Source organism: Hyla sarda, chromosome 6 (assembly GCF_029499605.1).
Source record: "Hyla sarda isolate aHylSar1 chromosome 6, aHylSar1.hap1, whole genome shotgun sequence".
NCBI lineage: Eukaryota > Metazoa > Chordata > Amphibia > Anura > Hylidae > Hyla > Hyla sarda.
In genome coordinates, this window is record NC_079194.1 from 123386370 (window position 1) to 123653928 (window position 267559).

Sequence of the window (267559 nt, forward strand, 5' to 3'; positions counted from 1 at the left end):
CTAAAGGTTATGGCCAAATCTCACGGTAAATCAGACCAGGTGGCCGCTATAGTCTAACAAAGCCAAAATATATGACACTTGGTGATATACTGGTAGAGGTCCCATGTCTCAATTATATCTGTGTGGTCACTGGTAAGTTTCCTGTAGATGGGTGCTCGGCAAGGGAATTTGCACAGTGCTGTCACGGGGAGGCCATTTATACCCATTGGTTAAGAAGTCCATACCACGGGATCTACTTGATTAACAGCAAGAGCTCGTAAAAGCACCTAGGGACAGGAAGTAAGGGCGGTTGATAGGAAGAGAGGACACGAGAAGATGTCATGAGGTAGTAAGTCGTCTCCACCCGCCCCAAGGGGGGTGCATGCCAAGATGAGGGCCTTGAGAGACCATCCCAGGTGCTGCTGTAGTTTCCTGTATCTTCCTCTCTTCTTTGTTTCTATACAGTCATGGTCATAGATGTTGGCACCCCTGAAATTTTTCAAGAAAATGAAGTATTTCTCACAGAAAAGGATTACAGTAACACATGTTTTGCTATACACATGTTTATTCTCTTTGTATGTATTGGAACTAAACCAAAAAAGGGAGGAAAAAAAGCAAATTGGACATAATGTCACACCAAACTTCAAAAATGGGCTGGACAAAATTATTGGCACCCTTTTATAAGGCACCCTTATTGTGGAAAAATAAGATTGTTTCAAGCATGTGATGCCCCATTAATTTCACCTGGGGCAAGTACCAGGTGTGGGCAGTATAAAAATCACACCTGAAAGCAGATAAAAGTAGAAAAGTTCACTTAGTCTTTGCATTGTGTGTCTGTGTGTGCCACACTAAACATGGACAACAGCAAGAGGAGAAGAGAACTGTCTGAGGACTTGAGAACCAAAATTGCAAAAAAATATCAACAAACTCAAGGTTACAAGTCCACCTCCAGAGACCTAGATTTGCCTTAGACCACGGTGTGCAACATTATCAAGAAGTTTGCAACCCATGGCACTGTAGCTAATCTCCCTGGGTGTGGACAGAAGAGAAAAATTGATGAAAGGTGTCAAAGCAGGATAGTCCGGATGGTGAATAAGCAGCCCCAAACAAGTTCCAAAGATACTCAAGTCGTCCTGCAGGCTCAGGGAGCATCAGTGTCAGCGCAAACTATTCGTCAAAGCAGGATAGTCCGGATGGTGCTTAAGCAGCCCCAAACAAGTTCCAAAGATATTCAAGTCGTCCTGCAGGCTCAGGGAGCATCAGTGTCAGCGCAAACTATTCGTCAACATTTAAATGAAATGAAACGCTATGGCAGGAGACCCAGGAGGACCCCACTGCTGACACAGAGACATAAAAAAGCAAGACTACATTTTGCCAAAATGAACTTGAGTAAGCCAAAATTCTTCGGGGAAAACGTCTTGTGGACAGATGATAGAGGATATCACACAATGGGTCTTGAAATTAGACATCTGCACTGCCAATAGGATGGGAATCTTCATCCTATTCACAGCAATGACATCTAATTCCAAGACCCATTGTGTGTTATCCTCTACCATTTTACACACCAAGCCAGCGTGGGGAGTCTGCTGCAAGACTTGATCAGCCTTGCGGGGTCCTGGTTGCAACGTTTGAAGTGCCAGTGCGGAGTCCTGGCAGAGACCTGGTTTCAGAGTATGTTCTGAGCTTCATGCCTTACCAGTGAGGGGGCCTGGTAATACCTGAACCAGTGTCCTCTTATGATTCATAAGCCAGCGCGGGGTCCTGGCCGACTCATACTGGTTCTGTAAGTATAACCAGTATATGGCGCCTGTATACAGTATATCCAGTGTAGGGTCCTGGTAAATACAGAGTGCGCTTAAAGGAGTACTCCGGAGCTACCCTTTTATGGGGGAATTGGAGCATGAGGCAAAGTTATATAACATTCTAATATACTCACGTTTTCCATATGGTCTTCTTCCCGGTCTTCTCCTCGCTTTTCTCTCCGGCCGGAAGCTGGGTCTTTTGATGACGCTCAACCTGTATTTCTTCTTGATCCGCAGCCATCTTAGCCTGGTGACTCACCGTTCCCATGAGTCACTGCGGGCTGTGCCGGCCTCCCCGCCCGGAGTCGGCTACTCCCCCAAAGTTAATTTATTCTGCGCATGCGCAGTACTACGCAAATAGCGTAGGGCTAACGCTAGGCTCCTATCACTACCTACGTTAGCCCTACGCTATTTGCGTAGTGCTGCGGCATTCTTGTGACACTGCTAGTGCAGTGTTTCCCAACCAGGGTGCCTCCAGCTGTTGCAAAACTACAACTCCCAGCATGATAGCCTTCGGCTGTCCGGGCATGCTAGGAGTTGTAGTTTTGCAACAGCTGGAGGCAACCTGGTTGGGAAACACTGCGCTAGTGGGCACATGGATCAGTGGGCTAGTGGGCACATGGAGAGGGCTGATGAGCTGGGAGGGGGAGGATGGGAGGAGATAACCACAAGGGAAGGAGCTGTGGGCGTCACTTTATTATAATTTATTATAATTTCCTGGGGGGGAGAGGAGGGGGAGAGAGCAGCAGCTAACAGGAAGCTGGCGCAGGGAGTCATGGGAAATGTAGTCTTTATGACATTGCTGCTTACTGCTACAGGTGGCAATTACAAGAGAATGGCTGGGCCAAATTTGACAAATGAGGTATTGTTGGAAAGGTCTTTGAAAGAGCTATCAGATGAGGTAAACTTTTTTTTTTTAAGTACCAGCGCTCCGGGGTACTCCTTTAATATCTGCTGCCACAGTATATCCTGTGTGTGGCCTGGTGAAGACTGAGTGCACCTCATGCAGGTATGTTTCATGCTGGGGGGGCATTATATATACTGGTGATTATGTAAATAAAATTGCTTTATCAAGTACATCACATGCCGTGCGGTCCTGGCAGCAGAAGATGTTTTTAAACCTTCACAGATTCTGTGACCAGAAGGACCATAGCCGCTATATTACTTTACCTGACATGTACAATGACAGGCATTTATCAAGCGATTTAGTAAAAAAAAAATTACTAAATATGTCGCACAAATGTCGCACCTGCAACTACGTGATTTTTCGTGCGACATTTTGACTGGAAAGCGAGAAAAGCAAGTTTTCCAAAACTTAACCATGTAGTAATAATTTTAAAATGGACTACGGGTAGTCTGGTATTTATTAACTGCGACAGTTGCAACTGCGCAAAAAAAAGTCGCAACAAGGTTAAAAATTTACTAAATTTACTCCAGCTCAAACATGGAGCAGAAAAAGCTACAACCAAAGTAAAAAAGAAAAAATTGCTTACGTGAAAGAAAATGATCAACAGGCTGAAAGCAGTTGATAAATAAGTCACACATAAGCAAAAAAAAAGTTAAGAAAAAAGTACTTAAAAAAGGAATACATAAGCAAACATTGATAAATGTCCCTCATTTTATGTTATATATAGTGTCTATCTTGCTGTTTAACCCCTTAAGGACCAAGGACGTACCGGTACGTCCTTGGTCCTGCTCTCCCGATATAACGCGGGGTTACACAGTAACCCCACGTCATATCACGGCGGGCCCGGCGTCATAGTGAAGCCGGGACCCGCCTCTAATAGCGCGCAGCGCCGCGCTATTAACCCTTTAGCCGCGCGCTCAGAGCTGAGCCGCGCGGCTAAAAGTGAAAGTTGCCGGCTAGCTCAGTCAGGCTGTTCGGGATAGCCGTGGCTAATTGCGGCATCCCGAACAGCTGACAGGACAGCGGGAGGGCCCCTACCTGCCTCCTCGCTGTCCGATCGCCGAATGACTGCTCAGTGCAGTTGATCACTGGTTTCTTATGAGAAACCAGTGATCAATGATGATCAGTGTGTGCAGTGTTATAGGTCCCTATGGGACCTATAACACTGCAAAAAAAAAGTGAAAAAAAAAAAAAGTGAATAAAGATCATTTAACTCCTCCCCTATTAAAAGTTTGAATCACCCCCCTTTTCCAATAAAAAAAAAAACACAGTGTAAATAAAAATAAAAATAAACATATATGGTATCACCGCATGCGGAAATGTCCGAATTATAAAAATATATCATTAATTAAACCGCTCGGTCAATGGCGTGTGCGCAAAAAAATTCCAAAGTCCAAATTAGTGCATTTTTGGTCACTTTTTATATCATTTAAAAATGAATAAAAAGCGATCAATAAGTCCTATCAATGCAAAAATGAGCCCTCATACCGCCCCATACACGGAAAAATAAAAAAGTTATAGGGGTCAGAAGATGACAATTTTAAACGTATTAATTTTCCTGCATGTAGTTATGATTTTTTCCAGAAGTCCGACAAAATCAAACCTATATAAGTAGGGTATCATTTTAATCGTATGGATCTACAGAATAAAGATAAGGTGTCATTTTTACCGAAAAATGTACTACATAGAAACGGAAGCCCCCAAAAGTTACAAAACTGCGTTTTTTTTTCAATTTTGTCGCACAATGATTTTTTTTTCCATTTCACCGTAGATTTTTGGGCAAAATGACTGACGTCATTACAAAGTAGAATTGGTGGCACAAAAAATAAGCCATCATATGGATTTTTAGGTGCAAAATTTAAAGAGTTATGATTTTTTAAAGGCAAGGAGCAAAAAAACGAAAATGCAAAAACGAAAAAAACCCCGGTACTTAAGGGGTTAAATCCAGCATTAGAATCATGGCGACCATTTTTTTAATTTTTTTTTGCACTGCATTCTGGGTAGGTAAAACGCAGTGACGTCATGTCAGGAGAACAGATAAGTATCCGGTATTATCTATACTGTTCTCAGCCATTTAGACTGAATAAGGCCTGTAATGCTTGTGGATACAAGCTATTGCTCTCTGTTGTCATCAGTATAGACTGCATAGGGTTTGTAATGCTTATGGATACAAGCTATTGCTCTCTGATGTCACCAGTATAGACTGCATAGGGTCTGTAATGCTTATGGATACAAGCTATTGCTCTCTGATGTCATCAGTATAGACTGCATAAGGTCTGTAATGCTTATGGATACAGGCTATTGCTCTCAGTTGTCATCAGTATAGACTGCATAGGGTCTGTAATGCTTATGGATACAAGCTATTGCTCTCTGTTGTCATCAGTATAGACTGCATAAGGTCTGTAATGCTTATGGATACAGGCTATTGCTCTCAGTTGTCAACTATTTAGTCTGCATCCAGTCTGTATATATCCTATAGTGCTTGTAAATTCAAGCTATTCTCTGTTGGCGGCCATATAGTCTGTATATAGTATATAATGCTTGTGGATACAAGCGGTTGCTCTCTGTGTAAGCCATATAGTCGGTGGTGCCTCCCGGCGTGTCGGGACAGCCTTTCTGTCCTGGCGTGCTGAGAGTTGTGGTTTTTGCGGCATCTGGGGGTGCACTGGTTGTGAGACACTGATATAGTGTGTATAAAGTCTGTTATGCTTGTGGCATATTGTCTGCACATAGTATGTTATGTTTGTAGATACAAGTTGTTGCTCTTATTGTCAGCCATATAGTCTGCATATATCATGTAGTACTTGTGCATAAAGCAGGTAATGCCTGTATATAAGCTATTGCTCTCTGGTAGCAATATATGCATGAAGCCTGTGGTGCTAAGTAATACAAGCTATTGCTCCCTGTTGTCAGTCAGATTGCATAGAGCCTGTAGTGCCGGTGTATACAAGCTTTGCTCCCTGTTGTCAGCCTTCATAGTCTATACAGTCTGTATTAACCCTATAGTGCCTGTGAATACAACGTACTGCTCACTGTAGTTAGTCATAGACTGTATTAACCCTATAGTGCCTGTGAATATAAGCTGTTCCTGTTGTCAGCCTTATAGTCTGCATGGAACCTGTAGTGCTTGTATATTCAAGCTTTTTGCTCCTGTTGTCTGCTATATGCTGGAGTGAAGCTTAGTACTTAGATATACAGATTATTACTCTGTCAGTCATTAGTTGTTTAAAGCCGTAGGGATTGTGTATACATGTTCTTGGCCATATAGACTACACAAATCTGTTGGGTTTATAGATTCAAGCTATCACCCTTGTTTGGAGAGGCCTCTTCCTTTACTCGTAAGTACGGCTCTTGTTGCCGATCTATGGTGTTGTTAACATCTAGAGACATATTGTATTTTACCCTGCATGCGGTTATGTAGAGTTACTCCATTGTGCATATCCTGTATACTGTCATGTGGAGCCACTTCTTTGTGTTTAGTGCGCTGTATACTGTGATGTGGAGCCACTGCCTTGTGTATAGTGCTTTGTATACTGTCATGTGTATCCACTGCCTTGTGTATAGTGTTCTGTATACTGTGATGTGGAGCCACTGCCTTGTGTATAGGGCCCTGGTGCAGGGTCTCTTTTATTTTTGTAGCTGGACCTGGCACCAATATGTTCTGCTCTAATATTTCTGTTATACCACCTTTTTGCTCTCATGGTTGTCATCACTATAATGTACTAATATGTGTTTCTTTTACAGATATCAAACCCTTCAGATGGAGCATCTGTGTAAGAATACATAGGTCTAATACTTGTCATTTAGTATGTGCCAGAAATATGTCACAGCTTCTAGTCTGGCACATGGCAGTCAACATGATAGAAGATATTCACATCTTTATATATTAGACTTTACTGTACTAAAAGATTTAGTCGTCTTCTGTGTGTTTCCAGGTCCAGACTTGGAGGAAGAAGTTGAGTTGGTTTCTATAAGATCTGTCACCTAAACCCAAGGATCAGGTTTGTTGTCTAAGTGATACTCATCTCCATAAGTCCAAGCTCTTCCTTGTCTCTGGTCCCAATGATCTTATGAAGTGTCTTTTGTTGTAGTAGCAGATCTGTCTCCAGATCATTCGTGTGGTGATATATTCTAAGTATGGCTGTTTACAAGCAGTAATTCTTCTTTAACCAGAAAGTTCATAGTTTAATTCTTTACTTTTACCACCAGAGTAATCTCAACCATCGGCTTCCAGGCCTCCCATTTGAAGATGGCAGATTGTGTCTATTCTATTGAAGAGACATTCACCATCTCCCTTCGGCTACATAGATTGTGTTTAGACAAAGAGCCACTTCAGAGATCTCCAGTAAGGGATCCTCAGGTCCGGTTGTTAGTTTTCCTTCTGGCATGTAGAAAGGCGGTAATATTCAGCAGGCTATCTTCATCCCCAAAATGGTATATACATTCATCGCTGAAGATGTGGCTGACTTTGTAGGAGTTTGACCGTATCAAAGAAATCCAGTCCTGATCCATACAAGAAACCAAAAACCAGTCCATACTACAAGTATATTATGATTCGGCAAAGTTTATCCTAGAATATTAAAGCTACATAGTGGAAGATCTTATATGACAGAAGAGACTTTATACCATCAAAGTGTGACTTGAATAGAGCTGCAACGATTAATCGATTAAATTCGATAACAGGATTCGTTGTCGACGAATCCCGTTATCGAATAATTGCCCGATTCGTTGTCCGGCGGCAGTGAATGAATGAATGAAGCTGACATGTAGGCTTCATTCATTCACCGCCGCCGCCCGACATGTCCCTGCTGCTGCTCTACTTCTAGCGCAATTAGCGCAGTGCCGGGACATGTCTATTCTTTGCTGCTCATCTCTGTACCAGACGGAGATGAGCAGCAAAGAATAGACATGTCCCGATGCTGCGCTAGGAGTCGAGCAGCAGCAGGGACATGTCGGGCAGCGGCAGTGAATTGAAGTATAGGGCCAATACTAGCAATTTGCATGGTATCGGGGACTCGTTCAGTGTCCCCGATACCAAAACCGATACCTGCAAAAAAAAAATTAATTAACCGCTCCCCCAATAAAAATTAGTTCCCCTTTTCCTATACAAAAAAAGTTAAATAACTTTTTCTTCTACATATTTGATACTACAGTATGGCTAACTGTCTGAACTAATAAAATATTAGTGAATCATTAACATTTTATTTTAATAGTTCAGACAGTTACACATGCAGCAATATCAAATGTACGCTGGTTTCTGTACAGGATCATTAATAATGACAGCAACCGGCATAAACGTAAAAAAAAATCCAAAATTGCTGCTGTTTGGTCACATCACATGCTAGAAACTTTTAATATGGCCATTGTACATAATTTTTCAAGTACAATCAGCTGAACCCCTTTTTTTGGCATGTTGACATGTTTTCCGATTAATCGATGAAATCGGCAACCAATCAATTATTAAAATAACGATAGCTGCTGCCCTAACACAAGAATGCACCACACAGTTACAATGTATCACACACAGGAATGTACCACACAGAAACGATATATCTCACAGTCACAATATATCACACACAGGAATGTACCATACAGTTACACTATATCCCACAGGAATGTACCACACAGTTTCAATGTATCGCACACAAGAATGCACCACACAGTTACAATGTATCACACACACACACAGGAATGTACCATACAGTTACACTATATCCCACAGTTACAATGTATCACACACAAGAATGCACCACACAGTTACAATGTATCACACACAGGAATGTACCACACAGAAACGATATATCTCACAGTCACAATATATCACACACAGGAATGTACCACACAGAGGAATGTACCACACAGTTACACTATATCCCACAGTTACAATGTATCACACACAAGAATGTACCACACAGTTACAATGTATCACACACAAGAATGCACCACACAGTTACAATGTATCACACACAGGAATGTACCACACAGTTACAATGTATCACACACAAGAATGTACCACACAGTTACAATGTATCACACACAGGAATGTACCACACAGTTACAATGTATCACACACAGGAATGTACCACACAGTTACAATGTATCACACACAAGAATGCAACACACAGTTACAATGTATCATACACAGTAATGTACCACACAGTTACAATGTATCACACACAAGAATGCAACACACAGTTACAATGTATCACACACAGGAATGCACCACACAGTTACAATGTATCACACACAGGAATATACCACACAGTTACAATGTATCACACACAGGAATTGTACCACACAGTTACACTGTATCACACACAAGAATGCAACACACAGTTACAATGTATCACACACAGGAATTGTACCACACAGTTACAATGTATCACACACAGGAATGTACCACACAGTTACAATGTATCACACACAGGAATGTACCACACAGTTACACTATATCCCACAGGAATGTACCACACAGTTACAATGTATCACACAGTTACACTATATCACACACAGGAATGTACCACACAGTTACAATGTATCACACAGTTACACTATATCACACACAGGAATGTACCACACAGTTACAATGTATCACACAGTTACACTATATCACACACAGGAATGTACCACACAGTTACAATGTATCACACACAGGACTGTACCACACAGTTACAATGTATCACACAGTTACACTATATCACACACAGGAATGTACCACACAGTTACAATGTATCACACACAGGAATGTACCACACAGTTACAATGTATCACACAGTTACACTATATCACACACAGGAATGTACCACACCACACAGTTACAATGTATCACACACAGGAATGCACCACACAGTTACAATGTACCACACAGTTACACTATATCCCACAGGAATGTACCACACAGTTACAATGTATCACACACAGGAATGCACCACACAGTTACACTATATCCCACAGGAATGTACCACACAGTCACCCTGTATCTCACACACTGCAGCATTGTATCACTCACATCACACTATATTTGCACACTCTATCAAACTTTGCAGATACAGCAGACTGAGTGAGAACAGAAGCTCCCAGGACAGCCTATACCATGTCTCACATAGGAGGGGAGTATGCAATGGGGTGGTTATTTCTGGCTTACTAGGACTCCTTAAATCACATGATCACTTATAAAAGAGGTAACAGGCTCTGGGATCTTGCATTGTATCACACTGAAACTACTGAGTGGGTTTACTAAACATTTGTATCAGGCAATGTGGACTGATCCACCCCCATCAAGGTAGGGGCAGGTGGTATATTCCTTTGTGGGTTCTCTGGCTGTGCAGGGAGAGTGCAGGGACTGAGGGGGATCTGTGCACACTTTGCAGGCAATGAGCACCCAGGGCTGGCTCCCTGTGCAGCATGAGGAGAAGCAAAGTGATGGTCCTGGCGACCTGTCTGGGATCCTTCATATTAATCATCTTCTACTTCCAGAACAGCCTGAGCTCAGGTAAGTGGCACCAGCACCTCTGGGAAGGGTTGGGAATAGGGGGGGCTGGTAGGAGGGACACACAATAGAGTTAGAATGTATCACCGCCATTCACAATGGAAGCTCAGAGGGTCAGTCCCTAATTCTGCCCTGTAAGGATTTTGTCACGTATCCCTACCATTGTAATTGGCCAAATGTGACCCAGATGTTTGATACCATTGCCACCATCCCTCCATAGTTGCTGCCTGTAGGCATACATGGAGTTAAGCTAAATTCACAACAATGTTGCAAAAAGAAAGTGACATATTGCCTACAAGTCATACTCCATGGAACAAAGTGCTTAGTGCGGTGTCCCCCAATGTGTGGCTTTCTGGTTGTTTAAAAACTACAACTCCCATCAGCTGTCCGGGCATGATGGGAGTTGTAGTTTTGAAACGGCCAGAAAGTCACACATTGGGGGACACTGGCTTAATGGGTCAGAAATTTTACCATTAAGATTGCAAAATCTGTGACTCCATACCAGTCTGTCATATACGCTGCCTTTATGTGTAGTATTAGCAACTTTTTTGGTACTTCCCTCCCTTTCGCAATGACCTTGACCATTCACATACGTGTATGTGTGTGTGTATATATGTGTATATATATGTGTATATGTGTATATATATATATATATATATATATATATATATATATATATATATGTTTTAAACTTCTCTATACCCTTAGGCTCTTCATGTCTTTAATACTACAATATATAAAGATGTTCCATCCTCAAGGCATCATAGATATAAAGTATATCCTTTATACATCCGTTGCCTCCGAGGACTGCGCAATGTTCATGTCTTGGGTTAGCAGTTTAAGGGTGCTATTACACATGCAGATTTTCTGCTGCAGATCTGCTTCAGAAGATTTTGCTGCCCATTGAGGTCAATGGTCATCAAAATCTACAGCAGCAAATCTGCAGCAAAAATACTCATGTGTGAACGCACCCTAATAAGCAGAACCTCGCAGCAAGTCTCTTATGTTTTTGCCAGGCGACGCTGGTACCTCATAGGGTTAACTGTGCCCTTCTCTACCCTGTTAAATAAGGAAACTACATAATTTTGTCAGCGATAATGCAGATCTAAGTTTGTCATCAGGCATTCTCCTGGTCCCCTCTAACTGCATTTAACATAAGACAACGTGTTAACTTGCATTAAATCCTAAAATAATTCAGCTGTGCTCCATCAGGATTGAGAACAACCTATGGGAACGTTCATTCATTCTGCGGTCCAGACTATATAAATATGTAAGACCGCAGTAACTCTAGAATTAGCCGGCAGTAAATGAGTTAATTGTTTAGGCTTCAGCTGCCCCTCCCATAGACTCTGCCAATGTGGCAGATCAAAATAAACACCTCCATGTACCCCCCCCCCCCCCCCCACTACCCCTCCTTTCCTTCGCCAACACATGCTCCCTGTGTCTGGCCGCATTGTGGAAGTTTCCCTGGCCTCACAATCTGTTTCAGACCCCTGGAGGCGGTGGGCTTATAAAAACACTGAAATATTTGAAATCTTACATCACCCAGAAACTCCATCTCGGATTCCCATTTTATTTAAATTATGTGCAATAGTAAAAAAAAAAAAAAATCCCACTTAAATACTCACTGGCACAATTTTTAAAGGGCCACTAACCCTAAAAATAGGCTGCTTATAATAATGCAACTTGTATATCTGTCAGCGCAGGATTTTCCTTACTTACCTGAATGTCAACCTTTCCTCATGTATGGAAGCAACTTTGTCTAGAGGTAGGTTCACACTCTGTTAGTGCTTCGGTCAGACATATTCATTGGCATCCTGCGGAAAACGTGATGCTGTTGTATACCGTAAAGGAGGGCAACAGATGCCATTCATTTCAAGGCTCGGACAGAGTCAACCTGTGCTATATTTAGCAAATCCCAAAGCACAGTCTGCTGCGCTATCTAGTCTGTAGAAAATGGCGCAAAATGCTCAAACGGAGTAAGTTGATTCCATTCTCGCCATTAAAATGAATGGCATCCATTGCTCTCTTACAGTATATGTCAACAAAACGGGATGCCAATGGATTGTTTGATGGCCTAGGCCAAGTTCCCAATTGGAATTTTTTTTTTCTTATGCATGATTTGCACCCATCATTAGTAAAAAAAAAAACTTTTAAAAGTTGCTATTAGTTTTGGGCCAATTAATGACAAAATTCATGTGTTTAAAAAATAAACAAAATTAAAAAAATTTTAACAATAAAAAAAATGGTGCTACAAAATTTTCTGATGGGTGAACCTGGCCTAAGGCTAATTTCATACAAGCATGTTAGGTGCATAACTTTGTATCTTTATTATGGACGCTGGTCCTGGCCTCGCCACGTTTTTGATGGCCAGGACTAATGGCTGTTAGTTTAGTTAAGGTCATCAGACCTGCATTCAGGCCGGACACAGCTTTTCTAGAGAAGCTACATTTCAGATTTAGGACCTCTTCAGAGCTCGCAATGCTCATCGAATATTCAAAATAATGTTTTGTTTTTCTAGTGTGAAGTAATAACTGTAAGGCTATGTTCACAAGGCAGAATTTTCTCTACTCTATGCAAGAACCATGGAACAGACACCTTGCCAGGACCTTCCATTGACATCTTTTTCTGTGGATAATATAGTCCAGCGGTCTCTCAACTGTCAACTTCCAGATGTTGTAAAACTACAACTCCCAGCATGCTCAGCCATTTGTGGGCATCCTGGGAATAGTAGGTTTGCAACATCTGGCGGTTTACAGTTTGGAGACCACCATGATATGCAGAGCAAAGCAAGGCAGATGATGGCTCCAGTGTCTCCATGTAGACTAGTGGCCAGTGGCGTCTCCATGACCCCGCCACCCCCCCCCCCCCCCCCCCCTAGCGACGCATGACTCCATTTTGAGTGTAAGGAGTGCCCAGTCTATTGCAGTGCACTACATATGCTGTTTCCATAGGAATGCTGCCATGCAGGTGTGGCTACAGATGGCAAATGGCCCTGTCACCCTATGAGACCACACAAGAAATGGCACCTCATTGACAGTCCATTACTGTGTCATCGCCTCCTTTGATGAGCAGTTGTCACCACCATTGGGACACTCTATGCTTTGTATGGCTGGCTTAAAGGGGAACTAGTTTTTATGGGGGAGATTTATCAAAAACTGTGCAGAGGAAGAGTGGTGCAGTTGCCCATGGCAACCAATCGGATTGCTTATTTCATTTTTTACAGGTCTCTTTAAAAATGAAAGAAGCAATCTGGTTGCCATGGGCAACTGCACCACTCTTCCTCTTCTCAGTTTTTGATAAATCTCCCTGTATATTCTTTGTCATACCCCTGTCCATTAAAATTATGTGTAGTATGAGAAAAGTTGGTCCAAGCTTTGGCAGGTCAGCTGCGTACTAGAGCCAGTCACCTCAGGTCATTTGGGGAGGGTCCCAGTATAAAATATCTTCACTCCTTTAACCTGGAGGGACATGTATGATGAGTGATTGATGAATTGACTGAGGAAAGGTTAATGCCAGAACAGCTGCTCGTGGGCCCAGGTAGCATTGTGGTAGCTTAGCACTCCATCCCATGGTGCTTCAACTGTTACGTAACTGCAGCTCTCAATATGCTCTGACAGCACATACTGGGAGTTGTAGTTTTGCAACAGTGATAATCCTATGGTAAGATACCATTAATATATGTAAGGACACTCCTAATGGAGGCTGTAGTACTACAAGTGACAGCACGCAGTGGAATCCAGAGGCTGGTGAAATATTTGCTTGAAAGAATATTTAAAGGACAACTGTAGTGGAACACTTTTATATATGCCCGGGCCTCAAAAATAAACTTATACATACCTTCCTACGAGCCCCCGTCGGTCCGGCACAAGCCTCACGGTCCGACAGTGCTGACCTCATTCCACTTCCTGGGGACGGGGACGCCGCAGAGCCGTCGGCGTATCACTGGCCGCAGGGATATTCCGCCCCGGCCTGTGATAGGCTGAGCCCACTGTCATGTACGGAGCTCTGACTGGCTTTTTACTTGACAGTGGGCTCAGCCTTTCACAGGCCAGGGCGGGACATCGCTGCGGCCGGTGATACGCCGACGGCTCTGCGGTGTCCCCGTCCCCAGGAAGTGAAATGAGGTCAGCACTGCCGGACCGTGAGGCCTGTGCCGGACCAACGGGGGCTCGTAGGAAGGTATGTATACGTTTATTTTGTTTGTTTTTGAGGCCCGGGCACGGGAATATGTAAAAGTGTTCCACTACAGTTGTCCTTTAATTCATTAAAGGGATACTCGGGTGGAAACATTTTTTCACTGGAGTATACCTTTTAAAGGGCTCTGTGAGTTCTTGGTTCAGCTTCTCTGCAGCGCCACCTCAGGGGAAAAACAATATTACATAGAACCTATTAAAATTGAGCAAATTATGAAATGCATGGCTTCTCCATCGTTTCCTACAGGGGCCTGCACATGGGGCATAGTTCTCAAACTATGTCCCCTGAAAAAGTACTAAGAGTCCGTTATGTTACAAAAAAAGAGACTGGGGCGACCAGAGTCGTTTTTTCAGCAGAAATAAAATGCCTTGTGTCCAAACTGTCTCACCTTTTAAGTGGGCGCCTCACAGTCTGAGAAGCAGTGGAATGAGGTATGATCCTCCAGAGAGTAAGAAAGGCGCCCTTTCTAGCCATTTTCTATATTGGAGGGGGCTTGGCACTATTTTAGCTCTTACTTTTTATTAGGGTATTTAAAAACCCAGATGACCCTTATAAGCCTTTGCAGGATTTGTGACCATGCAGACTTTACACGGTTGTCTAGAATAGAAGGCTCTAGCACAGTGGTCTCCAACCTGCGGACCTCCAGATGTTGCAAAACTACAACTCCCAGCATGCACGGCAGCCAACGGCTGTCCGGGCATGCTGGGAGTTGTAGTTTTGAAACATCGGGAGGTCTGCAGGTTGGAGACCACTGCTCTAGCATATCTAAAGCAATGTTCACACAGCAATAAAATCGACCTCGCTGCCACCTGGGGGTCTTGTCCCCCCTTTTTATTAGATACCTTGTCAGCCTTCTTCTATTATTTGCAGACATTTTGGGGAGTTTTTCAAAGCCTATGCAGAGGAAAAGTGGAGCAGTTGCCCATAGCAACATATCAGGTTGCTTCTTGCATTTATTATTATTATTTTTTTTTTTTAAATGCCTCTGAAGGCCCGGCAAGTGCTAAACTCTTCTTTGCATATTTTGATATATTTCCCCAGTTGTGTGGAGCTAATGTTAAAGGGGTACTCCCATGGAAAACTTTTTTTTTATTTTTATTTATTTTTTTTTCTATTAAAAAATCTTAATCCTTCCAGTACTTTTTAGGGGCTGTATACTACAGAAAAAATGCTTTTCTTTTTGGATTTCTCTGATGTCACAACCACAGGGCTCTCTGCTGACCTCTGCTGTCCATTTTTGGAACTGTCCAGGTCAGCAGAGAGCACTGTGATCGTGACATCAGAGAAATCCAAAAAGAAAAGCATTTCTTCTGTAGTATATAGCCCATAAAGAGTACTGGAAGGATTAAGATTTTTTAATAGAAGTAATTTACAAATCTGTTTAACTTTCTGGCACCAGTTGATTTAAAAATAAATAAATACATTTCCACGGGAGTACCCCTTTAATCTATGTGGCTAAGCACGTGGCCATATAAAATATGCTTGTATTTTAACAATTTATGATGCACTCCTTTAATACCTTTTTGCGGACAGAAAACACCCATTGAGGTTTAGGAAGGTATGTTGACACAGGACTGAAATACTTCAAATTTTGTTGCAGATTTTGATTTCCCTATTAAGGTTAATTGGAAAAATGTGCACCACATTTGCAGCATTTCAGTTGTGTGTGAACAGACCCTAAAGAACAATTTAAAATACAAGTGCATTTGTATGTGATTCAGATTTCATGAGTTTTTAAGGTTATGTTCTGGGAAGCACACTTAAAGTGTAATTCAATTTCTTAGAAGGCAATCCATCTGTATAGTGAGACCATTTTTTCTATTTTACAGATGTTTACCGTTTACGGAGAATTTGCACAGAATATTCTGAGCGGATTCCACTTGCAGCAGCCTCTTATTGATTTTAACGGGAATTCCGCTGCTCCGTTCACATGTTGGAAGTTCTGCAGTGAAATTTTCAAAGAGAATTTTGATTCTTGGGGTAGTTTGAACATATTCATATGTTTGACAATGGGACGGCGCTTATGTCGGCAGCAAATTGTCGCAGACATAAGTGTCTATTCAATCATTTCTCTTCTATTTACCATGGAACAGGAAAATCACAGACCCACAGAAGAATTCAGTCCTTAAAGGGGAACTCCGGTGGAAAAAAATGTTTTCAATCAACTGGTGCCTGAAAGTTAAACAGACTTATAAATTATGTCTATGTAAAAATCTTAATACTTCCAGTATTTATCAGCTTCTGTATGCTCCAGAGGAAGTTGTGAAGTTCTTTTAAGTCTGACCACAGTGCTATCTGCTGACACCTCTGTTCATGTCAGAAACTGTCCAGAGCAGGAGAGGTTTGCTATGGGGATTTGGACAATTCCTGACATGGACAGAGGTGTCAGCAGAGAGCACTGTGGTCAGACAGAAAAGAACTACACAACTTCCAATGTAGTATACAGCAGCTGATAACTACTGGAAGGCTTAAGTTATTTAAATAGAAGTACAGTGACCCTACGATGGCCCCGACATACGATAATTTAAACATACGATGGCCTCTCAGAGGCCATTGCATGTTGAAGGGAGGATCAACATACGATGCTTTTGTATGTCGGGGCCATCGCATAAACGGCTATCTGGCAGCGCAGACTGCTTCAGCTGCTGCCGGATAGCCGTTTATGGTGCCCCGTGTGCTCTGGTGATGGTCTCTTACCTGTCCCCTGGCGCTCCGGACGTCCTCTTTGGGATCCTCTGCATCGCCGTCGCTCTCCATCGTCATCACGTCGCTGCGCATGCTGTCATCCAATAGGAGCGGCGTGCGTAGCGACGTGATGACGGCGATAAGGTACAAGGTAAGCAGAGACGGTCTGGAGTGGCGAGGACACCACAGGGACGCAGTGACTGGCCAGAGCAGCGGGGACAGGTGAGTATACCTTCTATATTTAACATTGCACGGATCCCTCAACATACAATCGTTTCAACAAACGATGGTTCATTTGGAACGAATTACCATCGTATGTTGAGGGACCACTGTAATTTACAAATCTGCTTAACTCTCTGGCACCAGTTGACTTGAAAACATTTTATTTTCCACTGGAGTTCCCCCTTTAAGGCCCATTCACAGGACAGAATTTCTGATTTGAATCGAGCAGAAAAATTCAGCTTGGAAATTCCGTTGCAGCAGCCTCATTATTGTTTTACGTCATGGAAATTCTGCTGCAGAAATAAAAATTCTGGGCTCCACCAAAAGAATGAACATGCTCAAATCTTTCAGTGGAATCCCCTCAGGCATACATTGCTGTCAATGGGGGCGGTGCACGGAATCTCCGCCTGTCTGAATGGACCCATCCTCTTCTGTGACTGGAAAACATGGAAACAGAGCATACTTAATACTTCTGTTCACATTTGGGTCATGGTTTCCATTATAAACAATGCAATGTTGGATTGTTTGTTACAATAAACACCAGTGACTGCAATTGGACCCCTTTTGACTGGGGTCCAGCAGGCTCAACCAAAGTGTCTATGGTTTTGACAATAGTAATAGTAGTGAATGCCGCACCAATTTTATTTTTTTTCTCCCGATTTAAATAGCAGAGGGAAGAAATGTGGTAGAGCCTGAGCAGGTCAGAAGAGGTAGCAAAAATGTCCGTTTAAAATAAAGGCAAAGAAATAATGTAGATGAAGCTCCCTGCATCCTTTAGCCATGAAGTGACGTTCTTCACAACGGTTTTAAGAATTTCTGTAAAAATGAATCTCCTACCTTACCCAATGTAGTCTAATTTTATAGAACTAAATTGTCAATATAACTGAATTGTCACTATCACTTCCCAAGGGATCTCCATGTAAGGTTTGGGCAGCGCTGCCAAGCAAAGGGTTAAAGTGTCAGTATCAGAGTTGTTTGCTCAGTCTGGTCAGTATTCTGTGTGATATTTACCAGCTCCACACTGGGTAAAAGTCACAGCAAACATTATGCCTTCCCCTACGCTCCTCTCTAATAACATATATTACTGCATTTTCTTGTGAGCACTGTAGGATTAACATGGCTAAATCATAAGGAGTGTGTGTGTGTGTTTGTACAGATTGATAGATATTTCTTTTTGAATAGCCAATATAGAGCATGGGAAACTATTCAAGCTATATCATTGGACGATGGAAAAATCTTCCACTAATTTCTAAAATTCATACTCCTGTTCACGTAGCGGAATTTCCGTACATAATTCTGCTGAAATGTAATGCCCATTGATTTCGACGGGATTCCGCAGTCCCATTCAGACAGCGGACTTTCCGCCACGGAAATTCCACTTTCTGCAAAGATGTAAGACCAGCCTTTATATTTTGCAGAATCCCATTAAAGGCAACGGGGCTTGAATTTCGTCAAAATATTGTTCTGAGAAGACAGAAATTCTGTTCAGCAAGCTTTGCTGAATGGAATTTCTGTGGGATTGCGGAAAGAATGTCAACATAGTCTTAAAAAGATAGCAAAGAATATAAGGTCCTTAATCTTTTGCTCTACTCCATTTTGGACTGAGGGCAGAGCTCAGCTTGCTTGATATTTTATTGCAGAGAGAGCAATAGATGGAGGTTACTGCAGCAAGCTGCCTCCCAGCCATAGGCGGCTCATTGGGGGTATTTATCAAAGGATTTATGTGTTTTTATTTTTTTTTTTCACGTAACTTTGGAGCAATGTCTTTTTTGCGCCAAAGTTTGGCGCATCTTCTCCACTGTAATTTTTACAACTTTCTCAAAATCACACGGCCCTGTGTGTGATTTTAACTTTAGTCAGTAATTCATCATTTGCGCCAATCGATCTTTGTTTTTTGTTTTTTTTGTTGCTGCAAATCACTGCCAAGAAATTTTTCACATGGAAAACACACTTGGCAATGTCAGAAAATGTGAAGGCATCAAAATACATTAAAACATTTTTTTTTTTTTTTGGTGAAAGCAGCGACGCCTCCAGGGATGCGCAATACTATCCTGCGACATAGTTGTCTCTGAGGGACCTTCACCCTCCGTTGAGCCAACATTGGACATGGCCGCACAGGTTCAGGAAAGGTAACCAATAGAGATGAGCGAATTCACAGTAAATTAGATTTGTCACGAACTTCTCAGCTCGGCAGTTGATGACTTATCCTACGTAAATTAGTTCAGCTTTCAGGTGCTCCCGTGGGCTGGAAAAGGTGGATACAGTCCTAGGAGACTCTTTCCTAGTAAGATATCCACCTTTTCCAGCCCACCGGAGCACCGGAAAGCTGAACTAATTTATGCAGGATAAGTCATCAACTGCCGAGCCGAGAAGTTCGTGACAAATCGAATTTACTGTAAATTCGCTCATCTCTAGTAAGCACTAAAGCAGTGGTCTTCAACCTGTGGAACTCCAGATGTTGCAAAACTACAACTCCCAGCATGCCCGGACACCCGTTGGCTGTCCGGGCATGCTGGGAATTGTAGTTTTGTAACATCTGGAGGTCCGCAGGTTGAAGACCACTGCACTAAAGTAAGCAAAAAAAAACTACTCAAGTTGAAAGTAAAATCCATTTCACATGGTGGCTATAAACCCCACAAAAGAAAATAACTCATGTCGCTTGCTGATATACTGCAGGAGGGACCCCGAAATGGCTGCTCTACAGGGTAAAATACGCCTCCTCTGTGGTGGTAAGTTCTGCGTAAAAGGCGCTGTGAACAGCTGGCTTCAACATTTGAGCCAAAATTACTAACAACTTGCACCAAATGATAAATTTGGTGCATGTCCACGAAAACCAAAGTGAAAAAAAAAAGATAAAAAGAAACTTTCAACAGGCAAAATTGATAAATACCCCTCATTTTCCCCAAACCTCTACACTAGGACTGTAGGGGAAATGTGATATGGTAATGTAAAGAACACTGGATGAGAGATACATTTTGTCTATTTTTTGTCTTTACTTTTCACTCACTTCAGGCTGGACTGGTATTCTGAGTGTGGATGTGGTTAATATTGAATAAGGAAAGTCGGGTGTCCAGAAACTTGAGCCAAGGTTTTGTGTCTCAGTGTAACCAGAGAACGGAGCCCTTTCGTTAGAGCATCTATATTCTAGGTACTTAGATTGTAATGGTATCAAATGTTTGGAAGAAAAGAGTTTGTACGTTCATGAGAACTAGGATGCTGCATTGTTAGTGGGATGCTAGATAGCTTCTTCCTTTTACTATTAAAGTCCACTTATAGGACCACTCGTCCTGAGCTTTTCCCCCATAAACAGGTATATAAAGCTACAGCATCGGTGGTAAAGAACAGGTTGGGCTTTAATGCCACTTGTGGTTTGTTAGTGACTGGTGGTTGACCACAAATCGCAGCCGTTATAATACCCAGAACAGCTGAAGATATGTACTGTATATTTTATTAAATGCAAATTAGAGCAGAATGCAATATAATTCTCTACATTGTTGTAAGAAGACATATACCATTCAGCTAGGAAAGTGTTGGCAGGAGGCTAGAATAATAATGTGTCCGGTAAACCTTCTGCAGCCCTGCGATGATAGAACTTCATTGAGAGTCTCGCCCTGGCCCTTAGGATAACTTTGAATGATGAATTTATGATCCCAGGAGAAATATCAGCTGGTAACTTTCCACCGCTCTCTTGCAATGTTTCAGTGTGGACCAGGGTATGGCTAGTGAGTTGAAATTTTTTCAGAAGCCTTTGAAAAATCAGTTGTGGTGGTTGTTGTTTGGTGGTTGTTGGTTGTTTTTTTTTAATTTTCAGTATAGGAGGCTTGTGGCTAAATCTCCATATATAGTTTCCAAATCCCTTGCATCAATCTAAAAGAGAACATTAGAGATGAGCGAAGTTACAGTGATTCGATTTGTCACAAACTTCTCGGCTTGGCAGTTGCTGACTTTAACTTGAATAAATGAGTTCAGCTTTCAGGTCCTCCAGTGGGCTGGAGACTCTCTCCTAGGACTGTATCCACCTTTTCCAGTCCACCGGAGCACCTGAAAGCTGAACTAATTTATGCAGGCCAAAGTAAGCAACTGCCGAGCCGAGAAGTTCATGATGAATCTAATCACTGTAACTACGCTCATCTCTATTCGGATTAGAAATTAAAGTGTGTGCCTCAGATTTCTGTTGCATTTTTGCCATTATCAAAATAGTTTCTTCAGGGAAAGACTAAAACGAATGTCTTTATAGGAGAATACAATCTATTGGCGTCTTCCAAGGTGATATCTAAATGTACTTTACCAGCTTTCCATTGTAATTAGTTCAGAGTCTTGCCCTGCCATGTGCCAAGCAAGGACCCAAATATATTCTGGCTGTAGCATTGTAATTGCAAAAAGCATGTTGTGCCCCCCCCCCCCCCCCCCTCCCTTTTCCATCCCTATACCATAATGCATACACAAAATCCGACTCTGCTAGAAAAGGTTTCATCACTTCTGCTCTTGTGTAGATGGCGTCATCTGAAGAAGCTCTAATCCTCTCCAGATGTTAAAAAGCTACAAAATTCCAGTCCTGATTCAGGAGGACACAGGAGTTCTCTGCTAGTCACACACGAAGGACTAGGGAGGGGACTAGTAGCCCTATTACGCATGTTAAAGAAAGCTAAAAAATTCTCAATTAAATAAAAGTCCATGAATTGACCTCATATTAGGATTTTTGGCAGGACTCCTAAATGATAAACGAAGCTTATTTCTGCTATGATGTGTACAATGAATGCAGTGCTACTTGTAGGTGATGGAAAACAGCATGGTGTTTCCTACAAGAGCTTCCAGAAACTAGCAGAGAATCATATAGGTGCTTATGTGGGTGTCAGGACTTGTTCTTACCAGCATATCCTGTGGTAGGTCAGTGCAACGCTCCTAATTTCCAAAAATGTTTCCCTTTCTCAAGATCTGTCACTATCTCTCATGTTTTCTCTGTGTGGTTTTCTGCAGGATGAGACTTGTCTTCAGCCTGGTCTGTATGGACTTGTCCAACCTCAGGGTCAATACCATTTTGTTCCTATATTTCGTGAAGATCTTCCCTGCTCACAAATGTATAGCATATGAGGTTTATCTTCTTTAAGATGTCTTATAAGGCTGGGTTCACACTACGTTTTTCAACTACGGTTCCCGCATACGTTTTCTATCAAAAACCGTATGGGGGAAAAAACGGATGGAACAGTATGGAAAAAAGTAAACCGTATGGGTTTTTAAACAGTATACTGTTTTTAAAAGTGCATACTGTTCCGTCCGTTTTTGTAGAAAAAAAACCCATACGTTTTTGAAAATTTTGTCCATTTTTAATGGGAGGGGACTTGGATGGGGACTTTAGGATTCAAATGCGCATGTGCAAAGTAAAAACGTATACGTTTTTCCCGTATGGAACCGTATACATGTGCGTTTCCCATTGACGTCCATGTTAAAAAAAACGTATGCGGTTGCAGTACGGTTTTTAAACCGGAGACAAAATCGTGGTCAACCACGGTTTTGACTCCGGTTTAAAAACCGTACTGCAACTGCATACGTTTTTTTTAACATGGACGTCAATGGGAAACGCACATGTATACGGTTCCATACGGGAAAAACGTATACGTTTTTACTTTGCACATGCGCATTTGAATCCTAAAGTCCCCACCCAAGACCCCTCCCATTAAAAATGGACAAAATTTTCAAAAACGTATGGGTTTTTTTCTACAAAAACGGACGGAACAGTATGCACTTTTAAAAACAGTATACTGTTTAAAAACCCATACGGTTTACTTTTTCCCATACTGTTCCATCCGTTTTTTTCCCCATACGGTTTTTGATAGAAAACGTATGCGGGAACCTTAGTTGAAAAACGTAGTGTGAACCCAGCCTTACACAGCTTTTATAGATGTAGGTCTTAAGAAGCCCTAGACAAATCCATACCACATGTCAGCTTCCACACGAAAAGGCTCCTCCTCACTGGAATTTGCAATAAGTTAGACCCAGATTCTGCATTAAAGGAAAACTGTCAGCCCGTTCACCCACACAAAACCTTATACACTGGCTTATAGTGTGGGCGAACAGGAGTCCACCGAGGGGTCACTTACTTAAATATGTCCAGTTGGTCCTGAGATGTCCCCCAGAAGATCCACTGCTGAATTCAGTGAATCGCGCACAGGAGGCGGGGCTTCATATGTGTGGTGTCCGGGGGACTGTATTGCATACCGTACCTTGTATGGTGGTCCCCAAAGTCAGAGTAACTACGTTCAGGTAGGGTCCCCCCAGGTAGGACAGCCCCTAGTCGCCTCTCCTCTATTCTAATTCTGTGATGTCTATATGTACATATTTAATATAATTCATAGTACTTACCTTGTTAGCGTCACAGGACCTTCAGTCATGTGACATGTTAATTCCTCTATGGTATGTTAGAGGACCTTTTTGGAGGTCCTTGGGTAACGTGTTACCCATAATGCTATGTAAAGGTGATTGACAGCAGTATTGGACCAATTAGCGTTAGTCCAGCCCCTACCCATATAAGGGAGCTGTAGCCAATTATCGCTCTCTTGGGTTGCTGCTCTCGTGGATGCCGGACTAGCGGGATGGATCTGCGCAACTTTCAAAGACACGCTAGGCCAGAAAACCAACCGGCCTCTGCCTAAACTAAACCGTGAGTTCTAATCTAATCCCCGCTAAAGCTAGCATGACTACTGAACCGCAACTAAATCCCCTAAATCCAGTGGAACAGCGCATATCAGTATAAGGACTCTAAAACGCTTAAGGTCCCATCCTTTGTCAATCTCCAAGAGACTTTGCATGTAGAGAGACTGTTCCTGTTGTGAAGCTTGCATAAAATCTTCAGTAAAGTTCCAATTGTTTTCAGCAAACTCTCCGGTTGTGGACATTCAATAATTCTATACCTCCCTATCTCTCTTGGGAAGGGTGGCGGTAGGACAAGCATTACAGAGGAGCCCTCACCCTGGCGTCATGAATAGAAAGGGTTAACCAGACACCCTTTAGTCACCGCACAGCTACACCCCATATACCCTACTCCCCCAGGCTATCACATAGCCTTAATTCACATATTCATTGTCTGTGACTCCACATCCTAGTGAAGTGGAGTAACTAAGCCCTGCCCCTGCGAAGCCCCGCCCCCACTGCACGATACACTTCACTACGCAATTCATCAGTGGATCTTTTGGGGGACATATCTCAGGACCTACTGGACATATTTAAATAAGTGACTCCTCGTTGGACTCCTGTTCACCCACACTATAAGCCAGCGTATAAGGTTTTGTGTGGGCGAACAAGTTCCTTTAAATTCCATTTGGATTCTGCCTTTTATCGGACTCTGGATCTGAATTCCGCTGGAAAATTGCAAGTAAAAATTTGGTACTGTGAAAATTCACTGTGTGAATGGTAGGGATTGACCGATTATCGGATTGGAAACAGCTGGAGGCACCCTGGTTGGGAAACACTGATCTAAGCCATTGGATATGATTCAGTGTGAGTTTATTCACCTGGGCCTGCCTTCCTCTTCTATTTATGTCTGAGTATTCTTTCAATTGCCCATAGCATTTTAACCCCTCATACGGAAGGACTCTTATTACTGCCCTGTCCCCCATGGTTTGATACTGCTGTCTGACTCCTCAGTGCTTTACTACATATTGTCTGGAGTCAATCCCACCACTGTCAACCAACGCTGTTTAAGACATTAAAGGAAAACCCAATCTGCATCAGAGCTTTGTCGCAGCCATACAGCTATGTGTCATACTTTCCATACATCATCGGAACACAAGGTATTTAGATCATCTCAGAGAATCCACTGATTCTTGAGAAATGTGTTTGTTACAGTGGAAACAAAATTCCACCTCATCTGAAAGGTGAACTGCATGCGGAAAGATGTTGCAATGACTATGGACTCAGACAAACAATACCCAAAGTCACCTGCAGGGTGTGCCCAGAGAAGTAATGACTTCAATTAAATGTTTAATCTATTGCATTCAATTTAAAGGGGTTATCCACCATAAGGTGACTTTAGTACGTATCTGGCAGACAGTAATGGACATGCTTAGGACGGATTTGTGCTTGTCTTGGGGCTAAATGGCTATGTCATGAAATTACCATAACAGCCACCCCACCCACAGGTACAGACACTATATTATGCCCCTGTAGCATAGTCAAATAAAAAAAATCCTGGAATACCCCTTTAAGATCTTATCCATGGGCTGTCTGGTACAGCAGTTGTAATAACTTTGGTAGGACTAGGTTGCAGTACCACACACTGTCCATATGCGATAGAGGCACTGTTTTTGCAGCTGGTGCTATTTTATAAATCCTATATTAACACCTTTTATCATGAATTTCAATGACTTGCATATCAGCTCTCACAAAATATGGAACAAGATCTTGAATCTATACACTCAACATGATGACACCACCAGTGATTTGTAAAGTGTGATGTCATCACATACCAGACCTTTATATTACTCTTTCCACACTTTACTCTCCTCTTTATTCTGCATTGCTGGGTGAATAAAAACCAGATGTGATTTGGGATTCCTGAGGAACCCTGGGCGATTCATTTCCAGACTACCCCCCCCCCCCCCCCCCCCTCTATTTTAGGATTAAATCCTGATGATGGGAGCTCAAAGCTAAATGTTCTCACGCAAGGCTGACTGGGCAATCATGACAGATGTGACTAGTGTGCGTTTTTATATTTTGGCATAAAAGATGAAAATAAACGTGTGTAATACATATTTTTTTTTTTTTTTTTTTTGTTAAATACCAATTATATCATTGGCAAAGAATGTGTAAATGTCAGAGATTAATGACTATAAGGGGGGTGGGAGAATGCAGGGTTGCTGGAAAATCTCCTGGTGATGAGGTAACCTGCTGCGCTCTTTAAAATCGACACCACTAAATATTTGAAGAATCCCTTATGTCACATTATGAAAAACTTCAGACATTACATTGGTAGCTCAAAGTTTTCTTAAGAATGTTATGTAGTCTGCTGTCTTCTAAACTAAACAGTCTGGGCTCCTGGAAGCTGCCAGAAGTTCTATTAAACCATTATGTTAATGACAGGGATTTAGTCACATTCCCTGTGAAATGGGCTCCTTCCTTCCCCCATTCAGGTCCCCAAGGACATATGATTGGTTGAATTCTCAATTTTTTTTCCTTCCTCTTTAAGGTGAGGACCATTTTATGGGCAATTGGAATGCGAAGACAAGACGAAGCCCCTTGCAAGCATTGTACGACAGTGAACAGGTGTGTAGAAGCCCCTTATACCGATTACTGTTTTTAGGGTAGGGTCACACGTGCTGTATTTTGCTGCATGTTTTCATACCCATTAATGTCAATGGGTAGCCAAATATGCAGCGGATTTTGCTACTCGCTGACTTCAGTGGGTAGAAAAATAAGCAGCAGCAAAATACGGCATGTGTGACCCTGCCCTAAAAGGCAGCATCATCACCCGCACTAACTTTCTGGTACTACCTGTTAGTGCAGGTAACCGTGATCAAAATGGCCTTATCCTCCTATGTTCTGCCATTTACAAACCCCAGGATGTAAATTAGGGTCTTGGTGCACATTGAGGCGTTCCCTAGCCCCAATGTGCACTGGTTGTTCTTCTTAGCCGGTGTTGTGCCTCTCACCCCCTAATAAATATTAATTCTCTTCCATTTCTGCCCCTGGCTGCTACATGCACAAAGCTCACATGTGTGTGGCAATAGTTCAGGCTGGCCATGCTGGAGATCTGAGTGAGCACACACGGGATATCCTCTATGCAGGAGTAAGAGTATGACTATTCACCGGCCAGGAAGAACAATGCTTCTTGGGGCTAGGGAACACCCAAATACACAAAGACCCTTGTTTACATATTAGGAGATGTAAGGATATTCCACAAAAAGGGGCAACTAGGATGATGTTAGTGCGAGTGATGCTGCTGACAGATTCTCTCTAAAAAGGTCAGGAGACATCCTTGCTTAGGGTGCGTTCACACAGAGTAAATGAAGAGTAATTCACGCCGAAAAATTTACGGGCGGAAAAACTAATTTTATTTTCGTGGAAAATTCACGCTGAATTACGCGCGGACATTGGGGAGAAAGAAGTGAAGGGTTTTTCAGCCATTTCCGCGCAAACTGCGTGCGAATTCTGTGCAAATTGCCCGTGAATTGCGCACAAATTCCGCGTGAAAACTATGTCGGACGGAATTTTTTTTACCATTGACTTCAATTGATTTCTGCTAGCGGATTCCGCTTGAAGAATGAGCATGTTCTTTCTTCAAGCGGAACGGAATTCAGCGTCGGAATTCTGCTAGCAGAATTTCCACAGTGTGAACAGGACGGCGGAAAAAACATTAAAGTCAATGGGCAGAGGAGATGTGCATTAATTTGGAGCGGAGAATTTAAGAGGAATTACTCAAGTAAATTCCTCTTGAATTACTCTGTGTGAACGCACCCTTAGCAAGAGATGCTCCTAGGGTCGGCCCATAACCTTTCCTACAGACAGTAGCATAATGTAACTTTTTTGTTAAGGCATTTTTATAAGAAGGTTTTGAGAGGGGTATTATGATGAGTTATTTATATCCCTGGTCTCATTATGTGGGACAGAGGGGCATTCTGGCTCATTTCATGGTATCACTGTGGTCTTCCTGTAGTTATGCTCATTATTCTCATTCATTTCCCAGCTTTGGAATGTTGATGGAGGTTGGGAGTTTATCATCAATAGGGAAGGAGGAAAAGCCCAACGTGACATAGGTCCCTCTATTAGTAAATCTGAAGTATGAATCTATTATAAAAATATTAAAATTATAATATATTTCAGGGATAAAACACCTTATTTAGATAAATACTGAACATAATAATGTAGATGAGAGTTTGTTAATCAGGATGGAGGTTTACAATTGGGATTTGGCTGCTGGTGATGTTGGGCACATAACTGTTCTTGCAGAAAAGAACAGGTTCTACCTGGCTTAAAGGGGGGGGGGGGGGTTATCCAGGATTATTATTTTTTTTTTTAAATCAATTGGCCCCAGAAATGTTAACAGATTTGTAAATTAAATAATGTAGATCGAAAAGATAACTTGCACTCACCGTCCTCGTAGCTTTTCATGGCACAAACATTTCGTGCGGCAGGGAGATATTCCGATCTGAGCGCCTGCACGGAATCTCCCTCGCACGGAATGTTTGTGCCGTGAAAAGCTACGAGGACGGTGAGTGCAAGCTATCTTTTCTATCTACGTTATTGGATCCCTATACTTCATTCTCTATTAGCTTGGCACCCCGTCAGTAGCATACTGCATTACAGCTACGGCCACTGAAAAATACGGAGAACTGTTATATTGAATTGTAACACATAGACTTCTGTATGTAATTGTGCTCTCTGCATTTACGTCCTTCTTTCCAAAAGATTTGTAAATTACTTCTATTAAAAACCATAATCCTTTCAGTACTGAAGTTGAGTTGTTCTTTTGTTCTTAAAGTGCTTTCTGATGACGCCTGTCTCGGGAACAAACCTCTTCTACTCTGTGCAGTTCCCGAGACAAGCAGAGATGTCAGCAGAGAGAACTGTTGCCAGAAAGAAAAGAACAACTCGGCTTCAGCAGCTGATAATTATTGGAAGAATTAAGATGTTTTTAGTAATTACAAATCTGTTACATTTTCTGGAGCCAGTTAATTTTTTTTTTTTCCTGGAATACCCCTGTAATCTGGTTTCTGAAGTTTAAAGCAGCCCTGAAAATACATCATTGATGTCTCTCCACTTACATAAACAGTCTGTTTTCTTCAGAAACAGGGTTAAAAATTAATATTTTAGGCTCATCTTGCAGATTAGGATAGAGGGGGAATTTTACAGTAGAGATGATGCAGGACTATGACAGTGAATGGAAGGTTTTCACTTTTATTAGTCTTTCATGTTACTTATTTTTTTTCCTCTTCCCTTTTACCCTTAGTTTGAGCTTTCATCAATCCAAGCTAAACACCAGAATCGTCGGGAGCTGCTGGCCAGCGCCTGCAAGACCTACACGAGGAAACGTCGTGTCCTAACTGCCGATGACCTCAAACACCTGATTGTGGATGACACACATGGGTTGCTGTATTGTTATGTACCTAAGGTGGCATGCACCAACTGGAAGAGAGTTATGATGGTTCTAACTGGCCAGGGCAAGTATAAGGACCCTACACTTATTCCAGCCAACGAGGCCCATGTTCCAACTAATCTTCGTACCCTGTCAGAGTTCACTACTTCTGAGATCAATTACCGACTTCGGAACTACCTCAAGTTCATCTTTGTAAGGGAACCTTTTGAGAGGTTGGTGTCTGCCTACAGGAACAAGTTCACTCGTACATATAACACTGCCTTTCACAAGCGATATGGCACCAAAATAATAGAGCGTCATCGCAGAGACCCATCTCTTGAAGCACTTGAACGTGGAGACGATGTAACATTTGAGGAATTCCTATATTACTTGGTCGACCCACAAACACAAAGAGAAGAGCCATTCAATGAACACTGGGAGCGGGTACATTCCTTATGCCACCCATGTATTGTCCAGTACGACATAGTGGGCAAATATGAGACTCTAGAAGAGGATGCAAACTATCTCCTTCAACTTATAGGGGTAGGAGATTCCATTAAGTTTCCATCTTCTTCCAAAACCACACGAACCACCGATGGAATGGCTGCCGATTTCTTCAAGGGCATCAACCGTTTCTACCAACGCCGTCTCTTCAACCTCTACAAGATGGACTTTTTGCTTTTTAATTACAGTATTCCACATTACTTGCAGATACATTAAGTGTGGATTGAGGAGGAAGGTGCAGGGGCCTGGTGCTCTCTAGCACTTATCCAGTGGAGGGAAAACAAAGGAGCCAAATTTATTTATTGCAATGTGAACTTTTGCCTTGGCTGTGAATGCAATTGAGTTTGTGCCAGTGCTATATATTTTTCTAGTCAACTTAGAAGCCAGAACTTGAATGTTGTAGTGTTAGGTACTCTTGCTGGCCACCTTCTTTATCAACACAATAAGGCTGCGGGGATCGGCCATTTTGCTCTTATACAGCATCAGTTGAGGCGGCTTGAGCGCTTATCAGTATGAAATGTAAAAATACATTCATGAGTTGGAAGTTCGAATTTTGTTTTCCCCTGAATGGGGTCATCTACCAACTCAGACTTACCAGGATAATCTTTACCAGATGTCCAATGATTTCTTCCACGTTGGATGTATTTCTGATGTTTTTATGATTAAATATGATGCAATTGGCCTCTTGTTTCACCACAATAACATTATATGTGTTTGTCATCTTTAAAGGCTATATCCATCTACATGACTAACTTTATTTTTTTATATTGTTTAAATGGGGGGGGGGGCAACTTTGCAGGCCCTTAGACTGGCCTTCTATAGTTCAATTATAACAGACAACAAACCCTACTCTGTCTGCTCCTGTAGCTTTACTTCTGACCTCCAGCGATCAGACACTTATCCCGTATTCCGCAGAGAGGGGATAAATTTTTTCCACTGGACATCTTCTTTAAATATTTTGCTTTTCCCCTTTTTTTTTTTGGTTTACTTCTGGAAAGCTCATGAGATAATAATAATAATCTCCATAGGTCTAAAACTGGAGGGTATATGTGGGAAGGGGGGATAGTCAATTGAATACTGTATTAGACTATGGATAATGAAAACCACTATATGGCATCCCCCACAGGCATCAATATAAAGGGAAACTGACTGCTGGTTCCCAGGTACAACCACTGTGGGTAAACCAGATTAAAATGATGTATAATTTACCCGGATTGGTGCCCTAGTTCCAGGGATACACTCTGTATGAGCCACCATTGCGAATATGTAAATTGACTACTTTGGGCAATAAAGGTGGGGAAACGGCAAACCCAGCATCCCTGCCTCCTCCCCCTTGGCTACAATATGCCTGCATGAGGGTGCAAGGTGGGCGGGTGTAGAGAGGTGCAGAGTGGATGGCGGCAGAGATGCCAGATCCTTCCCCCATTGCGCAAAGGACGATATTTGCATATGAACAACGGAGGCTTATACAGCATGTCTCCAGAACAGCAGTACCAATCCGGGTGATACATTATTTGAATCCGATTGATCCATACTCTAACACAGAGTTTCCCAAACGCGGTCCTCAAGCACCCCCCAACAGGTCATGTTTTCAGGATTTCCTTCACAGGTGATATAATTATGGTCAGTGAATTAGGCATCACCACAGTTATATCACCTGTGAAAGACTAAAGAAATCCAGAAAACATGACCTGTTGGGGGTGCTTGAGGACAGAGTTTGGGGAAACACTGCTCTAACACCTTGAATTGGGTTTAGTGCTGGTGAACCAGTTTTCAGTTTTCCTTAACAGATATGTAAAGAGAAAAAGCTACTGAAAAGCTCATGATGTTAAATGGATACCGCAATAGGCTAGTGGTGGCATCCATGAAAAAATGATGGCGATTAATCGCTGAAACATGTAGAGGTGGCATCTAATGGTTTTAAGCGCATGTTATATATGCCAATTTTGTGGGATCACACATACAGATCATCCCACTGCTAGGATATATAGAGAGTGGTGTTCCACCTGATAATATGAAATCCATGGGCATATAGTACATGCATTTTTAATTCACTTTCAGCACCAATTGTTTTGTTCATGTATTTAACATACACTAATAAAAGTTATGTTTTAGGGAATCCCCCCCATATAGGGATATCTGTACCCCAGGCTATGTGCTCTAGGGTAATTGTGTTCTATAGTTGTTCAGATCCTGGATTTCCTTTTGGGGACGTTTGTGATCACTTTTAGGCATTTATCAGTCTCCGTTTAATTTTTTTTTTTTTTTTTTTCAGGCGTAAAAGTTTAAAGGGGCATTTCAATATTTAAAAAAATAAAAACAAAAAGTACCCCATTCCCCGCAGTGACTCCTTATGATCCCATGTTGCTCATCTCTGCTCCCTTCTGATACAAGATGTCTTAGCACGACATGCCTGCTCAGCAAATCATCGGCCAAAACAGGATACCGCTGTGGCCAGTGATTGGATGAGTGAGCAAGTGTTGTTCCTGCTTCTGAAACGAGATGTCAGGAAAGCAGACAAAAAGGAAGCCGCTTCAGGGGACGGAGGCAGAAGAGTATCCCTTTTTCTTACAGTAGTCCAGTGGTGACTCAGTGGTGAGCAACTTATTCCATATCCTAAGGATAGGGGATAAGTTGCAGATCGCGGGGGGTCCGACCGCTGGGGCCCCCTGCGATCTCCTGTACGGAGCCCCGACAGCCCGGGGGAAGGGGGCGTGTCGACCTCCGCACGAGGCGGCGGCCGACACGCCCCCTCAATACATCTCTATGGCAGAGCCGAAGCGCTGCCTTCGGCAATCTCTGGCTCTGCCATAGAGATGTGTTGTGGGGGCGTGTCAGCCGCCGCTTTCTTGCGGAGGTCGACACCTGCTTTCTGGCCGGAGAGCCTGGCCCCCGTACAGAGAGATCACAGGGGGCCCCACCGGTCGGACCCCTCGCGATCTCAAACTTATCCCCTATCCTTAGGATAGGGGATAAGTTTTTCACCACTGGACTACTCCTTTAACCCCACACCTAACATATATTGCATGTAAACAATTTTTTTTTTTATATATAAAAATACGGGAATAGCCCTTTTTAAATGGAGGTCAGAAATGTAGAGTGGATTTAGAGGACAGACAGAAAGTTTTAATGTAGAATCTTAATACACTGGGTTTGTTGTCTGTTACCATGGAAACATGGTATGTTATATGCTTTGCAACAATATTGAAATAATAAATAAAATAAAAAAGTTTGCAAATGTGGCCATAGTCCTAAAGGTATACTAAAGTCTGGGATCCAAGGTATAGAGCATTATGGCCCTTATGAATTTAATACCTAGTGCAGATCTATATGAAACTTAATCCCAAAACGACCAGTAGGATATTTGCATTGAACGACTTTTTTTTTTTTTATTCTGTGTATTTTTTTTTTTTTTTTTTTATGCGACTATAATAAAAATATTGCACATTTCCAACTGGCTCATAGAGCACACTTACAATAAGCAGTAATCATTGTTTTTCTACATCTCAGTCCTGAGCTTTGCTGTGTAGACAGGGACTGTATGACCAGAGTCATCTTGTCATTTAGAGAGTGGAGGATTTAATAAATTTTTGTTGCATCTGGAGAAGTCTGGACCGTTGTGGGAGATGGTTAAACTGTCTGTCTAATTTATGATAAAACTGTGAAAGAACAAGTTTTAGAATGTGCCAGATTTATTTTACAGCGGCCCAGGCTGTTTGAAAATGTGGCGCATCTTTAACCCCTTAATGACATAAGACATAAATGTACATCCTGGTACTTAATGCATCAGGACGTACATTTACGTCCTATACATGACTGCAAGCACCAGAGCGGTGCTCATGTCATGCGCAGCCAGGGACCTGCCGGTAATGGCGCACATCAGCAATCGTGCTGATGTGTGCCATTAACCCCTCAGATGCCGTGATCAATACAGATCACGACATGTGCGGCACTTAATGTGGATGATCGGATCGCCGGTAGCGCTGCCGTGGGTATCTGATCACCCATAATGGCGGACAGAAGTCCCCTCATCTGCCTCAGTCTGTCTCCAGGGGTCTTCTTCTCTGGTTTGACATCGAGCAGACCAGAGCAGAAGATAGCCGATAATACTAATCAGTGCTATGCCCTATGCATAGCACTGAACAGTATTAGCAATCAAATGATTGCCATAAATATTCCCCTATGGAGACCATTAAAGTGTTTAAAAAACAAATAATTATATATATATAGTGCAAAGTGAAAGTATTCGGTCCCCTTGAACTTTTTGACCTTTTGCCACATTTCAGGCTTCAAACAAAGATATAAAACTGTAATTTTTTTGTGAAGAATCAACAAGTGGGACACAATCATGAAGTGGAACAAAATTTATTAGATATTTCAAACTTTGCTAACAAATAAAAAACTGAAAAATTGGGTGTGCAAAATTATTCAGCCCCTTTACTTTCAGTGCAGCAACCTCTCTCCAGAAGTTCAGTGAGGATTAGAGATGAGCGAATTTACAGTAAATTTGATTCGTCACGAACTTCTCGGCTCGGCAGTTGATGACTTATCCTGCATAAATTAGTTCAGCTTTCAGGTGCTCCGGTGGGCTGGAAAAGGTGGATAAATTCCTAGGAAAGAGTCTCCTAGGACTGTATCCACCTTTTCCAGCCAACGGGAGCACCTGAAAGCTGAACTAATTTATGCAGGATAAGCCATCAACTGCCGAGCCAAAAAGTTCGTGACAAATCGAATTTACTATAAATTCGCTCATCTCTAGTGAGGATCTCTGAATAATCCAATGTTGACCTAATTGACTAATGATGATAAATAGAATCCACCTGTGTGTAATAAAGTCTCCGTATAAATGTACCTGCACTGTGATAGTCTCAGAGGTCTGTTTAAAGCACAGAGAGCATCACGAAGAACAAGGAACACACCAGGCAGGTCCAAGATACTGTTGTGGAGAAGTTTAAAGCTGGATTTGGATACAAAAAGATTTCCCAAGCTTTAGGGTGTGTTCCCACACGGCGTATACACACCGTATTTCACGGTGCGCGAAATTTTACGGCAGCAGCGGGAAATAAGCTGCGTATTCCTTGCTTACTATACACACAGGGCTTTCTGGCAGCAGCCTATGTGTGCAGTGAGTTTTGGAGGCGGAGCCGCCTCTAAAACTCGCTACACGCATAGGGCTTCGTATACGCCGTGTGAGAATGCACCCTTAAACATCCCAAGGAGCCCTGTGCAGGCGATAATATTGAAATGGAAGGAGTATCAGACCACTGCAAATCTACTAAGACCTCGCCGTCCCTCTAAACTTTCTGCTCATACAAGGAGAATACTGACCAGAGACGCAGCCAAGAGGCCCATGATAACTCTGGAAGAACTGCAGAGAACTACAGCTGAGGCTACAGCTGAGGTGGGAGACTGTCCATAGGACAACAATCAGTCGTATACTGCACAAATCTGGCCTTTATGGAAGAGTGGCAAGAAGAAAGCAATTTCATAAAGATATCCATAAAAAGTGTTGTTTAAAGTTTGCCACAAGCCACCTGGGAGACACACCAAACATGTAGAAGAAGGTGCTCTGGTCAGATGAAACCAAAATCAAACTTTTTGGCAACAATGCAAAACGTTATGTTTGGCATAACAGCAACACAGCTCATCACCCTGAACACACCATCCCCACTGTCAAACATGGTGGTGGCAGCATCATGGTTTGGGCTTTTCTTCAGCAGGGACAGGGAAGATGGTTAAAATTGATGGGAAGATGGATGGAGCCAAATACAGGACCATTCTGGAAGAAAACCTGATGGAGTCTGCAAAAGACCTGAGACTGGGACGGAGATTTGTCTTCCAACAAGAAATTATCCAAAACATAAAGCAAAATCTACAATGGAATGGTTCCCAAATAACATATTCAGGTGTTAGAATGGCCAAGTCAAAGTCCAGACCTGAATCCAATTGAGAATCTGTGGAAAGAACTGAAAACTGCTGTTCACAAACGCTCTCCATCCAACCTCACTGAGCTCCAGCTGTTTGGCAAGGAGGAATGGGCAAAAATGTCAGTCTCTCGATGTGCAAAACTGATAGAGACATACCCCAAGCGACTTACAGCTGTAATTGCAGCAAAAGGTGGCGCTACAAAGTATTAACTTAAGGGGGGCTGAATAATTTTGCATACCCAATTTTTCAGTTTTTTATTTGTTAAAGTTTGAGATATCCAATAAATTTCGTTCCACTTCATGATTGTGTCCTACTTGTTGTTGATTCTTCACTAAAAATTACAGTTTTATATCTTTATGTTTGAAGCCTGAAATGTGGCAAAAGGTCGAAAAGTTAAAGGGGGCCAAATACTTTCACTATGCACTGTGATATATATATTTTATATAAAAATGTGAACAATCCCCTCCCCCAATAAAAAAAAAAGTAAATAGTCTGTTTTTCCCATCTTTACCCCCCCAAAAAAAGCTTTAAAAAAAAATAACAAACACATTTGGCATCGCCGCGTGCGTAAATGTCCGAACTATCAAAATATGTTATTGATCCGTATGGTGAATGGCATAAACGTGTTTTTTTTTTTTTTTGTTTTAAGTCCAAAATTGCTGTTTTTTTTTTTTTTTTTGTCACATGATATTAAAAAAAATGACATTTATTAAAAGTTTAAGATATGGAAATGGGGTATCAAAAAGTACAGATCACGGCGCAAAAAATAAACCTCATACTGCCACTTATACGAAAAAATGAACAAGTTAGAGGGATTTTAAATGCACTAATTTTGTGAAAAAGTTTGTTTTTCTTTAAGTGGTACAATAATAGAAAACTATGTAATCATGGGTATCATTTTATTCATATTAATCCAGAGAATAAATAAAACGTGTCATTTTTACTGTAAATTGGACAGTGTGAACGACACATTCCAAAATTGGCAAAATTGTGGTTTTCTCTTCAATTTCCCCACACAGTATTTTTTTCATTTCGCCATACATTTTATGGTAAAGTGAGTGATGTCATTACAAAGGACAACTGGTTGTGCAAAAAATAAGCCCTCATACTAGTCTGTGGATGAAAATATAAGAGTTATGATTTTTAGAAGGTGAGGAGGAAAAAACTAAAACGCAAAAATAAAATTGGCTGCGTCCTTAAGGCCAAAATGGGCTGTGTCCTTAAGGGGTTAAAGAACCTGTCATATGACAAAAAACAATGCATATATATTTTACTCACTATGTTATGCAGATGCTTTTTTGTGTGTCTAGCTTCTGTATTTAGCTCACAAATTCCTCTGTTCTGCTGCTCACTTCTGACATCCGCTGCTCAGAAAGGGGTGGGACCTAAGCAAGCACTGAGCCCACCCCCCACTCACCATGCATTCACTTCCTGCCAGTCTCCTGTGCTGTGCTGTGTTTCTTCATCCAATCACTGAAGGCTTCTCTGTAACCCCCTCCTCTCTGTTTTAGGGTACGTTCACACGTACAGTATTCTGCGCATTGATGCGCAGGATTTTCTGCTGCAGATTTAAATGTAAACTAAATGGCTGAGCACAGCTTCTAATCTGCAGTTACAAATCCTACGCATTAAATCTGCGCAGGATCCTGTATGTGTGAATAGACCCTTACTGTGTAAGGCCTAATAGTTGCACAATTACAGATTGACGGCACTCATTTTTTTAGTGTGTTTGGGCACATGGGGGAAGATTTATTAAAACCTGTCCAGAGGAAAAGTTGTTGGAAACACAACTGCTTCAAAATAACGGGCCCAGCAGTAAGGACCAAAATAATAATGTGAAAAAAAAACTCCTAAATAAATTTCTGTGAATATACATCTTATCCAATACTTATTAAGAATAAGAATGGGGAGAATATTAAAACTTAGCCTTTATTTGACTCAGATGATAAAATAAAAAAACAAAAAACCAAGTGCAAAATTGTGTATCAGAAAAAGGTTTTTCCTAATTATTGCTGAATATGTTCCAGGGATGGCTAAACAAGCCACCCAGGAGTATATATCAATATGTCCAGTGGTCATATGTACAAATTGCAATAATATATATCATAGAAGAATATCACAAAGTCAAGGTACCCTACGCGTTTCTATCGCAATGATGCGACGTCCTCAGGGGTCACCCATAGATTACTAGGCTGTGTGTGGTATTCTGATAAAAAAGCACTACCAGCATAAAATACAGTTCCTACTCCAAGATCTCGTCAAACTGGTCCAGAATGTACTCGGATTATTGCAACATATGATCAGCGATCCGAACAGGTTAGGGAGATACTTAACAAGTATTGGAACATTCTCTAGATGGATCAGGATATAAGAACAACACTATCAGATCAGAGAGACCTCTGATTACATCTAGGAGAGGATGTTACCTGGGTCATATGCTCATGCAGAGTCATCTGGGCCCTATGAAAGGGTCACAAGAAACTTGGTTGGGAAGAACAACTCGGATTAACTGCAACTTTCCCTGTGGACGATGCAAAGCCTGCCCTAATCTTCAAAAAACAGACCAATTCTGCAATCAAATTACCAATAAATGGATGAAGATTTATAATTTCATCAACTGTAATACTAGATTTGTCATGTACATGGCAACATGTGACTGTGGCAGTAGGTACATAGGTAAAACAACGAGAGAATTTAAAAAACGTATCCTTAAACATCTTGGGAACATTAGACATGATCGTGATAACCCGAGGCACATTAATTTAACACATGTGGGGAACTATAAAAATTAGAAATTTATTGGGATTGACAAAATCACTCCTTCAATACTAGGTGGGGACACGGATCGCCTTCTGCTCCAGAGGGAAAGTCGCTGGATCCATCAATTGGATACAGTATTTCCGTCTGGACTCAATGAGCAATTGAGCTGTGCTTGTTTTCTATGATGCTGTCACATCATCAAATGGTGACCATTAGGTAGTCAGTGGAGGCTGTAGCTAGAGATGAGCGAATTTACGGTAATTCGATTTGTCACAAACTTCAAGGCTCTGCGTTTCCTGACTTTGGCCTGCATAAATTAGTTCAGTTTTCAGGTTCTCTGGTGGGCTTGAAAAGGTGGATACAGTCTCTAGGAGAGAGTCTCCAGCCCACCAGAGCACCTGAAAGCTGAACTAATTTATGCAGGCTAAAGTCTGTAACTGCCGAGCTGAGAAGTTCGTGACGAATTGAATTGCTGTAAGTTCGCTCATCTCTAGTCACAAACTTCTCGGCTCGGCAGTTGCTGACTTTAGCCAGCATAAATTAGTTCAGCTTTTAGGTGCTCCGGTGGGCTGGGAAAGGTGGATACAGTCCTAGGAGACTCTTTCCTAGGACTGTATCCACTTTTTCCAGCCCACCGGAGCACCTGAAAGCTGAACTAATTCATGCAGGATAAAGTCAGCAACTGCCGAGCCGAGAAGTTCGTGACGAATCGGATTTACTGTAAGTTCGCTCATCTCTAGTTGTAACTGACCTCCTGAAGTAGAGTCACCATCCCTAGAGAAGGGTAAATAGGGAAGTAGGAGGTACGTGAGCAGGACCGCCCTTATTAGGGCTGACCATCCTGCCTAGGATTAGGGCTCTATAGTTAGAATAGGGCTGACTAGGTCCTTAGGTCCCGTTTTTTCATCCTCCTCTTCCCCTTCAGGGACTCCAAAGAGCTCCCCTTGCTCCTATGACCGTATCATGGTCACCTCTGATGGTCACGCTATGAAACATCTATCCTAAATGTTTTTTTCATAATTTTAACTGTGGGTATATATGGTGGTGACCCGTGCCTTGTTGAACAGTGGCATAGTGCCCTACTTAGCATGGACCACCACTACGATCTAAAATATCAAAAATTACTTCTAAAATTTTAAATCTAAAAAATCTAAAATTACTGTACGCTTATGGAAGCTACCTTTACCTATTTGAATAATGTGGTGAATGGTGGACACATTGTAATGTGTCCCTTATTCACTATATACTTACTACATGTGTCGGGGTCTTGCATGCTAAGGTATAACCTAGGCATAATAAGTGTGGCATTTCTGGAATCTACATATATCCTGTAAACATAGCCCACAAGTACACCATATACATATAAGTGATCCTGTGCCGTAACTTTAATACTAAGTGCCAGCAATCGCTCTTGGATTACATGCGCTCCCTGTGCTGATATGAAGTGCGGGACCAGAGTAACTAGTTTCGCCCAATACTGACGTCAGAAGGGGGCGTAGCTCCTCTGACGTGGCATGGCATAACATCAGACGCCACTGACATGTGCAGACAGCGCATAAGACATATCCTTTAGATGGGTTCTTTATTATATTAAAAAGGCATACTCGACACCATGGGTTGCCATTCCTCACGGATATATATTAATCTTTGTGATTATGCACTAAATAATTTCCTGCACTAAGTAAAATGATATCTTTGACTAGGAACTGTATTTTATGCTGGCAGTGCTTTTTTTATCAGAATACATCACACAGCCTAGTAATCTATGGGTGACCCCTGAGGACGTCGCATCATTGCGATAGAAACGCGTAGGTTACCTTGACTTTGTGATATCCTTCTATGATATATATTAGTGCAATTTGTACATATGACCACTGGACGGTTGCTATTGGGGTGACGTTTTATCAGACCCCTAGTATCTATAAGGTTGTTTATTTTATGGATATATACTCCTGGGAGGCTTGTTTAGCCATCCCTGGAACATATTCGGCAATAATTAGGAATTCATATATTCTATATTCACAGAGGAAAAGTTGCTGAGTTGTCCATAGCAACCAATCAGATTGCTTCTTTCATTTTTGAAAAGGCCTCTGTAAAATGAAAAAAGAGATCTGATTGGTTGCTATGGGCAACTCAGCAACTTTTCATCTGGACAGGTTTTGATAAATGTCCCCCATTATATGTGAAATACAAAAAAAAGATACTATAAGGTTAGAGACTACATGGTGACTTTGGCCAAGACACAGGTCACGCAGCCAAATATTGCATTGTTACAATCCTGGAATTGTCCTGCATCTCACAAGCAGGAATCCTTCCTGGATGGATGTATCACATTGTCGGGTTGCAGCTCTCTATACTCCAATTAGCTGAGATGCAGCACAATTCAGGCTGAGTGACCCACGGCTCAACTTAAAAAGAAAAAATTCTGGGCCACAATTAGTCTAAATCCGGCCCTGAATAGATATATATGGACATAATCTAAAATAGGAGGATTTGCAATGTATACCTCCGACGGAAGGCTGCAATGTATCCCTCTACATGATCACAGCTTCCTTCGGGAAGTCAGGTAGTTCGGCTGAGCAGTAAACCTTGCTCGCATCCTCCTGAGCACCCTACAGAGGGGTGGTTTTGCTGAAAGCCAAATGACCCAGACAGGGCCAGTTTCAGACTTAGCGTGGCCCAAGGCAAAAGCAAAAGAGGGGCCCCAAAAGTCGTAATAGTGCACTAACCAGATTTGCACATTTTTGGTCACTTCAAATACCATAAAATATATCTAAAAAGCAATTGAAAAGTCCCATCAAAACAAAAATGTTACTAATAAAAACTACAAATCAAAGCACAAAAAATTACCCACATACATCCCCATATACAGAAAAAGAAAAGAGTTATAGGGATCAGAATAGTACAATTTTATATTTTTGTATAGTTCCCCCACATTAGGTGGGCAGCATAGTTCCCCCACATTAGGTTGGCTGTATATTCCCCCCACATTAAGTTTCCAGTTTGGTCCCCCCACATTAGGTTGTAGTTCCCCCACATTAGGTTGGCAGTATAGTTCCCCCCACATTAGGTTGTAGTTCCCGCACATTAGATTGGAAGTATAGTTCCCCCACATTAGGTTGTAGTTCCCCCACATTAGGTAGGCAGTATAGTTCCCCCACATTAGGTTGGCAGTATAGTTCCCCCACATTAGGTTGTAGTTCCCCCACATTAGGTTGGAAGTATAGTTCCCCACATTAGGTTGTAGTTCCCCCACATTAAGTAGGCAGTATAGTCCCCCCACATTAGGTTGGCAGTATAATTCCCCCACATTAGGTTGGCAGTATAATTCCCCCACATTAGGCTGACAGAATAGTTCCCCCACATTAGTTTGTCAGTATAGTTCCCCCACATTAGGTGCAGTCTAGTTCCCCCACAGTAGGTGCAGTTTAGTTCTTCCACATTAGGTGCAATATAACTCCTCCACATTAGGTGCAGTATAGTTCCCCACATTAGGTGCAGTATAGTTCCCCACATTAGGTGCAGTATAGTTCCCCACATTAGGTGCAGTATAGTTCCCCACATTAGGTGCAGTATAGTTCCCCCACATTAGGTGCAGTATAGTTCCCCCACATTAGGTGCAGTATAGTTCCCCCACATTAGGTGCAGTATAGTTCCCCCACATTAGGTGCAGTATAGCACCCCACAATAGGCACAGTATAGTTCCCCCACATTAGGTGCAGTATAGTTTCCCCACATTAGGTGCAGTATAGTTCCCCACATTAGGTGCAGTATAGTTCCCCCACATTAGGTTGGTAGTATAGTTCCCCCACATTAGGTCCCACCTCTCCCCCCTGCTTTTTCTATTTTTCATATTTCCTTACCTGGCCACGCTCGGCAGGCTCAGGTAATGCGGCGGGTCTTGTGGGCTGTGTGGATAATATGACGAGTGACGTCTCATGCCGGCTCCTCTGTGCGGTGTCAGGGACGTCACTCCACACTTAAGCAGCCGGCGCTGCAGGGAATGAGGAGTGATGTCCCTGACGCCGTGCAGAAGAGCCGGCATGAGACGTCACTCCATTATCCACATCACATTATCACATTATCCACACAGCCCACAAGACCCGCCACATTACCTGAGCCTGCCGAGCGCGGCCAGGTAAGGAAATATGAAAAATAGAAAAAGCAAGAGAAGTGTCCGGGCCCGCCGCTGGTCACTGTTTTAAAGTGGCCACGGCCAGGCTGCTGATCCGCTACTGAGCAGCCGGCAGGGGGCCCCCTGGGGGATGGGGGCCCTAGGCAATTGCCTGGTTTGCCCCGCCCTAATGCCGGCCCTGGACCCACATGCAGTATGTGTCTACATTACCCACCATTGTGGAGGGAGCTCAGAAGGAGAAGTGAAAGGAGTTTCCTCCATATTTGCTTCATAAAGCTCCAGTGATGGTATTAATAAATGGACAGTGATGCCACTGTAGCTTTCTGTGTTGTCTATTAATCAGACCCCTTTGACGCCATACTTGGGCATAAAGCACCCATAGGCAAATATGGTATCAATGTGAAGGATATTTTTCTGTTGAATGGATTAGTATATTATGCGAGTTCATCCTTATGTTTTTGCAGTATACTGCTAAAAGGATACACTTTTTGGCCTCTCTCTCTCTGGCAATCGTGGACACATTTACTTTGAAGCTAAACATATCGCACATAGGCAGTATGAACCTGGACTATGAACACTGTTATGGTGACGTGTCTGTTCCATAACCTTAATTTAGTATAAGCCACCCTCCCCCCTGGACTGTAAATGTGCACGTTAAGAGTTTGGGCTGCATGAGGAGTATCGGAAAAGTCAGTGGTTTGGTAAACAGGGGCAGTGAGTGGAGAATAAGTCTTCATTGAGGTGGGAACAGTCGCTGCTGTTCTCCTGTGTGTGCTGTGGTTCAGACCATGTTTACCTGCTGGCAATCACCCTGCCTACAGCAAGTCCATTATTCCCCAGTGGGCTCATCTTACAGCAGAGAAATAATAGAACGGTCAAAAGATTAGAGTCATTCAAAACCAGTGTATTAAAAATGACAACGTTTATTTATGTCACAGAAATGTATACAGTAATGGAAAAACATGAAAAAACAAAAAATGCATCCAGAAATGAAAAATGGTGCTTCACATCACACCTCGGTATGTACTGTATATGTGTACACTGGATAATGAATGTATGTGCTGTATCCGCTTATAATTAATGCATTATACTGTGTGTCCTTGGATTACCTACCTTAGCTTAGGGTAAGGCTGCTTTCACACTATAGAATTCTCCGTTTTAAAGATCCGTTACAATGACCCGTTAACAAAACCATTAAAAACGGACGTTAAACGGTCATTACAAAATCCCATTATAGTCTACGGGATTTTTACATTACCCGTTTTAAACCGTCATAGCCCGTTATTAAAGAGGTACTCCGGTGCTTACACATCTTATCCCCTATCCAAAGGATAGGGGATAAGATGCCTGATCGCGGGAGTCCCACCGATGGGGACGCCGTGATCATGCACCCTTTGTAATCAGTCCCCCGTAGGCTTGCATTGAGGGGCAGAGCGTGACGTCACACGGGGCGGAGGTGTGACATCACACGCCGCCGGCCCTGCGGTCGACCGTAATCAGACCCGGAGTGAATACGCTCCGGGGACTAATTACAAATGGGGTGCCGCGTGCAAAATTCCGGGGGTTACCAGCTGCGGGACTCCTGCGATCAGGATAGGGGATAAGATGTCTAAGCACCGGAGTACCCCTTTAATAATGGATGTGACGATTTTGTGACGAGAGAAAGAACGGGAGAAATAGTGCATGCAGGTAGTTGCAGCCCTCCACCTGTAGTTAGTTGCAGCCACCCCCCTGCCTGTAGGTACCTGCAGTCCCTTGTAGGTAGTGGTAGTCTCCCCTTAGGTAGTTGCAGCCCCCCCCCCCCCCCCAGTAGTTAGTTACAGACCCCCTCTGTAGGCAGTGGTCCCCCCAACAATATTAAAACAAAAAAATAAAAACCCTATACTCCCCTTATGCAGTCCATAGCATGTTCTATTCTCTTTTCTGCTCTATGCTTCAGCAAATGAGGACATCACCCATCTTCGCCAAGGCACAGAGGAAGGGATGTTTGGCCTATTGTGGCTGCCTGCATAATGCGGGTGATCATATGAGTGATTAAGAGGGCAAGGAGCCAATGATTCTCATTCACTGCAAATTACTGCATTTAACTATAAATGCATCATTAAGATATGCTTATAATTAAATGTTTCTGGGCCCTGTATGTTCAGGAGGACAGCACTGCCCACCAGGCCTGCTACAGCAAGTGCAGCAAACATGACAATTTTTATTGCATGTCTTGTGGCTGTTTGCTGCATCATAGTCTATAAGGTGTTGAAGTGGTTATTCTGAATAAAAATTTTAATTTCTTCCAACAACAGCACCCCATCTGTCCTCAGGTTGTGTGTGGTATTACAGCTTGGCTCCATTCACTTCAATGGAACTGAGCTCCAATACCAAGTGTGTTTTTTTAATTTTTTTTTAAAGAAATCAGCTCTGTTTTTATAATCCTGAATAACCCCTCAAAGGGATTGTCTGGTGACAGAAACAACCTGTTTATTGTGTCAAAATGTATAATAAAGTAACTTACTAATATAGTGTTACTATCCAAAGTGAACAGATCAGCCATTTCTGCTTTAGTTTCTCCTGTAAGCTGTGACGTCACGGGACCATTAAAAAAAAAGTATTAGACAAGCATGGCCTCTGTTCTTAGTGTTCCAATGCTGCTCACGGGGCACGGTCTGCAGTCAGGTTGCAGTGTGCTGTAAGTAGGGCAGTGCGGGGGTGCACATTTTATGTGGGTACAATGAGGGAGAGGAAATGTGCTGTTTCCCTTTTAGCAGAACATTCTCCTCACTGATATCTCTAGCCTAGAGGGTTTAGCTGCTCACGTGACGTCATCAACCTAGATCCAGCTGTGTCTCACAGTGCACCGAAATCTCTGGATTGAAAGAAAGACACAGTTTATGAATGTATGTTATCAGCCTCATCTGCTGACCAGACATTGTGGAGCTTCTGCATTACATTTCTGCCAGATCAGCATCTTCCACTCGATCAACGTCAATGTTTTTTTTTTTCCGTTTCTTGTAAATTTTCCATACACTGGCTGTTATCATATTGAACCTCCCTCCTCGTCCATTAGATTCCAGCAAACCGGATGCACTCTGTAATGAGTGGGTGGAGCATGACACAAGAGATCTCTCTATGGGCATGATATACTATTGGATCACTTGTGGCCAGAACCATACTATGGTAATATTCTCTCAGTACAAAGCCATAGCAATTTTTTTTTATTATTATTATATATTATATTATTATGTGAGGGCTTATTTTTTGAGTGACTTTTTTTTTTTTTTTACCATAAATTGTTTAGCGCAACCAAAAAATATTATTTGTACTCGGGGCTACAAACCCATACTTGTGGCTGGAACGTTGCATACCTTCATGTATGAAATAACATACAACCGGCAACGCTGGAGGCTTCGGATCCCGACCACAATGGCGGACGAGCGTGACGTCATGACTCAGCCCCGTGTGACGTCATGCCCCGCTCCTTCAATGCAATTCTATGGGAGGGGGCGTGATGGAACTCCCATAGATTTGCATTGAGGGGGCGGGGCGTGACGTCACGCTCGTTGTGGTCGGGAACCGAAGCCTCCAGCGCTGCCGGTGTGAGGTGGAAGCCGTACAGGTGGGTGCTGCTGCCGAGATCCCGGGGGTCCCCAACAGCGGGACCCCGGCGATCTGACATCTTATCCCCTATCCTTTGGATAGGGGATAAGATGTCTAGGGGTGCGGAGTACCCCTTTAATAAAGCAGTCAGAGGTTTGCCATGAACCACGCTCAAGGGCCCGCCTATAGAGGGCATACCCTGTGGATAATAAATTTATAAATAAGGGAGCGATGGGCAGGTTCCAAAAAGTCACGTGCGCTCTGCCCTAAGGAACAAGGGGGCGTTATATACCCATCCTTCCCCACCCTGACTCCTATAACCCCACCTAGAGGTGGAGGGGGTGATGGATACTCACGCCCCTCGCACAAATACAGCCCTTTATAGGCTTAATACTTGTACTCGGGTCTACAAACTCGTACTTGTGGCTGCGACGTTGCATACCTACCTGTATGAAATAAAATAACTTTAATAAAGCGGTCAGAGGTGTGCCATGAACCGCGCTCGAGGGCATGCCTATAGAGGGCAAAAAAGTCAACCTAATAGACTAATGATCGTAATTATACAACACACTAGCCACCTCAACCCTCATGTCCCCTGCTTAAAGTGCAACTGTCATGAAATCTGGATGCCATAACCTGCACACAGCCTTTGTACTGTGTGCAGGTGGTGTGTATAGCAATGTTTTTACCTGATATTTGCAGGCTTTCATGACCCCAAAAAATGCTTTTGATCAAAGCCACTGACGGTCAGATAGGCGTGGCGTGAGGTACACAATGCCCCGCCGCTGTCACGCCCACCCCCTGTATGTCAGCACTGGGACCGCTGTGTGATTGACACACAGGTCACAGCGCATGCGCCCTTCAGCTTATCTAACGTGCGCTCCTACAGCGAGCTCTTTCTCCTGCCGCTGTCTTCCTCCTCAGTGCGCCTGCACAGTGCTAGGTGCAGAGAGCGTGCTTCCACTCTGTCCCTGGTATCAGGAACTTTCCTGCTTGCGCAGGTCTCCACCAGAGAGAAGAAAGAAGATAACGGGTACGAGTATAATAACCAGCCAAAAAAGGTGAGCTGAAGGGTGCATGCGCTGGGACCTGTGTTTCAATCACACATCGGTCCCAGCGCTGACATACAGGGGGTGGGCGTGGCGGCGGTGGGGCATAACTTACCTCGTGCCACACCTATCCGATAGTCAGTGGCTTTGATCAAAAGCCTTTTTTGGGGTCATGAAAGCCTGCAAATATTAGGTAAAAGCATTGCTATACACACCACCTGCACACAGATGTCATGCCAGTTGCGCTTTAACCCCTTAAGGACCAGACCAATTTTATTTTTGCATTTTTGTTTTTTCCTCCTCGCCTTCTAAAAATCATAACTCTCTTAAATTTCCATCCACAGACCCATATGAGGCCTGTTTTTTGCGTCACCAATTGTACTTTGTAATTACATCACTCATGTTACCATAAAATGTACGGTGCAACCAAACAAATATTATTTATGTGGGAAAATTGAAAAGAAAACCGCAATTTAGCAAATTTTGGAAGGTTTTGTTTTCACGCTGTACACTTTCCGGTAAAAATGACATGTTTTCTTTATTCTGTGGGTCAATACGATTAAAATGATACCCATGATTATATGCTTTTCTATAATTGTACCACTTAAAAAAAATCTCAAACCATTTTAACAAAATTACTATGTTTGAAATTGCCCTATTTTGACTACCTATAACTTTCAAATTTTTCCTTATCTGGGGCGATATGAGGGCTCATTTTTTATCAGTATCACTTTTGCTTAGGTTTTACTTTTTATTAATTTTTTATACATTTTTTTGGAATAAAATGTGACAAAAAAGCAGCAATTTGGGACTTCTTTTAAATTTTTTTACGTTTACGCCGTTCACCATACGGGATGATTAACAATATATTTTAATAGTTCAGACTTTTATGCACGTGGCGATACCAAACATGTGTATTAATTATTTTTTTAATGCTTTTTTGGGGGTAAAATGGGAAAAACGGACGTTTTACTTTTTTATTGGGGGAGGGGATTTTTCAATTTTTTTTACTTTTTTATTTTACATTTTTTTTTTTACTTTTTTTTTTTACACTTTTTATGTCCCCATAGGGGACTATTCATTGCAATCAGTTGATTGCTAATACTGTGCAGTGCTGTGTATAGGACACAGCACTGCTCAGTATTATTGGTGATCTTCTGCTCTGGTCTGCTCAATCTCAGACCAGAGCAGAAGACCCCGGGAGACGGCCGGAGCCAGGTGAGGGGACCTCAGCGCCGCGGGCGATCCGATCATCCATTGAAAGTACTGCACTGCCGCAGATACCGTGATCTGTATTGATCACAGCATCGGAGGGATTAATGGCGGACATCCGCGCGATTGCGGATGTCCGCCATTACCGGCGGGTCCCTGGCTGATGATAGCAGCCGGGACCTGCCGGGCATGACGCGAGCACCGCTCCGGTGCTCGCGATCATGTTGGCGCGTAAATGTACGTCATGGTGCGTTAAGTACCACGTCACCATGATGTACATTTATGTCCATTGTCGTTAAGGGGTTAACTATATTTCGCAAGACATCATTGCAGCTGCCAACTGGTGACCACATGAGCTAATACCTGGTAATGAGAAGCTGTGGTAGTATACTGAATCCATGCAAAACTAGGCTGTCATCCTAGCTACTGTATAAATTTGCCAACTTACCTTTGTTTTGCAAGAAGGGAACTGTTCTATGCTTGCCAAGCATAAACATACTGCTATCCCAGTTTCCTGCAAAGAGGCAAAAATTATAACCTGACAGCCAGGCCAATTTTGCAGATGGTGACCTCGTGACGCACGTTCAGCTGTAGACTAACCGAAACTCGTAGATATCTTACCTGAAGACATAACCTACATAAATATAGTCATGCCCTCAGTTGCCAGATGTACCTACCCACTCTTACAGAAATGTGTCAGTAACAGTAATCTTTGTGATGTGTGCGAACATGCTGTCATAATCTGGAAAATGACCCCATGTATCATAAAGTTATTGCTCTGAAGGCGTGTCAGTAACAATAACCTGCACTGAGCATCCCCTGCGGTCATGGCAGGCAATAGGTAAACAACCACCTATGTCTTGAAATGTTCTTGCTCTGAAAAAGTAACAAGAACCTGAGTGATGCCTCCCCCTGCAGACGTGGCAGGCGTAACAGGTAAATGATTACCTTTGTGTCTTGGTGTTATTGTTCTAAAAGATGTGTCAATAACCTGCATCGCTTGGATGCAAGATCCGGGAACCTTCACAAGCCTTTATTACCGTATGGCCAGAAGATAACTGCTATCACTGTGCCCATGCACAACATGCTGAAACTGTCTACCCCCAATTGAACTCTGACACCGTACGGACCGTGCACAACCTAACATCATATACGATGAACACAAACCTAAGCCATATGTACAGAATAGATGCTACACCATGACCATATGCATTTAATGTTAAAGCCATGTACCGAACCAACGCGAAAACCTCAACCACCTAATGTGATGGACTTGAGATGACCCCCTGCAGACGTGGCAGGCCTGACGGGTATGTGATCGCCTTAGTGTCATCACCTTATTTCTCTGAAGACATGTCAGTAACAATAAAGTGCCATGACATGCGTACTGCTTAATTGCTAAAGCCATATACCCAATACTGTTATCACTATATATATACGAACTAATAGATCTGAACCATATAGAACTTATAACCAAGAGTATAGCATTAAACACTATGGCAACAATTAAGCAAAATTACTGAACACTCAGACATAATAACTGCACAGTGCTGCTAACGCCACAGCCTAACCAACAATTTATTAACATGAGAAACAAATGCTGCTCGCCTGAAGCCTAACCGTGACCAACCTGAGAACTTGGGAAGCAGAGCAAGGTTATTATGACACTGCAACACCTGAGAAACCAAAGCAATGCCAATGTGGCATCCTATTGCAAGTCATAGACCCAACGTATGAGGGTAGCGTGACTAAGCTATAACAGCCTAATAAGTTGATGACTGAATACATAGTTGATTCCGTGTAGTATTGACTGTATAGTGACAATGCCATAGTAAGCCATATATGAAGATGAGATACCACAGCACAGGCATGCCCAGCATATCTGCATCGCGGCTGCATACAAAGAACGCATGCTTGAAACCAATGCATGAACTATGCTGTGGTAACAGCGTCCATGGTATATATGCAGCAGTAACAATCTGCGGCTTACCTCCAAAGCTTACACCACCAAATTGCATCCAACCTAAAACATCAAATACCATGAGACTACCACCGCCAAGTGTCAAGACATTATTGCTCTGAAGGCATGTCAGTAACAATAACTGTTAAACTCCCACCTGACTGCAGGTACCGTGGGGATACAAGCACCAATATGTCGAGATATCATACTCTAAAGACGTGTCAATAATATCAATTGTGCCAATCGCGTCCCACCTGAAGATGTGTCAGGTACTGTGGGGATAAACCACCTATATGTTGAGGTATTATTGCTCTGAAAACGTGTCAGTAACAATAACTGTTAAACTCCTACCTGAAAGCAAAACCGATACCGTGGGGATACAAGAACCTATATCTTGAGGTATTATTGCTCTGAAGACGTGTCAATAGCAATAACTGAGCAAATCGTATCCCACCTGAAAACTTGTCATGTACTGTGGGATTATATAACCACCTATTTGTTGAGATTTTATTGCTCTGAAAACATGTCAGTATAAATAATTATGACAATTCGCCTTTCACCTGAAAATGTGTCAGGTACTGTCAGGAATGCCCCTTGTGTTGACTTAATGAAAAGACTACTATGAGAGCATGTGAATGATTATTATAAGCGTGTGTGATTGACTATTATGAGCGCATATACCTTAGTTGATTACTTTGATAGCATATACATGAATTAATTACTATGCAAGCGTATACATGACTTATTAAGAGAGCGTATGCATGAAGTGACTACTATGAGGGCGTGTAGCTAATGTGACAACTATGAGAATGTAAGAATGACTACCATGCAAGTGTATGCATGAATTGACTACTATGAGAGCGTATACATGAAGTGACTATTATGAGAGCATATACATGGAGGGACAACTATGAGAGCGTAAGAATGAATTCTATGACCGCGTAAACATGAAATGACTGCTATGAGAGCTTATCCATGACAAGACTACTATGAGTGCATATGCAGTGCATATGCAGTCCATGCAGTGACTGTTATGAGAGCGTATACCCGAAATGTCTACTATGTGAGTGTCTACATGAAATGACTGCTATGACAGCATATACCTGACGTGACTACTATGGTAGCGTATATGTAAAATGACTATTATGAGAGCGTAGGACTACCTACAATGAGAGCATATACATGGAGTGACCACTCTGAGAGTGTAGAAAGACTACCATGAGAGCGTTTACCTGAAGTGACTACTATGAGACTACTATGAGAGTGTAAGCATGAAATATACTGCTACGAGCGCATATACGTTGCGTGCCTACTAACAGAGCGTATATATGAATTGCTATTATGAGAGAATATTTTTTATGAAATGACTATTATGAAAGCATATGCATTACTACTATGCGAGCGTATTCATGAAATTACTGCTATGAAAGCATATGACATGACAACTATGTGGGCGTAATAATGACTAATATGAGAGCGTACACATGATATGACTATTATGAGAGTGCAAGAATGACTGCTAAGAGAGCGTATACATGTCATGACTCTTCTGAGAGAATAAAAAATGACTACTATGAGAGTGTATGCGCGTATGCATGAACTGACTGCTATGAGAGCGTGTACATAAAGTAACCCTATGAAAGCGTAAGAATAGCTACTATCAGAGCGTAAGCCTGAAAGGACTGCTATGCGAGCAATACATGAAGTAACTACTATGAGAGCGAATACATGTGTTACGATTCGGCTAGCAGGAAGTGGATCCTCTGTGTCAGCGAGGGATTGGCGTGGACTGTGTCGGTGGACCGGTTCTAGGTTGCTACTGGTTTTCACCAGAGCCCGCCGCAAAGCGGGATGGTCTTGCTGCGGCGGTAGCAACCAGGTCGTATCCACCGGCAACGGCTCAACCTCGCTGACTGCTGAGAAGGCGTGGGACAGAAGGACTAGGCAGAGGCAAGGTCAGACGTAGCAGAAGGTCGGGGCAGGCGGCAAGGTTCGTAGTCAATGGCGATAGCAGAAGATCTGGAACACAGGCTTTGGACAACACTAAACGCTTTCTCTGGCACAAGGCAACAAGATCCGGCAAGGAAGGGAAGGGGAAGTGAGGTTATATAGACAGGGAGCAGGTGGAAGCTAGTTGGACTGATTGGGCCAGGCACCAATCATTGGTGCACTGGCCCTTTAAATCTTAGAGAGCTGGCGCGCGCGCGCCCTAAGGAGCGGAGCCGCGCGCGCCAGGACGTGACAGCCGGGGACCGGGACAGGTGAGTGACTTGGGATGCGATTCGCGAGCGGGCGCGTCCCGCTATGCGAATCGCATCCCCGCCGGCAGTGTCAGTGCAGCGTTCCCGGTCAGCGGGTCTGACCTGGGCGCTGCAGAGAGAGGAACGCCGCGAGCGCTCCGGGTCCCTGCTCCCTCGGCGTAACAGTACCCCCCCCTTAGGTCTCCCCCTCTTTTTGTCCGGGAGTTGCTTCACGTGGGACGAGGACATTGGGAGCGATTGTAGAGTTTCCTTCTGGAAGACAGAGAAGTCCTCATCAAAGGCAGGCAGTTCAGAAGAAGTGGGAATGGGGAGGGGGGGGGGCAGAGGGTGAAGCTTGGTACGGGGCAGAGTGTTACCAGGACGGGGGCTATGAGGAGGCAAAGCATAGTCCTGATAGGCCTTGGGAAGACCAGGTGTAGGAGGAGGCACTGAGGCTTGCTTGACGGGACTGGGAGCAGACGTGAGGCATTTTTTGTGGCAAGCAGGACCCCAATTCTTGATCTCCCAGTCAAGGGTGGGAGAATGACGCTGGAGCCATGGCAGACCGAGGAGGACTTCAGAGGTGCAGTTGGGCAGAACAAAAAATTAAATTTTCTCGTGATGCAGTCCAATGCTCATAAGCAAGGGCTCTGTGCGGTAACGCACAGTGCAGTCCAACTTCACTCCGTTGACCGAAGAAATGTAGAGCGGCTTGACGAGACGGGTCACCGGGATGCAGAACCTATTAACCAAAGAGGCCAGAATAAAATTTCCAGAAGAACCAGAGTCCAAGAAGGCCACGGCTGAGATGGAGGAGTTTAGCAGAAGGAGAAATCCGCACGGGCACAGTGAGACGTGGAGAAGGAGACTTCGTACCAAGAGATGCCACACCCACGTGAGCTGGGTGCGTGCATGCGTTTCCCAGACGTGGAGGACGAATAGGGCAATCCACCAAGAAATGTTCGGTACTAGCGCAGTACAGACATAAATTTTTATCCTTACGGCGAGTCCTCTCTTCATGGGTCAGGCGAGACCGATCCACTTGCATAGCCTCCTCGGCGGGAGGCACAGGGGTAGATTGCAAAGAATACTGTGAGAGAGGTGCCCAGAGATCAAGGTCTTTTTCCTGGCAGAGCTCCTGGTGTCTTTCAGAAAAACACATGTCAATGCGGGTGGCCAAATGGATAAGTTCATGCAGGTTGGCAGGAATCTCTCGTGCGGCCAGCACATCCTTGATGTTACTGCATAGGCCTTTTTTAAAGATCACGCAGAGGGCCTCGTTATTCCAGGATAATTCGGAGGCGAGAGTACGAAATTGGATGGCGTACTCGCCTACTGAAGAATTACCCTGGACCAGGTTCAGCAGGGCAGTCTCGGCAGAAGAAGCTCGGGCTGGGTCCTCGAAGACACTACGGACTTCAGCGAAGAAGGACTGGACTGTGGCTGTGGCAGGATCATTGCGGTCCCAGAGCGGTGTGGCCCAAGACAAGGCCTTTCTAGACAGAAGACTAACTACGAACGCCACCTTAGACCGTTCTGTAGGAAATTGGTACGACAACATCTCCATATGTAGGGAACATTGAGACAGGAAGCCACGGCAGAGTCTAGAGTCCCCATCAAATTTGTCCGGCAGGGACAAGTGGAGGCTAGGAGCGGCCACTCGCTGCGGAGGAGGTGCAGGAGCTGGCGGAGGAGATGGTTGCTGCTGTAGCAGTGGCAGAATTTGCTGTAACATGGCGGTCAACTGCGACAGCTGCTGTCCTTGTTGGGCAATTTGCTGCGATTGCTGGGCGACCACCGTGGGTAGGTCAGCGAGACTTGGCAGCGGCACCCCAGTGGGATCCATGTGTCAGCGAGGGATTGGCGTGGACCATGTCGGTGGACCGGTTCTAGGTTGCTACTGGTTTTCACCAGAGCCCGCTGCAAAGCGGGATGGTCTTGCTGCGGCGGTAGCAACCAGGTCGTATCCACCGGCAACGGCTCAACCTCGCTGACTGCTGAGAAGGCGTGGGACAGAAGGACTAGGCAGAGGCAAGGGATGCGCGTCCGGCTATGAGAATCGCATCCCCGCCGGCAGTGTCAGTGCAGCGCTCCCGGTCAGCGGGTCTGACAGGGGCACTGCAGAGAGAGGAACGCCGCGAGCGCTCCGTGGTGGAGCAGAGACCCGGAGTGCTCGGCGTAACAACATGAAATGACTACTCTGAGAGCGTATGCATGACAAGATACATGAAATGATTGTTTTTTACGTTTACTTTTATGAAACTTTCTATTACTTTTATTTATTTTCTTTACATTTCTTAAGTCCCCACGGTACTATTTATATCAATCTTTTCATTGTTATTACTGTTCAGTGCTATTCATTGGCATAGCACTGAACAGTGATATCTGTGATCCACTTTTATAGCCAAAAGGCAGACCACACAAATGGATATTGGCAGAGCAACATGGAGGAGGTAAGGAGATTTCCTACCGCCATTTGACTCATCAAACCCACCCAATATCGCTCTGCAGGTGATCCAGTGAGTCTGACAAAGCCTCCCTAATGCTTTAGCATGCCGCAATCTATATTATTGTGGCTTCTAAAGGGTTAAATGTGTGGTGACCCAGTACAGGAGTTGCACCCCTGTACCCTTGCTGTCCTGTCTGGCGGACTCTAATTTAGTGACCCCTGAGTCCCCCCTTAATCTGTGTAGTGTAAATGGTTAATAAGTGCCTATGTTATCCATTGTGATGTATATATACTGTTCTGTACCTTTAAATCTTGTTACCATGTCTTTTAACCAAGGAAAGTACCAGTGATCAGGTGACTTATAGGGTGACTTATGGGACCCCTCCAGAGTCTCCCCCTTATAAACCCTGGGAGGAGATAGTTTAGTCTTCTTGAGTTCTGAGGCCAATGAAGTCAAGACCTTAGAGAGTGTCTGGTGTCCTGAGGAGACTCAAGGCCTACCACGCAGCCACGCTTCTACTAATTCAGTGCTCCACAGGTGAAAGTCAAAACCTGGTAAGCTACATACGGGGTCAAGTCAGCCAAGGTCAGTCTGTATAAAGTCAGTGTGGGCCTGCAGCAAATTGTCCAAATCCACTACAAGTCCCGACGAGCCCTAAAGTCTCTGAAGCCACTGGTCCCCTCCTTGGGCCTAACTGAGCTGTCAAGACTATTACACCTGTCTACCTCAGTAAAGCTGCCGTTGTTCTGTAACTTGGCATCAGAGTCATTATTTGCCTCCGTGCCTAGCCCAGGATCCAGCGGCACAACTTCGGATGGTACAGAGGTTAAACACAGGGGGTTAATGCCATCTGTCCCCAGGATAATAACATCTGCCCTCAACACACCCTCACCACAACTTTTGGCATTCTACGAACAGGATATGGGTGTGCGCCTTATGCAAGAAGTACCCCCCCAATCTGTACTGTGTCCAGTATTGTAGAGTAAAACGCACAAATGTGACAAAAATTGTGCCAGAAAGTGTACGGGACTTTGTCAGTGAAATCTGTGTATTGTGAGGTGCTTGTGAAATAGAGGGTAGGTGAAGAAAAGTCTGTTCTCTGCCATTGTGAACCATAAACAAATTGTGCCTGCCATGTGTAAAATATGGGCCGAAGTTATGTTGCGTAACAAAGTGCTGGCTGTACCTGAAAGAGTTAAAGATGTACAGGAGAAATGTCCCACGCTGGTCAGCATCCCGCCTCTGGGCGTGGAAACCATGTTGCCGTCCCGAGACCTAGGTGGAACTTGAAAGATCTGCCCTTTGCTGCTGGGGGAGCGGAAATCAGCACTGCACCACTGACGTACTTCCGGCCGGTGGACATCTTCCCGAAGTCCACTATAAAAGAAACAGTGCAGCTGGACCTCTTGAGTTTGCCAGAAGTCTGTGAGAGAGCAACATAGCGGAACAAGCAAGCACGAAGTCGGAGAGTCCCAAGATGGTGCCCATCGCCAAAAAAGTTGCAGTGGCCGCGGCGCAGATGTTTCAAGAGTTGGCCGACCGGCTGCAGAGGATCTCTATTAGGGCCAAAGACGCCTGCCTAAAAGTACCGCTGCCCGATGACAACGGAGAGTGGCCAGCAACTCCGGCTGGGGCGGAACGCCTACATCATCCAGAGGAACGTGGCGGGTGAGGATGTCACCACACCACCGGATCTGGGGATCTTGGGCGCAGATCCATACGGAGGAGTCAGAAGTGAGTACCCCGGCTGAGGCTGCTTTCTCTACCCCTCCATCCACCCCCAGCCCAGAGCCTGCCCCCCCAGGTCTAGAAGCCCACAGCATGCCCCCGGTCACCACTGCTGCTCCGTTGGTTATTTGGTGATGTTCCAAAACGTATCTAGTACATGAGGGAGTACCCGTTACCCCTGCCAGGGAAGCCCCATCCCTCAGTACCGACAGCCCAGTCCGAGAGGGCTAAGCAAGAGGCCCAAATGACTGCATTAGTGGAGGAGATGAGGGCACAAAGAAGGAAGGAGTATGGGCCAAAACCAATGCCATATGAAGTGCGCCAAGCGCAACAACAAGATACGAAAACCTTTGAGGCCCTGTACATTAGGATGCTAGACCGGCCCCAAGAGGGAGAGTCACCCCTAGAGAGGTGCAGAGCCATGGTTAATAAGTTTGATAGAGTGCTGGGTTTGGCACTCTCATGGACTTCCGTCACAGTGGAACCATCCTAGTAAATAGAAGAGCAGTCAAGAGAGACTATACTCCAGTCAACAGCGTGAGAGGAGAGTGGGCGGCAGCGGTGACCCATCCAAACAACCCCACGCAGCTCCCTTTCGCCTACTTCCCATCAGACGACTGGGATGCCGACCCCTTTGGCTTGCTGTCTCCTAAAGTCAGGGGAACCTGTCAAGAAGAGAAGGAAACGTATCTGCCTGAGGCGCCTGTCATGGCACCGAAGTACCAACTCAAGTCATCAACAGATGAGGCTAGGCCTACTCCTGTCGCTGAGGAGATTTGGCCTTCTCATCTGGCACCAACTAAAGTGCCTCGGCCTATTCTTGTGAGGAGGAGGTTTGGCCAGCCCAACAGGGACCGACACATTGTCCCCCAGTGGTGCAAGCTGCTGCTGTTCAAATGGTAGTCACTGTGAGTCCTACCATAACCGAGTACAATTTGTCCCGATTGAATTGGAACACTCGTGTTAGTCCTTTAGAGGGGGCACAATCCCTTGGTACCCGTTATATGTCCTAGCCTAGGAAGCAGTCTGACAGGCGAGGCTGGGATGGGCAATTTCTAAGCTAAAGGTCTATGACAGGCATTTATCAAGCGATTTAGTAAATTTTTTTTTTACTAAAAATGTTGCACCTGCAACTACGCGATTTTTCGTGCAACATTTTGACTGGAAAGCGAGAAAAGCAAGTTTTCCAAAACTTAATTACGAAGTAATAATATTAAAATGGACTACAGGTAGTCTGGTATTTATTAACTGCGACAGTCACAACTGCGCGAAAAGGTTAAAAATTTACTAAATTTACTCCAGCTCAAACATGGAGCAGAAAAAGCTACTACCAAAGTAAAAAAGAAAAAATTGCTTACGTGAAAGAAAATTATCAGCAAAAAGCAAAAAAAAAGTAAAGAAAAAAGTACTAAAAAAGGAATACATAAGCAAACATTGATAAATGTCCCTCTATGTGTGTTAACTTTGTTTCTTACTATGTAGTCGAGAGACTGACTTTGTTTACTTTGTTTAAGTACCACTATTGTTTTTTCAGGTTATGCAACATTCAAGAAAAGTAAAACATTCAAGAAAAGTGTCTGGTGGACTAACTAAGAACTCTGGTTAGTCCTTACCAGCCGAGATCCTTTACTATAGACTCCTCTACAGAGTAATATATTTTTTATTCTTTTTGCACAAGTAAATGCATCTATAATTATTGTTATGAAACTGTATTATTTGGGTCACCATATAGTAAGATGTATATAAATCATTTACCGTATATACTCAAGTATAAGCCGACCCGAATATAAGCCGAGGCCCCTAATTTCACCCCAAAATCCCAGGAAAAGTTATTGACTCGAGTATAAGCCTAGGGTGGGAAATACATCATCCCCCCCTGTCATCATCCAGACCCCCGTCATTAACATCCTCATCATCATCACCCTGTCATCATCCAGACCCTCATCATCATCACCTGTCATCATGCCCTTGTCATCATCCCCTTGTCATCATCCCCACCCCCCTTCATCATCCCCTTGTCATCATCCCACACCCCCCTTCATCATCCCCTTGTCATCATCCTCTTGTCATCATCCTCTTGTGAACTATCCGCCCTCAGTTGTTTTCAACCTGCGGACCTCCAGAGGTTTCAAAACGACAACTCCCAGCAAGCCCGGGCAGCCATCGGCTGTCCGGGCTTGCTGGGAGTTGTGGTTTTGAAACCTCTGGAGGTCCGCAGGTTGAAGACCACTGCGGCCTTCGACATCATCCAGCCCCCTCTCACCCCCTTTAGTTCTGTACAGTACTCGCCTCCGCTCGGCGCTGGTCCGGTGCTGCAGGACTGTCCGGTGGGGAGGACGTCCGGTGGGATAGTGGTTCCGGGCTGCTATCTTCACCGGGGGCGCCTCTTCTCCGCGCTTCGGGCCCAGAATAGAGGCGTTGCCTTGACGATGACGCAGAAGGACGTTGGTAATGAACGTACCTCTGCGTCGTCAAGGCAACGTGACTATTCTGGGGCCGGGCCCGAAGCGCTTAGAAGAGGCCTCCCCAGTGAAAATAGCAGCCCGGAACCACTATCCCACCGGACGACCTGCTCACCGGACAGTCCTGCAGCACCGGACCAGCGCCGAGCGGAGGCGAGTACTGTACAGAACTAAAGGGGGTGAGAGGGGGCTGGATGATGTCGAAGGCCACAGTGGTCTTCAACCTGCGGACCTCCAGAGGTTTCAAAACTACAACTCCCAGCAAGCCCGGACAGCCGATGGCTTCCCGGGCTTGCTGGGAGTTGTAGTTTTGAAACCTCTGGAGGTCCGCAGGTTGAAGACCACTGCGGGTGGAGAGTTCACTCGAGTATAAGCCGAGGGGGGTGTTTTCAGCACGAAAAGTCGTGCTGAAAAACTCGGCTTATACTCGAGTATATATACGGAATACAAAATGTCTAAAGTGTCTAATGTCCTCTCTACTAGGGATCGACCGATTATCGATATGGCCGATATTATCGGCCGATAATCACGATTTTGGGCATTATCGGTATCGGCAATTATCTTGCCGATAAGCCGATAATGCCCCGCCCCCACCGCACCGCAACCGCCACCCCCTCGACCCGCCGCACCGCACCCCCGACCCACCGCACCGCACCCCCCACCGTGATGCTGGGTGGTATACCGGTACGGATTTTTGCCCATACCGCTATACCGGTCGGGCCCCTCCCCCACCCTCCGAGTCAATAAAAAAATTAAACTTACCCGTAATGGGGGTGGTCCGGGCTATCCTGTAGTGTCCGGGGGTGTTCCGGGTGAAGAGTGAACCGGTCCGGGCTGTACTTCTCCCACGGTCTTCTTCTCCACTCCGGGCAGGCTCCGGCCTAGTACGCTGCATAGACGCTGCTACGCCGTGACGTCAGGTGCGTCGCTGCGCACAGGCGTTCCTGCGCAGCGGCGTCTATGCAGCGTACTAGACCTGAGCCTGCCCGGAGTGGAGAAGATGACCGCCGGAGAAGAAGGACAGCCCGGACCGGACCACCCGGAATGCCCCCGGACACTACAGGAACGATGGATGGATGGCCCGGACCACCCTGACAGGTAGGGGGAGAGAAGCGGGTGGCGGCGGCGGCCTATGGCCCCGCAAAAGCCACTGCAGATCATTGATTTAAAAGGCCCGCTTTAAATCAATGATCTGCAGCGGTGTCGCAGGGGGTTAAATAGCCGATAACTTATACCGGAATATCGGTATAACTTATCAGCTATTGGCCCTAACCTGCACCGATTATCGGTATCGGTATCGGCCCTAAAAAAACTATATCGGTCGATCCCTACTCTCTACCCATGGCGACTGTATAGGAGGTATCCTGACTTTCACTTCCATGGAAATGTACATTAAAGGAGTAGTCCAGCGCGCACTTTTCTCATTTTATCATAAAAGAAAACAAACTTTCTCTTACCTGCCAACGAGCCCCCGGAGCTCCGGTACACTCAGGTACAGGTGTTCGGTCTCCGGGCTGTATTCTTCTTACTTCCTGTTAGCCCGGCACGTCACACGGAGCTTCAGCCTATGACCGGCCGAGGCGGGACATCGCTGCGGCCGGTGATAGGCTGAAGCTCCGTGTGACGTGCCGGGCTAACAGGAAGTTAACAGGAGTGTACCGGAGCTAAGGGGGCTCGTTGGCACATAAGAGAAAGTGTGTTTTCTTTTATTTTGCAGCCCGGACGGGATAAAATGAGAAAAGTGCACGTTGGACTACTCCTTTAAGGTATAGAGCAGGGGTACTCAACTATTTTTAGTGAGGGTCTGCTTATCCAGGTCTGCCACTGGTAAAGGTCCAAGCAAAGCGCTGAGGCCTGGTTCACACTTAGGCCGCAGTGCCATGAAGGAAATAGGCAAAATGACTGGAGACTGGAGGATGTAAACCTAAAGTTTGCTGTATTTTCTGAATACTGCCAGGGACTGTACCCCTGAAAATAATACTGCTGCGTACTGTACTCCTGAATAAAATACTGCTCTATTGTGTATCCCTGAATATAATACTGCCACATGCTGTACCCCTGAATAATACTGCCACATGCTGTACCCTTGAATATAATACTGCCACATGCTGTACCCCTAAATATAATACTGCCACATGCTGTACCCCTAAATATAATACTGTCACATGCTGTACTCCTAAATATAATACTGCCACATTCTGTACCCCTAAATATAATACTGCCACATGCTGTACCCCTAAATATAATACTGCCACATGCTGTACCCTTGAATATAATACTGCCACATGCTGTACCCCTGAATATAATACTGCCACATGCTGTACCCCTAAATATAATTCTGCCACATTCTGTACCCCTAAATATAATACTGCCACATGCTGTACCCCTAAATATAATACTGCCAAATGCTGTACCCTTGAATATAATTCTGCCACATGCAGTCCGTCTTCCTAAGTCCTCCTTTAGACCCCTCTTATCCACACTCCCTTGCCACAGACCCCTTCTCCTCCACTTTTTTGACCCCCACCCACCCCCTCTGTCATCCTCCACACTCCTACAGCCCCCATCCTCCACACTCCTACAGCGCCCCCCCCCCCCCCGTCATCCTCCACACTCCTACAGCGTCCCCCGTCATCCTCCACACTCCTACAGCACCCCCATCATCCTCCACACTCGTATAGTGCCCCCGTCATCCTCCACACTCCTACAGAGCCTCCCGTCATCCTCCACACTCCTACAGTGCCTCCTCGCCATCCTCCACACTCCTACAGTGCCTCCTCATCATCCTCCAAACTCCAACAGTGCCCCTGTCATCCTCCACACTCCTACAGTGCCCCCCGTCATCCTCCACACTCCTACAGTGCCCCCTGTCATCCTCCACACTCCTACAGCACGCCCCCCGTCATCCTCCGCACTCCTACAGTGCCCACCGTCGTCCTCCACACTCCTACAGTACCCCCTTATCATTCTCCACACTCCTACAGTGCCCCCGTTATCCTCCACAGTCCTCAGTTCACCTCCCAATGTCATTCTCCACACTCCTACAACCCCCCATCCTCTACACTCCTACAGCCCCCCATCCTCCACACTCCTATAGCCCCCCCATCCTCCACACTCCTATAGCCCCCCTCTCCCCCTGTCATTCTCCAAACTCCTATTGCCCCCCTCTCCCCCTGTTATTCTCCACACATCTATGGTGTCCCCCACGGTGCCATCCTAAACTACACTTGTGGCCAGAGAGTTCTCCTGAAGGCGTAAGTAGCACGTTAAATGACAGAGCTATTGTGTATATAGGTAACATTTTATACTACAATATTTATATATTGTGTATATAGGTAACAATGTTATGGGGAGAAGTAGCCTAAGCCAAAGGGCCCCATTAGCACAGGCATCAGGGTAGAGAGCCTCACGAACCCCGATCCATACCAAGAATTCACCAAAAAGCAGTTGCAAGACCAAAGGATCTCAAATGTAATTTCATCTCAATTATCCCAGTTTTCAGACCCCAAAGATGGAGCATGTAAGGACATAGGGGGAGATTTATCAAAACCTGTGCAGAGGAAGAGTGGTGTAGTTGCCCATGGCAACCAATCAGCTCGCTTCTTTCATTTTTAAAGAGGCCTGTGAAAAATGAAAGAAGTGATCTGATTGGTTGCTATGGGCAACTGCACGACTTTTCCTCTACACAGGTTTTGATAAATCTCCCCCATAGATTTTAATGCCACTGTCAGGATCCGGACTGGTATGCGGGGAGGACACTGGTAGTGGATCCTCTGTGCCAGAAAAGCGATGGCGTGGGCTGTACCAGGGGAACGGAATCTAAGGGGTTACTGGTTTTCACCAGAGCCCGCCGCAAAGCGGATGGACTTGCTGTGGCAGGTAACCCCTAGGTCGTTCCACCCGGTAGCGACTCAACCCCTCTGGCGGCTGAGACTGGCACGGGACACAAGGACAAGGCAAAGGCAAGGTCAGACATAGCAGAAGGTCAAGGCAGGTGGCAACGGTTCGTAGTCAGGGGCAACAGTAAGGGTCTGGATACACAGGCAAAGGGCTCACAAAAACGCTTTCACTGGCACAAAGGCAACAAGATCCGGCAAGGACAGGAAGGGGAAGTGGGTTTTTATAGGAATGGGAGTGATTACACTTGATTGGGCCAGGCACCAATTAGTGGTGCACTGGCCCTTTAAATTTCAGAGAGCCGGCACGCGTGCCCTAGAGAGCGGGGCCGCGCTCGCCGGGATGGAACAGAAGGAGGACGGGCAGGTGAGAGGATTGGGATGCGACCCGCAGGCGGGCGCGTCCCGCCACGCGGATCGCATACCCGCCGGGGATACTTGAGCAGCGCTCCTGGTCAGCGGGTCTGACCGGGGCGCTGCACACAGAGGAACGCTGCGAGCGCCCCGGGGAGCTCAGGGTAACAGTACCCCCCCTTGGTCTCCCCCTCCTTTTGGAGCCCAGGAATCTGCGGACGAGCTCTTTGTCAAGAATGTTGGCCTCAGGTTCCCAGGACCTCTCTTCTGGACCACAATTCTCCCAATCAATTAAAACAAAATCTTTTACCTCGGACGACCTTGGAGGCGAGGATCTCTTTGACAGAGAAGACATCAGGAGCTTGGGAGAATAACGGTTAAGTGTGAGAGGTTTAAGAAGAGAAACAAGGAAAGAGTTGGGAATACGAAGAGAAGGGGGAAGATGAAGTTGGTAGGAGACAGGATTGATTTGTTTTTGATTTTGAAAGGTCCAAGAAAACGAGGACCTAGCTTGTAGCTAGGCACACGGAAACGAATGTACCTAGCTGAAAGCCACACTTTGTCACCAGGGGCAAAAACAGGAGGAGGTCTTCTCTTTTTATTGGCATGTTTCTTCATGCGAGATGAGGCCAGCAAAAGAGAATTACGAGTCTCACTCCAGATGGAGGAAAAATCTTGAGTCAATTCATCCAGAGCAGGAACTCCAGAGGAAGAGGGAATAGGGAGGGGGGAATCGGGTGACGGCCGTACACCACAAAAAATGGGGACTTGGAAGAAGACTTAGAATCTTTAAAATTGTATGAAAATTCGGCCCAGGGCAAAAGGTCCACCCAGTCATCTTGACGGGAGGAGACAAAATGACGACAGTAGTCACCGAGTATTTGATTTACTCTTTCCACTTGACCGTTGGATTGAGGGTGGTAAGCAGAAGAGAAATTTAATTTACATAAGATTACATAGCGCTCTCCAAAATTTGGAAACAATTTGCACGCCTCTGTCAGAGACGATGTGCGTGGGAAGCCCATGGAGGCGAAAAACATGAAGAAAAATTTTTTCGCCAATTGAGGCGCAGTAGGCAGTCCTGGCAGAGGGACAAAATTTGCCATTTTAGAAAAACGATCAACGACCACCCAAATGACTGTATTGTCGTGAGACAATGGAAGGTCAGTAATGAAGTCCATAGCTATATGGGACCATGGCTGTTCAGGCACAGGCAGAGGAAGAAGAAGACCTGCTGGTTTCTGGAGTGGGGTTTTGTCACGGGCACAAACCGTACAAGCCCGAACGAAATCAGTCACGTCCTTCTCCAGGGAAGACCACCAATAGTGTCTGGAAATTAACTGCACAGACTTCTTGACACCAGCATGTCAGGCCAAATGAGAGGAGTGACCCCATTCAAGGATTTTGAGCCGAAGGCGTGGAGGTACGAAGGTCTTTCCAGGAGGAATTTGCACAAGGGTGGTAGGAGCAGAGGAGATAAGGCACTCAGGAGGAATAATGTGCTGAGGAAGAGTTTCAGATTCGGAGACATCGGTGGAACGTGATAGAGCATCAGCCCTGACATTTTTCTCGGCAGGACGAAAATGTATTTCCAAATTGAAGCAGGCAAAAAACAACGACCATCTAGCTTGGTGTGGATTCAATCGCTGTGCAGATTGAAGATAGGACAAGTTTTTATGGTCCGTATAGATGATGATGGGGTGAACGGATCCTTCCAAGAGATGTCTCCACTCCTCAAGTGCCAACTTGAGGGCCAAGAGTTCTCGGTCGCCAATCGACTAATTTTTCTCTGCAGGAGAAAAGGTTTTGGAGAAAAAAACGCAGGTGAGGGTCTTTCCCGATGTTTTTTTTTTAAATTAAGATTGCACCAGCTCCAACAGATGAGGCATCAACTTCGAGGATAAAGGGCTTCAATGGATCAGGCCTGGACAGTACAGGAGCAGAGGCAAAGGCAGCTTTGAGGGGGTTAAAGGCTTCCTCCGCCTGCGGTGGCCAGGATTTCGGATTAGCATTTTTCTTGGTTAATGCTACAACAGGAGCGATGATGGTGGAGAAGTGTGGAATAAATTGACAGTAATAATTTGCAAATCCGAGAAAGCGTTGGATAGCTCGTAGACCAGTGGGGTGTGGCCAATCTAAAACCGCAGATAGCTTGCCAGGGTCCATTTGAAGGCCCTGGCTGGACACTATGTATCCCAGGAAGGGTAGACTGCTGCGCTCAAAGAAATATTTTTCTATTTTGGCGTAAAGATGGTTTTTACGTAGATGCTGGAGTACTTGGCGGACATGGAGGTGGTGTTCCTCTAGGTTGGAGGAAAAAATGAAGATATCATCAAGATAGACTACCACACAGGAATACAGCATGTCCCGAAAAATCTCATTGACAAAGTCCTAAAAGACTGCAGGGGCGTTGCAAAGTCCAAAGGGCATGACAAGATACTCAAAGTGTCCATCTCTAGTATTGAACGCGGTTTTCAATTCGTCACCTTCTCTAATACGGATGAGATTATAGGCACCCCTAAGATCGAGTTTGGTAAAGATTTTTGCTCCCCGCAGGCGATCAAATAGTTCTGAGATGAGAGGCAAAGGATAACGGTTCTTTACAGTAATCTTGTTAAGACCGCGATAATCAATGCAAGGCCGTAGGGATCCATCTTATTTAGCAACGAAAAAGAAGCCTGCTCCTGCAGGAGATGAGGATTTTCTGATAAAACCCTTTTTAAGGTTTTCTTGTATATATTCAGACATGGCCTGTGTTTCTGGAGCGAATAGAGGGAAAATCCTGCCACGGGGTGGAGTAGTGCCAGGAATCAAGTCAATGAGACAGTCAAAGGGTCTGTGTGGTGGTAGGACCTCTGCTTGCTTTTTAGAGAACACATCAGAGAAGTCCTGGTAGACCTTAGGTAAGCCTGGCAGAGGTGTAGTGATGGAAACTTGACAAATGGGTGGAGACTTCAGGCATTGCTTGTGACAGGAAGGACCCCAACTTACCCCAACTTTTAATGTCCCCAGAGGGTAGGTGTATGGCGCTGCAGCCATGGCAGGTCAAGTAAGACTTCCGAGGTACAGTTAGGAAGTACAAAAAATTCTATGTCCTCGTGATGGAGGACACCAACACCCATGCGCAAGGGTTGAGTGCGATAGTGTACGGTACAGTACAGATTTTTACTTTTACGGAGGAAATGTAGAATGGTTTGAGGAGACGGGTCAAAGAGATGTTGAATTTATTGATCAATGAAGCTTCAATGAAATTTCCCATAGAACCAGAGTCCAGAAAGGCCTCAGCAGAGAAGGAAGACTTAGTGGGCAAGGAAATACGTACTGCTATAGTCAGACCTGGAGAGGAAGAATTCACACCTAGTAACGCCTCTCCCACGTTCACTAGGTGCGTGCGTTTCCCTGATGCGGAGGACGAAGAGGACAGTCCTTTAAGAAATGTTCAGAGCTTGCACAGTACAGGCACAAGTTCTCGTTCCTACGGCGAGTCCTCTCTTGTTGGGTCAGGCGAGACTGGTCCACTTGCATGGCCTCCTCGCGGAAGGCACAGAAACAGGTTGCAATGAATGCTGAAAGAGAGGAGCCAGGCGCGGATTACGGCTGGTGTGAACAAGATCCTTTTCCTGGCGAAGCTCCTGGCGTCTTTCAATGTAGCGCATATCAATGCGGGTAGCCAAGTGGATGAGTTCAGTCAGGGAGGAGGGTATCTCTTGTGCGGCCAGACAATCCTTGATGTGAGGATAAACCTTTCTTGAAGGTCGCGCAGAGAGCCTCATTATTCCAGGCGAACTCAGAGGCCAGTGTGCGGAACTGTACGGCATATTCTCCCACTGTAGTGTCTCCTTGGACGAGGTTTAGCAAGGCTGTTTCAGCGGAAGACGCACGGGCAGGTTCCTCAAAGACACTGCATACTTCGGTGAAGAAGGACTGAATGGTAGCAGTGGCAGGATCATTGCGGTCCCAAAGCGGTGTGGCCCAGGACAAGGCCTTTCCAGATAGCAGACTGACCACGAATGCCACCTTAGACCGTTCTGTGGGAAACTGGTCCGAACACTGGGTCAGTAACCCACGGCACAGCTTAGAATCCCCATCAAACATGTCAGGTAGAGACAGGCGGACTCTGGATGTGGAAGCGGCAGCTCGCTGTGGAGGAGATTCTGGAGCTAGCGGAGGAGATGGTTGCTGCTGTGGAGGCAGAAGCTGCTGAAACATGGCAGTCAACTGAGAAAGCTATTGTCCTTGTTGGGCGATCTGCTGGGATTGCTGGGCGATAATGGTGGTGAGGTCAGCGAGACTTGTCAGCGGATCTACTGTAAGGATCCGGACTGGTATGCAGGGAGGACACTGGTAGTGGATCCTCTGTGCCAGAGAGGCGATGCGGTCGGCCATACCAGGGGAACGGAATCTAAGGGGTTACTGGTTTTCACCAGAGCCCGCCGCAAAGTGGGATGGACTTGCTGCGGCAGGTAACCCCCAGGTCGTTCCACCCGGTAACGACTCAACCCCTCTGGCGGCTGAGACTGGCGCAGGACACAAGGACAAGGCAAAGGCAAGGTCAGACGTAGCAGAAGGTTAGGGCAGGTGGCAACGGTTCGTAGTCAGGGGCAACAGCAAGGGTCTGGATACACAGGCAAAGGGCTCACAAAAACGCTTTCACTGGCACAAAGGCAACAAGATCCGGCAAGGACAGGAAGGGGAGTGATTACACTTGATTGGGCCAGGCACCAATTAGCGCGCGCCGGGACGGAACAGAAGGAGGACGGGGCAGGTGAGAGGATTGGGATGCGACCCGCAGGCGGGCGCGTCCCGCCACGCGGATCGCATCCCCGCCGGGGATACTAGAGCAGCGCTCCCGGTCAGCGGGTCTGACCGGGGCGCTGCACACAGAAGAACACTGCGAGCGCTCCGGGGAGGAACAGGGACCCGGAGCGCTCGGCATAACAGCCACATGGCCTCTTCCCCAGTTCATCAGCCCTGTGAAGGACATTGGTGCATTGCCCCAGGAACTGTTTTGTTGTCATCTCATGGCCTCAGTGGCCACTTTATATTCATCCACCCTCCAGGACTGGGCGCCGAAGACGGCTGTTGTTAAGAGGAGGAAGTTTGTGGTGGCCCAGTAAAGGAGTTGCACCCCTGTACCCTTGCTGTCCTGTCTGGCAGATTCTATTTCAGTGTCCCCTCTTAATCTGTGTAGTGTAAATTGTTAATAAGTGCCAATGCTATCCATTGTGATGTATTTATAATGATATAATGTTATGCACCTTTAAATCTTGTTACCATGTCTTGTAACCAAGGAAGGTATCAGGTGACTTATAGGATGACTTATGGGACCCCTCCAGAGTCTCGCCCTTATAAACCCTGGGAGGAGCTAGGTCAGTCGTCTTGAGTTCTGAGGTCAGTGAATTCAAGACCTGAGAGAGTGTCTGGTGTCCTGAGGAGACCCAAGGCCTACCATGCAGCCACGCTTCTACTAATCCAGTACTCCACAGGTGAAAGTCAAAACCTGGGAAGGCTGCATTCATACTTCTTTTTTACATTACGGGTGCCGGATCCGGCTGGGGGAGGGACAAGCCGGGCTCTTCCGGACCAACGCTGAAATCCATTTACTTTAATGGGCCGACGGTGACTCCGGTCGGCTCATTTTTGACCCCTATCCGGTTTTGTGACTGGACCTAAAACCATAGTATGCTACGGTTTTAGATCCGGTCAGGAAACCGCATAGGGGTCAAAAATGAACTGACCGGAGTCACCATTTGACTCCGGTCGGCCCATTAAAGTAAATGGATTTCAGCCCTGGTGCCCCTCCTCCAGCCGGATCCGGAACCCGTAATGTAAAAACGAAGTGTGAATGCAGCCTATGCTACATACGGGGTCAAGTCAGTCAAGATCAGTCTGTATAAAGTCAGCGTGGGCCTGCAGCAAAGTGTCCAAATCCACTACAAGTCCCAGTGAGCCCTAAAGTCTCTGAAGACACTGGTCATCTCCTTGGGCCTAACTGAGCTGTCAAGACTATTACAGCTGTCTGCCTCAGTAAAGCTGCTGTTGTTCCGTAACTTGCGTCGGAGTCATTATTTGCCCCCATGCCTAGCCCAGGATCCAGCAGCATAACTTCGAGTGGTGCAGAGGCTAAACCACGCCCTGGCTTCACGAACACAAGGGGTTAATGCCATCTGCCCCTAGGGTAATATCATCTGCCCTCATCAAACCCTCACCACAAAAGGGTATTGCATCAAAAAGTAACTTATCCCCTATTCACAGTTTAGGGGATAAGTGTCAGATCACCAGGGGTCTGACTGCTGGGATCCCATCCCCACCCCCACCCCCACCCCCCCCCCCCCGGGGTCTCCAGAATAAGCCCTGGCAAGTGCTCCATTCATTGTCTAAAGGAGTATTGAAGAAAGCCGAGTGCTGCACTCGGGCATTTCCGACTCTCCTATAGAAATGAACGGTGGGCGTGCCGGCCTCAGCACACGCTCCTTTTAGAGAGCCAGGGCCCATTCAGGAGATAGGGTTAAGTTACTTTTCGCTGCAGCACCCCTTTAATGATGAACAACAGTGTGATCTCTGATGTCTGCAATTAGCTGTGGGTCCCGGGCTGCTGATTACAGTAGCAATCTTGTCTCGATCACTATGTAGACCTCATTTGAGGGGTTCAACTACAAAAGGCCAAATCAATGCAGCAACAGTTCTACTAGAGAATTGTTATACTCTGACACCTGCTGGTGAAGTGTAGTTGTGACATATCACTCAGGCCTTTATTAACTCCTCATTACAGTCACCATGTAAGAAAGGAGACACACGCCAAATGATGAATCCTCCTCTCTATCTTACCCAGAGCTGTATTCAATTCCTTGCATTCGTTTGGTTTTTGTACCATTTTTTTTAACTATTTTATTTAACCATTATTTGCTAATTTCTCTGCTGCTCAATTTAAAGGGGTTGTCCATGATTAGTAAAATGCTGCCTTTTTATATAAAAACAGCACAACTTCTGTCCACAGGGTGTATCTAGTACTGCAGTTCAGCTTCTTTGAAGTGAATGGGACTGAGCTGCAGTACCGCACACAACCTTTAGACAGGAGTGGTGCTGTTTTTGCATGAAAGAGGCTGTGTTTTTAAAATTTTGGACAACCCTTTTAACATCCCATTGGGAGAGGACTATAGCAAAGCTAGTCATTTTTGGTTTGTAAACAGGCCAAAAAATTACTTAAAAAGTAACCAAGTGTTCCCAAGTGTGCCTATACTTTCAAAAACAATGTAAAAAACTGCATAATTTTGTTATATTAAACCCTCATAGTGGTGACAAGGTGCACAGATATTTTTCATTCTCTTTATTTCAGGGAGATGGGTGGGGTGGGGTGCTTCCTTTCCCTTACTTTTCTGGCCAATGACAGGACAGCACCTTCTAGTACTCTCTTCTCCTCCCTGCTGGGGCATTAAAGTGCTGAAAAGTGTACTGGATTTACAGCACCTTTTAGAAATCTCTTCTCCTCTTTGCCGGGACATTAAAGTGCTGAAAAGTGTACTGGATCTGGCACTGTGTTGGGAATGATTTATTGTACACTACCATAGATGACTTATGGGTGGGGGGAAAGGAGGTATTAATGTATTTGGTTTGCAAGTTGATATGTAAGCAGAAAGAGAATCAAACAGCAGCAGAATCACAGCAAGAAAGAGGTTACACTACAAACTTAAAGAGGTATTCCAAGCCAAAACTTTTTTTTATATATCAACTGGCTCCGGAAAGTTAAACAGATTTGTAAATTACTTCTATTAAAAAAATCTTAATCCTTCCAATAGTTATTAGCTTCTGAAGTTGAGTTGCTGTTTTCTGTCTAACTGCTTTCTGATGACTCACGTCCCAGGAGCTGTGCAGCTCCTATGGGGATATTTTCCCATCATGCACAGCTCCCGGGACGTGACATCATCATTGAGCAGTTAGACAGAAAACTTCAGAAGCCAATAACTATTGGAATGATTAAGATTTTTAGAAGTAATTTACAAATCTGTTTAACTTTCCGGAGCCAGTTGATATATATAAAAAAAAAAGTTTTTGCCTGGAATACCCCTTTAAAGGGGCTATCCACTATAAGTTGATTTTAGTAAGTACCTGCCAGACAGTATTGGACATGCTTAGGAAGGATCTGCACTTGTCTTGGGGCTAAATGGCTATATTGTGAGATTACCATAACACTGTGGCTATCTTTTTGTGAACTGGGTATTTCCTGTTGGAGTTCTCTCTCTTAACCTGTTAAGGATGCAGGGTGTACCTGTACGGCCTGCGCCCGGTCTCCTGCTATGAAGCGGGCGCATAGGCTGACCTCATGTCATAGGAGTGTGGTTACTTATTTACCGTATGGAGCAGGCTAAACACAAATGATAATGGTCACATCTATAGACCCGGCACAGTGTAAGCAGTACCCTAAGGCAATTCAACCTCTTCCCAATGCAATTTGTTTTCATAGATGGAAGCATATGTTTTTTTTTTTTGTTTTTTTTGGTAGGACAAGTTGTACTTTCTAATGGCAACCATCCTTTTACCATATAATGCATTGTGAAACAAGAGGGGAAAAAAAAGAGAAAAGTATTTGTGGGGTGAAATAAAAAAAAAGTAATGTCATTTTCTAGGAGTTTCATCACTACTGGCATCAATGAAAGAATACAGTAATATGGCACTCACTGCAGTTAGGTCTCGGCTACGTACAGTAATTAAACAGGGAGACTCTGAGTGCTTGGTGCGCTATATAGTGGAGATGTTTCAAGAAACACTTGACTGCGGGGAGTGCCAAACTACTGTTTGTTTCATTGTTGCCACCATTAGTATTTCCTTTTTGCTACAAAGCATTTTTCCTGAATAGCAGCTAGCCTTGGCCTCTACAAATGCCAGACGCCTGGTTGACTGAAAATTTGGTGCTGGCACATGCAAGTTGTCAAAGCAGTCTGCTCCTCCACTCATAAATCCCGCATTTTAACACCGATCAACCAGGATCATCCCTTGTGATGCTTGCCGGTAGGTACACCCAGGCAGGGGCTTCACCCCCTCATTGTGAGCAGAGCATTTAGATGACATTGAGGCACAAGGACTAGATGGGAGTGAATGGAGAGTGCCGTTGGGCTCGGGTTAGTACTGCAGTGTCACCATCTTAGTCCTCCCGTTATGACTGTTACTTAGTGCCTAATCCTGACCATGTACATCTAATTTTTTTTACAGTGTTAGAAATCCTCTCAGGGGAAGGGGCGTGTCCCTCCTTGTGGTGGTGGGAGGTGATTGGTCTGTCTGCTCATGCAGCCTTGTCCATGAGTCATCTCTTGTTCATGCCTCCTGGACAAGCCTGATGCTGCTACAGAACTGGTTAGTGTCCCAGTAGGTATGGGGACCCCTAATGGTGGGATTTTCAGCAGCTGTTTTCTTTATTAACCCCTTGGTGCAGAACACCGTTTATAAATGGCGTAGCGGCATGCCAGGGTTATGAAGTAAGCTCGTGAGCTGAGCTCGCATCATACCCGCAAGCTGCCGGCTGCTATCAGCAGCTGGGACCCGTAGCTAATGCTGGACATCGCCGTTCAGGCCGATGTCCAGCATTATCTCTTTGGACTCCGTGATCAAAGTTAATCACGGCATCTTAAAGTGCCAAAATCTATTCCCGGCAACTCAGTGGAGCTGAGTGATCAGCTGGGAAGTCTATTACTTCTTTCCCTGCCATCCAATCGGTGCTCCTATGCTTCAGCCAGCTATTGCAGGCTGGAGCAATGGAGCGCTGATAACACTGATCAAGGCTTTCCTATGGAGCAGCACTGATCATTGATTGCATTGGTATAGTCCCCTATGGGAATTAAAAAACAGTGTAAAAAAAAGTTAATAAATGCGATGCAAGTCTATGGGAGGAGGCATGGTGGAGGCTGTGTCTTTATTGAGAAAAGCTGCTGCTATATTGTATTACAGAGGTCTATTATAAATGTGTGTGTGTGTGTGTGTGTGTATTAATATGGAATACAGTGATCCCTCAACATACAATGGCCTCAACATACAATAGTCTTTTCTGGACCATTGCAACTTGAAACCAGACTCCACATACAATGCTACAGACAGTCCAGATCTGCAAAACATGTCAATGGCTGGAAGATCTGTCCAATCAGAATGGGCATTAACTGGTAAAACACCTGTATTACTGAAGTGTATATACTGAATCCCTGTCTGGTAGCGCCTCCCTGCAGTACAGGGAGGAATTACATGTTCTGTACCACTCTTAATCTGTGCCACAGTTGGCTGCTCTTTTGGACACCAAGTAAGGGCGGCTTCATTTTACTTTTTTAGGCATTTGCGTGTACTGTACAGGACCCTGAAGAAGCTCCTGTCCTCTACATAGACAGTGATTACAGCTCCCAGCAGATCTTTATTACTTTTATATGTAAGGATTGGCCTTATCTGTTTTAGTTATCTACTTATTTTTGTTTAATCCTCACTTTTTTCCTATTTTTGGATGACATTTTGGTGGCTTCAGAACCAATTACCAAGTTTCCATAGAGTTATGGTCTCAACATACAATGGTCGTCCAGGAAGAAATAATATTGTAACTTGAGGGACCACTGTATAACATAAAGGTATTATACCATCCAAATTGCCAATGGATTGTAACCAAATCATATGGCCATATAGGAGGCCACAGCCCTAGAGTAGATTGTGTATAGTAGGAGCAGTTTATTACCTGTAGATGGTGCTAGTACTCTCTCTAGCATTTCCTCAGTTAACAGGGCACTACATTCAGTCTCTCTCTTATCTGTTTGTTGTACAGTCAAACAATCTTTAGTTCCCTGTTATCATACATTTTTTATAAGCTGTCAGGGCATAATGGGACTTGTGGTTCGGCACACAGGTTGGGAATCGATTGGACATATAGATTGATCAGATTTAAAAGTAAACTTTCATGCCAGTCACCTTCTGCCTCCTCTCCTGTATGTTGCTCCAGGCCTTGCATCCAATATTCACTGATTCATAGTCTGGGTCAAGATCTTCTGCCAGTTTGATCATATCAGGCAGCGGGTATCCAGCCAGGAACCCCATGTGCAGCATTAATGCAGGAAGGGGAGAGAGTCACAGAGCAGCTGAGGACAGAACACAGGGTGGCTGGAATGTACAATGAGCCGGGCGAGACCAGCGTGACACCAAAATCTGCTTTATCAGACCCATGTACTGCTGTGCCAACTGCTGCTGCCCCCGACAGAGAAAAACTCAATACCCTACCTTGCACTGTTCAGACAGACAAATAAAGGAAGGCAAACCTACAGTGGGTCTAGAAAATACAGTTTTAGAGAGAATATGCTGCCACTACCTGGTCCCTGCGGTTGAGGGCCCAGGCAGCTGTTCTCAGGGGCCACCTCGGTTGCTATACAGAAAATAACCTATGCATATAAATTGGTTGGATCCCTGTTTGCCACCCACTTCTATTAGCCCAACAGTTTCTTAAAAAGAGAGGGGACACTTTCCTCAAATCTGATCTTTCATAAGCTCACTAATAGGAGCATAAGCAGTATTATGATATTGAATGTTCACAGTGGGATATACAAAAATTAAAAGATGCAATTTAGATAAGAAAAAGGTATTATTTATTATAAAAATATAAATTTATAGGGCATTATCTGCAGGGCCCTTGCAGAAATGCCGATAGATATATAAGGATAAAATACAATAAAATCTTTAAGTAAAAGTACATATTATGCAATCTATATTGTTCAGAGAAATAGTGTGCAGGCAATGTGCACATATTGCATGCGATGAGCAATGTAAAGTGTCCGTAGCATACAAGTCTATGCTGGTATATAACAGTGGAGAGCTTATTGTTCGTGTCCGTCCATGTATCTCCTGTCTGATAGGACTCCTCTGTGCTCTCTCCTGTCTGATAGCACTCCTCTGTGCCCTCTCCTGTCTGATAGGACTCCTCTGTGCTCTCTACTGTCTGATAGGACTCCTCTGTGCTCTCTCCTGTCTGGTAGCACTCCTCTGTGCTCTCTCCTCTCTGATAGTACTCCTCTGTGCTCTCTCCTGTCTGATAGGACTCCTCTGTGCTCTCTCCTGTCTGATAGGACTCCTCTGTGCTCTCTCCTGTCTGATAGCACTCCTCTGTGCTCTCTCCTGTCTGATAGGACTCCTCTGTGCTCTCTCCAGTCTGATAGTACTCCTCTGTGCTCTCTCCTGTCTGATAGGACTCATCTGTGCTCTCTCCTGTCTGATAGCACTCCTCTGTGCTCTCTCCTGTCTGATAGCACTCCTCTGTGCTCTCTCCTGTCTGATAGCACTCCTTTGTGCTCTCTCCTGTCTGATAGTACTCCTTTGTGCTCTCTCCTGTCTGATAGGGCTCCTCTGTGCTCCCTCCTATCTGATAATACTCCTCTGTGCTCTCTCCTATCTGATAATACTCCTCTGTGCTCTCTCCTGTCTGATGGGACTCTTCTGTGCTCTCCCCTGTCTGATAGCACTCCTCTGTGCTCTCTTTTGCCTGATACGACACCTCTGTGCTCTCTTCTGCCTGATAGCAATCCTCTGTGGTCTCTCTCCTGTCTGATAGGACTCCTCTATGTCTGATAGTACAGGAGAGAGCACAAAGGAGTCTTATCAGACAGGAGAGAGCACAGAGGAGTCCTATTAGACAGGAGAGAGCACAGAGATGTCCTATCAGACAGGAGAGAGCACAGAGGAGTCCTATCAGACAGGAGTGAGCACAGAGGAGTCCTATCAGACAGGAGAGAGCACAGAGGAGTCCTATCAGACAGGAGAGAGCACAGAATAGTGCTATCAGACAGGAGAGAGCACAGAGGAGTCCTATCAGACAGGAGAGAGCACAGAGGAGTCCTACCGGACAGGAGAGAGCACAGAGGAGTGCTATCACACAGGAGATAGCACAGAGGAGTCCTATCAGACAGGAGAGAACACAGAGGAGTCCTATCAGACAGTAGAGAGCACAGAGGAGTCCTATCAGACAGGAGAGAACACAGAGGAGTCCTATCAGACAGTAGAGAGCACAGAGGAGTCCTATCAGACAGGAGAGAACACAGAGGAGTCCTATCAGACAGTAGAGAGCACAGAGGAGTGGACTTTGGCCATGCCTGTGCTTCACCTTGCATAAAGCCATGATTTCTATATAAAGGAAAAAAAAATTCTTATGAAGTGTATTAGAAAGGTTAATGTTTTGCCAAGATGTACAACATATAAAATGTTTTTGTATCTGACAGTGCACATTTAAGTCACACCCATCTGACCGATTCCCTGAATTGTCAGACAAACTATAAACCCCAATATCTCAGGAACGAGAGGGCATATTAAGAAACTGTAAAAAGATGTGTTCAGGGTAAGCTATTTAATTATAATGGCCTCATCTTTAAGGGGGTTGGCCACAGATCCCCTTTAAAACATTTGTGGGTAAAGTATGGTGGTTGCAAACTAGGTAAAAAAAGTAGAGCAGAATGTTAAATCTTTAATGGACCTGAGGAAGGAAGGGGATACCCTCAAAATGTGTTGTCCTTGTTTTATAATAAGGATTAAACATATTGAAGTATATCCCAGTGTATAACAGTTCCACTGAGTAGTGATTATCTCTTATGTTGCAAGATGTGACACCAGACAACCCATGGCAGTGTTTCCAACGAGGTTTCTTTCAGCTGCTGCAAAACTACAACTCCCAGCATGCCCGGACAGCCAAAGGCTGTCCGGGCATGCCGGGAGTTGTAGTTTTGCAGCAGCTGAAAGAACCCTGGTTGGGAAACACTGGCATGGGTTGTTTCTGGTGTTGCCTATGGTAATATAGGAGATAGTCTGTACTCAGTGGATGTGCATGCTGGGAGTTGTAGTTTTGCAACAGCTTAAAGAACCCTGTTTGGGAAACACTGACCCATAGAAAGGTGTTGTGCTGTTCATGGATGAAAGCCGCCATGTTCAAATGTTTCTAACCATCTTTTCTTAATAGACTGATTAAAGGGGTTATCCAGGAAAAGAAAATGTATTTCAAAAACTGCTCACCGTCTGTCTCCAGGTTGGGTGTTGTTCTGCAGCTCAGTTCCATTGAAGTGAATGGAGCCAAGCTGTAATACCACACCCAACCTGGGGACAGAAGTGGAGCTGTTGATGAAAGAAAATAGCTCTGTTTTTCTATTCCTGGATAGTCCCCTTTAAATCCCTATGTTTTTATCCCAAGTCTCCCATGGTAACTTCCATTACTGATCTTCTGGACATAGAATTTTTTATTCCTGCAACATAATCCAGTGACGTGGGATGACCTCTTGAGGGATAGCTGTCTTGTCCGTTCCACCTCCTACAACACACCACCACCGCTTTTACCCTCTGAGTCTCACTTACTCGTGAAAGGAGAGTAAAGCTGAGCCGACAGAAATTTAACCCGGTTACATTAGCTGTGACGCTGAGAATGTGGCCCCCAACTAGTCAACAGCTGTAGAGCCATCAGTGTCACAGAGACACCGGCACAATCTGCAGGCGCTCACGACCGGGGGGGTCATCCCAACAGCTCATTACAGCCGCAGTGTATGAAGCTTTAATTATCCCCAGGTAATGGATCTGGATCTAATGCTATTGTGTATGGGAGCTGGGCACCATCCTGCGTAGTACCAAAGGGTAAAGCTGGACACAGTCTCCCTATAACATGCAAGGTCCCTCTCATAAATGGAGTGTGGGGGTGTGAAGGTTTTTTTTTTTTTTTTTATATTGAAAAGTTCTGCACCCTTCTAAGATATTTGGTGCTTCAACTTCTCAGCAGTTTTCAGAACTTTGCTTGCTGTCAGTGCCTGGAACTCTTGAATTCACATTTAGAGGCGGAAAAACCTGTACAGACACACTACTTCTTACTGCAGAGGGTTTGCTGCAATGTTATCACTTATTTTTTTCCCATGATGTTGGAAAGTCATCTTTATCTTTTACACGTGGTCTGTACTGTATGGGCCATATGATTGGTACTTTATGATCCCTATTGCTTGTACTATTGTAAGGTTCCTATGCCTGATCTTATAGGGTCACTATTACTTTAGTAAGGTCTCTATGACTGATGACTGTTATTCTATCGTCACTTTTGCTGGTACTATCGTATGGGTCCTATGGATGATATTGTATGGTCCCTTTTGTTGGTACTATGGTAAGGTCCCTATGACTGACTATGACTTATATGGTCGCTTTTGTTGGTTTTATGGTAAGTCCCATAAGACTGTTATTATATGGTCACTTTTATTGGTACTATTGAATGGGTCCTATGGCTGATATTGTATTGTTACTTTTGTTAGTAATATGGTACGGTCCCTATGACTGATATTATATGGTTCTATGGTAAGGTCCCTATACCTGATATTATATTGTCACTATTGTTGGAACTATGGTAAGGTCCCTATGATTGATATTATATGGTCACTTTTGTTGGTACTATTGTATGGGTCCTATGGATGATATTGTATGGTCACTTTTGTTGGTACTATGGTATGGGTACTATGGCTGATATAATATGGTCACTTTTAGGGTGCGTTCCCACCTGGTGTATACGCAGCGTATTTCACGCTGCGCAAAATTTGCGGCAGCAGCTGGAAATACGCTGCGTATTCCTCGCTCACTATACTCACAGGGCTTTCTGGCAGAAGCCCTATGCGTGCAGTGAGTTTTGGAGGCGGGGCCGTGTGCCGGCGTGACTGTGCACCCTGTGTGTATAGTGAGCGAGGAATATGCAGCGTATTTCCTGCTGCTGCCGAAAAAATTTTGCTCAGCGTGAAATACGCTGCGTATACGCCAGGTGGGAACACACCCTTAATGGCACTATGGTAAAGTCCCTATGACTCATATGACCACTTTTGTTGGTACTCAAGCTGGAGAAATAATTTGTTTTGGAATAAAAACATTGCATATCTGCACACTGATGGGTTAATAAAATTCCCTAACTGGACCTTTGGAGTTCTGCCTCTAGTTTTGATGGATCATTGGATATTAGGGGTCAGGGTCAGAACCCAAGAAGCTGTGAACCCACCTGTTAAGGACTAGAAGTCCCAGCACTGTGCCCATTGTAGATCTTATTGTTGATCACTATTGGTGGTACAATTGTAAAATTCCTATGACTGATATCATATAGTCAATTTTGTTGGTACTATGCTAAGGTTCCTATAACCGATATTATATGCTCTATATTTCTGGGACAATTATATGGCCATATTGCTGATATTTTGCCACTATAATTGGTACTACTATATGGGCCTTCTGGATGACATTATATGATCACTTTAGCTGGTACTATTGTACCTAATGGTCTTGCAGTCCTGTCTTCCCTGCATGCACATGGCACCAGGACCCTACAGCGGTCTATGGGTCAGGCAGAAATAGAATGTCTATCCCCTATCTAATTTTAATACTTGAAGTAATAACAGGAAGGGAGGAATGCAATGTATTATGGATCGTGACTTGTAGCCTGAGATATGGGGTACAATCATAGAAGCAGGGGTGCTTATACCTCAGTGGGCACACATCATATGTGGCATCTAAATTCCAAACCCACAGACAACAGTGTCCACCACCCCTTTATGGTAAACGTCCACTTATCTAGGTCTGCCATCAGGTAAAAGTCTAAGCTGAATGCACTGCCATGCTAAAAAGAGGTGCTGCCTGTTGCACTAGATTATTATTACTCTAATAACTAGTCACAAGGTAAAATGAGCTACTGAGCTGAGCTGCCTCCTGAATACAACACTGGCACACAATGTGTCTCCTGAATATAATAATGGCACACAATTTGTCTCCTGAATATAATACTGCTACACATTGTGCCCCTGAATGTAATACTGGCACAAACTGTGCTTCCTGAATATAATACCTTCACACAATGTGCCTCCTGAATATAATACTGCTACACACTGTGTCCCTAAATATAATACTGCCACACACTGCACCCTCTGAATATAATACTGCCATACACTGTACCCCTGAATACAATTCTTCCACGAACTGTGCCCCTGAATATAATACTGCTACCCACTGTGTCCCTAAATATAATACTGCCACACACTGCACCCTCTGAATATAATACTGCCATACACTGTACCCATGAATATAATTCTTCCACGAACTGTGCTCCTGAACATAATACTGCCACACACTGTGCCCCTTACTATAATAGTACTCCACAGTTTGCCCATAAATATAATACTGCCATATACTGTTCCTCTAAATATAATACCGCTACATGCTGTGCCTAGCCCCAATATTGCAACTTGCTCCTTGAAACAATGTCTTCTCAAACAATAAATGAATTCACTGCCCACTACTGAACTTTGCCACTGTATCCCAATGAACTGTGCAATTATGCCCCCAAAGATTTGTGCCCTTAACTGTACAACTGCCCCCTAATGAACTGAGCCACTGTACCCCAATGAACTGCACCCACTGTGTACACCTAATGAACTGTTACTGTGCCCTCTAATGAACTGTGCCACTGTGTACACCCAATGAACTGAGCCACTGTGTACACCCAATGAACTGTGCCACTGTGTACACCTAATGAACTGTTACTGTGTACACCTAGTGAACTGCACCACTGTGTACACCTAATGAACAGTTACTGTGTACACCTAGTGAACTGCACCACTGTGTACACCTAATGAACAGTTACTGTGTACACCTAATGAACCGTTACTGTGTACACCTAATGAACTGTTACTGTGCCCCCTAATGAACAGTTACTGTGTACACCTAATGAACCGTTACTGTGCCCTCTAATGAACTGTTACTGTGTACACCTAATGAACTGTTACTGTGTACACCTAGTGAACTGCACCACTGTGTACACCTAATGAACAGTTACTGTGTACACCTAGTGAACTGCACCACTGTGTACACCTAATGAACAGTTACTGTGTACACCTAATGAACCGTTACTGTGTACACCTAATGAACTGTTACTGTGCCCCCTAATGAACAGTTACTGTGTACACCTAATGAACCGTTACTGTGCCCTCTAATGAACTGTTACTGTGTACACCTAATGAACTGTTACTGTGTACACCTAATGAACTGTTACTGTGTACACCTAATGAACTGTTACTGTGTACACCTAATGAAGTTACTGTGTACCTAATGAACAGTTACTGTGTACACCTAATGAACCGTTACTGTGCCCCCTAATGAACTGTTGCTGTGTACACCTAATGAACTGTTACTGTGTACACCTAATGAACTGTTACTGTGTACACCTAATGAAGTTACTGTGTACCTAATGAACAGTTACTGTGTACACCTAATGAACCGTTACTGTGTACACCTAATGAACTGTTACTGTGTACACCTAATGAAGTTACTGTGTACACCTAATGAAGTTACTGTGTACACCTAATGAACTGTTACTGTGTACACCTAATGAACCGTTACTGTGCCCCCTAATGAACTGTTGCTGTGTACACCTAATGAACTGTTACTGTGTACACCTAATGAACTGTTACTGTGTACACCTGATGAACTGTAGCACACTACAACAAACTTCATGCGGACAGAAGGCATGATGGGAGCTGTAGGCGAGAACACCCACCTGGCCCAGTCCCCTTCCGGCCTGTGCAAACTACAGAAATGTAAAAGACATCTGCAGCGTGATTAACACTTATCCCCTATCCACAGGATAGGGGATAAGTGTTTGATCGCGGGGGGTTCGACCGCTGGGACCCCCTGTGATCTCCTGTACGGGGCTGCGGCTGTCCCGTGCAGGGGGCGTGCTGGCCGCAGCATGACGTTGCAGCCGGCACACCTCCTCCATACATCTCTATGGGAGAGGAGGGGAGGCAGCGTTCGTGCCTCCCCCATAGAACTGTATGGGGACGGGGAGGAGACGGGGCGTCACCGTCGACCTCTAGGTCGACACTACGCGCCTTAGCGCTCACCATGAGTGCTTATGGCGGCGCTCCGTTAGGGAGATCGCGGAGGGTCCCAGCGGTCGGACCCCCCGCAATCAAACACTTATCCCCTATCCTGTGGATAGGGGATAAGTGTCATACCGCTGCAGTTGTCCTTTAAAGGGGTACTCCGCCCCTAGACATCTTATCCCCTATCCAAAGGATAGGGGATAAGATGTCAGATCGTGGGGGTCCCGCCACTGGGGACCCCCGGGATCTCGGCTACAGAACCCACCTGTTGCGGCTTCCGGCAGCGCTGGAGGCTCTCATCCTAACGCCTCCCGACCACGGTGACGTGAGATGGTGACATCACGACTCCGCCCCCGTGTGACATCACGTCCCGCCCCTCAATGCAAGTCTAGGGAGGGGGCGTGGCACTGCCACGCCCCCTACCATAGACTTGCATTGAGGGGCGTGGCCTGACGTCATACGGGGGGACATGACTTCACGATCTCACGTGACGTGCCGAAGCCTCCAGCGTTTCCGGAAGCCGCAACAGGTGGGTCCTTCAGCCGAGATCCCAGGGGTCCCCAGCAATCTGACATCTTATCCCCTTTGGATAGGGGATAAGATGTCTAGGGGCGGAGTACCCCTTTAAGGAGGAATTCCCTTGCTGTATTCCGTCAGCATGCTGGGAGTTGTAGTTCTGCAGCAGCTGGAGGTCCACAGTTTGAAGACCATTGGTTTATATAACTCCTCTCATGCCTGGTGCTCCATTTCTATAAATATACCTATAGGATATGGTCACCCTGCTGAGGTTTTTGGGGTGACTACAGTCCTAGATTCGTAGGCTGGTATCAATAACCTATAGGTGGCGCTGCTCTGAGCTCTCCAGGGACCATCCGCCGGTATTACAGTGGTGTCGGTTTTTACCACAACACACCGGCTCCGGTCAGTGCGCGCCTCCTGCAGGCGGATCCCGGCAATGCGCCTCCTCCCCGGGATCCTCCTCCCGGGTTATATGGGCACCCAGAACCCTGCTCGGGGCTGCACCCCGAAACTCTGCCAGCACCCGAGGGGCCCTAATGCAGCCTTCCCCTAACCCAGGAATAAAGGTAGGTCGTGGGGAGCACAAGGGGTTAACACTTCAGGTTAATGTGCCCACCCTACAGGACGCCACGTGGCCCCAACCTCCTCCCCTCCAGGGTCCCTGGTCCGGGCACATTCCCGCCCGAAGGAACTGCTGTGCAGATAACAATGCCCCGGAGAGCCCGCCTGCCATTCGCCACCCTCGGTAACTTGCTAATCACCGCCCCTGTAATAGCAGGTTCCGCCCAATAGCGGGCGCTGACATAGAGAGATAGGATCTGATTGGTCCTTGTGCTCCTCCTGCTGCCAACGTCCTCTCTTATAGATAATAGACAGTTATTATAAACCCCATTCACTAGCCTCGTGTTCACACTCCCCTAACATAACTCACAAAGGCTGTAGTTGCAGCTTCTCCCCGACAGAGGGCGCAATGAATGAATGGTGAACTCCTGCATGAGTAGAAATAAAAACTATGGAAAACTGTCTTTGTTTCCTATAGCAACGGATCACAACACTAAAGGAAATGAAAGCTGCTCTGTGGTGAGGGTGGGTTCACACCACGATTTTTCTATACAGTTTTTGGTTACGTTTAAAAAAAACAAAAACAAAAAAAACGTATGCAACCGTACAGCTAACCGTGGCCATAGAATTTCTATTCAAAACCGTATGCACCATATTGTATATGGTTGTCTCCGTTTTTCAAACCACACGGTTTTTAACTTTTTTTCTGGACAGAAAACCGTGTCCTACCATGGTTTTTGGTCTGAGTGAAAAACCGTATTAAACCGTATACGTTTTTTTTTTTTTTTAAATGGGAGTCAATGGGAACCGTACAGACCTGTATGTGCATACGGTTCCATCCAGTTTTCACCATACGGTTTTTGACTTTGCACAGTTTTTATTCTTGGAATTTCAATCAAACAAGTGAAACTTTATTCAAAATGGAGTGAAAAGTTCAAAACGTATACGTTTTTTTTTCTTAAAAAACTGATGCATCCGGACATCATTTTTCAAACCGTATACAGATAAAACTTTGTACACACGTTTTTGATACAGTTTAGTCAGGTTTTGAGGAATCCGTTTTTTTTTTTTTAAATCAAAAACCTGATAAAAAACTGTATTGCAAAAACGTGCCCTCTAATTTTTCACTGCCAAGATGCAGGTTATGTGAAGTTTTTGTTAAAAAAAATAAATAGTGTGAGAGATTTATCAAAACTTGTGCAGAAGAAGAGTGGTGTAGTTGCCCATAGTAATCAATCAGATAGCTTCTTTTATTTTTAACCCCTAGAGCAGTGATCTTCAACCTGCAAACCTCCAGATGTTGCAAAACTACAACTCCCAGCATGCTGGGAGTTGTAGTTTTGCAACATCTGGAGGTCCGCAGTTTGAAGACCACTGCCCTAGAGGATGCACAGTGTAAATGTACTTCCTCCTGTCAGCAGCGAGGGACCCACAGGTTATGGCGGACATCGATCACGTTGATGACCGCCATTATCCCTTCAGATGATCATGGCATCTGAAGTATGCGGTGGTCGTGCAAGGTCGGTGAAATCACAGTGGTCCGATCAATAAAGATGGCTGCCGGAGCTCCACCCACCTGCTCCCAGCCATCTGCTGTGATCTTCTCCTTTGGCCTGCCTTCTAGCAGACCAGAGAATTAGATTGCAGATAACACTGATCAGTATTAGCAATAAAAAGATTGCAAAAAATAGTCCCCTGTGGGGATTAAAAAAGTGTAAAAATAAAGTTATTAAAAGTGAATAAGCCCTTCCCCAATTAAAAATAAAATTATCTTCTTTTCCCAGTTAACAAAAAAACTAACAAACAAGTAAAACATTTTAATAAATCAACATATTTGGTATTGCCGCATGGGGAAATGTCCAATGGCAATGATCCCGCACAGTGAACGGCGTAAATGTAAATAAATACTAAAGTCCAAAATTGCAGATTTTCGGTCACATCACAGAAATAAAAAGAATAAAAAGTGATCAAAAAGTCAGATATACGCAAAAGTTGTACCAATAAAAACTACAGTTCACAGAGCAGAAAATGAGCCATCATACAGCCCCATATACAGAAAAAAAATAAGTTATAGGGGGTCAGAATAATGTGATACTTCTCATTTTAATCGTATTGACCCACAGAATAAAGAGAAAAATAAGGTAAAGAAACACAAAAAAACATTATATGGCATTTCATATTTCTCATTGTATGACATTTTTTTTCCAATGTGCATGTAAGGCTATGTTCACATCAATGTTTGGGGCTCCATGTGCGTATTCCATTATAATGACGGGACAGGAACGAAGAAAGAATCCTGCATGTCAGATATTTTCTTTGCTAAAATCCTGAAAAATAATGGCATCTAATGGAAACCCCAACAGACCCCATTTAACCACTTAGGGACCATGGGCGTACAGGTACACCCTGGTACTTAAGGACGAAGGGTGTACCTGTACACCCGTGGGAATTTCGGTCCCCACCACGCGCCAGGCGGGGACCGGACCGGGATGCCTGCTGGAATCATTCCACAGGCATCCCGTGACAATGGTGGGGGGGGGGGGCGCAAATCACCGGCGCCAGAGGTCCACTTACCATCGGCGGTAGGCAGCAGAGGACGGCGATGCGGCTCCCTGGTGCGGCGATCCTACGGAAGACGGTGAGTAGCTGCCTAGCAACATCTGGAGGGCTACAGTTTGGAGACCACTATACAGTGGTCTCTAAACTGTAGCCCTCCAGATGTTGCAAAACTACAACTCCCAGCATTCCCAGACAGCTGTTTACTGTTTGGGCATGCTGGGAATTGCAGTTTTGCAACAGCTGGAGGGCTATAGTTTGGAGATCACTGTGTAGTGGTCTCTAAACTGTGGTCCTCTAGATCTTGCAAAACTACAACTCCCAGCATGCCCACACAGTAGTTTGCTGTTTGGGCATGCTGGTATTTGTAGTTTTGCAACATCGGGAGGGCTACAGTTTAGAGACCACTGTGCAGTGGTCTCTAAACTGTGGCCCTTCAGATCTTGCAAAACTACAACTCCCAGCATGCCCAAACAGCAAACAGCTGTCTCGCCATGCTGGGAGTTGTAGTTGCGTACCTCCAGCTGTTGCATAACTACATCTCCAAGCATGCCCTTCAGCGATCAGTACATGCTGGGAGTTGTATTTTTGCAACAGCTGGGGGCACACTGGTTGTAAAATACTGAGTTAGGTAACAGAACCTAACTGAAGGTTTTCCAACCAGTGTGCCTTCAGCTGTTGCAAAAGTAAAATTCCAAGCATACACGGTCTGTCAGTGCATGCTGGGAGTTGTAGTTTTGAAACAGCTGAAGTTTACAGTGTCTCAAAACAAGTTTGAGATGCGGCAAATTTTCTGCCGCAGCGCAAACTCCTAGCGGGAAACTTACCGCAAACCCTGCCTGTGTGAATGTACCCTAAAAACACTACACTACACTAACACATAATAAAGGGTAAAACACTACACTACACTAACACATAATAAAGGGTAAACACTACATATACACCCCCTCACACTGCCCCCCCCCCCCCCCAATAAAAATTAAAAACGTATCATACGGCAGTGTTTCCAAAACGGAGCCTCCAGTTGCAAGAAAACAACTTCCAGCATTTCTGGACAGCCACTGACTGTCCAGGCATGGTGGGAGCTTAGCAACAGCTGGAGGTACCCTGTTTGGGAATCACTGGCGTAGAATACCCCTATGTCCACCCCTATGCAATCCCTAATTCAGTCCTCAAATGCTCATGGTGCTCTCTCACTTCAGAGCCCTGTCGTATTTCAAGGTAACAGTTAAGGGCCACATATGGGGTATTTCTGTACTCGGCAGCAATTGCACTACAAATTTTTTTTTGTTTTTTCTTACGAAAAGGAAAAGTTGGGGTCTACACCAGCCTGTTAGTATAAAAAAATTTACACTAATATGCTGGTGTTGCCCATACTTTTTATTTTTACAAGAGGTAAAAGGAAAAAAAGACCCCAAAAATTTGTAACGCAATTTCTCCTGGGTACAGAAATAACCCATATGTGGGGCGTAAAATGCTCTGCGGGTGCACAACAAGGCTCAGGAGTGAGAGTGCACTATGTACACTTGAGGCCTAAATTGGTGATTTTACAACGGTTCTGACATAAACGCAAAAAAAAAATACCCACATGTGACCCCATTTTGCAAACTACACCCCTTACGGAACGTAACAAGGGACGAATTTTCGTAAAATTTAGATGGGAAAATGAAAAAAAAAATTTTTACTAACATGCTGGTGTTACCCTAAATTTTTCATTTTCACAAGGGAAAATAGGAAAAAAGCCCCCCAAAATTTGTAACCCCATTTCTTCTGAGTAAGAACATACCCCATATATGGATGTAAAGTGCTCTGTGGGTGCATTACAATGCTCAGAAGAGAGCCATTGGGCTTTTGGAGAGAAAAATTGTCCGAATTTAAGGCCACGTGTGTTTACAAAGCCCCCATAGTGCCAGAACAATGAACTCTCCCCCACATCTGACCCCATTTTGGAAACGACACCCCTCACGTAATGTAATAAGGGTTACAGTGAGCATGTACACCCCACAGGTGTCTGACAGATTTTTGGAACAGTGGTCCATGAAAATGAAAAATGTAATTTTTAATTTGCACAGCCCACTATTCCAAATATCTGTCAAACGCCAGTGGGATATAAATGCTCACTGCACCCCTTATTAAATTCTGTGTGGGGTGTAGTTTCCAAAATGGGGTCACATGTGGGGGGGGGGGGGGTCCTCTGTTCTGGCACCACGGGGGGCTTTGTAAACGCATATGGCCCCTGACTTCCATTCCAAACAAATTCTCTCTCCAATAGCTCAGTGGCGCTCCTTCTCTTCTGAGCATTGTAGTGGACCAACTGAGCACTTGACATCCACACATAGGGTATTTGGATACTCAGAAGAAATGGGGTTACAAATTTTGAGGGGCATTACCCCTTGTAAAAATCTAAAATTTGGGGAAAAACCAGCATTTTAGTGAAAAAAAACTTTTTTTCATTTACACATCCGACTTTAACAAAAAGTTGTCAAACACCTGTGAGGTGTTAATGCTCACTGTACCCCTTGTTACGTTCCTTAAGGGGTGTAGTTTCCAAAATAGTATTCCATGTGTTGTTTTTTTTTGCTGTTCATGCACCATAGGAGCTTCCTAAATGCAACATGCCCCCCAAAAACCATTTCAGCAAAATTTGCTTACCAAAAGCCAAATGTGACTCCTTCTCTTCTGAGCATTGTAGTTCGCCCGCAGAGCATTTTACATCCTAACATGGGGTATTTCCATACTCAGAAGAAATGGGGTTACAAATATTGGGGGGCATTTTCTCCCATTACCATTTTTACAAATTGTATATTTCGGAAAAAACTGCATGTTAGTGAAAAAAAAAAATGTTTCATTTACACATCTGACTTTAACGAAAAGTCGTCAAACACCTGTGGGGTGTTAAGGCTCACTGGACCCCTTGTTACATGCCTTGAGGGGTTTAGTTTGCAAAATAGTATGCCATTTTTTTGTTTTTTTTGCTGTTCTGGGGCTTCCCAAATGGGACATGCCCCCCAAAAAACATTTCAGCAAAATTCACTCTCCAAAATGTGAATCAATATAAAATGTATTTGGTATGTCTATTTTCCTTACAAGCAGAGAGCTTCAAAGTTAGAAAAATGCAACATTTTCAAATTTTTCATGAAATTTTGGAATTTTTCACCAAGAAATGACGAAAATTTACCACTATGTTAAAGTAGAATATGTCACGAAAAAACAATCTCGGAATCAAATTCATAAGTAAAAGCATCCCAGAGTTATTAATGCTTAAAGTGACAGTGGTCAGATGTGCAAAAAAAGGTCTGGTCCTTAAAGGGGTACTCCGCTGCCCTGCTTCCGGAGCTCCGCTCCCCAGCGTCCGGAAGTTGATTGTTCCGAACACTGTGTGCGGGCTTCCGTGTTCAGGGCCGCCCCTCGTGATGTCACGCCTGCCCCCTCGTGACGCCATGCCCCTTTCCCATAGACTTTTGTTGAGGGGGCGGGCGTGACATCACGAGGGCCCTGAACACGGAAGCCCGCACACAGTGTTTGGAACAATCAACTTCCGAACGCTGGGGAGCGGTGCTCCAGAAGCAGGGCAGCGGAGTAACCCTTTAAGGTGAAAATGTGAAAATTCTGTCTGACCACAGTGCTCTCTGCTGACACCTCTGGCCGGAGCAGGAGAGGTTTGCTATGGGGATTTGCTCCCGCTCTGGACAGTTCCGAATACACACAGAGGTGTCAGCAGAGAGCACTGGGGTCAGACAGAAAAGAACTCTAGCAAGAAATACAGCTTACTCTGTAGTATACAGCAGCTGATAAGTACTGAAAGGATTTAGATTTTTATATAGAAGTAATTTACAAATCTCTATAACTTTCCGGCACCAGTTGATTTGAAAATAATAATAAATGTTTTCCACCAGGGAACTTCTTTTAAGTGAATGGGACCTGTTGGGATCTATTGGTGTCTTGTGTCACAACCTCTGCCCAGCCCTTTTATCAGTGTGTGTTAGGCTAAATTCACACCACCTTTGGGGCATATGGCAGTCAGGAGGGAAATTTCAAAAACGCCTCCTGACACATCCTTGCTAGACCTGTGCCATCCCCATTCATTTCAGTGAGGTAACAGGAGTCAGCTATAGACTCCATTCCCACCAGATTACCGTATTTTTCACCCTATAGGACGCACCGGCGTATAAGACGCACCCAATTTATAGGTGCAAAATCTAAAAAATAAAGATGTTGAACCCAATAGTGGTCTTCAACCTGCGGACCTCCAGATGTTGCAAAACTACAACTCCCAGCATGCCCGGACAGCCGTTGGCTGTCCGGGCATGCTGGGAGTTGTAGTTTTGCAACATCTGGAGGTCCGCAGATTGAAGATCACTGCATAGGAGGTAATACTCACGTGTACCCGCCGCTCCGGACCCGTCACCGCTGCCCTGGATGTCGCTCCATCGCTGTCCCCGTCGCTCCGGAACGTCTCTGCTGCCGGCCGGGTATCCTCGCTCTCCGTCGCCGTCGCTACGCACGCCGACGCACGTACGCGACGACGTGATGATGAGGAAGGAGAGCGCCGGCCATACAGGGGATCCCTGAACAGAGAAGACACCGAGGAGGCAGGTAAGGTCCCTCCCGGTGTCCTGTAAGCACTAACCCGGCTATTCAGTTGGGCTGTTCGGCGGTCCCGAACAGCCCCACTGAACAGCCGGGTTAGTGTCACTTTCCCTTCAGACGCGGCGGTCAGCTTTGATCGCAGCGTCTGAAGAGTTAATACAGGGCATCACCGCGATCGGTGATGTCCTGTATTAGCCGCGGGTCCCGGCTGTTGATGGCCGCAGGGACCGCCGCGATAGGGGTGTATTCGCTGTATAAGACGCACCGACTTTTTCCCCCCAGTTTTGGGGAAGAAAAAGTGCGTCTTATACGGCGAAAAATACGGTAGTTATTTTTTAACCAAACTGCAAAGCGCAGCAGACCACGATTTCAGATTGGGTCAAAAACCAGATACAGTAACGCCCCGACATATGATAAAATCGACATACGATTTTCTCTCTCGCATGTCGATGTCAGCATCGACATACAATGCTTTTATATGTCGGGGCCATCGCATTAACTGCTATCCGACAGCGCAAAATGCTTAAGCTGCTGTCGGATAGCAGTGTAATGTGCCCCAGCAGGTTCACTTACCTATTCCCGATGCTCCGGGTCCACTTCGCGATCCTCCGGTGTCTTGCGCATCTTCTCCAGGGTCCGGGCCTTGCTTTCCGGCGTCATTATTACGTCACTACACACGCTGTGCCGGCGCAGCAGCGTAATAACGTCACCAGAAACTGAGGCCCGGACCCTGCAGAAGATGCGCAAGACACCGGAGGATCGCGAAGAAGACACCGGAGCAGCGGGACAGCATCGAGAGCCCCTGGAACAGCAGCGGGAGCGGTGAGGACCTGGTGCGGAGCGGCGGGGACAGGTGAGTACAGCTTCCTATACTTTACATTGCACGGATCCCTCAACATACGATGGATTCGACAAACGATGGGTCGTTTGGAACAAATTACCATCGTATGTTGAGGGACCACTGTACAGTGGTAAAATCAGCCAAGCGGAGTCTATATCTTTCACCTCCTGTCACCTCATTGAAATGAATGGGGTCCGGCAGGGATAAGGAAGGAAGTAGTTTTGAAATTTCCTTGCCAGATCTGGCTGCTGGTATATAATATACATTCAGACACTGATCTGTATGGGGCCAGTAATTCATTGTGCTCCAGTCTCTTCATGTTCTAGGCTCCCTTTTCAAAATTCGGAGAAAACTATAGGGAGGGCGCTGGCTTATAAACAGGTGCATCTGTATTTATATCACTGAGGTCATCTTGGGAGCTACTTTGGAACTGGAGAGTGACACGTTGATCTGGGGCACTAGTGCAGGGAGGCTGCTGCTGTCAGCAGAGGACGGTCTTAGACATGCCTGATATTTCCATTAGCACCACGTTGACATACGTCTGGTGTAATTCATGGTCTCAGATCATTCACAAATGCAGCCATGCATGTGAAGGGTTTCTGGCGGTGATGTCTGGGTTACCCAGTTATTGTGCCATACAGAAGTTTCTCTCTTCTTGTGGCCGTAGTCATAGAAAAGCTAAGGCTACATTCACATCACAATTTTTGCATCTGTCATATATGGATAGCCTAAAATTGTATGAAATCCTATTCTAAAGAATCAGCTTGGATGTGTCTAAAAATCGTATTTTAATAGGTTTTTACACATTTTTTTTCCAATGATAAAAAATTTTTTTTTATCCATTTTTATGTTTCGCGACCTTTCTAAACATTTCCGAATTTATGTATAAAAAAACTAATCCTATAGAATTAAACGGATCAAAACGTACGATATGATTTACAGAGACTGTGATGTTAAAAATAATTGGATACGATTTAATCCGTTTTTAAATCAAGAAGAACAATCGCAGTCAAGTTAATTTTTTACCTGAAGTAAACAGACCAAAACAAGTGCATGTGTTGGATACAATTTGTCAGCAGAAGTCAATGGATATGTCTATATATACGATTCTGTACAATTGAACTCATAGGACTCAAATTGTGATGTGAATGCAGCCTTATCTGGCTTCAAATTTTGTTACAGTTAAAGTGCAGGCGTCACTATGTAAAAACATTAACAAATGCAAGGTTGTGGGTGCATCTACAAAAGTCAGAGTACCCCCCAACCCAACTGTCAATGAGTCTGAGGGGCATAATGTGAGCACTCCTGGTGTTCCTGGACAAGAGGTTCTTACAGTGGGGCAAAATATTATTTAGTAGACCACCAATTGTCCAAGTTCTCCCACTTAAAAAGCTGAGAGGCCTGTAATTTTCCTCATAGGTATACCTCAACTATGAGAGACAGAATGAGAAAAAAATCCATAAAATCACATTGTCTGATTTTTAAAGAATTTATTTGCAAATTATGGTGGAAAATAAGTATTTGGTCAATAACAAAAGTTCATCTCAATACTTTGTTATATACCCTTTGTTGGCAATGACAGAGGTCAAACGTTTTCTGTAAGTCTTCACTAGGTTTTCACACACTATTGCTGGTATTTTGGCCCATTCCTCCGTGCAGATCTCCTCTAGAGCAGTGATGTTTTAAACTTTAAACTCCCTCCAAAGGTTTTCTATGAGGTTGAGATCTGGAGATTGGCTAGGCCACTCCAGGACCTTGAAATGCTTCTTATGAAGCCACTCTTTCGTTTCCTGGGTGGTGTGTTTGGGATCATTGTCATGCTGGAAGACCCAGCCACGTTTCATCTTCAATGTCCTTGCTGATGGAAGGAGGCTTGCACTCAAAATCTCACGATACATGGCCCCATTCATTCTTTCCTTTACAAGGATTAGTTGTCCTGGTCCCTTTGCAGAAAAACAGCTCCAAAGCATGATGTTTCCACCCCCATGCTTCACAGTAGATATGGTGTTCTTTGGATGCAACTCAGCATTCTTTCTCCTTCAAACATGACGAGTTGAGTTTTTACCAAAAAGTTCTACTTTGGTTTCATCTGAGTCCCTGGCGGCGTAGTGTGTTACTGATGGTAGCCTTTGTTACTTTGGTCCCAGCTCTCTGCAGGTCATTCATTAGGTCCCCCTGTGTTTTTCTGGGATTTTTGCTCACCGTTTTGACACCAAGGGGTGAGATCTTGCGTGGAGCCCCAGATCAATGGAGATTATCAGTGGTCTTTTATGTCTTCCATTTTCTAATAATTGCTCCCACAGTTGATTTCTTCACACCAAGTTGTTTGCCTATTGCAGATTCAGTCTTCCCAGTCTGGTACAGGTCTACAATTTTGTTTCTGGTGTCCTTTGACAGCTCTTTGGTCTTGGCCATAGTGGAGTTTGGAGTGTGACTGAAGTTGTGGACAGGTGTCTTTTATACTAATAACAAGTTCAAACAGGTGCCATTAATACAGGTAACGAGTGGAAGACAGAGGAGACTCTTAAAGGGGTACTCCACTGGCCAGGCTTCCGGCTGAGTTCAGAACATTTAGTTCCAAATGCTGTGTGCACGTTGTGGTGTTGGCCATGCCCCCTCATTATATCAGGCCACACCCCCAATACAAGTCTATGGGAGGGGGCGTAACGGCAGCTACACCCCCTTCCATAGACTTGCATTGAGGAGGTGTGACCTGACGTCAAGAGTGGGCGTGGACGATCCCTGCAGTAAACTTACGCCCTGAGTCCCGGTCCTGCGATATAACGGGGGGTCAGACGGTGACCCCGCATCATATCGCGGCGGGCCCGTCGTCATAGTGAAGCCGGGACCCGCCGCTATTAACCCTTTAGCCGCGCGGCTAAAAACGAAAGTAAAAGTGCCCGGATAGCTCAGGGAGCTGTTCGGGATCGCCGCGGTATAATCGCGGCATCCCGAACAGCTGTAGCACAGGAGGAAGGTCTCTTACCTTCCTTCATGCAGTCCGATCGCCGAATGAATGCTTCAAGCCTGAGATCCAGGCTTGAGCAATCAATCGCCGAAAACATTGATTGATCCATTCCTTTGGGGATGCATCAATCAGTGTTAAAGATCAGTAAATTCAATGTTATAGACCCTTATGGGAGCTATAATATTGCATAAGAAAAGTGTAAAAAAAATCATTAACCCTTTCAATTATCCCTTCCCCTAATAAAAGTTTGAATTACCCGGCATTTCCAAGAATAAAAAAAATGTGGTATCGCCGCGTGCGGAAATGTCCGAATTATAAAAATATACTGCTTTTTAAACCACACGTTCAATGGCGTACGCACAAAAAAATTCCAAAGTCCAAAATAGCACATTTTTGATCACTTTTTATACCACAAAAAAGTGAATAAAAAGTGATCAAAAAGTCTGATCAGAACAAAAATGGTACCACTAAAAAAATTTAAACGTATACATTTTCCTGCATGTATTCATGTTTTTTTTCTGAAGTGATACAAAATCAAACCTATACAAGTAGGGTATCATTTTAACCGTATGGACCTACAGAATAAAGATAAGGTGTCATTTTTCCCGAAAAATGTACTGCGTAAAAACGGAAGCCCCCAAAACTTATAAAATAGTGTTTTTTCATCAATTTTGTCGCACTTTGATTTTGTTTCCCGTTTCACCGTAGATTTTTGGGTAAAATGACTATTGTCATTACAAAGTAGAATTAGTGACGCAAAAAATAAGCCATCATATAGAATTTTAGGTGAAAATTTTAAAGAGTTATGATTTTTTAAAGTTAAGGAGGAAAAATTGAAAATGAAAAAACGGAAAAAGCCCGGGTCCTTAAAGGGTTAAAGAAGAATTTACAGTTCTGTGAGATCCAGAAATCTTGCTTGTTTGTAGGTGACCAAATACTTATTTTCCACCATAATGCTTTGGGACAGCAAAGATAAATTCATATAGGCTGTGTTCACACATACTATATTTGCTGCAAATTTTATAAAATCTGCAACACTAAATCCACAGCGTATACAGTATGTGTTAACAAACCCATAAACTTACTATTCCTTGTCTTGATCCCTGAATGGGAAATTCCTTTAGTAAAACTTTCTTCAGATACACTTTTCCACTGTCTTTTTTTTTGGGGGGGGGGGGGAGGGGGGGAAGATTTTTTTTTTTTATTATTAATATTGGCTTCTTCTTCTGGTATAATTCAATTAGCCATAACATCTGTTGTGTCTTTGTTATGTGGGATATACCTTGAAAATACAAAATGTCATATACAAAACATAATGTAAAAATGATCATCGCCCTGTGGTCATAACTGGTACTGCAGTTATAATAAGACAACTAGAAATTCATTAGTTTTTTCCTCTCTGTGTGTATATAAGCTCTTTAGATCACCAAAGTAAATAAAACTATTATCTCTGATAAGTGACAGGTCCCTGTGTCCAGCCAGGTCACCATGAAGGGTGAGGATACCCGTCAGAGGAAAAAAGAGGGCCGTGCCAGAAATGGAGAGCGCTCCAAACACAGAGCAAAGAACAAAGGCAGACAGAATGAGAACCGAAATATCCACAAGGAAATCGTGGAAGAAGAGGTGCCACTCATTCCAGAAAAGCGCCCCCTGCCAGAAAAGAAAGCTCCCATGCCCAGACCAGGAGATGAGTCCTCTTTTTCCATTGGTCTTCAGGTGTTGTTCCCATACCTGGCAGCGGGGCTGGGCATGGTGCTAGCAGGCATGGTGCTAGATATTGTGCAGGTAAGAAAAGAACACTGATATTTTATTACAGTAAATGGCTTTTTAATGTTTTTCTTTTTTTAAAGTTTACATGTTACTGACTGATAATGTTGGCGCTTATGGACAATTTTGCCCAGCTTTTTGTATTCCTATAAGCAATACCAGGTGTTACCACAGCAGCGATCAGAAAAAGTCGTTGTCATTGATGAGTGCCAGTCAGAAGATGCACAAGTCACTGAAAATCCCAATAAAACATAGGGGGTTGTAAATACTTTTATAGGCATAGTAGTCATGGCCGTAAATGTTGGCACCCCTGAACTTTTTCAAGAAAAAAAAGTATTTCTCACAGAAAAGGATTGCAGTAACACATGTTTTGCTATACACATGTTTATTCCTTTTGTGTGTATTGGAACTAAACCAAAAAAAGGGAGGAAAAAAAAGCAAATTGTACATAATGTCACACCAAACTCCAAAAATGGTCTGGACAAAATTATTGGCACCCTTTCAAAATTGTGGAAAAATAAGATTGTTTCAAGCATGTGATGCTCCTTTAAACTCACCTGGGGCAAGTAACAGGTGCGGGCAATATAAAAATCACACCTGAAGGCATGTAAAAAGGAGAGAAGTTCACTTAGTCTTTGCATTGTGTGTCTGTGTGTGCCACACTAAGCATGGACAACAGAATGAAGAGAAGAGAACTGTTTGAGGATTTGAGAACCAAAATTGTGGGAAAATATCAACAATCTCAATGTTACATGTCTATCTCCAGAGATCTAGATTTGCCTTTGTCCACAGTGCACAACATTATCAAGAAGTTTGCAACCCATGGCACTGTAGCTAATCTCCCTGGGCGTGGACGGAAGAGAAAGATTTATGAAAGGTGTAAATGCAGGATAGTCTGGATGGTGGATAAGCAGCCCCAAACAAGTTCCCAAGATATTCAAGCTGTTCTGCCGGCTCAGGGAGTATCAGTGTCAGGGCGAACTATCAGTCAACATTTAAATGAAATGAAACGCTATGGCAGGAGACCCAGGAGCACCCCACTGCTTATACAGAGACATTAAAAAGCAAGACTACATTTTGCCAAAATGAACTTGAGTAAGCCAAAATTCTTCTGGGAAAACATCTTGTGGACAGATGAGACCAAGATAGAGCTTTTTGGTAAAGCACATCATTCTACTGTTTACCAAAAATAGAATGAGGCCTACAAAGAAAAGAACACAGTACCTACAGTGAAATATGGTGGAGGTTCAATCAGTGTCAGAAAGCTGGGTTTGCGTCCGAGATCTTGGGTCTTCCAGCAGGACAATGACCCCAAACATACATCAAAAAGCACCCAGAAATGGATGGTAACAAAATGCTGGAGAGTTCTGAAGTGGCAGCAATGAGTCCAGATCTAAATCCCATTGAACACCTGTGGGGAGATCTTAAAATTGCTCTTTGTAAAAGGCGCCCTTCCAATAAGAGAGACCTGGAGCAGTTTGCAAAGGAAGATTGGTCCAACATTATTACACTGAAAGGTGTAAGAAGCTTATTGATGGTCATAGGAAGTGACTGATTTCAGTTATTTTTTCCAAAGGGTGTGCAACCAAATATTAAGTTAAGGGTGCCAATAATTTTGGAGTTTGGTGTGATATTATGACCAATTTGCATTTTTTCCTCCAGTTTTTTGGTTTAGTTCCAATACACATAAAGGGAATAAACATGTGTATAGCAAAACATGTGTTGCTGCAATCCTTTTCTGTGAGAAATACTTCAACAATACTGCCAACATTTACAGCCATGACTGTAGGATCGAGGAGCATATGAGGTTTGATGTTGTGATATTAAAGGGGTTATCCAGGAAAAAACTTTTTTTTTATATATCAACTGGCTCCAGAAAGTTAAACAGATTTGTAAATTACCTCTATTAAAAAATCTTAATCCTTTCAGTACTTTTGAGCTTCTGAAGTTAAGGTTGTTCTTTTCTGTCTAAATGTTCTCTGATGACACGTGTCTCTGGTAACGCCCAGTTTAGAAGCAAATCCCCATAGCGAACCTCTTCTAAACTGGGCGTTTCCCGAGACGCGTGTCATCAGAGAGGACTTAGACAGAAAAGAACAACCTTAACTTCAGAAGCTCATAAGTACTGAAAGGATTAAGATTTTTTAATAGAAGTAATTTACAAATCTGTTTAACCTTCTGGAGCCAGTTGATATATAAAAAAAAAAGTTTTTCCCTGGAATACCCCTTTAAGCCCCAGCTTACACGAAAGTCTATTCCTTAGGCCTGAAATTTATGTTCCTTCTCCTTTAATTCTGTTTGGCATGGAGAATGGGTCACTCTACCCTCTGTTATCAGATAAGGACTTGGCGGACAGCGTGTGCTCATGCCACTGACTTGTCAGCTTAGTGAAGCTGCCACATGCCTGGATATACTGGGAAAACAAGCGTAATGAGATAACAATTACTTGCTGCATTACATTAATGCTGTGGTAGATTTCTCCTTTCTGTTTCGTTAAGAAGATCATTGAGGTATCTGAAAAAGCTGGGTGACATTCCCCGTGGGGATGGTCATATTGGTTATCAGCCAGCTGTGCTTTTTTTTTGGGTTGGAAAACTTTAATGGGGATACAGAATAAGTCTCTGATGGGGGGGTGGGTGGGTGGAGTTGTAGGTTGGGGTCCGGATCCCCCTGTGATCTCCAGTTAGGGGCCTTGGCTCTTCCCTCTTCATGGAGCGATAGACCTTGCTCTCCATGCATTGTCTATGGGGCACCAGACATACCCCGAGTACAGTACATGAACCGCCTGCCATCTACTAATCTGTGCAGCAGGAAGAGCTGGGGTTCTGTTCTCATGATCAGAGGGGGGTCGCTGCAGTCTGACTCCCCACCATCATACACCTACCCCTAAACCACATGATAGAGGATATTTTTTGGGGGGCGGGAGAACCGCTTTAAGGTTGTATTCCCACATGCAAGTGAACACCTGCAGCTGAAATTATTCCCCTATGCGTTTGCCAATGGCCTTATGATGTTGCTAATTATCCTGACAACAGCGCTTAGTTATTTGTGAACACATGGGGGCATGGTTTTGACTGCATATGTTCACCCGCATGTGGCATTGCAGCCTAAAGTGCCCATGTGTCTTCAAGAGCTATCACCTGAATGTTTGCTAAACTCCAATTTACCTGACTCTTCTCTCACCCTGACATCATCTGTCAAAAGAGAGTCAGGAGGCGACCAAACACATGAGACTGAATAGGCCCACCCATGTTTGCCTACCTTTTTTCCGGTTCCTGACTGGCACTTTGGAATAGTTTTCGAGTGTACAGTCAAGCCCTGTAATAAACTATTGCTAATTATTTAAAGAAACAGGTTCTCCCATCCGCAGCATTCATGGATCTCCAGCACTCCCATATAGATCCATGAAAGAGGCATGTTGACCTCTCGCTCTGTGCACAGGGACAGTTGGGAAAAGTTCTGCAGGCCCCAGCAGTAAAAGCTCCCACGATCAGACACTTATCTCCTATCGCAGAATAAGTTGTCAAGTGCTGGAGTTCCCCTCTAAGGCTAAGTTTCCACTTTTTTTTTTTTTCTGGCAGTTTTTGGAAAACTACCACTGCAGTTTTTGAGCCAAAGTCAGAAGTGGATCCATAAGGGAGGAGAAGTGTAAGTCCTTCCTTTATATGTCCTATTCCTTTTGAATACACTTCTGGCTTTGGCTCAAAAACTGCCAGAAAAAAAAACAAGTGGAAACTTAGCCTTAGGCTGGCTTCATGGATTGTGAAATCAGAACTAAAAACAGTATTTTTATGTAATAACGTGCTGTATTAAAGTTTATGTAAAAACTGCCGCTTTTTATACCTTTTGTTCTGTTTTTTTTTCTCTCCATTCTACACTCTGTGGGGGACATGTATCATTTTCAGTGTATAATAGAAGTTTTTTACCCCTCTGCCTGTCGTCTAAATTTGGTGCAGCTGCGTTAAATTTATCATTCTTGTGCAGCTACTTTCTTGAATTGCGTTTAAATTTAGAATTCTCCTCAGAGCATAAATTTACACCGCAGCTCTATTTAGTAGGAGCTTTGTCTGCAGCGTATCTGCACCTAAACAGTAAGTGTGTCCTCGTTATTAGTTTTAGAATTTTTTTCTTCTTCATTATGTAGAGTTTTAATCTCACAATAATACCACTTTTTGCACCCAATTATAACACAATTATACCAATGTCCTTATTCTTCATTTAACATCTGTGACACCCCTGTGCAAATCACCTCAAATGTACATGGTGCACTCTACCTTATGGGCCTTGTTGTGCGCCCGCAGAGCACTTTGCGCCCACATATTTTACCCCATTTACCTCTTGTGAAAATGTAAAGTATGCGGCAACACCAGCATGTCAGTGTAAATAATTTTATTTTTATACACTAACATACTGGTGTAGACTCCAACTGTTCCTTTTCATAATGGGTAAAAGGAGAAAAAGCCCCCAAAATCTGTAAGGCAATTTCTCCCGAGTACGGTGATACCCCATATGTGACCCTAAAATGTTGCCTTGAAATACGACAGGGCTCCAAAGTGAGAGCACCATGCGCATTTGAGGCCTAAATTAGGGATTTGCATAGGGGTGGACATAGGGGTATTCTATGCCAGTGTTTCCCAAACAGGGTGCCTCCAGCTGTTGCAAAACTCCCAACATGCCTGGACAGTCAATGGCTGTCCAGCAATACTGGGAGTTGTTGTTTTGCAACAGCTGGAGGCTCCATTTTGGAAACAGTGCCGTACCAGACGTTGTTCATATTTATTGGGGAAGGGAGGGGGGCTGTGTAGCGGTATGTGTATATATAGTGTTTTTTACTTATTTTATTTAAGTGTAGTGTAGTGTAGTGTTTTTAGGGTACAGTCACACGGGCGGGGGTTGACAGCGAGTTTGCTGCATCTCAATCTTGCAGCACTCCCTGTAAACCTCTGCCCATGTGAGTGTACCCTGTCCATTCACATTGGGGGGAGGGGGGGAAACATCCAGCTGTTGCAAAACTACAACTCCAAGCATGCCCTTTGGCTGTCTGTGCATGCTGGGAGTTGTAGTTTTGCAACAGCTGGAGGCACACTGGTTGCGAAACACGGAAACAGACTCAGTGTTTCGCAACCAGTGTGCCTTCAGCTGTTGCAAAAACTTCAAATCTCAGCATGCAGTGACAGCAGAAGGACATGCTGGAACTTGTAGTTATGCAACATCTGGAGGCATACTGCTACAACTCCCAGCATGCCCTTTGGCAGTCCATGCATGCTGAGGGTTGTAGTTATGCAACAGCTGAAGGCACACTGGTTGCAAAACACTTGAAAGTTTTTTACTTAACTTAGTGTTTCCAAACCAGTGTGCCTCCAGCTGTTGCACAACTTCAATTCCCAGCATGCATGGTCTGTCAGTGCATGCTGGGTGTTATAGTTTGGAGGCACACGGGTTGGGAAAAAGAGTTAGGAAACAAACAATGTTTCCCAACTAGTGTGCCTCCAGCTGTTGCAAAACTATAATTCCCAGCATGGCCAGACATGCTGGAAGTTGTATTTCGGCAATATCTGAAGGGTCAGATGTTGACGAACTACAACTCCCAGCATGCTTGGGCAGTCTGGGCATGCTGGGAGTTGTAGTTTTGCAACAGCTGGAGGTCCACAGTTTGTAGACCACTGTATTATGGTCTCCAATCTGTGGTCTTCCAGATGTTACAGAACTACAACTCCCAGCATGCCTCGACGGAGTGGGCATGCTGAGATTTGTAATTTTGGAACATCTGGAATAGCACAGATTGGAGACCATTATACAGTGGTCTCCAAACTGTGGCCCTCCAGATGTTGCAAAACTACAACTCCCAGCATGCCCAGAAAGCCAAAGGCTGTCTAGGCATGCTGGGAGTTGCAGTTTTGAAACTCCCAGAGGCAGCAGTGAGATCGCTTTACGGCGATCTCACTGCTGCCAATGAAGATGCCGCCCTGCTGCTGCAAACTCACCGCGGGGATGCACCAGCACCGGGACCGCCTGGAGGACGTCGCTCGCACTGGGACCGCTCGGGACACCGCATGGCCGGGTAAGTGACGCCGGGGGACGGGTAAGGGACACTTAGCAGAGCGGTGTGTGTGTCCCGATCCCCGTGATCCGGACTCGCACACCGCGCTGCTAAGTATTCTCATAGCGAAACACTGCTATCAGCTAGTCAGATTTGACTAGCTGATAGCAGCGATCGCTGGGGGGGGGGGATGAAACCCCCCGTGGTCACATGGTAAGATGGCTGGCCTCCATCTTACCGGGCGCTGGGGAAAAGTATAACGGAAAGCAGTAAATTGTAAAAATAAAAGGAGAATGATCTACAGTGTTAAGTGGATTACAAAGCTATTTTAATGTGACGGAGCTTGTTCAATGATAAGTTATCAAACATTTCCTATGTAAATGTATTAAATTGTTGGATCATAAAATAAAAATATACAAGTTATACAAGTGATCTAATGAATAACTGAACTGTAAACAAATATTCTTTTTTTTTTTTATAAAACTGTTTATTTGTAGTTTTTACAATTTTACAAAATGGTAACAAAGGAAAATAGAGCTAAGGTATAAAGACAAAAATGGAAATTAAAACATATCAGTGTCATGTATATATATAGCAAAGTTATGACATCACAATAACAATGAGTAGCATTGTCACAATGCTTCAATATACAATACATGCTATTTAATTATAATTTTTTTTTTTTTTTTTTTTTTTATACCTAATTAAGTAAGTCGATAGAAAGTAGATTAAGCTTACCATTCTACACATGGCAAGTTAGCTTATCTACATGACCAGTATAACCGCCTTGCTGAACATATTCCATTTTAAGTAAAGAGAGAAGAAAAATAAAAATAGAAAAGAAGAAAATGAAAAATAAAAATAAAAAAAAATAATCAAGAAAAAAAAAGGGTAAATCGAAAGGAAATAAAAGTAGTTATAGATAAAATTAAAAAACACAAACTAAAAAGACAAGCTGCATGATCCCCTTCAACCTTTTGGTAGTTTTTTTATTTTATTTATTTTTTTAATTATTTTTTATTTTGTCTATGGTGTTCATGCTATGTGTCGTATTCATCCCACAGCCGCCAAATTTCATAAAATTTCGGCAATGAGTCTTCTAATGACGCTGAAAAATATTCCATTCTTTTCATTTCTCTAATCCTATCTAGTAATACATTTATAGGTGGAGGTGTACTCTCATTCCACCAACTAGCTATTACACACTTGGCTGCAGTCAGGATATGTAATAAAAGTCTAGTCTGTGTTTTATTAAGGTTTCTAGGGAACATATTCAAAAGGAATATAGATGGATCTAAAGGTAAATGTATCCCCAAAAGACGCCTCACTAGGATTCCGATGAAATTCCAATAATCAGCCAGGGCAGGGCAATCCCAAAGAATATGTGGAAGCGTACCCCTGGCTTGTTGGCACCTCCAGCATAAGGGTGGAACCTGGGGAAAAATGTGATTCAATAGATCGGGTGTATGGTACCAAAAGGTGAGTACTTTATATTGATTTTCCCTATAATTTATACAAGAAGAAGATTTAGCTGCATTTGACCAAATTGTCTGCCATTGTCCAATAGTTAGAGTATATGCAAATTATTTTAAAAGTGCTTTAGAATAACCAAGGAGTAAAAAGCAATATAAAGCAAAACAAAGGAGGAATTGAGATAGGAAAGTAAAAACATTCCGGTGGTTCCTTAGTAGTAGTTTCCTTCAGAAATAGAAAGGATTGCTACGTGCAGTTAAAGTTGGCTTATATTTATGGGGAAAAAGACGCACGTGCGTCAAAATTTTTGGTGCAAAGGAAAAGAACGCAGGTAATAAATCCATGTGTACTATAGATGTCACTCCAAGGTACCCTGATTCAGCCACATCTGGAGGACATGCTCTACCAAAACGTGCGCAAAAAAAAAAGGCTTGCGCAAAATTTTGCGCAAAAAAATACACACAAAACAAGGGTAAAATCTTTGATACATGTCCCCCCGTGAACCTAGCCCTGTGTTTTCCAACCAGGTTGCTTCCAGCTGTGGCAAAACTACAATTCCCAGCATGCCCAGACAGCCGAAGGCTTGTTTCAGTAGTAATGGTGAATAAAAAATAAATAAATAAATATATGTGTGTGTGTATATATATATATATATATATATATATATATATATACATATATATATATATATACTCATTTTAATACATCTATCTATATGTGTATATACATACATGTATAAAAAATAATATATATATATATATATATATATATATATATATATATATATATATATATATATACCGTATATACTCGAGTATAAGCCGAGTTTTTCAGCACGATTTTTCGTGCTGAAAACACCCCCCACGGCTTATACTCGAGTGAACTCCCCCACCCGCAGTGGTCTTCAACCTGCGGACCTCCAGAGGTTTCAAAACTACAACTCCCAGCAAGCCCGGCCAGCCATCGGCTGTCCGGGCTTGCTGGGAGTTGTAGTTTTGAAACCTCCGGAGGTCCGCAGGTTGAAGACCACTGCGGCCTTCGACATCATCCAGCCCCCTCTCACCCCCCTTTAGTTCTGAGTACTCACCTCCGCTCGGCGCTGGTCCGGTGCTGCAGGGCTGTCCGGTGAGGAGGTGGTCCGGTGGGATAGTGGTTCCGGGCTGCTATCTTCACCGGGGAGGCCTCTTCTAAGCGCTTCGGGCCCGGCCTCAGAATAGTCACGTTGCCTTGACAACGACGCAGAGGTGCGTTCATTGCCAACGTACTTCTGCGTCGTTGTCAAGGCAACACCTCTATTCCGGGCCGGAAGCGCGGAGAAGAGGCGCCCCCGGTGAAGATAGCAGCCCGGACCACCTCCTCACCGGACCACCTCCTCACCGGACAGCCCTGCAGGACCGGACCAGCGCCGAGCGGAGGTGAGTACTCAGAACTAAAGGGGGTGAGAGGGGGGCTGGATGATGTTGAAGGCCGCAGTGGTCTTCAACCTGCGGACCTCCGGAGGTTTCAAAACTACAACTCCCAGCAAGCCCGGACAGCCGATGGCTGGGAGTTGTAGTTTTGAAACCTCTGGAGGTCCGCAGGTTGAAGACCACTGAGGGCGAATGATGAGAAGAGGATGATGAAGGGGGGGTGTGGGGATGATGAAGGGGGGTGGGGATGATTACAAGGGGATGATGAAGGGGGGATGTGTGGGATGATAAGGGGATGATGAAGGGGGGATGTGCGGGATGATAAGGGGATGATGAAGGGGGGATGTGTGGGATGATAAGGGGATGATGAAGGGGGGATGTGCGGGATGATAAGGGGATGATGAAGGGGGGATGTGTGGGATGATAAGGGGATGATGAAGGGGGGATGTGTGGGATGACAAGGGGATGATGAAGGGGGATGTGTGGGATGATAAGGGGATGATGAAGGGGGGATGTGTGGGATGATGACAAGGGGATGATGATGAGGATGTTAATGACGGGTCTGGATGATGACAGGGGGGGATGAGGTATTTCCCACCCTAGGCTTATACTCGAGTCAATAACTTTTCCTGGGATTTTGGGTTGAAATTAGGGGTCTCGGCTTATACTCGGGTCGGCTTATACTCGAGTATATACGAGATATATATATATATATATATATATATATATATATATATATAAAAATATTTATATAGACTATTTTATTAAATTTCTCATGTGCCAGATTTTAATATGTTACAGTATTAACCCTGCGACAGATTTTACCATGGGCAGATGAACCCTGCGACAGAAATTACTGTGCGACAGATTTATTTTCCCTGCGACTAAAAAGATCGGGAAAAGTGCGACAGATTAGTAAATACCAAGAGAAAAAAAGGTCGTAAAAGCAAAAGTCAAACACAAATTGACACTCCACTCTTACTAAATGAGGGCCAGTGACTCCATTAGCAGAATAATGAATGCTGCTCTGGAGTATAATACAGGATGTAACTCAGGATCATTACAGCAGTAAATTTAGTTTACATGCATATGCATACCAGGAGGTTATCCCATGATTAAAACTTATCACCTATTCACAGGAAAGGTAAGTGTCTAATCAGTGGACCTCCGACTGCTGGACCCCCACTGACCACTCGGGACCTTTGTACTCATGATAAGTAGGAGTGCAGCCATTGAACCCCAACAATCAAACTCTTTATCACCTAGCCATAATGGCTATAGACAGAGGGAGGGGCTAGTGAAAAGGGTATGGTTTAGCTTGCTTGGTTTCCATTGCAGTGAAGGACTTTGTTGCATATAGCAAGACTTTTTTTAATTCCTTTTGCAGTGGGATATGACAGAAATATAATCAAGGAAGAAGGAATCATAGTTATGTCTCTTCAAGATCTAGATTACTTTATAAGCCCTTACTGCAATATTGAGCAATAGTTTCCATATTGCTGGGTGAATGACCTGTAAATAAGGCTTATACCTGATAAAAATCTTATAAAATAATAAAATCTGTATTGCACATTACTGCTTTTTCCATGAAAGAGGAGTCGTGCATTATCATAACTTGGATCCCTTAGTTTGCTATCTGCATATTGTCCAACTCTCCAGTGTACACACTAGTGGGAGAGATTTATCAAAACCTGTCCAAAAGAAAAGTTGCTGGGTTGCCCATAGCAACCAATCAGATTGCTTCTTTCATTTTTCACAGGCCTTTTCAAAAATGAAAGAAGCAATCTGATTGGTTGCTATGGGCAACTTAGCAACTTTTCCTTTGGACAGGTTTCGATAAATCTCCCCCACTGCCCCTATGTTGCCTGACTGATCACAGTGCTTACTGAGGGGGTGCAGAGTGAGCGGGCATCTCATCCATGTGGTGCTTCCCTATGTGCTCGAGCATTATCAATTATATTTCCTTCCATTGGTCTTTGGATAGTCAGTGTCCAGTCTCCAATAACATGCCTCAGTTTTGCCCAGAGACACTAGAAGTCATCTTTCCAGTTTTGCTCTTGGCCTTTCACTGAAAAACTGTGTTAAACCCAATGACATTTTACCTTAGCTAGAAGTGTCACTAAGATGTTAAAATGTTTCCATATTTGGAATTTTTAACACATTTTTGACATAGTTCTCACAAGTCCCCTACCATACCCTCAAGTATGGAAAGGACACAGTTAGGGTTGGTGTAGCATGGAAGGTAACAATTATTATGTGTAATAAGATGAGGAGTTCCCCATTACAGTCACTGCCTTCTTATCTCACACTTTTGTTTCTTTGTCCAACCACAAATGGTCTTCCCTTTAACCTCATGTAAAGATACCAAACCTAAATGTAAACATACCAAATCTAAAAATAATCCGTAACTTACTACACCCAACATGTTGGAGGAGAATCTACAAAACACATAGTAAAATGAATAGCATAAAATATAATAACCTTGGAATACAGATACCAGTAAAAGAACCGTATACACAAAGTATTGTGCACCCTCCCGCAAACACAGCCTGTGAATGTAGGATGGTGGCGATTGCATAAAGTGTATGAATCACAGCTTACCACTTCTACCTGATATGTGTGTATATATTGACTGTATACACACATATATATACACATCTCCTCCTCCATTTGCACTGTCCCCACTTACTTCCACAACATGGTATGCAGAATGAGGAATGGTATAGTGTTAATAGGGCAGGGCTGATATGGTTAATATGACTTGTAGGATATACTGCTCAAACATTTAAGGAACAAAAATCATTCCAGACCATCCTATGTGTGATTTAAGTTAAAAATCTTTACAGATTTACAAAAGGTTTTTCGTAGTGAACAGAATTACATTTCAATGGATTACATCTCAAAATAATAATCACCCAAACATTTCAATGGATTACATCTCAAAATAATAATCACCCAAATATCAAAGTAGAAAATTAAAATTACAGCGGATTCTACCTTGTATCAAATTTCATCACTTCAGCCCAGAGTCACTATCCCCTATTTGTTTTCTGCTCCTAAAATATAGCTTTTATTCATGATGAAGATAAAATATGATAAATCTCAAAACAAATACAGGTAAAAAGTGAAGACTGTGAAGTATCTCTAACCCTATGTATGTTAGGGGATTGGGCAGAACACCGAGGTGTCACACCTCTCTGTGTAAATACATAAGACAGTCTGCAGACCCCTACTCATGAGCACAGCACTGCACAGTATTAAATAAAATATTGATTCATGCCTACCTCGACAGGTTTCGCTGTTAAAACAGGATTGTCAAGGGGCTATCAGACAAAATGATTTTGCCTGTCCACTTACCCAACTTTCTCAGAGTGATTGTGGTAGTAAATGTCATCACCACAACTCTTAATGTGAATCAGTATTGTGTATGGTGCAAGATGAACAATATGCTGTGTAATAGAGTAGGAGGGAGTACCTGAACATGACTGCACATCATAAAAATCTAAAGTGGTTAAATCAGTAGAATGTGGTGACAACTACGGGCAATCCACTTTTGGGGAAACTACCCATTAAAATAGTTGATGACAAAATGGCAAACAGGAAATGTTCTATTCTTTGACAAAAAAGAATGGAGTGTCTAACAACAATGCATGAAGTTCCATGAATGAAGAAAGATCCCAAAATCTGGCTACCCTATACACCATACCAAGGATTTTAGGTCCGGTCCAGTGAGGGTTTCTGACACATATTGTGGCTTCCATTGTTGACCCCACTAATCCTCTAAAGAAATGAGCTTGAGTGAATAGCAGCTGAAAGAGAAAATGAGTGTTTATGTGAAGTTTCTGTATCGCCCATTCTACACATTCCTCTGATGATCTGGTTCATCCTCGGTCTGGTGTTACAGAATCCGGATTTAGTTAGGCTGCCATTTTACGAATGCTAAATTTCTCTGAATTGAGACAAGGCTAACCCTACATTTCAGGGACAAGCAAAAAGTGCTACTTTTTGGCCCTTGCTAAATGTGTTCAGAACAGCAATTGCTGTGGCTACATCCTTAGCAGTTTTTATTAATCCAGCTTTTGGCTTATTGGCGACAGAAACAATTTTTAAGAATTTGTCAAGAACAAATTTCAACACATTCTGGTGGAGATAAACATTGATTTACTTTGCATGTACAGAAAAAGAATTACTGTCTAAACATGAAAATAAATAAAAGTAGGTCAACATCAAACACACCATTGCTTTCTCTTGTGAAAGTCTTCACTAGTTTGATGTGTGGTACCACATTTGCATCCGTTTGAAAAACTTAAGTTGAATTCCAGATGGTGCAGGGATGTGGAAATTTTATCGCCTGACGCCCGGAACATTGCAGTTCTGGGCGCTGGGCAGGTGAATTTTTAAGGCCTCTAACCCAGTTTCGGGCCAGACCTGAAAGCCCCTGACAAGTATGGTGGTGCTTAGGGTGTATGGAGCGGGCTCCTGACTCGAGCTTGCTCCATACCCGGTGGCCCACAGCGGATTTTAGTAGGTCAGCTATTAACCTTTCAGATCGCTGCTGTCAAAGCTGACAGTGGTGTCTAAAGGGACATTTTATCAATGCTCCCTTGTGGGCTAGTGGGGTGGATCGTCACCAACCCATCTGTGCAAACCCACAGTTTGATCAACTGTAAGGGTAGCCAGGGGCTTATCTCTTATTCCCTGGTGTCTGTGACTCTGTCATTGATAGCGCCTGGCTGGGCCAGGCTTTATCAAGGGAGCCCAGAGCACACAGATCAATGGAGTTCAATAGAACGTCATTGATCTGTATGAGAAATCTAATTCCTCCTAAAAGTCCCCTAAGTGTCACAAAAAAAGTTTAATAAAAGTTTGAAAGATACACATTAAAGGGGTACTCCGGTGGAAAACTTTTTTTTTTTTAAATCAACTGGTGCCAGAAATGTAAACAGATTTGTAATTTATTTCTATTAAAAATTATTAATTTTTTCTATAACATCCCAGAAAAAAAAGAAAAAAGCGATTAAAAAGTCAGATCAATACCAAATGGTGCCAATGCAAACAACAGAATATGGTGAAGGCAAAAAATTAGCCCTCATACAGCCTGGTATACAAAAAATTAAAAAAGTTACAGGGGTCAGAAAATACCAATTAATAATAAAAAAAATAAATCTGAATGTTTTTTAAAAAATTGGAACAGAAACTGTACAAATTTGGTATTGCTGTAATCAGGCCAATCTAAAGTATCAAAATAATATGGTAGCTTGACCACAAGGTAAATGGCGTAAAAAAGAAAATTGCTAAATTTGCTAAAATCTTTTTTTATTTCACCTCACCAATATTTTTCTGTTTTGTTTCAGAGCATAGGTTATGGAAAAATAAAAGGTGTCATTACAAAGTACAATTGGTCCCACAATAAACAGGCCATCATATGGGTCTGTAGATGGAAAAATAAGAGTTATAGTTATAATTGGGCAAAGAAAAAAAAAACAAGAGTGCAAAAACGAAAATTGTCCCAGATAAGTGGATTGTCATGAGGGACAAGTAGATTGTGCTCCCATTTTAGTCCCTTGGGCAAGTCGTTTTATTATAATTTTTTTTATTTTTTATTTTGCCACCCCTGTGGTGGCATTCAAGATAGCTGCCATATTGTTGACATGCCCCTAGCAGGTTTCACCTTCCGCCATAACTTTCCTGTAAAATTGTATCACCAACTGCTATTTTCTTATTATGTGTGTTTCCTTACTTTTGAGACCCACATTGCGCATATATACAATGGCCCTGATTTACTATTGTAAACCCGACATGTTTTGTCAGGTTGTGCACCAGAATCTGGCGCATTGCCCCAGAAATTCTGTCTGCGCCAGAATTTGCGGCATCATTCTCTCTCATTGCGACAGAATTCTTTCTGTGCCAGAAATGAAAAACCAGACCAACTTTCCATTTTACTGAGAAAACCGGAAAAGTGGGCATGTCTGCCTGGAAAAGGGGCGTGGTCACAGAAAAGGGGTGTGTTCCCGACATTTTCACAAAACCCCTACATATTTAGTAAGGTTTCCACAGAAAATTTGATGGATTTGAGCTGAGGAAAACCAGACAGATCAGAGCATGTATAAAAAGCTAAATATAGGCAAAAGTGCAAAATGTAAGGGAAACCTTAGTAAACACCATAGAAAAAAAATTGTAGGGAATTAAAACCCACAAAGAAACCTACACTCCATTCTTAGTAAATCAGGGCCAATGTATTTATACACACTCAGAGGAGTCTGTAGGATGTACAGGGTAGATTAGAATGGTGTAATATTTGTCCTAAAATTGTGAGTTATGTCTAAAGCTTTTTTTCTGTGGTGGTTGATCCTTCCATGCATAACACTAGGTCTAGCGTTTCTAACCAGTACTCTGTGTCCCTAAGGCCATAACTAGTGGAGGTAGTTTATACCTGTCTCTATAGTTCAGCAGTGGAGGCAGGTTGTACAGGTCTCCCCAGTCTGCCCTACAGACATCAGCTAGTTGAAGGTAGGCTGTACCCGTCTCTATAGTATCAGTGCTGGGCAAATACCAACAGTATACATATATGAATATTCTTGTACATAGAGGCAGCATTATAGTAGTTATAGTCTTATACATAGGAAACAGTATTATAGCAGTTATATTCTTGTTCATATAGGGCGGTAAAATAGTAGTTATATTCTTATACTTAGGGGCAGTATTTTAGTAGTTATAAATGTGCTATAAGAAAGGGTAGATGGCTGTCACTATACAGTATTCAAATCCCCATTGCTTCCCTGGACTTACGGTGACGGAGAAGTTTGTTTATATATACAGGTGGTGCTCTACTGTGCTGAACTTAAGTCCATAAAATCAGTAATATGGAGAAATAACAGTTGCACTCACCAGGTACGTTTCTTAATTTTTTTTTTTTTAAGAGCCAAGGCAAGTGCTCTCTATCACCCAAAGGGCAGGAAAAAGTGCAAACGTGTCACACAAAAAAACGTGCACAAAGGATGTGGTTTATCGCTAAGCCCTTCTCCAACAGGAGAGACAACAAACCTATCCAACAAACCTATCCTTCACCTCTGGGCCAAAAGTCACCTGCAAGGATCCAGGTTCGATGCCCCTTTTCGCCGAAGCTACTAAGGGGCCGAAAATGCTCCTGGCTTTAACCTAGGCGTTAACCAAGGTATCAGCCAAGGAGCCATATACTGATGGCATCTTGACCAAAGCCAAGATGCCCAGAGGTTGCAGGGAGGTGAGGAACCTAATGGACACACACACCTCCCCTAGACCGCCAGGAGGGACACCCAGAAGGGCTACCGCATCCTGCCAATCCTGTGTACAAAGAAAAACACGAAACGTGGCACAGTGACATACAAAAAAATAATAAATAAGTGAATGAAGTGCAGATATACTGCCCGGTCCTCCGGCCGGATCTATAAAAATTTCCCCGATCCTAGCCAGAAGGCCAGGATACAAAGGGTGAGTGCGAAAGGTGAAGAGTAATGGTGCAGTGCTTGCACTCAGTGAGTTATAACACCCAGTGAGTTTTGGCACCTCAGGGTCACCACTCCCCGAGGCACAGACGTACCTCAGCTCTACACCACTCTACCTCATGGCGAGACCCGGAGGAAACAGGTCACATCAGGACAGCCGTTGAGCTGGTTACGTGGCACCAGCCCCAGAACACCCCAGTACACCTGCTCCTCCATGCAGCATCCATCCTACATCAATGGCAAAGACTAAACCACTGATAAGCACAGATACTACACTTGATCTTAGCCAAAAGGCCGAGAAGCGATACGTTTCTTCATGCTTTATTAACAAACATCCATAAGGTGCAGGCTGCAGTTCAAGCATCTCGCCGTGTGGGTGGGGATGTCGGTATATTCAACTGGATTACGGTCACCTGTAATCCAGCTGAATTCCCAGAGTGGGCGTCTGCACCCACTCTGCAAGATGCTTGAACTGCAACCTGCACCTTATGGATGTTCATTAATAAAGCATGAAGAAATGTACTTGGTGAGTGCCACTGTTATTTCTCCATATTACTGATTATGGTAGTTATATTCTTGTCCTTAGGGGGCAGTATTATGGTACTTATATTTATGTACATAGGGGACAGATAGTTATATTCTCATACATGGGAACAGTATTATAGTAGTTATATTCTTGTTCATAGGAGGCAGTATTATAGTAGTTATATTCTTGTTCATAGGAGGCAGTATTATAGTAGTTATATTCTTGTTCATAGGAGGCAGTATTATAGTAGTTATATTCTTGTTCATAGGATGCAGTGTTATAGTAGTTATATTCTTGTTCATAGGAGGCAGTATTAAAGTAGTTATATTCTTGTTCATAGGAGGCAGTATTATAGTAGTTATATTCTTGTTCATAGGAGGCAGTATTATAGTAGTTATATTCTTGTTCATAGGAGGCAGTGTTATAGTAGTTATATTTTTGTTCATAGGAGGCAGTATTATAGTAGTTATATTCTTGTTCATAGGAGGCAGTATTATAGTAGTTATATTCTTGTTCATAGGAGGCAGTGTTATAGTAGTTATATTCTTGTTCATAGGAGGCAGTATTAAAGTAGTTATAGTCTTGTTCATAGGAGGCAGTATTATAGTAGTTATATTCTTGTTCATAGGAGGCAGTGTTATAGTAGTTATATTCTTGTTCATAGGAGGCAGTATTAAAGTAGTTATAGTCTTGTTCATAGGAGGCAGTATTATAGTAGTTATATTCTTGTTCATAGGAGGCAGTGTTATAGTAGTTATATTCTTGTTCATAGGAGGTAGTGTTATAGTAGTTATATTCTAGTACATAGGAGGCAGTATTTTAGATGCTATGTTCTAATACATTATTATAATAATTAAAAGGGTACTCTGGTGAAAACCTTTTTTCTTTTAAATCAACTGGTAGCAGAAAGTTAAACATATTTGTAAATTACTTCTATTAACCTTAATCCTTCCAGTACTTATTAGCTGCTGAATGCTACAGAGGAAATTCCTTTCTTTTTGGAACACTGATGACATCACGAGCACAGTGCTCTCTGCTGACATCTCTGTCCATTTTAGCAACCATGCATAGCAGATGTATGCTAAGGGCAGCATGGTGGCTCAGTGGTTAGCACTGCTGCCTTGCAGTGCTGGGGACTTGGGTTCAAATCCCACTAAGGACAACAATAAATAAAGCGTTATTATTATTATTATAATAACGTCAGCAAAGAGAACTGTGCTCGTGATGTCATCAGAGAGCATTCCAAAAAGAAAAGAATTTCCTCTGTAGTATTCAGCAGCTAATAAGTACAGGAAGGATTAAGATTTTTTAATAGAAGTAATTTACAAATATGTTTAACTTTCTGCCACCAGTTGATTTAAAAGAAAAAAGGTTTTCACCAGAGTACCCCTTTAATATAATATTATAATAATTAAGTTTATTTTTCTATTGTCTTACTAATGTCTGTAATTTTCAATGTTAATGTTCTTTTCCAGCAGGTTGCACCTATTTATGTTCACAGCCCTGATCTCTTTTCTATTTTATGGTCCTCCTCCAATATACAGTATTTAGTCCAAGTTCAGCTACCTTTGAGAAAGTCTCTTAGCCAGGATCTTTATCTCAGTTCTCATAAACTAGTGACAAAAAAAAGTGACGACGGCTGATAAGAATCTCTGGCTCCTGATTGGCTGCTTCCAGGGAACGCAGTCCACAGATACTGCTCTGAACACCCCTGACATTACCCTCTGACGTCTCCTGCACAAGAGAGACTGAATTTCTCATCCTCTGCACGTTTTTGCATTCTTAGTAAAAGCTTCTATTTCCAACTAACTAAAGAAGAAAAGTGTGCTGACATCCCACTGATAGACAGAAGGCGTGGAGCGAGATGGTTGTTACGTGACGGAATCCTGGATCTTGTGCTGGGGAGATATGCAGCCTATGTATAGATCTAGCACATTGCACGTGTATATTATCAGTGAAAACCACATGGCTCATTGTTAAGACTTCCATTGCCTAAGGATCTCTAGTCCTTGCACCTTGTCAGTCAAGCTTTTCTCTATTTTTTTTTCTTTTTTTTTTTTACTTTCATGACATTATTAGTTCAAAACCACAGGAGAAAACAACGAGAGAATCTTCATTCTTCATTTTTGAATGTCAGTGGCTAAGATATATTTCTTTAGAGGACATCATAAGACTTTTACTTTGCAAACTCGGATGATTTATGGCCTTTTTATCGTACTGGATTAATCCACAAGAGGTTCTGAAGCAGTCCCAGGACTGGACCATGCAGATCAGCCCCATTGAACTATCGGACTCTAATCTTCTGTAAATCATTGAATTCCTTCTCAGACTGATTATGGGTTAAGACTAATTGTGGCAATCAGGCTCCAGCAAGCCTACAAAGTGGCCACTGGCTTCAAAATTTTGGGAATATTTCACTTTGTTGTCAATAGATGGAAATCTTTTTTGGCTCTTTGGAAGATCTTGGAGGCTTCTTGATTTCATACAGCTTTGGCAATCCCTGTCTTAAAGTAAAAAAAAATGGTGGTTACTCATTTGGAATTGGAATTCTGCTATCATGGTAATAAACTGAGGGGATTCAAATGCAAACTATCAAGATCTCCACATGGGTTTCTCCCAGAGACGGTCTTCTCCATTGCAGCCCAAGTGCTGTTGCCCTTCCTCATGGCTGGGCTGGGCATGGTGGCAGCTGGACTATTGATGGATATCTTTCAAGTAGGTATCCGAAGGGGCCTTATTGATATTTTTGAGGCTTCCTCTCATATTCAAGTTCTATGACTTATTAACTAGGCCGCTCCTATTCTTTATAGCATGTCATAAACAATGGCTGAATGACCCCAACAAGGCTGCAGATAAATTGTATTTAAAGTTTATTCCTATAGCAAATTATAAACAGACTTTGACTGTATAGCACTAACACACAGTTTATACAACAATGGATTGGAATCTTTATCTTTAATTACTTTTAACAACTTTTAGCGACTTTTGTCCTGTTGACCTGAAATCACACTAAGTTCATGAAGGGACAGCATACAGTCTGGTTATATAATCTTACAACTATTTGGACATTCAGGGTTAGAAAATCTAGGTAACAACTCAATGACCTAGGTTTCCAATGCTCAGATATAACAAAAAGATGGCTGAATATCTATTACAATTTTAGGGGTAAATGCCCTATTTGGGTATGGCCAAATGCAGCTCAAGTGCTGTGGAAATGCACAACAGAAAATCTCTGCCAATTATTATGGATTTTCCACTGCTGATTTCAGAGTGGATTATCATGCAAATTAAATTTACAGTAAGATAAGAAAAACGGTCTCATTTTTAGATAGTGTGAACATAAACCAAACAGTCTAAAAATGCACCAGATTTAACAATGTGGCTCATACTGTTTGAACATCTGGCACATTCGTAGACTTTCCTATCTAAGTTTGTGATATTTATTAACTGGTTTACATTTATTCCAAAAGTGTGTCCCAAAACTCCATTGCCATTGCTATACCCTCTTTCAGCATTGCCTTGCCTGTCTTCTGGTAAGTCGCTTTTCCTGTCAAACTCCTGTCTAAGGAGTGTCTAAAACATAACAGAAATGTGGTAAGCCTAGTTTTTGGCACAAATTGCTCGAGACTTTACTGTAGTATTTATATCCCCTACTTGCAGACTTGTGGATTTGACTTCCCAAATAAATCTGTAGCTATTCGTACACAAATATTGAATAGTGGATGCAAAATGTCAGTTTCCTGCAGATTTTTTCCGCTTCGTGTGTATGATTTTTAAGTCTTATCCACTTTGCTACTACTGCAAATCAGCAGCAAATATATCATGTGTGACCATACCCCTAGGTGTAGGAAAAACCCTTGTAAAGTGATTAGATTTTTTCCAGTTATTTGGGTGCTGGTGTTTAGCTTTTATACTGAGTCACTATCTCTGTGATCACAGTGAATGGAATTAAGAAAGTCTTATTGCAAGACAAATAAAAGTTGTAGGTGATAGATGATAGAAATGATGTTCATGTTCCTAGAGGCTGTGTACAGGATCATCTACTGATCAGGTTACTAGAATGATGAGTCTTATAGTTCAGAAGCAGAAGATCATTTAAAGCATTGCTCATAGTAGTGGCCTGTGGGTCTCCCTCCCTTTACAGCTAGGTTTCCACACAGGTTTTTTTTCTGGTGTTTTTTGGAAAACTGCCATCACAGTTTTTGAGCCAAAGTCAGAAGTGTATTCAAGAGGAATGGGAAATATAAAGGAATGATTTATACTTCTACTTCCTTATGGATCCACTTCTGACTTTGTCTCAAAAACTGCAGTGACAGTTTAAAAAAAAAATGGCAGAAAAAAAACAAACCTGTGTGGAAACCTATCCTACAGGAGATAAATATCAGTGCACCTAGCCTGGCCAGTGTGCATGTTGTATATATCTGCAAGTAAAAAAAATCATGTATATGGTTGCAAATGTTTTCATATAGGATAGGGCTGTCAAAACCCTAAAAGTTAAAAGAACCTAGCTCCTGATCCTGGAGGAGGCCTAAAAACTAATTTCTCACATTTTTAGACACTAATGGCAGATTTTGCATTTGGGCCTAAAAGCTATTGATTTAGGGCCAGATCACTCAAAAAAGTGTTATGCTGTCCTCACAAAGAGTCCAAAAGGCATTTTGGCAGGGGGGTTGCTAGGTCTCCAAAAGATCCAGGGCACAGGCCATGGGCATGGCTGGGGGTGGAGCCACAAAAAGGAGGGGCAAGGGCAGAGCCACTTAATGTTGCATGACTATACAAAATTTTGCTCCATGCATTGAGGTTTGAGGGAGGGGTTAGTCTTATTGGCTGTCAGCTGATTCTACTTCAGGCCAGGGAACACAAGCGCAAATGAGGAGCATTATAGCCATAGCACGGATGTATTAGGTGCGACCAAGCTGAGGTGGGGCTCAGGTGACCGCAGCAGCAGGGGGTTAAACTTTTTTACAGGTTCCTTACTTGGTGTGATGGATGCTTGTGGTGTAGACTGTTGCGGAAAATTACTTCAGATTGATAATCAAATATACCAATTGCCAAGTAAGGGAAAAGCGCTAAATATGTTTTGACCATGTGAAATTACAGTATGATATAAGCAGGGGTGAGGAAATGCTGGGAGTAGTTGTTTCACTAAACATAAGTGCAGAATTTACAAGTGACTTCAGCGCTGATGGGACACAATCAGACAGAATACAGCATGATATTATAGAATCACAAGGGGTGTCTTATCTGAGACAATCACAAGGGGTGTCTTCTCTGAGTCAATCACAGGGGGCGTCTTCTCTTAGTCAATCACAAGGGGGCGTCTTCTCTGAGTCAATCACAGGGGGCATCTTCTCTGAGTCAATCACAGGGGGCATGTTCTCTGAGTCAGTCACAGGGGGCGTGTTCTCTGAGTCAATCACAGGGGGCATGTTCTCTGAGTCAGTCACAGGGGGCGTGTTCTCTGAGTCAATCACAGGGGGAGTCTTCTCTGAGTCAATCACAGGGGGTGTCTACATATTGACCCACAGAATAAAGAAAACATGTCATTTTTACTGTAAAGTGTACAGCGTGAAAACAATACCTTCCAAAACTTGCTAATTTACGGTTTTGTTTGTAATCTCCCCACATAAATATTTTTTGGGCTGTGCCTTACATTTTATTGTGAAATGAGTGATGTCATTAGAAAGTAAAATTGGTCACACAGAAAACAAGCCTCACATGGGTCTGTGGATGGAAATATGAAAGAGTTATGATTTTTAGAAGGCAAGGAGGAAAAAACGAAGATGCAAAAATAAAATTGGCTGTGTCCTTAAGGCCAAAATGGGCCTGGTCCTTAAAGGGGTACTCCGGGGCTTAGACATCTTATCCCCTATCCAAAGGATAGGGGATAAGATGCCTGATCGCGGAGGTCCCGCCGCTGGCGACCCCCGTGATCTTGCACGCCGCACCCCAGTTAAAATCAGTCCCCAGGGCATGTTTGCTCCGGGTCTGACTACCGGCGACCACAGGGCCGACGGCGTGTGACGTCACGCCCCCGCCCCCGTGTGACGTGCGTGACAGCTAAGTGCCGGAGTACCCCTTTAAGGGGTTAGGTTTATTTTTGTTTACATTATTTTATTTGGAAAAGGGGGATAGGGCCTCCCAGCAGGCCCTAACATAGCCTATGGCTCTGCAGCTGCCCAAACCAAAACTACACTTCCCAGCATGTTGCACCATAACTTATTCTGTAATGCTATATAGTGCAACATGCTGGGAGTTGTAGTTTTGGGTCAGCTGCAGAACCATAGTCTGTATCAGGGAATGCTTGGTGTTACAATTAGTAACTACAATGCCCAGCATGCCCTGATAAACAGTTTGGGTCAGCTGCATAGGATGTATCAGGGCATGCTGTGCATTGTAGTTACTAACTGTAACATCCAGCATGCCCTGATACAGCCTGTGGCTCTGCTGCTGACCCAAAACTACAACTCCCTGCATGTTACCCTACCCCTTCGCTATTGTTGCCTTGGCCCCAGAGTGACTATGGACTATGGAAGAGTGACTGACCGGAACTCGGACTAACGTCAGGGGCGGGCACGTGAAAGACTGGGACTTTGATGGACTTTAGGGCATCACTATTTCCACAGTTTGTGCCCCTCATTTAATGTTGTCCAGTGACATAAAGCTCCTTGTGTGATATCTTATTAAAGTACCTTTATTTGCTGTTTTCATGACACATTCTGCACATGGCACTAATTCTGCACATGGCACTAATTCTGCACATGGCACTAATTCTGCACAAGGCACTAATTCTGCACACGGTCCACCTTCTGCACAAGGTACTAATTCTGCACAAGGCACTGTATAGGGAGAGCTTATTACCTTTATTGGATTATCTCCCAGACTTACTGTCACCTGTATTGTCTTTACTGCTCCTCCCCCTGTGATGTTCCTCCCTATAAAAGGAGACACTTGTTACTGAATAAAAGAAATTGATTTTCATACCTGAAGACTGGTGTTGCCTGGATCTTTGGGTACGAGGATGCAATATTCTCTAGTTCTGCCTAGAGATATTGGGGGAGATTTATCAGAATCTGTCCAGAGGAAAAGTTGCCCAGTTGCCCATAGCAACCAATCAGCTCGCTTTTTTTTTAATTTTTAACAAGGCCCCTGCAAAATGAAAGAAGCGATCTGATTGGTTGTTATTGGTAACTGGGCAACTTTTCCTCTGGACAGGTTTTGATAAATCTCCCCCATTGCCTGTGGTATGCTGGGGCTTGTCATCTGAAAGGAGAAGTCGCTCTAGTGTGGCTGCAGAAGCCTGGAATTCCGCCAGGCTCCTCTTCGGTGGGGCTCGTGACGTCACTGACATCAGTCCCTGGTGACAGACTTGCCTCTTACCAGCAGCCCTCGCTCTGGAGTACTGGTAACTTTCCCAAGGAGGGGAGGGAAGTAATCTCTAAACAGCGCAATTGATGTGTCTTGCCGGCACACTGCCGCTGGCAAACTGCAGCGCAGGCTACTGTTTGCCAGCAGCGCTGCCAGATAGACACAGTAGGAAGCAGCGCTAACATAAGCACTGACATTTGGGGCACTAATCTTTACATTTGGGGCATTGTCCCCAAATGGTTTAGCGTAGTGACGCCCCTGCAAAATGTTTTAGGACAAAAAATGGTCTGGTTTGAACAAAACAGTGGGGCAGATTTCCTATTGTAACTGTGCCATAAGCTACATATTTGACACCATTCAGAATCTTTTGAGCCCTGCTCAACAAGTAGGGATGGTTCAGCTGGAAAGAGATGTGGCTTCATGGGAAAGGGGGTATATATACGGTAAGTCAGCTTACAGTTGGCCTAAAATTAGAATAGACAGTCTAAAAGATGCATCTTATTTACCAACAACATGATACACTGTGCAAAATCTGGTGCATATTCAGAGCAAGATCTTGTTACCAGGGGCATACCACAGGGATCTGTACTGGGACCCATATTGTTTAAGGACATGACCCATTTTGGCCTGGGGACACAGCCAATTTTAATTTTTGCTTTTTCCTTTTTTTTGCTTCTAGCCTTCTCAGAGGCAACACGCTTTTATTTATTTTATCACCCACACCCCATGTGAGGGCTTGTTTTTTGTGACACCAATTGTACTTGTAATGATACCTTTCATTTTTCCCTGAAATGTACCGCAAAACCAAAAAGTAATTATTTGTGGGTGAAAAGTGACAAGAAAACTTGGTTTTTACACAGTGCACTTTATGGTACAGAATACCTCCTCCGCCATTTTAGCTAATCAATCCTGCAATAACGACATGGGCGTACAATGCACTTGCTTATAAGGTACGCCCTCGTGTGTTAAATGGGAACTGTCAGATATAAAAACTTTTTATATACTTTACATCTTGGCAAAACAATAGTTTTTCTAATATACTTCTAACATTTTTTTTCACATTTTATTAAGGAAAACTGCTTTTGAAAATCCCATCACTAGGGGTCCCCATACCTCCTGGGACACTGATGAGTCCCACAGCAGCATGAGTGTGTCCAAGGGTCATGGACACGAGGTGGCTGATTGACAAGGCTGCAGTAGGAACACAGCCTGCAGCAACACTGCTGTAACACAGAGTTTTACCAAACATGTACCTCCAGCTGTTGCAAAACTACAAGTCCAAGCATGCTGAGAGTTGGGAGAATGTCTGGGCATGCTGGGAGTTGTAGTTTTGCAAAAGCTGTAGGTACACAGCTGAAGGCAACCCTGCTGCAAAAGAGTTATCAAACAACATAAATCCAGAGAGGAAAGGGTTACAGAGCAGAGCTGCCAGGCTCCAGAGCAGTGAGTCAGCACAATAAGGGGGGAGGAGTCATCACAGTGCAGGCAAAATAATGACATGCCCCCCTCCCTCTGGAAAGATGAGAATTTTTTTTTTGTGAAATATGGGTGATAGAGACATAAAAATTATATGTACATGATCAGGATGAGGTATTGAGTAACATATAACAGTTTTGTTTCTTTTGTGGGATCTGACCGGTATGCTTTAAGGCCCATGCGGCAAGGGCATACCTGTTCGGCCCCAATGGGTAAAAGGGGTACTCCACCCCTGGACATCTTATCCCCTATCCAAATGGTCATGAAATAACGCACACCCCCTCGATTTATGTCTATGGGAGGGGACGTGGCGGCTGTGGTCACTTGTCACACCCCCTCCCATAGACATGAATGGAGGGGGCGTGGCATGACATCACGATCACAGCCACCCGAACCCAGCATTCTAAACAAAAAGGTTCAGAATGCTGGGGAGCTGCCCGTAGATCGCTGGGGTCCCAGCGGCTGGACCCTCCACGATCAGACAGATTGGGAATATCAGACTTTGTATAGGGGATAAGATGTTCAGGGGTGGGGTACCCCTTTAATTTTGTTAAATTATTATTGCAGAAGGTCTCAATGGTAAGGTATTGGTCTTTTGCTGATGACGCAAAGATTTGTAACAAGGTTGATGTTCCTGAAAGGAATACGCCAATTGGAAAAGGATTTCAGTAATTTAGAAGAATGTTTAGAACTCTGGCTACTAAAATTTTATGTGAATGGGTAAGATTTATCAAAACCTGTCCAGAGAAAAAGTTGTCCAGTTGCCCATAGCAACCAATCAGATCACTTTTAACAAGGCCTGAAGAAAGAAGGGATCTGATTGGTTGTTATGGGCTACTCAGCAACTTCTCCTCTGGACAGGTTTTGATAAATCTCCCCCAATGAGTGCAAAATAATGCACTTTGGGCCTAAAAACCCAGAGTATAGAATATGTGATACAGTCCTAACCTTAATCTGAGGAGAGGGATTTAGGAGTAATTATTTCAGATGTCTTAAAGGGGTACTCCGCCCCTAGACATCTTATCCCCTATCCAAAGGATAGGGGATAAGATGTCAGATCGCTGGGGTCCCGCTGCTGGGGACCCCGAAATCGCTGCTGCAGCACCCCGGTATCATTACTGCGCAGAGCGAGATCGCTCTGCACGTAATGACGGGCAATACAGGGGCCGGAGCATCGTTATGTCACAGCTCCGCCCCTCGTGACGTCACGGCCCGCCCCCGTCAATACAAGTCTATGGGAGGGGGCATGGCAGTCGCCACGCCCCCTGCCATAGACTTGCATTAAGGGGACGGGCCGTGATGTCATGAGGGGCGGAGCCATGACGTCACGCTGCTCCGGCCCCTGTATCGCCCGTCATTACGCACAGAGCGAACTCGCTCTGTGCAGTAATGATGGCGGGGTGCCGCAGCAGCGATCCCCGGGGTCCCCAGCAGTGGGACCGCGGCGATCTAACATCTTATCCCCTATCCTTTGGATAGGGGATAAGATGCCAGGGGATGTACAGAACACTGGTGAGGCCTCACTTGGAGTATTGTGAGCAGTACTGGAGGCCGTATCTCCAGAAGGATATAGCTATTTTGGAGAGAGTTCAGAGAGCAGCTACTAAACTAGTCTGTGGATTGCAGGATAAAACTTACCAGGAAAGGTTAAAGGACCTTAACAGAGGGGATATGATAGAAACATTTAAATACATAAAGGGAATCAACACGGTAAAGGAGGTGAGCATATTTAAAAGAAAAAATACCACAAGAGGACATAGTTTTAAGTTAGAGAGGGAAAGGTTTATGCAGAAATATCAGGAAGTATTACTTTACTGAGAGAGTAGTGGATGCATGGAATAGCCTTCCTGTAGAAGTGGTAGCTGCAAATACAGTGAAAGGTGTTTAAGCAGGCATGGGATAAGCATAAGGCTATACTCCATATAAGATAGGGCCAGGGACTATTGATAGTGTTCAGAATATTGGGCAGAATAGATGGGGCAAATGGTTCTTATCTGCTCATTCTTTGTTTTTATGTGCACTGTAAGACTGTATATCAAAGTTTGCACTGTCTAAGCCTTAGAAAGTATTGGTAAATCTGCCCCAGTGTGTTGGAATTAGGGCTATGATATCTTTAATTCTTCCACCTTTTCTTAGTGACATGATCAGGGGTCAGTAGTAGCACTAGAAATAAAAAAAAAAAATCAGCCCTGATTGAAACACGGCCCAGAAGAAGTCATATAACTCTTCTTCAGATCTTAGTGAATATGTTTCCTTACTCCTTTTCTTTGTTCCAGCACTGGGTTGTCTTCAAGACCATCACAGAGGTTTTCATTCTGGTTCCAGCATTGGTGGGTCTCAAGGGTAACTTGGAGATGACACTGGCCTCTCGGCTTTCCACTGCTGTAAGTTTTTGTGTAAGCTCCACAATAGCATCTTTCTGTTTGGTGTCTTGTGCACTCACTCACTTATTTTGTTTATAGGCAAACACAGGACAATTGGATGACCCTAGTGAGCGATGGAAGATGGCGATCAGTAATTTGGCTTTAATCCAGGTTTGTCTTCTTTATACACATCAGGGTACTTTCAGTCTACTGCATACAAGATAGGCCATCACTCGCTGATTGTCTTGGTGCGGACACCCATCACACTCACTGCTGTTTGGCGCCTTGCATTATAGAGTTAACGAAGCAGGAAGCCCTGCGATGTTCATTTTTATAGTGGTGGTGCCAAGTAACTGTAGCTTGGGGAGAGAAGAGGACACATGAATAAACACAGAGAAGTTCCACAAGAGAAGGGTGTACAGCAAAAAGCTAACAAGAACCATCCTATAGCTAAGGTATAGTGATGAAGAGAGAAACTCCATTCACGACGCCAACTGGCATAAAAGGCCTCTTTTGTAGGACTAAGATCCTCCAATATTGTTCCATAGCCTGAATAGTAGGTATTTGTCTAAATCAATCTGTCATCCTAAGAGGGCATTGTTTAATGCCGAGCTATCACCCTACATTCTGCAGCCAGAAGGAGACACACAGGCCCTTTTTCAAGTGTTTAACCCTTCCTAGAATCATAGAAAGCACTACAGAGTCAGAAGCAGACCCTTAAAGGAGTAGTGCAGTGAAAGTTTTTATTTTACCCTATCCAAAGGATAGAGGATAAGTTATAGACCCCCCGTGATCTCCTGAATGGGGCCCCAGCAGTCTGCCGGAAGAGGCCGTTCTGACCCCCCCGCAGGAAGCCGCAGCCGACACACTCCATCCATGTATCTCTATGGAATACATGGAGGGGGCGTGTCAGCCGCCGCTCTGTGCGGGGGTTGGCACGCCCCCTTCCAGCAGACTGTCAGGAACCCGTTCAGGAGATTGCGGGGGAATCCAGCAGTCGGACCCCCCACGATCTATAACTTATCCCCTATCCTTTGGATAGGGGATAAGTTATCATTTACTACAGAACTCCTTTAACCTATTGTATAATATCCAATGACTAAATGTCCTGTAGAAGCTCATAGTCTAACCATTTATGAGCCACAGTACCTCAGAGGCTATGGTACCTCCAGCACACCTCTGGCACTATAGGACATGTAGTAGTGCTGGACCCCTATACCATCAGATAGGTTAAGTTTTGATTTTTTTTATTCCCCGAGATAAGTGTTGTGCTTGCTCATCTACTTCTCTTATCTACTTCTCTCTGCAGAAATGACTTGTCTGTGTTTGAGCTGTATTGTCCTGTTAAAAGAGAGCCAGCTTGTGATATTACCACCAAAAATGATTTTTGCTTGTGTAAAATAAGTTAATGGTACTTTTAGGTGAGAATAGAAAGCGTAGTGTAGGCACCGCACAGTGACTGACAGCGTACAGGGTGTGTGGGACCGTGCTGGTGGATTAGCTATGTGTATGGGGCCTTATACAACACAATTTTGTGTTCCAGGTTCAGGCCACAGTTGTTGGTCTATTGGCCGCTGTTGCTGCTATTATCTTGGGAGCTTTGTCTAAAGGTTATGTGGAATTGGACCAGGCTGCTGTCCTCTGTGCCAGTAGCGTGACCACAGCATTCATCGCTGCCCTGTCCTTGGGTAAGATCTTTGTGCATTTCTGTCCTAACTACTGTGGGCTTGATGCTCTTTTTAATTTTGCTTTGTACTTCTGTCCATTAGGTCTAGTGATGGTTGGGGTCATCATTGCATCTAGGAAGCTGGGCATTAACCCTGACAACATAGCTACTCCTATCGCAGCCAGCCTGGGGGACCTTATCACCTTGTCATTGCTTGCAGGAATCAGCAGCTCCTTGTTCAGCTACATAGGTATGATGGCACAATAGCTCAATAGATGTGGACATTGAGCTTGGTTAGTTCTTGCTGTGTAACTGTAAGTTCTCTTTGCCCCATCTAGATGTTCAGTACCTCTCTCCATTGATTTGTGTCGTGTTCATCATCATGATCCCATTGTGGGTGGCCATAGCCAAACAGAGTCCATCCATTGCTGAAGTTTTAAAGTCTGGTTGGCAGCCAGTTATTGTGGCCATGTCCATTAGCAGGTAATATAAACTGGTGGATATATCTTCATTCTGATTCCATGCAGGGCCTTATTAGTAATGGTGGATGTCTCCAGACTGGAGCCTCTGATGTAGGATGTCATTCAGGGATTAAAGTCAATGGAGCAAAAGAAGCATTTACTTTTCTGTTCTAGTGGTTATATCAATGTATTGTGATGCCCAAGGTACCATGACAAGCCCTCCAACTGATTAGCTAATGGCATAGGGATCCGCTGTGTGACCACTTTAAATTTGGTGATGCAGAGGCATACAGAACCTATAGTTATGTATCATTATCACAGAAGGGAATTTGCTGAGTGTGTACATACAGGAGCCAGGTCCTATACGAGTGCAGCCTAAATTTTTCTATTGTTTTCTCTTCTTTGCTAATTTTTATTGTGATTTTTTTTTTTTCTAGTATCGGTGGACTTATCTTAGACAAGACAGTAACAGACCCAAAATTCGAGGGCATGGCAGTTTTCACACCTGTTATAAATGGTACTCTGACACTGTTTTGACTTTGAATAATATAATTTTATTTTGCTAAATGATTTACCTTTTTTGTTTTGTTTTTTTCATTTGTGGCTCACAGGGGTAGCTGGAAATCTTGTGGCTATCCAGGCAAGTCGGATCTCCACGTTCCTCCATTTCTGGAGCATGCCTGGTGTCTTACCATACAAAATGAGACAACACTGGCCCAACCCTTGCACAACATTTTTCTCCTCAGGTATGAATCTACAGACCAGAGGGTCCATATATTTAAGCGTAACTGCAATTAAAAACAACTTTTCACATGTCGATCAGACTTGCCAAAAGTTGTTGATCACATCGTGTCTCACTCTTAAGTTGTTAGCCAAGATTTGTCCATTTCTCTGACTAGAAGTCTATACAGAGAAATGTATGGATCTTTAGGCCAGCCGGGGAGCAGAGCACAATGCCGCCCGCTTCCCTGGCTAATAACTCACAATCACAGCAGGTATCAGAAGTGAGACCCGGTGCGATCAACAACTTTTGACAGGTCTGATAAACATAAGTTGTTTTATAGTGACAGTAACGCTTTAATAGAAATGCACTTGGAGCAGTTTTTCCTTTCCCTGTTCCTTTTAGCAGCTCATACATTGCTTAGCAGAGGGAGACTGTGCACAGGAGAAAGCTCCTTCCACATAAGAACACACTACCACCTTTATCCACTTATAATTTTTCTTTTGTCGTTGCACTTTGCAGGTGTTAATTCGAAATCCGCCAGAGTGTTAGTTCTGCTGGTTGTGCCGGGACACCTCGTCTTCCTGTACACCATCCACTTGCTGCAGGGCGGTCACACAGCACTCACTTCACTGTTTATCACCTTCTACTTGCTTGCAGCCCTCATACAGGTAATGCAGAGTAGGGAGACGTCTGTACATAGAGTTCGTCTTCCTGCCATAGGAATTTTTTTTTTTTTTTTTTTTTAAATCCCCAAAAAATCTGCTAAATAAACTGACAGATTTTAATATCAGCACCACAGATCAATTTTAGTTGGGAACATTTCTACTGTGTCTATATGAGATGTCAAATATCACATAGAATTTTTCTAGTCATGTAATTTGTTGTGGATTTTCAGAGCAAATTTTTGTGCAAAAAAACTAGTCTAGTTTGCATTTACCCTTATAAGAGCATGATACAGGGTTGAGCCGGGCACATTTTACTGTTCTTTTTTGCACTTTGCGTATAATAATAACATGTTGGGCGAGTGCCACAATTTTGGAACAGTTAAAGACATTGGGGGAGATTTATTTAAATATGTGCAGAGGAAAAAAGTTGACCAGTTGCCCATAGCAACCAATCAGATTGCTTCTTTTATTTTTCAGAGACCTTTTTAAAACTTAAAGGGGTACTCCAGCGCCAAGACATCTTATCCCCTGTCCAAAGGCTGTCAGCTTTCACGCCCCCTCCCATAGGCTTGCATTGAGGGGGTGGAGCCGTGACGTCACACTGCTCCGTCCCCGTGATTGCCAGTAATCAGACCCGGAGTGAACACGCTCTGAGGACTGATTCTTAAGAGGCTGCTGCGTGCAAGATCACGGGGGTCCCCAGCGGCGTGACCCCCGCGATCAGGCCTCTTATCCCCTATCCTTTGGATAGGGGATAAGATGTCTTAGCGCCGGAGTACCCCTTTAAAGAAGCGATATAAATGGCCGCATCCGGTCAACTTTTTCTCTGCCCAAATTTTGATTAATCTCCCCCAAAATACTGGTGCAGCAGCCGTATTAAATCTTGGAAATTGTGTTTTAATTCTTTGCTATTTTCAAGTTACATTTAGTGACAGCAAGCAGAGATCCTGGAAATGGAGGAATTGAATCGTAAAGTTGCAGAACAAAAACACCCTACATATATTTATATATATTTTTTCTTTATTTCAGGTCTGCATTTTATTATACATAGCTGACCTCATTGTGCGCTTCATGTGGCGAAGAGGCCTGGACCCAGACAACTTTTCCATCCCATACCTCACTGCCCTTGGCGACCTGCTGGGCACTGGATTCCTCGCTGTCTGTTTCCGGCTTGTTTGGCTCCTTACTGGCACAGAGTCGGACCTGGGAGACTGAATGGACTGATCCAATTTTTATTTCTATTTTTGTTCCTTTTACTTTGCTACAAAACTTGCACTTGAAAGGAACAATATAAGAATACATGTTTTATACCAGCTATGACATCAAAGAGACTTTTTATCCACTCAAGGGATTTAATAATATTTATCATCAGCAATGAAAATCACAGCTGAAGCAGCAAATTTTTAGGAAAAATCTCCAGTTATTTTTATTTATATAGAAATCAAATGCTGTTTGTTTACAATAAAACCTTTTGCTCTAATACAGTTTGTGTGAAGTTGAGGAATTTAGTAGGAATGGATGCAACTAAAGCTATAGTTTGGAGTTACTCTCTTACATTAAAGGGGTACTCCGGTGCCAGAAAGTTAAACAGATTTGTAAATTACTTCTATTAAAAATCTTAATCCTTCCAGCACTTATTAGCTGCTGAATACTACAGAGGAAATGCTTTTCTTTTTGGAACACAGAGCTCTCTGCTGAATCACGAGCACAGTGCTCTCTGCTGACATCTCTGTCCATTTTAAGAACTGTCCAGAGTAGGAGAAAATCCCCATAGCAAACATATGCTGCTCTGGACAGTTCCTAAAATGGACAGAGATGTCAGCAGAGAGCACTGTGCTTGTGATTCAGCAGAGAGCACTGTGTTCCAAAAAGAAAAGAATTTCCTCTGTAGTATTCAGCAGCTAATAAGTACTGGAAGGATTAAGATTTTTTAATATAAGTCATTTACAAATCTGTTTAACTTTCTGGCACCAGTTGTTTAAAAAAAAAAAAAAAAAAAGTTTTCCACCGGAGTACCCCTTTAACCATACATTTAAAACTCATATCAATGAACATTTATGCCCTTCCCTTAAAGGACATTCTATTTACAGATTTTTATTAAATCCTAGAAAATACACTATTCATTTCAAAATGTCTTTCACTAGAAAGGCAAAGTAATGACCCCCAAGTATATCTTCCATTATAGCTCCTATAGAGCAGGGCTCAATTCCTGCAGGAACTGAGTTCCTTCACTTTTTTTTACAGCAGGAACACTGTTCCCATTAGCAGGAGTCCTGTAGGACCAGCCCTTGAGTCAAAATCTTGGGTGAGTTCCCTCACTTTTTTTTCCAGGACTTGACCCCTGCTATAGAGGATATTACCGACATCCTGAATGGCAGATCTGCCTTGTTATATCAATATTGAAGCGTGGACTGCATCAATAGATAACCAGATGGGCCATTGAGAAGTCTAGCAAAGCTGGGTGACAACCCCAAAAAGAACTCTAACATTATCAAATTAGTTTCTACTCAGCTATCCAAAATACATATTGCTCTGAGAAATGGGGTAATGACAACTCCTGGCCCTATGCCTTATTAGGACATATAGAGGTCATAAAGAAGAGACCCTGACCATTAAGGGCCTAATTACATGGCGGAATTCCGCCTCAAATGAAAGCCCAATACACTTCTTTGGGATTCCGCAATCCCGTTGACATTTCGGAATTTCCGCTTGCCGTCCAGCCTCTGTGTCCCCCAGCAATAGAACCTATTACTTTTATTAATATTTTATCATTTAGTATATTCCTATGGAATTTCTCTTTTACATGTAATCTTTGTACAGATATAGACACTATAGTAAGGCTGGGATCCCATTACGTTTTTCCCCATACGGGAGCGCATACGGCAGGGAAAGCTAAAAACTTGCGCTCCCGTATGCCTGTGTATGCGCTCTCGTATGTAATTCATTTCAGTGAGCCGACCGGAGTGAAACGTTCGGTGCGGTTGGCTCATTTTTGCCCCCTATGCTCTTTTAGAAACGGACCTAAAACCGTGGTCGACCACGGTTTTAGGTGTGGGGAAAAAGCGCATACGGGGCAAAAATGAGCCGACCGCACCGAACGTTTCACTCCGGTCGGCTCACTGAAATGAATTACATACGAGAGCGCATACGCAGGAATACGGGAGCGCAAGTTTTTAGCTCCCCCTGCCATATGCGCTCCTGTATGGGGGAAAAACGTGAGGGAGGGAGTGAGGGAGCCCAGCCTAATGCAGTTCAAGGCTTCTAGACGATTCTGTATGAAACGAGAGACATTTCTAGTATTCAATAGTAACAGCTTTTGTCTTTAAATATTCATTCAGCGCTTCTTCACCTAAAAAAAAAAAAAAATTGAAAACAGTGTTAAAAGTGGAAAAAGTTTGAAAAAACCTTCATATGGTTCACTAATATATCCAGCAAATAACTGATGTCACTGCGTGTGTATTGTAAAGGAAACACTCAAAATGTTAATCTATACTAAAGAGAACCCCCACCTAACGTATAAAAAAACAACCAATTTGCCACTTTCCCAGGATCCTGAGTGACAAATATTGTCATAAGTATATTGCAGGATCTTACTCTGCAAAACTAGACAAACAAGTGGTAACTCCTGTAAGAGTCCAAATTGGATGCGAATTGGTTGCCACCTAGATTTTTCAGAAACAGATCAGACATGTAATATAATAATACAGGATGATGTTGATCCTCACCTAAATCCTTCCCAAACCCAGACTGTTTGAAGCCCCCAAATGGTGCAGCCACGTCGGTTTTGTTGTAGGTGTTGACAAAGACAGTCCCGGCCTGGAGCTTTTCGCTCACATACAAAGCCTTACTGATATCTTTGGTAAAAACTCCAGATGCAAGACCAAACTCAGTGTTATTTGCCCTCTTCAGGACCCCGTCAACATCCCTGGAATACAGAGGAATAATATAAGAAAACTTTCAAAAATCTACTGTACAAAAAGAGTATCTGACACCAATGGCCTGGATCTTGCAATATACAGCAGTTTCCCTGTAAGGAAAGTTATATAAAAGTTTTCTTCAAAACCCTATAAACAAGAACATCTTCTGGATTCCCTAAGGGTCTATTCACACGTACAGTATTCTGCGCAGATTTGATGCGCAGGATTTCAAGCTGTGTTCAGTCATTTAGTTTACATTGTAATCTGCAGCAGCAAATCCTGCGCATCAAATCTGTCCAGAATACTGTATGTGAGAATAGACCCTAACAGGTGAAGAAGAGAAGGCCAGTTGCTGGATCGAAGATTAGCGCACACCACAAGGCTATGTTCACACGTCAGGATGTCCGCATGGAAAATCTCTGAGCGGATATTCCGCAGACTGTGGGCTCCAGCATAATACGCCAGCACTAGGACTGCACAGGAATCATAGACAGCTATGCATTCCGAGTCTGCAGAAAAATCTGTGAACACGGACATCAGAATTTCTGTGCCAGAACATCGGGGGCTCTATTGTCTCTATGGAAGTGGCAAGAATGAGTACTTAAATGGGCACTGTCACCAACTTTTATTTTTGATATGTTGTAGTACTTCTAATGAAAATATATTAGAGATATGTTGTAGTACATATTTTTCTTTATTATGAAGGTGAAATTTACGTTTGAAAACCGGCCACTAGGGGTCTCCCTCCTAGTGGTCGGCTGCAGCCTGCATGCCTGAATTTGGACCGATGCCGGCCGGGCAATCAGTCCGAATTCATTTAGGCTGCGCTCGCTCCCTGCCTGTCAATCAGACAGGCGGGAGCCAGCACAGAGAACAGAAGAAGCACGCTTTGGCTCCCCTGCTCCCTCGCCTCGCATGCCGGCCCCGCCTCTCGGCATTCTGTCGCTGCTGCCCTGCACTATGGTATGCCTTCTTTGGGGGAAGCGGGTTGCACGGCGGGGTTCGGGTAGTAGGGTTAAGGGGGGGGGGGCCCGGGTCGGGCGGGTTTTGCGTTGCGCCGCGGCCATGGAAAGGTATTGTTTTTAACACAGGGTGCCTCCAGTTTTTTCCCCACTACAACTCCCAGCATGCACTGGCAGCCAATAGATGTCAGGGCATGCTGGGAGTTGTAGTGGTGAAACAGCTGGAGGCACTCTGTGTAGATGAACTAAGGGCGGAAGTCGGCTCCAGCAGGCATCAGTGACGTCATGCCTGCTGGGGAAGCCTGCCTGGTAGTGAGCACACTCCCAGGCAGACAAAAAGCCATTTTTAATATAGTTAAAAAAAAAAATAAAGGCAGGGAGGGGGTTAGGGATAGATGGGAAATAGGCAGGGATAGAGAGGAAAAGAAAAAAAAAGGGATGGTGGGAGCTACTCTTTAAAGGGGTACGCTGCTGCTCTGCGTTTGGAACAAACTGTTCCGAACGCTGGAGTCGGCGCTGGGAGCTCGTAACGTCATAGCCCCACCCCTCATGATGTCACACCCCGCCCCCTCAATGCAAGTCTATGGGAGGGGGCGTGGCAGCCATCACACCCCCTCCCATAGACTTGCATTGAGGGGGTGGGGCGTGATGGCATGAGGGGGCGGAGCTATGACATCACGAGCTGCTGGCTCCAGTGTATGGAACAGTTTGTTCCAAACGCTGAGCAACGGAGTACCCCTTTACTGTTGAATCTTATTACAATTTCCATACTGGTCATGTTTACTGTAAACACCAATAACCTCCTACCCATCAGTAAACTTAGAGATGATCATAACTGGACCAAACGACTCTTCTTTAGCGATGAACATGTGATCTTCTACATCAGTGAATATAGTTGGTTCAAAGAAGAAGCCTTAGAATATAAAATAATGAGAATGAATCCTATTGGAAATCCAGACCAGATGTCATTCAGTAGAAGAGATACTGTATGTATAGGGAGCCATGACTGTGTTGCTGGGTTTTATTAGAGATTACACACAAGACTAGAAAACTAGGCCCACAGACAGCAATAACCTAAAATACACTCCGCTCTTCTCCTCCATCCTAACCACTGCATTTATGGAACCATAACTTCTACTGCTCACAGCTGAAGGCTTGTTACAGTTACATCTTCCGTAATATGTAACTCCTAATAAGCAAAAGATGAATGATTCATATATTATCCTTGGAATCATTCAGAGTTCCTCCATAAATGTTTTGTATTACATCTCTAGGAGGGCAGCAGCAGTTGGCACAGCAGTACATGGAAGTCTGATAAAGCAGATTTTGGTGTCACGCTGGTCTCGCCCGGCTCATTGTACATTCCAGCCACCCTGTGTTCTGTCCTCAGCTGCTCTGTGACTCTCTCCCCTTCCTGCATTAATGCTGCACATGGGATTCCAGACTATGAATTGGTGAATATTAAAGGGGTTATCCAGGAAAACACTTTTTTTTATTTATCAACTGGCTCCAGAAAGTTTAACAGATTTGTAAATTACTTCTCTTAAAAAATCTTAATCCTTTCAGTACTTATGAGCTGCTGAAGTTGAGTTGTTCTTTTCTGTCTAAGTGCTCTCTGATGACACGTGTCTCGGGAACCGCCCAGTTTAGAAGCAAATCCCCATAGCAAACCTCTTCTACTCTGTGCAGTTCCCGAGACAAGCAGAGAGCACTTAGACAGAAAAGAACAACTCAAATTCAGCAGCTGATAATTATTGAAAGGATTAAAAAATTTTAATAGAAGTAATTTACAAATCTGCTTAACTTTCTGGAGCCAGTAGATTAGATATATAGATATAGATATATATAGATAGAGAGAGAGAGAGAGAGAGAGAGAGAGAGAGAGAGAGAGATAGAGATAGAGATAGAGAGATAGATATATATATATCTAAGTTTTTCCTGGAATACCCCTTCAAATACAAGGCCTAAAGCAATGTATATGGGAGAAGGCCAGAATCTCCACCCAGAGACATTTTTTATCACTGACCCGGCAGACAGTATCTGATGAACGATAACTGAAGCACTACAAATCTCAGCCTGTTATATAAATCAGATAATGGCAGGATATGCTGGGACTTGTGGTTCTAATATGGCTTTTAAGGTCCTGTATGTTGAAAGCCCCCTTAGTTTTGATGTATACAGGGCTCACCTGGTCTTGGAACTTGTTTTCCACCATGCACCAGGGTGGCCCCCTCCTTCACACCAGTTTGGCAATATTCAATTAGTTTATCTAGGTGGGCCTTGTGGTTCTGGGGTCCATGGTCTGTGGACCTTTCCAGAGGGTCCCCTATCTTCATCTTTTTTACTTCTTCCACCTGGAAAAGTTAGGTCATGGCAGTTCAGAGGTCATGCATCACATACATGTTTTCATAGATTCATGTACAGTGATCCCTCAACTTACAATGGCCTCAACATACAATAGTTTCAACATACGATGGTCTTTTCTTGTCGTGTCAATGGCCAGAAGAAGCGACCAATCAGAATGGATATTTCACTGATAAAACCCCTGTATTCCTAAAGTGCATGCACTGACTGGTGTCTGGTAGCGCCCCCTACAGTACAGGGAGGTATTACATGTTCTGTATTCTTTACCTATATTACTGAAGTGCATGCAGGTGTCTGGTAGCGCCCCCTACAGTACAGGGAGGTATTGCATGTTCTGTACTCTTTACCTGTACCAGGGTTAGCTGCTCCTTTTGACATCAGGTGAGGGCGGCTCCATGTTACTTTATATAGGACATTGCGTGTTCAATACAGAACCCTGAAGAAGCTCCTGTCCTCTACATAGACCAGTGTTTCCCAAAGAGGGTGCCTCCAGCTGTTGCAAAACTACAACTCCCAGCATGCCTGGACAGCCTAAGACCTTCAGTCATTTCATTGCACCTATCCTTCTGGGAAGGGCGGCGATAGGCCGGAACATAGATTCAGCATACCTGGCGTCACGAGTGACAGGGTTAATATTAACCCCTCACATACCAACATCATACCATCCCTACCATACACCCCCCAAGGGCTACCACAAGGCCTTTTTGGCATCACGAACAGGATTCGGGTGTGTGCCTACCATTGCCACTAGTGAAAGTGTACTCCCCCCTAAGAAGTGAACTTTATTAATGTACTGCGACTTATACTCCGGAGTAAGGGGTTGCGCGCACGGTGCTGTGTGGAGGAAGTGTGCATGTAAAGTAAGGGGGGAGGGAACAGGACTGCAGAGTTACAAGTCAGCGCGGGACATACCAGTGCACGTGATCCAGAGACCCCGCCCACCGAAGCCCTCGGTGCCGCGGCGGCCATTTTGTCGGAGCCTAAGGCCAGAAACCAGCAAAGAGAGACAGCCCAGTGCGGGAAAAGGCGCAGAGTGCGCCAACAGGTTAGAAGCTGTGAAGAACCAGAGCAGTACGGGACTCTGAGACATCAGATTACCGAATTGAAGTCCTGCATAGAATCGCTCCAGCTGCCGATCAACGCACTCAAATTCCAATTAAAAGCCTTTGAGTTTCAGGTCACCGCTCTCAAGTTCCAGATTAAAGAACAATTGCGTATTTCCCTGGGACCTAGGAATCCGAGGTCTATTTAAAGGGCCAGTACAACCAATACGAAAATGTCGGAACCTGCAGTCCCACAGTCCCCACCTGAACAGCAAGGGGGCGATGCTCTAGCGGCCCAGCCAACAGGGTCTCCACCCTCAGCCAGAAGAATATTGCCGCCCTCACCAGCACTCTCGACCTCCCAAGGGCGTGCCCTGCCTATGATGCCAGCAAGACCTCCAACACCGGCAGAACAGGACCCAACCAGTCCACCCTCAGTCTCTCCCCATGTGTTGGGAGCCCCAGTTGCTGCACCTGTCTTTTTGGGGAATCCTGTACTTCCCACCTATAATGGTGACCCTTTTACACTAAGAGACTTTAAAGAGAAATTCTACAGCCTCTTTGTATTCTATGCACTTCCCCCTCATCAACAGGTACAACTGCTTCTGGGACAACTCCAGGGACCCGCCTTGGAAGAACTTCGCACCTGGCCAGTGGCCGATAAGGCCACAGTGGGACAGATTTTTGAAGGACTTTCTCAAGTGTTTGAATCTAACTCCCCCTCAGAGGTACGCCTCCGACTCTATGAATGACGCCAGAAGACCCTCCGAGCATATGCAGTGGCTTTGCAGAGCGCATTAGAGGCGGTACAGAAGTTGGACGGCATCACACCCGATCAGGGCAATCGAGTACTGATGGACCGTTTTATAGAGGGGGCGCTAAACAAATGGGATAAAGCCCAACTTAGGATGCTGGCCGTACAGAATCCCGACATGACCTTCCCAGCCTTTAAGAGATTAGCGGTGAAAGTAATAGAATCAGGGCCTCAGACAGAAGAAATTAGTGTCCCTACTACAGACTCTCAGGGTCCTTCGCCCCAACCGCCTGTCCCTTCTCAATCTGCCCCACCAACATCTAATCCTAACCCTTGGACAGCTGACTTACAAGACATTAAACAGGACATAGAACAGTTAGCCAAGGCTTTCAAAGAAATGGCAGTATGGCCAAACCCTTCCAGATCTGCAACACCACCACCTAAGAAGGCTGACCCTCGCCCTGTCACTCCACCTAGTGTTCCTCCTGTGAGACCTCCTGGAAGGAGTAGAGATTGAAGGTCCAGAATCAACCAGCGACAAGAAAGGACTATCTATGTACGTAGCTGCTTGCCCCTATGTACAGGTGATGATTGAAGGTGTCCCGTTACAAGCTCTGATAGAGGGTCTCAGATATCCACTATCCCACAGGGGGTTTTCTATAAGTACTGGGGCCCAGAAAGATTGTGTGATCCTCAGGAAGCGGACTTTAGAGTAATTGGAGGGAACGGGAAACCAGTACCCAGACATGGTTACTGGGAGCCCACGGTGCAGGTGGGAAAACATGTGTTAGGAAGGCAAGGGGTGATTGTCACAAATGTCACAGATGAGGGAGCGGACGATTTCATTTTAGGCATGAATATTATGAGGCACTGTTTTGATGATATTGTCTGTGCACTGCATGCATCTCTCCCTCACTTGTCACCCTCAGGCCGGCGAGCTGCCCAACACCACTTCAAAACCCTTCAAGCAGAACAGAAGTTCGTGAATGATCATGGAGAAATCTGCCGAGTAAGGGCTCAAAATATCCGAACCATTAGCCTACAGCCACAGACAGAGCCAGTAATTTGGTGCCGTGCCCGACCCGGGGTGAAAAATCAAGATTACCAAGCGCTCTTGGAGCCCCTTCTGCTGGAAGATTGTCCCTTGGTACGAGCTGCTCGAAGCCTTGTGACCGTACGGAATGGGAAGGTCCCAGTGAGGCTTATCAATCTCTCTCAAGTTGCTGTCCAGCTACCCAAATACCCCAGTCGTTACGTAACACCATCTAGACATCAGAGATGTAGTCTCGAAGTCACAGGTGGTCCAATCTGGACCTGACCAGAGCCCTGCAGAACCTTGGTGGAACCAGCTGCAGATAGGGGATGAAGACACTCCCAAGGAACAGGTGGAATGAGTCATTCAGGTGGCTAAGAAACATCAAGAGGCTTTCAGCAAATTTCCCACAGACTGTGGCAGGACCGCTATGATCAAACATAGGATCCTCACCGGGGATAATCCACCCATTAAAGAGAGGCATCGCCCTGTGGCTCCTGGGATGTATCAGACCATAAAGAAAATGTTGGTAGAGATGAAAAAGGCTGATGTCATCCAAGAAAGCCAGAGTCCGTGGGCTGCACCTTTGGTCTTGGTTAAAAAGAAAGATGGCACCATCCGCTTCTGCATAGACTACCGGAAGCTAAACAACATAACTCATAAGGATGCCTATCCTCTCCCACGCATTGAAGAACCCTTGACGGCGTTGGGGTCTGCCACCTACTTTTCCACACTGGATCTGACGAGCGGCTACTGGCAAGTGCCAATGGCAGAAGAAGACAGAGAAGACCGCATTTGTGACTCCCATGGGTCTCTTCGAGTTCAAAAGTATGCCCTTTGGACTGTGCAATGCACCAGCTACTTTACAACGCCTAATGGAGCGATGCTTAGGGCCCCTTAACTTCCAGAGTGTTCTGTTGTATCTAGATGACGTCATAGTCTACTCTCGAACATATCAGGAGCACCTGGATCATCTGAAAGAAGTTTTCCAAGTCCTTATCCGACACGGACTCAAGGTTAAGCCTTCTAAATGCCACTTGCTAAAGCCTCAAGTGCACTACTTAGGACATGTCGTCAGTGCCCAAGGAGTCCAGCCTGATCCAGACAAAGTGAGTGCTGTGAAAGAGTGGCCTACACCCAGGATGGTGCAAGACGTCCGAAGTTTCCTGGGGTTTGCTGGATATTATCGGCGTTTCATCCCTCATTTTGCTCAAATTGCCGGACCCTTGACCGAATTACTGAGAGGGACTGCCCGGGATAATTATAATGGAAGGCTTCCCATCCAGTGGGCAGAAGAACAAGAGGATGCCTTTCGAGCCCTGAAGTATCTCCTCACGGAACCCCCTATATTGGCATATCCTGACTACAGCCTGCCGTTCCGTTTATACACAGACGCTAGCTTTGAAGGTCTGGGGGCGGTCTTATCTCAAGTGCAAGATGGCAAGGAGAGGGTGATTGCCTATGCCAGCCGGCATCTTCAAGGTGCTGAGAAGAATGATGCTAACTACAGCTCCTTCAAGCTTGAACTCCTGGCCCTAGTTCGGTCTATTACTGAGAAGTTTAAAGACTAACTGGCTGCTACTCCCTTCACGGTCTACACTGATAACAACCCCTTGGCCCATTTGAACACTGCTAAGTTGGGAGCTCTTGAACAGCGTTGGGCCTCTCGGTTGGCCAACTATGACTTTAGCATCAAGTACCGCAGCGGAAAAACCAATGTCAATGCGGATGTACTTTCTCTCATGGCCCCGGGAGAAGCACCTCCTGCTGAAGACGTGTGGGAAGATGTAGAAATGCCTCCCTTCTACCGAAGGTTCGTGAGCCAGAATGCTCTAACTACCCAGGCGGGTGACAGACCTGAATCTCCCAAGGTCTCTGAAGATCTGTCTACCTGGAAGACTATTGGAGACCTCCTCGACTATTGCCTCCACAAGAAAGTGCCTACACGGGTGTGCAAGGCCCATGGAGACTTCGAATTGAAGCGACTGTGGCGGCAGAGGAACCGCCTGTTCCTGCACAAGGGGTTGGTCTACCGAAATTCCCTGGACCCAGTCTCTGGAGACCGCATACACCAGATTGTGGTTCCCAGGAGGGATGCAGCCATGGTTCTGAATGCTTATCATGACCAATCCGGACACTTCGGGGTCCACAAGACAGAGATCACAGTCAGAAGGAGATTCTACTGGATCCGGATGTGGGGAGACATCGAGAAATGGTGTGCCGAGTGCTCCGTGTGCAACGTGATAAAGAACCCCCGGAGGGACGCAAGAGCCCCTTTGCATCCCATCTGTACAGAAAGACCGAATCAAATTGTTGCCTTGGACCATGTGAAGCTGGCCCCCACTCGATCTGGCTATTGTCATGCCCTAACAATGGTGGATCATTACTCCAAGTGGGTGGTTGTGGTCCCCGTCAAGGATCTTACCGCCAAGACTGCTGCTCAACTCTTCTACCGGCATTGGATCCAACCTTTGGGGTGTCCCGAATCGGTCCTCACGGATCAGGGAACCACCTTCGAAGCTCAGTTGTTCCAGGAACTTTGCCGGCTGCATGATTGCAAGAAGCTCCGGACAACAGCCTACCATCCCCAAGGGAACGGACTCTGTGAGAGGATCAATCAAATGTTCATCCAGATGCTCAGAGCCTCTGTCTCGAAACACGAGGAGTGGCCTCAGCTGCTGCCAGATCTCCTGGAAATCTACAACAACACTTCACTGCTCTACGGGGTATACGCCCTTTTTCTTGATGATGGGCCGGCACGGCCAATTGCCAAAGGATAGAACCTTTGGGCTACCGGCACCTTTCAACAATTCTCCTCAGGCTACCCAAGGTTGGGTATCAGATCATCGAGGAAGCCAAGGATATCGTTGAGAAGAGAATGGGTGAAGTTCATGAGCGCCAGCAGAAAGACTAATCGACATGCTTCGGCTCAGCCCTTGCAGCTTGGAGATAAAGTGTGGCTCAGAAAATTTCCTAGAACCCATAAATTGGACTCCTTGTGGGAAACGGAACCATATACCATCACTGCAGTTCCTTACCCCGAAACGGACGTCTATGAGATACAAAAACATGGGTTCGAGCAACAGGTGGTTCACCGAAATACAATAAAAGTGTGCCGGAAAGAAGATACGCTTAGCCCATCGCCTCCTACTCCTCCTGATCCACCTGCTATTTCTACACCACCTCCGACAAGGCCAATGAGAGAGTATGTGCCGGGAGAAGGAATTCATCCCACTATGGACGTTCCTTTGTTTCCATCTCAGCAGCCTACCATGTATTGGGGCATACCGTTCCCAGCTCCATCCAGTCAGCCGACACTGGTCGCACCAACCAATCAGTTGCCAGTAGCTGTTGCCCCATGTCAACCACCATTGGTTGCTACACCCAATCTTAATCCTGTTCCAGTGACTGCTCCGGACATTGAAGCCACCAGTCCATCTGTTTTGAGAGAGCCCCTCAGTTCTAACGTAGAAGTTGCTCCCATTTCCAGCCCTCCAGCTGGTCCCTTGGGGACTGAAGCTCTTGAAGAATCCTCAAGTGAAGGAACTCCTGATGATTCCGAGGTGGTGTTGCGGCGGTCTCAAAGGACTACACAGGGCAAACTACCCGTCAGGTACCAGGACTCACATTTAGTACCTGCACACATGGTACCTCTGATAACACACTTCAATGCTCTGCCAATTACATATCAGTACCCTACATTCCTCACTTAATGTACTACTTCAAAATTTCTCTAGTACATACACAAAAACAAATATATATCTCACTTAAGAAAACACTTTAGGAATTGTAGCATATTGATACCCAATTCCTGCCACTGTTAGGTACACTTCTCTTCTTTATTCGTTGCGTGTGTAAGATGCTCTGCCTGGCCAGTAGATGCTCTTGTTAGTACAAAAGTAAACACGTAATTTTCAGAATAACCTGGATAGGTTGTTGAGAAAGTGCTCTAGGGGTAAGTAGCGTGTAGTCGTTAGACCCTAGCAGCCACCCTTACTGTGACCTAGCTTAGGGCTTGCCAGTATACCTTTCGTGTACTAACTAACAGATAACTTGTTGTTGGCATAAAATATGTGAGATAACAAAATGTCTAGTCAGCTTGAAGCTAACAGTATAGAGAGCTGAACTAATGTCTAGTAAGCTTAAATAAATGTATGATAAGTTTTATAAAGTCATATAGGAAGCTATAAACTAAAGTATATATAGCTTCTTTAAGTGTCTAGATAGCATGCAAGTGTCGAGATAGCACGCAAGTGTCGAGATAGCACGCAAGTGTCGAGATAGCACGCAAGTGTCGAGATAGCACGCAAGTGTCGAGATAGCACGCAAGTGTCGAGATAGCACTCAAATGTTTAAAGGTAAACTGTCACATTTTCTCCTGCACTATCCACCGGTATTGGTGGATAGTGCGGGAGATGCTGATTAAAACAAGCCCTACCTTGGTCTGATCTGCGCCGCCGTTCGCCCGCAATTGTAGTTTTAATCTCTGTGTATATCCGGCTGTAACTGGCAAAGGCGGTGCTTCTGCGGGCTAACTGACACTGACGTCAGAGCCGCTTATGAATATTCATTCCTCCTGTTCTCCCTCTCTTCGCCTCCTAACCAGAGGGAGGGATGAATATTCATGAGCGGCACTGACATCAGTGTCAGTTGGCAAAGGCGGTGCTTCTGCGGGCTAACTGACACTGATGTCAGCGCCTCTCATGAATATTCATCCCTCCCTCTGGTTAGGAGGTGAAGAGAGGGAGAACAGGAGGGATGAATATTCATGAGCGGCGCTGACATCAGTGTCAGTTAGCCCGCAGAAGCACTGCCTTTGCCAGTTACAGCCGGATATACATAGAGATTAAAACTACAATTGCGGGCGAACGGCGGCGCAGATCAGACCAAGGTAGGGCTCGTTTTAATCAGCGTCTCCCGCACTATCTACCAGTACATGTGGATAGTGCGGGAGAAAATATGTGACAGTTTTCCTTTAAGTAGGATGTCTAGCTTAAATATAAATCATCCTGTTCTATAGCATCCTGTTCTTATTCTCGTCCTAGTCCCTCTGTCTCAGGGGACAGACGTCGAGGCCGACTTATGTTTAGTAAGGGGGTTTGTGGTGTCCCAGTACCGCATTTCATTCGGTACTTATTTATCCATAGAATAATGTATATAGTATTAATATAGTATTATTTCTGTATATAAATGGTTTATTACTGGTTTCCATGGTGTCGCAAGGCCTTCGGGTCATGTGATGCGTTCCAAGCCTCATTCTGGATGCGTTCCAGGCCTCACTTTGGTATCTCTAGCCTCATTTTGGGTTTTGCAATGTATATAGATCCTGTGATGTAAGCAATCCCATGATACCATGTAAAGTAAATGGCAGATGTTCGGACCAATCAAAATCGCCACGCCCCCTGCCCATATAAGGGAGCGGCGGCCATCTTATCGCTCTCTTGTTCCTGGGATAGCAAGTAAGCAAGACCTGTATAGCAGTAATCGCAGTGAGTTAGGCCTGAGCCTTGCGGCAACGGCTGAATGATCTAAATTATAGAGTGTATCATCCCCTAAGCACTCTGCAGTTTCACGGGACTCAATATTTCCCCTAAATCCGGACGGATCTGCACATCATTCCCAAAATTCAGAGACTATAAGTTTCATGCAAGGTCCGCAACTTCTGCCAGTCCCAAAGCAACCTAAGAACTGTTATATGAGACTGTTACTACGTATTGGATATTGCAAGCACTGCAGTAAAGTTATTCAAGTTAAAGTTAAATCTACTTGTGGACCTTCAGTCATTTCATTGCACCTATCGCTTCTGGGAAGGGGGGGCGATAGGCCGGAACATAGATTCAGCATACCACCCCTCACCCTGGCGTCACGAGTGACAGGGTTAATATTAACCCCTCATATACCAACATCATACCATCCCTACCATACACCCCCCAAGGGCTACCACATATGTAAGGATTTGCTTTATCTATATTAGTTATCTACTTATTTTTCTTTAATCCTCACTTTTTCCTATTTCTGGATGACATTTTGGTGGCTTCAGAACCAATTACCAGGTTTCCATAGAGTTATGGTCTCAACATACAATGGTTTCAGCATACCATGGTTGTCCTGGAACCAATTAATATTGTAACTTGAGGGACCACTGTATTTTCTTGGCACACTTACCACTCTCTTTACAAACTCATCATGAATGCCATCCTCCACAAACAGTCGCCCAGCAGCAATGCAGTTTTCACCTTTATTAAAGAACACTGCACCCATTCCCTGAGAGGACAGGAAAAATGTGATATTTATAATAAACAATTCTATAGTACTTTGTAGTGACTTTATACAAAGTAAAACAGATACTTTTAGCCCAATTCCCTACAATGAAACATGTGCAATAAGACCCTGGAGCTCCTCCTAGTGACTTAAAAGCAGAATAACCAGCACAACTAATACATTGAATGTATTAACTCATCAATGTCCCCTCATTTATTAATTATTATTATCATTATTATTAGGCATTCTTACCATCCGTACAGCTTTGTCCAGGTCACAGTCTTTAAAGATGATCAGAGGAGATTTCCCACCCAGCTCCAATGATACTTTCTTTACATTACTCAGTGCACAACTACATGAGAAACCAGAAACATCAGAAATAGTTAATAAATAGAAAGTATAAGAGACTTACTGTGAGGTGTTCTAGTCTACTGTTCCCTTGTAATAGAAGTTTGAAAATATTATAAGTACTGTATTACTGATCAATATGTACGAGAATAAATCTATTATACTTCCCCCAATGGTATGGATAAGAGTAACTTTTATTATACTGGTCCCAAGTGGGAAAATAAAGCTACTATAATACTTCCCTCTATGTAAAAGAATATATCTACAGTACTATAATAATATATCCTATGTAAAAGAATAATATTACTATAATTCTGACCCCAATTGATAAGAATATAACTACTATAATACTGCTCCATATGTTATACTATGTATAAGTATAAAACAACTAAAATACTGCCTTCTATGTACAAGAATATAACTTCTATAATATTGCACCCTGTAAATACTATAATACTGCTTCATATGTTCCAGGATATACCGTATTTTTCACCCTATAGGACGCACTGGCGTATAAGACGCACCCAATTTATAGGTGCAAAATCTAAAAAAATAAAGATTCTAAACCCAACAGTGGTCTTCAACTTGCAGACCTCCAGATGTTGCAAAACTACAACTCCCAGCATGCCTGGACAGCCGTTGGCTGGGAGTTGTAGTTTTGCAACATCTGGAGGTCTGCAGGTTGAAGACCACTGTTGGGTTTAGAATCTTTATTTTTTTAGATTTTGCACCTATAAATTGGGTGCGTCTTATACGCCAGTGCGTCCTATAGGGTGAAAAATACGGTATATCCTGGATGTCGCTCCATCGCTGTCGCTGCGTACCCGTGGTGTCCCCGACGCTCCGGACTTCTTCCCCAGGATCCACGCTCTCCGTCGCCGTCCTCACGCCGCTCCGCACGCCGCTCCTATTGGATGGCATGCGCGACGATGTGATGACGACGAAGGAGAGCGCAGCGGATCCCGGCACGGAGAAGACACAGAGGAGGCAGGTAAGGTCCCTCACGGTGTCCTGTAAGCTGTTCGGGACGCCGCGATTTCACCGCGGCGGTCCCGAACAGCCCGACTGAGCAGCCGGGTTAGTGTCATTTTCGCTTCAGACGCAGCGGTCAGCTTTGATCGCCGCGTCTGAAGGGTTAATGCAGGGCATCACCGCGATCGGTGATGTCCTGTATTAGCGGCAGGTCCCGGCCATTGATGGCCGCAGGTATTCGCCGTATAAGACACACCAACTTTTCCCACCCAGTTTTGGGGAAGAAAAAGTGCGTCTTATACGGCGAAAAATACGGTAAATACTATTATACTACCTCCTATGTACAAGAATATAACTACTATAATCCTGCTCCCTATGTACAAGAATATAACTACTATAATACTGCCTCCTATGTACAAGAATATAACTACTATCTTGGTACTGCAGATTTGGTTGCCTATTGACTTCAATGGGCAACAAAATCTGCACCAGATCTGCAGCAAAAATACACACTTGTGAATGCACCCTAATACTATCTCCTATATACAAGAATATAGCTACTATAATACTGCCTTCTATACAAAAGTATATATGTACTGTAATACTGCTTATGTAAGGTTTTTTTTTTTTCACACAGAGGCTTTTGAAGTTGTTTCTTTGAGCCTTAAAGGGGTACTCCGGTGAAAACCTTTTTTCTTTTAAATCAACTGGTGCCAGAAAGTTAAACATATTTGTAAATTACTTCTATAAAAAAAATCTTAATCCTTCCAGTACTTATTAGCTGCTGAATGCTACAGAGGAAATTCCTTTCTTTTTCGAACACTGATGACACCACGAGCACAGTGCTCTCTGCTGACATCTCTGTCCATTTTAGCAACCGTGCATAGCCGATGTATGCTAAGGGCAGCATGGTGGCTCAGTGGTTAGCCCTGCTGCCTTGCAGTGCTGGGGCCTTGGGTTCAAATCCCACTAAAGACAACAATAAATAAATAAAGACTTTTTATTATTATAATATCAGCAGAGAGCACTGTGCTCGTGATGTCATCAGAGAGCATTCCAAAAAGAAAAGAATTTCCTCTGTAGTATTCAGCAGCTAATAAGTACAGGAAGGATTAAGATTTTTTAATAGAAGTAATTTACAAATCTGTTTAACTTTCCGGAGCCAGTTGATTTAAAAGAAAAAAAGTTTTCCACTGGAGTACCCCTTTAATGCTAAAGTCTTGTAAAAGGAATCCCCATAATTCACCTTTTCATGATATGCTTTCCTATTGGTGTGGACCCTGTAAATCCTATTTTCCTGACATCAGGATGATCAGAGAGACGTTGTCCAATAAGAGACCCTAGGTGAAACATACATACCAGTGAGTTTGCAGCCAGTAACCAACATAATTTTTTTGGGAGGGTGCTGATGGGTAAAAGGTGTGGGGAGCAAATTTTACTAGTGTACCTACCAGCTCCAGGCAGGATATTAACCACTCCTTTAGGAAAACCAGCCTTTATAGTTAATTCAGCAAACTTCAGAGCTGTTAATGGGGTCACCTGTGGAATACAACATCTATAAAGTCTAGTATCATCATTTACACATAGTACAATTTAGCACCTGCATTAGATTAGCCTTCCCATCGTAACACACAGTACATTACTTGTCTAGTACAGTGGTTCTCAACCTTTTTTGCCTGAGTACCCCTTGACAGCCCATTCCCCAAAAATTGTACCCCCATATTAGAGCCGTTTTGTAATGATTATAGTATAATTCATATGCTTTACTTTCTTCTATAACAGGCCCCCTGTTCCTCTCCCTATCTCCCCAGTTCCCCGATTTACAGGTGACGTCTTCTCTAACCGGAGTTGTTTACTTTTCTTTACTATCTGGCCTAGACCGCCATTAAGATTTCTCCAATAAAAGACTTCTCCACAGAACCAGCCAAACAAACATTTTAGGCTTCTTTCTGCAGTACAATACCCACCTATTTACAAACTTCTCATGTTTATTGTCACACACAGTAATATTACTCGGTTTGCGTCCCCATAAAGTCATACACCAAAAAGAGAACAAACAAGGTATAGACAACCCCTGTCAGAATAGGTTAGTGAAGTGTTATGTAAACAACTCTACCCAAAAATGCAAACACTATCACAAACGTTATGCTCAAAAATCAATCTTTATAAGACATATTACAAACAATTTATAAAAGCTATGAAAATATATTTGGCACCTATAACAACCTCTATGAATTACATGACATGATAGTGCTAGTGGGAGATAGATATATCATTCCATAATGGTCACACGCAGGAATATGCATAGCTAATTCATAAAGATATATAAGTAGTTAAGTATTATAAAAGAGTAGTATAATAGCATAAGGAGATCCCAGCGTCTATGAGTCAAACAAGCCTTACCAGTCATGTAACAACCCCAACATATGTTTTGCTCAAATAGGCTTCCTCAGGGGGCGTCCCTATAAAGTTGTTAGGCCCTCTCTGTGCCCCCAAATATAGCTGTAGGCCCCCAAACTGCCCCCATATATAGTTGCAGGCCACCATACCCTCCCGTTTTGGTGCTCCACTGCTCCTCTGGTCTGGGGACCTATTGCTATGGCTCATAGCAGTAGGTCCCCAGTCTGCAGGGGCAGTGGAGCACCAAAGCTAATGGTAGTTACTGCCCACAGCAGCCCAGTGCCCGCGCTTCCCCTTTGCTCCGCTCCTGAATGCAGTGGTGTCAGCCTACTATTTCTTTCAAAGTGGTCCAGACCAGTAACCAGTGACTGTGGCTGCCATTACTGATTTTTTTTCAAGTACCCCCTGGAGAACTGCCAAGTACCCCTGGGGGTACTTGTACCCCAGGTTGAGAACCACTGGTCTAGTACTAATCCTGAGTTACAGCCTGTATAAGACCCAGAGCTGCTGCCACTCTACTGTGGGTGGAGTCACTGGCCGACATTTATCATTGACAATTTTTTGTGTCTAGAAAAGGCACAAAAAGGTGCAAGCAGGGTTTATTTGCACCTTTTGAATTTCAATCCACTGATTTTGGCAATACACATGATATAGACTGCTTTTATGAACTGCGCCTTTTTATGAAAAGGCACAAAAAGGCGCAGAGCCACTGAAAAGTCTCTAAACTACACCATCCCAGACTTAGCTTGGCTTTATGGTGTATGTGAAATGTAAAATTTCTGAAAATGTGTACCTGCACAAAATGTATTAAAGGGGTACTCCTGCCCTAATACATCTTATCCCCTATCCAAAGGATAGGGGATAAGATGTCTGATCGTGGTGGTTCCACCGCTGGGGACGTCATAGGGGGGCCCCCTGGTTGTCACGCTACACATTTGGAGCCTCCAGCGCTGCGGAGAGCTCACAAAGGTGGGTGCGCAATGACAAATTGCGGGGATCCCCAGCAGTGGGACCCCCTCGACCAGACATCTTATCCCCTAACCTTTCAACCAATTACATTACTTTTCCTGTACTGTTCTCGTTATAGCCTGTACAACACCCCAGAGCTGCACTCGCTCAACATTGTGCGGCTGTAGGAAAATCCATGCAGACATGCTTTGCCTGCATGGGATGATTGCAATAAACTACCCGCCTCTCTTGTCTGGAGATACAGAGAAGCAGAATAAGTGAAGCACTGGTGGAAAAGCAGGATCCCTTTACTGTTTTCATTTGAGGGCACAGTATTTCATTTGTAGGGTCACAGTATAAAATTTATTCATATATGGGGGACAGTATATAATAAATTCATTTAAGGAGCACAGTATGTAATTAATTTGTGGGGGCACTTTATAAAATTAATTTATGGGCCACAGTATATAATTAATTAATTTATGGGAAACAATATATAATTTATTAAAGAGTACCTCATCAGCTCACTGCCCCCATCATGAAAAACCTCCACCTGCCTTTATTTTTATTATTTTTTAGTTTTCTACCTTGATAATGCTCTGTATTTTCTGCTCAGTCTGATTTAGATTCACAGACTGGGAAGGGGCGTTACCCAGCAGGCATGACATCATCTGAAGCCATACAGGGGAGAACTTCCTCCATTGAGATGTAGCTGGGAGAGGTCATAATGGTGTGGACCAGATGCAGAAGAAAAGGAAAAACTATAGAGAAAAGGTCATTGATATCATTGTGTATTCTGCCTGTGTCCAATCAGTGCTGTAGTGACTGGTTATTTATACAGTGATGATGGGTAAAACAACAATTACCAGCATACCCTTACCACTGCTTAGGTCATACAGGGAGCTGTAGTTTCGCATTGTCAAAACTTAAGTGCTTTACACTTACTTGGCAAGTGGTACATTTAACTATTACATAAAAAAAAAAAAAACTAAACTCTGACACTTTACACCGGGCGTTTCTGTCACGCCAAGTAGGGAACCTGTTAAGAATTTTAATCCGTCTGGTACAAGTAATACAATATATTTACAAAATGATTTAATTTTTATTTGTAGATGAATTTGATATACTGTACTCAGGTTTCCCTAGATCTAAGGGACCCCAAAAACACCTGGCAGCAGATTTACTTTTTAGACACTTTCCTCTAATTCTGACAAAGATATGTTGGGGGGGGGGGGATTTTACAGTAAGGAGATGTAAAGAGATATCAGATGAAGGGAGCATTATTACACTGTAAGAGGCACAAAGAGGAAATTATTATGCGATGAGGGTCACAAAAAGGGCATTATTACATTGTATGGGGAACAAAGATGGACATTATTACTGTGTGGGGCATAAACAGGAGAAATATATGTCTATGTTCACACTATGGAACATGCGCCTGGAGATATTTCAGCCAGACATTTTGAGTGCAGTGGCTGCCATTGAAGTCCATTGGCACTAGCACCACGCAGACTTGTGCTGGCACCATGCCATTGCAGTCCATGAGGAATTACTCTTTCGATGGGTCCAGTACACTGATGTTAGATTCATACTGTGCTCAGAAATTCCTTGGATTGGACGTAGCCTTATTGTGTGAGGCCTACAAGATGCACTACTACAGATTATTGGCACTAACACTATTTTAGTGTGTGTGGGCACTATGGGGAAGATTTATCAAAGTCCAGAGGAAAAGTTGATCAGATCGCTTCTTTCATTTTTCACAAGCCTTCCCAAACATGAAAGAAGCTGATAGGTTGCTATGAGAAACTGGGCAACTTTTCCTCTGGACAGGTTTTGATAAATCTCCCCCTATTTCTGTATAAAATGCAAAGGGGCATACTATAAGAATAGGGCTATATGGCAACTTTGGCCAGGGCATTGGTCATGTGACCATAATTCGCAGTGTTGCAATCCCTGCATTGTGCTGCATCTCAGTTAAAGTAAATGAATGAGGTTGCGTTGTGATCCACTAATTGCCGCAAGCAGAACTCCTTCCATGTTGGATTCATTACGTTTGTCGTGTCACAGTCACAGCCACTTACGGTGTGTAACACATCTCTATTCACTCATATTAGCTCAGATGCAGCACAATTCAGGCCGAGGGACCTATGGCCACACTTTTACTTTTGCCCAGGGCCACAATTAGTCTAAAATCTGTCCTGCTCACAGGCTGATCCTGTTTTGGCTGCACCTTTCAACTTTTCCCTATAAAGACAGAGCTACACAACAATAGAAATGTGACACATCTCACCTGAGCCGGCTTCAGTACCACTGTGTTACCTGCTGCAAGACAAGCTGCTGCTTTCCATGCCAACATCATGAGTGGATAATTCCAAGGGATGACAATTCCACACACTCTGCATTGAAAATCAGATTTCACTAGTTGTTACTTTCCGAGTGGACATTTTGTATTATTATTATTATCTATCTCACATATTCCTTCTTTGCACTTACATCTAAAGGGAGCATAAAACTGGCCCTTTTAACTATAGCTGCCTTATCATTGTTTAAATAGTGGGTACACTTATGCACACTTAATGTGCCCTTAAGGCTATAGTGAGACCAGCAGGCATAAATAAGCATTTGTTTTCCGGCTAAACAGATAGAGGTCTGCCTAAATGAGTGGTGTTCCTCAATATGCTAGTGCACAGCCTTCTAACTACTAACTAACTACCTTCTAACTACAGGGTGGGCCATTTATATGGATACACCTTAATAAAATGGGAATGATTGGTGATATTAACTTCCTGTTTGTGGCACAGTAGTATATGTGAGGGGGGAAACTTTTCAAGATGGTTGGTGAGCATGGCGGCCATTTTGAAGTCTTCCATTTTGAATCCAACTTTTGTTTTTTCAATAGGAAGAGGGTCATGTGACACATCAAACTTATTGGGAATTTCACAAGAAAAACAATGATATACTTGGTTTTAACATAACTTTATTCTTTCATGAGTTATTTACAAGTTTCTGACCACTTATAAAATGTGTTCAATGTGCTACCCATTGTGTTGGATTGCCAATGCAACCCTCTTCTCCCACTCTTCACACACTGATAGCAACACCCCAGGGGAAATGCTAGCACAGGCTTCCAGTATCCGTAGTTTCAGGTGCTGCACATCTCGTATCTTCACAGCATAGACAATTGCCTTCAGATGACCCCAAAGATAAAAGTCTAAGGGGGTCAGATCCGGAGACCTTGGGGGCCATTCAACTGGCCCACGACGACCAATCCACTTTCCAGGAAACTGTTCATCTAGGAATGCTCGGACCTGACACCCATACACCATACCTTGCTGGAAAAACTCAGGGAACGTGCCAGCTTCAGTGCATAGAGAGGGAAACACATCATCATGTAGCAATTTCACATATCCAGTGGCCTTGAGGTTTCCATTGATGAAGAATGGCCCCACTATCTTTGTACCCCATATACCACACCATACCATCAATTTTGGTGTTCCAACAGTCTTGGAGGGATCTATCCAATGTGGGTTAGTGTCCGACCAATAGCGGTGGTTTTGTTTGTTAACTTCACCATTCACATAAAAGTTTGCCTCATCACTGAACAAAATCTTCTGCGTAAACTGAGGGTCCTGTTCCAATTTTTGTTTTGCCCATTCTGCAGCACCTGAAACTACAGATACTGGAAGCCTGTGCTAGCATTTCTCCTGCGGTGTTGCTATCAGTGTGTGAAGAGTGGGAGAAGAGGGTTACATTGACAATCCAACACAATGGGCAGCACATTGAACACATTTTATAAGTGGTCAGAAACTTGTAAATAACTCATGAAAGAATAAAGTTACGTTAAAACCAAGCACATCATTGTTTTTCTTGTGAAATTCCCAATAAGTTTGATGTGTCACATGACCCTCTTCCAATTGAAAAAACAAAAGTTGGAATCAAAATGTTCGACTTCAAAATGGCCGCCATGGTCACCACCCATCTTGAAAAGTTTCCCCCCTCACATATACTAATGTGCCACAAACAGGAAGTTAATATCACGTACCATTCCCATTTTATTAAGGTGTATTCATATAAATGGGCCACCCTGTACTTTGACTACATTTAAATCAGGAAAGTTTGTGTATTGTCATAGCCGAGGGTATGATTTGCCTGGCACTAAATTGACCTTTCTATGGCACACTTACCCAATAGGCTCTCTCTTGGTGTAGGTTAAATTCCGATTTGGTCGAGCTTGATTAATTGGGATGGTGCAGCCCTGTAAGACATATATATATATACACGTTATTTTATATCCCAATCAACCTATGGATAATTGTCAAAATCATTTGTATCTGTATAGAGAGATAATAACACTTTATATGATCACTTTATATTATTGCTAATACTAAGCATATTTGATAGATTGCCCTACTGTTACCTTATTTGCTCTGCTTGTCTAATATTGACACTGAAAATCTGACTGGCAATGGTTTGTAGATGTCACAAGTCAGGTTTGCTGACAAACTCCCCATTTGTAGTTTTAGGGTCAAGGCTTGACCATTACCCATTGCTGGAGCTCAATTTATATTGCAGAATGCCCTTTACTGATTAGCTGAACTGCCTTGACATTGGTGTTCTTTGCTTCCCCTGGAATCTGATGCCTTTTGTCACCCATTCAAATATGAGCTCCACAGACATGTGTAAAATAACCATACAATTAAGGCACCAGTGGGAGCAGGGACATCTGACAATCACCTGAATTTTATCACACCAGCCAGCAAAGTATCGGAACGTCTGTATGGACATTCCCACATGAGTCTTCAAGGCCAAAGTGTACACAGCACCAGAGTCTATGGATTCAATGGTAGCCAGCTCTTCCTGATGTTCCTCCATAAGGTCAGCAAGCCTGGGACAACACAAATAAATCATCAACTTTGGGAAATTATATTGTGGGGTATTTTATGTATGCTACCCCTATATAGTGTTCTTTTATATAAATAATTATGCCACACAGTGCCAAGTTATCAGTGCTATCGCCATGTTCTTACACGAACACCAAACAGTCTTTAAAGTGGTACTCTGGTGGAATTTATTTTTATTTTTTTTTATGAACTGGTGTCAGAAAGTTAAACAGATTTGTAAATTACTTCTAATAAAAAATCTTAATCCTTTCAGTACTTTTTAGCAGCTGTATGCTACAGAGGAAAATCTTTACTTTGTGAATTTAATTTTTGTGTTGTCCACAGTGCTCTCTGCTGATACCTGATGCCCGTATCAGGAACTGTCCAGAGCAGGAGAAAATCCCCATAGCAAACCTATGCTGCCCTGGACAGTTCCTGATACGGACAGAGATGTCAGCAGAGAGAACTGTGGACAACACAAAAAAGAAATTCAAAAAGTAAAGAATTTCCTCTGTAGCATGCATACAGCTGCTAAAAAGTACTAAAAGGATTAAGATTTTTTAATAGAAGTAATTTACAAATCTGTTTAACTTTCTGACACCAGTTCATTTAAAAAAAAAAAAAAAAAAAAAAAGTTTTCCACCGGAGTACCTCTTTAAGTAACAGCTCCATTCATCAAATAACAGTGCTGTCTGTAATTTCTATGTAATAGTGCTATAACCTTAGGCTAGGTTTCCACACAGGTTTTTCTGGCATTTTTTGAAAATCTGCCACTGCAGTTTTTGAGCCAAAGCCAGAAGTGGAACCCGCAGGAAGGAGAAGTATAAGTCCTTCCATTATATTTCCCATTCCATTTGAATGTGTGGGGGCCCAGTACAGGAGTTGCACCCCTGTACCCTTGCTGCCCTGTCAGGCAGCCTCCATACAGTGCCCCCTGGGCCCCTTGCACCTGCTCCCTTGTATATTTGATCCCAAGTGCCTGTTATATTGTGTATTGTACATATAGTGTGTTATGCCTTTAAGACCTGTTGTCATGTGATTAACCTGTTGTCATATGATTGTAACCCAGTGAGTGACCTACAGGGTGACCTATGGGACCCCTCCTAGTCTCCCCATATAAGCCCTGGACGGAGCTAGCTCGCTCTCTTCTCTCTTGTAGCTGAGTTGCAGTGAGGTCAAGTCCTGTCAGAGTGTGTCTGGAGTCCAGAAGTGGCCCAAGTCTGTCAAGCAGCCACAGATCCACAAGTAAACTACCCCCCAGGCCCAAGTCAAAGCCTGGCAAGCTACAGACGGGGTATAGTCTCAGTCAAGTCAGTCCAAGTCATCCTGTCTCAAGTCAGCGTGGCCTGCAATCAAATTGTCCAAGTCCACTATAAGTCCCAGCAAGCCGTGTGGTCTCTGAATTCACTGGTCACCTCTGTGGACCTGGCCAAGCTGTATAGACTGTTACATCCATCTGACTCAGTAAAGCTGCCGTTGTTCCGTAACTTGGCGTCAGTCATTATTTGCCCCCGTGCCTAGCCCAGGATCCAGCGGTATTCCTTCTGGTGGGGTAGAGGAAAAACCACGTCCTGGCATCATGAACACAAGGGGTTAATGCAATCTGCCCCTAGAGTAATTCCATCTGACCTCATCGCACCCTCACCACAAATGCACTTCTGACTTTGGCTCAAAAACTGAAGTAGCAGTCCCCCTCCCTCAAAAAAATGGCAGAAAAAATCCTGTGTGGAAACATAGCCTAACTGTTAAAATGTAAAGGGGCCATAAGTGATGGGAGTGAGGTCACCTCTGGGGCCATCAGAAGAAGCTTTGTGACCTCTACAACCTAGGACTGGAGCACACAGTCAGACCCAATATTCCTACCCTGATTCCTTAGAGGTAATAACAGGATCATGGCAGCCACTCACCTGTAGATCAAACGGCCTCGATCTCTTGCATTCATTTTGCCCCATTCACCATTTTCAAAGGCTTCCTTAGCAGCATCTACAGCTTTATCAACATCAGATACCTGGGCCAGAGACACTTTGCAAATAGCCTAAGAAAAGAAGATATGGAAGACAAACATTCCAAAATTTAGGTTCCTGTAGTAGTATGGGGTAATATTGTGGACAAGAGGAAGAAAGTACATTATGGGTTAACACTTACATTCCCATCCGTAGGATTTATTGTGTCGTAGGTTTTCCCGCCTTCAGCCTCTACAAATTGTCCATTGATGAAAAGCTGATGAGGAATCTTGATCTTCATGTTATTAATGTCCTTTTCTACCTATACAAGGACAGATAAAGTAGCTCTACAGTGTATAGATCTCAGCACACAGCTCCCTATATATCAGCTTCATGGATCACTGACATAGAGGGAGTAGAGTACTGGGGAAAGCTGCATAGATTCTTGTTGAATGTAAAAACATTATTAGAAATTGTGTCTTACATAATCTATGGTTAATTCCTCGACTGCATCTTCCCCTCTCAGCCTCCTCACGAGCATCTGAATGAACTCCTCAAACTTGGTGGCCATGTAGACATCTTCATTCTGCAGCTGTAGACCATTACATTTCAGCTTCACTTCTTCCACCAGCCTGTGGATATAAGTACACAAAGGGGGAGATTTATCAAAACCTGCAGATAAAGAGTGGCGCAGTTGCCCATAACAACCAATCAGATTGCTTCTTTCATTTTTAAAGAGGCCTGTGAAAAATAAAAGCAATCTTATTGGTTACTATGGGCAACTGCGCCACTCTTCCTCTGCAGAGGTTTAAATACATCTCCCCCAAAGAGTTTAGTTGCTTAGGATCACTCACAGAATTTACCAGGTGCAATTACAAATGTACCCCCCCCCCCCAAAGAAAGAATTAGGGTGTATAGGTAATAATAGTAAAATAGTGCCAACTGTAGAGTCCATATAATGCCAACTTTAGGGCATGTTATCATACAACTTACAATGCTCACATACAACCATACTGTTTGGTTAATATGGTGCATATCTAAAACCAGCCATATGTGACATCCCAGTATAAGATGTGCTCCTACAGTCCTGTCAGGTTGAGTCCCTGTACATCCTCAGGGCTCTCCTGCAATGTTCCCCCATATTGTGTATAGGTTGCATATTTAGTGTAAAGGACCTTTGATATGATCACATGATTGTTAGTCACCTGATAATGGTTGTCACATGTTTAAGTCATATGTTTAGTTACCCAGAGAGCACCAGGTGACCAGATGACCCGCAGCTAGCCTATGGGCGCCTTGCTCAGCTCTCCTTTATAAGAGGGGGAGGTAATACAACTCTCTCTTAGATCCTGAGGTTAAGTCCAGTCCAGAAGTCTCAGAGCCAGTGTCCAGCACTTCTGGAGGCCTCAAGCCTAAATTACAGCCACAAGTCAGTAAGTCAAGTCATATTTGTCTGCTGCCACTATTTTCAGTCAAGTCAAGTCAGTTATAGTCAGTGTGGCTGCGCTAAAGTCTGTCAAGTCACTGCAAGTCCCAGCAAGCTGTGAGGTCCCCTGTGTTACTGGTCACCTCTCTGGTATCCTGGCTGAACTGTATAGACTGTACCATCTGTCTACCTCAGTAAAAGCTACCGTTAACCTTAACCTGGCCTTGAACTATTATTTGCCTTGTCTAACCTAGGACTAGTGGTTCTACCTTTGGGTGGTTACATAGGCAAACCACGCCCTGGGATCACGAACACGAAGGGGTTAACACCATCTACCCCTGAGCAACACTATCTGCCCTTACACCTCACATTGCACCCCGTGGCTCCCTACACATACATTACCAGACAATGTATTAATATATATTGCCACCAGCCACAGTGCCTGCATAATACCTCACATAGCAGAAAATTTATCAAAACCTGTGTAGAGTAAAAGTTGTGGAGCTGACCATAACAACCAATTAGATCGCTTCTTTCATTTTTTTAGAGGGCTTTTAAAAATGAAAGAAGCAATCTAGTTGGTTGCTATGGGAAACTGCAGCACTCTTCCTTAATACAAGTTTTGATGAATCTCCCCAACATAGTCCATATCTAAGCCAGCTGGAGCACACATATAATTCCACTATATTTAGATATAATGTGAACCTTAGTGCCAAATCATTCCAAACATACTGTTGGTATAATACTAATAACCCTGCCCATATTGTACCAGGTATAGTCATGGTGCCCATAGCACCCATAGTGCCTATATACCTGTATATCCTGCACAAATTCAGTGTAGATTTTTGAGGTATGCTGTTTTTTTTCTTTCAATTTATAGGAGAGCGGGTATTTGTAAAAAGCCAGATCATGTAGATTTCTAACTTATAATATCTACATAATATTAGCCAACCTTACTACATCCATAGATGCTGCTCCAGCTTTGAAGAAGTCAGTAGAGTCTTCAATCTGTGGGATATTGGTGAGGATACGTTTCCAGGCAGCCTGGGACACAAGCACAAAGGTGGTTGGACTACTGACTTTATACTGCTTTAGAGGAGATTCATATGGCAATGGACTGACTTACCCGAATATCATCTGCTATGGCTTGCTCTTCTTTTGACAGCTGTAAGGATGTATTGTCTGATGACTTAAAGTATTGAGATGCCGGAATCATCTTACCATCTTCAAACTGAAGGTTCTTCACAGTCAGCTGTGATGAAATATAGAAACCTGTGAAGCATGGGCCTGTGGTTCAGTAGGGCATCCGCTGGGGGGTATTTAGTATTTACAGTACTATGGAGCCAAAGGTAGGTGACCCAGCCCCGTGTATGTGACCCAGTGTATGGCTGTCACATAGATTAGCCATACAATGAAAAATAATCCTATCACAACCAACATTGAAGTATGGGTAAATAGGCCCGGATCTAACCGTTACTTTTGCCATGCAGGACGCGGTCAAAGTTTGTTGGGCTTCTTAAGATGGGCTTTTTTGTATAACAGAAACCATCTGAGACTGTAAGGCTAAGTTTCCACTTGTTTTTTTGTGTGTGTTTTTCTCCCAAAAATTCCAAAATGGCCTCCATTTTTCATTGAAAAAACGCTGCGTCCAGATGTTAGCTGTAACTCAATAAGAAATCGTAAAATAATTTTTCCACTTTGCGTTTTTAAGTTTGGCCTTCTGTCACTCTTATTGAGCTCCTTGGTGGTTTTGCAAAGTCGCAGCATGTTGAGCCTATGGCGTTTTTTCACTGAAATCGTGGCGTTTTTCTCCCAAAGAAGTCTATGGGAGTAAAAAAACGCCAAGAAAAACGACAAGTGGAATTTAACTTTGGCATTTGTGCAGGTGGTTTTTATTCTTTTTTTTTTTGGGACTTTAGCGATCCAAAAAAGTGATGGAGATACCTTTTTTTAAATAAAATTTCGTAGGGTACCATTAAAAAAAATATAAAAAAAAGATACAGTAGTGATGGAAAAAATTGTATTTAACAAAAATGTATCTGTTTTATAACAAAATTTTAATTAATTTTTAAACCGGGATCAATTTCTGTGGGCAGGCAGGGCACTAAAAATATATGTATATATAATACAAATGTAGTGTGTGTGTGTTTTTTCCTTTTTTTCCCCCTTTTCATTTTTTAGGTAGTACTACTACTCCCAGCATGGAACACACTATTCCATGATGGGAGTAGTAGTACCTGTACTAATTGAAAGATCGCCCCGGGTATCACTTCTGATACCCGTTGCAATCCTCCTGTATAATTTATAGATGCTGCCAGCTGCTCTTCTATGGTCCCCTGCACTGCCGTATATACACCTATTCATTTTTCCCGCAGAGAGCTGTGATTGGCCAGATGGTTCCAGCCAATCACAACTCTCTGTGTTAAATATGAATAGGTGTGTGTGCATATATATATTATATATACGGCAGTGCAGGGGACCATAGAAGAGCAGCCGGCCACCCACGTCTTTACATTATACAGGAGGATCACAGCGGGTGTCAGGAGTGACACACTCTGCTCCATGTTGGAAGCAGTAGTACCTGCAGTTAATGACAGATCACAGCGGGTGTCAGTCCTGACACCCGCTGCGATCCTCCTTCATCCCTCAGATGCAGAGCAACTCTCTCCTGTGCTCACATCTCTGCTCTGTACTCCGGCTGGCCATTCACACATTCATATTTCCCACTGAGAGCGTGCATTTGCTGCCACCATCCGGCCAATCCCCACTCTGGGTGGAAAATATGAATGAGTGATGTGAATTTCTATTCACATCACTGGCTGGCCCGGAGTCAGTAGTGCAGAGATGCGAGCGCTGTATAAAGCAGCTCCGCATCTCTGCTATATTATGGACGATCAAATCAGGTGTCAAAAGTGACACCCTTGGCGATCTGTCTATTGGTACAGGAACTACTACTCCCATCATGAAACAGTCTGTTTCATACTGGGAGTAGTAGTACTACCTAAAAAATATTTTTTTTTAAAAAGAAAAAAAAAAGTGAAAAACACACATTTTTATTATTGTCCGCTACAGTTTTAGTGCCCTGCCCACCCACATAAATTGATCCCTATTTAAAAATTTATTATAATTGCGTTATAAAAAATATAAATTTCTTTAACCACTTAAGGACCAAGACCATTTTAACCTTAAAGTGTACCCGTCAGATCCAACAAAAACTTTTTAATATATCACTCAGTACCTAATCCTGACCATGTACATCTAATTTTTATGTGTCTAGCACCTTTATTCATTTTTTATTACACTTTTAATTTAGCTCACTAGTCTGAATTCCTCCCAAAGGGAGGGGTAGGTCTCCCCCCCCCCTCCCTCAGTATGCTGTCTGCTCACATCTCCTCTATCATTAGCGAAACTACAACTCCCAGCTTGTCCTCACTGACAGCAGCGGCACACAAGCAGACAGTGGGAGGATTTTTCCTCCAGCTGTGAGCCCTGCGCTCACAGCTGTCAATTAAGGAAGTGTGTCCATGACATAGGTGATAATGCATGGACACAGCAGGACTAGTATGAGTCCAAGCAGGCAGGGGGGGGGGGCAGTTGTTTGACTGGCTTTTTCAGTATGAAATACTGAAAATTTTATAATTAAAGCAATTGCAAAACCTATTGGTTTATCAAAAGTTTTTGTATCTGACAGTGCCCATTTAAGGACCAGGCCAATTTTATTTTAGCGTTTTTCCTTTTTTCCTCCCCGCCTTCTAAAATCCATAACTGTTTTATATTTCCATCTACAGACCCATATAAGAGCTTGTTTTTTGCATGACCAATTATACTTTGTAATGAAACCTCTAATTTTACCATAAAATGTATGGCGAACCCCAAATTTTTTTTAATGAAAACCACAATTTTGCACATTTTGGAGGGTTTCGTTTTCATACTGTACATTTTACGGTAAAAATGACATGTATTCTTTATTCTGTGGGTCAATATGATTAAAATGATACCCATGGCTAGTTACTTTTATACCGCTTAAAAAAAAAAATCTAAAACGTTTTGTACAAAATCAGTAATCTAAAATTGCCCTATTTTGACCACCATTCACCATCATGTGATCATTTTTATTTTTACATTTTTCAATTTTTTTTTATTTTTATTTTTTACACTTTGTATGTCCCCATAGGGGACTATCTATAGCAATCATTTGATTGCTAATACTGTTCAGTGCTATGCATAGGGCATAGCACTGATCAACATTAACGGCTATCTTCTGCTCTGGTCTGCTCGATCTCAGATCAGAGCAGGAGACGCCAGGAGACGGACGGAGGCAGGTGATCGGATCCCCGCGGCAGCGCTGCGGGCGATCCGATCATCTATTTTAACATGCGCACTGCTGCAGATGCAGTGATCTGTACTGATCATGGCATCTGATGGGTTAATGGTGGACATCCGCGCGATCGCGGATGTCGGCCATTACCAGCGGGTCCCCGGGTAGCAGCTGGAATCTGCCGTGTATGACGTGAGCACCGCTCCGATGCTCGCGGTCATACACAGAATGTAAATGTAAAGTACCGCCGCACCAGGATGTAGATTTACGTCCGTGGTCGTTAAGGGGTCAAATACATTTTTTTCCATCACTACTGCATCCTTTTTTTTTTTTTTTTTAAACATCAAAGGGGCCAAAAATGCAATTTCCACTCAAAGGCAAAAAAACGCCAGAAAAACAACCCAAACACAGGAAAATGCTGTGGCGTTTTTTCTGTCCTTTTTTTCTTGCGTTTTTTTTTTTGAGCCACAAAAAAAAACAAGTTGAAACTTGGCATAATGAAAATGTTACTGTATAATGGAACGGCTCAACAGTGTCATGTATTTTACTATAACCATATGGGGAAAATAAATACATGAGAATTGTGATTATCACAATTCACAAACAATCAAAAATACAAAAACACACCTACCGTTTTCCCATCATTTCCAAAAAGCACCAGACCATTCTGTGTCACCAAAGCCGGCTTTGATGCCCCAGGGAATTCCAGAGGTTCTCCCTCAGTGTTTGGTCCATTGGAAGTAAAGGATGAACCGAAAAAGGTCAATTTCTGAAGAAAAAATTGTTGGTTTCTATATGTTATTCTATGAGATGCTCATTGTGTTCCATAAAGAAAGTGACTTTTGCTCCACACACTAACCCAAGTGGTGTGACAATAGGGGTATGCAGAGATAGCAGTCGCACAAGTTCCCTGTGCCTAAGGCACCTTTGCCCCATAAGTGTTCACCAGATTTTAGAGATTAAGATTTGCACTTACACTTCCATTGACCTCAGCCCAAGCTCCTGGCACCTTGTCATTTCCTCTGATAAAATTGTGTATTGCTTCAGCTGGTTGATCCCAGTTAATCTGCAGATTTAGACAGAGTGCCAAACAAGTTCAAGTTTCATTGCAGTTTCCAATTTCTGCAATACACTGTAAAATACACTATCCCAAGAATAAAGTCGTCACATTGTCTTATATAACTGGCATTTTTTTGTTTTTACTATTGGAAGAAAGTTCAACAATTTTGCCTTAATTTGCAGAAGATGCCTTGTTCTTCTGAACGTCAAGCAATCCAGACCAAGAATGAGAAAAGCCAGGATAAGGCCAGGGTTACCCTGTAACTTTTTATAGCACTACAAATTGATTTTTATCAAGCTACAGCAGCAGTCCAAAGGGATGCACTGAGTTGGATGCAATTTTGTGGACTACAGCGGTCACTCAATAGTTAAAATCAAATCAATCAAGTTGTGCCACAGTGTCCCAGTAGTTTAACAAATCATGTCACAGACCTTTGCATTTTCCTTTTTCTGTATGGGGTCATATGTGGCTCCTTCAGTTGGCTGGGGGATCCTTGGAGCTGAGCCTTGAGTGATGAGCTGGACAGCTTCCACCTGCAAGAGAGACCTTTCATGAGTTACAGAAAAGAAACCAGCAATGATAAGGGTTAATGCGGAAGCACAGTTAAAATGCAGCATCTTTGCATTTCGTATCTTTGCAAGTTTCGTAACTTTCTTGTATATACTTAATATTTGAATTTATCAGCATTCCAAATGAAATTGTAAAAGCAGTTAAGGATGTAACTGAAGTAACATATGGTAGCTCAATATCAATGCAAGTTCAGTAAATCAAAATATATGCAAAGTATACTGCATAATATATGGAGAATTAACCTGCAAAAGAAGAAGCATCCCTCTGACCCAGTCTTCTTTTATTCCTCAGCCCAAAAGTCGTTTTCCAGGATTGACCTTGCGTTTGCTTCGGCAGAGCTTCTGCCTTTGGTAAGCGACATCACATACTCCAGCAGGGGGATCTTTGACCACTCAGCTATTGTTCTTACTTGAGATTGGGCCCTTGTCCTGCCTCTCGGGTCTGGCTAATGCATCCTGGCTGGCTTCAGGAGGAGGTGGTGAAGGCAGGGTTATTGGAGGCACATACCTATTTTTGGGAACATAATTGCTCTCATCCTGACAAACTATTACAATGGGATGCATATAAGGCTCATGTGAGGGGTGGTTTTATGTCAGGGGTTGCGGGACAGAGAACGGCCTATTCAGCTAGAGAGAAGGCATTGCAAGTTGATATTGTACTGGAGGCAGAGATGGTGAGGAATCCCTCGAGACGGAGCGGGAGTGGGCTAGAGCACAGAGGGCTATCTTGATCCTGCAGAAGGCAAGAGTTCAAAAATGAATGGTGGTTAGGGAGGCGGCCCTTTTTGAGTTTGGGGACAAAAATGGGAAGTTGCTGGCATATTTGGCTCGGGAGAGCAGACCTGTGGTTTCCATTCCCTGTATCCAGAGTGTAACTGGGATGCTGGAGTCTGATCCGGTAGTAATTAATGGGGTGTTTCTGGATTTCTATAGCTCCCTGTACTCTTCTCAGACTGTGGGTGTTCCAGCTGGCCATATGCCTTTTTTGAGGGGGTTGTCCCTTACTCCTTTATCTGAAGCTCTGGCAGCTGCTCTGGAGGCCCCTTTTACTGTGGAGGAGGTTTCGCTTGCTATCGCTACTCTACCGACGGGGAAGACTCCGGGCTTAGATGGCATGCTAGATGACTGATACAGGATGAATGAGGAAAGGTGGATCCATATTATGCTGAATCTTTTTAGCGTTGCCTCCGAGACTGGAAGGTTGCCGGACTCCATGAGGGAGGCTCTGATTGTAGTTCTTCCCAAGTCAGGTAAGGATCCGACTATGCCGGATTCCTGTCGCCCCATTTCTCTACTTAATGTTGACATTAAGATCCTGGCTAAAATACTGGGGAATCGGCTTACGGGGGTCTTACCTTTGGTGCTTGTTGTGGGTTCTTCGGTTTGGCCACAAAGTTTCGATCGTGGGTGAAGTTGCTGTATGACAGCCCTAGGGCTAGGACACGTACGAATTTGGAGGTCTCTGAGTCATTTCAGTTGAGTAGAGGTACACGTCAAGGGTGCTCGCTGTCCCCCTTTTTGTTTGCCCTGGCTGTGGAACCCCTGGCGGCGGCAACCCGAGCTTCCCCTTCTATAGGTGGGATAAGCCGGGGACCCTTGGAGGAGAGGGTGTCCATGTATGCGGATGATACTTTAGTCTCTCTCGCTGATGTTGAGGGCTCTTTGAGGGCATTATTTAATCTTTTTGAACTGTTTGGCTCTTTTTCGGGCCTGCGGGTCAACTGGTCATAATCATCTCTGATGCCTTTATCTGTGGCTGCTGTTCTTCCGCTCTCTTTCCAATGTTCTCAAGGTGGTTGCTCGGTTTAAGTATTTGGCAGTGGAGGTTTCTCCGTGTCTTAGTGATTTTTATCTTTAAATCTCGATTCTGCTGTCTCCTCTATGGCTACCCGGTTTCTTAGCATCCCAGCTCATGTACGCCGCCTGGTGGATCGACCTGGATCTCACTAATGTGTCTATGGCTTTGAAAGACGCTCTGATGGGTTTGTATGAATCTCTGACTAATGTCTTGTATAGATATACTCCTGATGCTAAGTTGTTGTCTCCTATTAGAACTGTGGCTGCGGTATGGTCGGTGGTCTCTGGGCGCTTTCCACAGCCGGCGTAGTCTCCCAGGGCACCTCTGTGGCAGAACCCTCATTTTTAGCACCTGCAGGAGGTGGAGGCAGCTGGCTTTTGGAGTTCACATGGAGTCAAGTTTGCTGTGCATTTATTTAGGGATTTTCCCTCTTTTCCTTAATTTCAAGAATTATGTGACAGTTTTAATGTCCCGCGGAGTGCCCATTTTCGATATCTTCAACTGCGACATGCGGTCCTGGCACAATTTGGCTCTCTTGATGTGATCCCTGCATTTTCTGATGTGGAGTTGCTCCTGGGTACCACTGACCTCTCTAAGCTGTTAACACAAGCGTGTGCTCTGCTTCAGTCTGTGGGGTCTGATCCCTTTGTGTTAGCCATCCAAAAATGGGTTGAGAATATACCGGACCTCTCGGAGGAACAGTGGAAGGAGGTTTCTGACACGTATTACCCTACGGTGATTAATGCTCGAGATATGCTTATCCAATCTAGATTTATATTTCGTTTGTATTACACTCCGGCTAAGCTCTTTCCTGTAGGGGTTTCCTCCTCTGATATCTTTTTTCATTGCCAGGTTGATAGAGAGTCATTCTTGCATGCTGTATGGAGTTGTCCGTGTGTGGTTCCCTTCTGGAGAGCGGTAATGCAGTTTCTGGCAGGTGATCTGGAATCCCCTCTCGTCTTCACCCCTTCAGTTTGTTTGTTATGTCTAATTAATGATTTGGAGTCAAGCTCCCATCGGTGCCTCCTCATATGCTTTTTGCTGTTTTGTGCCCGTAAGGGGAAGGAGAGATATCTTTCCATGTCATTACCACTACCTATGTCCCGTTGGTTTAACTTGGTTAATAAATGTGTTCCATTGTATAGAACCCTTTTTATTAGCCGTAGGTGCCAAAAATTTTTTGACAAAGTCTGGCTGCCCTGGTTGAGTTGGTTGTCCCCTCTGATCGTGTAAGTTCTCCTCAGTAAAGGTGTTTACTATCTTATCCTCAAATGGTGGTTTAGGGTTCCTGCGAGTGTTTGCGTGGTGTGTGTGTGAGTGTGTATGTTTGTCGGTGTGTTGGGCAGATTCATCTGGGGTCTTCATGATTGCCCTGGCTCTATCTGCTGCACTTATCTGATATTATCCTTTTGATGGTTGTGACGGACCTTTTGTAGAGATCTCTGGAGTGTCTCATTTGTACAGTGTTTTTACTTGTTATTTAAAATTTATAAATAAATACTTTCAAAAAAGAAAAAACACCTGAATTGCTGGCACGATACACCAAATTATACGTAGTCCAATTATCACAGATATCTTTATTCGAAAGCCAATGACATAACACGTTTCAGGATTTTGGAAATACCTTCATCAGATGAAATGGCATATATGATCGTTACATAGAATACACACCTAGATACATAAAAGTTGGCACCACCCAAAGAACGGTCCTCCGGTGTGCCATCTTTATATGTATTTATGTTGGCAAGCCCTACGCCAATTTCTGCAAGGCTGCACCACCTACCTGATGCATACATAGTGGTTGTGTTTATATACAAAACCACATAAGGTGAGGTAGCTACATACTGTCTATGAGAAGCTCTGCTCTCCCCCCCCCCCCCCCATTTAGACTGTATGACACAGACAGACAGATGTGTGAGCAGAGAGCACTGTGGTCAGATGGGAAAGAAGTACACAACTTCCTCTGGAGCATACAGCATCTGATAAGTACTAGAAGGGTTAAGAATTTTAAATAGAAGTAATTTACAAATCTGTATAACTTTCTGGCACCAGTTGTTTTGAAAACATTTTTTTTCCCACTGGAGTACCCCTTTAATTCCAGACAGCCCCTTAAGTATTTGAAACATTACATACTGACCATGCCTTTAACTCCCTCTGGAAAGAGGAATCTGTTGTATATTGAATTGACTGTGTCATCTGGAAGGACCTCACACTCTTTCTGCAGGAGAATGTCACCTGTATCCAGCCCATCATCAGCCCAGAAAATAGTGAAGCCGCCTTTCTTATCCCCCTGCATCAGGGTCCTGCAAGAGAAAAGTTTTGTGAAAAGGAAAGGTAAAGAAAGAGGCTGGTTGGATACTTGGGCCCTTATATCACAACTATACCTGGGCCTTCCCCCTTACTGACAATGACTACCCATGGAGCCATACTGATGAAAAGATAAATAAACATACAACCTATATGCAGGAAATAATATAATCCTCTGATATGAGATAGCTATGCCCAACATTACTGCATCCGTGCACAACCATCTTACAATCTTGCTTTCCAATGTGTCTAGATGGACTAAGGATTCCAGTGAGTTGCTGCCCAGGAGCAGAATTCTGAATGCAGCTCCTGATTTAACTAGCATTATTATAAGCCAAAGTTAGACAAAGTATCTATAGTTACTCAACACTAAATGTAAACCTGACCTAATCAATGGGATATGAAATTTTATGTCCCAATACTAACCAGTTAATGGCGGAGGCTCCCCGGTGTCGAGGCAAAATGGAAGGATGATATATAATAGAGCCATGTTTAGGAGCATCAATGACTTCCATAGGGATGAACTGAGAGCAAAAGGGAAGAACATTTAGCTCAGCCCCCACTGATTTGTATTGTTCCACCACTTCTGGCAGAGCTTGACCTTTAACTCTCCAGCGTGGGAATTTGAAGACACGTACACCATCTTTCTCTGCTTCTGCTCCTGCATGTACAAGGAAGGAAATGGATATGCTTCATTTGACTGGTCTCCGTGACTGTGTGTGTGTTAAAAGGACAACACATGTTAAGGGACCTCACCTATGTAAGGGTACATGGGATCACATCCTAGTAGTAGGAAGTAGTGTAAACTTTTAGGAAAATAAGGCCATAATCGTTAACTTACCCTAGATCTCCAATGGCTAATGAATGCCTTATAGCAGGCTACTACCATTACATCAAATGGAACTTATTACACTAGAATCTCCCAATAGTAGACATTGTCAACTATCGAGAAATGTCCCCAATAGGGGGGGAAAAAAAGGCTAAAAAATCGTTCTAAATGGCCGAATACTGTAATAACTCCAGAGTGTAGTTACCTATAACATAAAAGCAATATCAAAAGCAATATTACAGTAGAATCTCCCAGTGCTGTTTAATCACCCTTTATCACCCCCCCCTGTACCATTTCATCCCCCTGTGCCATCTTATTCTCATTCTTGATCCTTACAATGTCACTTAATTCTTCCCCCCTTGAACCCCCTGTGCGAAATTTCACCCCCCTTATCCCATGCCACATCACTTCCCCTTGACCCCCCCGTACTATGTCATGCCCCCTTTATTAGACTCTGAAAATTCATCACCCCCTCTTTACCACCCCCTGTGCCATTTCATCCTCCCCTTTATCCTCTGTGCCATTTCATCCTTCCCCTGTGCCATTTCATCCTCCCCTGACCAGCAGTGACGAGTGACGCCCCTGACGCCCCAGTGCCCGCAGCCGCCGCTCTCTGTGGCTGCTCTCAGTAAGTGGACGTCAAACCCGCTGAGAGCCCCTGCACCTGAGCCTGCTGGCCAGATAAGAAGAACAATGGGAAAGACGGAAGGGGAAAAGTGATGTGGTACAAGGGGTAAAGGGGATGATTTGGCACAGGGGGAATAAAGTGACATGGGGATAAAGGGGGAATGAAATGGCACAGGAGGAGAAGAAATGGAACATGTGGGATAAAGGGGGGGGAGTTGAAATCGCAAAGGAGGTGGTAAAGAGGAGGTGATAAATGTGCACAGACGGTAATAAAAGGGGGGAATGAAATGGCACATGGGGAATCAGAGGGGGGGGGGGCGATTTATGTGGCCGGTGGATTTTTAAACAGCGGTCTTCTGCTTCTGTGCTGGGACTGCTGTAGGGGGGGTGGGGTGCAGTGGGAGCTAGGGCCCCTTACTGGGGTATTGGCTGTACCCCCCTGATGGCGGCCCTGTGTACAAGATAGGGCTGGCACATGAGCCTGGTTGTCCCCTATTGAGAGTGTTTTTTTCCCCCTATTGTAGTATTTTGTCCCCTATTGGAGTGTTTTTTCCCTTTAGTATTTAGTTCCCTATTAGGAGTATCCACATCCGCTATTGGAGTCTCCCTTATTCGGAGGGTGCAAATACATTAAGTCTCATGGCATTCTGCCGGGGAATTAAAAATGTCCACTTTTAGGAGGTGTCCCCTTTTGGGAAGAGTCCGATAAGGGAGAATTTACTGCAATAATTCATCTTAGCTATGTTTATTTGGAAAACAAAGCACATACTTTTAATTATGTGGATGATAATAAAGCACGTACCTAGTGGATCTGGTTTGCCTTCTGCCTTATCAGGAATAGTGAATACTCCTACCACTTGGTGTCCTTCCTTTACAAGCTCCTTATATACTTCTTTTCCAAAAAGGCTTTGCCCAATGACTGCTATCCGCATGACTGAAGCTGGTGTGATAGACTGAAGAACATAAATTACAGGAAATAAGTATTATCAGGGGATTGACGCATTTTACTTTACACACAGTGTTCATGGTAACACTCATCCCCTGTGAATGTCTATACACAGTAACTGTATACATGAACTCACCGTAAGAGACACATATAAAAGACAGAGGCACGGCTTAAAATTTAGATCTTGTTTCCACAAACCAGGCACAGGTGAAGATCAATCATCACTAAGAAGAACGTTGGGGTACATTTACCACTACAAATGCACCAGAATTCTGGTACAAGGTGCCCACATGTATTATGGTTTACACCACATCCAATAAGTGGGGAAGGGAGGGGGGGGGGGGGACTTTGGTAAAAGGGAGCTTGCATGTATACCGTGGTGGGCTCATTGGGGGAGATTATGATAGTGTCTATGTTTGATCTGTTTCCCTGAAGTATTAATCATTTTTTTTTTTGTAGAACTCAAAAGCATAGTTCTCTGTCCTTTAAAAAAGAAAAAAAAAAGGTTTTTGTTCTGTAAAATGTATATTTTAGAGAAACAGAACCACTGTAATCACTAGTTAATGTCAATGCCCATTTAGAAATGTAACACTTTGCCCTCATTTACTATTGCAAACCCGACATGTCTTGTTGGGTTTCTGCGCCAGATTCTGGCGTACTGCGCCAGAAATTCTGTCTGCGCCTGAATTTGCGCCAGAGTTGAAAAAAAAAAAAAAAAGACTAACTCTCCCTTTTACTAAGGAAACACAGAAAAGGGGCATGGTCATATGGGGAAAGGGGTGTGGTCACCGAAAAGGGGCGTGTTCCTGACATTTTCACAAAAAAACTACATATTTTCTAAGGTTTTCACAGAAAATCTGGTGGATTTCAGCTGAGGAAAACCCGACAGATCAGAGCGTGTGTAAAAAAAATAAAAAAAATAAAAAAAAAAGCAAAATGCAGGGAGAGTGGAAAATGTAGGGAAACCTTAGTAAATACTGTGGAAAAAATAATTGTAGGGTAATAAAACCCACAAAAAAGCCTACACTCCACTCTTAGTAAATCAGGACGACTGCATTTTGAGGATCTTTTTGTTGCTCAAAATTACAGCAAATACCATGCAGTTTGCAATTTACCAGTTTTTGGGGGCCATAAACAGCCATAACGGGACAAAAAGGTGGAAAAAGTACCTTGCCATTAATCTTACAAGCATTATAATTACGGTCAAAAAATTAAACTACATGTGTGTTTTCCCATTGGATATCAAAACTGCTGTTTCTTGGACATTTTATGAGGTGAAAAATTGACATTTACCGTATATACTCGAGTATAAGCCGAGTTTTTCAGCACGATTTTTCGTGCTGAAAACGCCCCCCTCGGCTTATACTCGAGTGAACTCTCCGCCTATCAATCCCTTCTCAGTGGTCTTCAACCTGCAGACCTCCAGATGTTGCAAAACTACAACTCCCAGCATGCCCGGACAGCCATCGGCTGTCCGGGCATGCTGGGAGTTGTAGTTTAGAAACATCTGGAGGTCTGCAGGTTGAAGACCACTGATGAAGGGATTGACAGGCGGTGATGATGAAAGGGGGGATGATGACGGGGGTGATGATGACAGGGGTGTTAATGACGGGGGTCTGGCTGATGACAGGGGGGATGATGACATGGGGGAATGATGTATTTCCCACCCTAGGCTTATGGTCGAGTCAATAACTTTTCCTGGGTTTTTGGGGTGAAATTAGGGGCCTCGGCTTATATTCGGGTCGGCTTATACTCGAGTATATACGGTAACATCTAAAAAAAAAAGGTCCCAACTACGGTCCTCACCGTGATTGTGCTATAGATGTGGGGCAAAGATTTAGGGTATGTGCACATGGGCAAAAACGTTTTTTGCACTTGTATAATGTTTAAATCATTGGGTCTAAAAAAGAAAAACTAAAAACTATTCTAGACTTGTTATTTATAACTCAAGCTCAAAATATGGATACATTTTCCATGAATGTCCAGCAGAAAAAAAAATTGTGCCATGCTATTTGAAGGCAGGTATATACAGTTGACCACTACGTGATCATAGGAACCCTAGCTTGCCATCCACTAATTATTAAAAACATAACTCAACCTACTGGTCTCATCAGTATATTTAGAAAAATTCTAAACATATGCTACTGTATGTAAAATTGCGTGTATTAATTTGTTTTGGCTGCAGTCCGCAATTAAATTCTGGGGACCTATCAGATTATTTTAAAACTTAACACATCGCCCTCCCCTGACGTTTCACCACATCAGTGGCTTTATCTAGGGCTATAGCGCAAATGGCCACTTGCCCTTTAGCCGTTGATAAAGCCACTGATTGTGATGAAACGTCGGGGGAGAGCGATGTGTAAGTTGTGTTTTAAAATCATCTGCTAGGTCTCCACTTGGCTCTCACGCCCCCTCCCATAGGCATGAAAGGAGGAGGGGTGGCGTGGCATCTAGAGGGGGGCGTGGCGTGACATCACGACCACGGCCACCCGAACCTAATGTTCTGAACATATTGTTCAGAACGCCGGGTGTCTGCACGGAGATCACAGGGGTTCCAGCGGCAGGACCCCAGTGATCAGACATCTTATCATCTATCTTTTGGATAGGGGAAAAGATGCCTAGCAATAAAGTACCCCTTTAAGAACTGATGCAGTAGGTGACCATGGCTCGGTCAATAAGGATACATGTGGCCCAGATCCTGCCTGAATTGGGCAGCAAGAGGGAACCCTAAAGCTGTGTTCACATATTACAGTGTTGCTGCAGTAATATTGTAAGTTTTGCAGTAATTTTTCAAAAACAGGGTTAAATGATTTAAGTAACTGCACTAAAAACCACATGCACCATAGCTACATGTGTGAACACAGCTTAAGCAGTCGTCCAGAAATAAATGATCAGCAAATAGCAACTGTCAGCTTTAAGAGATCCAATGAGACATCTGGAGACATCTCTTATAAATGTCAAGCTTCTAGCTGCTCTATAGAAACCGTACAGACTGTTGATAAGGTGGAATGCCGAAAAGTTAAAAAAAAAAAAATTTAAAAAAAATGTGTCACCTCAACAGGAAACTCGTAAATATACCACTGTAAAGACGATGGAATTATCTGCCTTGGTAATCTCTACTAGAAAGATACGTGTCCTGTGTAACAAACATCAAAGAAACTGCTCCTTTCCACCAGGACATAAAGAGACACAGTAACAGTAAGGCTATGTTCACACTACGGAATGTCTGAACGGAAAATCTCTGTGTGGACATTCCACAGACTGTGGGCTCCAGCATAATATGCTGGCTCTAGGACCGCACAGGAATGCGCCGTCTCATAGACAGTGCGGTGTCCGCAAAAAAAATTAACAGGTTCATTTTTTTCTGCGGACACGGAAAACGGAATTTCTGTACCGGAAACATCTAGCACTGAAATTCTGCCATGTGCACAGCGCAGCAGAATCCCTTTGAATTCAGCTGAATTTCTGTGCGGACATTCTAAGCGGAATTCCGCATGGAAATTCCAATGCATGAAAATAGCCTTAAATGAAGAAACAAAATAAATGTATGTGCCTTGCCTGCACCTGAGAATTTGTACTCTCCAAATAAGTCTAGGGCTGAATGGCGACTTTGGGTCACAAGTAGCTGCAACCATGATCCGACAGCCACAAGAAATCTATCCTGGATCAGTTACTTGTGACTGTCGAGTTGTAATCACAGCCACTTGCAACACGACCGCATTTAACCACATTAGCAGCAATGCATCATGATCAATGCTCAAAGTCACTTTCTAGCCCTACCCTTAGGCCAGATTCACACGGTATATTCCATTGCAGTAGAGACCCATTGATTTCAATGGGATTCTGCTGCACTGTTTACACGCCAGAATTTCCGCGTCATATATTTAAACCGTTCAATGTTTCTGCCGATTCCACTCAAAAATGCAATGTCGTCCATTTCCAATGCCGCCGAATGAAGCAAATGTGCGGAATATCCGCCCGTACATTTTGCACATTTTAGGCTGTGTGAACATGGCCTTAGGCTACTCAGAGCAAATGCTGCAGAATTTCTACACTCAAATCCACAGTAGAAAATCTGCACTTTTGATAAAAGAAAAACATTTGATGCAGATTTGTGGCAGACTCTCCACTGTGGATTTTCATGACAGATTATACAAATTAAACGACAAAAATGTGTTGAAGAATCAGCACTTGTGGATTTTGCTGCAGAATGGCAGCATTTTCGCAGCACATCCACAAAGCTATGGATTTATTGCTAGGACTCTCTACCCTCTTAATGCAGCACTGCATGAGAATGACACATGATGTGAATCTTTTATGATCTTACACAAGTATCACAGTTATAAGTGTGTGGTTTCGGACGCTGTCTCGTTTGTACCAATCAGGACAGAGGTTTCTCTTAACCTGCTGAGGAGCTTGTCCAATCAGCGATCAGCATGTAGCTACACCCTCCACGGTAACTCTGGTTCAATGACCCTGACATTGCAGCCTAGTTTTTGTTACTGTAAAAATCTATGAATCACACATACAAATAGTGTCAAATGACTTGGACCTTTAAAGGAGGACTCCGACTATAGGAAAAGCACAAAAGCAAAATGACAAATCTTTAAAAGCTTCAAATATTTTAGTCTAATTATTTGGTACCTAAATAGCAATGACTATACAAGCACATAATATTGGGGGAGATTAAAACCTGTCCAGAGGAAAAGTTGCCCATAGCAACCAATCAGATTGCTTCTTTCATTCTTCAGAGGCCTTTTCAAAAATGAAAGAAGAAATTTGATTGGTTGCTATGGACAACTCAGCAACTTTTCCTCTGGACAGGTTTTGATAAATTTCCCCCATAGGGGCATAGGTAGTATGTAAGGTTCATTTGCCCACTAGGTGAGATTTGTAAAAACTTGTGTAAAGGATGAGTGGTGCAGTTGCCCATAGCAACCAGTCAGATCGCTTCTTTCATTTTTAAAAAGGCCTCTGAAAAACTTTCTTAAAGGGGTACTCCGGTGCTTAGACATCTTATCCCCTATCCAAAGGATAGGGGATAAGATGCCTGATCACGGGGGTCCCGCCACTGGGGACCCCCATGATCTTGCACGCAGCACCCTGTTTATAATTAGTCCCCGGAGCACACAGCTGTCATTCCCCCTCCGATAGGCTTGCATTGAAGGGCGGAGCGTGAGGTCACATGGGGCGGAGGCGTGACGTCACACGCTGCTGGCCCTGTGGTCGCCAGTAATCAGACCCGAACTGAACACGCTCCGGGGACTGGTTATAAACGGGGTGCCGCGTGCAAGATCACGGGGGTCTCCAGCGGCGGGACTCCCGTGATCAGGCATCTTATACCCTATCCTTTGGATAGGGGATGAGATGTCTAAGCACCGGAGTACCCCTTTAATTCAACTGTTACACCATTGATTATCAGCACTGCCTTGACTGTCCTGTGTGTGTTTTGGCAGCCCCTGACTGGTGACCTTTAATGACTGAACATATCTTATTCACTTGTTACTTGCAGAGCTACAGAAGGCTAAGAAGAGGAACATGCACCTCCAAAAAGCATATAAAGCCTAATGACAGTAAAATAAAAAAGGTGTGAACCTTTCTAATAGACTTTGAATTCTGAATCCTCTCCATGTGCAAGATTTTTGCTTGCTGTCTGTGAATGGAAACCTTTTTGTTTGACATATAGGGGGCCACAAACCAGTAAAAAATTAAAAAAAAATAATACATCTTAAGGGTAGGGTCACACAACGGATGACCCGATGGTTACCCGACCCATTGTGGGCCTCCGGCTGTTGTTCCAAAGGATTTGAAGCTGTAGATTTAAATGTAAACTAAAAGACTGGACACAATTCTGCAGCTTCAAATTCTGGGCATCAAATACGTGCAGGAAATTGTACGTGTGAATACACCCTAAAGGTGCGTTCACACGCTATTACTAGCAGCGGTTTGCCTGCCTGCTGCGGGAATCCCACTGCGAGTTACTCTACCATTGATTTAAATGGGTCCACAGACAGTCCGCAATAGTGTCAGATTTGCAGACTGTCCGCGGACCCATTCAAATGAATGGTAGCATAACTCACAGTGGGTTTTCCGCAGCGTGAAACCCGTTGCTAGTTACTAGCGTGTGAACGCACCCTAAAGCTGGGAATTTGTCACAGTTGCATCAAGTCTATACCATTCTGTGCCAAATAAGCACCTTTGCGGCGCAACTATCTCTCCTGCCCTGATATTTTAGCATTTACCTAAACTATCAGGGCATGCTGGGAATTGTAATTTTGTAACAGCTGGAGGCACCCAGTTTGGGAAACACTCAGATTGTTAACATTTGTGTCTGGAGTCTACTACAATAATGCTGCAATTGTATCCAGTCTACACAATCATCTGCAATTTTGGATTCTATGCACTGATACATTGTAACGAACAATGTGGGTCTGATGTGTTTAGCTAACAAAGGGTTGTCTAGATTACATATGTTCTTCTTTACTGTCAACAAGTATAGAACATTCAGAAGAGCGAGGAACGGCTACAAAGAATATACATAAATAAAAGTATATATATATTTATATAAATAAAATAAACTTCACTATACAATGGCAACAGTTCATTTAGATAAAACTGGAAATCTTTATTACACTAGGGGAAGACTAAAGCCCACTTAATAGAAGCCCCATAGGATTAGGCAGGTAACCCCCCCCCCCCTCTCGTCTCCACAGACCTTACCTGGAGACAGGACACAGCTAAAAGTTCTGACAAGCTATGCTTCACAGTGCAGTGTTTGGAGCTATGTTTTTAGAGGCAGTAGGTGGAGAAGCAGAGGAGGAGTCTTGCAGTGGGACAAGATCCAGGGATGTTGTACTGGTAATTACTGTAACACACAGGGCAGTTGCATGAAGAGGTCAGTGAGGAATACTTCATATTCACCACTGTGCAAGAAAGTCTAGAGATAGTAAAAAGTATAAAAATATAGTTGTAGTACTGCTTCTGAACACAAGGGGGTACCCTAACCAGTTCTTAGCCCCCAAAGATAGCCTTATGTGACCCCAGTCCTTGATTAGTTGAACTTTATCTGGTATATCTTGTTCATAAAATGTATTTTTTATGTTTAACCCCTGGGATTATTGTTGTGTAATATCCAGAAATTACTTGAACTGTCCACTAGATGGCACAAGCAAATGAACTGAGCAGTGACTGAAGCTGGGGAAGTTAAGAGTTTCATGGACGTTGTGAGTGTGAGTGAGAGAGAGAGAACACATCTGCTTGTCTCAGGAACTTTCCAAAGCATTAGAGGTTTGCTATGGGGATTTGCTCCTACTCTTCACAGTTCCTGAGACAAGCAGGTGTCAGCAGAGAGCACTGTTGTCAGACAGAAAATAACAACTCAACTTCAGCAGCTGATGACTACTGGAAGGATTAAGATTTTTCTGTTTAACTTTCTGAAGCCAGGGGACATTTATATATATATAAAAGTTTTTTTCCGGAATACCCCTTTAACCCCTTAAGGACTGAGCCCTTTTTCACCTTAAGGACTCAGACATTTTTTGCAATTCTGACCACTGTCACTTTAAACATTTATAACTCTGGAATGCTTTTAGTTATCAATCTGATTCCGAGATAGTTTTTTCGTGACATATTCTACTTTAACTTAGTGGTAAAATTTTGTGGTAACTTGCATCCTTTCTTGGTGAAAAATCCCAAAATTTGATGAAAAATTTGAAAATTTTGCATTTTTCTAACTTTGAAGCTCTCTGCTTGTAAGGAAAATGGATATTCAAAATAAATTTTTTTTTATTCACATATACAATATGTCTACTTTATATTTGCATCATAAAATTGATGAGTTTTTACTCTTGGAAGACACCAGAGGGCTTCAAAGTTCCGCAGCAATTTTCCAATTTTTCACAAAATTTTGAAACTCGCTTTTTTTCAGGGACCAGTTCAGGTTTGAAGTGGATTTGAAGGGCCTTCATATTAGAAATACCCCATAAATGACCCCATTATAAAAACTGCACCCCCCAAAGTATTCAAAATGACATTCAGTCAGCGTTTTAACCCTTTAGGTGTTTCACAGGAATAGCAGCAAAGTGAAGGAGAAAATTCACAATCTTCATTTTTTACACTCGCATGTTTTTGTAGGCCCAATTTTTGAATTTTTGCAAGGGGTAAAAAGGAGAAAATTTTTACTTGTATTTGAAACCCAATTTCTCTCGAGTAAGCACATACCTCATATGTCTATGTTAATTGTTCGGCGGGCGCAGTAGAGGGCTCAGAAGGGAAGGAGCGACAAATGGTTTTTGGGGGGCATGTCACATTTAGGAAGCCCCTATGGTGCCAGAACAGCAAAAAAAAAACACATGGCATACCATTTTGGAAACTAGACCCCTCGGGGAACATAACAAGGGGTAAAGTAAACCTTAATACCCCACAGGTGGTTCACAACTTTTGCATACGTAAAAAAAAAAAAAAAAATTCCCTAAAATGCTTGGTTTCCCAAAAGTTTTACATTTTTAAAAAGGGTAATAGCAGAAAATACCCCCCAAAATTTGAAGCCCAATTTCTCCCGATTCAGAAAACACCCCATATGGGGGTGAAAACTGCTCTGCTGGCGCACTACAGGTCTCAGAAGAGAAGGAGTCACATTTGGCTTTTTTGAAGGAAATTTTGCTCTGGGGGCATGCCGCATTTAGGAAGCCCCTATGGTGCCAGGACAGCAAAAAACCCCAGATGGCATACCATTTTGCAAACTAGACCCCTTGGGGAACGTAAAAAGGGGTAAAGTGAACCTTAATACCCCAAAGGGGTTTCACAACTTTTGCATATGTAAAAAAAAAAAAATTTACCTAAAATGCTTGGTTTCCCCAAAAATTTACATTTTTACAAAGGGTTAAAGCAGAAAATACCCCCCAAAATTTGAAGCCCAATTTCTCCCGATTCAGAAAACACCCCATATGGGGGTGAAAAGTGCTCCGCTGGCGCACTACAGGTCTCAGAAGAGAAGGAGTCACATTTGGCTTTTTTGAAGGAAATTTTGCTCTGGGGGCATGCCGCATTTAGGAAGCCCCTATGGTGCCAGGACAGCAAAAAACCCCACATGGCATACCATTTTGGAAACTAGACCCCTTGGGGAACGTAACAAGGGGTAAAGTGAACCTTAATACCCCACAGGGGTTTCACAACTTTTGCATATGTAAAAAAAAAAAAAATTTACCTAAAATGCTTGGTTTCCCAAAAAATTTACATTTTTACAAAGGGTTAAAGCAGAAAATACCCCCCAAAATTTGAAGCCCAATTTCTCCCGATTCAGAAAACGCCCCATATGGGGGTGAAAAGTGCTCTGCTGGCGCACTACAGGTCTCAGAAGAGAAGGAGTCACATTTGGCTTTTTGAAAGCAAATTTTGCTCTGGGGGCATGCCGCATTTAGGAAGCCCCTATGGTGCCAGGACAGCAAAAAAAAAAAAAAAAACATGGCATATCATTTTGAAAACTAGACCCCTCGGGGAACGTAACAAGGGGTTAAGTGAACCTTAATACCCCACAGGTGTTTCACGACTTTTGCATATGTAAAAAAAATAATTTTTTTTTTACCTAAAATGCCTCTTTTCACAAAAATTTTACATTTTTAAAAAGGGTAAAAGCAGAAAATACCCCCCAAAATTTGTAACACAATTTCTCCCGAGTACGGCGATACCCCATATGTGACCCTAAACTGCTGCCTTGAAATACGACAGGGCTCCAAAGTGAGAGCGCCATGCGCATTTGAGGCCTAAATTAGGGATTGCATAGGGGAGGATATAGGGGTATTCTACGCCAGTGATTCCCAAACAGGGTGCCTCCAGCTGTTGTAAAACTCCCAGCATGCCTGGACAGTCAGTGGCTATCTGGCAATACTGGGAGTAGTTGTTTTGCAACAGCTGGAGGCTCCGTTTTGGAAACAGTGGCGTACCAGAAGTTTTTCATTTTTATTGGGGAGGGGGGCTGTGTAGGGGTATGTGTATTTGTAGTGATTTTTACTTTTTATTTTATTGTGTGTTAGTGTAGTGTAGTGTTTTTAGGGTACAGTCACATGGGCGGGGGTTCACAGTAGTTTCACGCTGGCAGTTTGAGCCGCAGCTCAAACTTGCAGCCGGATACTTACTGTAATCCTCCGCCCATGTGAGTGTACCCTGTACGCTCACATGGGGGGGGGGGGGGGGAACGTCCAGCTGTTGCAAAACTACAACTCCCAGCATGTACGGTCTATCAGTGCATGCTGGGAGTTGTAGTTTTGCAACCGCTGGAGGCTCCGTTTTGGAAACAGTGGCGTACCAGATGTTTTTCATTTTTATTGGGGAGGGGAGGGGGGTTGTATAGGGGTATGTGTATACGTAGTGTTTTTTACTTTTTATTGTGTGTTAGTGTAGTGTTTTTAGGGTACAGTCACACGGGCGGGGGTTCACAGTAGTTTCTCGCTGGCAGTTTGAGCTGCGGCAGAAATTTTGCCGCACCTCAAACTTGCAGCTGGATACTTACTGTAATCCTCCGCCCATGTGAGTGTACCCTGTACGTTCACATTGGGGGGGGGGGGAACATCCAGCTGTTGCAAAACTACAACTCCCAGCATGTACGGTCTATCAGTGTACGCTGGGAGTTGTAGTTTTGCAACAGCTGGAGGCACACTGGTTGTGAAACACAGAGTTTGGTAACAAACTCAGTGTTTTGCAACCAGTGTGCCTTCAGCTGTTGCAAAAGCTACAACCCCCAGCATGTACGGACAGCGGAAGGGCATGCTGGGTGTTGTAGTTATGCAACAGCTGGAGGCATACTACTTTGGCTGGGGATGCTGGGTACTGTAGTTATGCAACAGCTGGAGACACACTGGTTTGCTACATAACTCAGTGTGCCTTCAGCTGTTGTAAAACTACAACTCCCAGCAGTCACCGACAGCCAACGGGCATGCTGGGAGTTGTAGTTATGCAACTAGCAGATGCACTACTACAACTCCCAGCATGCACTTTAGCTGTTGGTGCAAGCTGGGAGTTGTAGTTACACAACAGCTGAAGGTACACTTTTCCATAGAAAAAATGTGCCTCCAGCTGTTGCAAAACTACAAGTCCCAGCATGCCCATAAGGGCATGCTGGGAGTTGTGGTGGTCTGCCTCCTGCTGTTGCATAACTACAGCTCCCAGCATGCCCTTTTTGCATGCTGGGAGCTGTTGCTAAGCAACAGCAGGAGGCTGTCACTCACCTCCAACGATCCTCGCCGCACAGGTCAGTCCCTCGTCATCTCCGCCGCGGCCGTCGCTCCTGGGGCCCCGATCCCAACATTGACGCCGGGGATCGGGGTCCCCAGCACCCGGGGTGCACGTCCCGCACCCGCTCACGTCCTCCGGAAGAGGGGCGGAGCGGGTTGCGGGAGTGCCACCCGCAGCAGGCGCCCTGATTGGTCGGCCGGTAATCCGGCCGACGAATCAGGGCGATCGTGAGGTGGCACCAGTGCCACCTCACCCCTGCAGGCTCTGGCTGTTCTGGCCTAACAGCCTGTAATTCCGGGTCACCGGGTCACTGGAGACCCGATTGACCCGGAATCTGCCGCAGATCGCTGGACTGAATTGTCCAGCGATCTGCGGCCATCGCCGACATGGGGGGGCATAATGACCCCCCTGGGCGATATGCCCCGATGCCTGCTGAACGATTTCAGCAGGCATCGGGCACCGGCTCCCCTCCGGCTAGCGGCGGGGGGCCGGGATTTGACAGGACGTACTCAAACGTCCTGAGTCCTTAAGGACTCGGAAAAGGGGACGTTTGTGTACGTCCTGCGTCCTTAAGGGGTTAAGCTCCTTAGTCTGCTCCTAAAGACCCCCCTCTGTCTCCTCGCTGTCGCCTTTTTGAAGATGCTGCTGAACTGCAACATCTGTGGCATACCTCCAGCACTGAGACCGTGGCATGGAGTGTAGTCTAGAAGTCAATGCCGCCTTCTTGTCCTCGGCGCCTCCAGTGACAAGAACCTATGGTCCTCACTTTGCCGGAGCCCCCTTTCTGGTCAGAAGTTCCAATCTTTATCCTACGTGCAGTGACAGATCTTCCTGGTACTGGGAGGACGGCCATCACTAAGGTCTGTGATCTGTTCCTTCTCCCCTGCAGTAAGGCTCATAGGTTAACACTACATTCAGGTGCTGTCTCCTTTTGGTCCTTCTTACTGTTAACCCTCTCCTGGTCCCCTTATCCGTTTTTTTTTATCCGATTAATTGAATCAATAATTGCAGCTCTAATCAATAATGAGATGTTTCACAAATATACATCACATAAAACTTCTTGCCGTCACTGAATTTCTGTATACCTGGTTTAGGATATGAAGAATCTGCATTTATTACTATACGGTTATATTACTTTTCTTTTTGCTGAACTGCAGTTACTCATTTACAGATGGTGTGATCACACAAGGACAGCTCTCCATTATCTAGAGTATATATTTTTCTTGGAGTTTATTATGAAGTTTTGGCAAATAAAGACTCAACACAATGATTCTGCAACTTTTCAAAATATTGGAGTCTAGTCATGTATTTCTTGCATTTATAACTGAACAGGGTTGGTCTGGCCAACCAGAGGATCAACCCAACTACTGACCCTATAATAGAGCCTAATCACTGAATTGCCCTTAAGGTACAGTGTTGGCCCACCAATGGTGAGATAGGGAAGATATCTCATCCAACAAGAAGAAGGAGTGTAATACATCACTCCACTAGGAGGCCGATCTCCCAATACAACTACTGTATGTGGCAGTGAGCCCCAAACATGTCACTTGTATCAGCCAAACTGACCCACATGAACATATCCAAATACATCTATGAGATACCCTCATCTATGAGGGTCACATTCTATACAATATCACACTATCTGTGGGTAAGGCACAGGACAACCCTGCATTATGGGAGAGTCAGAGATTGTGTTCATATGTTATAAACATGTTTTTTCTTATATAAAGTCAAGGTTGTCTGTTCACCTAGAACATTGACACGGAAAAACAGCACAGAAATAGCCACAAGATAATACCTGCTTCTGTAGGGTAAAGATAGAAGATTGTTGTTAACCTGCCAGGCCCAAAGGTCATTCACAACAGGAAAAAGAAAAAACTGCAAGGTCATTCACTGTCAGCAAGACAAAAGACAAACATGCCTTAACTACCTATGGACTGCCATCACGGATGATGTGCCCAGTGTGTCTCAGGTTCAGATTCTTCTTCAGTTTCTTACACACAGTAATAAGTTAAGTGAGTAGTCCAATCCTGAAAAACTAATCCCTTATCCTAAGGATAGGGGGATTAGTTTCAGATCACGGGGGGGGGGGGGGGGGGGGGGGTCCAACCGCTGGGGCCTCCTGCGATCTCTTGTACGGGGCCCCAGCAGCCCGCAGTAAGGGGGTGTGTTGACCACCACACAAAGCAGCGTCTGACAGGTCCCCTCAATACAACTCTATGGCAGAGCCGGAGCGCTGCCTTCGACAATCTCTGGCTCTCCCATAGCGCTATATTGAGGGGGTGTGTCAGCTGCCGCTTCGTACGGTGGTCAACATGTCCTCTTCCCACGGCCCCCGTACAGGAGATTGCAGGGGGCCCCAGCGATCAGACCCCCTGCGATCTGAAACATATCCACTATCCTTAGGATAGGGCATACATTTTTCAGGACTGGACTACCCCTTTAAGATAGCACCAACCAGAGATTTTGTGAGGCCTTAAAAGGGGTAATCCCAAAGGATTGGCGATAAGATGTCTGATCGTGGGGGATTCTGCCGCTGGGGCCCCCCGCGATCTCCGGGCCGGTGACGGGATGTTCGGAACATAGAAGCGTGAAGCTTCTGTGTTCGTGATGTCACGTCACGCCCGCTCCAATCATGTCTATGGCAGGGGGTGTGATGGCTAGTACATAGCCGTCACATTTCCTCCCATAGACATGAATGTGCGGGGGGCATGATGGCTGTGGTCATCCATCATCCGGCATAGAGCGGACGTAGCTCCATGCACTGGAACTTCAGGCTATAGAAAATATTGCACTTGATAATTCCCAGAGATTCAGCTTATTGAGAAGGAGAGAGAATTTTTGGATCTTTAAACTCCGTACTCTTGTACCGTCTGGTTTGAATGAGTTGGTGGAGACTGCCTTGTGATATTGCCACATTCAGCGGTTATAACATCTTAATAGCTTTATTTTTCTATTAATTCTTTTTTTTAAATCTTTTAGACATGGGTATATGATTGTGGAGACATACTGGATGGGGACGCCTTTTGTCTAAGTTTTTATCATCACATTTTGTTAGTAGCTGTCACAGCGTTGACTCCTTATTTATACTATTTTATTATTAAGATCCAGGATTAATTTTATTAGTATTTTAATATACATTTATTTTGTGTATTTATATATATCAATTAATTTTTTATGTAATCATGTACTGTTTATAGGGATCATCGCATTTTTTATTAATTATTTTTTATCAATTAATTTATTCTGGCGTGTTAAATAATTTATTATGTGTGTTCAGTTAGTAACGCCCGATATGGACATCCTAAGGCGTTTTATGTTTATATATATATATATATTTTTTTTTAATTCCCACCCTTTAACATGGGATATTGTGGATTACTTGTATCTCTTGCCTTCATTTCATTTATTTATTTTTGTATTTACTTTACCTTTTTCTTCAATAGATGGTGTTGTTCCCTATGTTGTTTACTCACTATGTTGGGCGCTCCGCTGCAAGCCGCGCCCCGTGGACTGTGATTGGTTGTTTTCCGTTCAGAGATGTCTGCTTGGCAACGCGTCCGTGGATACTCCTGTCACTGCTATGTCGGCGCACGCTGCGAGTGGAGTGCCTTACAATAGACCGATGCCATTGTTTATGTTTATTTTCAGCCACATGGCTATGTTGTTTACTTCGTCAGAGCTCCCGCAACTGAGCCTCGTTTTGGACAATCACTACCGGGATGTGTTTGTCACATTGCCGATTCCACCCATGTTATATCACTTAGTACTGTTCATATTGATGTTATATTATTATCATAATCGAACGCACACCTGTATGTTTTAGACAATTATTTTCTGCTGTTTCTACATGTAAATTAAGTTTTTTGTAAGTGGACTGGATGTGATATCACATTCAGCCCACCCCTTCCTGACCTGTACCTCCTCCACCTTGCCATTATATAAAGGGTGCTTGTTGTAGCAGCACCTAGATCATCTGAGGAAGGGGAATTTACCCCGAAATGCGTTATGATCCTTTTGTTGTTTTGTGTTCAATAAAATTGCTTGATTAAGAACACTTACCTGAATCCTGTGTATACCTGGATAGAGCAGCGCCTGGATCCATTGGGCTTTTTTCTCACAAGTATTCCAGTTTCTACAGGGCGTTGACACGCTCCTGTGACCATCAGGCTCGGCAGCTCATCCAACTCTATCTGGTACCCCAATCAAGGGGTGAGATGCGCAATTCTTCTACTTTAAGGTGAGCGGCCACCCTGACTTAAGTCCTGGGTGTACATTCAGCATACTTTTTGGTTCCCTCACCTGCCAAGGGTAATACACAAGGCTCTGCCTCCCAGTTATCTTTTTTGTCTTTATTTCTCCATGCACTGGAGGACAGGGGTGCCACATCGGAGATCGCGAGGGTCCCAGTACCGACCACCCACGATCAGACATCTTATCCTCTTTCCTTTGGATAGGGGAAAAGATGTCTAGTGGTGGAGAACCCCTTTAAGCAAAACCAGAACATGTCTCTAAGTAATTTGCACAGTATTTCTCAGCATAACTCTACATAATAGAGTCCGGCACTAAGTAATATCACTATACAAGGGCCAAACATTCCTTCCACATCATAATTACACATACTGTATCTGCTGAAAAGACCAATATAACCAATATTACCCCCATACAATACCCCCAGACATTAGTATACTATAGTAGCTCTGCAGCCCATAGAAGGGGCTGCAGAGCTACTATAGAATAGAATATATTATAGATTAATGTATGCAGAATAACTTTACAATTGCATGTTATTAAAAAATATGCTTCTTTCTATTTAGTTTTCCACTTTGAAGAAATGACCACTAGGGGTCTCACTACCAGTCCTGGCAGCAAGCATTTCAGACTCATGCTGGAGCCCTAAACACTAAGAGCTGCCAGTCTGCTTTGTTCACAAAGGAGAACACTCAGAGCTGTCAGCCTGCTTTGTTCACAGCCTGTTTGGCTGTGAACAAAGCAGGCTGGCAGCTCTGAGTGTTTAGGACTCCAGCATGAGTCAGAAATGCTTGCTGGCAGGACTGATCGGGAAAAATACAATAGAAAGAAGCATATTTTTCATTAACATGCTATTGGAAAGTTATTCAACATTCATTAATCTAAAATATATCAAAAGTTTATTTGATGAGAGGTACCCTTTAAAGAGTACCTGTCACCAAATAAAATTTTTAATAGTGTTCCTTGTGTAATTAGCAGACACTTTCCTATTCACTTGCTTTTAAAATTATCAACATAAATATGTTTAAAATGTAATATAAAAAACGGCCATTAGGTGGCTCTGTTCTGTTCCCTGCCACAATGAATACAGTGAGTTCGGTCTCCTCCCGGACTGGCAGGAGTCTGAACTTAGGAAGTGTTTCTCTGAACTGAGCTTGATTGACAGCTGCACAGAAAGTGAAAGGTTCACAGAAAGCCACAAAGATTAACAGCTGCAGGAGAGCCTCACTGATAGCAACAGACTGAAACATGCACAGAGCTTGAGGTCTTCTATTCGTCACAGTACTGCGACAATAAGAGGGCGGAAGTGGTCCCCCAGCATGCTTCAGTGATGTCATGCCTGCTGGGAAACACCCACCTGCTGGGAAATTACACTATGCGAGCAAGAAGAAAGGTAGGATACACAGCTTTTTAAAGCTCTGAAATTGTTTTTAAGGGCAGGAAGGGTGTTAGGTGTAGTTAGGGAACATAGCTAGAGGTAGTTGAAAACAGTTCATTTGGTGACAGATACTTTTTCAAGTTACATCTAGAGCCTTCTCTTTCCCATTTCTTCTACTTGATGATTTCTTTCAACTGTGACATGTAAGTGCACCAAACGGTAGTAATGTACTCACTAATATTACCCAAACTGAGCCCACACCCATTAATAATGACCCTACTTTGATCCCATTCATAAATGCCCCATCTACCATCACTCATTAATAATGCTTAATTCCCCTATGTAATGCCCCAACTCTGCCCTCATACTATGATAATGCCCCGTTCTTCATACAGTAATAATGCCCCCCCCCGTGCCCATACAATAATAGTGCCTCCTTTGATCCCATATAGTAATAGTGCCCCTGTGCCTCTTTATAGTAATAGTTCCCCCTGTGCAAAAAAAAAAAAAAAAATTATAATAATTCTCGCTTACTACTAGTTTCCATAATGAATAAAGCTGCTATATGTCCTTCTTCAGAAAGGCAAAATGATTGTTGAGCCGTACTTGATACGTGGCCTGCGTGCCGCCATACTTTGTTTGCCACTTTATGCATTGTTATGCCTGCCTCGTAGAATTCGGTGACTCACAATTGTTTGTTATTTCAAATGTCAAATGTTGAAAAAAAGAAAGGCAAAATGATGTCATAGTATCACGCTAGCCAATGCAGTAATTGCTGCAATAAACCATGTTTTGACCAAACATGTATATGTTAAAGGTAATGGTAAAGAAAAAGCTGTACATAGCAGCATGAAGACTCACTGGTTATTATTGTTACCATTCAGCACTGGTGTCCCGGGTTCTAATTCAACCAAAGGCGACATCTGTATAAAGTTTTAATGCTCTCCCCATGTTTGTGTGGATTTAGTTTCGCTTTCTATCGCACTCCAAAAACATACAGAGTGTGCTGACAATCTCTATACAGTCCTTCAGAAAATGTTGGTGTTATATTATGAAATCATTAGTAATTAGTAAAACATTTGATGAAAGTAATTCTTTTTTGGGCCATTAGATGGCAGAACAATGTTGTATATACTAAATTTTACCTACATCAGTGTATACTCACTTTTTTTTCCGGCATCGGCATACAGTGAAACCCCTGAGAGCTGACCACCTAAATTTCTGTAAATAAAATGGTCTTTTATGGAGAATTACGTTTTCAAAATGTGGTTAAAATGTCAAATGGAGTCAGAAATCATGTACAGCACAAAAAAAGTAAAAGTAAACACAAAAACTAAACCTGTCACCAAACTAAACTTTTAATATATTGTTCCTTTTAACCCCTTAAGGACCGAGCCCTTTTTCACCTTAAGGACCGGAGCGTTTTTTGCAATTCTGACCACTGTCATTTTAAACATTAATAACTCTGGAATGCTTTTAGTTATCATTCTGACTCCGAGACTGTTTTTTCGTGACATATTCTACTTTAACTCAGTGGTAAAATTTTATGGTAACTTGCATCCTTTCTTGGTGAAAAATCACAAAATTTGATGAAAAAAATTAAAATTTTGCATTTTTCTAACTTTGAAGCTCTCTGCTTGTAAGGAAAATGGATATTCAAAATATTTTTTTTTGGGTTCACATATACAATATGTCTACTTTATGTTTGCATCATAAAATTTGTGAGTTTTTACTTTTGGAAGACACCAGAGGGCTTCAAAGTTCAGCATCAATTTTGAAATTTTTCACAAAATTTTCAAACTCGCTATTTTTCATGGACCAGTTCAGGTTTGAAGTGGATTTGAAGGTGTTCACATTAGAAATACCCCATAAAAGACCCCATTATAAAAACTACACCCCCCAAAGTATTCAAAATGACATTCAGTAAGTGTATTAACCCTTTAGATGTTTCACAGGAATAGCAGCAAAGTGAAGGAGAAAATTCAAAAGCTTCATTTTTTACACTCGCATGTTCTTGTAGACCCAAATTTAGAATTTTTGCAAGGGGTAAAAAGGAGAAAATTTTTACTTGTATTTGAAACCCAATTTCTCTCGAGTAAGGACATAGCTCAAATGTGTATGTAAATTAATGGGCTGGCGCAGTAGAGGGCTCAGAAGGGAAGGAGCGACAAATGGTTTTTGGGGGGCATGTCACCTTTAGGAAGCCCCTATGGTGCCAGAACAGCAAAAAAACACACATGGCATACCATTTTGGAAAATAGACCCCTCAGGGAACGTAACAAGGGGTAAAGTGAACCTTAATACCCCACAGGTGTTTCACGACTTTTGCATATGTAAAAAAAATTTAAAAATTTTTTACCTAAAATGCTTGGTTTCCCAAAAATTTTACATTTTTAAAAAGTGTAATAGCAGAAAATACCCCCCAAAATTTGAAACCCAATTTCTCCCGATTCAGAAAACACCCCATATGGGGGTGAAATTGCTCTGCTGGCGCACTACAGGTCTCAGAAGAGAAGGAGTCACATTTGGCTTTTTGAAAGCAAATTTTGCTCTGGGGGCATGCCGCATTTAGGAAGCCCCTATGGTGCCAGAACAGCAAAAAAAAAAAACACATGGCATACCATTTTGGAAACTAGACCCCTCGGGGAACGTAACAAGGGGTAATGTGAACCTTAATACCCTACAGGTGTTTCACGACTTTTGCATATGTGAATTTTTTTTTTTACCTAAAATGCTTGGTTTCCCAAAATTTTTACATTTTTAAAAAGGGTAATAGCAGAAAAGACCCTCCAAAATTTGAAGCCCAATTTCTCCCGATTCAGAAAACACCCCATATGGGGGTGAAAAGTGCTCTGCTGGTGCACTACAGGTCTCAGAAGAGAAGGAGTCACATTTGGCTTTTTGAAAGCAAATTTTGCTCTGGGGGCATGCCGCATTTAGGAAGCCCCTATGGTGCCAGGACAGCAAAAAAAAAAACACATGGCATACCATTTTGGAAACTAGACCCCTCGGGGAACATAACAAGGGGTTAAGTGAACCTTTATACCCCACAGGTGTTTCATGACTTTTGTATATGTAAAAAAAAAATTTTTTTTTTTACCTAAAATGCTTGTTTTGCCAAAAATTTTACATTTTTAAAAAGGGTAATAGCAGAAAATACGCCACAAAATTTGAAGCCCAATTTCTCCCGAGTACGGCGATACCCCATATGTGGCCCTAAACTGTTGCCTTGAAATGCGACAGGGCTCCAAAGTGAGAGTGCCATGCGCATTTGAGGCCTAAATTAGGGATTGCATAGGGGTGGACATAGGGGTATTCTACGCCAGTGATTCCGAAACAGGGGGCCTCCAGCTGTTGTAAAACTCCCAGCATGCCAGGAGAATCAGTGGCTATCTGGCAATACTGGGAGTAGTTGTTTTGCAACAGCTGGAGGCTCCATTCTGGAAACAGTGGCGTACCAGACATTTTTCATTTTTATTGGGGAGGGGAGGGGGGCTGTGTAGGGATATGTGTATATGTAGTGTTTTTTACTTTTTATTTTATTTTGTGGTAGTGTAGTGTTTTTAGGGTACAGTCACACGGGCGGGGGTTCACAGTAGTTTCTCGCTGGCAGCTTGAGCTGCAGCAGAAAATTTGCCGCAGCTCAAACTTGCAGCCGGATACTTACTGTAATCCTCCGCCCATGTGAGTGTACCCTGTACGTTCACATTGGGGGGGGGGGGGGGGGGGGAAGGGAACATCCAGCTGTTGCAAAACTACAACTCCCAGCATGTACGGTCTATCAGTGCATGCTGGGAGTTGTAGTTTTGAAACAGCTGGAGACACACAGGTTGTGAAACACAGAGTTTGGTAACAAATTCAGTGTTTTGCAACCAGTGTGCCTTCAGCTGTTGCAAAAGCTACAACCCCCAGCATGTACGGACAGCGGAAGGGCATGCTGGGTCTTGTAGTTATGCAACAGCCGGAGGCATACTACATTGGCTGGGGATGCTGGGGATTGTAGTTATGCAACAGCTGGAGACACACTGGTTTACTACTTAACTCAGTGTGCCTTCAGCTGTTGCAAAACTACAACTCTCAGCAGTCACCGACAGCCAACGGGCATGCTGGGAGTTGTAGTTATGCAACCATCAGATGCACCACTACAACTCCCAGCATGCACTTTAGCTGATTGTGCAAGCTGGGAGTTGTAGTTACACAACAGCTGAAGGTACACTTTTCCATAGAAAGAATGTGCCTCCAGCTGTTGCAAAACTACAAGTCCCAGCATGCCCATAAGGGCATGCTGGGAGTTGTGGTGGTCTGCCTCCTGCTGTTGCATAACTACAGCTCCCAGCATGCCCTTGTTGCATGCTGGGAGCTGTTGCTAAGCAACAGCAGGAGGCTGTCACTCACCTCCAACGATCCACACTGCAGGACTGTCCCTCGTCGCCGCCGTCGCTCCTGGGGCCCCGATCCCAACAGGGACGCCGGGGATCGGGGTCCCCAGCACCCGGGGTCGTCTTCCCGCACCCGCTCACGTCCTCCGGAAGAGGGGCGGAGCGGGTTGCGGGAGTGACACCCGCAGCAGGCGCCCTGATTGGTCGGCCGGTAAACCGGCCGATCGTGAGGTGGCACCAGTGCCACCTCACTCCTGCAGACTCTGGCTGTTCGGGGCCGTCTCTGACGGCCCCGATCAGCCAGTAATTCCGGGTCATCGGGTCACTGGAGACCCGATTGACCCGGAATCCGCCGCAGATCGCTGGACTGAATTGTCCAGCGATCTGCGGCAATCGCCGACATGGGGGGACGTAATGACCCCCCTGGGCGATATGCCGGGATGCCTGCTGAACGATTTCAGCAGGCATCCGGCTCCGGCTCCCCTCCGGCTAGCGGTGGGGGCCGGAAATGCTCAGGGCGTATCCATACGCCCTCGGTCCTTAAGGACTTGGAAACGGGGGCGTATGGATACGCCCTATGTCCTTAAGGGGTTAATATATGTAATTATAAGACACTTTGCTATTTACTTGCTGTTAAAATTCTCAACCTTAATATGTTTTTAATGTGATTAAATAAACGGGCACTAGGTGGCTCTGTTCTGTTCCCTGAGCAAGTTAAACAGTTTGGTCTCCTCCCAGCCTGACGGGAGACCAAACTCAGGAAATGCAGGTGGGGCATGGCGAGGCACAGCTCTCGCAGGCTTCAGTGATGTCACGCCTGCTGGGAAGCACCCACTTTCTCCTGCCAGAGGCTCACACAATGTAAGCAAGAGGAAAGGTATTATACAGACCTCTTTAAAGAAAAAAATGGCAGTAGGAGTGTTAGGAGTAGTTAGGGAATATAATCTGAGTTAGTTTAAAAAATATGGTTTGATGACAGGTACTCTTTAGGAGCCAAAAAATGATACCGTATATACTCGAGTATAAGCCGAGTTTTTCAGCACGATTTTTCGTGCTGAAAACACCCCCCCTCGGCTTATACTCGAGTGAACTCCCCCACCCGCAGTGGTCTTCAACCTGCGGACCTCCAGAGGTTTCAAAACTACAACTCCCAGCAAGCCCGGGCAGCCATCGGCTGTCCGGGCTTGCTGGGAGTTGTAGTTTTGAAACCTCCGGAGGTCCGCAGGTTGAAGACCACTGCGGCCTTCGACATCATCCAGCCCCCTCTCACCCCCCTTTAGTTCTGTACAGTACTCACCTCCGCTCGGCGCTGGTCCGGTCCTGCAGGACTGTCCGGTGAGGAGGTGGTCCGGTGGGATAGTGGTTCCGGGCTGCTATCTTCACCGGGGAGGCTTCTTCTAAGCGCTTCGGGCCCGGCCTCAGAATAGTCACGTTGCCTTGACAACGACGCAGAGGTGCGTTCATTGCCAACGTACTTCTGCGTCATTGTCAAGGCAACGTCTCTATTCCGGGCCGGAAGCGCGGAGAAGAGGCCTCCCCGGTGAACATAGCAGCCCGGAACCACTATCCCACCGGACCACCTCCTCTCCGGACAGCCCTGCAGGACCGGACCAGCGCCGAGCGGAGGTGAGTACTCAGAACTAAAGGGGGTGAGAGGGGGCTGGATGATGTCGAAGGCCGCAGTGGTCTTCAACCTGCGGACCTCCGGAGTTGTAGTTTTGAAACCTCTGGAGGTCCGCAGGTTGAAGACAACTGAAAGCGAATGATGAGAAGAGGATGATGAAGGGGGGGTGTGGGATGATGACAAGGGGATGATGAAGGGGGGATGTGTGGGATGATGACAAGGGGATGATGAAGGGGGGATGTGTGGGATGATGACAAGGGGATGATGAAGGGGGGGGGATGTGTGGGATGATGACAAGGGGATGATGAAGGGGGGATGTGCGGGATGATAAGGGGATGATGAAGGGGGGATATGTGGGATGATGACAAGGGGATGATGATGAGGATGTTAATGACGGGTCTGGATGATGACAGGGGGGGGGGGATGATGTATTTCCCACCCTAGGCTTATACTCGAGTCAATAACTTTTCCTGGGATTTTGGGTTGAAATTAGGGGTCTCGGCTTCTACTCGGGTCGGCTTATACTCGAGTATATACGGTATATTTTATTTAGGGTAGAATTATTGGTCTTATTCTATATCCTCAAAATGATTCCCCTCTCATTCCTTGTCCCAACATCGCTCCCCATCTGATTTATAGTCCCCAACAAGGCTATCAATCTCATCCCTGGTCCCCACTTTAGCTCATTATCTCATTCATGGCAATCAGTATGACTCCCCAACTCAATACTGGTCCACAGCATGGCTGGTCTCGGTCCCCATATTGGTCTCATTCTTGGTCCTTAACATGCTCCGTATCTCTTTTTCTGGTCACCAGCTTGCCTCCCTATCTCATTCATGGCCCCAGTATGGATTCTTCTTTCATTCCTGGACCCCAGCATGGCTCCCTCTCTTATTTCAGGCCCCGGATATGATTCCGCTGATCATTCCTGGCCCTCATCATGGCTCTTCTTCCTATTGCAGCATGGCTACAATCTCAGCATGGCTACAATCTCCCCATTTGACAATCTCCTTCTTGTATCCTATTTGAAAGGAACCTGTCACATGGCAAATAAAAGTCCAACCTATAGGCAGTATGTTATAGAGCAGGAGAAGCTGAAAAGATTGGTATATAATTTATTGGGAAAAGTTTTTGTATAAATTGTCCTTTGTTCTTGTAAATCTCTGCTCCTTCTGGGTGGGTTGTCCAACTCAATTATTGACAGGAGAGAGCGCGAGAGCGAGAGAGCGAGAGCGAGCGCGAGAGCGAGAGCGAGCGCGAGAGCGAGCGCGAGAGCCGAAGCTCTGTCACAGATGTGGCGACCCTACACATTTTAGTGCCAGTTGCACTGTGCAGAAGTGCATTCTGTGTAGGGAAATAGGCCATCTCGCTGCATTTTGTGCAGAGATTAGGTGTAACCTATGTTGCGACTTAGGTCACCCATTCAGTCGCTGCCCTCGTTCCTTTGTCAACGCGGTTGTTGACCCAGTGGGAGTAAGCCATAAGGTGTATTCTGCTGGGGGAGATGGCTGGCGGGGATGAGGGGGTACAGGGGCCAGGGAAGAAAAGTAAGCAGAAGACGCCTGCCCAACTGAGGCGTCTCAAGAAGCGTCAAAGGGATAGGGAGATTTGGGAGTCACAGGAGCGTCAGCCAACTGAGGTGACTTCTGATCCTGTCCCTGCGGCGAGTCTTACTGCTGAGGCCCTGGGGGATAGTGAACTGGATGAGGAGATTGGGAGGATCCACAAAGAGGAGGATGCCCTCTCCTCGCAGTCCTCCCATGGTGAGAGCACAGATGAGGACAGCGGTAGATGGGCAGAAACAAAGCGGGGACCTAGGCAGAAAAAGAAAAAAAAGGAGATTAAACATCATCCCCCACCCGCCAGATGCCAAAGGAAGGTACAACTGACCTCCCTCTGATTGGTCTCTCCAACAGGTTCCAAGCCCTCCGTGACATTTTCTCCTCAGAAGAGGAGGCTGGGGGTGAGGTTCTGTATGTTGCGGTGGGGCCCACAGGAGACGCTGAGTCCTCTCTCCCTGGGGAACCTATGTCTTCAGGGGGGGGGGGGGGGGACTGGCCCACAGTCAGGGGATGAGGAAAATGTAAATAGAGGGAAAATAGACACATCCATCTCACTAAAAAGGGGTGAACCATCATCTGATGAGGAGGGTGGTGGGGTGGTGGGGTACACGTGTCTCGGGAACCGCCCAGTTAAGTTGCAAATCCCCATAGCAAACCTCTTCTAAACTGGGCAGTTCCCGAGACACATGTCATCAGAGTGCACTTAGACAGAATAGAACAACTCAACTTCAGAAGCTCATAAGTACTGAAAGGATTAAGATTTTTTTAACAGAAGTAATTTACAAATCTGATTAACTTTCTGGAGCCAGTTGATATTTAAAAAAAAGTTTTTTCCTGGATAACCCCTTTAACCTCTTAAGGACCAAGGACGTATGAGTACATCCTTGGTCCCGCTCCCGTGATATAACGCGGGGTCCCACGGTGACCCCGCATCACATCACGGCAGGCCCGGCATCATAGTGTAGCCGGGACCCGCCGCTAATAGCGCGCGGCACTGATCGTGGTGCCGCGCGCTATTAACCCTTTAGCCGCACGCTCAAATCTGAGCCACGTGGCTAAAAGTGAAAGTAAAAAGTGCCGGTTAGCTCAGTGGGCTGTTCGGGATAGCAGTGGCGAAATCGCGGCATCCCGAACAGCTTGAAGGACAGCCGGAGGGTCCCTACCTGCCTCCTCGCTGTCCGATCGCCGAATGACTACTCAGTGCCTGAGATCCAGGCATGAGCAGTCAAGTGGCAGAATCATCTATCACTGGTTTCCTATGAGAAACCAGTGATCAATGTAAAAGGTCAGTGTGTGCAGTGTTATAGGTCCCTATGGGAGCTAACACACTACAAAAAAAAAAAAAGTGAATAAAGATCATTTAACCCCTCCCCTATTAAAAGTTTGAATCACCCCCCTTTTCCCATAAAAAACAAACAAACAAACAGTGTAAATAAAAATAAACATATGGTATCGCTGCGTGCGGAAATGTCCAAATTATAAAAACTTTTTATATCATGAAAAAATTTATAAAAATATCAATAAGTCCTATCAATGCAAAAATGGTACCGTTAAAAACTTCAGATCACGGCGCAAAAAATGAGCCCTCATACCGCCCCATATGCGGAAAAATAAAAAAGTTATAGGGGTCAGAAGATGACAATTTTAAACGTATTCTTTTTCCTGCATGAAGTTAGGATTTTTTCCAGAAGTACGACAAAATCAAACCTATATAAGTAGGGGATCATTTTAATCGTATGAACCTACAGAATAAAGATAAGGTGTCATTTTTACCAAAAAATGTACTACGTAGAAACGGAAGCCCCCAGAAGTTACAAAACTGCGTTTTTTTTTTTCAATTTTGTCTCACAATTATTTTTTTTTCCGTTTCACCATAGATTTTTGGGCAAAATGACTGACGTCATTACAAAGTAGAATTGGTGGCACTAAAAAATAAGCCATCATATGGATTTTAAGGTGCAAAATTAAAAGAGTAGTGATTTTTTAAAGGCAAGGAGCAAAAAACGAAAGTGCAAAAACGGAAAATCTCCCGGTCCTTAAGGGGTTAACGTTGCCAGCATTAAGTCAGATACGGCTTGATTTGCGGCCTATGATTTATTTGCCCATATTAATGCTGATATTTTATTTTTGCAGGAGACCAGGCTTACAGACATGTCATCTATATAAAAGGCTAAAAGAGAGTGGAGGAATGGGCCCTCATACTGGTCTCTTGCGGCAGAGCCATATAGCGGAGTGGCGGTCCTTTTTACCGCAGCAGTAGAATGTCGATGGGTTATCGAGTTAGAAATGGGGAGGTGCCTGATCTTAGATGTCCTCATAAAGGGATAAGAACTTCGCCTTATTAACATCTACGGCCCACAGTCTAAGTGGGACCGGAGGCGTCTCTTTATGAGGATCAAGCCCTATCTTTTTACAAGTCGGCAGGTGGTCTTTGGAGGGAACTTTAATGCTGTCACAAGGCCCCAAGACAGGGGAGGTTCCAGAGACCAGCTGACTTATGATAGCATCGCCCTTAATAGCGTATCGAGTGAGGCTCGCCTGGTGGATGTCCACATCCGGCACACCCCAGGCCATGCGGGATTCACCTATCATAGGGGGTAGTTGTAGGTCCAGAATAGACAGGTTTTATTTAAAGGAGGAAGCCGTCTCTTCAGCAGTGTCTGTTGTTAAGGTGGAGTTCTCCGATCACTGTTTAATTTTGTTTTCTCTGAATGTTACAGAGACCCCCCGGATGGGCAGAGGCTATTGGAAGCTCAATTAGTCTCTGTTGGAAGAAGCGGAGATAAGACAGTCCTTTGAGGATTTTCTTAAGAGCCAGGTACCATTGCTGGGCCTTTGTAGCAGTAAGTCAGAGTGGTGAGAGACCTTCAAAAAAAGGGTTGTGAGATTCTTCAGCCAGCCTCAGAAGCCTAAACAGGTACTGTTTGTACCAGGGCCTGAGGAAGAAACTTGAGCACCTTGTCTCGACTGGAGGTAGTTGTGATGATATCTCCAGCGTGAAGTCCTTGCTGATGAAGTGTCAGTATGACAGACACGCATCTTTGGTTTTTGAGAGGGATTATAGGAAGTACCGCTCACCCGACCCTTACAGAAACTGCAAGATATCAGTGAATAGTAAAGTAGTCTCAGGACTGATTGATAGTACGGGATCCTTGAAAAGGTCCAGATCAGGGATCCTGGAGGCAGTGGCGTTGCGACCCGGGTGCGGGGGGTGCGGAGCGCACCGGGTGACACCAGCCTGGAGGGGTGACACCAGGGCCGGCAGCACCCCCCACATCTGCACACCGTCACTCATCTCAGCCGGTATTTGCAGCATCCCCAGACAGAAGAGGCTTCTTCCATGACCTGCAGGTTGTCGCACTCCAGTTTCAGCCCCCGACACTAAATCCCATCCCCCAGCCCCAGGAAGCTGCCTCTTTAAGACGTGCAATGCTTTCTGGGAACAGAAGTGCCGTGCGCACGTCTGCTCCCTCCCCCGACGTGTCCCTGCCTCATGTGCTCCGCGTCTGCATGGGTGATAAATTCCTCCCCAACCCCCGGACATTCCTGGACCTGGAGCCGCCCGGGGAGAGGAGAAAGTGAAGACAAGAGACTGGTGAGACCTCTCTGCAAAACTGTGTATTTAATGCAGTGTTTCCGAACCAGGGTGCCTCCAGCTGTTGCAAAACTATTACTCCCAGCATGCCCAGACAGCCTTTGGCTGTCAGGGCATGCTGGGAGTTGTAGTTTTGCAACAGCTGGAAGCACCCTGGTTGGGAAACACTGATTTAATGTTTTAATGTAACAGGGAGAAAGGGGGTGCTGAGAGGCTCTGGGGGGTGCCATTGCCAGGAGGATGATCCTCCTTATGTATGATGGGGGTGCTACTGATGAATGATGGGGGTGCTGCACCCCCATTATCCATCAGCAGGATCATCCTCCTGTGAGTAGCACCCCCATCATCCATCAGCAGGATCATCCTCCTGGATGATGATGGGGGGGGGGTGCCTCTGGCAGGAGGATGATCCTCCTTATGTATGAGGGTGCTACTGATTAATTATGGGGGTGCTGCACCCCCATCATCCATCAGCAGATCATCCTCCGGGATGATGGGGGTGCTACTGGCAGGAGGATGCTCCTGCAGATGTAGCACCCCCATCATCCTGGCCGTAGCACCCTCATAATCCATTGGGAGGATCATCCTTCTGCCAGTAGCACCCCCACCATCCTGGATGATCCTCCTTATGTATGATGAGGGTGCATAAGGAAAGACTATAGAGAAGTCCCCTGTAGTCACTGATATTATTGTGTGTATTCCTCATTATGTCCCATCAGAGCTGTAGTCACTTCTAAGTTCTAACTACAACTCCCAGCCAGGGCCGGTGCAAGGATTTCTGCCTACACAAGCGAAGCTCCATTTCGGGAATCTCGGTGGGCCGCAGCAATAAAACCAGAGAGGGTGGAGTGGTAGCAGTGGCCTCTGCTGTGCGGCGGCGGGGCGCACAGGTGGGGGTCTTAGTATAAAAAAAAGTCTTAATTTTTCCGCCCCCATCAGCTGCGAGTCCATGCGCCCTCAAGCGGACGCATGGTTTGCCTTATGACAGCACCGGGCCTGCACCCAGCATAACCTCACCACTGCTTAGGTCATACTGGGAGCTGTAGTTTTAATTGGTGAAACCTTTTTTAGCACTTTCCCATTCTTTGGCAACTGGTATATCTGATTGTTATACTGGAATTTTTCACAATGCGCTACAACAGTGGTGTCTGTCACAACAGGCGAAAAACTTACTGGGGGGGGGGGGGGGTAGGTATGGGGGTGACACCATTTTATATCGCACCGGGTGACACCAACCTTAGCAACGCCACTGCCTGGAGGTCATCAGATTCTTTTACTCGCACCTCTTGGGAAGGAACGATCTAGATCGAGATATCAGCTTTCTTGGCTGAAACCATCCCTGAACCAGGAGTAGACCCCTCTCTTGACGTTTTGACAGATAATATGGGAAGAGGAAGTCAAGATGGCAATTGATGGGCTTGCCCTCATGAAGTCACCTGGTCCAGATGGCTTAACATCTGAGTTCTATAAGACCTTTAAGGACACTTTGGTTACCATGTTGACCAAGGTATTTAATGAGTGTCTATCCTCGGGCACTCTGCCAAAGTCAATGAGGAGGTCAGCGCTGATCATCCTGTCAAAGGGTAAAGACCCATCCCACATTGAGAATTGGTGTCCCATAGCGCTTCTCAATGTGGACAGAAAGATTCTGGCAAAAGTGCTGTTTTACTGGCTGGTGGAGTTTGCACCCCGGCTCCTTTCGGGGGCTCAGCATTGCTCTGTTCTGGGCCACAGTACATTTAGTGTTGTGCTCGGTGTCCGGGAGGCTGTGGAGCAGGGTAGGGCTGGCCACTGGAAGGGGTACTTGCTGTCCTTGGATCAGGCAAAAGCGTTTGATTGGGTTAACCATAAGTACCTCTCGTCTGTTCTTCTGAGATATGGCCTGCCGGGGGGGTTTGTTGATTGGCTTAAGACCTTGTATGTAGGGGCACAGAGTTTCCCGCTTGTGAATGGTTGGATTGGCTGCTCTTTTGAGGTTGGGTCTGACATCCGTCAGGGTTGTCCTTTGAGCCCTTTGCTGTACGTGTTTGCAATTGATCCTTTCCTTAGGAGTATTGATTGTGGACCGTTGGCGGGGGTGAGAATGGACCTGGCGCTGCTGGTTTCGGCTCTGAGGGCGGTAGCATATGCTGATGATGTCACTGTTTGTCTCCTTATAAGAGGAGGGCCGATGGGTGATGTCAGAGGTGGACCACTACTCGGAGGCTTTCGGGTCCAAGATCAACCAAGATAAGTGCGAGAGTCTCTGGCTGGGAGGGGGAGATCCTGGTTTTCATCTTCCGGACGCCCTTCAAGAGCCCCAGAAATCTGCAAAAGTCCTCAGCATTGAATTTGGCCAAGGGGATGACCCCAAACAAAACTGGGACAGCAGGCTTAAGATCGCCGCTCAGAAGCTGGATCAGTGGAAGGGTTGGTCTTTGACCCTCAGGGAAAGGGTTAACCTTATCAAAACATTCCTGCTTCCTTTGCTGATATATCTGGGCAGTGTATGCATGTTGCCAGAACCTCTCTGGACCCAGGTCTACAGTGTGTTCTTCCAAATGTTGTGGGGGAATAGACTGAACCTAGTGAAGAGGGAGGTTACTTACCGTATGAGGAGACTAGGGAGGTTGTGCATGGTCAACCCGTGGTATTCTTAGTGAATACCTTTCTTAAGAACGATATTGCAAACCTCTGGAAAGAGAGGGCTCCTCCGTGGGTATCCTCCTGTAGGGGATGGTTTCGGCCTTTCTTCCAGGAATGGGAGACAGGAGGGCAAGTGAAGGATCTTCGCACACCACATGGGCATCTCCCGGCTTATGCTGCAACGGTTCTGAAGGTTATTCGTCTGTGGGGTCTGGGGATGTGGGAGATTAGGACTCTGTCGAGGAAATTCCTTGACAAGAGGGTTCTGTCAACTCTGCCCAAGTTGGGATCTGGAGGTTGGTTTAGGGCTTTTGAATTCTATCAGGATCCCCTTGAAGTTTTGGGACTTGACTTGGCGCTGCTTCCATGGGAAACTGTGTGTGAGGGACAATCTGAAGTGCAGGAGCTCTGAGGACCGGGTATGTCCCCGTGAGGAGTGTGGAAGCATGCTGGAAAGCATGGAGCATTTTCTGCTTCATTGTCCCTTTAACACAGAGGTTTACAACAGGGTGGGCGCTTCCATTGGTTGGCCTAAGATGGCCAGTCTCTCCTATGCGGAATGGGCCTATGGGGCATTCAGAAACCTTGGAGGCTGGGACTGGAGCACTTTATTCCTAGTTAGCTCAGTGGTCAGATACTACAGTGGAACGCACGGAGTTTAGTTTTTGTCGACGCAGCGGTAAAATCCTCCCTGTGAATGAGGTGGTTAGGAACATACTGGGTGACCTGGTGAAGGTAAGTTCTCTGGTCTACGAGAGGCTGGGTGCTGGCAGGGCTTCTCATCTGTGGAGGGGCTCAGCCTTTAAAGTGCCTTAGCCTTTTGTCTCCCCCTGGTGGTGGGCTGATGCTGGCACATTAGTCTTTTTGTGCTGTAGATATACGGTAATATAGGGCTTGCAGGCACTGAACTTGAGCTTTAGGGGTTTGTGTGACTGAAAAGCCTTTGTTGTTTGGTTTTTAGTGTTATATGTATTTGTTATGGTATTTATTGTTGTAATGTATACTTATGTACTGTATATATGGTTAGTCTGTGTATATTTTATGTACTGTATATATTGTATATATTGTGTGATGCCACCTGGGGTTTGGGTTTAGTTTAGGTTGGTGGTGGGTTAAAAGGGGGGGGGGGGAGGGGGTTTCTATGGGACTTTTATATAAATGCAGAAAATCCTGGACTGGTTCATGGACGTCTGGTAACATGTACTGGGGGCATGGGATGCGGGACGAGCTCAGGGCCAAAAAAAAAAAAAAAAGTGGTGTTATTTGGTCTGTGTTGGTTTGTATTATTTTTGTATGTATATGTTGTTATTCATTTTGGTATTGGGTTTTGCTTAATTATTTGGTTTTTGGAATTGCAACTGGGCCAGGGAATTCACATCTATTAGTAGTGTATTTAGTTTATTAGTATGGTATGGGTATTATAGGAAAATGTCTGGGGTGGACCGGTGTTGTATTTTATGCTATGGTGTTGGTTTTATGTTTCATTATATTGATACGTTCAGTCAGATATGCTATGTTTATGTTTTGTAATTATTTATTGCTATGTTAACCCCTTAACCCCTTAAGGACCAAGGACGTACCGGTACGTCCTTGGTCCTGCTCTCCTGATATAACGCGGGGTTACACGGTAACCCCGCATCATATCACGGCGGGCCCGGCGCCATAGTGAAGCCGGGACCCGCCTCTAATAGCGCGCAGCGCCGATGGCTAAAACCGAAAGCGAAAGTTGCCGGTTAACTCAGTGGGCTGTTCGGGATAGCCGCGGCAAAATCGTGGCATCCCGAACAGCTTACAGGACAGCGGGAGGGCCCCTACCTGCCTCCTCGCTGTCCGATCGCCGAATGACTGCTCAGTGCCTGAGATCCGGGCATGAGCAGTCATGTGGCAGAATCATCGATCACTGGTTTCCTATGAGAAACCAGTGATCAATGATGAAGATCAGTGTGTGCAGTGTTATAACACTGCAAAAAAAGTGAGAAAAAAAAGTGAATAAAGATCATTTAACTCCTCCCCTATTAAAAGTTTGAATCACCCCCCTTTTCCCATAAAAAAAAAAAAAAAAAAGTGTAAATAAAAATAAACATATATGGTATCACCGCGTGTGGAAATGTCCGAATTATAAAAATATATCATTAATTAAACCGCTCAGTCAATGGCGTGCACGCAAAAAAATTCCAAATTCCAAAATAGTGCATTTTAGTCACTATTTCTATCATTTAAAATGAATAAAAAGCGACCAATAAGTCCTATCAATGCAAATATGGTACCGTTAAAAACTTCAGATCACGGCGCAAAAAATGAGCCCTCATACTGCCCCATACACAGAAAAATAAAAAGTTATAGGGGTCAGAAAATGACAATTTTAAACGTATTAATTTTCCTGCATGTAGTTATGATTTTTTCCAGAAGTCCGAAAAAATCAAACCTATATAAGCAGGGTATCATTTTAATCGTATGGACCTACAGAATAAATCCCGGGCCCCCGCCGCTAGCCGGAGGGGAGCCGGTGCCCGATGCTTGCTGAAATCGTTCAGCAGGCATCGCGGCATATCGCCCAGGGGGGTCATGATGACCCGCCATGTCGGCGATGGCCGCAGATCGCTGGGCAATTCAGTCCAGTGATCTGCGGCAGATTCCGGGTCAATCGGGTCTCCAGTGACCCGGAATTACAGGCTGCAGATACGGCCCCAAACTGCCATAGCCAGCAGGGGTGAGGTGGCACTGGTGCCACCTCACGATCGCCCTGATTCGTCGGCCGAATCAGGGCACCTGCTGCGGGTGTCACTCCCGCAACCCGCTCCGCCCCTCTTCCGGAGCACGTGAGCGGGTGCGGGACGTGGACCTCGGGAGCTGGGGACCCCGATCCCCGGCGTCAATGTTGGGATCGGGGCCCCAGGAGCGTCGGCGGGACTGACCTGTGTCCGGAGCAACAGCAGGTGGTGAGTGACAGTCTCCTGCTGTTGCTTAGCAACAGCTCCCAGCATGCAAAAAGGGCATGCTGGGAGCTGTAGTAATGCAACAGCAGGAGGCAGACCACCACAACTCCCAGCATTCCCTTATGGGTATGCTGGGACTTATAGTTTTGTCCCAGCATGCCCATAAGGGTATAGTTTTGGAGGCACATTTTTTCTATGGAAAAGTGTACCTTCAGCTGTTGAATAACTACAACTCCCAGCTTGCACAATCAGCTAAAGTGCATGCTGGGAGTTGTAGTGGTGCATCTGCTTGTTGCATAACTACAACTCCCAGCATGCCGTTGGGTGTCGGTGACTTCTGAGAGTTGTAGTTTTGCAACAGCTGAAAGCACGCTGGTTGTGAAACAAGTAACAAACCAGTGTGTCTCCAGCTGTTGCATAACTACAATCCCCAGCCAAAGTAGTATGCCTCCAGCTGTTGCATAACTACAAGACCCAGCATGCCCTTCCGCTGTCCGTACATGCTGGGGGTTGTAGCTTTTGCAACAGCTGAAGGCACACTGGTTGCAAAACACTGAGTTTGTTACCAAACTCGGTGTTTCACAACCAGTGTGCCTCCAGCTGTTGCAAAACTACAACTCCCAGCATGCACTGATAGACCGTACATGCTGGGAGTTGTAGTTTTGCAACAGCTGGATGTTCCCCCCCTCCCCAATGTGAATGTACAGGGTACACTCACATGGGCGGAGGTTTACAGTAAGTATCCGGCTGCAAGTTTGAGCTGCGGCAAATTTTCTGCCGCAGCTCAAACTGCCAGCAAGAAACTACTGTGAACCCCTGCCCATGTGACTGTACCCTAAAAACACTACACTACCACACAATAAAATAAAAAGTAAAAAACACTACACATACACATATCCCTACACAGCCCCCCTCCCCAATAAAAATGAAAAATGTCTGGTACGCCACGGTTTCCAAAACGGAGCCTCCAGCTGTTGCAAAACAACTACTCCCAGTATTACCAGACAGCCACTGACTGTCCAGGCATGCTGGGAGTTATACAACAGCTGGAGGCACCCTGTTTTGGAATCACTGGCGTAGAATACCCCTATGTCCACCCCTATACAATCCCCAATATAGGCCTCAAATGCGCATGGCGCTCTCACTTTGGAGCCCTGTCGTATTTCAAGGCAACAGTTTAGGGTCACATATGGGGTATCGCCGTACTTGGGAGAAATTGTGTTGCAAATTTTGTTGGGTATTTTCTGCTTTTACCCTTTTAAAAAATGTAAACATTTTGGGAAATGAAGCATTTTAGGTAAAAAAAATTTTTTATTTTTTTTTACATATGCAAAGGTCGTGAAACACCTGTGGGGTATTAAGGTTCACTTAACCCCTTGTTACGTTCCCTGAGGGGTCTAGTTTCCAAGATATTATGCCATGTGGTTTTTTTTTTTGCCGTCGAGGCACCATAGGGGCTTTCTAAATGCGGCATGTCCCCAGAGCAAAATTTGCTTTCAAAAAGCCAAATGTGACTCCTTCTCTTCTGAGACCTGTAGTGCGCCAGCAGAGCACTTTTCACCCCCATATGGGGTGTTTTCTGAATCGGGAGAAATTGGGCTTCAAATTTTGGGGGGTATTTTCTGCTATTACCCTTTTTAAAAATGTAAATTTTTGGGGAAAACAAGCATTTTAGGAAAAAAAATATATTTTTTTTACATATGCAAAAGTCGTGAAACCCCTGTGGGGTATTAAGGTTCACTTTACCCCTTGTTACGTTCCCCGAGGGGTCTAGTTTCCAAAATAGTATGCCATGTGTTTTTTTTTTTTGCTGTTCTGGCACCATAGGGGCTTCCTAAATGCGGCATGCCCCCAGAGCAAAATTTGCTTTCAAAAAGCCAAATGTGACTCCTTCTCTTCTGAGACCTGTAGTGCACCAGCAGAGCACTTTTCACCGCCATATGGGGAGTTTTCTGAATTGGGAAAAATTGGGCTTCAAATTTTGGGGGGTATTTTCTGTTATTACCCTTTTTTTAAATGTAAAACTTTTGGGAAACCAAGCATTTTAGTGAAATTATTTATTTTTTTTACATATGCAAAAGTCGTGAATCACCTGTGGGGTATTAAGGTTCACGTTACCCCTTGTTATGTTCCCCGAGGGGTCTAGTTTCCAAAATGGTATGCCATGTGTTTTTTTTTGCTGTCCTGGCACCATAGGGGCTTCCTAAAGGTGACATGCCCCCCAAAAACCATTTGGCACTCCTTCCATTCTGAGCCCTCTACTGCGCCCGCCGAACAATTAACATAGACGTATGAGGTATGTGCTTACTCGAGAAAAATTGGGTTTCAAATACAAGTAAAAATTTTCTCCTTTTTAGCCCTTGCAAAAATTCAAAAATTGGGTCTACAAGAAGATGCGAGTGTAAAAAATGAAGATTGTGAATTCTCTCCTTCACTTTGCTGCTATTCCTGTGAAACACCTAAAGGGTTAAAACGCTGACTGAATGTCATTTTGAATACTTTGGGGGGGGTGCAGTTTTTATAATGGGGTAATTTGTGGGGTATTTCTAATATGAAGACCCTTCAAATCCACTTCAAACCTGAACTGGTCCCTGAAAAAAAGCGAGTTTCAAAATTTTGTGAAAAATTGATGCTGAACTTTGAAGCCCTCTGGTGTCTTCCAAAAGTAAAAACACGTCAATTTTATGATGCAAACATAAAGTAGACATATTGTATATGTGAATAAAAAAAATTTATTTGGAACATCCATTTTCCTTACAAGCAGAGAGCTTCAAAGTTAGAAAAATGCAAAATTTTCAAATTTTTCATCAAGAGAGTTACCACAAGTTACCACAAAATGTTACCACTATGTTAAAGTAGAATATCACGAAAAAACTATCTCGGAATTAGAATGATAACTAAAAGCATTCCAGAGTTATTAATGTTTAAAGTGACAGTGGTCAGAATTGCAAAAAATGGCCCAGTCCTTAAGGTGAAAAAGGGCTCATTCCTTAAGGGGTTAAAGAGACAAGCTTTGTGCGGCCCCTACTAGGTGCACCAGAGACAGGTGCTGAATGAGTCCGTGCAGGAGCCACATTCCAAAGTCTGCAATGAGGAGAGAGAGCTGTGCGAGCCAACTGTGCCAACTGCCGTCGTTACACTTATGAGCACTTGTAGATGGCAATAACATAAGTATACACGTAACTATATACAGCCTATTTTTTTAAAATTTATGTATGAATTGACTAGACGTATTTCAGATCGGGTTGCCAGAGGCTTTCTATCCAGATGCCTGTGCTACGGGGCCCATCGGCTTTTTGCTACTTCTTCCTGAAACATAGAATTTTTTTTTTTTTGTATATTGAGGTACGGACAACAATGACTTCCACTTAAGGTGCTATTTTCACTTACCAGGTGCTTTCTCTGGCCACAAGAGAACCCTGTGCACAGTGGACAGGAAAAACAATTAGTATTGACAATACATATAAATATATTGACTATGAGATAACAGTCCTGACTTGAGACATTTTAATACTGTACATTAACTCACTATCTGTACATAATATGCATTATATACATTTCTGACTATTATACATTTTACTTACTTTACTTTTCTGACTGTACACGAAATTGTTAAGCATATGTACTTTTCCTTAAGGCTATACAAACCTACTGTAACAATATACATTTCATTACTGACTTGAAATATATACACTTGGCTTATGTGCAAATTCTAGCCACAAGGTACTGCTATTCTTGGTCAGGATACCTCCTGCACACCTTAATTGGCTGGAAGAAAGACATGAGACACAGTATAAGTCAATAGAGATTGGCGAATCGAAGCTGACGAAGCCGAATTTGTCCCGAATTTCATGACAAAATCGATTCTGTATGAATCCGAATTTCCTTGCACTTTGTGGTAACGAATTGCTTCATTCACTACATTTTGTGCGGGCCGGGGGGCTAAAATGTGTGAGGACATTGGGCAAGGCGGGTAGGTGGGATCACCCTGAATCACATGGTAGCATGCAGCCTATCAGCAGGCAGCCAGTCCTGTGATGTCACAGCCCTATTGTCACAGAGAGCGCTCCGGTCTCCACCTCTGGACCTGAGCGCCCGCTGCCTGTGTCCTCCGTGCTGGGGTCCCGGCGTCTCCCGGTCAAACACACTGACCGGGAGCGCGGGTCTCACTGTGGCAGGGACGCGGCTAGCATGGCGGCTGGTCCCCGCTCACGCACCGCGTCCCCGTTCATCTCCCCTGGTCCCGGTGTGCGCGGCCCCGCTCTCTAGGGCGCTTGCGCGCCGGCTTCAGTAAATTTAAAGAGCCAGTGCACCGGTAATTTGTGCGCTGGTTCCACACCTCCCATTGTGATTACCCAATAAAAGGCACCTGCCCCTTCCTACCCCTGCCGGATCTTTGTGCCTTGTGCCTCTGAGAAAGCGTTCCCTACAGTGATTATTGCCTTGCCAGTTGCCATACCCATTGCTACCGTATACTCGCCTGTGAACCCTTGCGGCCTGCCCTGACCTCTGCTACGTCCGACTACGCTCTTGCCTGCTCCCTGTGTACCACTCCATATCAGCCACCAGAGAGGTCGAGTTGCTACTGGAGGATACGACCTGGTGGTTACCGCCGCAGCAAGTCCATCCCGCCTTGCGGCGGGCACTGGTGAAAACCAATAACCACTTAGAAATGGTCCTCTGGTACAACCCGCGTCATCGCCTCTCTGGTTCAGAGGATCCACTACCAGTACTGCCGGTACGTGACAGTAAGATCCGGCCATGGATCCCGCTGATGTTCCTCTGCCAAGTCTAGCGGACCTCACATCCATTGTAGCCCAGCAAGGTCAGCAGCTGGCCCAGTTGACCGCCATGATGCAACAGCTCCTGCCTGCTCAGCAACAGCCTGCACCTCCACCTGCACCTGCTGCATCACCTCCGCCTGCGGTTGCCACTGGAGCCAGAATCCGTTTGTCTCTTCCAGACAAATACGACGGAGATCCTAATCTATGCCGAGGGTTCCTGTCTCAGTGCTCTCTTCACCTCGAGCTACTGTCTGATCAGTTTCTGTCTGAGCGAGCCAAGGTAGCCTTCATCCTCAGTCTGCTCTCCGGGAGGGCCCTGGCCTGGGCTACACCGCTTTGGGACCGCGCTGATCCAGCCACTGCTTCTGTCCAAAGTTTTTGTCAAGAGCTTCGTAGTGTTTTTGAGGAACCGGCCCGGGTTACCTCCGCAGAGACTGCCTTGCTAAACTTGTCCCAAGGAAATTCTACCGTGGGGGACTATGTCGCCCAGTTACGCACCCTTGCTTCCGAGCTGAACTGGAATAATGAAGCTCTTTGTGCTTCCTTTAAGAAGGGACTTAATTCTGACATTAAAGACATCCTTGCTGCACGTGATCTGCCTACCACCCTGAGTGACCTCATCTTGCTAGCTACAAGGATTGACAAACGTTTCTTTGAAAGACAAGAGGAACTCCATCTTGAAAAGGAAAAAGCTCGTCTAAAACGCTGCCCTCGTCTGACTCCAGTGTTCCAGCGTCCACTTCTACCTGTCTCTGGGTCTTCCGCTGTGGAGGCCATGCAGGTGGACCGGTCTTACCTGACCCCGCAAGAACGGAGCCGTCGTAGAGACGAGAATCTGTGTTTGTACTGTGCTAGTACTGAGCATTTCCTTAAGGACTGTCCTCTTCGTCCTCCACGTTCGGGAAACACTCGCACCTAGTGGATGTGGGAGAGGCATTACTAGGTGTGGATTCTTCCTCTCCACGCCTCATGATATCCGTGCAGTTGTTCCTTTCATCTAAGTCCTTCTTCTCTGCTGCCGCCTTCTTGGATTCCGGCTAAGCCGGCAACTTCATCCATGCCTCCTTGGTCGACAAGTATCAAATTCCTATTACCCGTCTACCCAAGCCGTTCCTAATTTCTACGGTCAACAGGGAGAAACTCTCTGCTACGGTACAATACCGCACCCAGCCCCTGTGGATGGACGTTGGGATATTCCATACCGAGACTCTGGAATTTCTTGTTCTTCCCTTCTGCTCATCCGAACTCCTGCTGGGGTTGCCGTGGTTGCAACGCCATTCTCCTGTCTTGAATTGGTCCACCGGAGAGATTCTGCGTTGGGGTTCCTCCTGCCCTGACCGGTGCTTCAAGCCATCTCCTATCAAACGGGTCCCACCTGTTCCTCCGCCACCAGGTCTCCCCAAGCCTTACCATCAATTTGCGGACGTCTTCTGCAAAAAACAAGAGGAGACTCTTCCTCCTCACAGGCCATATGACTGTCCCATTGACCTGTTACCGGACTCTACTCCTCCTCGGGGCAGAATCTATCCTCTCTCACCTCTAAAGACTCAGGCCATGTTGGACTATGTACGTGAGAATTTACAGAGAGGTTTTATTAGAAAGTCTTCGTCTCCTGCTGGAGCCGGGTTTTTCTTTGTGTCTAAAAAAGATGGTTCTCTCCGACCCTGTATTGATTATAGAGGACTCAATAAAATTACCATTAAAAACCGTTACCCTCTGCCACTAATCTCTGAGCTCTTTGGCCGTCTCAGAGGAGCCAAGATCGTCACCAAGTTGTATCTCCGCGGGGCTTACAATCTGGATGATATCCTTATTTTTTCATCCAATCTGGAGCAACATCGAGACCATGTCCGGCAAGTTCTCACCCGACTCAGAAGTAACCGCCTCTATGCCAAAATTGAGAAATGTCTGTTTGAACGTACCTCCTTGCCATTCCTGGGGTATATCATCTCTGCCCAAGGTCTGCAAATGGATCCTGCCAAGTTATCTGCAGTTCTAGACTGGCCACGCCCCTCTGGTCTCCGAGCCATACAAAGATTCCTGGGTTTTATCAATTATAACAGACAGTTTATTCCTCATTATTCCACCCTAGTGGCTCCTCTTGTGGCTCTAACTAAAAAGGGTGCCAATCCAAAGTCCTGGCCTCCTCACGCTGAAGAGGCTTTTCAGTCCCTGAAAGCCGCCTTTGCATCTGCACCTGTTCTCTCCCGGCCAGATCCCTCCAAGCCATTTTATCTTGAAGTGGATGTGTCCTCGGTGGGAGCTGGAGCGGTACTAACTCAGAAGTCTTCCAGGGGCAAAACCATAACTTGTGGCTTGTTACAGCGAGCGCTCCGATCCCCGCCTCCGGATCGGAGCGCCCGCTGCCTACCTCCGTTGCCCCCGGTCCCCGGCGTCTCCCGGTCAGAGACACTGACCGGGAGCGCGGGTCCTACTGTCCAGGGGATGGGGCTCGCGTGGCGGCTGGCCACCGCTCACGCGCCGCGTCCCCCTCCTCACCTGTGCTCCAGCGCACTGCGGCCCCGTCCTCGGCATTCCGGCTCGCGCGGCCCCACTCCCCAGGGCGTGCGCGCGCCGTCTATGGTAGATGTAAAGGGCCAGCGCGCCAATAATTGATGCGCTGGTTCCTGATTCCCCCACTGTGTCCCTGCCACTTCCCTTCTGGCCGGTCATCCTGGGATTAAGAAGTCTCTTCAATTAATTTCTCAAAGGTATTGGTGGCCTTCGCTTGAGAGAGACGTCACACAATTCATCCAGTCCTGTGCGATCTGCGCCCGTGACAAGACTCCTCGTCAGAAACATGCTGGCCTTCTTCTGCCTCTTCCTGTTCCAGAGACCCCTTGGTCACACATCGCCATGGACTTTATCACGGATCTCCCCTCCTCCCATGGTATGACAGTCATTTGGGTCGTGGTTGACCGATTCTCGAAGATGGCTCATTTTGTCTCCCTGCCTGGTCTCCCGTCCGCGCCTCAGTTGGCCAAACAATTTTTTCAACACATCTTCTGCCTCCACGGTCTTCCCAGACACATCGTCTCTGACCGTGGGGTGCAGTTCGTTTTCCAAGTTTTGGAGGGCTCTCTGTGGTCAACTCGGAGTCAAGCTGGACTTTTCTTCCTCGTATCACCCACAGTCCAACGGCCAAGTAGAACGGGTGAACCAGACTCTGGAAGATTATCTTCGCCATTTTGTGTCCGCCCGCCAAGATGATTGGTCGGACTTTCTCCCTTGGGCAGAGCTCTCATATAACTTCAAGCAATCTTCCGCTACCAACAAGTCTCCATTTTTTGTGGTTTATGGTCGTCATCTTCTGCCTCCTCTGCCTAGGATCTCTGCTCCCTCCTCTGTACCAGCGGTAGAGGAACTCCTTCTGGACTTCTCATCTGTTTGGCGAGAGACTCACTCAGCCCTCCTCAAGGCCTCGGCCCGTATGAAGCTCCAGGCCGATAAGAGTCGTAGAGCTCCTCCAGAATTCCGTCCCGGTGACAAGGTGTGGCTCTCCTCGAAGTACATCAGATTCAAGGTACCAAATTACAAGCTGGATCCTCGTTACCTAGGTCCTTTCAGAGTCAAGAGCCGCATTAATCCGGTGTCCTACCAGCTCCATCTTCCTCCCTCCCTCAGAATTCATAACTCTTTTCATGTCTCCCTTCTCAAATCTGCTATCTTTAATCGCTTCTCTCTCAAACTTCTTTCTCCCACCCCTGTCACTGGTACCTTTGATGTTTTTACTGTTAAAGAAATCCTAGCCTCCAAGCTTGTTCGGGGGAAAAGATTTTTTTTTGGTACGTGACACCTATATATTTGGCAGCCATTGCCAAAGATGGGCATTTCCCGGATGTTTTGCTGAGAGAGCAGAGACTGTGTGTGGGCACTAATCACCATTAATGACAATACAGATCTTTACAGCGGGCAATCCATTCACCTCAAGCCCGCATTCGTTCTGGCTAGAGAGAGAGCAGACACTGTGTGGTTACTAATCAGCGTTGCTGACAATGCAGATCAGCACTGGGGAAATCCATTGACCTCAAGCCTGCATCACTGCAGGCAGGCAGGGAGAGATTAGAAGTCGTTTCATAGTATGCCATTCCCCATTCAAAGACTGCAAGCAACCATAGTGCAGGCAGGGACAGTTCAGAGAGAGAAAGAGAGTACGCTTTTTTCTGTTGCAACCGTACTGGGGGGTACTACTGTAAAAAAAAAGTGAAAAATGTACGCACTACGCTGTTCTATGTTTTTTCTGGTTAAAACTAATAGGGGGCAGTAAGTGTAAAAGCACTAAAAGACTTACGCACTAGATTGTTACGCTTATTTCTGGTGCAACCCTACTGGGGCGCATTACTCTAAAAAAGGGGAATATATATGCGCTCTGCAGTTCTGCGTTTTTTTCTGGTTAAAACTAATGAGGGTCAGTAAGTGTAAAAGCACTAAAAGACTTACGCACTAGATTGTTACACTTATTTCTGGTGCAACCATACTGGGGCGCATTACTCTAGAAAAAAGTGAAATATATACGCACTCCGCTGTTGTACTTATTTTCTGTTTCAAGCATATAGTGGCCTGTTAGTGTAAAAGTAGGGATAAATATATATATATATATATATATATATATATACACATTGAATGTTCCGCTGTCAGAACCTCTAGGGTTTTATAACACTGGCCACTTTATAACAGCAATTATTGCTTTGTATATGTGAGGTTGCTATACCAACCTGACATCATTAGTAGAGGTAGATGATCGCACCAATGATATTTCAGTAGAGGTGTGGTTTTAATTGATTGCACATGTATGTCACTTGTGTTATGACCAATGAAATGTATCTGTGATATATATATATATATATATATATATATATATATATGTACACTGTTCACAAACTTGTTATGCTTGACAAAGGCTACTACTGCCGAAACGTTGCTCTTGATGTGGGGTTAATAAAGACTACCCAGTTTCTTTGAAGATCCTTGACCTACCTGTCTGGTGCTGTGATTTTGGACTGCTTGTACAAATATCCTGGGCTGGCTGCCTGGCCAACCACGGGCACAGGGGTTGAACCCCGGTGCTGTCCCACCACCTTCATATATATATATATATATATATATATATATATATATATATATATATACACACACACATTGAATGTTCCGCTGTCAGAACCTATAGGGTTAAAAGGTTTTGACAGGTTCTTTTTTTTTTTTTTTTTTTTTTGCCGATATACGCTTAGCTGTCTGGCTGGTCAGCTGACCTTTTGATGAGAGCACCTGCTGGGTTTCCTATTTAACCTGGCAGTTTGCTCTCATTCAGTGCCTGCGAAAGAGTCCAACTCCTGTAGCTAGCAATTTACCCTATTTGTTCATCTTTACCTGGTATCTGTGACTTTTGGCTTTACTTTTCAACTTATTTCAGCATTTAGTTTTTTACAACTCTTGGTTTTAACATGGATAGTGGACATTGACTTACTCTGTGTGTGTTAGTTTTGATTCTGTTAGTTTATCTGCTCCCTACTGTACCCTGTCTTGTGCCTGTATTATTGTAGTTTATTGTGTTGACTGTTACGGCCATCACTTATATAGGAAGGGACCTATATAAGGGCGGTTACGTAAGTAGGCAGTAACAGAGGCTATGGGTGAGTTCAGGGCTGCACTCTTTCCCTGCCCAGACTTGACATCCACAAGTTTCTGATGCAGCCATATAGGAGCGTATTTCTCTATAAAAACTAAAATATAGACGCACCCCGCTGTTGTACATGTTTTCTGTTTAGTATAGTGGCCTGTGTAAAAGTAGGGATATATAAACACACATTTATTGAGTGTTCTGCTGCAACATCCAGACTCTGTCATTGTGCCGCTCTGCGGCAGTGATTCTAAAAGTGACGCCTGTAATCTGCATGTCATACTGAATAACAGTATTATTTCATTACCCCAGAACACTCCCTATGCGTGTTACAGTAAGGCAAATTGTTCTACACCCTTATTGAGACTCTCTGTAGCCCGAAAATAGTAGTTTTTAACAGCAGGTCACCGCAAATATATTCGAATCGAACCAAATTTTTTCGAAAAATTTGGCAAATCGGCCAAATCGAATATTTGAAAAATTTGCCCATCTCTATAAATCAGCATAAACATCTTTATATACATTTTGTACAATCCTAGCCCATTAGCACTTCTGCAATCATCATCATTATGTTAAACTTTTTATAACTTGACCCATGTTAACACTTCATCATCACTTTTGTTATTTTGCCCTGTGATTTAATGTAGTACCCTGTAAGAGTTCTAGGTACTGTAAGTCTTAGAAGTTCAGGGCCGAAGTCGGGTACATACTAAAGAATATGGTTAGAGTTCTTGGCATGGTTGCCAGGAACATTTTCTTGAACATTGCAGAAATTGAAAACAGAGAACAAAACAGCGCTCCAATTTACTTTACTGTCAGTGAGACAAAATTATAACAGTTAGGCACTTTTTGCTGTAAGGATACTCAGATGAGATACTTTCCTTCCCATCCTCGCCGATCTTCGGTCTTCCTGGGCTGGGACATGAAGCGGGGTCCTCTGGATTGCATTGGATTTACATTGGTGTTCCACGACACCTTGCTGAGACTGAAATGGGAGATGGTGGGGCTTATTGTAAGTTTGTAACCGCCATTTAAACAGGAGCAGCTGGCACCACTAGGGACAGACTGTTGGTGCCTGATGAGCTGGCCAAACCTCCTCCTCAGCAGGAGTAGGCCGAGGTACTTTAGTTGGTGACCGTTGGGGCGGCCAAACCTCCTCAACGCCAGGAGTAGGCCGGGGAACATCTGCTGCAGACTTCTTCCTTGATTCAGACACATACTTTGGAGTTGTGACGGGCAACTCAAGCAAAAATTGCTCTTCTTCGACTTCACCCTTTACTTTAGGAGACAGTAGGCCAAAAGGATCTGTGTCAGGAACCGGACCGGTATGCGGGTAGGATACGGGTAGTGGATCCTCCGTGTCAGTGAGGCGATGGCGTGGGCCGTACCAGGGGACCGGTTCTAAGAAGTTACTGGTTTTCACCAGAGCCCGCCGCAAGGCAGGATGGACTTGCTGCGGCGGTAACTCCCAGGTCATATCCCCTGATAGTGACTTGACCTCACTGACAGCTGAGATAGGCGTGGTACACAAGGACAAGGCGAAGGCAAGGTCGGATGTAGCAAGAGGTTAAGGCAGCAACGGCAAGGGTCTAGAAACACAGGCTAGGGATACACACAAAATGGCTCTAGGGCTACAAGATCCGGCAAGGACAGGAAGGGGGAGTGGGTTTTTATGTGTAGGGAGTGATTACACTTAATTGGGCCAGGCACCAATTAATGGTGCACTGGCCCTTTAAACTTCAGAGAGCCGGCTGCTGGGAGGGGGAGCTGTGTGGGGTTCTATGGTTGGGTAACAGCTGCCACCCATTCCCCTCGGGCACTCTTGACTGGAGTATATTCCACTATCTCCTCACTCTCTGGGGAGTGTAGGTGGGTTTGGAGATAGTCGCTCTTCTATTGACCAAGATAGTGCCACCATTGTGGCAGTCCATCAACGTGCCAAACACACTGACTGTCAAATTTGATCACCATGGCTCTTTGCCTAACTAGGGGTGGCTCTCCTGGTTTGGGATGCTTCAACATTCTAATATACACATTTTCAAGATGTTTGGTGTCCCTCTGTTGTGCTTGTCGCACCTCATAAGGCAGTTCTTTGGGACGATACTCCTGCCTCCTCTGTTCCCTCATTTCCTCAATTATTGCAGTCATATGGGCTTCACGTTCAGCCCTCTCAGACAAGGCTGCATGGATTGGGGGATGCCCCAGGCAGGGGCAGGAAACGCTAACGCATTTACTGAATAATTCGGGGGTCATCAGCAAACACTCTCCGGGGCAATTGGGGTGACTCTGGACCTGGCGCTGGTTTCGGTGGACAGGGTAGAGAAGTCTGCTTCCACCGGGGTACTTATGCTGGACTCCTCCGTTGCGATCTCAGCCCAAGATCCCAGGTCCTGTGATATGGAGACAACCGCACCGGTGATTCCCCTCTGGAAGAGTTCCTTGAGGCGTTAAGCAGACTGCAGATATTGGCCAGTTGTTGTCGGTTTCAGGGAGCGGAACGTACAGATCAGGGGCGGACACAGACAGCACAGGGCCCCTGTGCAAAGAACGTGCCTGGGCACCCCCCCTCCCCATACATCAATTGTTCAGGTAGAAGATAAATATGAGATATGAGATAGATAGATATGAGATAGATAGATAGCTATGAGATAGATAGATAGATAAATAGATAGATATGAGATAGATGTGAGATAGATAGATAGATATGAGATAGATAGATGTGAGATAGATAGATAGAAAGATATTAGATGGCTAGATAGATGATAGATAGAGATAGATAGATATAAGATATATACAGTAGACAGATAAATAGATAGATGATAGATAGGACATGGATATCTTTTTACCAACCAGGGTGCCTCCAGATAATGCAAAACTACAGTCCAGGCATGCTGGGAGTTGTAGTTTTGCAACAGCTGGAGACACCCTGGTTGGAAAACACTATCTATCTACCTATCGATCTATCCATCCCACAGGGTGCCTCCAGCTGTTGCAAAACTACAACTCCCAGCATACCTCAACAGCCAAAGGCCTTTGGCTGTTGAGGTATGCTGGGAGTTGTACAACTCCTGGGCCTTTGGCTGTTGAGGTATGCTGGGAGTTGTAGTTTTGCAACAGCTGGAGGCACCCTGTGGGATGGATAGATCGATAGGTAGATAGATAGTGTTTTCCAACCAGGGTGTCTCCAGCTATTGCAAAACTACAACTCCCAGCATGCCTGGACTGTAGTTTTGCAACAGCTGGAGGCACCATGGTAGAAAAACACTGATCTATGCCCAGTCAATCTATCTATCTCAGTGTTTACCAACCAGTGTGCCTCCAGATGTTGCAAAACTACAACTCCCAGCATGCCTGGACAGTCTTTAGCTGTCCGGAAGTTGTAGTTTTGCAACAGCTGTAGGCTCCCTGGTTGGGAAACACTGCCTTAATGGATTAATGATAAATAAACAAGCAGTGTGTCCACATTTTGTGGCCCCAGTGGGGTCTCTTTCCCTCTTCTGGGGTCCACAGGTCACCTACAGGTCACATTACATAAACAATTTTTGAAAAATCGCGGCAAAAATGGCGCAGTTTTACCGCGATTTTTCGAAATTTTTCCCAAAAATTGTTCTTGTAATGTGACCTGTAGGTGACCTGTGGACACCGGAGCAGGGAAAGTGACCCCACTGGGCTGCTACCCCCCAGCCCCAGGTTATACTGCTAGTGAGAAGAGAGGCAGGACAGGGGACATAACTTCCCCTCACAGCCGCTGTGCTCCTGGGAGGCCTGTCAGCTCTCAGCCTCCATCCTCTTCCTGTGCTGGGGGCGGAGCCATGAATCAGATACCTTCATCCCTGCGCTACTGCCTGTCTCCCTAATGATACCGGAGCAGGAGCAGCGCAGGGATTGTAAAAAAAATATAGCGCTTGTCTGAGTTGGGATCGGGACAACTGTCCTGGATCCTCACCAGCTGCACCTCTCTCTCAAGGGGGCCCTTGGCCAGTGCCTGAGGGTCCATGTGTAGTGGCGGGCCCCTGTGCAGCTGAACATGCTGCACATGTGATTTGTCCGCCCCTGGTACAGGCATTGCTCCTCCCCCGGCAACTTCTGGAGGTGCTTGGCCAGGGCTTGAAAGACTTTGGCGGCAGCCGCCGCGACATCACTGGCACTGCACTCCATACTGGAGCTCTCGAATGCACCTTGTCCAGCCATCTTGCTGCACTCTCTTGCTTCCAGTAGACTGAAGAGGTCCTTCTGTGAGCAACAATGGTATTTTGGAGAGTGAGTTTTTCTGAAATGGTTTTTGGCGGGCATGTCACATTTAGGAAGCCTCTATGGTGCCAGTACAGCAAAAAAAAACAAAAAAAAAAAAACACATGGCAACTATTTTGGAAACTAAACCCTTCAAGGAACGTAACAAGCGGACCAGTAAACCTTAACACCCCAGAGGTGTTTGACGACTTTTAGTTAAAGTTGGATGTGTAAATGAAAAGTTTTTTTTCACTAAAATGCTGGTTTTCCCCGAAATTTTACATTTTTTCAAGGGGTAATAGGAGAAAATGTCCCCCCAAATTTGTAACCCCATCTCTACTGAGTATGGAAATACCCCATGTGTGGACGTCAGAACAGCAAAAAAAACCCTCATGGCATACTATTTTGGAAACTACAACCCTCAAGGCACGTAACAAGGGGTACAGTGAGCCTTAACACCCCACAGGTGGGGACTTTTCGTTGAAGTCAGATGTGTAAATGAAATTAGTCCTCAAATCCGCATGGTGCTCTCAGTTCAGAGCCCTGTCGTATTTCAAGGAAACAGTTTAGGGCCACATATGGGGTATTTCTGTACTCGGGAGCAATTGCATTACAAATTTTGGGGGGCTTTTTCTCCTTTTACCCCTTATGAAAAGGAAAAGTTGGGGTCTACACCAGCATGTTAGTTTAAAAAAAATTAACATTTTTACACTAACATGCTGGTGTTTTCCCGTACTTTTTATTTTTACAAGAGGTAAAAGAAAAAAATTACCCCCAAAATTCGTAACACAATTTCTCGTGAGTATGGAAATAACCCATATGTGGGTGTAAAATGCTCTGCGGATGTTCAACAAGGCTCAGGATTGGGAGTGCACTATGTACATTTGAGGCCTAAATTGGTGATTTGCGTAGGGGTGTCTGATTTTACAGCGGTTCTGACATAAACGCAAAAAAATATATATCCACGTGTGACCCCATTTTGGAAACTACACCCCTCACGTAACGTAACAAGGGGTATAGTGAGCCTTAACACCCCACAGGTGTTTGACGAATTTTCGTTACAGTTGGATGGGAAAATTAAAATAGAATTTTTTTTAACTAAAATGTTGGTGTTACCCAACATTTTTAATTTTCACAAGCGAAAATAGGAAAAAAGCCCTCCAAAATTTGTAACCCCATTTCTTCTGAGTAAGAACATACCCAATATGTGGATGTAAAGTGCTCTGCGAGCGAACTACAATGCTCAGAAGAGAAGGAGTGCCATTGAGCTTTTGGAGAGAGAAATTGGCTGGAATAGAAGTCGGGGGCCTTGTGCATCTACAAAGCTCACCGTGGTGCCAGAACAGTGGACCCCCCCCCCCCCCCCACGTGACCTCATTTTGGAAACTACACCCCCCAAAGAATTTAATAAGGAGTGCAGTGAGCATTTACACCCCACTGGTGTTTGACAGATCTTTGGAACACTGGGCTGTGCAAACAAAGACAGACGGGGAAGGCAAAAACATATAACTTTAAAAAGGCAAATTTCCCTGGGCTGAGATCTGCACTGCAGGACATAGACTGGGGGGAGGTGTTCTCAAATACTGATACAGAAGGTAAATGGGACATCTTTAAATCAACTCTAAATAACTATACAGCTAAATATATACCAAAGGGGAACAGATAGAAACGGTTAAAACTAAATCCTACATGGCTGACAAATGATGTTAAAAGAGCAATAAACAACAAAAAAATAGCCTTCAAAAAATTCAAATCTGATGGGTCAGCTATAACATTTAAACAGTACAAAGAGCTTAATAAAAACTGTAAAAATGAGAGACAGGTGGCCAAAGAAAGCAAAACTAATCCTAAATATTTTTTTAGATATATAAATACAAAAAAAACAAGGACAGAGCATGTAGGACCCCTTAATAATGATAATGGGGAGGTTGTCACAGGCGATCAAGAGAAGGCGGAGCTACTGAATGGGTTCTTTAGTTCTGTATATACTATGGAAGAAGGAGGAGCTGACATTGGCCAGGTCAGTGCTGGTAATACATCATGTAATGTACTGAACTGGCTTAATGTAGAAATGGTACAAGGTAAGTTAAGTAATATAAATGTAAGCAAATCTCCAGGGCCGGATGGACTACACTCAAGAGTTCTTAGAGAGGTAAGTTCGGTAATATCTGTACCCTTGTTCAGGATATTTAGAGATTCTCTGGTGTCTGGTATTGTGCTAAGGGACTGGCGCAAGGCGAATGTGGTGCCAATCTTCAAAAAGGGCTCTAGGTCTTCGCCAGGCAATTATAGACCTGTAAGTTTAACGTGCATTGTGGGTACATTTTTGAAGGATTTATAAGGGATTACATACAGGAATACATAGGGGATAATAGTATTATAAGTGATAGCCAGCATGGGTTTACAAAGGACAGAAGTTGTCAAACCAATCTAATTTGCTTTTATGAAAAGGTGAGTAGAAGCCTTGACAGAGGAATGGCTGTGGATATAGTGTTTGTGGATTTTGCCAAAGCGTTTGATACTGTCCCTCATAGACGTCTGACAGGTAAGTTATGGTCTTTGGGCTTGGAAACTTTAGTTTGTAACTGGATTGAACACTGGCTCATGGATCGTACCCAGAGAGTGGTGGTCAATGATTTGTACTCTGATTGGTCCCCGGTAATTAGTGGTGTACCCCAAGGTTCTGTACTGGGCCCGCTGTTGTATAATTTATTTATCAACGATATAGAGGATGGTATTAACAGCTCTGTTTCTATCTTTGCAGATGACACCAAGCTTTGTAGCACGGTACAGTCTATAGAGGATGTGTATAGGTTACAAGATGACTTGGATAGACTAAGTGTCTGGGCATCCACTTGGCAAATGAGGTTCAATGTGGATAAATGTAAAGTTATGCATCTGGGTACTAATAACATGCATGCATCGTATGTCTTAGGGGGGATTAAACTGGCAGAGTCACTGGTAGAGAAGGATCTGGGTGTACTTGTAGATCACAGACTACAGAATAGCATGCAATGTCAGGCTGCTGCTTCCAAGGCCGGCAGGATATTGTCATGTATAAAAAGAGGCATGGACTCAAGGGACAGGGACATAATACTCCCCATTTATAAAGCATTGGTACGGCCTCACCTGGAATATGCTGTTCAATTTTGGTCACCTGTCCATAAAAGGGACACTGCGGAGCTGGAAAGGGTGCAGAGACGTGCAAACTAAATTAATATGGGGCATGCAACATTTTAGCTACGAGGAACGATTAAAGGAGTTACAATTGTTTAGTCTTGAGAAGAGACGTTTAAGGGGGGATATGATAAACGTATATAAGTATATTAATGGCCCATACAAAAAATATGGAGAAAAACTGTTCCAGGTTAAATCCCCCCAAAGGACGAGGGGGCACTCCCTCCGTCTGGAGAAGAAAAAGTTTAGTCTAAAGGAACGACACACCTTCTTTACCATCAGAACTGTGAACTTATGGAACAGTCTTCCTAAGGAACTGGTCACAGCAGGAACAATTAATAGCTTTAAAACAGGGTTAGATACATTCCTGGAACAAAATAACATTAATGTTTATGCAGAATTATAAAACAACATCCCTTCCCCTTATCCCCTTACACCCTTCACTTCAATTCCCTGGTTGAACTTGATGGACGTATGTCTTTTTTCAACCATACAAAATACTATGTAATTCCAAATTTTCTCTTCAAAAGATCAATGGCGCTCCTTCTCTTCTGAGCCTTGTTGTGCGCCAGCAGAGCACTTGACGTCCACACATGGGGTATTTCCATACTCAGAAGAGATGGAGTTACAAATTTTGGGGACATTTTCTCCTATTACCCCTGGTAGAAATGTAAAATTTGAGGAAAACCCAGCATCTTAGTGAAATAAAAAAATGCATTTACACATCCGACTTTCATTTACACATCCAACTTTAATGAAAAGTCGTCAAATACCTGTGGGGTATTAAGGCTCACTGGACCCCTTGTTATGTTCCTTGAGGGGTTTAGTTTCTAAAATAGTATGCCATGTGTTTTTTTTTTTTTTCTGTTCTGGCACCATAGGGGCTTCCTAAATGTGACATGCCCCCCAAAAACAATTTCAGAAAAACTCACTTTCCAAAATCCCATTGTCGCTCCTTATTCCTGGAACAAAATAAGATTAATGCTTATGAAGAAATATAAAATCTCATCCCTTCCTCAATATCGCGCCACACCCCTACCCCTTAATTCCCTGGTTGAACTTGATGGACCTATGTCTTTTTTCGACCGTACTAACTATGTAACTATGTAACTATGTAACTATATGTTGAGCAGCCCGGAACCAAAAAATGAATAAATAATGCCAAAAAAAATAAATACAGAATTAAAACAAGGGATCTTCATTATTTCAAATACCTTTGCAGTGAAAAAAAGGAGGGGTTAGCTATTGCTATGAGTAACCCTACTCGTAGTAATTGCTATGAGGGGAACCCTCCTAACACAACAGACATCTTGTCCTTTCCCTTATTGTCTTTTACGCTGTATGTGTATTTGGAATACAGAAGATCCCTGTTTTTTATCTGATTTTGTAGTGCTGGACATCCTTTCTTCTTGTCATTTCATGCTGATGCTTCCAGCTATCCCTGCAAAAACAAAACAAAACAAGAAAACAAAAGAAAAAAAAAAAAACACACAGATAATAATATAGAAAGTTATACTCACATGTCCCCGCCGCTCTGGACCGTCACCGCTGCCCTGGATCGTCACTCTCCATCGCCGTCATCACGTCCCCGGGTGTCCTAGCCGCTCTGGACCGTCACCGCTGCCCTAGATCGTCGCTCTCCATCGCCGTCATCACGTTTCTGCACACGCTGCTCCTATTGGATAACGGGATGGCATGCGCGGCAACATGATGACGACAAAGGAGAGCGACGGGAATGCAGCGGAGCATGAAGAGGACGGTCCGGAACGCCGGGGACTGGTGAGTGACATTCACCGGAGCACACGGGGCACATTAAATGGCTATCCGGCGGCAGCTGAAGCAGTCTGCGCTGCTGGATAGCTGTTTATGCGATGGCCCCGACATATAAAAGCATCGTATGTTGATGCTGCCTTCAACATTCGATGGCCTTTGAGAGGCCATCGTATGTTGAAATGATTGTATGTCAGTGCCATCGTAGGTCAGGGAATCACTGCACTGTATTCTATAATGTGTACTAATCATACTGACCACTAGAGGGTGCAACTACCCCATTCATGTGCAGCTACATTCGAAGCTAACAATTATTACCATCAAAGTAAACTATCTTTTAGAGATAAGCAAAAACCAAAGTATTCAATTCATTGGTGGTCAGTAGCCATTAGCCTACTATGCAATTAAAGGGTAATTCCAAAATGAAGTTTCAAGTAATAATACTACTGCATGGGTTGAATACATACAATACATCAACCATAATATAAAAATCACCAGTTAATATTGTCTCCTGTGGTATCTGGTACTAAGATGTGAGATCCAGATCCTTTAAAGTGTACCTGTCATTTCAAAAAAAATTTGAAACCTTCATGGTTTTGTTACGTTAACCCTTCAGAGTGGGGACAGGGTGATTTTAGTGACAAAAGTAACATAGAAAAGCAAAAGCACATACCGTATATAGGTGCACACCAATTCCATCTCACTAATTCTTTATTGTAGTACACAGCATGTAACAAATAGACAGCACAATTAAAAACACTAAAAACAAGGAGGCCAGATGACTCACATCCTCCCTAAGCCACGGAGGGGAACCCCAGAATCCTGGAAGATCCCCCTCAGGGACACCCACCTACTCCCAATCAAACAATATACACAATTTATAAAATGTGATCAAAAAGTCCCATGAAAACAAAAAGGGCGTAGATAAAAACTACAGATCATGGTGCAAAAATTTGGCTCTCATACATCCCCCGATATGGGAAAATAATAGAGTTATAGGGGTCAGAAGAGGACAATTTTAAGCATAGTAATTTATTAACTTGCTATTTTTACCAAAAAGTGTATTGAGTAAAAACGGAAGCCCCCAAAATTTGCAATTTTGCCCAACAAATATTTTTTGTTTTGTTTTACCGTAGATTTGGTGGTAAAAGGAGCAATGTCACTGGGAAGTACATTTGGTACTGCAAAAAAAAAAAGCCATCAAATGGGTCTGTATTTGGAAAATTGAAAGTGTTAGAAGGCGAGGAGGAAAAAACAAAAGTGCAAAAATAAAAAATCACTGTGCCCTCAAGGGGTTAAGGATATTTTTACATAATCAAAACAGCCAGAAACAATCATCATTAAGTAGAGCTGGGGATACTGTTAAAAGAATAACAAACACAAGAATGACATGTTCATCATGAGTCGCAGTGAACTGGGGTCAGTATGGTCATTTTTACTGGTATGTACCTACATTGTCCCATACTCTCCAAGCTACAATACTGCATGTTCTGTCACCTTTCTATCAGGCCAGCAGGGGTTACCCATCCTTGGTGAGTCACATGACTTTCAATAGGAATCATAACTATGCACTAATACCATTTCTGTTTACTAGACAATGGTTACTAAAATAGTAAAATAAAAAAGTTTGGGAGCAGAATTTTAGATACATGCAAAGCATGTAGAATATTGTTTATCATTAGTTAAGTCCAGGTTGCATAAAAGCCCAAGGAGATGCAACATAGGGCTAACTTTTTGTTGATTTAAAAAGGATATATCCTACAAAATTATTTTGTGCCATATTTGTTTTTTTTATGTATTTACTAGCTACAGAACAGAACAAAATAGCTGGATGTCAATCCTCTAAATGCGGTGATTCATCGATTTGTATAGAGTGCTACAGGGATGACAGGCCCATATACCCACAATAGAAGCGTTACAGCAGCACTCCGCAAACGCTAAGGCACATGAGCACTGTAGATATGGAAAATGTTTAATTACATCACTGCTATATTAACTATAGAAGTACATTTCGGGCTCTTTTTAATTAAAACGTATCTCCCATCCACCATGCAGAGTTGACCTCCGATAGGACCCTAACATTCTTTTCACTCAACTCCTCTGGGCTTAACCCCTTAAGGACCAAGCAATTTTTCATTATAGGACCAGAGTTTTTTTTTGCACATCTGACCTTTAAGCATTAATAACTGGGATGCTTTTACCTTTCATTCTGATACCGAGATTGTTTTTTTCGAGGCATATTCTACTTTATGTTAGTGGTAAAATTTTGTCAATACTGTCATCATTTCTTGGTGAAATATTCCAAAATTTGATGAATAAATTTATAAATTAGCATTTTTCAAAATTTGAAGCTCTCTGCTTGTAAGGAAAATAGACATTCCAAGTAAATAATATTTTGATTCACAAATACAATATGTCTACTGCATCATAAAGTTGACATGTTTTACTTTTGCAAGTCATCAGAGGGCTTCAAAGTTCAGCAGCAATTTTCCAATTTTTCACAAAATTTTCAAAATCTGAATTTTTCATGGACCAGTTCAGTTTGAAGTGGATTTAATAGGGCTTCCTTATTAGAAATACCCCACAAATGACCCCATTAGAAAAACTGCACCCCTCAAAGTATTCAAAATGACATTCAGTAAGTGTGTTAACCCTTTAGGTGTTTCACAGGAATAGCTGCAAAGTGAAGGAGAAAATTCAAAATCTTAATTTTTTACACTCGCATGTTCTTGTGGACCCAGTTTTTGAATTTTTACAAGGGGTAAAAGGAGAAAAATCCTCTCAAAATTTGTAACTCAATTTCTCTCAATACATTTGTGCATGTCAAGTGTTCGGCGGGTGCAGTAGAGGGCTCTGAAGGGAAGGAGCGACAATGGGATTTTGGAGAGTGAATTTTTCTGAAATGGTTTTTGGGGGGCATGTCACATTTAGGAAGCCCCTATGGTGCCAGAACAGCAGAACCCCCCCCCCCACATGGCATACCATTTTGGAAACTACACTCCTCAAGGCACGTAACAAGGGGTCCAGTGAGCCTTAATACCCCACAGATGTTTGACGACTTTTCGTTAAAGTCGGATGTGTAAATGAAAAAAATATTTTCCCCCCAAATTTACCATTTTTATAAAGGGTAATGGGAGAAAATGCCCCCCAAAATGTGTAACCCCATCTCTTCTGAGTATGGAAATACCCCATGTTAGGACGTAAAATGCTCTGCGGACGAACTACAATACTCAGAAGAGAAGGAGTAACATTTGGCTTTTGGAAAGCAAATTTTGCTGAAATGGTTTTTGGGGAGCATGTCACATTTAGGAAGCCCCTATGGTGCCAGAACAGCAAAAATACCCACATGGCATTCTATTTTGGAAACTACACCCCTCAAGGTACGTAACAAGGGGTACAGTGAGCCTTAACACCTCACAGGTATTTCACGACTTTTTGTTAAATTTGGATGTGTAAATGAAAAAAAAAAAAGATTTTTTCACTAAAATGCTGGTTTTTCCCCAAATTTTATATTTTTACAATGGGTAATAGGAGAAAATTACCCCCAAAATTTGTAACCCCATTTCTTCTGAGTATGGAAATACCCCATGTGTGGACGTCAAGTGCTCTGCGGGCGAACTACAATGCTCAGAAGAGGAGGAGCGCCATTGAGCTTTAAAAGAGTGAATTTGTTTGGAATGCAAGTCAGGGGCCATGTGCGTTTACAAAGCCCCTCGTGGTGCCAGAACAGTGGACCCCCCCCCCAACATGTGACCCCATTTTGGAAACTACACCCCTCTCAGAATTTAATAAGGGGTGCAGTGAGCATTTACACCCCATTGACATTTGACAGATCTTTGGAACAGTGGGCTGAGCAAATGAAAAATTACATTTTTCATTTTCACGGACCACTGTTCCAAAAATCTGTCAGACACCTGTGGGGCGTAAATGCTCACTGTACCCCATTACATGAGGGGTGTAGTTTCTAAAATGGGTTCATATGTGGGGGGGTCCATTGTTATGGCACTATGGGGGGGTTGTAAACACACGTGGCCTTCAATTACGGACACATTTTCTCTTGAAAATCCCAATGGCGCTCCTTCTCTTCGGAGCATTGTAGTTCACCCGCAGAGCACTTTACATCCACATATGGGGTATGTTCTTACTCAGAAGATTTTGGGAGGCTTTTTTCCTATTTTCCCTTGTGAAAATGGAAAATTGAGAGTAACACCAGCATTTTAGTGAAAAAAAATAATTTTTTTAATTTTCCCATCCAACTTTAACGAAAATTTGTCAAACACCTGTGGGGTGTTATGGCTCAATATACCCCTTGTTACATTCCATGAGGGGTGTAGTTTCCAAAATGAGGTCACATGTTGGTATTTATTTTTTTGCGTTTATGTCAGAACCGCTGTAAAATCAGCCACCCCTGTGCAAATCACCAATTTAGGCCTCAAATGTACATGGTGCGCTCTCACTCCTGAGCCTTGTTGTGCGCCCGCAGAGCATTTTATGCCCACAAATGGTGTATTTCCGTACTCAGGAGAAATTGCGTTACAAATTTTGGGGGTCTTTTTTTCCTTTTACCTCTTGTGAAAATAAATAGTAAAGGGAAACACCAGCATGTTAGCGTATTTTTTTTTTTTTTACACTAACAGGCTTGTGTAGACCCCAACTTTTCCTTTTCATAAGGGATAAAAGGAGAAAAAGCCCCCCCCCCCCAAAAAAAAAAAATTTGTAGTGCAATTTCTCCCGAGTGCGGAGATACCCCATATGTGGCCCTAAACTGTTTCCTTGAAATACGACAGGGCTCAGAAGTGAGAGAGGGCCATGCGAATTTGAGGACTACATTAGGGATTGCATAGGGGTGCACATAGGGGTATTCTACGCCAGAGATTCACAAACAGGGTGCCTCCAGCTGTTGCTAAACTCCCAGCATGCCTGGACAGCCAGTGGCTGTCCATAAATGCTGGGAGTTGTTGTTTTGCAACAGCTGGCAGCTCCGTTTTGGAAACACTGCCGTACTTGTTTATGTAGTGTTTTACTCTTTATTATGGGTTATTGTAGTGTAGTGTAGTGTTTTTAGGGTATATTCGCACTAGCGGAGGTTTACAGTGAGTTCCCCGCTAGGAGTTTGTGCTGCGGCGAAAAATTTGTCGCAGCCTAAACTTGAAGCAGGGAACTTACTGTAAATCTGTCCGTGTACCCTGTACATTCACATGGGGTGGGGGGGGGGAATCTCCAGCTGTTTCAAAACTACAACTCCTAGCATGTACTGACAGACCGTGCATGCTGGGAGTTGTACTTTTGCAACAGCTGGAGGCACACTGGTTGGAAAACCTTCAGTTAGGTTCTGTTACCTAACTCAGTATTTTCCAACCAGTGTGCCACCAGCTGTTGCAAAACTACAACTCCCAGCATGTTCTGATCGCCGAAGGGCATGCTGGGAGATGTAGTTATGCAACAGCTGGAGGTACGCAACTACAACTCCCAGCATGCCGAGACAGATGTTTGCTGTTTGGGCATGCTGGGATTTGCAGTTTTGCAACATCTGGAGAGCTACAGTATAGAGACCACTGCAAACTGTGGCTGTCCAGATCTAGCAAAACTACAAATCCAAGCATGCCCAGACAGCAAACAGTTGTGTGGGCATGCTAGGAGTTGTAGTTTTGCAAGATCTGGAAGGCTATAGTTTAGAGACTACTGTATAGTGGTCTCAAACTGTCGCCCTCCAACTGTTGCAAAACTACAAATCCCAGCATGCTCAAACAGCTGTCTGGGCATGCTGGGAGTTGTAGTTTTGCAACATCTGGAGTGCTGCAGTATAGAGACCACTGTATAGTGGTCTCAAATTGTAGCCCTCAAGATGTTGCTAGGCAACTCACCGGCTTCCGTAGCATCCAGGGAGCCAGCTGCACGACATCGCCGCCCGCCAATCTCCGACACCGATCGTCGCACGCAGCCTCGCCCGCAGGGTAAGTGGACTTCGGCGCCGGTCCTCCTCGGTTTCCCCGTTCTGCCACGCCTATTGTGGGTGGGCAGAAAGGGGAAAATGAAAGTTAACCCCCCCCCCCCCCCCCCGCTCCCGATCTGCTATTGGTCGTCGCGTCTATACGACCAATAGCAGGGATAGGAGGGGTAGCACCCCTGCCACCTCACTCCTATCCCTTCAGGGGGATCGTGGGTCTCTTGGAGAACTGCGATCCCCCTTATATTCAGGGTCACCATGGACCCGTAATGACCCGGAATCATGCAAATCGCAAGTGTGAATTCACTAGCGATTTGCGGCGATTGCCGACATGGGGGGCTCTGATGACTCCCCTGGGCATTTGCGCGGGGTGACTGCTGATCGATATCAGCAGTCACCCCGGTTCGGTCCCCACCCGGCGCGTGGCAGGGACCGAAATCCCCAAGGACGTACGTGTACGTCCTTGGTCCTTAACTACCAGGGTGCTTAGACGTAGGCTTACGTCCATGGTCCTTAAGGGGTTAAAGAGGTACTCCAGTGGATAACATATATATATTTTTTTTAAATCAACTGGTGCCAGAAAGTAAAATAGATTTGTAAATTAATTCTATTTAAAAATCTTAATCCTTCCAGCACTTATCAACTGCTGTATACTCCAGAGGAAGTTCTTTTCTTTTTGAATTTCTTTTCTGTCTGTCCACAGTGCTCTCTGCTGACACCTCTGTCCATGTCAGGATCTGTCCAGAGTAGAAGCAAATCCCCATAGCAAACCTATCCTGCTCTGGACAGTTCCTGACACAGACAGTGGTGTGAACAGAGAGCACTGTGGACTGACAGAAAGATGGCAGAAGATGATTTAAAAAAAAAAAATGTTTTCCGCCGGAGTACCCCTTTAACCCCTTCCCGCAGAATGACATATAAACGTCAGGTTATGCTGGTAGTTCGCGCATCCTGCCATTTATATAAGTCATTCAGTTAACCCAGTGATGCACAGCATCGTACGGGTTAACAGGCAGAAGTCCCACTGTTATCGGTGGGAGACAACTTCTGCAAGCCCCCCCAGAACCATCTGTGAATGGTCCTGGTCAGTGATCACTGGATTGGTCCCTGTGGACCAATCACAGTGTCTCAGCTGACTGGGGGGGTTAAAGTTCAGAACCCCCCCCCCCCCCCCCCACTCTGCCCGCCACTAGAAGTCCAGGCAGAGTGGGGGAAGATGAACCCGAGAGCTGTGGGGACCGGCAGCACATACCTGGGACCGGCGCAGGACCGGCTCAGGCAGCGGGGACCGGCATCAGGCAAGTGGAGGAGGCAGCAGCGGCAGGCAGGTGGAGGAGGCAGTGTCGACATTGGCATTAGAGGCAGCAGTGAAGATCACTGTAAAGGGATCTTCACTGCTGCTTATAGGAGTTTCATAACTACAACTTTGGCTGTCCAGGCATGTTGGAAGTTGTAGTTTTGCAACATCTAGAGAGCCACAGTTTGGAGACCACTGTGCAGTGGTCTCCAATCTGTGCTCTATCAGATATTGCAAAACTACAACTCTCAGCATGCCCAGACAGTCCAGGCATGTAACTTCTGGCCCTTCAGATGTTGCCGAACTACAACTCTCAGCATGCCTGGGCAGTCTGGGCATGCTTGGAGTTGAAGTTCTGCAACATCTGGAGGGCTACAGTTTGAACACCACTACACAGTGGTCTCCAAACTGTTCTCCTCCAGTTGTTGCAAAACTACAACTCCCAGCATGCCCTTCGACTGTCTGGGCATGCTGGGAGTTGTAATGTTGCAACAACTGGAGGCACACTGGTTTGGAAATATTGTTTGTTTTCTAACTCCGTGTTTCCCAACCCGTGTGCCTGTAGCTGTTGCAAAACTATAACTCCCATTATGCACTGACAGACCATGCATGCTGGGAGTTGTATTTTTGCAACAGCTGGAGGCACACTGGTTGGGAAATACTGAGTTAAAGGGGTTGTGCGCTGCCCTGACTTTTGGAGCTCCGCTCACAGCGTCCGGAAGTTCATTACTCCGAACGCTGTGTGCGGGCTTCCGTGACGTTTCGCCCGCCTCCTCGTGACGTCTCGCCCAGCAAGGGGCTGGGCGTGACGTCACGCCCGGCAGTTGCGAACACGGAAGCCCGCACACAGCGTTCGGAGTAATGAACTTCCGAACACTGTGAGCGGAGCTCCAAAAATTAGGGCAGCGCACAACCCCTTTAAGTAACAAACAGTGTTTGCAACCAGTGTGCCTTCAGCTGTTGCATAACTACAACCCCCAGCATGCACAGACAGCCAAAGGGCATGCTGGAAGTTGTAGCAGTATGTCTCCAGCTGTTGCGTAACTACAAGTCCCAGCATGCCCTTCTGCTGTCACTGCATGCTGAGAGTTGTAGTTTTCCAACAGCTGGAGGTTTGCCCCCCCCCCCCCCATGTGAATGTACAGGGTACATTCACAGGGGCAGGGGTTTACAGCGAGTTTCTCACTGCACGTTTGAGCTGCAGCAACTTTTCCGCTGCAGCTCAATCTCCCAGTGGGAAACTTGCTGTGAAATCCCGCCCATGTAAATGTATCCTAAAAACACTACACTACACTTTACTAAATAAAGAGTCCCCCTACACAGTCCCCCGCCCCCCCAACCACCACCACCACAATAAAAATGAAAAACATCTGGTACGGCACTGTTTCCAAAATGGAGCCTCCAGCTGTTGCAGAACAACAACTCCCAGTATTGGCGGACAGCCATTGACAGCCATTGGCGGACAGCTGGAGGCACCCTGTTTGGGAATCACTGGTGTAGAATACCCCTATGTCCACCCATATGCAGATCCCTAATTAAGGCCTCGAATGTGCATGGCGCTTTCTCACTTCGGAGCCCTGTCGTTTTTCAAGGCACTAGTTTAGTGCCACATATGGCGTATTTCCGTACTCGGGAGAAATTGCTTAACAACATTTGGGGGGCATTTTCTCCTTTTACCCTTATGAAAAGGTAAAGTTGGGGTCAGCTCCAGCAGATTTAATCAATTTTTTACACTTGCTTTAAATTTTTTTACACAAACTTGCTGGTATTGCCCCAAACTTTTCATTTTCACAAGAGGTAAAAGGAAAAAAAGACCCCCAAAATTTGTAACACAATTACCCCATATGTGGATGTAAAATGCTCTGTGGGCGCACAACAAGGTTCATTTGAGGTGATTTGCACAGGGGTGGCTGATCGTTACAGCGGTTCTGACATAAACACAAAAAAAAAACACCCACACATGACCCCATTTTGGAAACGACACCCCTTAAAGGGGTAGTCCAGTGGTGAAAAACGTATCCCCTATCCTAAGGATAGGGGATAAGTTTGAGATCGCGGGGGGTCCAACCGCTGGGGCCCCCTGCGATCTCTCTGTACGGGGGCCAGGCTCTCCGGCCAGATAGTGGGTGTCGACCTCCGCACAAAGCGATGGCCGACACGCCCCATTTATACATCTCTATGGCAGTGCCGGAGATTGCCGAAGGCAGCGCTTCGGCTCTGCCATAGAGTTTTATTGAGGGGGCGTGTCGGCTGCCGCTTCATGCGGAGATTGACACGCCCCCTTCCCGCGTGCTGTCGGGGCTCCGTACAGGAGATCGCAGGGGGCCCAGCGGTCGGACCCCCCGTGATCTCAAACTTATCCCCTATCCTTAGGATAGGGGATAAGTTGTTCACCACTGGACTACTCCTTTAAGGAATGTAACAAAGGGTATAGTGAGCCTTAACAAGTGTTTGAAGAATTTTCGTTGAAAATGAAAAATTTTAATTTTTTCACTAAAATGCTGGTGTTATCCCAAATTTTTAATTTTAACAAGAGATAATAGGAAAAATGCCCCCCAAAATTTGTAACACCATTTCTTATGAGTATATAAATACCCCACGTGTGGACGTAAAGTGCTCTGTGGGCGCACTACAGGGCTCAGAAGAGAAGGAGCGCCATTGGGCTTTTGGAAAGATAATTTGGCTGGAATTGAAGGCCATGTGCGTTTACAAAGCCCCCGTGGTGCTAGAACAGTGGACCCCCCACATGTGACCCCATTTTGGAAACTACACCCCTCAAAGAATGCAATAAGGGGTGCAGTGAGCACCACAGGGTGTGTGACAGATTTTTGGAACAGTGGTCCGTGAAAATGAAAAATTAAATTTTTCATTTGCACATCCCACTGTTCCAAAAGTCTGTGAATGCTCACTGCACCCCTTATTACATTATGTGAGGGGTGTAGTTTCCAAAATGGGGTCACATAATGGGGGGTCCACTGTTCTGGCACCATGGGGGCTTTGTAAACGCACATGGCCCCAGACTTCCATTCCAAACAAATTCTCTCTCCAAAAGCTCAAAAGCTCCTTCTCTTTTGAGCATTGTAGTTCGCCCACAGAGCACTTTACATCCACACATGGGGTATTTCCATATTCAGAAGAAATGGGGTTACGAATTTTGGGGCATTTTCTCCCATAACCTCTTGTAAAAATAGTAAATTTGGGGAAAAAATGCATTTTAGTGATTTTTTTAAATTTATTTACACATCCGACTTTAACAAAAAGTCGTCAAACACCTGTGGGGTATTAAGGCTCCCTGTACCCCTTGTTACGTGCCCTGAGGGGTGTAGTTTCCAAAATATTATGCAGTGTTTTTTTTTTTCTTTCTGTTATGGAACCATAGGGGCTTCCTAAATGCGACATGCCCCCTAAAAACCATTTCAGTAAAATTCACTCTCCAAAATCCCATTGTTGCTCCTTCTCTTCTGAGCCCTCTAGTGCACCCAAAGAGCACTTTAAATCCACATATGAGGTATTTTCTTACTTGAGTGAAATTAGGTTACATTTTGGGGGGCATTTTCTCCTTTTACCCATTGTAAAAATTCAAAAACTGGTTCTACAAGAACATAAGAGTGTAAAAAATGGAGATTTTGAATTTTCTCCTTCACTTTGCTGCTATTCCTGTGAAACACCTAAAGGGTTAACACACTTACTGAATATCATTTTGAATACTTTGATGGGTGAAGTTTTTATAATGGGGTCATTTATGGGGTATTTCTAATTCATAAGTAAAAGCATCCCAGAGTTATTAATGCTTAAAGTGACAGTGTTCAGATGTGCAAAAAATGCTCCCGTCCTTAAAGGGGTTATCCAGGAAAAAAAGCTTTTTTATATATATCAACTGGCTCCAGAAAGTGAAACAGATTTGTAAATTACTTCTATTAAAAAATCTTAATCCTTTCAGTACTTATGAACTTCTGAAGTTAAGGTTGTTCTTTTCTGTCTAAGTCCTCTCTGATGACACCTGTCCCGGGAAACGCCCAGTTTAGAAGCAAATCCCCATAGCAAACCTCTTCTAAACTGGGTGTTTCCCGAGACACGTGTCATCAGAGAACAACCTTAACTTCAGAAGCTCATAAGTATTGAAAGGATTAAGCTTTTTTAATAGAAGTAATTTACAAATCTGTATAACTTTCTGGAGCCAGTTGATATATATAAAAAAAGTTTTTTTCCTGGAATACCCCTTTAAGGCCAAAATGGGCTTGGTCCATAAGGGGTTAAGGCCTACTGGGTGCATGATGCAGGATCCAGATAACTGATTAAAACCACCATATGATATGGGGAGGAGTGCATGATTAGATAGTGTTACCCCATGTATACAATCCAAAAAAACTGAAATAGTCAGGACTTCTATTAATACCATAAAGACAAATGCATGCTGTCATTCCAAAGTTTTTTTTCATTTTTATGCCCGTATACCCATGTGCCCAATGACCACTGGCCTCAGAGGTCTTGTGCTGTACAACTATATGTTAGACCAGGTTCTTACTTGTAAGGGTAGGGTCACATTGAGCGGATAGGCTGTGAGAAATCTGTTGAGCAGCAGGAAATGTGTATGCGCTAGGAGTTTTCCCTTCCACAGCCTGTCTGCAATAAGGATAGGGAGCCGGCCGCGCGTCACAACTATGCCAGTGCGCGCAGCTGGCCTCTGACCTTTATTGCAGATACAAGGCTGTGGCGGGAAAAACCCTGCGTCTGCTCCTAGCGCATGCACAGCGTATTGACAGATTTCCTGCAGCGTATCCGCTCAGTATTGCCCTACTCTAAAGTGGATTTTGTTTGGGGTAAACCTCAGCATACTGTGAGAATGGTATACTACATCATACCAAGGCTTTGCCCATTCAGTGCAATGAACCAAAGGCTATAGTTACTATGTTAAGTCCATTTTCAAATGTTTATTATAATTTTGCAGGACTCTAAGGCTCATCCACCTGTGCTTCGAAGTCCTGCAAACATACATATGCTTGGAAATGGAGAGAATATTAGAGGACTATTGGTCCATTGAACTATAAGGGCATGGCTCAGGTAATGCTCTGCCAGTATGGCGACTAGTGTTGAGCGGCATAGGCCATATTCGAATTCGCGAATATTCGCGAATATATGGACGAATATTCGTCATATTCGCGAATATTCGCATATTCGTAATAGTCTCGTTTTATCTTCGCATATGCGAATTTTCGCGCATGCGAAAATTAACGTATACGAAAATTTGTATATACAAAAATTAACATATGCGAAAATTCTGATATGCGAAAATTCGCACACCAGTCTCACACAGTAGTATTAGAGCCTTCTTACACCACATAAGCTGGAAGCAGAGAGGGAAGATCACTGTGATGTGTACTGTGAAAAAACAAACAAAAAAAAAAAGAATATTCGTAATTACGAATATATAGCGCTATATTCGCGAATATTCGCGAATTCGCGAATATGCGATATTCGCGAATAAAATTCGAATTGCGAATATTCGCGAGCAACACTAATGGCGACAGGTACCCTAAACATAGGCCACATAACAAATGTAAACATACCCTTATAATGTATATTTCTTCTACGGTGAAAGTCAATGCACAAATATATTCAACTATATTGAATAACAGGAGAAAAGTGGGTTAAACGATTTGGTTAGCCCTAAAACCCCAAAGAACATCTGGCACAGGACTCCATCCAACCTCAGCTCGGCCCTTGACATCATTGAGACCCATGAGACACATTGGGGGAGATTTATCAAAGGATTTAGACTGGTTTTTACTGTCTAAATTTGTTGCACAGAAAGTCGCAGTCTAAATATGTGTGACTTTTTTGCAGCTTTTGCTTTAGAGGATTTTTAGAACATGATGCATTCTAGTCTATTTTAGACTGAAAAATGCATTGGTGCTGAATTTATTAAAAGTGACTTTTCAGCGACAAGTTGCATTGGCTGAAAGTACGATGAAATGTCAGACCATGCTTGAGCAGGATTAAATACAGTTTGTGCTCAGGGCTTCTACTCGTGTTCATGTTGCAAACGTTTACGTACCTGCATGGAAAGGATTAAACTTAAAAACAGCGGTTGAACTGTGCCCATAACCGCGACCGAGGGCAGGCCTTTAGAGGGCATACCCTATAATAAATGAAAGAAATTGAAAATATATAGGGTGGGTTAGGAGGGATCCGCAAAAACGTCACACACGGCCTCCTAGTTGGACCAGAGGGTGTTATATACACCTGCCCCAACCCACAACCCCTATATGCCCCGCCTAGTCGTTTAGGGGCTGAATACTCCAGCCCCTTGCACAAATACAGCCTGATAGGCTTAACACTTGTGCTCAGGGCTTCCACCTGAGTTCGTGTTGCAAAAGTTTATGTACCTTCATGGAAAAGATTAAACCTAAAAACAGCGGTTGAACTGTGCCCATGACCACAACCGAGGGCAGGCCTTTAGAGGGCAAAACACATAACCTGGTAGGTTAATTAGTAGAATGCATAAACCTCAAAAACAATACCACACCCTAACTACCCTGACCCTAATTTGGACCCTATGACAATATAATCTACTAACTAGTTATGACCGAAGGTGCAACCTGGTAATGAATATCTATGGCCACTATGCCTGCTCTGAAGAAAAAGCCAACAGTGACTTACGACCAGGCCTGCATACTAGTTAAACATACTGACCTGTGTCAATAAGCCAAGGGAAACTGATCGCTACCTGTCAGGCCTGATACTGCACTATCCAATCCCTATTTTATTTTTTAGAGGCCAAAAACACAAACTGTTAGCCAACTGACACCCAAGTAACCTGACCCCATTACAGACCTTGACCATGATCTGCATATTTACCTGTAACCAGAACTAAGCTCGAAACTTACCTGAAGACTACCCTAACTGTACCGACAGCCATACCATGAAGCACACCCCAACTAGACTCCGAAGAAATGGCCTGTTGCGGGTAATCGATCCATGCATAACCATCGTTCTTGTAGTCAGGCCAGGACTATCCATAGACCACGTGCCTATCCACCTGGGAAGTCTAATGTGCCATCGACTACACTCGAATAACCCCTTTCTGGACACTAAAACCAACCTTAAACCTCTGAACTTCTACCTCAAACTGAACTCCAGGGTGATGTCCTGCCACGAGTGACAGACTTCACTTCCATCATACCTGTAAATGTGACCAGTAGCACAATGAAGCAAACCGACAGCTCACCGCCACTCCACTGCACCTGTGCGCGGGCCTGGTTGGCAGCATCTCCAACCACGTGGGTATGTACAGGAAGGAACGGTCCAGCCCAGGATTGCAGGTAAAAGCAGGTAGACTTTAGTGGGTCATATACAGACAGAACATCAGAAAGCCGACGTGTTTCAGACCTATACCAGGTCCTTAGTCATGGCATACACATATAATAAAAAACACACAATTTATATTAAATAGATAGGTCACATGACCATTCAGCAATCAAATGAGGAGAAAGCTGGAAAAGCCGAAACGGAACTTGAAAACCCGTACTGGAATCAAGAGCACACACCATTCTATAAAGAGGATTATAAACAAACAAAGCGCAAAAATATATAGACATTGTTCGGACAGAGAAGGGGAGGAGCAGCTTTACTCATATTTTAGGTATATTATATCAAAAATGTTGGTTTATATATATAGGTGCACTCCCACACAGAATATATGAACCCATGTGCAAGTACTTATAAAAACACATTGGGGCCTTACCACTGCACTTTAACAGGACAAAATCAGATCTTGCCACAGGTTCATACCTTGCGGTTGACGCGTGTCCAATTGGAACATCCAAAATGACTCGCGATTAAGCAGGGCTCTGTGATGGTTTATATATATATATATATATATATATATATATATATACGTAAATTTTTGATATAATATACCTAAAATATGAGTAAAGCTGCTCCTCCCCTTCTCTGTCCGAATAATGTCTATATATTTTTGCGCTTTGTTTGTTTATAATCCTCTTTACAGAATGGTGTGTGCTCTTGATTCCAGTGCGGGTTTTCAAGTTCCGTTTTGGCTTTTCCAGCTTTCTCCTCATTTGATTGCTGAATGGTCATGTGACCTATCTATTTAATATAAATTGTGTGTTTTTTATTATATGTGTATGCCATGACTAAGGACCTGGTATAGGTCCGAAACGCGTCGGCTTTCTGATGTTCTGTCTGTATATGACCCAATAAAGTCTACCTGCTTTTACCTGCAATCCTGGGCTGGATAGTTCCTTCCTGTAAAAGTGACCGTCTCTTGGATAACCCTCGTACCTGTAGGTCGTATTCGGGAACTACCATGCCTGATGCTTCACCAGGTCTTTTCATAACCATCGTGCCTGTAGATGTGACAGGTCTTCTCGTAACCATCATACCTGTAGAAGTGACAGGTCTTTGTGTAACTCTTGTGCATGTATGCGTCACCAATCTGGCATAACCATCATATATATATATATATATATATATACACACATATATATATATTTTTTTTTAATCAAGTATGTGTCATGAAACTATAACTAAGAAAGCGTGTTAGGAACAATAACTACACAGTGCATCCCACTTCCTGTAGCAGGTACGACGGAAATACGACCACTATGTGTCATGATGTTGTTGCTCTAAAAGCGTGTCAGTAACAACAACCCCGCCATGCATCCTCCTACAACCATGTAAGGTATAAAGAGTATACCAACACCTATGTGTCATGGTGTTGTTGCCCTAAAGACTTGTCAGTTACAACAACTAAGCAGTGTATTCCCTTGCACACGTGGCAGGTATGATGGGTATACAACCGTGTATGTGTCATGATGTTGTGACTCTGAAAACGTGTCGGTACCAACAACTATGCAGTGAATCTCCTGCAGACGTGGCAGGTATGATGGGTATACCACCGCTTATGTGTCGTGATGTTGTTGTTCCACAGAAGAGTCTGTAACAAGAACTGCGCAATGAATTCCCCTGCAGATGTGTCGTGTCTGATCGGTATACAACCTATGTGTGGTGATGTTATAGCTCTGAAACGTGACATTAATAACAACTATGCAACGTATTCCCCTGCATGATGTGGCAGGGATAATGAGTGTCGTGATGTTGTTGCTCTGAAGACATGTCAGCAACCACAACTGCGCAGTGCATCCCCCTGCAGATGTGTCATGATATTGTCGTTCTGAAGATGTGATAGTAACAACGACTATGCCATGTATCCCCCTGCAAAGGTTGCAGGTATAATGGGTATATCACCGCCTATGAGTCGTGGTGTTTTCGCTCTTAAGACGTGTCAGTAATAACTGTGCAGTGCATCCCCCTGCAGAGGTGGCAGGCACGAAGCATAATAACCACCTATGTGTCATGATGTTGTTACTCTAAGATGTGTCAGTAACAAAAACTATGCAATGAATCCCCCTTGCAGATGTGCCAGGTATGAAGGGTATACAACCACCTATGTGTCGTGATGTTGTTGCTCTGAAGACGGGTCAGTAACAACAACTGCACGGTGCATCCCCCGGGAGATGTGGCGGTACGAAGGGTATACAACCACCTATGTGTCATGATGTTGTTGCTCTGAAAACATGTCAGTAACAACAACAACTGCGCAGTGTATCCCCCTGCAGACGTGGCAGGTACGGAGGGTATACAACCACCAATATATTGTGATATTATTGATGACATGCTAGTAACAACAATTACGCAGTGCAACCCCCTGCGGACATATCAGGCATGATTGGAAAACAGACCCGCAATACTAAGAGCGTAAAGAACTGTATAATTGCCCTGCGTAATATGAATACCCTGCGCACCTGAACCCAAAACACGTGCATGCATGAATGCTATGAATGTATGAACGAGGAAAGCGTGTGAACCGTGCGACTACCATAATCGTATGACCAGTGTGAATGCCATGAACGTGAACAGTAGTGATGACAGAGTGTCTGACCATTACAAATACTAAGAGTGTGTGAACAATAAAGATACCATAATTGCGTGAAGCGTGTAGGTGCCATCAGCGTATGACAGTAAGAGTTGCGTGAGCGTATGATCAGTAATTGCCAAGAGCATAAGGATAGCATAAATACCGCGAGCATATGGATGGTGAAAAGCCATGAATGTATAAACAGTAGGAATACTATGAGCCTATGAAACCACATAATATAAGCATCCAAATCGTGTAATAACATACTTGCATACACAACATAAATGCCAAGAGCGTAAAAACAGCATCAATGCCTCGAGCATATGACTATAAGTGCCAAGGGCGTGTGAACAGTATAAATACTGTGGGCTAACGAACAGTATAGATACCATTAGTGTATGAAAGGAATGAATGCCATGAGTGAATTATGGGCCTATGAAAAGTATAAACTAACACTAGCGTATGAACAGTATGTCCACAAGCGAATGCACAAAATAATAATATGAGTGAATGAACAGTATAATTATAAACGTATGCAGGATGTAAGTACCCTGAGTGTGTAATTAAGAGTTTAACTGCTATAAGAGTGTAACTGTATACCAACCCTGAGCGTGTGAATATTACAGTGCCATGAACACACAAGCGTGTGATGAGGTATAAATGCCATGTGTGTAATAACAGTCTAAACACTATTATAAACAGTATAATGTAATGAGCGTATGCACGATATGAATGCCCTGGCGAATCAAAAGTATCGCTGCCATGGCTGTGTCAACGTATAGATGTCAAGCGTGTGAGAAGAGTAACAATGCCATTAGGGCATGGAATTAAATGCTAAGACATAATACAGAAAACCTACGAAACATAAATATGATCACCTACACATTGTGACATCGCTAACGTGTGCCTATTGTGAACTCATCACGTAAATCACTGAAAACGCTATGCAGATTACATCCTACAAATGCCAAAAGGCATACTCACCGAGCACAACAGACGTTTAAATACTGATGCAAGAACGTATGCGCCCCAAATGTTGTGAATATATACGTACTGCCGACACTTACAAGTCTACAACAGGAATGCACCGTAAACACTATAACGTATGAAACTAAATGAAATGAACATTTATGCACTGTAAACACTACCATTAAATATGTACATCATATCAATGCCAAAAGCTTTGCGACATACAGATAATACATATAAATATAACTGTATGTATTGTAACTAAATAAATACGATACCGCACGTACCGCATAACACTATAATTGTATGAACTGCATGTAACACCGAGTGTATGTACTGTCTACCACACCACAGTAAGAAGCCATGAGCGCATACCCAGTGTAGGTACCGTGAGCTAACACCCGGTAAAAATGTCATGAGTGTATGACCAGCATAGCTGCCATGAGCGTATGAACAGTATAAATACTATGAGCATATGAACAGTGTAAAGGACCTGAGTATATGAATGGAATAAAGCGCTATAAAACGTGTGCACAGTAAGAATACTCGGATTGTATGAACTGTGTGAGTACAATGAGCGTACAAATCGGAAATCCATGGACAAATGCAGAAAAAATGCAGTAAAACTGTATACATATACTACTATGAGATGCTAAGAAAGCAATTACAACTGATAACTCCTAGCGTATGTATATAAAATCTACTAGTGCATAAACATAACAACTACCAGCGTACAACTACTAGCATATGTACAGTACGACAACCGATAGTGAATGTACAGTATAACAACTACTTGAGTATGTACTGTAACTAATGGCGTATGTATAATGTAAAACTACTAGTAAATGTACAATAGAAATGGTACCAACTTAATTCTCACATACATGATACCAGTGTATAGTGAAAACAACTACTAGCGAATGCACCGTATCAAACCTATGAACATGTGTACCATATGTCAATAACTAGTGCATATACCGTATGAATGGTAACGGTCCATGTATCATATAAATGGTACCAGTATGTGTACCTTATATCAATTACTAGCTTAAGAACAGTGTAATAGAACAGCATATGTACAGGATAACCCCTGACCAGAATCACACAGTGACATCAATAGTAATGACCATATGCAGCTCCCCTTTCAGCATGGAAAGCCCTGGATGAGAGCATGCGGGACCCAGCAGCGTCCCCTGACCTCCTGTCATACCCCTGTATGGAAAAACATAACACCCCGATACCAGAGCCTCCAGCTGATACCCGCGGAACCCGGAGCGTAACCCGGCAGGATCACATGACCCAAGGCAGACACTGGATGCGCCGACAGACCTTGCCGTAGCCTCGCCCAGCCCCCCGCCCCCAAATTCCCCATCCTACCTGAACAGCCGGGAAATAATGCAGTCTCAGATAGCGACAGGGCCACGCCTGCATCCCCCTTTGCATCCCCGCCCGGATCCTGCAGCGTTTGCAGGCAGAACCAGGGGGCGGCAAAGCCCGACCTTACACGATCACCGCAGCTTCTGATACCACTACGACAGGGAAAGCGTCAGCTGCCAGGGCTCCTGCGAGTAGCGGGAAATTCAAACGTTGCACATGCGCCATTAGCGTCCACCAACACACGGTTCGTCCGCAGAAACGTCACACACGCCCTGCTAGTGGGAGCAGGGGGTGTTATATACATCTGCCCCAACCCACAACACCTATATGCCCCGCCTAGTAGTTTAGGGGCGGAATACTCCATCTCCTTGCCCAAATACAGCCTGATAGGCTTAATACCTAAAGCATAGATCCCGAAGTCCGTGCGCAGAATTTATCAAGAGCCGTGCGCCTTTTGATAAATTAGGCGCACAATAGACCAGCCTAACCCTCTGTAGTTTGGTCTATGTTGATGCGGGACATAGACAGCTTTGATAAATCTCCCCCATTGAGACACAATAACATTATCTTTTCTCCTTTCCTTCATAATATATTCAATGTAACATACATTTTATTGGCCACAATCACTGGTAAACATTTTCCTAGAACTCTGCTGACAAGAACTTCTGACGTTAGGACAGTTCTGTTTTGGTACCATTTGTTACCCATCAGCTGTCTGTCCCATGAAGGTCAAACTGTGTGACACTACTGGGGATTATTTTGGGAGTCCTCTTTGGATCAAGCTGTGAGGACACCAGGTCCCACAACACTTCTAGGAATTGGATGGCATCACTGAGCGGGTGCAGAGGGAAAGGGAGGAGTATGGAGTCTCCTGGCAGAGAGGCACTGAGAATAAAGAAAAAGCTGCCTCATGTTTGCACATCACTAGTGTACAGATTGCATTAACTCGTTCAATGCCAAGACTCTCTAATGATGACACAGGAAACCCAGATCCAAGAGACAAGCAGCATCTCCGATAGAGACATGACTATACCCCTCCACCCCATACCATAATCAACATTTTCCATACTATATGGCTATAACGAATCTCACTGTAGGCTTTAAAAATAAAATAAATAAAAAAAGACTTTAATTTAAGGGTTTTATTAAACTTATATTTTTATAGTTCGGACATTTACACACATGGCAATACCACATATGTTTATTTCTATTATGTTTATATATTTTTTATATGGAAGTTGGGAAAGGGGGTTGATTTAAACTTTTAATAAGAAAGAGGTTAATGTGTGTGTTTTTAAACATTTTTAAACTTTTTTTTTTTTTTTTTTTTTTTTACATTTTTAGTCCCCTTAGGGGACTTTTAGGAGGAATCATTTGATTCCTCATACAGATCAATGTGGTTCCACAGAGCCCTGCCAGGCTTTATCATTCACAGCACAGCAGCCGACACAGGAACAGAGGTAAGCCCTCTCGCTACCTCAGAAGTGGATCGCCCCCTGCAATCTAGCTGCAGGGGGCGGGCAATCCACCCCACTGGACCACCAAGGAGCAGTTAAATGTACCTTTAGACACCGCTGCAAGCTTTGACAGTGGCAATCTCAAGGGTTAATAGCCAGCCGCGGCGATCGCCGCATGTTGGCTATTAACTCCGGCCCTCAGCTACAAGAATCATCTGAGGTCCGGCCGTTATGACGCAGGCTCGAGTCGGGAGTCATACCCCGTTAACGGCACAAGGACGTGTATACACGTACTTTGTTGTTAACCAGTTAAAGGTGTACTTTGGGAGAAATATTATTATTATTATTATTTTCAAATCAACTGGTGCCAGAAAGTAAGACAAAATCCTTAATCCTTCCAGCATTTATCAGCTGCTGTATGCCCCAGAGGAAGTTGTATAGTTCTTTTCTTTCTGACCACAGTGCAATTTGCTGACACCTCTGTCCATGTCAGGAACTGTCCAGAGCAGGAAAGGTTTGCTATGGGCATTTATTCCTACTCTGGACAGTTCCTGACACAGACAGAGGTGTCAGCAGAGAGCACTGTGGCCAGACTGAAAAAGAAATTCACAACTCTGGAGCATACAGCAGCTGATAAGTACTAGAAGGATTAAGCACTTTTAATAGAAATATTTTCCAAATCTGTTTAACTTTCTGAAACCAGTTGATTTAAAAAAAAAAAAAAAAAAATTCCACCAGAGTACCCCTTTAGGAATGTATGAAACCATTTCTAAGTCTAATAAAGTTATAATACGTTATCCGTTTTTCCAAAGCTGGGTGACTATAAATAGGACTGCCTCTGACCTGCCACATGGCTGTTGTGATAATTTCACAGTGAATACACTTTTGAATTCTACAGAAATGATACCCATCTTTCTGTGACTCAGAAAATCAAATGCACCAGTGTCCTGTAACTAAGAGTGAATAGGCAGATTTGCCATGAATAGGGATAGGAGCCAACTTTGCAATTGAATACACCTAGAAAGAAGAGGACGACTGTAAAATGACTGTGAATTTTTGGATATCTAGTATACGTGGGAAAATCACATGTAATAAAGGTACGGAGAACGGTCCTGTAATATACTTGAGTAAATAGATTATCAGTTATAATCCCTATCAGTTTCACCATCTGACTGCAGCTCTGATCCAAGTCTCCGCTGAGTCCTGGCTAGCAGAGACATTGTCCCTGATATTTAGACGCAGTTGTGTCCATGGTTACCGCTGTGCAGAGCTGGCCCCTCTGTGTCCCATGACCGGGCAGTGGTCCAGCTCCCAGCAGGATCAAGGACCACAGCTGTGTCCAGTGCAGTTCTGTCACATCACTACAGGGGGCAGTCTGTTAATGCATTGCAGCTGCCTGTGACCCTTCCAAACGTAACACCTAAAGAATTGTTATTATTTTCCTTAGGGAGTTGCCTTCTCCTTAAAGATCATTCCTGAAAAAAAGAATCAGTTATCTTTTGTCAGTTGTTGAAAAAATTCCATTCAGCTGTTTTCTGGGAAAGCTGGATAACATCCAATATGGCTGTTTTTGTACCTCTCACATGATTGTCAAGAATCCCAAACAGTTATCTTTCTTATGGAGATATCTTTATATTTCTATGGCTAAATCTTTACATTTCTATTACTGCTGATCTAGACAAATTCACCCAGGCCAAAAATTAATTCATTCAAAATATCACATCAATGGAGAAAAACAGACATGGTCACACATCTGCATATTGCACAAAAATCCTCAAAAATGTTCAACAATTTGTGAATGTTAGGCCATGTTCACTCACCGGAATTTCCTAGATGAATATTCCGCTCGGAAATTCTGCTGCAGCAGAGTCCCATTGATTTCAGTAGGATTCTGCTGCACTGTGCACATGGCAGAATTTCCCCAAAATATGTTTCTGACGCGGAAATCCCGATTCAATGCTTCTGTGGATTTTTTTGGGAAATGCATTTCTGTCTATGGAGAGTGCATTTCCGAGTGGTCCTAGAGAGGCCAATTCAAATAAATGTGTGGACTGTCTGCTTGTTTTTTTTCTGTCAGACATTCCACACATTTTCAGCCATGTGAACATGGCCTTAGAATATTTGGACTGCATACTAACAATTCTAATGCTTGTCTTACAATTTGTTTGTACCACAATTTTAACTCGGATTGCAAATCCCTATGACATTTAAGACTCTGTTCACATCTGTATAATAGCTCCATTCGTTCGCAGAATCTGTTAAAATAAGCAGAGAGAAAAATACTGCAAGCACTATCCTACTTAATCCTGCTAATAAACAGAACCCAGATGGAATCCAAATGGACCCCATTAAAGTCAATGGGATATTTGGCCAACAAATATTGAAAACCTTTGAGTATTTTATGATTTAAGAATCTTGACCCTGCTAAGAACAACAAAAAATGATACAAAAAAAGCTACAATGGTAATATGTTTCTGGACTTGCCGTTTAGATTAGAGATGAGCGAACTTACAGTAAATTTGATTCGTCACGAACTTCTCGGCTCGGCAGTTGATGACTTATCCTGCCTAAATTGGTTCAGCTTTCAGGTGCTCCCGTGGGCTGGAAAAGGTGGATACAGTCCTAGGAGACTCTTTCCTAGGACTGTATCCACATTTCCAGCCCACCGAAGCACCTGAAAGCTGAACTAATTTATGCAGGATAAGTCATCAACTGCCGAGCCGAGAAGTTTGTGACAAATCGAATTTACTGTAAGTTCGCTCATCTCTAGTTTAAATGTTTGCATGATTTTTCTGACTAGATGCTCTTAGAGCAGTGCTGGAGGGGCAAGCTATGCATAACTAGCTTGCCCCCTGACTGGTGAGCAGTTAAGGGGTTAAGAAATAATACAGGCAAGGTTTTTAGCCCCCTCCCCCGCCTGGAAAACTTGTTGGTAACTATAGTGGTATGTCCCATGGGTGGGGGGTGAAGGAATGCACCAATCAGGGGTTTAATAGTTTCCTGGGCTTTCAGGGGCCCTCCCCTGGGTATTTATTGCTGTGGTCTCTCCCTCCCCCCCCCTCTATCTGCCCAGGACCCGGAGTTTTGGCTGCTGGTTGGTATGTGGCTGCCCCTTATTTATGGCCCGGATGGAGCAGGAGGGTGAGGGCTGGCATGCTCGCTTGGCTGAGCTGGCCTCCCCTCCTGATGCACCCCGGCGTTAGGTTCGGGAGGCTGGCAGACCTCTCGCAGTCCGGCTCTCCTTTCACCTGTAGTCCCTGTGAGCCGTGTCCCGCCCATTCCTTTCGCCCCTTTTCCCTGCCCGTGGCCCCCCTTTTCCCATGCCTGTGCCTTCACCTCTCCCCTGCCTGTTTGGATCACCCCATACATAACCCAGATCATTGCCTCTCCCCGTGCGTGTTCCTTATGAGCGCACCCTGCCTCCCCTCCCCCCCCTGTTGCGGTCCCCTCCACTCTGGAGGTGGCGGCCCCTGGGTGGCTGCTGCTGTTTTTAATTGCTTTGCGCAAATGGACGTTTATTAACGTCCATTTACGTGTCCTCAGCTATAATGCGCGCTCACAGGGTGAGCGTGCATCATAGCCGGTGGGTCCCGGTTGCTATTAGCAACCAGGACCCATGCGAATGCTGGACATCGCCGATCGGGCAGATGTCCGGCATTACCTTTTTGGACGTTGATCGGAGCGTCTGAAAGTGTAAGTACAAGCATCCCGGCTGCTCAGTCGGGCTTATCGGGACCATCGCGATTAAATCGCGATGTCCCGATCAGCTGGAACGCAGCAGGAGGGTCACTCACCTGCCTCCTGCGCGTCCGCTCGTCGAATGATTGCTCCAAGCCTGTAATTCAGGCTTGAGCAATTAATCGCCGGTAACCCAGATCATTGCCATGTTAATACATGGCAAGTGATCTGTGTGAGGATCAGTGTGTGCATTGCAAAGAAAAAGTTATGTTTATATAGATCATTTCACCCTTGCCTTGCCATAATAAACGTTTGGATCACCCCCCTTTTCCCCATACAAAAAAAATATAATAAAATGAATATTTAAATAAATAAATAAATATTTAAATAAATAAAATAAATAAATATTTACATGAATAAATAAAATAAATAAATAAAAAACTGTATTACAACAAGCATACACATATATGGTACTGCGTGTGTACATGTCCATACTATATAAATATATCATCGATTGAAGCGCTCCGTCAATGGTGTACACGCAAAAAAAAACAAAAAACATAAATTACAATAAAACAAAAGAAAAATACAAACTGTGTAGATTATGTGGTAGCCCTTGGGGGGGGGGGGGGTATGGTAGTGGTGGTATGGTATCGGTATATGAGGGGTTAATGTTAACCCTATAGTTCGTGATGCCAGGCTGAGGGCTGATATGCTGAATCAATGTTCCGGCCTATCACCCCCCTTCCCAGTAACGATAGGTGCATGAAATGACTGAAGGTCCACAAAGAGATTGAACTTGAACGTGAATAACTTTACTGAAGTGCTTGCAATATCCACGGCACAGAAACAGTCTCATATAAACAGTCCTTAGGTTACTTAGTGATTGACAGTTGTTGCGGACCTTGAGTTAATGATACAGTCTCTGAATTTAGGGAGAGATTTGCAGATCCGTCCGGATTTAGGGGAGTTATTAGGTCCGGTGATGGTGCAGAGTGTTTGGGAATTGATACACTCTATATATAATTAGATTGTTCAGCCGTCGCCGCAAGGCTCAGGCCTAACTCACTGCGTTAGCTGCTGCGCAGATCCTTCTCTCATGACAGCCCACGAGGTAAGAGAGAGAAACATGGCCGCCGCTCCCTTATATGGGCAGGGGGCGGGGCAAATCTGATTGGTCCGAACATCTGCCATTCACCATTACATGTTGTAATGGGATTGCTTACGTCACAGGGCCTCCAAAGGTCCTTAAGTTTAATACCATAGAGTTCACCGAGTCACATGACCCGCAGGTCCTGCAACACCATGGAAACAAGTAATTAACCATTTATTTACATATATGCTATTCTATTTACATTAACCTTTGCATAAAATACAGAACTATAAACTGAAATAGAGGCGACTAGGGGTAGACTGGATGACAGGGATCCCTACGTCCTAGGGACTCTGGCTATACCCATATATAAATAGGTACAGTATAGAATGCGGTACCGGGACACCACAAACCCCCTTACTAAAGATAAGTCGGCCTCGATGTCTGTCCCCTGAGACAGAGGGACTAGGACTAGAACAGGATGCTATAGAACAGGATTATCTATACTTTTGCTATACATCCCAAGTAGAATGAACACATTTACATTATTTTAATATATTTCCTAGTATCTGGATTAGGCAATTAGAAATCTTTCTAGACATATAATGCTATCTAGACATTTAAAGCTATCTAGACATTCAAAGCTATCTAAACATTTAAAGAAGCTATCTGTCCTTTAGTTTCTAGATTCCTATACAACTTTATTAAACTTATTATACATTTGAAGCTTACTAGACAATTGGGTCTCCCTAGACAGTCAAATAGCTACCTAAGACATTAGTACAGGTCTCTATACAGTTAGCTTCAAGCTGACTAGACATATGTATTATCTCACACATTTTATTTGCCAAAAAATAAGTTACCTGTTAGTTAGTACACGAAAGGTATACTGGCAAACTGGAAGCTAGGTCACGGTAAGGGTGGCTGCTAGGGTCTATCGACTACACGCTACTTACCCCTAAAGCACTTTCAAAACAACCTACTAGGTTATTCTTAGGATTACGTGTTTAATTCTGTATTAGCAAGAGCACCTACTGGCCAGGCAGAGCATCTCACACACACAATGAAAGGAGAAAAGAAGTGTACCTAACAGTGGCAGGAATTGGGTATCAATATGCTACAATTCCTTAAGTGTTTTCTTAAAGGGTACCTATCATCAAAAAAACTTTTGATATATTATGGATTCATGTATGCAGAATAACTTTACAATTGCATGTTATTAAAAAATATGCTTCTTTCTATTAAATTTTCCACTTTGAAGAAATGACCACTAGGGGTCTCCCTACCAGTCCTGGCAGCAAGCATTAACACTACGAGCTGCCAGTCTGCTTTGTTCACAAAGGAGAACACTCAAAGCTGCCAGCCTGCTTTGTTCACAGCCTGTTTGGCTGTGAACAAAGCAGGCTGGCAGCTCTGAGTGTTTAGGACTCCAGCATGAGTCAGAAATGCTTGCTGACAGGACAGATCGGGAAAAAATACAATAGAAAGAAGCATATTTTTCATTAACATGCTATTGGAAAGTTATTCAACATTCATTAATCTAAAATATATCAAAAGTTTATTTGATGAGAGGTACCCTTTAAGTGAGATATTTATTTGTTTTGTACTAGAGAAATTTGAGGTAGTACATTAAGTGAGTAATCTAGAGTACTATGTGCAAGTACTATTTGAAAGGGAATCCTCCCTATCCTTTTTGATTTAGACAGGTGCTAGCGATGGGCGACAACAATAATACTACCCTCGGAGGAGCCGAGGTGTCCCCTGTTGAGTGACCTACTAAACACCTTTAGTTTATTATACATTTGTATGTACAAGAATTAGTTATGTTTTTAGTGTTGAGTGTACACGTGCAGTACGTCGATATTTTCCATGTACAACTCTGAGTTATTTTAATGTACATAGACATTTGACTATATTTTCTATGTACAAACCTTACCTACTATTTATGTACACAGACACAAGGACATGTTTCTGTGCACAGAACCATATACAAATTTACTATACATTTATCAAAACTCCAACATATTTCAGGTGCATTCACCCGATAAGTGCAACATTTATCATAAGAGTTCTTATGAAGTTGGTGGTATGTACAGGAAGCAGGTGTGTAAGGATCAGCAGTCCACCTACACTAGGAGTCCAATAGAAAATATACAAATTGGCGTGTAAGGATCAGCAGTCCACCTACACTAGGAGATCAATTGAAAAGTGAACACGGCCTTTACCACAACTCAGTCGGGTACAGTCCTTGATCAATCTCCTACAGGCTAGGAGTCTCTTGACTTAACTGAACTTTAAACTGAAAAAAACTTAGCACAGTCCTGCTAGGCACTTTTCTTGAACTTGGTTACTGTAAGACAAAATGGCTAGACAGCAAAAAAAAAAAACAATAAGACATTACTTTAGAGTCTCTTTAGAAGATGTTCTTCTTCACTCTTGTAGTGCCTCTCTTGGTTCCCCTATATCTGCCAACATCAGGGGCAGGATCAGACTTGACATAGGTTTGCCACACCACATTGGTGAAAATGGAGTTGTGGAAGGCAGCTTGTTAAGGGGTTATAGGCTTACTAGCCGGGATCACAGTTGGGCAATAGGGCTTGAGCACCATCTCCAAATTAGGAGCAACCCATGACTCTTTCGTTGGTACCTCATAAATTGGCAAACTCTCACTGCTCCGAGAGGGCCTAGGTACATCTGTGGGTACCCCAGGGTTAGACAAACTCTCACTGCTCCGAGAGGGTCTAGGTAGCGACTTGGGTGGCCGCAACTTAGGCCTGTTTTCTTCACCCTGTGCAGAACTTGACTCTCGACGGTATGAAGAAGATGATGAACTTGACTCTTTACTGTACATAGAAGATGATGAGCTTGACTCTCTGTTGTACACAGAAGATGATGAACTTGACTCTTTGTTGTGCATAGAAGATGATGAACTTGACTCTTTAGGCTCCTCCTCGATGGGTACGCTGGTGGAGGCTTTAGGAGCAGACCTTTTCGGTCTCAAGTTGAAGGGATCGGACTCCCAATCCGTTGACGGGAAATATTTGAAAGGAAGCTGTGTTGGGGCTGTTGGTCTGGTGACCACTGCAGCCCATTCTCCACGAAGGCTCTGAACGGGGGTGTACTCCACAATTTGACCCACCTCCAAGGTGTTGAACTTCTTTTGGAGATATGGCCTTTGCACTGCTCGCCGGTTTACGAGGATGGTCTGCCCAGTGTGGCAGTCAAGGAGTGTCCCATAACCTCTGACCTTGTCGAACTTGGCCCCAGTTGCTCTTCTCCTTTCTAATGGCCCCTCCCCTTCTCGGGGGTGATCCCATTTATGGATGTACAATGCCTCCATTTCTTTGGTATTTTCTTGATACCGCACTCTTTCTTCATAAGGCAAGTGTACGTGCTTTGGAGAATAGAGCTCCTTGTGTCGGGCCTTTAACTTTTCCATCAATTCAGCCAGCTCGTCTTCTTGACGGCACCATTTTGCCAACTTGACCACGTGGAACGCTGCTCTCCGCCATGTCTATATTCTCAGGCTCTCTCTGCAGACAGGAGAGGTTGCTCTGTGTGGCGTCTTTTATAGTAGGCTTCTAAATGGCGCTGGGCAGGAAGGACGCTATCGGTGCAGCCCCGACTTTCCGGTCCCTCCAGAAACGACTCTTGCATCTCTGAGTTCCCTTTCGACTGGGATACAGCAACTTGGTGTCCACGGGGCGGGGCGTGGCGCAGTGCGGGCTTTCTTTGCGCGCTTTTCCGGCAGCAGTTCGGCTCCGCCTGTGCCGACCGGACCAGAGGATCGCAGCATGAACTCATTGCGCAGTTTACAGATTTCAACTGTAGACAAATCTTTGCCTCCCCCTTACTCTTCTCTTGGCCCCCTTGTATGGTGCCCTACAAGCACCGCTCTTGTACACAGCAACCCATGAATAAAGTTCGCTTTCTGGGGGAGAGTATACTTTCACTAGTGGCAAAAGCAGGCACGCACCCGAATCCTATTCGTGACGCCAAAAATGCTTTGTGGTAGCCCTTGGGGGGGGGGGGGAGGCGTATGGTAGTGAAGGTATGGTATCGGTATATGAGGGGTTAATGTTAACCCTATAATTCGTGACGCCAGGCTGAGGGCTGGTATGCTGAATCGATGTTCCGGCCTATCGCCGCCCTTCCCAGTAACGATAGGTGCATGAAATGACTGAAGATCCACAAAGAGATTGAACTTGAACATGAATAACTTTACTGAAGTCCTTGCAATATCCACGGCACAGTAACAGTCTCATATAAACAGTCCTTAGGTTACTTAGTGATTGACAGTTGTTGCGGACCTTGAGTTAATGATACAGTCTCTGAATTTAGGGAGAGATTTGCAGATCCGTCCGGATTTAGGGGAGTTATTAGGTCCGGTGAGGGTGCAGAGTGTTTGGGAATTGATACACTCTATATATAATTAGATTGTTCAGCCATCGCCGCAAGGCTCAGGCCTAACTCACTGCGTTAGCTGCTGCGCAGATCCTTCTCTCATGACAGCCAATGAGGTAAGAGCGAGAAACATGGCCGCCGCTCCCTTATATGGGCAGGGTGCGAGGCGAATCTGATTGGTCCGAACATCTGCCATTCACCATTACATGTTGTAATGGGATTGCTTACGTCACAGGGCCTCCAAAGGTCCTTAAGTTTAATGTGAGAAAAGGAAAAAGTAGATCCAGCTCCCAGGGACTGGATAAAAGTTTGTAGCTTTATTATAACATATTAAAATCCAAGTTAGAAGAAAAAATGATGGCTAAAATCACAAACAAAACGCACCAACGCGTTTTGACTTGTCAACAAGTCTTAATCATGGTCAATGCTTCACACAAAAGATATACCTTATATACTATTATATCCGGTGACGTCACCCGCTAAAGTCGGGTGTCCTGAGGGCGAAAGGTAAGATATGGAATGGACGACTAGTACTAATAATGCATAATGCAAATTGGAGGGCCATTATAAATAAAGCAATATAATATACATGAAAACGTCTAATAAATATAACTCAGATCATGTCTAAAGTTAAGTCCAGACGGGAGGCGAGTGTCAAGAACCAAAATCCAGTACGCCTCCCGTCTGAACACGGCCCTACTGCAGTCGCCACCTCGTGGTGGCGGACGTACCCTTTCTAAGCCAGTCACAGAAATTTCTGGGATAGTACCTGCATGTTTTTCAATAATGTTTTTGGTGAAACCTGACATGGATTTATGTGTGATCTTATTACTGTCGGGTATGTAAAGATGTTCTTGAATTCTGACCTTAAGTTCCTACTCGTGCAGCCTACGTATTGCAGGCTGCACTGAGCGCAGGTAATACTGTATACTACATGATGCGTCTGACAGTTAATGAAACTTTTTATGTTATATTTCTGTCCTGTAGTGCATGAATGAAATGTAGTTAGATTGGTCATATACTGGCATGTTGAACATCTAGGGTGACTGCATTTATAACTCCCTTTACAACTTAACCATGTATCCTGTTTAGGTGAGGAGTTAAAATCGCTGGGGGACAATAAATTATGGAGTGATCGTGCATTACGGGGTATTATCCTAATGCTGTCCTGGATAATATTGGACATAATTTTGTCATAATGAAGAACCGGTAAATGTTTATAGATTATTTTCTTAATTTCATGAAACTGTTCAGAAAAAGGTGTAGTGAATGTAGGTAAAACATGTGAGTTGGATGTAACAAACCGTTTGTCCTGTAAGTAATAACCGGTAGGTTTAGAATTTACTATATTCTCAGCCCTGTTTATGACTTGTGGTCTGTAACCTTTGGCTAGTAGACATTTTTTAATGTCAGAACAGGCATCAGTATATGTATGGTCATCTGATGAAGCACGTTTAGCCCTAACAAACTCTCCTATGGGCAAATTGCGAGTAACGTCTTCTGGATGGCAACTGGCTGCGTGAAGTAAGCTATTGCCAGCACAGGATTTCCGAAACATCTTTGTATGTATACTGTGTGATTCATGATCACCTATGAGGGTAATGTCCAAAAAATCTATCTGGCCAGATGAAATATTACAGGTAAAACTAAGGGATAAATCATTATTGTTAAGGAAATTGGTAAACTCCACTCCTTGTGACCTTGTGTCCTTGTGTACCCGTCCAAATCAGGAGGTGGTCATCAATGTATCTCCCATACCAACCCACAAGATGGAAAAATGGGTTGGCAGGGGAGAGCAGGATGACCTCCTCCCAATATGCCATATAAAGATTGGCTAAGGAGTGGGAACATTTCGAGCCCATCGGGCAACCAGTAACCTGAAAATAAAATGTGGAATCAAAACAGAAAAAATTATCATGTAATAGAAACTGTAGGCCATCTAGCATATATTGCTGCATTACTGGGCTATATGTGCTATATTTTTTAAGATGGTATGAAATAGCTAGTATGGCTCTATCATGCGGAATACATGTGTAGAGAGCAGTTATATGGCATGACATCCAACTGTCCATATTTTGCCATTCACGCATTTTCATAGCTTGCAGTAATGTTTTCGTGTCTCTAATAAATCCTGTAGTCCGGGATACTAACGGCTGCAAAAGTCCATCCAACCGTGCACTCGAACTTTCTAGTAGAGAGTCAATGCCCGCTACTATGTGCCTCAAAGGAGGAGGGAATTTGTCTTTATGTAGCTTGGGGAGTGTGTGGAAGACCGGACATTTGGCAAAGCTGGGTAGAAGGTATTCTGCTGGTCATTTCGATATAATAGACAGGGTTACTCCTTCATCCAGAAGATGGGATAATTTGTTCTTTACAATGTTGGTTGGGTCACTTGTGAGACATCGATAGGTGTGTGTATCACTTGGCATCTCTAATCTCAAATTTTTATAAAGTGACGCGTCCAATACAGCAACAGAGCCTCCCTTGTCAGATTGACGAATAATCAGTGATTTATTATTTGATAGATCATGTAAAGCTTGACGTTGGGAAAACATAAGATTGTGATGAGGTATGGATGTTGTTTGGTGATACAATTTTTTCAAGTCTTCTTCAACTCTAGTTTGGAAAACATCCATACCTTCCGACCTGGATTGTATGGGATAAAAGTCGGGATTTTTCATTGTAAATGATTTAAATGTATTCTCCACACTGTTAACATGATCCATTGTTTCATACTGTAAGTCCACAAAGGTCTGTGTGTTAATTTGTTCTGTGAAGTCACTGTGAAGCGGTAAACTACTATGACCCAAGATGTTAATGGGATCCATACTTTCCCTTGATTCCGGAATATCATCTATATCGTGTACTTCAAAAAAATGTCTCTTGACGGTAAGTAGGCGTACAAATTTTTTGACATCTAATAAAGTGCTGTATAGGTCAAAATTACAGGACGGCACGAAAGTTAGCCCTTTCTCAAGAACTTTTATTTGAGCCTGACTCAACACTTGTGCAGATAAATTGATCACAGAAAAATTCACTGTTTGTATTTCTGTTGATATTTGTTTGTTCTTTTGTAAATGGTTCTTGTGTTTTCGGCCCGATCTGTGCCTCCTACGTCTCCTCTTGTGTTTTGATGGTTGTCCCTGTTCACATTGTGCGTTTTTGTATTTTGTGGTGGCACTTGCGTTTTCCCGTTTTTTGCGATAATCCAATAAAGGTAATCCAGGTGTATTGTGCACTAACAGTGTATGAAAACAGTAAACAAAAGTATCCTAACTCTGAGCTCCATGTCACTGGACAACATAAACCGAGGGGTACAAACAGTAATGTCCCCAAGTCCATCCAAGTAGGTAGGGTGACTCCAGGATCCGTCACAAGTATAACTTCCGAACGGCCGGTTGCATTCTCTGGTAATGGCATTTCTCATACAATATCCATGTGAATAACTCCAGCTATTTTAACAGTCCAGGCATGTAATATAGTCTTGTTACACTGTCTTCTTCTGCCGTACGCCACCCGCGCCGATCTCCGTCGCAGCCCGCTGATCATCGTCGCCTGCAGCCTCTGGAGGGGTAAGTGGACCTTCGTCGTTCGGTCCCCATCGTTTCCCCATCCTGCCCCGCCTATTGTGGGTGGGCAGGATGGGGAAAACGAAAGCAAACCCCTCTGCCCCCGAAGGGGTATAAAGGGGTGTACATGGGTGACAAAGGGGTATAAAGGGGTGTACATGGGAGACAGAGGGGTGTAGAGGAGTGTACACGGTTGACAGAGGGGTGTACATGAGTGACAGAGGGGTGTAGAGGAGTGTACATGGGTGACATAGGGGTGTAGAGGGGTGTACATGGGTGACAGAGGGGTGTAGAGGAGTGTACATGGGTGACATAGGGGTATAGAGGAGTGTACATGGGTGACAGAGGGGTGTACATTCGTGACAGAGGGGTGTAGAGGAGTAACAGAGGGGTGTAGAGTAGTGACAGAGGGGGTTAGAGGAGTGTACATGGGTGGCAGAGGGGTATAAAGGGGTGTACATGGGTGACAAAGGGGTATAAAGGGGTGTACATGGGCTGCAGACGGGTGTAGAGGAGTGTACACGGTTGACAGTTGGGTGTAGAGGAGTGTACATGGGTGACAGATGGGTGTAGAGTAGTGTACATGGGTGACAGAGGGGTGTAGAGGAGTGTTAGAGGGGTTTAGAGGAGATTATGTGGGTGGCAGAGGGGTGTAAAGGTGTGTACATGGGTGACTGAGGGATGTACATGGGTGACAGAGGGGTGTAGAGGAGTGTACAAGGGTGGCAGAGGGGTGTACATGGGTGATAGAGGAGTGTAAAGGAGTGTACATGGGTGACAGAGGGGTGTAGAGGAGTGGTAGAGGGGTTTAGAGTAGATTATATGGGTGGCAGAGGGGTGTAAAGGTGTGTACATGGGTGACAGAGGGGTGTACATGGGTGACAGAGTGGTGTAGAGGAGTGCACATGGGTGGCAGAGGGGTGTACATGGGTGATAGAGGGGTGTAGGGCAGTTTAAATGGGTGGCAGAGGGGTGTACATGGGTGAGAGAGGGGTGTAGAGGAGTGTACATGGGTGACAGGGGTGTAGATGAGTGTAAATGGGTGACATAGGGGTGTAGAGGGGTGTACATGGGTGACAGAGGGGTGTAGAAGAGTGTACATGGGTGACATAGGGGTATAGAGGAGTGTACATGGGGGACAGAGGGGTGTAGAGGAGTGTACATTGGTGACAAAAGGGTATAAAGGGGTGTACATGGGTGACAGAGGGGTGTAGAAGAGTTTACATGGGTGACATAGGGGTATAGAGGAGTGTACATGGGGGACAGAGGGGTGTAGAGGAGTGTACATGGGTGACAAAAGGGTATAAAGGGGTGTACATGGGTTGCAGAGGGGTGTAGAGGAGTGTACATGGGTGACAGAGGGGTGTAGAGGGGTGTACATGGGTGACAGAGGGGTGCAAAGGAGCGTACATGGGTGACAGAGGGGTGTAGAGGAGTGTACATGGGTGACAGAGGGGTGTAGAGGAGTGTACATGGGTGACAGAGGGGTGTAGAGGGGTGTACATGGGTGACAGATGGGTGTAGAGGATTGTACATGGGTGACAGAGGGGTGTAGAGGAGTGTACATGGGTGACAGAGGGGTGTAGAGGAGTGTACATGGGTGGCAGAGGGGTGTAGAACATTGTACATGGGTGGCAGAGGGGTGTAAAGGAGTGTACATGGGTGGCAGAGGGGTGTAGAAGACTGTACATGGGTGACAGGGGGGCATCAGAGGTGACAAGGTGGTAACAGGGGTGTAGAGGGGTGTACATGGGTGAGAGATGGGTGTAGAGGAGTGTACATGGGGGACAGAGAGGTATAGAGGAGTGTACATGGGTGACAGGGGGTGTGGAGGAGTGTACAGAGGGGTGTAGAGGAATGTACGTGGGTGACAGATGGGTGTAAAGGAGTGTACATGGGTGACAGATGGGTGTAGAGGATTGTACATGGGTGACAGATGGGTGTAGAGTAGTGTACATGGGTGACAGAGGGGTGTAGAGGAGTGTTAGAGGGGTTTAGAGGAGATTATGTGGGTGGCAGAGGGGTGTAAAGGTGTGTACATGGGTGACTGAGGGATGTACATGGGTGACAGAGGGGTGTAGAGGAGTGTACAAGGGTGGCAGAGGGGTGTACATGGGTGATAGAGGAGTGTAAAGGAGTGTACATGGGTGACAGAGGGGTGTAGAGGAGTGGTAGAGGGGTTTAGAGTAGATTATATGGGTGGCAGAGGGGTGTAAAGGTGTGTACATGGGTGACAGAGGGGTGTACATGGGTGACAGAGTGGTGTAGAGGAGTGCACATGGGTGGCAGAGGGGTGTACATGGGTGATAGAGGGGTGTAGGGCAGTTTAAATGGGTGGCAGAGGGGTGTACATGGGTGAGAGAGGGGTGTAGAGGAGTGTACATGGGTGACAGGGGTGTAGATGAGTGTAAATGGGTGACATAGGGGTGTAGAGGGGTGTACATGGGTGACAGAGGGGTGTAGAAGAGTGTACATGGGTGACATAGGGGTATAGAGGAGTGTACATGGGGGACAGAGGGGTGTAGAGGAGTGTACATTGGTGACAAAAGGGTATAAAGGGGTGTACATGGGTGACAGAGGGGTGTAGAAGAGTTTACATGGGTGACATAGGGGTATAGAGGAGTGTACATGGGGGACAGAGGGGTGTAGAGGAGTGTACATGGGTGACAAAAGGGTATAAAGGGGTGTACATGGGTTGCAGAGGGGTGTAGAGGAGTGTACATGGGTGACAGAGGGGTGTAGAGGGGTGTACATGGGTGACAGAGGGGTGCAAAGGAGCGTACATGGGTGACAGAGGGGTGTAGAGGAGTGTACATGGGTGACAGAGGGGTGTAGAGGAGTGTACATGGGTGACAGAGGGGTGTAGAGGGGTGTACATGGGTGACAGATGGGTGTAGAGGATTGTACATGGGTGACAGAGGGGTGTAGAGGAGTGTACATGGGTGACAGAGGGGTGTAGAGGAGTGTACATGGGTGGCAGAGGGGTGTAGAACATTGTACATGGGTGGCAGAGGGGTGTAAAGGAGTGTACATGGGTGGCAGAGGGGTGTAGAAGACTGTACATGGGTGACAGGGGGGCATCAGAGGTGACAAGGTGGTAACAGGGGTGTAGAGGGGTGTACATGGGTGAGAGATGGGTGTAGAGGAGTGTACATGGGGGACAGAGAGGTATAGAGGAGTGTACATGGGTGACAGGGGGTGTGGAGGAGTGTACAGAGGGGTGTAGAGGAATGTACGTGGGTGACAGATGGGTGTAAAGGAGTGTACATGGGTGACAGATGGGTGTAGAGGATTGTACATGGGTGACAGATGGGTGTTGAGGAGTGTACATGGGTGACAGAGGGGTGTAGAGGAGTGTACAGAGGGGTGTAGAGGAGTGTACATGGGTGACAGAGGGGTGTAGAGGAGTGTACATGGGTGACAGAGGGGTGTAGAGGAGTGTACATGGGTGACAGAGGGGTGTAGAGAAGTTGACATGGGTGGCAGAGGGGTGTAGGGGAGTGGACATGGGTGACAGAGGGGTGTAGAAGACTGTACATAGGTGTCGGGGGTGACAGGGGGGGACAGGAGTGACAAGGTCGTAACGGGTGACAAAGGGACAGAGGGGTGTACATGGGTGACAAGTATGTGGTCAGAGGAGTTGGCAATGGGGGGGGAACATGGGTGACACGAGGATGGACAGGGATAACAGAGGGGTGGACAAGGGTGACAAGCAGCTAAAAGAGGGGTGGACAGGAGTGACAAAGAAGGGTGGACTGGGGTGACAGAGGGGTGAATGGGGGGGGGGGGTGGACATAGGTGACAGACAGGGGCGTAGCTAGAAATCACAGGGCCCCGATGCAAAAAAATTGTCCTGGCCCCCCTACCCCTCGACGACCCGCTTCCCCAATCCCTGACGAACTCCTTACCCAGCCTTGACCACACAAATATAATAATGAATGACAGGCAGGGCCGTACTGGGGCCAAAAATAAGCCCAGGCATTTTAAAATAAGCAGCCCATTTTTATTGTGGGGGTCCGACTGCTTAGACCCCCACCAATCACCTTGGTTCAAGTGTCTCTCCAGCTGTTATAAAGCTACAACTCCCATCGTGTCTGGAGATCCTCAGGCATTATGGAAGTTGTTGTTTTGCAACAGCTGGAGAGCCACAGATTGGATCAGACAGAACACACAGTGATATCAGTAACCTGAGTGACATCTTCTCTGTTGTCTTCTCTTTCTCATCTTGTCCGGGCACCAGGTCTTCTTCATTGATTCCTCAGCTTGTCAGCAGATCCTCATTCTCTATATAAAGACATTAATCATTATAACCTTGCCAAATACTTTGTTCCCTGAATATAATACTGCCACCTCCTGTACCCCCTGAACATATTATTGCTACACACTGTACCCCCTGAATATATTATTGCTACACACTCTACCCCCTGAATATATCATTGCTACACACTCTACCCCCTGAATATATTATTGCTACACACTGTACCCCCTGAATATATTATTGCTATACACTGTACCCCTGAATATATTATTGCTACACACTGTACCCCCTGAATATATTATTGTTACACACTCTACCCCCTGAATATATTATTGCTACACACTGTACCCCCTGAATATATTATTGCTACACACTGTACCCTCTGAATATATTATTGCTACACACTGTACTCCCTGAATATATTATTGCTACACACTGTACTCCCTGAATATATTATTGCTATACACTGTACCCCCTGAATATATTATTGTTACACACTCTACCTACCCCCTGAATATATTATTGCTACACACTGTACCCCCTGAATATATTATTGCTACACACTGTACCCTCTAAATATATTATTGCTACACACTGTACTCCCTGAATATATTATTGCTACACACTGTACCTCCTGAATATATTATTGCTACACACTGTACCCCCTGAATATATTATTGCTATACATTGTACCCCCTGATATATTATTGCTATGCACTGTACCCCCTGGATATATTATTGCTACACACTGTACCCTCTAAATATATTATTGCTACACACTGTACCCCATGAATATATTATTGCTACACACTGTACCCCCTGAATATATTATTGATACACACTGTACCCCCTGAATATATTATTGCTACACACTGTACCCCCTGAATATATTATTGCTACACACTGTACCTCCTGAATATATTGTTGCTACACACTGTACCCCCTGAATATATTATTGCTACTCACTGTACCCCCTGAATATAATACTGCCACCCACTGTTCCCATAATAATACTGTCACACAGTGTTTCTTCTTAGTCCGGCTGAATCCCACCCCTGCACTGTCCTCTCCAGGCTTCTCAGCCCCCTAAGTCTTTATGTGGTAGCCCTTGGGGGGTGTATGGTAGTGGTGGCATGGCATCGCTATAGGAGGGGTTGACGTTAACCCTATAGTTTGTGATGCCAGGCTGAGGGCTGTTATGCTGAGTCAATGCTCCCGTCTATCGCCACCCTTCCCAGTAACGATAGGTGCATGAAATGACTGAAGGTCCACAAAGAGATTGAACTTGAACAACTTTACTTAAGTGCTTGCAGTATCCAAGGCACAGTAACAGTCTCATATAAACAGTCATTATCTTGCTTAGTGACTAGCAGTTGTTGCGGACCTTGAGCTAGTCATATAGTCTCTGAATTTAGGGTAGATATTTGCAGATCCGTCCGGATTTAGGGGTATTATTAGGTCCGGTGATGCTGCAGAGTGTCTGGGGATTGATACACTCTAGACTTAGAATTGTTCAGCCGTTGCCGCAAGGCTCGGACCTAACTCACTGTGTTAGTTGCTGCGCAGATCCTTCTCTCATGACAGCCCACGAGGTAAGAGAGAGAAACATGGCCGCCGCTCCCTTATATGGGCAGGGGGCGGGATTAATCCGATTGGTCCGAGCATCTGCCATTCACCCTTACAGAGAGTAATGGGATTGCTTACGTCACAGGGCCTCCAAAGGTCCTTAAGCTTAATACCATAGAGTTCACCTAGTCACATGACCCCGCAGGTCCTGCAACGCTATGGCACAGGTAATTAACCATTTATTTACAGATATATCATTATATTTACATTAACCTTATATAGACCACTGGTCTATTAGTTGAAATAGAGGCGACAAGGGGTTAATTAAGTGACAGGGATCCCTACGTCCTAGGGACTCTGGCTATGGAGACCCACACATACATAGGTACCGTATAGGATGCGGTATCGGGACACCACAAACCCCCTTACTAAAGATAAGTCGGCCTCGACGTCTGTCCCCTGAGACAGAGGGACTAGGACTAGAACAGGATGATCTGTACGTTTGCTATATATCCTAAGTAGACTAAACACATTTACATTCTTTTGATACCTTTCCTAGTATCTGGATTAGGCTATTAGAAATCTATCTAGACATACAATGCTATCTAAACATTTAAGCTATCTAGACATTTAAAGCTATCTAGACATTTAAAGCTATCTAGACATTTAAAGAAGCTATCTATACTTTAGTTTCTAGCTTCCTATACAACTTTATTAAACTTATTATACATTTTGAAGCTTACTAGACAATTAGGTAGCTATCTGACATGTAGTTGCTGGCTCCTAAGACATTTTTATTAGCTCTCTATACATTTTTATGAGGCTAAACTGAACATTAACACATACTTCTATACATAAGGCTAACTAGACATTAGTACAGCTTTCTATACAGTTAGCTTCAAGCTGACTAGGCATTTGTATTATCTCACACATTCTATTTGCCAACAATAAGTTACCTGTTAGTTTGTACACAAAAGGTTTACTGGCTAGCCGGAAGCTAGGTCACAGTAAGGGTGGCTGCTAGGGTCTATCGACTACATGCTACTTACCCCTAGAGCACTTTCAAAACAACCTATTAGGTTATTCTTAGAATTAAGTGTTTATTTTTGTACTTGCAAGAGCACCTACTGGCCAGGCAGAGCATCTCACACACGCAATGAAAGGAGAAAAGAAGTGTACCTAACAGTGGCAGGAATTGGGTATCAATATGCTACAATTCCTAAGTGTTTTCTTTTAAAGGGGTACTCCGCCCCTAGACATCTTATCCCCTATCCAAAGGATAGGGGATAAGATGTCAGATCGCCGCGGTCCCGCTGCTGGCGATCCCCGGGATCCCCGCTGCAGCACCGCGCTATCATTACTGCACAGAGCGAGTTCGCTCTGCACGTAATGACAGACAATACAGGGGCCGGAGCATCGTTACGTCATGGCTCCGTCCCTCATGACGTCACGGCCCGCCCCTTTCAATACAAGTCTATGGGAGGGGCGTGGCGGTCAGCCATAGACTTGCATTAGCGGGACGGGCCGTGATGTCACGAGGGGTGGAGCCATGACGTCACGCTGCTCCGTCCCCTGTATCGCCCGTCATTACGCACAGAGCGAACTCGCTCTGTGCAGTATTGATAGCGCAGTGCCACAGCGGTGATCCCGGGGGTCGCCAGCAGCGGGACCGCGGCGATTTGACATCTTATCCCCTATCCTTTGGATAGGGGATACGATGTCTAGGGGAGGAGTACCCCATTAAGTGAGATATTTATTTTTTTGATTTATGTACTAGAGAAATTTTGAGGTAGTACCATTTAAGTCAGTAATCTAGGGTACTATGAGTGCAAGTACTAGTTTAAGTGGAATTCTCCCTACTATTTTTGGTTGAGAGAGGTGCTAGCGATGGGCGACAACAATAATACTACCCTCGGAGGAGCCGAGGTGTCCCCTGCTGAGTTACCTACTAAACACCTTTAGTTTATTACACATTTGTATGTACAAGAATTATACATATTTTTAGTGTTGAGTGTACACGTGCAGTACGTCGATATTTTCCATGTACAACTCTAACTTACTTTTTACGTACATAGACATTAGACTATCTTTTCTATGTACAAACCGTACTTACTATTTATGTACACAGATACAAGGATATCTTTCTGTGTACAGAACCATATACATATTTACTTTACATTTATCAACACTCCAACATGTTTCAGGTGCATTCACCTGATAAGTGCAACATTTATCATAAGAGTCCTTATGAAGCTGATGGTATATACATCAAGCAGGCGTGTAAGGATCAGCAGTCCACCTACACTAGGAGTCCAAAGAAAATATACAAATTGGCGTGTAAGGATCAGCAGTCCACCTACACTAGGAGTTCATAGAAAGGGAAAGGTAAACACGGCCTTACCACAAATCAGCCGGGTACAGTCCTTGATGAATCTCCTACAGGCTAGGAGTCTCTTGACTTATTAGTCAGGCACAAGCTTGGTGGTTACGTTGCTGAACTTTAAACTGGAACAACTTAGCACAGTCCTGCTAGGCACAATCCTTGAACTTGGTTGCTGTAAGACAAAATGGTTAGACAGAAAAACAATATGACATTACTTTAGAGTCTCTTTAGAAGATGTTCTTCTTTACTCTTGTAGTGCCTCTCTTGGTTCCTCTATATCTGCCAACATCAGGGGCAGGATCAGACTTGACATAGCTTTGCCACACCACATTGGTGAGGATAGAGGGGTGGAAAGCAGCTTGAGAAGGGGCTATGGGCTTACTAGCCGGGATCACAGTGGGGCAATAGGGCTTGAGCACCATCTCTAAATTAGGAGCAACCCATGACCCTTTTGTTGGTACCTCATAAACTGGCAAACTCTCACTGCTCCGAGAGGGCCTAGGTAAATCTGTGGATACCCCAGGGTTAGACAAACTCTCATTGCTCCGAGAGGGTCTAGGTACCGACTTGGGTGGCCGCAACTTAGACCTGTTTTCTTCACCCTGTGCAGAACTTGACTCTCGACGGTATGAAGATGATGAACTTGACTCTTTGTTGTACATAGAAGGTGAGGAACTTGACTCTTTAGGCTCCTCATCCTTGAGTACGCTGGTGTATGCTTTAGGAGCAGACCTTTTCGGCCTCAAGTTGAAGGGATCGGACTCCCAATCCGTTGATGGGAATTATTTGAAAGGAAGCTGTGTTGGGGCTGTTGATCTGGTGACCACTGCAGCCCATTCTCCACGAAGGCTCTGGACGGGGGTGTACTCCCCAATTTCACCCACCTCCAAGGTATAGAATTTTCTTATGGAGATATGGCCTTTGCACTGCTCGCCGGTTTACAAGGATGGTCTGCCCAGTGTGGCAGTCAAGGAGTGTCCCATAACCTCTGACCTTGTCGAACTTGGCCACAGTTGCTCTTCTTCTTTCTAATGGCTCCTCCCTTCTCGGGGGTGATCCCATTTGCGGATGTACAATACCTCCATTTCTTTGGTATTTTCTTGATACCACACTTTTTCTTCATAAGGCAAATATACGTGCTTTGGAGCGTAGAGTTCTTTGTATCGGGCCTTTAACTTTTCCATCGATTCCGGCCAGCTCGGCTTCTTGACGAGCCTTTCTCTTTCTGCAGTTGGGATTGGTGGGAGTGGTTTCACAGGTAACGGTTGCAGAACTCTGTGCATGTACTCGATCAGCTCCGGCTCATCTCCGAATACCCATTGCGGCAATTTTGGTGAGCACGACCGTGCACTTGGCAAACTTGATCGAGGAATGACCTCAGGGCTGGAGGAGGAAGAATAGGCCACCTCTGGCGGGGTACTCACCAGTGTTGCTCGCGAATATTCACAATGCGAATTTTGTTTGCGAATATCGCATATTCGCGAATATTCGCGAATATAGCACTATATATTCGTATATATATATTTTTTTGTTTTTTTTTCACAGTACACATCACAGTGATCATCCCTCTCTGCTTCCAGCTTGTGTGGTGTAAAGAAGGCTCTAATACTACTGTGTGAGACTGGCGTACGAATTTTCGCATATGTGAAAATTTGCATATGGTAGTTTTCGCATATGCGAATTTTCGCTTATGCTAATTTTCGCATGTGCTAATTTTCGCACATGCGAACTTTCCTTTTTGCATATGCGAAAATGTTACGCGAATATTACGAATATGCGAATTTAGCGAATATATGACGAATATTCGTCCATATATTTGCGAAGTATCGCGAATTTGAATATAGCCTATGCCGCTCAACACTAGTACTCACAGCAGACTCCTCCGACGGGATCTCGGCCCACGAGCCCCAGGTCCTGTGGGTGAGTGTCCCTGCACTGTTCGCTGGAGGTGTCTCTGGCCAATCGTCATCATCATCAGGCAGTGGGGGAAGATTGCAGGCCCGCTCTTCGTCTAATGACAACTGCTGCAGATGGTCAGCAAGCTCTTGAAAAAGTTGGGCTGCGACTGCCACAACTTTCCGTGTTTCTGGCGCCATTTTGCCAACTTGACCACGTGGAACGCTGCTCTCCGCCATGTCTGTACTCTCCGGCTCTCTCTGCAGACGGAAGAGGTTGTTCTGCGTGGCGTCTTTTATAGTAGGCTTCTCCAAAATGGCGCTGGGCAGGAAGGATGCTATCGGTGCAGCCCCGACTTCCAGTCCCTCCAGAAACGGTTCCTGCATCTCTGAGTTCCCTTTCGGCTGGGATACAGCAACTTGGCGTCCATGCCTAGGGGCGGGGCATGGCGCAGCATGGGCTTTCTTTGCACGCTTTTCCGGCAGCAGTTCGCCTCCGCCTGTGCTGACCGGACCAGAGGATCGCAGCATGAACTCATTGCGCAGTTTACGCATTTCAACTTTAGACAAATATTCGCCTCCCCCTTACTTTTCTCTTGGCCCCCTTGTATGGTGCACCACAAGCACCGTTCTTGTACACAGCAACACATGAATAAAGTTCGCTTTCTGGGGGGGAGTACACTTTCACTAGTGGCACTGGTAGGCACACACCCGAATCCTGTTCGTGCAACGCCAAAAAGACTTTGTGGTAGCCCTTGGGGGGTGTATTGTAGTGGTAGTATGGCATCGGTATAGGAGGGGTTAACGTTAACCCTATAGTTTGTGACGCCAGGCTGAGGGGCTGTTATGCTGAGTCAATAATCCGGCCTATCGCCGCCCTTCCCAGTAACAATAGATGCATGAAATGACTGAAGGTCC

The 267559-nt window shown here is 44.3% G+C and overlaps 3 protein-coding genes and 1 non-coding gene across 17 annotated transcripts; 2 read left to right on the forward strand and 2 right to left on the reverse strand.

The window, feature by feature from the left end:
- Positions 1-9819: 9819 nt before the first annotated feature.
- Positions 9820-32493, forward strand: CHST13 (carbohydrate sulfotransferase 13). Its single transcript, XM_056528312.1, has 3 exons — positions 9820-10180; positions 26463-26539; positions 29223-32493. Exons 1-3 carry the CDS (start codon positions 10093-10095, stop codon positions 30066-30068), a joined length of 1011 nt encoding a protein of 336 aa, XP_056384287.1. The 5' UTR covers positions 9820-10092; the 3' UTR covers positions 30069-32493.
- Positions 32494-83416: 50923 nt separating this feature from the next.
- SLC41A3 (solute carrier family 41 member 3) lies at positions 83417-129592 on the forward strand. Of its 10 annotated transcripts, XM_056524884.1 has the most exons (11): positions 83883-84094; positions 95989-96309; positions 124344-124451; positions 124530-124601; positions 125974-126118; positions 126200-126346; positions 126435-126579; positions 126995-127074; positions 127169-127303; positions 127801-127949; positions 128976-129592. In XM_056524884.1, the coding sequence occupies exons 1-11, from the start codon at positions 83987-83989 to the stop codon at positions 129159-129161; spliced, it is 1596 nt and encodes a 531-aa protein (XP_056380859.1). In that variant the 5' UTR covers positions 83883-83986; the 3' UTR covers positions 129162-129592. The 10 variants fall into 10 exon arrangements, with proteins under 10 accessions (XP_056380861.1, XP_056380865.1, XP_056380857.1 ...); XM_056524886.1 differs by lacking the exon at positions 83883-84094 and adding an exon at positions 83417-83574 and having other exon boundaries at positions 95983-96309; positions 125974-126346; XM_056524890.1 differs by lacking the exon at positions 83883-84094 and adding an exon at positions 83418-83574 and having other exon boundaries at positions 96003-96309; positions 125974-126346.
- LOC130277940 (U2 spliceosomal RNA) lies at positions 112811-113003 on the reverse strand. Its single transcript, XR_008845645.1, has one exon. It is a non-coding gene; the product is annotated as a U2 spliceosomal RNA (small nuclear RNA).
- A 1585-nt stretch (positions 129593-131177) lies between the features above and the next one.
- On the reverse strand, positions 131178-242475 carry ALDH1L1 (aldehyde dehydrogenase 1 family member L1). Of its 5 annotated transcripts, none has more exons than XM_056524893.1 (23): positions 242339-242475; positions 169508-169658; positions 167676-167910; positions 167080-167245; positions 163007-163108; positions 162492-162581; positions 162147-162284; positions 158324-158449; positions 158150-158241; positions 156256-156403; positions 155974-156093; positions 155736-155863; positions 153683-153833; positions 153133-153203; positions 151239-151344; positions 147052-147139; positions 146847-146940; positions 144533-144632; positions 144185-144283; positions 135014-135179; positions 133633-133738; positions 131672-131871; positions 131178-131295 (listed from the first exon to the last, which is right to left on the reverse strand). In XM_056524893.1, the coding sequence occupies exons 1-23, from the start codon at positions 242402-242404 to the stop codon at positions 131240-131242; spliced, it is 2799 nt and encodes a 932-aa protein (XP_056380868.1). In that variant the 5' UTR covers positions 242405-242475; the 3' UTR covers positions 131178-131239. The 5 variants fall into 5 exon arrangements, with proteins under 5 accessions (XP_056380868.1, XP_056380869.1, XP_056380870.1 ...); XM_056524894.1 differs by lacking the exon at positions 242339-242475 and adding an exon at positions 187675-187695; XM_056524895.1 differs by lacking the exon at positions 242339-242475 and adding an exon at positions 176372-176695.
- Between the last annotated feature and the right edge of the window lie 25084 nt (positions 242476-267559).

Excerpts from the sequence above, each read along its gene's own strand:
- CHST13 (XM_056528312.1), top strand. The coding sequence starts at position 10,093 with ATGAGGAGAAGCAAAGTGATGGTCCTGGCGACCTGTCTGGGATCCTTC. Across the intron at positions 10,181-26,462 it reads CCAGAACAGCCTGAGCTCAG|GTGAGGACCATTTTATGGGC; the intron begins GTAAGTGGCACC and ends TTCCTCTTTAAG. Across the intron at positions 26,540-29,222 it reads CATTGTACGACAGTGAACAG|TTTGAGCTTTCATCAATCCA; the intron begins GTGTGTAGAAGC and ends TTTTACCCTTAG.
- SLC41A3 (XM_056524882.1), top strand. The coding sequence starts at position 83,987 with ATGGTGAACTCCTGCATGAGTAGAAATAAAAACTATGGAAAACTGTCT. Across the intron at positions 96,310-124,343 it reads TGGTGCTAGATATTGTGCAG|CACTGGGTTGTCTTCAAGAC; the intron begins GTAAGAAAAGAA and ends TCTTTGTTCCAG. Across the intron at positions 126,580-126,994 it reads GTGGCCATGTCCATTAGCAG|TATCGGTGGACTTATCTTAG; the intron begins GTAATATAAACT and ends TTTTTTTTCTAG.
- ALDH1L1 (XM_056524893.1), bottom strand. The coding sequence starts at position 242,404 with ATGCAAAGGGGGATGCAGGCGTGGCCCTGTCGCTATCTGAGACTGCAT. Across the intron at positions 169,659-242,338 it reads ATTATTTCCCGGCTGTTCAG|TCTATCACACCAGCTTCAGT; the intron begins GTAGGATGGGGA and ends TATGTTCTTCAG. Across the intron at positions 135,180-144,184 it reads ATGAGTTTGTAAAGAGAGTG|GTGGAAGAAGTAAAAAAGAT; the intron begins GTAAGTGTGCCA and ends TAACTTTTCCAG.